At 44.7% G+C, this 288,358-nt stretch overlaps 4 protein-coding genes and 5 long non-coding RNA genes across 19 annotated transcripts; 4 read left to right on the forward strand and 5 right to left on the reverse strand.

Moving 5' to 3' along the window:
* Positions 1–10,840: 10,840 nt before the first annotated feature.
* On the reverse strand, positions 10,841–22,870 carry LOC310767980. 2 transcript variants are annotated; one of them, XR_014551134.1, is made up of 3 exons: positions 22,610–22,870; positions 14,043–14,154; positions 10,841–11,475 (listed from the first exon to the last, which is right to left on the reverse strand). It is a non-coding gene; the product is annotated as an uncharacterized lncRNA (long non-coding RNA). The 2 variants fall into 2 exon arrangements; XR_014551135.1 differs by lacking the exon at positions 22,610–22,870 and having other exon boundaries at positions 14,043–15,305.
* Positions 22,871–22,996: 126 nt separating this feature from the next.
* On the forward strand, positions 22,997–50,514 carry PSMB2 (proteasome 20S subunit beta 2). Its single transcript, XM_083625646.1, has 6 exons — positions 22,997–23,214; positions 27,226–27,348; positions 30,496–30,566; positions 46,113–46,275; positions 49,102–49,151; positions 50,289–50,514. The coding sequence occupies exons 1-6, from the start codon at positions 23,124–23,126 to the stop codon at positions 50,394–50,396; spliced, it is 606 nt and encodes a 201-aa protein (XP_083481772.1). The 5' UTR covers positions 22,997–23,123; the 3' UTR covers positions 50,397–50,514.
* A 10,940-nt stretch (positions 50,515–61,454) lies between these two features.
* TFAP2E (transcription factor AP-2 epsilon) lies at positions 61,455–133,834 on the reverse strand. 5 transcript variants are annotated; one of them, XM_083625553.1, is made up of 8 exons: positions 132,597–133,834; positions 122,530–122,982; positions 119,167–119,218; positions 99,511–99,600; positions 72,628–72,856; positions 71,332–71,450; positions 64,977–65,118; positions 61,455–63,000 (listed from the first exon to the last, which is right to left on the reverse strand). In XM_083625553.1, exons 1-8 carry the CDS (start codon positions 132,642–132,644, stop codon positions 62,712–62,714), a joined length of 1,422 nt encoding a protein of 473 aa, XP_083481679.1. In that variant the 5' UTR covers positions 132,645–133,834; the 3' UTR covers positions 61,455–62,711. The 5 variants fall into 5 exon arrangements, with proteins under 5 accessions (XP_083481679.1, XP_083481680.1, XP_083481681.1 ...); XM_083625554.1 differs by lacking the exon at positions 132,597–133,834 and adding an exon at positions 124,084–124,410; XM_083625555.1 differs by lacking the exon at positions 99,511–99,600 and having other exon boundaries at positions 132,597–133,574.
* Positions 110,900–111,637, forward strand: LOC310767993. The gene is made up of 2 exons (XR_014551151.1): positions 110,900–111,047; positions 111,563–111,637. It is a non-coding gene; the product is annotated as an uncharacterized lncRNA (long non-coding RNA).
* Positions 128,725–141,916, forward strand: LOC310767983. The gene is made up of 2 exons (XR_014551138.1): positions 128,725–129,904; positions 141,722–141,916. It is a non-coding gene; the product is annotated as an uncharacterized lncRNA (long non-coding RNA).
* Positions 141,917–145,306: 3,390 nt separating this feature from the next.
* On the reverse strand, positions 145,307–163,185 carry NCDN (neurochondrin). Of its 4 annotated transcripts, none has more exons than XM_083625528.1 (8): positions 163,044–163,185; positions 155,298–155,389; positions 154,611–154,746; positions 153,234–154,211; positions 152,402–152,643; positions 149,342–149,566; positions 148,720–148,862; positions 145,307–147,007 (listed from the first exon to the last, which is right to left on the reverse strand). In XM_083625528.1, the coding sequence occupies exons 3-8, from the start codon at positions 154,734–154,736 to the stop codon at positions 146,571–146,573; spliced, it is 2,151 nt and encodes a 716-aa protein (XP_083481654.1). In that variant the 5' UTR covers positions 154,737–154,746; positions 155,298–155,389; positions 163,044–163,185; the 3' UTR covers positions 145,307–146,570. The 4 variants fall into 4 exon arrangements, with proteins under 4 accessions (XP_083481654.1, XP_083481653.1, XP_083481651.1 ...); XM_083625527.1 differs by lacking the exon at positions 163,044–163,185 and adding an exon at positions 162,411–162,512; XM_083625525.1 differs by lacking the exon at positions 163,044–163,185 and adding an exon at positions 162,133–162,463.
* On the forward strand, positions 162,548–220,995 carry KIAA0319L (KIAA0319 like). 2 transcript variants are annotated; one of them, XM_083625444.1, is made up of 21 exons: positions 162,548–163,026; positions 168,822–168,990; positions 180,888–181,582; positions 187,415–187,688; positions 190,466–190,567; positions 192,134–192,231; positions 192,759–192,846; positions 195,632–195,724; positions 196,739–196,871; positions 200,172–200,400; positions 202,318–202,441; positions 204,800–204,932; positions 205,901–206,049; positions 207,960–208,111; positions 209,011–209,149; positions 211,328–211,487; positions 213,243–213,388; positions 215,495–215,617; positions 217,272–217,362; positions 217,520–217,611; positions 219,012–220,995. In XM_083625444.1, exons 2-21 carry the CDS (start codon positions 168,849–168,851, stop codon positions 219,197–219,199), a joined length of 3,351 nt encoding a protein of 1,116 aa, XP_083481570.1. In that variant the 5' UTR covers positions 162,548–163,026; positions 168,822–168,848; the 3' UTR covers positions 219,200–220,995. The 2 variants fall into 2 exon arrangements, with proteins under 2 accessions (XP_083481570.1, XP_083481571.1); XM_083625445.1 differs by lacking the exon at positions 162,548–163,026 and adding an exon at positions 163,252–163,394.
* LOC310767979 lies at positions 170,962–236,051 on the reverse strand. Of its 2 annotated transcripts, none has more exons than XR_014551132.1 (4): positions 235,248–236,051; positions 226,042–226,242; positions 175,308–175,386; positions 170,962–171,713 (listed from the first exon to the last, which is right to left on the reverse strand). It is a non-coding gene; the product is annotated as an uncharacterized lncRNA (long non-coding RNA). The 2 variants fall into 2 exon arrangements; XR_014551133.1 differs by having other exon boundaries at positions 226,042–226,228; positions 235,237–236,051.
* A 22,403-nt stretch (positions 236,052–258,454) lies between these two features.
* LOC310767989 lies at positions 258,455–275,953 on the reverse strand. Its single transcript, XR_014551146.1, has 3 exons — positions 275,340–275,953; positions 263,031–264,483; positions 258,455–261,573 (listed from the first exon to the last, which is right to left on the reverse strand). It is a non-coding gene; the product is annotated as an uncharacterized lncRNA (long non-coding RNA).
* Between the last annotated feature and the right edge of the window lie 12,405 nt (positions 275,954–288,358).

Consider the following 288,358-nt stretch of genomic DNA (forward strand, 5'->3'; position numbering starts at 1 on the left):
AAGCAAACCAGTTGTGGGTGAAATTGGAGAAGTGTCAGTTCCACACCAAGGAGGTGGAATTCCTGGGGTACCGCTTATCAGACAAGGGATTAGCCATGGATCCAGGCAAGGTCCAGGCGGTGCTGGAATGGAAGACACCGAAAACGAAAAAAGATGTGCAAAGGTTCTTAGGGTTTGGGAACTTTTACCGTAAATTCATCAAGAACTTTGCCCACTTAACGGCTCCCATCACGGACTGTCTAAGCAGCAAGAAGAAATTCGTTTGGACGGCGGAGGCGGAGCACGCTTTTGAGGAATTGAAAAAGGCATTCGCTTCGGAAGAACAGCTCCTGCATGTAGATTTACAAAAACCCATGAGAGTGGAAACTGATGCCTCAGACCGGGCGGTGGGGGCGGTGCTGCTTCAGCCAGGGAGCAATAAGTCGGAATGGAGACCGTGTGCCTTCTTTTCGCGTAAGCTGAACAAATCCGAGAGGAACTACACGGTATATGACCGAGAACTACTCGCCATTCACGAAGCGTTCCGGAGATGGAGACACTTACTAATTGGCGCACAGCATAAGGTGCAAGTGTGTACGGACCACAAGAATTTGGAGTATTGGAGAACGGCACGAGTGCTCAACCAACGACAAGTGAGATGGGCCCAGGAGTTTTCCAAATTCCATTTTGAAATCTGCTATGTGCCAGGTCCAGAAAACATCAGAGCGGACGCTCTCTCTCGCAAACCTGAATATTTGGAGGGGGAGGGAGCGCCAGAAGAGAGACATATTATCCCAGAGGACCACTGGGTGTGTGGTGCGGCCTGGGTGGGGCAAAGAGAACTGGTAGAGGGAACGGTAAATGATGAGTACGCCCAGGATAAGCTCAGAGGTTTAAGGAGAGAGGGAGAAGACCCCGGAGGTTTTGAAGAAAGAAACGGGGCATTGTATTACAAAGGGGCGCTATATATACCCGAAGGGGAATTGAGGGGGAGAGTACTCAAACAGCTGCACGACAATCCCACAGCGGGGCATTTTGGGCAACACAAGACCATGTGGTTGGTGACCAGGGAGTTTTGGTGGCCCAAGGTGAGGGAGGATGTACGGGAGTATGTGAGAAGGTGTGACCAATGCCAGAGAGCCAAAGGAGAAAGGCGGGCACCAGCGGGGTTATTAGAACCGTTACCCACACCAGAACGACCGTGGGAGGCGGTGTCGATAGATTTTATGACTGATCTGCCCAAATCCCAGGGGAAAACCGCCATACTAGTCGTAGTAGACCTGTTAACTAAGATGGGTCACTTTGTAGCTTGCTCACATGCAGTCACGGCGGAAGAGACAGCGAAATTGTTTGTAGAACATATTTTTAGGCTGCATGGCGCCCCCTTGAGGCTGGTTTCCGACAGAGGGAAACAGTTCACGTCCAGATTCTGGAGGAAGCTTATGAGCTTGTTGCACGTAGAGGTCAACTTTTCGACTGCCAGGCACCCTGAGACCAATGGGCAGGCGGAGAGGGCAAACGGTATCCTTCAACAATACCTGAGGTGTTATGTCAATGACAGAGAAAACGATTGGGTCGAAAAGTTGGCACTAGCGGAATTTGCTTACAATAATGCAGAGAATGTGTCCACCGGGATGAGCCCCTTTTTGGCTAATTATGGGTGCCACCCCAGGGCGTTTCCAGGGGAAGGAGGAGAGAGATGGAGTGTTCCGGCCGCGGAACTTTTTGTAGAAGAAATGGAAGCGATCCATCATCAACTCCAACACAACTTAGAAAGGGCCAAAGAAGAATATAAGAGGCAGGCAGACAAGAGCAGAAGGGAAGGCGAAACAATTAGGGTGGGGAGTCGGGTCTGGCTATCAACCCAAGGATTGCCGTTCAAGGGGGGTTGCAAGAAATTGAGACCCAAAAGATTGGGACCATTTGAGGTCATCCAACAGGTCAACCCAGTGGCTTTCAGACTCCGGTTACCGAACCACATGAAACTGCACCCGGTATTCCACAGGTCATTACTGTCACCATACAGGGGGGAAGGTGAAGGGGTATCCACACGGGGGCCAGCCATAGAAGAAAGGGAAAGCCGCAACTATGTGGCGGAAATCATCGACTCCAGGTGGAAGGGTAATCAGGTGGAGTATTTGGTCGCGTGGGAAGGGGAACCGGAGTCGGAAAACACCTGGGTGAAGGCAGAGGAGGTCCATGACGAGATCTTGATCGAAACGTTCCACCAAAGGTTCCCCAGGAAACCTCAGCCAGTAGCGAGGTTCCGGAGGGAGTACTTTGGCACCACCGACGATGAGGAGGGACTGGAGGGATTCAGGGAATCGGAGTTGGAAGGAGGTACAGACTCCGAGGAGGAGGAGTACTTGGAAACCGGAAACAGCAAAAGGTGGAGGGAAGTGTTCGAAACTTCGGAAGATGAGGGAGGTTCCTTCAGGGGTTTTGCTCCCTCGCCTCCCGCAGAGGAGGGGAGGGAAGGGGGTGAAGGGGGCCCTGGAGGGGAGGTGGATGTCAGGGAACTGTCATCTGAGACGAAGGAGGTGAAAGGGCTCATGGAGGGTGAGAGAGACCACTCAGCGGAGGAGGGGACCAGCAGGGGGAGAAGTGGAGTTCCAAGGGAAAGTGAGTCGGAGGGAGGGCTCAGAGACACTTCAAGCGAGAACAGTGGGGAGGTTTCAGGACCTCCCGTAGGGACACCCACTCCTCGGCGGAAACTGTCACGCCGAGAGTCCAGAAGACGCGTTTCCGTTAAGGAGCTTTTATGCTGGAAGAAGTTCCGTAAACGCCCACTGTCCGATTCTACGAGTGATTGATGGAGCCATGCTTAAGGAGCTCCATCACAGACAGAAGTTTGGGAACTTAGCCAAACTCTGAGGGACCAGGATTTTACGCACAAGCAGCTCACCATCCCATCACACCTGGACACCGTTGTCACTGCAGCTTACCTGGAAGGTGTGAGGTCAGGGATGCTCAAATGCAGCAGTGGGAGTGCCTGGATGCCTCTGCCATCACATCTGTGCAGCCCTGATGTCATCGCTGCTCCTCCTGATCCATCCACATCCAGGTAGGCTACAACAACAGCGGCTTCACTTCTCTTTCCCACCACACTCGCTGCTCCTGGTGAGAGCCAAACTACATGAGCATTAGAATCATGACGCACAAAATCATGTGGGATCCACCTCACACCACAGATTCTTACGATTTTTAGTTTTAGAATGGGACTTGGTGGTCTTCTAATCTGCAGCGTCCCTGACAGGTCTCTGCCTAACCTCTGCTTAAGCACCTGCTGCAGATGTTGCTGTGTTGCCAGTAGGAATGGGAGCAAAATTTGATTCAGTTCACATTTAAAGGGGAATCTAGCAAATTGATATTTTCAACAACAACAACAGCTCAAACTGTATGAGAAACGAAACAGCCATCCTTCAAAATCCACACATATTTACAAATGTTGCGGTGCAGTTCTCCAACTAAATGTTTACAAAAATGTATATATTAAGGGGAAATGTGCATAATAGTGGATATATAAGTGAAAGTACCAAAGAGAAATGCAACAGCAAAAGCGTGGGATATAAATTAGTGCTTATTTGTTTACTTTGGATGCAGCTTAATTCTGGACTTGGGCAGCCTCCTAAGCTGCAGTGCTCTTCTCTAGCTCTCTGTCATTTGCTCACTGGTTCCCTCAGTTCTAAAGTGGTATGCTCCAGGAGGAGCCTAGTCTGTTGACAGAGCTTGACTACTGCAGGTCTTGCTGGACTGTACCACTGTAGACTGCCACTGAGGGACACATGTTCAGTGACTTTTCTCTGTTTTATTGGACTTGCCTTTCTTTACAAAATACTTGAGGTGGCTTGCAGAATTTGACACCAACAACCCAAATACAAAAAGGCTTCTAAAATAGACACATTTTAAAGTGCAAAACTCCCAACAGCAAAATGCCACATGGAAGCGGAGATGTTTGAACTGGGGGCAGGGTTGCAGCTCCAGTTTAGCCACTGTGCTATGACAGCCTACCTTACAGCGCTGTTGTAAAAGAATGACTGAGGTGGGTAATCCCTTTGAGCTTCTAGGAAAACTGTTGCATAGGATTCCTGTTTTCCAAGCTGCTCATGTGAGAGTTGAGATTCTGGATCCCTCTGTGCTAGGCCTATTACAAAGCGAGCAGAAATAAAGGTGTTTTGACTTGAAGGTCATAAGTTACAGAGCCAGACTATGAGATTGAGCGAAAGGCAGAGAGAGAGAAGCAAATTCCAAGGGATCTGTTTATTATTGTATTAATTAAATTGGAGAGGAGCAGTGGGCAAAATGAATGCTGGATCATTTAAGTTACACCTCCTGTCTTCCCCTTCCTCATTCTGTGGTGGCAAACAGCAGGAGGTATTAATGACCCCCCCCCCAAAAAAAAATGCTTCTGAAGAAATAAGCAAATGTGAGCGGAGCGCGAAGTGATTGACAAATAAAGGGTCCTTCGCCTCTCATTTAAATATGTTCCTAGTATGTGTAGCCTATGTTAATTTATACATTGCCTAAACAGCCGGTGGCCATTGTCTGTAAAACCACATCTGATCAGGGCAACAGGGCAGTTAATGTACTGGCTGGTCAGTGAAGCGATCTTTTAGCTTCCTTCCACTGGCTCTGCAGCCTGAAATGGAACAGCTGAACTGGAAAGGAACAGCCGGGGGCGTCAACTGAAGTTCATTCTGTCAGCCTGCAATAGGGCGAGCCTCAGTGCTCCGGAAAGCAGCCCCACATTTATACACCTTTCTGATCCAATGTGAATCTCGTGTTTTGCAGAACTGGGGCAATCCTAGCAAGACCTCAAAGAGGAAGAGAATAGATTTGCTTGGGGTTTTTTTTAGGGGGAGCGAGTGGAATCTTTTTGCATCCTTTGCACCCATCTAACAATGGGGGAACAGGACCACCAATCAGGGGTAGAGTTCATGGCTTGCCTGCAGAAGGTCGCAGGTTCAACCCCAGTAAAAACAATCAGGTAGTGCAGGGGTCGCCAATGTGGTGCCTGTGGGCACCAGTGTGCCTGCCAGTATCTCTTATGGCATCTATGAAAGCTCTTGGGAGCTTTCTTCTAAAAAAAAACCCCACAATGCATCAGAGAGTGTTTGCTGTTCTTGCTCACTTCCTGTTTCCACTGGCTTGGCTTCTCCTATACCAGCAGTGGCCAATGTACATTGGGCAGAGTGGGCAGGAGACCATGTCCACACCATTTAGCAGTACTTTCTCTTTTACAGTTGAGATGTGGCAGCTATTAAACCACACTGTATGGCAGCTGATTTGCTTTATGCTATGCACCTCCTGGCAGCCATTTTGTGACCGGTGCCCCTGGTACTTTCTCAACATTCCAGAAAGGCTGACTGGCCCAAAAGGGTTGGCAGCCCCTGATTGTGGGGACAGCCTCGCTTTGCCTGGGTCCTGGAGAGCAGCTGCCAGTCAGAGCAGACAATACTGGGCCAGATGGACAAATGGGATGCAGCAAAATATGTTCCTATGGAGGTGCATTTGGATAAACCAAACTATGAAGTGCCCTTTTAGGGTGGGAGATGGCCATGGTTTTAAAAAAGATGTATACCTAGTACAGTTCACATGTTTTTGTAACTTGGGTCACTTTTCTTCTACTCGACTCCATCCCCCTCAGCTGGAGATTGCAGATCCCAGCATGCTCATCCCAGCTGCCTTTCCAAGGGACCTGCTGGGGCATCCCATGATTCCATGTTAATGCCCAGGAACTAGGGTAGGGAACTTCAGGCTCAGGGCCAAAATGTGGCCCTCCAGGCTTCTCTTTGTGGCCCTTGGAACTCTCCTCAGGCTCCCCCTGAACGCTTGTTCAGTCTAAACAGATGAGGTAGCCGGTTACTAAAGGAGAAGGACTTTTTCTGGTGACTTGCTATTTTTGGAATGCCTTTTCTAGTCAGGCTTACCTGACACCCATATTAACATCTATTCAGCTGCTAAAGACCTTTTTATTTCCACAAGCCTTTTAGCATCATACTTTAGGCCCAGGTACAAATAATTTTTAGCTGCATTTTACCTGTCGTTTCATAAGGATTTTAAGCTGCTTAACTTTTTAACTTTTTAGACTTGTGCCTGGCATTGCTGGGAAAATCTAAGAAACCACTGTAGTTTTGAAAGGCTCAGTTGGCTGTTTTGATTCAAACTTGTGTCTAGTTATCTCCAATAGAGGTGTCCAAATGCACACCAAACAGCAATAGGTTTGGGTTGGGATTGCTGTTGTTGTTAAAACATGATGTGCTGGCATGCATACCATGGTAAAAATACCAGGGTTCCCAGCACAAAACAGCTGCCATGAGTGGTTTAAAAAAACAAGCAGTGATGGTATTCCATGCTGGTGACTACTGTTACAAAAAGAGCACTGGCAAATGGACACACAAACAACTTATATACAGTAATATATCCAAAATATACAGTGAATTTATGATGAGAAATGCACATTAACATGCTGATGAATTTTTGTGAGGCCTTTAAAAATGGAAAGAAAAAGGGCAGAATGATGCAGAAATTTGGTGAACTTAAGACTGGAAAAATTAGAAACTGAGAGAAACCAGAAGTGATAGGTTTGTCCAGTCGTACTATGCTCTACTACTTTCCCACAAATATATGCCCATCTCGCAGTCCCCTGAATAGACCCATGGGATGAAGATGAAAACAGTGCAATGAACAGGAACGCTCCCCTACCACAGTGACAGAAGCCTAAGACGAATGTTCTGTCTGTCAAACGGACAAGTTGATCTGTCCAGTCTAGGCCTTCTACACACACACACACACACACACACACACACACACACACAAAGTCTTGCTTTCCAGCACATCTGTCTTTTCCTGTTCCCTTTAAGGGGACATGACTTGTTGTGGTGGCAATGAAACTTGTCTTGAAGGCCTTAGGCTGAAAGGCTGTGGGGGCCCTAATGTCACATGTGCTGGCAAGGGGGAGTCCCAAGTTATCCTCAGGAGACACTGAAGTCAAACTTAAAACATCCTTTCCCTTCACAAACCCCTGGAGGTGGATTGGATCCAGCTGCTTGCCGTAGCAAAGCACTTTTTTCTTCATCAGGGTTCATTTGTAGCTGTGACCCGGTCTGGTCACTGAAGCAATGTTTTAATGTAGCGAGGCCTCTAATTAGCAGGATTTTGAAGCTAATTAAGACGATCTTTCCAATCTCATTTAGATCTCTCTGTTAGGGCAACGCACGTCGCTTTTGGTGAGCTACTGGGAAGTAGCTGTTCACCGAAAGAAACACAAGGCGCAAGAGTCTGTAATGACTCAAGAAGGGAGATCAAATCAAGGCACACTTTCATAAGATTGGCAAGACACAGGCTTCTGCTTGCTTACACATCCAATGCCATCTGCACCTTCAGTAGAACTGAAATGAAAATCCACACAAATCTGACATTCCACATAATGTCCAAATCCAAATCGGACTTTTCCAATTTGGAACCCTTTCCAAATGTTCACCTTTTGGAAATGTTTGTCTGTCAATGCTTAGAAGTTGCTGATTAATTTTAATGACACAAAGTGCCTCTTCGACAAATCCAAGATCTAGTAATTGATACAGCTGAACATTTATGTCCCACCTTTCCAGTTATTTACTTTTATTATTTTATGAATGCATTTTGTTTATTGTATTTATTATTTATTTATAGCCTTTTCCACCCTGCTCTGTAGACAAAAAGACTCTCAGAGCAGCTTACAAGAATTGTTTCTAATGTAATACCTGCCCTCAGGCTAAGAACACAAAAGGAAAAGGGAATGCAAAGGGAAGAGGGGGGCAAAGGTTCTTAAAGTTGCGCACTCAGAAGCCTAAATTAGCTAACATCAAAAAATGTAAAACCATCCACTTTAAAGCTAAATGTGGAATAGCAAAAGAAGCAGCAGATAAAACCAGTAACCAATACTGGGAACCATGCGTAAAGCATTCAAACATCAGACAGCTCAAAGGGCTGCTGAGACAAAAAGGCCTTCAGCCAATGTGGAAACACCATGAAGGAGGGAGTCTGAATCATACAGATTTATGGGGCAGGGCTGTAATGTTTGTGACAGATCCATTCCGTAGTCCAGGCCAGCATTTCAGAATGCCCTGGGTTAATCACCAAATAGTTCACCCCAAGACTTGCTGCCAGGGCAAGGCCAGTTGTGGAAGGAAGAATAGCAGTCTGCTTGAGGCTGTATATATATAAGAATTCCTGGATACCAAGTTTGGAGCAAGGACTCTTTGGTGAGAGAACCCCAGCAGAGATTTAAAGTCACAAAAAATGCCAGCAAAGCATGGATATATAGGCTGTAAGGCCTTTAAAATATGTCCTTCCAAGTGAGTTCCAAAATTTTCCTCTTCCCCAAGCATGGGAAAAGACCACATTTGGCAAGTTAAAATTGGTTTATTTACAAACTCATCAAAGGTCAGGTTCATGTGCTTTCTCATACATAAGTCAGAAAAATTGCACAGGCAGTAAAACTTAGTTTAGTTACAAAGTGGTTACAAAGTAGTTACAAAGTTTCTAAATTATTGGTATTGGAACTCAAGAGTGACTAGTGAGAGCCATGTGGCTGAGCTGGTGAAGCCAGTCCAACCTCTTCACCACAGAGCATCTCAGGTGTACTGGGTACAACAATAGGTTTGCTTACCTATTTTCTTCCAAGGTGAGGGGATGTGACATAGCTAAGCATGGCAGGACAGCTCACTTTATGGTATTAACACCTTCCTGTATGAATTAGACTTAAGCAAATTAAGTTATATGAGGCTGGATATCCCAGAGTTTTTTCATCCTGAGGTTTATAAATCATTTATTACATAAACTATGTATTTTTTTTGCTATGCATTGGGACACCTCTTAGGATATGGAAACTACATGTTGCATGATCCTTGATTTCAAAGAGCAGAGTTTTGCCTATGTTTGGATACAATCAAATGCTATCTTGAATCATTTATTGAATTGAATTATATATTGCTTATGGCTTTTGTTACGTTGGTAGTTATGTAAGTCGCCTTGAGCATTGTTTTAACTATGGAAAGGCGGCATACAAATAAAATGATGATGAAGATGATGAAGATGAAGATGAAGATGGCAGGCTCAACCTTTCAAAACTGCACTGGTTTTAACTACCGATTTCCAAACAGCACTTGAGTGTTTGGTGTCTTAAAATTCCAAAGCAATACCAGCTACAAGGCTGCTAAGCTGATCCTTTAAACATCTTGGTCCCAAGGTTTGGGGGGCTTTAAAGGTAAGGAGAATGAGAAACTGCCTTATACTGAGTCAGACTCTTGGTCCATCTAGCCCAGTATTGTCTGCACTGACTGGCAGCAGCTCTCAAGGAGTTCAGATGGGCTTCTCCCCCAGCCCTGCCTGGGGATGCCAGGGATTGAACCTGGAACCTTTTGCATGCAAAGCAGGTGCTCCACCACTGCGCTAGATTCCTTCCACTGTACTTCAAACTGATCTCAGAAGCCAATGATGCTGATGTAAAAGAGGAGTTGTGTGCTCCAGAAACAATGTCCTTTCTGGTTAAAGCACCACATTTTGTACCAGATGAAGTTTTTGGATGCTTTTTGAAGGCAGGCCCATATAATTCAACCTTGCTGTAAAGGTAATCCAGCTATGCCCCACAGTATATTTAGAGGAGAGAGATGAAGGAACACCTACAAACTGGGCACTTGTCAGTCATTCATTTAGCCTGTGTGTCAACATTTGTTGTTGTTGTTGTTTAGTCGTTTAGTTGTGTCTGACTCTTCGTGACCCCATGGACCAGAGCACGCCAGGCACTTCTGTCTTCCACTGCCTCCCGCAGTTTGGTCAAACTCATGTTTGTAGCTTCGAGAACACTGTTCAACCATCTTGTCCTCTGCCGTCCCCTTCTCCTTGTGCCCTCCATCTTTCCCAACATCAGGGTCTTTTCCAGGGAGTCTTCTCTTCTCATCAGGTGGCCAAAGTATTGGAGCCTCAGCTTCAGGGTCTGTCCTTCCAGTGAGCACTCAGGGCTGATTTCCTTAAGAATGGATAGGTTTGATCTTCTTGCAGTCCATGGGACTCTCAAGAGTCTCCTCCAGCACCATAATTCAAAAGCATCAATTCTTCGGCGATCAGCCTTCTTTATGGTCCAGCTTTCGCTTCCATACATCACTACTGGGAAAACCATAGCTTTCACCATCTAGCATTCAAATAACAAGAGTAGAACATTCAGCTGGACACACCCACATGTAGCTTTTTGGATACCAACTGCGGTTCGTGGGCAAATTCTACCCAAGAAAAAGCTTGCTCAGTTGTTGCCAAGTATCAGTATGATAGCAATATGGAGTAACTTTTGCTACAAAAGGCTAGCCTCCCTGGGTCTTCTTAGACATCACTCCAGATTACACCGAGAGTGATATGATCAGTCATAATAATACTGCTGCTTTGTCCCTAATTAGCTCCTCTCTAGTTACGTACCCCGGAGAAATCTTTTAAATAGTGAAGCCTCGTCTGCTATTTAATCTGAGGGATTCATTTGTGCTTCTGAATGTTAGGGACAGAGTTTTTGTTGCCAGATTCTTTCTAGCTCCTTACTTTGGAGAATGAAAAAGAGGGGTGGACTTTTCTCTAAGCCAACACGTCTCTTCCTTTGCAGATAATATAAGGCAGGAAAAACTAGGAAACGTTTCGTCAAGAAGCAAAAATAATGCTTCATTTCTTTTCAGTTCCCAGATACTTAACAATGGTGTATAACATTGCTGTGGTGTTTTTGGTGATGTGGAAAAAAAATAGATATATATCTGTCAAAGATGCTAGAAAGCTTTTGAAAAACAGTTATATGTCATTTCTGTTTTAAAAGCTCATTTTCAAGTCAAAACAACAGAAAAAAGCTATTTAAACGATTTTATTTACTCATTTATTTCAACAGTTTATATACGGCTTAATTACAAAAATCTCTAATAGGTGGAAAAAGACCCTTTTCTTGTAGGCCACAAAAACATACTAACTTGCTTCTTGACACGCTGTTCAAAAGTTATCTGTTTCAATGCCCTTATGAGAAAAGTCAGTGTGGTGCAGTGGTTAGAGTATTGGACTAGGACCTGGGAGGACGAGGTTCAAGTCCCAACTCAGCCATGAAATTCACTGGATGACCTTGGGCCAGTCATTGTGTCTCAGCATAAACCTACCTCACAGGGTTGTTGTGAGGCTAAACTGGGGAGCAGGGGAACAATGGAGCTCCTTGGAGGAAAGGTGGGATGTGAATGTAATAAAATAAATGAATAAATGCCCCTAAGAAACCAGCCCTAAACTGCAAAATTAAACGGTTGCAACCAGATCCAGGAGTTTTAACTTTGCGAAGAATAAGGGAAAAGAGGAGGGGTGCCCGGTTCAAAGTAAACAGGAGCTGCAGAGTTTCCATATCCTCGTAGAGAATAATGTCTCATCTCCAGGTGCTATAAGATCATCTTCCTTCAGGCTAGGATCCCACTGGCTGAAAATGGCCAAACTTGTGAAAATGGTAAGCTTTAAAGAAAGGAGACAGAAAACAGAGGCTTTGTAAGTTTTCTCACAAAACGTTCCGTAAAGTAGCACTTTAAACAAGATTCTCTAGAGGCTGGCTAATTCCCCAGTGAGTTCCCAGAGTTACTTCCTTGTCCGGAAGTCTGTTCCTTACATTCCTTACAATTAGGGATGCAGGAGAAATTCAATTCGGTTTGCATTTAAAAGTGAAGCTACTCAATTCAAACTTTCCCAAACAACAATTGAAACATAGCCCTCCTTCAAAACTCAACACTTCTTTTAATTTTACAATGCAGTTCTCCGGTGTTTACAAAAATGTGTCTGTGTTGTATGCATAACAATGAATATATTGCTGAAAATAATGTACAAAAATGTGTTATAGTAAGGGAAATTGCTTGCAAATTAGGTACATTCATTACAACTACATACAAAAATAATTTTTTTAGGGAAATTCACACTAAGACGCTGATTAATTTTCATGAGTGTTTTTTATAATTGCAAATTGCTGCAGAAATGTGGATAACTGAATTTTAAGGTTGACAAAGAGAGAAACAGAGAGGTCCATCCATCCCTCCCTGCTCACAATTTAGGAATCAGATCTTTAATGTGGATGCATCTTTCTTTCAAGAATGGGCAACTGCAAGGCCGCTTCTGCTCTACCATTTTAGAGACTTGGGCCAGGCAGCCCTTCAAACAGGAGACTCCTGCAGATAGTGAGCCATCCTCTGCCAACCTTCGGCCAACGTGAGTTTTCAATAGGGATGGGTGAATCTGTACCAATTGCAGCTTCTCAGCTTCCCAATCTTAAATTCAGTTCTCTACATTTCCACATCAGTCTGCAAGTTGTCATAATGGAAATCCACCAGCATTTTAGTACAACCTTCTCTTAGTATTATTTTGTTTACGTAGTCCATAAAATTTATACACAGCTTGATTGTAAAATAAAAAACCCCTCAAAGCAACTTACAAAAAACTATGTACATGTTTATATGCAATTTTGCCTAATATGCACATTTTTCCAAACCAATCTCCCCTAATGTTAGAGATATGATGAAAATGACCAAGACTTATATGGCTCTTCTTTGTTGTTTTCACTAATGTTTGTTTTTTTTATGCACAATTTACCATAAAATATACATATTTGTACACAGTTTTTGGTTGGAGAACTGCACCGAAAATTTAAGAGATGTGCAAATTTCACAACATGGCTGTGTCACGGTTCACGTATTGTTTTGGAGAGAGCAAATTATGTAGATCTGTCTTTAAATGAGCAGTGAATTTAATTTCTACCTCATCCCTACAGAGACACACAAGGTAGAAGTAACTCCCATGGCATTAAATGGGGCATATTCACTAGAGTTTAGGATTCCAACCTTAAATATGTTATTAGTGCTGATTGCAAAAATGCTCTGTGCCCCTGCAAAATGGAGTCTACAGGAAACAACATTCACCACCATTCTAATCATTGGATGGTTGTGGTGGAATATATTGATGGAAGAACAGCTATTATTTGACTTCATATTTTGGATACTTTGAAATGAGTCTGGATTTCTACCCACCCTCCCTTGCCCATTAAGCTCACCCATTTTATTTGCTAATACAAAAAAGGAAAACAAAATGGGGAAACCCACAATGAAACTCAATGCATCAAAAGGTTTGGAAATCCAACACAATTTTCCAAAATTGCAGCAAGTTGATTAGCTGAAATAGTTAATGTGAAATTATATCAGCCTCTGCTCCCAGCCCCCTACCCGGACTGCCATCTCAGGGAGGGGTAAAAAAACCCCTAGAATAATAATTAAAAGATGCCTAGAAACGCTCTTCGAAGAGCATAAATTCTGAAGATGAAAGTAAATGATTAAAATAATTAAATACTTCAAGTTGACAAGCAGAAGCAGAATCTTGCCAACGGACATTTGTCGGTAATTAGTTAATTAATCCTAACACAAATTATAAGCCATAACAAACCAGTCAGGCTGAACGCAGCCGGCTGTTCAGAATTAAACTTAGGGGGTGGAGGAGTGGGAGTAAAGGAAGTGTGGAAGAGAGGGAAAAAGAAAGGAGGGGAAAGTTTTCAACTTTCCTCTGAATGGAAATGGAAATTGTAAAAGGAAAGAAAGAAAGAAAGAAAGAAAGAAAGAAAGAAAGGGAAAGTTTAAAGCAGGAGATGGAGAAAAGATCCATGATCAGCTGAAGGATTCCCAGTTAAAACTCCCCTTTGTTTCCAAGGTTACTAGTCCCTAGAGTTTTGTTTCCTTGGGTCTAAACATGTGTGATGGAAGCTCAATGGCCTGTTTAAGTGAGAAGTAACCTGTTTTGCATGGGAGCAATAGCTAAAACTGAGGACATGCATCTCTCCCCACCCCACAGAAAGGACACAGCAGGGAGACACCCCTGTCTGAGACCCGGGAGAGCTGCTGGCAGACAACACTAGGCAACACTGGACTTGAACCTAAGAGGAACCCTACTCAATCAGACCAAGGTTATCTTGTCCAGCATCAATGTCCAGCATCTAGTTCAGCTTCAAAGCATCGTGGCCATGCTTCTGAACGCCAGTTGCTGGGAATCACACCTGACGGGGAGCATTGATACACTCAGCTCCTTCTTGTGGGCTTCTCATGTGGTAGACCACTGCGAAAACATGATGGCCTGATCCAGGAGACTCTTTGAACAAGCAATTTCCTAAAATACATAATATGAGATGCACACATTAAAAAGCTGCTTATTGATTTCAGGAACCACCATGCAAAATTTGGTAAAAATCTGGCAAGCCCTGCCATTCTTTTGAATGCTTCAGATGACTCATAAGCCTTTGCTGAGGCAACATCTACACAAACACATCTAGCAGGGCTCACTGGGAGCTTGCCTTGCCATGAAGTGGAGGAAGTTCTGGTACTCATCACCACTTTGCCGGGGCGGAGGAAGGGGTGGGTGGTGGGTGTGGGCTGCTCCCGGTGTCACCGAGGGGGGTGACAAAATGGTGGGTGGCACTCACTGGGAGAGACGTGGTGGCTTGGGCGCGCACAGGCTTCATGCTGCCCAAATGGTCGGCCTACTGCCTCCCCCCCAGCTGTAGGGCGGCTGAGTGGAAGGAGGCAGGCAGACTCTGAAGGCCTTGTGGTGTGCCACACCACTATGGGCAGCTCGCTGCGCCCCTGGGTGCACTGCCCCAGGCACCCGAGTGGCCTCCTCCACCGCTGCACTTTGCCAGTAGTTCCCAAGCTGAAACAGAAAAGCATGGTGAGGAGGAGGTGTAAGATGCCTTGCTGTGGTGTTATATGAAGGAAAACCACCTGCTACATTGATTGTATTGCATGTGTGTCTGTGAAGGCAGCTCAGATCTCCAGATATGAGTCCTCCTGCCATCTTGCCAGAATACCGCGAGTTCAAAAAGGGACAGTGTAGTTCCTTAGCCCATTGTTGGATGGAGAGTGTGGACTTCTCTTTCCAGTGCTGCAGTAATTTGCCATTTCCCCACCATAGTAAAGCCACAGTTTGTGGCCAGGTGGGCGATTCCAAAATTTTAAATTATATATTTTTAAAGGGGAAAGGGGGAAAGGCCAATGACTCACTATATCAAGGGAGAATGAGGGATATCTGGAAATGGCTTGGGAGACAGCATTCACGAAAAGCACATGACTCTTTTGTCAACATCTTGAGATTGGTTCTCACGTTTTTGCATTGTGCAAAAAATGTATTTACAGTGGTACCTCTGGTTGTGGATGGGATCCGTTTCGGAGCTCCGGTCGGATCCCGAGGTTTCTGCAACCGGAGAGACCGCTTCTGCGCATGCACGCGCAGCAAAAACCCAGAAATATACTTCCGGCTTTGCTGCTTACGTATCCCGAAGTTTACGTAAGTGGAGGCTATGTAAGCGGAGGTACGACTGTATTAGACAAAATTGTATATGAATATGTATATTAGGAGAAAGACACTAAAATGCTGGATTAATTTTCATGAGTATTTTTAAGTGTCCATAAAAATACATATATCTGTGAAAATAACATACAAACGTGCATTATTTTAGAGGGAATCACTTTGCAAAAATATGTATATGAGACAAAACTGCATTCCCACCACAAACAGTATATATTAAAAGGAATTCACACGAAAATGTGGATGAATTTCTGAGAGCACTTAAAAACAAAAACAAATCTGCAAGCTGATATGAAAATGTAGAGAACTGAACTTAAGGTTGGGAAAATCAGAAACTGAAACGGACAGATTTGCCCATCCCGAGTTGGAGGGGAAGGGATTGGATGGATGGATGAGTGGGGGTGAGGTACACGGATGGACAGAGAAGCATCAAGTAAGAAGAAAGGGCATTATATAGTTGGGAAACAGCCCCCCAAAATAAATCAGGGAATTGAATCCTATAGATAGAATGATTTGCTAAATACGAAATAAATCCCTTGCTTCTTAAAAAAATAAATAAATCTAAGGCTGTCTGTAGTGAAGAAGTTTTGGCCCTGCATGTGTAAGTGCATGCATGATTGTGCCTGTGCGTGCGCGTGTGTTTTTAAGTGTTTTGCATGATGTGAGCTCTGACCTTCAGAGAGGAACAGAAGGAATATTTTCTCGCCTGGGGCTAGCGTTGTCAGTGAAATGTCTGTCTTCCTTAATAATTTCAATCTGGGCGACAGGGGACAGGGCATTTTTGCTCTGAACGAACGTACTGTAAAAACTGTCAGATAGGATTTGTTTCAAGACGTGGCGTTTCCATCCACTCGGGGTCATCATTGCAGGCATCCCATGACCTGTGGAGCACAGTGTTTCTTTTTTCCGCATGGACTGACGTCTGCTGCCACCAGTTCTAAAAATATCCCATTAACTCCTTTTCCTCCCCAGTTTATCTCCTTCCCCTGTCTAAGGCAGGGGTGGGGGACCTGATGTTTAACTCCAACTCCCATTAGGTCCAGCCAGCATGGTCAATGGTCAGGGAAGGTGGGAGCTGAGGGCCACAGGTTCCCCATTTCTGGTCTAGGGATAAGACACTGGAAGTTGGGAGCAAAGCCAGACCCCAATGTTTTTTCTTTTCCTGTTAGGGCTGCTTCTACACAGAGCATAGCTGAACTATGGCGCTCACTCCTACAGAAGACAGTGACAGCTGTCAAACTGGATGACTCTTAAGATTCATGGAGAATAAGGCTAGCAGTAGCTACTAGGCATGATGGCTATGCTTGGCCTCCATTATCAAAGGCAGTAATGCTTCTGAATGCCACTTGCTGGAAACCGCAGGAAGGGACAGTGCTCTTCTGTTATTGTCCTGCCTTCAGATTTCCCACTGGTATCTGGTTGGCCACTGTCAGAACAGGATGTTGGACTAGATGGGTCAATGGCCTGATCTGGCAAGCTGTGATATGTTCTTATGCTTCATTCAGTCACTTTCATGGGGCATCTACACACATTCATCTTCACCCAAGTGTTGTCATCCTATGTTTTCTCTGGGGCTCTTCTATCTTTTCTCAGACCACAGAAAATCCACCTCCTTTTCTTTCTTTCTTTTTAAAATAAATATACAGAAGCAGCACAGTCTTTGGAGATGCAGAAAATATTTACACTACTCTTCCACCTTTTCCAAAGGGCCTGAGGCTCATCCAGATGATCTCCTTATTGGGGATTCATCCTGATTTCTGTTCACACAAAAAACGTACGGAGATTTATTGAGCATACATTCTGATTCGTTTGCATTCACCTTTCCAGTGCATTCTTCTGTCACTTTCTTTCCGAAAAAGTTGGGGAGGGCACGCTTATTGCACAAGAGCACCAAAATCCACTTTAACTGCACAACCTAAATTTGCTGGTATATGATTGATTCATTCCTGCAAAGTAGTGGCAGCCTAGAAGCCATCATGGATTTGACATGTACAGTGAAGTCCTGGGCAGAATACTCTGTCTGTCACTCAGCCTACTTTCCCTATTATCATTCTGATCGTGCTACTTTGTTGGTATTTCCTTTTCAGTGTCATGATCTTTTAATTAGGGCAAATACACTTTGGGGGCAGTATTTTTTAAATAAATAGGAAAATGTTCATACAGTAACTGTTCCAGTGAAAAAAGTGTTAGATTGCTAATTTAATAAAGGACTGAAAGCCCCATCCAATTGCACTCTGCCCAGAAGCTATGTTAACAAAATGTTTATCTCCCCACACCCCAGTTTGCTCCAACACTCCTACTGTTTAAAGCAGTTTTTAGTAATAAGGCAATAGAGCCTTGGTGCAAATTAAACCACAGATTATCAACAAGAAAAAAGGCCAAAGAACATGTGGCCATCCAGATATTGCTGGATCACAACCCCTATCATCCCTGACCACTGGGCTACTGTTGATGGGAGCTGGAGTCCCAACAATATCTGGAGAGTCACAGGCTCCCCATCTCTGCAGTAGACACACCTCCCTACCAGTATTATGTAGACTACACCTACTTCCTCCCAAGGTCAGCAAAGGGCTTTTAAACCTTTCTCTCCCAGTTTGAACAGCAGAAGAGGCTTTGCCTGAGCCATTTCTATTATCAGGCACAAAAGCAGGGGCAGAGGAACTTGGCTCATGAGCTAATTTTGGCCTACTAGAAGTAAAATTTGCCCCATTAGGTCATTTCCCCAAAACCACGCTTGCCTGCCTGTCACCTTGCATCACTCTGTGGCTCTAGAGCTACTATCTCCTGAACACAAGCCAAGACTTGGAGGAACTGTAGTGCGCAGCAGACGTATCCTAAGCAGAAGGGAATCTGTGGCTCACCGGATGTTGCTGGGACTTTAACTCCCATCCGGCACAGCCAGAATGGCCACTTGTCAGGGTTGACGGAGATTGTAGTCTAGCACTAGGTTCTTTTGTTGCTGCATGCACCCTGGAACTGCATTGGCCTTTTTAGCTACACTGCTGAACACACATGGCAATCTTACCACCACTAGCATGCTGTTTCGGGACTTCCAACCCCGCTGGGCCAATTTCAGGAGCTGTAGGGGGTGCATCGTGGTAGAAGAGAGAAGAAGCCCTATTGTGCTATGGGTAGCTCTTCCATTGGCTTCTGGTAGTGGGAATCAGCTGAATCCTGCCCATGGTCTAGTAAAGCCTCAATGTTTTTCCACATGTAGATCAGGACTCTGAAAAGTCTTAACTTCATCTATTCAGAGTTATTTCAGAGCTAATTATATATTAGCTTAAGTAATTTCTTTGGTCTCTCTGAACTGAACTTACTGTGCCCAGACTGTCCCGAGCATCTTTGAATTCAGGCAAAGTGCTTGTCTTCTTCCAACATGTCCTTGTCCATATTGACAGCTGACAGGGACTCTCCGCCAAGCAAGGGGGCACCAAGCTGATGTGGTCCTGGCTGACCTTGCAGTGATTCTCACCTGCGCTATCAATCAGCTGGAAATGGACACAAGTGCTAATCACCTCCATTGACACTACTGGACAAGTGGGCTGCAATCCATTTTCACCTGTGCACATCAATCGATTCCCCCATCTCAGGTGGAGAGTAAACACCATTTCTGATGATTGGTGAGAGGCAAAAGGCAACCATTCCCAGGAAAGAAGCTGGCTCCATTAACCCATTGGGTGCCACTGTGGAGGGTGTTACGACGTAAAAGCCATGGATGTGTCTGTCCCCACACTACCTTCCAAAGGAAGGAACTAAAATACCATCTAGTCTAATCCCTGCTTTTCTAGAGGCTCACTGCAACATTGTTGGGTAAATTCTGCCTAACATACACATTTTTGAAAGCATTTTTTTCCTTATCATTATGTGTGTTATTTTCAGTAATATATGTATTTATGCACACTTTACGCTAGAATAGAAATTTTGGTACACATTACTTGGCTGGAGAACAGCATTGCAAAATATGGAGAAGTGTGGCGCTGGGTCTGAGCTTTGCACAAAGCTGACAAAATACAGCTACCCATTTCCATTCCAGGCATTCGTGCATGCCGGTGGAGCACAAAGCCCATTCTGCCCCATTCCATGCTCTTCCAGGTCCAAAACAACCCGTGCGTTGGCGGTTGCACATCAATTGAATGGTCGCAAAGCAGTTGCTGCCTGTAGTTCAAATTACCAGGTGTACTAATATCATATTCTATGGCACCAGGTCAAATTGGTGCCTCAGAATTTTCCAGTCCTGTTTGGTAATACATAATTAGCTTTGGACTGAGCTTATTGACGTACAGGGCTTAGTACGTATAAATCTTTATTTTTCTTCCTTCCTTTTGAAAATTCAGTCTATATGTTTTCCCTACCTTCTTTCCGATTCGCCTCTCTTTTGAAAATTCAATCTGTCAAGACAATTCAATAACAACCTTAGCATTTAATTGTACCCTAGGGCACAATAAAAATCGGCAAGGATGATAGCTGCTGGTTAGTGTGCCCCCCTGGTTTTGGTTAACTTCTTTTGGAAATAAAATAATACAAACCCCTAAGTTAGGCAGCCTGGCTTTGTGTGTAGCGAGCACTATGCTTCACAATCTACAGGGAAAACCTATTTTAAAAATCCAAATTGGATCCACACACTTAAAAAACTGGCATGGGGCTCTGCCATTGTTCAGTAAAGGAAAACATCCTGTTTTGATTTACACATGCGGTGCTCAATTTAACAAGTGTAGCTGTGGGCGATTGGAAAACAGTCAAAATGGTGAATACGCGCCTTACTCTCATTTATACAGTTTCTTAAAGACAATTTGTTGCTGTTGTGGGCCCCCCATCTCCCACCCCCATCACTCATTCTCCTGGCATGTTTTTAAAGCTACAGGCCTGCCTCTTGCCTGGTGTATTTTGCAGGCCTAGACACAACATATGTAATCCAAGTGCAATCCACTAACAGGTAGCACAAGGCAGATAGGTTATATCAGAGGTCACCAGTCTTTTTAGATCTGTGGGCGCATTCAGATTTTTGAATGACTGTTGCGCGTGTGCCATCCCCTCTGGTCACCTCCCTCTCCCGGGTGAGCTACCCTTCTCTGAGACAGGAAGAAAGAGTGTGTGTACCCACTCACATACATTTTACTTTTTCTAAGGGACCTGGGTAAAAGTTGTATCCCATAGAATTAATTCAACTCTTGAGAAGCTCATTAAGCTGAAATAGGAAGTGGGGAAAAGCGCCATTCTTCCAACTTCCTCCTTCAACTCTAAACCAACTTCATGACAGCTGGAGCAGTACACAGCGACTTTGTGGACACCAGGGAAAGACCTCAAGAGGGTCCCCATGGGTGCCATGCTTGTCACCCCTGGATTATTATAATCCTGGAGGGGGGGCGGAAGCAGGTGAGATGAAAACACAATATAAGAGTAGTGGGTGCTAGGGAAGAGATGAAGAGGGAACAAGAAATTAAGGGGGCTATCAGGGTTGGTAAGAGGACAGCATTTTCAGATTCTCTTTATTATATATTTTTATTTATTACATTTATATTCCACTCTTCCTCCAAGAAGCTCAGATCTCCTCCACTACTTTATTATTTATTTATATATTGCCTATACAGTGGTACCTCGGGTTATATACGCTTCAGGTTACAGACTCCACTAACCCAGAAATAGTACCTCAGGTTGAGAACTTTGCTTCAGGATGAGAACAGAAATCGTGCTCCGGCAGCGTGGCAGCAGCGGGAGGCCCCATTAGCTAAAGTGGTGCTTCAGGTTAAGAACAGTTTCAGGTTAAGAATGGACCTCCGGAGCGAATTAAGTACTTAACCCGAGATGCCACTGTATGCCAAAATGGCTTCTAAGTGGTTTGCAACTATAAAATCAATGGTAAAATCCAGATTAAATTAAAATAAACAACACCAATTCCACTAGGGCAATTCAAAGTTGTTAATATGCAATAAAACAAGCCATGACAACTAAACCAAAACAAAAATAAAAAATAATAAAATTACCAGTAGCACCTTATAGACCAACTAAATTTGTTCTGGTATAAGCTTTCGTGTGCATGCACACTTCTTCTTAAGTGTGCATGCACAGGAAAGCTTACACCAGAACAAACTTAGTTGGTCTATAAGGTGCTACTGAACAATTTTATTATTATTTTTATTTTTATTTTGACTGTGTCAGACCAGCACAGCTACCTACCTGAATCTGATAACTAAACCAGTTCAACAACTGCTAAACCATAAGATCAGAAGTTCAGTTCAGCAGAATATCTTATTCTCACAACAGCCCTGTGGGGTAGGTTTGGCTGAGAGATAGTAGCTGGCTTGTCATGCTACCAAAAGGGCAGAATTTCACTCACCATGGTGAGTAGTTAGTGCAATTGCAGACTCCTGCCTACAGATCCGCTTAGGCTACAGGTAGAAACCACTCTCACTTCTGAGAATCCTGAAACTCTCCAGGATAGAGATGGAGAAAGCAGACGACTTAAGTAAACACACAGGGAAGTGGGAGCCACTGGTCCCTCTTCTGATATCCTTGAGTGGGTTTTTGTGTGTGTTTGCCAAAGGTGAGTCAATCACAGTTCATAAGAGAGGTGTCCAAGAGACAGCAGGTAAACCAGGAAGCTTTAAAGGAGGCAGAAGTACTAGAACATAGGTGGGCAAACTAAGGCCCGGGGGCCGGATCCGGCCCAATCACCTTCTAAATCTGGCCCACGGAGGGTCCGGGAATCAGCGTGTTTTTACATGAGTAGAATGTGTCCTTTTATTTAAAATGCATCTCTGGGCTATTTGTGGGGCATAGGAATTTGTTCATTCCCCCCCCCCAAATATAGTCTGGCCCCCCACAAGGTCTGAGGGACAGTGGACCAGCCCCCTGCTGAAAAAGTCTGCTGACCCCTGTACTAGAATATGGAAGTGGAATGCCCAAAATACGTACGGAGACGCTTGAAGATGCAAAAAGGGATCAAAGATGGGCATTGGTCTTTCTTTGCCACCTCTGGAACTAACTAGGTACCTGTTGGAATGGTAGCCAGTTTAAGAACCACAGGAAAGGCTTTGCTAGTGATATTCTATTTACATTATTTATAATCCACACCTTCAGCATACATTTATGTTCCCAGTGTTTCTTTGTAAGAAACAAAAATGAAAAGGTGCAATTTAAGAGTATTAGTAACAAAATAATTGAGTATTTGGACCTAGTAGTCCGTGTTTCCCACAGAGCAAGATACCTCTAGGAAGCCCACAAAGCAGAGAAACGGGGTAACGCCTCTTCACCCACCTACCCGGTTTGTCCTCGGTATACTGTTCCTGCACGTGGAGGCTCTATTCAGCCCTTAAGACTAAAGAGATGCTTATAAGTGATCTCCCTCCCTGGTGGCTTTCTCTGACATCTGCAAAAACCAGCGCGTTTTAATGATCTGGACCGTTTTGAAAGCGCTTTGCAGGACAGGTGCTCGCTGAGCCGCCGCCCCCTAGAACGCGAAAGCGGACAGGCGGAACAAGGGAAAGGCGGGCGGGAAACATCACGTGGGCTCGAAGGGGACTCCGTGGGCGGGGCTCATCTGCGCACGTCAGAGAGCGGGAGAAAGGCTGAGCGAGCAGGGACCATAGAGTCTTGAATGCCTAGAAGCACCCGTTTCTCGCGAGAAGCTCAAAAAGCACCCCGTAGACGTCATTTCCCTGCGCCGCGCCGGCTCTTTCTCCGCCGTCTCGCTGTGTCACTGTTCCGCGCTCTCTCCCTTCGGCCGCCTAAGTTCAGTTGCCCACTCCTGCTTTAGTCGCCGCCGGCCGGGCCCGATGGAGTACCTCATCGGCATTCAAGGGCCCGACTTCGTGCTGGTGGCCGCTGACACCATCGCCGCCTCCAGCGTCGTCCAGATGAAGCGCGGTCAGTCCCTGGGAAGCAGGGGGCGGGCGGTGGGGTGGAGAAAAGTGAGGGCAGGGGCCGTCAGAGCGGGCGGGGGGCCGTCAGCGGGCCGAGCGCTTGCTTCGCACGCGTAGTGTTGGTGAGATCTATCCCTGGCGTCTCCGTTTCTTCGAAAACGAAACTGAATCCAGGCTAAGTTAGTCTCATTCGAATTCCCGTTGGTGGAATCGGTGGGATTTGGCCTAGTAGTAGTTAACTTTCCACGCAGGACCTGCATTCCAACCTGGTAGTTATAGTTCGGTTTCCTTCGCCATAAGGCCCCAAGGTGGGCTTGTTGTTTAGTCGTTTAGTCGTGCTCTTCGTGACCCCATGGACCAGAGCACGCCAGACGCTCCTGTCTTACCAAGGTGGGCTACAGCATTGCAAATAGTTTGAAACAGATGATAGTTGCAGTAATAGGGTGGGCACCCCAAGGTGAAGAGGTGCGGCTTCTCGAAAGCTGTGTAATGAAGATCCCAGGCGCACTTCGGTGCGGAGAGGGTTCCACAACTTAGAGGAAGGAGTGCAGCTCAGTACCAGAACACGTGCTTTCTGTGCAGGGAGCATAGCTGTCAACGTTTCCCTTTTGTAAAGGGAAATTCCCTTATTCCGAATAGGATTCCTTGCAAGAAAAGGGAAAAGTTGACAGCTATGGCAGGGAGTACCAGGTTCGGTTTTTGCAATCTTCACTTTAAGGAGAAGGGTGATGCAAAAACATCTCTGTAGAATATAGATGGGTATGCAGGAGGGGTCTGGGAAATCCCGGAAAGTCACAAGTGGTCATAGTTGTGGTTGTGGGTCTAGGTATAAAGTAGTTTCCTTTCTTCCTGTATTTTTTCATGGGAATGGGCATAGCTCAGTGGAAGAGCACATGCTTTGCATGCAGAAGATCTGAGGTTCAATATTCAGTTAAAAGGTCCATGTAGCGGGTGATGGGAAAGTTCCTTTATCTTGGAGAGCTCCTGTCAGATAGTACTGGGCTAGAAAGGCAACTTGGCTGATCTTGCTTCCTATATTCCTAGCAGTTAGATTGGGATGGACTTCCAGGATCCACTTTTTTATTTACCAGCCATAAGCTCGTGCAAAAGACATGCAAGGGCTTTAACTCAGTGGCAGAGGATGGGCTCTGCATGTAGAAGTTTGCCGGTTCCGTCTCATACCCTAGTGAGCTCCTGGTAGACAGTGCTGGGTCAGATGGCCCAATGCTCCAACTCGGCATAAGGCAGCTTCCTATATTTCCACTCAAAATGAATGGATTTTGAGTTGAAGAATATTTGTTGAGCACCAGAGTTGAGCTGTCTTGCCACAGAAAAATCCACTGACACTTACGCCAAACTTTACAACATGAGATCCATTTCTTATTTAAATGCCCATAGGCTGCCCATGTCCAAAGTGGGGTTAGGTGGGCTCTGTTAACTTGAACTGTTGCATAGAAGTGTTGATGGAACAGTTTGTAATGGTGAGGATGAGCAAACATGCATTTATCAGAATTCCTTCTTCTTCACAACTATTAAAAGACGTAGGAGCCATGACCTCCTTTGCATTTGGTCGTTCTCTTTTATAAACGAGTCCTGAATAAAATAGAAAACAGAAGTGATGAAATTGCTGTATATCATCTTCAATTAAAGCTAGTGATATAGGGTAGAAAAAATTCTAATGCCTTATTTTCCTGTATATTTTATTTAGAAATATAGTTTCATAAAATGAGAGGGCAGTCCAAATGCCTGGCCTGCAGTGGCAGGGCTTGATGGAGTGGGAGGACCACCACTACTATATCCACAGTCCTGGTGTTCATGTTGAAAGGGGAGAGGGTATAAAAAATGCCTCTTCACTGTGCCAGCTCCAGGGCTCGTGCAAGAAAGAAGCTCAGCAGCTCAGGATCCAGCTATTTCTATGCTGTCCCCAAAACACGCCGTTTTGGGGGTGTCCGCTGACAGCTGCTTCACCAGGTGCATTGTGGTGCTTCTTATCAGCAGGGCAGCAGAGTGGAGGCCAGCAAGGCTGGGCAGAGGGACACTGTCTCAGTCAAACCTCCTGCGCATGACAGATCAGGGGTTTAGATTGCTCTGTCCGTCTGCAGTGTAATTAATGTGATGCAAGTTAAATTGAGCAACTGGAATGAATACAATACTTCGTGCAGCAATTCAAGTGTGGTAAAATAGGTATGTTAATAGCTTGTAGGACTTTCATTTCCCTCCCCCCAAAGTTTAAATAATGTAAGGGGAGTGTGTGCTATTGAGTTGCTGTTCCAAGTAAAGTCTTGAATTTGTTTTAATGCACCATTTTAAACTGTACTAAGTGCACTTTATCATTTTTTCCATATTATTTCAGTACTTCCAGCTACATTTAGCTATTGGAAAAACTTTTTTTGAGAGTTATATAGCATATAAAACTAATGTAACATACTACTTACAATCAGAGCACCACACTTTTATGGCAATTGGTGTGTTTTTTTTAATTTATTGATTATTGGAAAACTCATCACTTGTAAGTCTCAACCCAAAAGTTGGATACCAGTGCTCTAGGTCAACTCCCATCAGCCCCAGCCAGCATGACCAATGGTTAGAGATGATAAGTCCAGCAACATCTGGAGTTTTGCAGTTTCCCACTCTTCTATAGATTACGTTTATTGTTGCAGGTGGAACCTGCCACCAAATGTTGCATTTTGTAGTGCTTCTTTTCAAGATTTCAGCTTCCCATATAAAGTACTACAAAACTCTCCCCCTTGTTTTCAATTACTGTATGCCCCCATTCTAAAAAAACCCCAACCCTGTCAGCCAGCATTCAGTGGCCACTGAGCATGCTCAGAAGTCAAGGGTTTTTTCAGGAGGTCCACCCTCCTTGGACTCAGGGAATTTCGAGTGCTGGAGTGATTTGTTTGTACCTCAGTAGCCCGATGGGCAACATTCCTTGTTAGTGCATTATGCAGAGCAGCCTTTGCCAACCTGGCGCTCTTCAGATGTGTTGAACCACAACTCCCATCAGGCCAGCTGTACTGGCTGAGGCTGATGGGGCTTATAGCCCAACACATCTGGAGGGCACCACATTGAGCCTTTGCCACCTTTTGCTTTTGAGAACTGGTGACAAAGACTCTCTTGGCATTTTGTTAGCTTTCCCATTCAGATCCCAGGAAAAATCTCTCTCTCTCTCTCTCTCTCTGTGTGTGTGTGTTTAAATTATTTTAACAGCTGCAAAATACTCTGCTAATCCTGTTAAAGGATGGAACGTATCAGAAACTCTTAAACATGTCCTCCAGGGAAGATTATTCAGCAGTAAACAGCAAATGATGGAGAGGTTCTGATACGGAGATTTAGACTGTTCTGTGGAGGGGATCCTAAATACATAGAATGTTGCTTTTCCCAAAGACACAAGGGGCTTCTGGGAAATGAATTTAATACATTTATCTATCATCTAGTTAATGCAGGCTGAGGATAAGATGAGATTGCAGAACCATTAGTGGCATATAAAAGCATTCTTCCTCTGATTGGTTGTAGTAATAGTAAAGTCTTTTTCTTTAAAAAAAAAACACTTATTTTTCCAAAATTTTATTTCCAGAGGAAAATGCATCTCAATGATTTTCATGACTTTCTACCCCTCTCCCTCCCCATGACTTTCAGCACTTCCTAAACTCTACTAGTGCTTTCAGACTTCTTTTCCTTATCATTTTTTTTACTGCTGCCAACGAATTAATCATCTGTCTGTCACTGATTGATCTAGTAATTGTAAACATTTATATTATGAAAATGTTGGGATGGATGGCTGTTTAAAGATAAAAAAAACTTATTTAAGTTCTTCAGATCTGATTCTGTAATTAATCCTCAAGTGTGCAAGTCTTGTTTATTCAATAAGTTACTAATGTTTTAACGTTGCCCATGCAGGGGAAAATAGCCCTCTGCTCATTTTGCTCTCACTCTGTCTCTCAAAATGAAACACTTCACTGTAGCTTGTCCTTATTTCTGACTGGTGTGTTTTTCCTCCATCCTCTTGATTTAGATCATGACAAGATGTTCAAGATGAGTGAGAAAATCTTGCTTCTATGTGTTGGGGAGGCTGGGGACACTGTCCAGTTTGCAGAGTATATCCAGAAAAATGTCCAGCTCTACAAGATGAGGAATGGTGAGTACTGTGTGGTGCTGTGCCACTGAACGTATAGAGTAGAATAAAGAAGTCTAGGATTCTGCATTGGTAAGCTGTATGCTTTCTAAACACTTAAGACAAAACCACAAGACTTATGATTATGTTAGATCCAGGCTGATAACTCTCTCTCACCCCAGATTTGGCATGCACCTTGATTTGCCTGAGTTGCAGAGAATGGATCTGTGCCCCCTCCCCGCCATGTCTCAAATCTGTCACTCTAGCAGTCTTCTTTCCCCACTTCTCATGAATGACACTGCTGAGAGTCTACGGAGCACTTCTGCCAACTTGGGGGGAAATTTACATGCTTGCAGTTCTTTTCGACTCTTAAGAGTCAGTCTGCACATCCGGAACAATAGCATAACTGGGGTGTTTTACGTCAAGGCCAAGGTTTGGGGTGGGCTCCCATAGTTAATTTCCCCCATCTGTATTCAAAGAGCAAGCAAACTCTCTGTCCTTAGGAGACTAGTACTTCAAGAATAGGAAAGTAGGATAAATACACACATTTTCTAAGGGGAGGGAGTTTTTTTACTTGAGGAGTCATTCAAAATATTGATTTCCTATCCACCCACCCACAGTTTGGGGAGGGAGAGTCCTAAAAGAGTGTTACTAGATAATCATAGAATCATAGAGTTGGAAGAGACCACAAGGGCCATTGAGTCCAACCCCCTGCCAAGCAGGAAACACCATCAGAGCACTCCTGACATATGGTTGTCAAGCCTCTGCTTAAAGACCTCCAAAGAAGGAGACTCCACCACACTCCTTGGCAGCAAATTCCACTGTCGAACAGCTCTTACTGTCAGGAAGTTCTTCCTAATGTTTAGGTGGAATCTTCTTTCTTGTAGTTTGGAACCATTGCTCCGTGTCCGCTTCTCTGGAGCAGTAGAAAACAAACTTTCTCCCTCCTCTATGTGACATCCTTTTATATATTTGAACATGGCTATCATATCACCCCTTAACCTCCTCTTCTCCAGGCTAAACATGCCCAGCTCCCTTAGCCGTTCCTCATAAGGCATCGTTTCCAGGCCTTTGACCATTTTGGTTGCCCTCCTCTGGACACGTTCCAGTCAGTCAGTGTCCTCCTTGAACTGTGGTGCCCAGAACTGGACACAGTACTCCAGGTGGGGTCTGACCAGAGCAGAATACAGTGGCACTATTACTTCCCTTGATCTTAGATGCTATACTCCTATTGATGCAGCCCAGAATTGCATTGGCTTTTTTAGCTGCCACGTCACACTGTTGGCTCATGTCAAGTTTGTGGTCAACCAAGACTCCTAGATCCTTTTCACATGTACTGCTCTCAAGCCAGGTGTCACCCATCTTGTATTTGTGCCTCTCATTTTTTTTGCCCGAGTGCAATACTTTACATTTCTCCCTGTTAAAATTCATCTTGTTTGTTTTGGCCCAGTTCTCTAATCTGTCAAGGTCGTTTTGAAGTGTGATCCTGTCCTCTGGGGTGTTAGCCACCCCTCCCAGTTTGGTGTCATCTGCAAATTTGATCAGGATGCCCTTGAGTCCATCATCCAAGTCGTTGATAAAGATGTTGAATAAGACCGGGCCCAAGACAGAACCCTGTGGCACCCCACTAGTCACTCTTCTCCAGGATGAAGAGGAACCATTGATGAGCACCCTTTGGGTTCAGTCAGTCAGCCAGTTACAAATCCACTGAGTGGTAGCATAGTCAAGACCGCATTTTACCAGCTTCTTTACAAGAATATCATGGGGCACCTTGTCAAATGCCTTGCTGAAATCAAGGTAGGCTACATCCACTGCGTTCCCTTCATCTACCAGGCTTGTAATTCTGTCAAAAAACGAGATCAGGTTAGTCTGACATGACTTATTTTTCAGAAATCCATGCTGACTATTGGTGATCACAGCATTCCTTTCTAGGTGCTCACAGACTGTTTGCTTAATGATCTGCTCCAGAATCTTCCCTGGTATTGATGTCAGACTGACTGGGCGGTAATTATTTGGGTCCTCTCTTTTCCCCTTTTTGAAAATAGGGACAACATTTGCCCTCCTCCAGTCTGCCGGGACTTCGCCTGTTCTCCAGGAATTCTCAAAGATGACTGCCAGTGGTTCTGAGATCACATCTGCCAGTTCTTTCAATACTCTTGGATGCAGTTCATCTGGCCCTGGAGACTTGAATACATCTAAACTAGCCAAGTATTCTTGTACTATCTCCTTAGTTATTCTGGGCTCTGTTTCCTCTGCTGAATCATTTGCTCCAAATTCTTCAGGTCGGGCATTGTTTTCTTTATCGGAGAAGACTGAGGCAAAGAAGGCATTGAGGAGTTCAGCCCTTTCTGTGTCCCCTGTTTGCATTTCACCATCTTCTCCTCTGAGTGACCCCACTGTTTCTTTGTTCTTCCTTTTGCTACGAACATACCCATAATTCTTCATCCTTGGATTAACTCACGTCTTCCAAACACCCTTGGTGCCCATGTTCCCTCACTTCTACCTATGTGATCACAGACCTTCTAATCAACTACAATTGCACAAAAGCAGAATTTGCCATTACATAATTCAATTTCATCAGAAACCAGCAACTGTCTAGAAGTTGCTGCATGCAAGCTGTGATTCCAGCATTGGACTAGATGCCCCTTCTATCTACAATTCTAGCTGTTCTCTCCCTCCATAGACCTGGAAAGGAAGTAACATTAGATGCCCAGGTGATAAGGCTGCTGACATTCTCTGCCCCAACTCATCTGTTGAGGAATGCTTCTGGTCCTGACTGCAAGAGGCTGGAGTATCATTGTCCACTTGTAGTATTTGTTCAATGATTATTTTTTTTAACAAATATTGTTCTTTTCTTTGCAAACCAGCTGAAGATGTTGCTTTACAAATGTTAGGTATCCTCCTAGAATGAATTTCCACTCACCTTCTGTTTGTTAGCAGCCTTGTACCTGGCGCTCAGGAATTCCAAGAAATCAAAATATCAGTGCAGCTTTGAAATCAGCGGTTAAAATCAGTGTGGTTTTGAAAAGTTCAGTTTGCCATCTTGATTCAAAATGTCTTCCACTAGCATCCAAACAACTGAAAGCCTCTGTGATATCTCAAGAGGTGTCCAAATGAACAGCAACAAATTGCCAAAATATATAGTAGATGCTTATTTCCTTTTCTTAACAGGGTATGAATTGTCTCCAACTGCAGCTGCCAATTTCACACGCCGAAATCTGGCTGACTATCTGCGGAGTAGGGTAAGTAAGGCAGCTTTCAGAAGTTGTGCTTTCTCTCTGTTCAGGAGGTTCCCTTGACCTTTCAGTATGCGAAGAGGGGAGAATCGTCCACAACAAGGTTGGTCAGCGCTCCTCTCCACCAGCAACCGCTGCCCCATGTTCAGAGCGGTGAAGGGGAGAGCAGGAGATTGGGGATTTTCCTTCTGCAAACTTAAGCTCTGTTCCACTGATTTTGTTAAATAATGATTTCAAAGTGGCAAGCATAGTTGCCTCAATTCTATTGGTAGTGCCAGATTTTGTTGATCGCTGCTCATGTACAGTATTACTTATAGGGCAGTGGCATGTCAGCTTTCAGGGTGGATAAAAATCAACGGGTTTTTTTTAAAAAATAAGAATCAGATTTCTTTTATTTAAATTGGATTTTTAAAAATTTAAATCTGATTTTTAAAATAAAATGCTTTTGGAGGAAAAATCTTTCTAAAGATAGTTTTCTATTTAAGTTACATTATAGTCCAAAGGCTATTCATCAGGAAATGAGGATTTGTTTTAAGTTTTTCATGTGTGCTAAAATTCAGTCTAAGGTGTGTTTTTTTAACCATTTAACCACATCAGTTAGTGAACACAGATACATATGCTATAATGTTATTGTTTTAGTAGTTAAATAAATTGTTTAAATTGTTATTAAGGAAATGATAATTTTTCTCCTTCCAATAAAGTACAGCAGAAAAGTTGTCCAAGTATAAACAGTTAACTTATTAAACCTCACAATAATTTCATAATTATCTGTCAATGTATTTCTAATAGTATAACCAAATCAGTAATTTTTGATATAACTGTAAAAACTATTCTGAAAATTTAATATTCCAAAAATGAAACCTTCATCTGGTTGTAAATATTAAGATTATACCGCAAGAATGAGTCTTTCTGTAAAAAAATAAAATGATTTAAATCAAGTCTTACTGACTAGTGATTTAAATCAAGTCTTACTGACTCATGATTTAAATCGTGATTTAAATTGATTTGATTTAATTCAAATCCACCCTGTCAGCTATGCAGTGGGACCACGCTTCCATACATACAGGAGCTTGCATGTTGACTTTCCCTTACAGACAATGGCACATAGTACATACAGTTGTTCTGGGAAAAGCAGGTGCAAAGTTGGGAGCCAATCTAATAGCACGGCCCTGAACATGCCACTGCCATACAGGCAATGAACCAGGGAATAAGGCGAATATAATCAGGATATTTGAATGTATTTTTTTTTTAAGAAAACCAACTCACTTCTCCTGATGCTTTTGTAATGACTATTAATAGGAATTCCTAAGAGGAATTTTTGAGTGCTGCGTTTACCTTTAGTGAAGGTGGCGGTTGGGAACGGGTAGCAGGCATTGCTGAGTCTGTGTTGCTTCACAGGGATGGGAAATCATGTGCCATTTCAAATGGTTCTTAAATGGTTACGGTACTGAGTGATATATTTTAATTGAAAATAGCCTTTTTCCTCATTTATGTGCTATGACCCACTTTTTAACCAAATATGCATTTGGGGATCCATATCTTAATCCTTTGCCTTTTATATGCATGGTGGCGGTGGTCCTGTTGTGACCCACCTTGGATCAGACCTCAACCCAACCTGCCAGCTAAAGACCAGTGTGCTACATATTTGCAAACACAAGTGCCAAAATGTTTATTTGGTGTCATATGTGAAAGCTTCCCAAAGGGAGGCTGCTTGGACCCCCATCACTAAACTAAACTAAATTTGAAACCCTATGCCAAGGGTAATAGAGGAAGGGCTGTACCCCAGAGTTTACATTAAACTGCATTATACTTAGTATTTATACAATGCATTTAATTTTCAAAGCTCTTAACACGCAGTGGGCTACATCTAAATGTCTCAACGAGCCATGCTCCAAACAAGGGAAACTTGATTTGTTCCTAACTATGAACAGAAACTTGTACTTCCCTTGTGCTCAGTTTGTTGTGACATCCAAACCCAGCTGCTTGGTATCTATATTACATTTGAATTGATTTTATGTGTGTGCTGCTGTTGTTTTGAACTGTTTTATATATGCAGTGTTTAAAACTGTTTATATATGCAACCTTCTTACGCTGTTGTATTGTAATGGTATAGGACACAATTCATAAATGAAATTAATAATAATAATAATAATCACCTTGTACATTTTCACAACAGCCCTTTAAGGTAGGACAGTAGTATACTCATAATGCAGATGTGATGTTCAGGCAGTGATTATCTTACGCCTGGCTAGTGAGATGATAGCAGAGGTATGATTCAGACCTGCAGATCCTGACTTGTAGCTACTACTCTACACCTGCTGTGAGCCCATGAGCATTAAGGTTACTCAGGTCTCCACAGAAAAGCAAAGAAATCATTCCTGTTTTCCCTTTTTCTTCTGTTGCAGCTCTTTACCATTGCAGTATTTCTTCTCCAGGTCTTTCTGATATGACATTTGTTCTTTGCTTTAAAAAAAGTAAAATTACAGGCATGTGCCTACTCATGACTGAGTGCTGCAGGGCAGAACGCACCACATAAAAATGGAGATTGCATGTGACCAGCCTCTTCTTTAGAAACAGACAGCTGCTTTTTTCACCATGGTTGTTGTTGGGGTAGCAGCAAGCAGTTAATAACTGAGTGTTCTGCAAACTGGCTTTGGTATCTTTTTGCTATGGGGCAAAGGCATTTCACAAAAAGGTGCCTTGCAAGAGCTGAAACCATATTTGTGACTGTAGAAACATGCAGATAACAGAATTACATCTACCACAAACATTATTTATTCAACAAAATTTATATATCACTTGAAAAAAACTTTAAAATATATAAAATAAAATATTAAAACTCTTGATAAAATACAGTTAAAAACAGATATTTTAAAACATCTGAAAGAGTTTTAGAATCAACAGTAGCTAAAAACCCAGTCAACTAGGTGGGGTACAAATAAAATTGTTGTTGTTGTTAAAAAATAAGGTAGGCGTACTACAACTTGTCAGTATAGACTTTCCTAAACAGGTGCCAAAAAGAATACAGTGAAGGCAGAGAGTTCTGAAGTGTAGGTGCTGCCATGATAAAAGATTTATTTCTTATTGCGGTGTGAGCATTTTCTGGAACTGTAACAGCGCCACTTCCACAGATCTAGTGGGCACAAATGGGGTAAGGTAATCTGCAAGTCCAGTGGTACCTCGGATTAAGAACTTAATTCATTCTGGAGGTCCGTTCTTAACCTGAAACTGTTCTTAACCTGAGGTACCACTTTAGTTAATGGGTTCTCCCACTGCTGCTGCCGCTGCACAATTTCTGTTCTCATCCTGAAGCAAAGTTCTTAACCCGGGGTACTATTTCTGGGTTAGCGGAGTCTGTAACCTGAAGTGTCTGTAACCCGAGGTACCACTGTAAACTGGTTCTAAGCTATTAAGGGCTTTATATATTAATTGTAACAGCTTGAACGTCAACTAGTAAGTAGGAACACTGTTGCTGGATCTGACTGTGTTCTGTTTATTCCAGCATTTTGTTCTAACTGCAACCATCCAGATACCACTTGATATCTGGATACTCACAAGTGAGGCAGACACCTTTGCCTGTGCTTATTCCAGATATTGCACCAAATCTGAAAGTACATTTTCACGGAAGTCTGAACTCAGACTTGAGAGAGAGCACCTTTTAGTGACAAAATATATTGGTAGGAAGATTGTTGATACTTCCTGAATTGAATTTTGGGGAAATGTGTGACTTAGTACAGTAGACATCTTCAGAAGTAAAATTGGCTTACTGTACTAGAAGCCATGTAACTTCAGTGGGTTGTGGATTTCCCACTCAGAGTAGACCCATTTCAATTAATAGACCTGAGTTACCCATGTCCATTAATTTCTATGGATCTACTCCAAGTAGGACTAACATTGGCTACATACAGCCCAATGTGCCTGAGATCCCTTGATTTCATTCTGCAGTTAAGAGGCTTTATAGCACCTGGATGCTATTGGTTTAGCTGGGGTGTTCTCAGTGTTAACCATAGAATGGCATGAATGTTCAGAACCTTCCCTTTCAGAACTTGGGACTCAGATGCTGGATCAGACTAAGTATTATACCAGAAGGCTTATAGGCAAACTCCTGGGGGCCGCATACCATTGGGGGGCAGAGCCAGAGGCAAAAGTGGGTGGAGCAATAAATGTTGCTTTTATCTTTGTTCGTTGTTCGATGTTCAGGCATGTCGAAATCAGTTTCTACATGTACAAACACCCCATGCAAGGCTCCACCTTCCATCCTGACAAGCAAGAGCCTTGGCCCAGATTGAGTTGCAGAGATTGACAGACTATAACAAAATACTGGTTAATAGGCCAGGTCTGCACAATTTGTAATTTAGTGAGCCAAATGTAACACACACACATAAATTATGAATTGTCTCCTGCCAAGTGCCTGCCCATCCTCCAATCCTACTTAAGAAGCAAACTCCAGGAGACGTACTGCATTTGGCTTTGAGAACTGCAAGTTGGACAGACTTGTGATAGGCAGTTCTTTGCAACGGTCTTGGTGTTAACTTTTTCAGTTTCCAGAGTGAAGAATTGTTTTTCTCTCAAGCAGCCACAGACAGCAGAAAGGAATTAAGCCCTTTAAAAAAACAACCTACTGATAAGGACTTCACTTCTCATGCAAATGCGCAGATTCTGTTTAAATTGTTTTGAGAGAAAGATTAATGGAGCAAAGCTGTTTGATGTGCTGAGCCAAACAAGTGCTTTTTGTCAAAACTGAACATGAAGCTTTGAGTAAATATCATATGAAGCTGAACTGTGTGCGCACATGTGCGCATTCTCTCTCTCTCTCCCTCTCCCCCTAATTCCATTAGTGAGCTTTTCATGGTCCTTTTGCAAGAAACTGAAGAAGTTCTCCTTCCTCAGCTGTCTTTTCCAGCACAGGAACATGAACGCAGTTCCCTCCTCCTATCGCTTCTGCTTGTTATCTCCTTCATCTGTTTCCTGGCCATCAAATGGCACCAGATGCATCTCTAAGAGAAAAGAAAACCTGTTGCTATCCTAATGCCATTTTACCAATCTATGGTGCAGATGCAGTTGGAATACTGTGTACAATTCTGGTCTGACCTGAGAAAGGATATTGTAGAGTTGGAAAGGGTTCAGTAAAAGGACAACCAGAATGATGATGGGGATGGAGGAAAGGTTGCAGCGTTGGGGGCTTTTTAGTGTAGAGAAAAGGCTACGAAGACATGATGGAAAAGACTATGCATGGTATGGAGAAAGCAGGCAGAGAATTTTTTCATACCACTAGAACTCAAGGACTCCCGATGAAGCTGAACGTTGAAAGGTTCATGAAAGACAGAAGACACGGTTCATATGGAAATCACTCCCACGTGAGGTAATGATGGCCACCAATTTGGATGGCTTTAAAAGAGGACTAGAAAATTCGTGGAGGAGAAGGCTATCAATAGCTACTAGCCCAGACGGCTGTGTTATTCCTCAGTGTACACCTCTAAATACCATTTGCTGGAAACGGCAGGAGGACAGTGTGTTCTTGATTTCAGGTTCTGCTCATGAGAATAGGATGCTGGGCTAGATGGACCACTGAATGATCCAGCAGGCTTTTCGTATGTTCTTAGGGCCCTGGTGGGATACCTTGTCAATTGGTTGTACAGTGGTACCTCGGGTTACAAACGCTTCGGGTTACAAACACTTCTGGTTACAGACTCCGCTAACCCAGAAATAGTACCTTGGGTTAAGAACTTTACTTCAGGATAAGAACAGAAATTGCATGGCAGTGGCGCAGCGGCAGTGGGAGGCCCCATTAGCTAAAGTGGTACCTAAGTTTAAGAACAACTTCAGGTTAAGAACGGACCTCCGGAACAAATTAAGTTCTTAACCAGAGGTACCACTGTATAATATTGTGACTATGGTGAGATATTCTTATGCGGGAGGCAGCCTTTTCTTGTGTCTCTACTCAAAGGAAACAGTGGGGCCTTCTTGCTTCCCAACACTCCAGGCTCCTGGGCACTGCCCTGAACCCTTGCCTGACTCATACCACCTGGGGAAACCATGGTTTGGCTGTCTGCACTGTGTCAGGGTCATGCACTTTCTCGAGTTTAGGCCAACCAGGTTAGAACTCCATCTTGGTTTTGAGATAGCTTGCTCAAACCTGGGGGGGGGGGGAATGGCGTGCATGTGGTGAGAAGGGAGCATGTGAATGCAAAGACCACTTGTGACTGCCATTCCATGGCTTCACTAGTGTGTCAGAACTGGGCCTTGGGATGGCTGCAACTTTCACTGCTGTCTCCCTTCAATTAGATGTGTTGTTTTGGGGGTTCTCAATAAAAGCCCCCAAAGCCACTCTGTCTCTTGAATATTGTTGAGGTGTGTTTAAATGTACATAGCATTGCTGGATGTATATGATGGTTTATAATAGTGTTTTACTTCATTGTTTCATCACTATTTTTGTCCATTGTATAAATCTTCCAGTGTTGTACTTCTATGTAGATCTTTCTGTCTGTGTTATAGTTTTACAAGGTTAATACTTGAATTAATGCATGACCTTTATTTTGACAGTATTTGGCTGGTCAACTGACTAGTCTTTCTCCCATCCTTCCCCACCATCCTGGGCAATCTCCTGGCTCTTGAATGAGCAGCTAACCCTGGTTGACATGGTGCGATATTGTCTGTACCAGTATGTAGAAAACCAGGTTGCAAAATAATAGCATATTTGGATATTGAGTATAGCAGGTTAAAATAGGGAATGCTTTTGGGGCCAGTTCCCTTTTGTGTGTGTGTGTGTGTGTGTACATGTACGTATACACACACACACACACACACATATACATACATGCATACATACATACATACATATACAGTGGTACCTCAGATTACAAATACTTCGGGTTACAAACTCCACTACCCCGGAAGTAGTACCTCGGGTTGAGAACTTTGCCCCAGTATGAGAACGGAAATCATGTGGCGGTGGGAGGCCCCATTAGCGAAAGCGTGCTTCATGTTAACAATTGGTTCAGGTTAAGAATGGACCTCCGGAACGAATTAAGTTTATAACCAAGGTACCACTGTATATGGATTTCTAGTTTTCCGTTACCAGCCTGTAGGGGACTCCTTGAGAGAGAGAAAGAAACATACACCGCAATTACTGGGTTTCCCAAACTGTCCTGGTTACTGAGTGTTCCCTTCTTGCATTGCTCTGCAAGGTCATGTGACCTTTGGAACAGATGGCCCAGGTGACACTGGCTTGGAGCATCCTCACTAACGAGGGCAATTTAACATGCCACTTGGCGAAGAGGGGGTAGCAGGATGCGACAGGGCGGGACTCTGCCTCCTTCCTCTGCGTGCCAGGTCCCTTGAGGCCTGATCCTGCCTGTTCCTCTCCCTCTGTGCCCACGCTTGCCTCCCAGCTTACCTGCTCCAGATGGGCCACACAGCAGGGAGGACACTGGCAGAAGCAGATGTGTTTATTTACCGGAGATGAAATGTTGCGCTCTTGCAGATGGCAGTGCCTTCCAGCAAACAGTGCACTTTGACACCGCGGTTGTGCCACTTCGGGCAGGGGGGTAATGGGGGTGGGGTGACTCCTTGCCTTCTGAATTATTTCCCTACCCTTCTTTTGCATGAAAGGCAAACAGTCTTACAATGGGACTCTGCAGCTCTTGGCATCAGAGCGAGCATCTCCTGGTCACTTTGAGGAACATGCTTTCATTTCTGGGCTGCTTTTCTTATTCTCTTCTTTCAGTATGGGGTGGCAAACAGTTTTTTGTAGCCATTTCCTCTTGTAGTTTAGGAAGTGCTTGCTTGCTTGCTTGCTTCCATCTTATCACCTCTACACGCAGAGGGCCTTCTCGGTAGCAGCGCCTGCCCAGTGGAATGCCCTCCCATCAGATGTCAAGGAAATAAACAACTCTCTGACTTTTAGAAGACATCTGAAGGCAACCCTGTTTAGGGAAGTTTTTAATGTTTGGTGGTTTATTGTGCTTTTAATTCTGTTGGGAGCTGCCCAGAGTGGCTGGGGAAACCCAGCCAGGTGGGCGAGGTAATAATAATAATAATAATAATAATAATAATAATAATAATAATACAGCAGTTGCAAATGGATAAAACACAGTTTTAATCAAACAAATATGGCCCTCCTAAGCAGAAAATTGCTGCAAGAAAGATTATTCCGACTAAATATTCCGAAAGTAAGAGCTGTTCAACGATGAAACAAACTCCCACAAGAGGTGGTGGACTCTCCTTCCTTAGAGGTTTTAAGCGGAGGTTGGATGGCTACCTGTCATGTATGATCTAGTTGTGATTCCTGCATTACAGGGGATTGGACTAGATGACCCTTGGGGTCCCTTCCATCTCTACAGTTCTTGAGCCATGTAATCATATAGTGACGGTGTGTGCCAAAAAGCTCTCTGAAACAACAGTGGGAAAGATTTGTATGAATGTTGTTATAGTGTGCACACACACGCAGAGTATGCACACACCTGACTCTCTAGGATGAAAGAGCAGTGGCTAGTGTTCTGGGTGGGCAGGCCTATTCCATCCAGTGGCGTAGCTGCCATGGATCAATGACACCCTGTTCTCCCCTTCCCCCCCTTTTTCCTGCTGCTGACCAGACCCCTCTCTAATCGTGTGATTCTAATCAGAAGACATTTTAAAATGGGCTCACAAACGTTTGCCCTCAGGGCTCAGCAGTCAGAAGGGCAATGTCCTATTTTCTCCCTTTGTGCACAAGTCGAAAGAGATGGGCCCCACAAGATATGGGGTCTCTGATGACGTGGGGCTGTATAAACCCTAGCAGTGTTTGCCTCTTGGGGAGGGGGAGGCACATGTTACGCTTCCAATTCCTGCAGGCATAAAATCACCAAATTTGGGGGCTGGGTTAGAATTTGTCTCCTAGGTTGGGCTCAGTTGATCGCTCCTTTAAAAAACATGCACTAATATTTAAAAATATGAACACAGCTGCTTTTGTTCTGTGAAACCTGGAGCCATTTTGGCCCTGCAGGGTTGAGTTTGCCAAGAAGCAATGCTGCACGCAGAGTTTGGGAAATGGGGAGGGGCCGCAGCTCAGTGGTAAAACGGCTGCTTTGCCGGCAGGCGTCCCAGAATCAGGTACGACTGGGAAGACTCCTGTCTGAAACCCTGAAGAACTGCTGTCTTTCAGTGCAGATGCAGAAGGGTGGGGAAACGTGGAGGCCTCCAGATGTTGGATTTCAATGCCTGTCAGCCCGAGAGCATGATGGGAGTTGTAGTCCAGCAACGTCTGGAGGACCACAGATTCCCCACCCTTGATTGTAGACCAGTGGTTCTCAAACCTTTTTTCTCTGGGCCACACTTTCAGAATAAAAATTTGCTTGTGCCACACCAATTCTTTTAATTGGTAAGAAATACATTGGAAAACAAATAAACAACAACTAGCAGTGCTTGATTTATAACATAGAACACAACTACTTTGAGGAGGTTTGTCTGGTAGCTTCATTATAAATCTTTGGGTGCCAGGCGAAAACATTCCTCTTCAACCAGATCTTTGGCTGATTAACATTCTATAGCTTTTTAAATGTGTTTGTGAGGGGGGTTATTATGTAGACAATACTGAGCTAGGATTAATGATATGACTCTGTATGTGGCAGCTTCTCATGTTCCTGCTGCTGAATAATACGAAGCTGTTGACTAGAACATTAAGCTTTGGGAGTAGGAGCCTATTTAAAAAAACCACCACCACCTGGCCAAGGCTGCACTGCGATGAGCCTGCCATTATAACACAACCCACGGTGCTGCTGGGTGCTGTGGTTGCGTTACTGCACTGTGAACATGACATTGGCTGCCCATGGTTTGGATGGGGCAAACAGGTGTATGGGATAACCCATTTGGGAAAAGTTTGAGGTACCCTTAAACCTGGACTTAATGGTCTTATGGGGGCCCCCCTCTTTAGATCGTAATGTGTATTACTTCAAAATATGGTCAGCCAGCCCTGCTGCATTTGGGGAACCCTCCTGCTGAGTGGGGGGCCCCTGGACATCTGCCCCAAAGTCCTGCGCTGACGGCACCACTGCGTGCCCCCTTGCAGCACCTTGATTATAAGGTAGTGGCAATGTTTTAGATTAGCAAGTGAAATTGGCTGGGAAAATGAATACTGTGTTAACTATCTGGTATAATAAGGCATCTGTGTCATGTTGCTGCTTAAGTCATTAAATTTGGAAGTGGTTTTAATTACAGCGGGCAACTGCTGCTCTAATGAGAAGAACAGAGAGCAATCTGGAGCTGATGCCAGGGAGTGGGAACGTTCGGCAGATTGGAGCGCATTCCCAGCGAGGAAAATCCAAAGTGTTTGTGGCTTTGCTTTTTTTTTTTTAGTTTGAAAGAAAAAAATGAGAGAAATGATTAAAAGGAAGGGCATGAGAGAGGCTTACCAGGCAATGTGTACTATGGACAGAAAATGGTTTTACCCTCTCTCATTCAACAATCCGGTGAAATTGGTCAGATGCAGCAAGGGAATGGGACTTCCGGCCTCGGGCCAAATGCAGCCCTCCAGGCCTCTTTGTCTGCTGCCTGCAACTGTCCCAGGCTGCACTTTTCCCTGGCCCTGCATTGTACCGTGTCTTTCTTCTTGCCTAGCTGGAATGTGTCCTTGAACCCTGATAACACCTGTTGCTTCTCTAAATGGAGGATAGAGAGGGGTGTGTTGGCTACTACACAAAGATAGCGTTTGCACTTGTTACTCTGCTGACTTTTGCCTCTGGTCCCACCCACCACTGGGTGGCCCTCATAAGGTTGCTCAGGAGGAAATGTGGCCCTCAGGCTGTGAAAGGTTCCCCACCCTGGGCTTAAAGGTTCTGGCATGGCAAAAGGAGGTAGTTTTCCACAGCTCTTCCTTATAGTCGAGAATTCACTGCCACAGGATGTGGTTGCACATTTAAAAGGGGGTTAAACAAATTTGTGGAGGGTAGGTCTGTCAATGATGAGATACAAAGAGATCTAAATCTTCTTTGATTTGAAAGAGAGGTAGAGCTGGGTATCATTCGCATATTGATGAACACCCAACCCAAACTCCCTGATGATCTCTCTCAGCGGCTGCATGTAGATGTTGAAAAGCATGGGGGCGGGGACAGAACCCTGAGGCACCCCACAAGTGAGAGCCCAGGGGTCTGAACACTCATCCCCCACCACCACTTTCTGAACATGGCCCAGGAGGAAGGAGCGGAACCGCTGTATAATGCCCCCAGCTCCCAGCCCCTCTAGATGGTCCAGAAAGATGTTATGGTTGATGGTATCAAAAGCCACAGAGATCCAGCAGAACTGAGAGAAACAGCTCTTCCCTTTGTCCCTAGCCCACCGGAGATCATCAACCAGCGCGACCAAGGCAGTTTAAGTCCCATGATGAGGCCCGAATCCCAATTGGAAGGGATCCAAATGTAGCTCTCTTTTATAAGTGAAGAAAAATGTGACATTCAAATTAAAGGACTGACACTTCATATTTTCTGTTGAGCTATCCACCATGACCTCCAAATCAGTTTTCAGATTAGTTGCTACTTTAAACCCTGTCAATGTTTATATATGTGAAATTGGGAATTTTTGCTGCAGTGCGCATCATGTTACACTTCATTACCCTAGCATGGCCCAACTAGCATCTCATGACTAACCATGATCAGTAAGCCAAGAATAAGCCTTGGCTACAAATCAGTTTGTTGGGAGTGAAACAAACCACAATTGTTTCTTCCCACTACAAGCTCAGAGGAGTGAAGTGTGCTCACTATGCTTTGGGCATAGTAAGCGATGGTTTATGGCAGGGGTAAGGAACCGTTTTCAGCCAGCTGTTTACCTTGCCATTGGCAAGGGGGGCCAGAGGCAAAAGTGAGTGAAGCAACAAACATAAATTTTATGCAGTAGGCTAGTTTCTATACAAGCTCACACTGTCCTCCCTGGAGTCCATCCAGGCAAGCAAGAGGCATCAAAATTTCAAGGACCCATTTCCAGTCAAGCTAATGGAGACTAATGGAGGTTGCAAAGCAGAATGGTTGAGGGGTGTGAACCTGAGAGGGTCTCAAGAACCAAGCAGAGAAACTAAACTCAACTGGATTTGATCAGTCTTCCGCAGCAGAGGAGACCCATTGGCATTAACAGACCTAACTTAGTAATGTCACTTAGCTTCAGCAGGTCTACTCTGAGTAAAGCTAGCATAAGATACAACTCCATGAATCCTGAGGGATGCATTTCACCCTGTGCTTGTCCCATGACAGCTTATCTGCACCTCCAGATTGGAGGCTGTGTAGCTCCGAATGCCAGTTGGCTGGAGGGCAAGTTGAAGGGAAAGGCTCTTGCCTCTGGAGGCTCCCAGAACATGGAGGTGCCTGGCTGGCCGCTGTTGGTCACAGGACACTGTTGCCTTCTTCAGCGTGTGCAGTCACTTGATGCCTTTGCATGTACCAGTGGGCCACCACAAAGCGAACACTTCATCTCACCTCACCTCAAAATGCAGGGTTCTTCAACTGAGTCCAGTTCCTGCTTTGAGCATAGGGAAACAAAATCCACAGCTTTCTGCACCAGGCTGCTGTGGGGCTCCTGGCCTCAAACCAGAAGGGTGCTTCCAAGGGCCAAAGGAGCTCTAGGACATAATGCTGCAATTTTACATGATATAGAACAAGGTTTCTTGATCCTCTTGTTGCCGCCCCCCTCCCCTTCACCTTCTGGGAATGCAAAGACTGCTGTGTTTGTGCACAGAATGAAAGCTTCTCTCCCTCCACCCGCAGGCAGGCATTTATACACTTCCCCGTTAAAGTGCTGCTCCGTACGATGATACATTTAATTATAGGTGGCACTGCCTGGCCTGGGTCCAAAGAGAGGCTGTCAGTTCCTCTCTCGTTGTCCACGCTTAGTAGGATGCCTTCCTCGCGCCCACTGCGTCCCCCTCCCCTCCATGGCGACTTTGGCTTCCGCCAGATGTCACACCGCCACTCCCGCCCCAACCTCTCATTGCTGATTTTGTGTTGTGTGTGCGCGCGCGTTTTGGTGTGGTTGTCACCACTCTTCCCTTCAGCTGTAAATTCTGAAGGATTTCACGCTCTTCCTAATCACTGCAGTTATTTTAAACCCAGCAGTAGAGAGGCAAGAATCCCACTCCTCCAAGTTGGCATTATTGTTGCTTTTTATGCACTCTTGTTTGACTCTTCTTAACCAGCCTTCCCTTAAGCTGAACTTTCTGAAGTGTGCTTTTAGAAAATAAGCAAAAAAGGCAGTGTTTTATTGGGGGGTGGGTCTGCAACGGGGGTAGCTGATGTGGTGATGGGAGTTGTCATCCACAACAGGTTGCCTACCTTGAGTCTAAAATCCATGTGAGCCTTGGAATGTTTTGTGCAAGATGCCCATAGATAGGTGATGACTGTATTTAATGTATGTTTAAATTCATGCTCCGTCACAACACTTGCTGGAACAGCTGTGGTCTTGGCTGGGCCCATCTCACAGGGTCACTGTGTGTACCAAATGAGTCAAAGATCATGCCGCAGTTCCTCCTCCACACCCAGGAAAGGGAGGCCTGGCTGTGGTGTCAAATCATACAGAGATGTCGCCGGTTGCCCTGTCTCAATGTCTCAGTACTTTGTGCTTGTTGGATCCTTGATGAAACTGCTTCTATTTATCTGCACTTCGTTTCTGGGTAAATGCAGTGGTGTGTTTCCTTCCCATTTTATAAAGACAGCATGCTGATTTTGCTTTTTAAAAGACTTTGGGCACCATTGGCGCAGAAGAGAGCTTTATGTGCGACCTGAACAGAACCTTTGAGGAGAAAGGTTGGAACTACAATCAAGTATATGACATATTATGACCTGGAGATGCCCCCCACCCTCCTGTTCTTGGATGGTTTTAAAATAGGACGAGGCAAATTCATGGAAGATATCAGCGTCTACCAGCCATAATTGCTGTGTATTGCACTCCATCTACTTACTGAGGCAGTCTCCCTCTGAACACCAGTTGCTGGGGGACAATGTTGTGCTCAGGTAATGCTTGCAGGCTTCCCACAGGCATCCAGTTAACCCCCATGAGAACAGGATGCTGGACTAGATGGGCCATGTGCCTCATCAATCAGTTCTCTTCTTGTGTCCGTAGCAACTAACTTTACCTAGCAGCAAGTTACGTTTTCTTGAAGGTGTTGTTTGTGTGCCCCAGCACATCATTCAGGAGTGACTGACACATTTGTGCCTTAACAGTGGGTGCGTGGAAAGGCAGACAGCCTAATAGCAGGACCTTGGGTAAATTGAGCTTGTATTTGGAGGGTGATGCCACTACATTCAGTGACTGAACTCTCTCTTGCGGTGTGTGGTTCCCCTGCATACACTCACAGCTCCCCCCCCCCAAAAAAAAGTAAGGGAAGAAGGAATATGACTTTTTAAGGCAAGGGACTTGAAATGTCTTCTGCAGTTGCCTGTGTCAAAAAAGCATTCCCAAGAAAAGTGCTGCACAGCTGTCCGGGTCTAATTAGTTTGCACATCATTTATGTATGTATGCTTTGACATCTGACACAGACTCGGGTAGAAGTCGGTGTTTAAAAGCCACGTTTGTGGCCCGGAACCCGACTCTCCAATTACGAGGTAGCTTTGATTTGCCAGCTTCTGCATGTGCAACATGCTTAGGCGTAAATAAGGAGTGTTAACATGGGCTAATTAAATCAATGTTGCTGGAGCTGGGGAGCAACTTGCAATCTCGGAAACCCTTCTGACATTCTTCCGTGTTCTTCTTTTAAAAAATTCCTTTGCTTGTATGGAGGTTTCCTTCTTGATACTTTTATAAGCATCCATCTGGTAGTGTGCAGAGTGGGAACCGGAACTAGAACAGAACAATCAAAATCTGTGATTTGATATATTGGAAGTGAATTCCAGTCATTCTTTCCCTCTATTTATTTATTTGAATATTTATAAACCATGCTTTCATATATATCGCAAGGTGGAACCCAGAATAAAAACACAGTTTGAATAGGGAAAGCCTGAATCATTATTACTTGCCTGCTCTGTTCCTGAATTCTAAAGCTATTAAATTGATCCCTTTTATTTTATATATCTCTGTCTACTGCTCCAATTTTGTCTTAAGACGGTACTTAAGAACTGACTTGGACAATTTGTGGTGGGTGGGGCCCACAAACTTTCTCTGTGACAGCTCAACAGCAGTTTGTGGTTGTCGGCGGAGGTCTTGTCCTTGATTTTATTTGATTTAATAGTTTTGTATTACTTAATGCCTTAGTTTCTAAATCACGTACAACAGAAAATATTATGGTTGCATTCTGTGAAGACGACGCAGTGGTGTTTGCAGCTCTTTTGCCTGTGATGTTACTCTTGACAGCGTACTTAGCTGATGTATTCATCCTTATACATTGTTGTTGTTTTAAAAAAACTAAAAACAATGACTACTGCACATTCATAAATGTTTGGTCTGATGACTGCAGAGAGTTGAATAACATCATAAACACAGTTTGGTCCCAATATAGTTAGCGACACTCTCTTTCGTGCTTTGAAAAAATGCAGAATATTGAGAAGTCATTCTATGATATCCAGATCTGTGTTCTAACAGCTTCTTTTGCTTCTTTTCCAGACTCCTTATCATGTCAACCTCCTGCTGGCAGGCTTTGATGAGCAAGATGGGCCTGCCCTTTACTACATGGATTACCTGGCCTCTTTGGCTAAAGCTCCCTTTGCAGCCCACGGTTATGGGGCCTTCCTGACGCTCAGCATCCTTGATCGCTACTATAGACCAGGTAAGCACATCAAAATCGTAAATTATTGGGGTTGGTAGTATACCCACCCATGGTTGTATTTCTAGGCTGCCTGTTAGGGCGTAGCTTTCACAAGACTGTGTACCCAATATAAGATGCAGCAAGTTACGTACCATATAATCAAACACGGTTTGGTCATATCATGAAATACCATTGGAGACAACAGCTTTATAATCAATACAGTCAATATGAAAAATTAGTTATGACAAACCGAAGTCCCTCCAGATATCAGTGGGAGTAAGGAACAACTAAGTTAGTCTGGATTTAACCCATGCCCCCACACTATAATAGGAACCTCATCACTCGCAGTATGGCCATCCTTGGTGGTACAGGCAAATGAGGCAGCCTGCCTTAGCTAGGGTAGCACCCTAGGAAAGAGAGATTTGTTTGCTTTTTCAGCTCATAGCTCAAATGCAGATTGTAACCTGAGTTCAGATTTCTGGTGTCCAAGAATCTGGGGGATGATGTATTGTTGTTTTTGAAATATTACTCTTCATATGGGTGTCACAGAGCAGTTTACAGTATTTAAAAAAATAAATCGGGCCACAATATGATAGGAGCAGCTGGTGCAGTAGAGTGGTAGTGCAGTGTTGTCCTCCTAGCACTGGCATTGCTCCCACTAACGGTGAAGATGCAGGGCAGTAGCAAGGTCAGCCCAGTGCTGGAGCTTTGGAGGAGCCAATCTAGTGCTCCTGCCAGTGTGCCTACACAGTCCTGACCTTGCCACCACCCCAGTGCCATCCCAGTAAGTTGTGGCAGCACTGGTGTTGCAAGGGCACTTTTGCAGCATCACCCCAGCAACAACATATGATAGTTAAGTTACAGAAATTTTACAAATCTTCTGTTGACTCTTGATTATCAGGCATGCAATGAGACTTGTTTGGGTAGGGAGTAGCAAAATTTGAATTTGCCTGGAACACCAAAAATCTCTGGATCAGTCTTGATAAGGAGGCAGGAAGAGATGCAATGGTCGGATCTTCCTAACAGCCAAAACCCTTTCCTAGCCCCCTCCCTGGCTTTTCAGTCTTCTACGGATGCTACCAGTATTCATTTCCAAACTGCATGATGGCTAGGAGCTAAGATTTTCTAATATCCAGATATCAGGTACTTCTGTGATGAGTGTGCAGACGCACAAACACATACAATCTTTTGATGAGGGTTTCAGTATCTCCTCCTTGGCAGTTAATAGAATTTGAGTGGTTCTGATACTAATTTGCTCCCCCAGCTTAACACCACTTTACTACGACTTTTGATGTTGAATATTTTCTTATTTCCACTAGATATCTTAAGACATTTGATTTTAGTATTTGATAGTGTTTGATTGTTGACATGCAGTGGTATTTAGTATCTGACTTTATTCATTTATTTCATTTAAAGCATTTATACCCTTGAGCTTTTCCTCAAGCTGGAGGAAACAAAATCAAGCTCTCATTTAAAACAAACAAAAAAACCCAATTGCACAGTGCTGAAGACCAACAAATTGCCCTGGAGATCATTGTCATTGATCTTTGCAACATCTGAAGTGGTAAAGAGAATGGCCTTTTAGCTAGTGGTTAACCTGCAGTAGCGCAGAATGTGTGTGAGAGTGGACAGTTGTTACATAGCCGATGCCTGTAAAGGCAGCAAGTTTAATGCACTCTAATTCCAAAACTTTGAGTTAGAATTTTGCATTCATGCTGTAGTTCTGAATCTGAAGATAAGAAGAGCCCTGCGGGATCAAGCCCAAAGGCCTCTCTGCTCCAGCATCCGGTCCTCACAACGGCCCGCCAGATACCTTTATGGGAAGCCTGCAAGCGGGACATGATTGCAAATGCAACTCTCCCCTCTGCAGTTCCTAGCAACTGACAATTACTTACTTCCTCTAACAGCAGAGCCAGCTTTGTATTCAAACTTTAGAGGGCAAAATGGAAATTCTGACAAACTTTGAAAATATTTGCTAATATTTTTATGTTTTTAGATGCACTACATGTTTTAGATTTTTAAAATATGTTTTTATTTTATTTTAAATTGCCTTGTCTTAATATGTTGATGTTTGCCACCTTGGGCTCCTTTGGGAAGAAGGGTGGGATACAAATTTAATAAATAATATTTGTGACCAGCTGTTGGTTGGAGACCAGCCTTGAAGAAGCAGGTAGTGTTCAAATTCTGCCTTTTGATTCTCTGCTTCCTTAAAATTTCATTTTAAACGGGTCTCCTTCCACTAACCCCCCATGACTGGTGGCAGCATAATTATGTCCCCCCAGCCTAACATGTTGACAGTTTGCTGTCTCTTTCCCTCCTACCCCACCCAAAAGCATGGGCAAACCATTTCTTCTAATGTGTGAGAAGAGCTGAGGCACTTCTCACACGTGCCATTTCCATTGTTAAAAATCAGTACCCAACAGGGAACGTAGCACTTAAAGCCCAGCCCTCCTGACCCCCCCTCTACACATGCACACACACTCCTTTGAGTGATTTGCAACTGGCTGTGGACAGATGGAGCTGATTTAATGTGGTAATAAGCTCAAGAAGGCTGAGGTGGCCCAGCTCTTCCAGCGCCTGAGCCCCTGGCCGTGGGAGGCAGGATTCTGCCCGGCTTCCCGTTAGGGTGGAACAAATCGATTTTTGACGGCTCGTTGGGCAAGGGAGCTGGGCCACAGGTGATCCTTCATACATGTGGAACGAGTTTTCTCAGAGCTGGGAAAGAGCCTTTCGTTCCTTTGTGCACAACTGAAAAGCTGTTCGGACTTCATCAGAGAGATTTTTAGGAGGCCAGGAGACTTGGCGGCTAATTAAAGCTGTCTGTGGTGCTCTCTTTTCCTCCTGCAGGTATCACCCGTGAAGAAGCATTGGAGGTTCTCAAGAAATGTCTGGAGGAGGTGAGTGACCTGCCTTGCCCAGGAGACTAATGCTTGGTTGCCTTTGTTTGGCCAGTGATTTAACTCTCCCCCTTCCTTCTCCTGCTACATCTCCCCCGCTAAAAAAATTATTCTTGCCACAAGGGGAAATAAATACAGAGCAGCCAGATGTGAAATTGGTTAGTGGAGAATAAGCATTCCTTGCTCTCCCCACCCCAACCATCTTAGTTTACTTCATGGTTAGGTATTAAAGTTTAGAATTGTTGACATTTTAAATTTCTGGTTCTTCCACCATTGATATTGATAACCCATCCTTCTGCCCCTTTTGGGGGAGGTTTAGCTCTTTGTCCAATTCATACATTTAATGGTATCATCATTACTTTAAATTAGAGGAAGAAAACTTTTATCAGCCTGAGGGCCACATTTCCTTCTGAACAACCTTCCAGGGGCGACAGATCTGTGTTAGAGTTACTATATAGATCATTGGTTCTAACGTGCAGCTCTTGACGTAAGAGATGCACAAAGGCAGGCAACTAGTACCCATATTTTACAGGTGAGGAGCACTGAAGCTAAGTGATTAGTGTAAGGTGAGCAATGGCATGGATCCCAACCCCCCCCCCAGCAAAAAAAAATCCGTTCGGGTGACCTTCATGTAAGGGTTGATAATGGACAATTTTGAGACCTGTTGTTTGCCTGAGTGGCTGAGGGAAAGGAGAGAAGATGGGGACAGGAGCCATTATTCTGAAGTCTGTTGTTTGCCCCTTCTCTTTGAGAGTGAGGGCGTTCCGTGTGATATTGCCCTCCTTCTGGGTTAATGGCCCTAAATACAAATTTATGGTAATAAAATGTCTATTTATTTACTTGTTAATGCTTTAATTATTGGAAGTCAAAAACCCTTGCAATCTATTGCAAATCACATGGTGATCTCTGCCTGCCTTCTGCCTCTCCCCGCAATAGATGATAGCTCCCTAAGAATAGGAGTAAACTTTCACAGGGAACATTTTGCTCAAACTTTTTGGATTTCTTAGTTGGGTGCTTGTTATTGCCAGCTGCTCACGCAGAGGAAATGAGATGGTGCTGGGCTGCTGAGAGTTCTTGCAAACATTTAGGTGACTTTCTAAAAACATTTAACGTAAACACAACTCTTGTTTCCCACAGCTTCAGAAACGCTTCATCCTGAACTTGCCTTCATTCAATGCTCGATTCATCGATAAAGATGGCATCCACGATGTGACTAATATACCACTCTTGACAGCAGAGGCCTGAATGCCCAAACTTTCCTCTTCCTGCCTCCATTTGGCTTTTGTTTGTTTTTTTACTTGTTTGAAATCCGGAGTTCATTTACTGCACTTTTGCAAATACAAATAAAGATCTTCTGTTATAATTCTCTCTTCATTCTCTCCGAAACCAACAAATTGAGGGGCAAGATACCTCTTCAGTGAATACTACCTTTTTATCTCCTCCTCCCATCACCAGTCTTGGCTGTGCTATCTGCCCACGGCTTGAGTCGCAGGTTGGGGATTTTACCTGGCAGCAGATGAGTTTCATTGAGACATGCCATTCAAATGGCTCTTTTGCAAGGTTCCATGGTAGTTTCCCTTCTCCACCCACTATAGAAGGTTGTATTGGCTCACTGGGGTGTGTGTGTGAGAGGGGGGGGGGGGTTACTTCACAGGCTTGGCTTGCTTACTTGCTTTTTGAAAAACTTTTTTTCCAAAACTTTATTTTATCCAGTGCAAACCGAAGTGTTGATGGTGCTCCATGTTACACAAAAGGCAGATACAAATTCATACACACAAAATTGGCAGCATCAAAATACAAAAGCGGGGGGGGGGGGACCAATCTCAAGGTGCCAAAGAAAGGAATATTGGGACTTTTTATTAATGCTCAACTAGTTTTGGCCAAAACAGGCATTCCTTTTAGGTTTCCTAAAACATCATTTTTGAAAACACTGTAGGCAAAAATGCTCCTCAGTTGCTTCCTTACAGCAGCCTTTCCCAACCTAGTGCCCTCCATAGGTTTTTGACTACAACTCCCACCAGCCGCAGTCAGCATGCTGAGGTCCCAAACCTCTGGAGGATGCCCAGGTTGGGGAAGGCTGGCTTGCAGTGTTTTCAAAATGGATCTTATTGAGAGCTTGGTTCTCCCTTTTTTATCTTCTTTTCCTGTCTTCTAGATGCATATTCAGAGAACAGGAAGAAGAAGAATCTGCCTTGCGCCACATCAGACCATTGATCCATCTAAGTCAGTATTGGACTCAAGTGGTCATGAACTGGCAGGACAATGGGGAGGGGGAAGAGGATCATGGTAGCCAGCACTTGGACACATGGGGGCTAGCTGGGGATGGGGAAGGAGAGGTTGGTGTAGGAAGTTCTCACAGGGTGGGGTGGGGTGGGGTGGAGAATGAAGAGAAGATGGTCAGTGCACAGGACCCAGAGCCAGAGAGGCCCCTGTCTCCATGAACATGGTGGGCTTTGAGGTATAGAAAGCAGTTCTCCAGGAGGCTGAGGCAGGCAAGGGCCCACAGCCCAACTCCCTAGCTGGCCAGGTGGGGCTCGCTAGCTCTGGGAGAAGGGCTGTGATTTCTCATCTGGAGTAGGAACAAGTGAGGATCAGCTGCCTCATCAAGCCCAGATGCTACAATCAGCAGGCAAAGTACAAAAGGGAAGCAGAGCTGAGGTGCTGTTTCTGCTCAACTGCCCATGTTGATGGATCTTGATTTGGGTGTTCCTGGACCTCTGTGGGACAGTGCTTCAGGTTTGACTCTGGACTGCATCCTGACTGCAGGACTTTGGCCTACTTGGATTGACCCTAAACCTCGTTTCCAGACCTTTGGGCTTGGTGTACTGACTTGCTGCCAGGTAGGCCAGGGGTTCAGGAAACAAACTCCCCTTATCCCGGATGAACTGGCCTGGCTGGGGCTGATTGGAGTTGCAGTCTAGAAGTACCTGGAGGGCCACAAGTTTCCCACCCCTCCTATATATAGTATGTACCAGCAGCTTCGGGGAAAAGGCTTTGTTCTAGATTTTCTGCATGCGGGGATGACTTCATTAGTTTTCTAAGAGGGAGCATTCAAACATACAGCTCCCCAACCTGAGGTAGTGCTCCTGGAAGACTTTATCACAATGAAGTGTAAAATCTAGGAAGGGGGACGGCAATGGTGTTGTTTAACCCTTAACATGCTGGATAACGGCCTGAAAATAATAGAAGCTGCTACACTGGGCTGATGGTGTGTTGTAAGATTTCAGCAGTTACTGGTTTGTTTTGTAGATCCACCCCAGTGCTGGTTCAAATTAATGTTGGAAAACTAGGGAAATGTGAAATCTTGAGGTAGGGCGGGGTAAGAGCTACATCCAGTCGTTGGAAGCAATACTGGAGTATGTGGGCTGAGTTGTCTTAACTCACTAAAAGGCAGCTTCCTAAGATCCTGCTTGGGCTCAAGTTGTTTTACAAAACTTTTCTTCCCATTTTTAAAAATTATTTTATTGCAGTTTTTATTGCAGTTCGTTGGGTTTTTTATTTGTTTGCTTAAATCAGTATAACAAATACAACCTTAGCAATACATAAAACCAGGATGGAGAGGGAAAGGAGAGTGGATTGGGTTAGTTGGGTGTCTTTGCAATTTTATGGAGTGCTGCCCCCTGGAGGCTGGCCAAAGCATGGTATCAGATCAGCTGCCGGGAGTATTCTAAGTGTTTATTGGGGCAAACAGGAAGGTAGAAAATACATCGGTCTGAAAGTGTGGGAAGAGGCCTAGTTCCTTATGAATCTGGGGCATATGTTCAATTAGTATCTTAGGACTAGCTGCAATGGGTTTTTATGTGGTGCTTGGGTTGCATTGAGTGCAGCCAAAGTCATCCCACCTCTTGATTGAGATATGTACCAGTGGCTTCAGCGTTGAGGAGAACACTCTGCCCATACAGCAGAGGACCAGCATGGCTGATAGAAAGTGACAGGAGCCTTATTAGACACTTGGTCAAAGACAGGGTGGAGGCAACCTGAGAGCTAAGAGCCACATGGGAATTTGAGATGTGTAAACAGAACCCATTTGTTGGAGAAGGGCAAGGAGAAAGTCACAGGCATCTCCAGGTAAGAACTAGTGATGCCTGATATCCTGGTGAGCTGCTGTCAGTCACTACTGACAATCATGGGCTAGATGGATCAATGATCTGGCTTGGTATAAGGCTTGATGTGCTTATGAGTAGACAGCAGGCTGCCTGTCTGATCAGAACTGCCTTTCCTTTGTGAAATCCCCTGTAGGATATCTATAGATGGAGACCCTGGATTGTGAAGACGTTGGCTGACGTTGGAACCCTAAGGTATCCTTAACTTCCCTGGGCCACCTACTCACCTGTACATCTCCATGTCAGGTACCAAGTGAGGGAGATTCAAAATGCATATGCATTTTGTATTTTTAGTGTCTTGCATAAGAAGGAGCAAACCTGAACAAACCAAAGTCCAACCTGGTCCAGTTTCTCAGAAACTTGAGAGTATCTCTCCATGAATTTGTCTAGTTATTTTTTTAAAGACATCTGAGCTAGTGGTAGCCATCTCTACATCCGCAGGTTAGCTATGAACTGTGCGAAGAGAGATGTCTTTCGTCTGTCTTGAATTTACTGCCTGTCTATCATTGTAAAGTGATGTGTCCTGCCTGAAGGCTGCATCAGGCAAGGAAACAGGCAGTCCAAACAGGACAGGGCAGAAAGTGGACACTGGTGGTCCATAACACATGGGACAGGCCTGGCCCTGATCTGCCAACTGCCCATCTCTGCCCTAAAGCACAACACGCACGGTAAAGTCTTAGCTGGTTTCTGGTCAGGACTCGATTCCCATAGGAGCCCATGTGCTCAAATGGAGCCCTCGTCTTAGGGGAGGACCCAAAGTGTGCTAAAGGTCCCTGGCTCTGTTCCTGCCACCTGCAGCTTGGGGGAGCTGGGCCTTGACCCCACATTTGATTCCATTTGCATTTAGAAGTGAACCTCCCTAATTCGCACTTTCTGAGACAACACGTGCATCAAAGCACAGCCATCCTTTGAAATTCATACTTCTCTGAATGTTGTGGTGCAGTTCTCTAGCCTAGAAATGTGAACAAAATTGTATATAACAGGGTTAAGTGTGCCTAAAAATGCATGTTCTGTGAAAACAGAATTCAAAAATGTATTATGTAAGGGGAAATTGCATTGCAAAAATGTGCATAGGCAAAATTACATACTAAGAAATCTGAACTAAAATGCTGCTTGATTATTACGAGGACACGCTTTTTTAAACTTGCAAATGTGGAGAACTTAGGAGTTGAAAAAGGAGAAACTGAAATTGACAGATCCAGTCATCCCTACCACATACATATAAATGAAAACCCTAGGGTGGTTTTTACACTGCAAACTATCACCAGCAGAATGGATGTGCGTGGAATACATATATATGTTTTTTTATGCTTAGCCCTCCTCCACAGGCAGGTGATAGTTGTATGTTTATTAATGATTCCGCCCCCAAACAGACTGGTTGGAGTTGGGTTAGAAGGGAGCATATGTTCTGCCTCGGGGCACAGGAACAAGCACTGAATCCCCCACTGACAGGGGAGATAGGAGAGGCTGTGTTGGAAGAGGGCACAGTGGCAGCCTCTGGAATAAAATGAAAAGGGGTCCCACTTTAAGCCACAGAACAAAAGAGTTTGCAGAGGGGGTGGGGTTTTCAAAACAGAGTCATCAGTGGGACACTTTTTCTAGGAGCTTCATCATTTGTTATTTTATATTTATATTTTTAGGAAGAATTCAAATGAAGTACCTGGGTTTTCTCACACACACCCCGACTGATTAGCTTTCAGTGGTGGTGGTGTTTTTATAAACAATAAGTTTATAAACGTAAGGGGGAAGAAAATGAAAAATAAAAAGACCATACATGGGTTGATTTTAATGATAAAATAAATGACATGTAAAACAGTCCTGAGGAACCTGCACTCTCCCCCCCCCCTCCAATATTGTTGGACTCCCATCAGCTCCAGCCAGCAGGGCCTTGAGGCCTTTTCTAGTGGCCCTCGGCACCATTTTACATCCCTCCCAGCCCTTATCAAAGCCTGGGGTAAATGAGGTGCTGGGCTTTGGGAAGGAGGCATGAGGGCTCTGACAAGGTCCCAGAGGCTTCCCACCTGCTTCTCAAAGCTTAGTTAGCACTTTCCCCGCTTTGGGAAGGAGGTGGAAGGGCTCTAGGACCCTGCCAGAGCCTCCTTCCCATAGCCTGATGGGCCCGTCAGCTGGATTTGGGAAGGCAGCATGAGGGCTGGGAGGGGCATCAGACTTTGGCCTCAAACTTTGGCCTTGCTTCCCTACTTGACAAGGCAGTGTGCGGCCTGCAGGTTCCATGTCCAAGTACTCTAGCAACCCACTTTGGATGAAAAATTGGGCTACTCTGATCTAGAGGACCACAGCTTCCCCACTCCTGGTGTATAATTTCAATATGTAGCTTGGCAGCAGTGGAGTCCTGGGACTGAGGGGTGGGTGCAGCCCTATAAGCCCCTAAACTATAGCTCAACTCCCTCCTGTCCCCCATGCCCAGATCCTTCCACTTGTTGAGAAGCCTGAGCATGAGATTTAGTGTTGGGTGCAGCATTCAGCATCTGAAAATCAGAAGTGTGCATGCACACGAAAGCTCATACCAAGAACTAACTTAGTTGGTCTTTAAGGTGCTACTGGAAAGAAAAAAATTTTTTTGTTTTGAAAATCAGCTGTTTTTGTTTTCTAAAAATAGTTTCTAGTCCTTATGCCCATAGGCATGCGTTTGAAAGTGTGTGATGAAAGCTCAGAAGTCAGAGGGGCTGTATATCCCCTCCACTGGCAAGGGGGCTGGGCTTTGTGCCCCAAACATAATTCAAACAACCACAATATATGGGGCTAGATGACGGGGGCTGCATACCTTAGTGCAAATGGTGGCTCCGTTTGTCTTCAGCTGTGCTGGCTGAAGCTTATGGGAGTTGTAGTTCAAACCATCTGGAGGTCACTGGACCAGTGGAGGCTGGAGTAGAACATTTGCATGCTTTCCCTTAAGTTTCCACAAGTAAAAGTCTTAGAAGGATCTTCATTAATGAAACCAGATCTTTCCAGGAGGGGGTCTGATTTCCCCTTGGGGCTTCAAGCCCCCATTAGCCCCCTGTGGCTGCAGCCTTCCTGCCTGGATTTGCATGGGTCAAAAAGGTTTTTGATTTGCATCAAGAACAACGGCCCTGTCTTGTCCAGAGCTCTGTTAAGAAAAGCAGTTTCTTGGGAAGTAGCAAATAACCGCAATTTCAGTATAGGTTTCTGCTTTGTTTTTGTGTTGTTTTTACTTTTTAAAATGAGCAAGGAAAAAATAAATAAATAAAGCTAGCGCATTCGAGAGTTTCCTCTGCTCCACAGACAGCTGGCTCGAGTTAAGCGACATGAATGCACTTATTGGATAACTACCTAATGGCACATTAGCACCGAACCAAATGCCTTAAAATGTCAGTTCCCATTTTGGAAGACGGCTACATTTGTTTTAATGGTTAACAGTGGTCCAATTGTGTGGGCAGCACTCAGAACCAGGAGCTGGTTCTCAATAAATTAAAATAATGGACTGTTCCACTTCATGTTTCAAGCAGAGCATGGGGATGTGAATGAAGCTTGTGTCTTTCAAAGTTGCTTACGAAATACCACATCATTTGCTATTTCGTGCCCTCGTTGAGGTGGGTGCACTTGGATTGAGATTCCATGAGTGGTCCCAGGATTATGGTGCTCTGGGCCCAGTGGCGGAGCTTCATGCTCCGGCACCGGGGAGGGGGTGGAGAGCAGCCGGGGGCAGGACTGGCATGCGTTCTGGGGGTAGGGTGCGCCACCTGCGGGAGTGTGGCGCCCAGCGCGGGCGGGGGGGGGCAGCCGTGATGGAACCCCACCAGGATTGCGCTGCTGGGGGCAGTGCGTTCCCCCCGCACTCCTCTTCCTCCACCAGTGTCTGGGCTGTGTTAATTGTGAAATAATAATTTTGGGGGGAAATAGTAATAAATCCTATGTTAGCTTCGGTTATGCAAGTAATCTGCTTTACACATACACAAATATTTTTGCAGTAAAATTCTATAAACCAAAATGCGTTATCACTTACATGGCCGGAACTCGTGTTGCAAATTTTGGCATTGCACGGTGTGCTGCCAAATTTTAGACCCTAAAGTCTGCCACTGAGGAGGCTTAGGCTCCAGGTCCAATCCTGGGCTTCTCCAGGCAGAGCTGGGCGATTCATCCTGCCTGAAATCCTGGAGAGCCACTTCTGGTCAGTCCAGACAATACTGAGCTAGATGGACCAAAGTTATGACTCCGTATACTTGCAGCTTCTGGTGTCTCTGTGTCCTGCCCATTGATTTCAGTAGGTATACTCTTAGTAAGTTGCAAGAGTCTTGGATGGATGCACCCATCCTTCCCAGAGATACTGAAATGGAACCAGGATTAATTTGCTCTCGTTATTCAGAGGGTGCAGCAAGGATCTCTCTTGTAATAATCTGATAAACCAGATTCTTGTGGCAGCGGTGAAAGACCTAGGCAGATACACTATCTGCAAATGGAATGATATGGTGTGGTACTTGGCTTTGACTAACAAGACTTACAAAAAAGTATACTTTCAGCACTGATTCGTTTGTATTTATTTCCTTTATTAACACTTGCTTGAAGAAACTTGGACCTCCTCTAACTCAGACATATTTTTGGCTTGGTTATTTAATTTAAGATGCTGTTGTGGAGAGGGGGAGTTGCTGGGCGGGGGGAGAGTTTTGAGGGCCAGATACTGAGGACTTGGGAGCTGCTATCTTTTATTCTGCGGAGGAGGGAATCTCAGCCCTGTGACATCTCCCATTGCGGCTGGGAAAACAAACCCCTCGTCTGCATCAGTCATAAAAACTTTGTAGCAGGGGTGAGAAGTTGGGGCCTGGCCCAGTCTACACAACTGAGGCTGCCTGGATTCCTCTCCCTCCTGTTGTGTAAAAGATCCCTTAATAAGGCTCAGTCTATTTTCCAGACAGGTGCCTCGTACCAGGGGAGAAGCAGGTAAATAAGCCAAGCTAATTGCTAAATAGCTACTTGCCGGCTCTGACAGGAGAGCAACAGCAGGAACAGCTGAGGTTAAGAACTTACAGGAAGGGGAGGGAAGCCCTCCGATTCTGGCAAACTTAACATAGGCAGACATCTGTGGGTCTTCCCTCCCCATCCATTTACTCGTACACATTTAAATCGTCTCTTCTCCCACACTGGTGCAACGCTCAGCGTGCCCAATTGTGAACGTAAACACACAAAAGCAAACACGATGGTGCTGAACACTTAACTCCCAACAACACAAGACTGCTGCTTTTAGGCCCCATCTGCTCTACAATTTAAAGCAGTATCACACTACTTTAAACAGTCATGGTTTCTCCCAAAGAATCCTGGAACTGCAGATTGACAGAATCCAACAACATCTGCAGGACCACAGGCCAGTCACCACGGCTTTAAAGGGTATAACCTGCATTGTGAAGCAATGGTAGACAAAGCAAATTGGTAGTCGACGCAAATGTTTCAAAGCAGGTGCTGGATGGGAAAATCCACTTGAGCTGCTGAGATAATGTCTAGCTCAGCCCTTAATCATTCTTTATATGCCTCTGAAATAATCCCCTCCCCAAAAAGTATGACATTTCTGTTTTGACTAAAATATCTATACCCTTTTCTTACATGATTTTAGACACACTTTTGCCACCACCACTATTTGAGAGGAGGTGGTACAACTGTCTGAAAGGAAAATGGGCAAACCAATTTAGGTTTGGGGTAGCTATTACCAAGTTAAGGAGGGGGAAATACATGGTGGAAACAAAAATATTCCTAGTTTATATAGCCATGAATTTGAATTTTTTTGTGGTTACAAATGCCACAAATTTCTAACAAGGTGTTTAATGTTGCTTTCCAGTTAATGAGAGGATTCAGGGGTATTATTGGGGGGGGCAGGATTCTGCTCCCTTAAAGGCCAATTACACCTGTTTTCTTTATAAAGTACAAAACCTGTTTTTACAGGTGAAAGAAAAATGTATGCCCCCACCTACCCCACCTTAGATTTTTTTGTATTTGAGTATATCTGATATTCCTGCATTTGAGCATTCATATTTACCTCAGTGTTTCCTTTCCAAGCTTTGAGGGAACAGCAGGCAAATTGGCCATGAAAATGTGACTAGGATGAATCACTGAATGGATAAATCCCCCAAATATTTGCTTCAGCTGGCTAAAGATTTGAGGTTAACCACTGCCAATGGTTTTAGTAAGGCAGTTGCCTCCCTAGTCCCCTTCCATATCTCATTTGCTTCCAAAAAATATTAAGGCAATTAAACCAAGAGGTCTTTTGTGTATGGCTTTTTAATAACAAAAGAAAACAAAAGGCTGCCAAATTTATGCTCATGGTGACCTGGGAAGACAATGATAAGTTATTTCAAATGTGTTCAACTGATGTCTTAAAGTTCAATCTTGTGGACACCATAATGAATGAGTCTTGCAAGGCGTAATTACCTAAACACAAGAACTGTGGTGGTTGTACACATAGATGTCATGCATGAGAAGATAGCACTCAATGACAGCTTCTGATACAGTTCCCCTTCCCTTAAGTGGTTCACTCCAGACATATCTGAACTATGGTGAGATCACTTGAGAGCCCACAATAATGGCAGACAAAGGCCCCTCTGGGTGAGAGCCTGCTGTACCCCTGGTGGAGTTTTTGGATGTTAACAATTGAGTCTTGGAAGCAAACCACTGGTTCGCCTTTTGGAGCAGGGTGATGTTCTGTACTTGATTATTCCATTTTTGAAGTCTCAGTTACCTAATTATGTTGGCTTATTTGTATTGCTTTATACATTGTTTAGTTTGAGCTGTTAAATTAGGTTAGCTTATTTCTATTGGGAGGGATTCCACACTGCTTTCTTCCAATTGTTTCATCAGTGCAAGCATTTCCGTTTGCCTGGTGGAACAATTTCCTCTCTTCCCCACCCTGCATGCTCTGTTGTGGGGGATTATCCAACCCTCACAAGGAACTGGGGGACAGGGGGCACAGGGAAAAGAGAAGGGAGAAAGTCCCATTGCACTAGCAGGACTGGTTGCACTGGTTCCTGCTGGTATGGCAACTTCGTTGAATCTGGCCCATAGTTTTCAACAATGTTGTGTGGATTGATTTTTTTTTTAAAGGACTGATATTAGAAACAGTTATAAATAATCATAATACGTTTTGAATTGTTACGCTTACTGTTCATTTCATATGCTGTGAGCCACTTTGGGCATAATTTTCTGGGGGAATGACATACTATCTTCATCATCTATCTAATTGTATCTGTGAAAATGGAAAGGAATAGATTATTTCACAATAAAGGGCTGAAGTTGTTAACATACCCTTCCACGTTGCTTCTCTATGGTTTTGTAACCATAGCAGTATTTATGCCCATGTCGGTCTATTGGGTGTATTGCTAGTGGGAGATCAACTAAATGGTAGAAATTTTGAATTCAGAAGCAAGATATAGCTCAGAGTTTAAACCATACAAACCAGGCAAGGAAAGAGTGATAGGATTCCTGATGTCAATTGTGGCTTGTCTGTATCCTATTATTCTAGTCTTAGTCACTTCTTCACATTTCCACAGCAATTTGTAAATATATATATATATATCCTCATGAAAATTTACCAGCATTTTAGTGCAAATTTCTCCTAATAAAAACATTTGTTTATTATTCACACAATTCCCCCTAAAATAATGCATTTTTATGTTTTGCCCAAAATTTTATCACAATTTCCCTATTTTTGTACATGCAAGTTGATTAGACAACTGCATTACAAAATTTGGAGAAATATGAATTTTGAAGGATAGCTATGTTTTTTGTTTGTGAAGTGTGAATGAGGTAGTTTCTCATTCAATTGCAGACAAAATCACATTACTTCTCCATCGCTGCTGATGTGACAACAGCCCCTTAACAGTGCATTGAGAAAGCCTTTTCTTTACTGCTGTTTGTAACAGGATTGGGCTATCTTTTTTCCTCCCATTTTTTCCTCCCATTTTTTCCTCCCTCTTTTCCTCCCATTCCTGTGGGCTCCGATAGAACTGTTCAGCAGAAGTATGAGGTGGATGGATAACTCAGGTATTGCCATAGAGATCTGGGCCCAGAGAATACAGATATCACCTTTTTCAATAATGATGAAATCAATGCAGTAAACATTTTTCCCAAATATGTCAACTCATCCCAGAGTGCTTGCTTTGGGCTTTTCATTTTTGTTCTCATAGATCCAACTCTGACTATTCCATCGTCAACATTACAAACACAGGGATGGAGGGGCTTGTTTCCAAATAAAAAGAGGTTTTATTAAGATAATGACTGACATTTTTTTGTTTGTTGTGGTGGTGGCATTGTACATCTATTGCAGCTTTTTAAGAGAGACAACAGCAAGTACAAAAGAAAAAGAAAAAACCAAACCGGGCTAAATGTCTCTAATCATTAGCGTCACAGGCTATTGTCCATGCTACCAGGTTCTGTATCCAAAACTTCATTCCAGAAAATTCCAAAGACTGACTTCGTTTTCAAAAAGTTTTTTTTTTTAAAGAAGTCCCAACTTAATTGGATATAAATAACGCGCACTGGACATTTTAAAACTTTGATTTAATTACACATAAATAAATATATACAGATTTCAAAACAGTTCGGTTTGGCCTCCTTCAAGTTCTTTCTTGTGCTTTAATTGTTTATTAATTTATTATTATAAGTATAATCATTTATTCATTATTTAATATTACTAAAAAATTTGAAAACTCAAGGAGTGGAGGCTGGTGGTGTAATCTCACTCATCCTGGGTCCAGGTCAGCTGAATGACAACTTGACAGAACAGAGCGTTTGCAGGGAACTCTGTTCCTTTTAGGGGGGAAACTGCTGAAACGTGTGTATTGGTGCGTCTGGTCTAAATCAGACAAAACCCACTGTGATTTCCAATTGGTCAAAATGTGCAAACGAAGTCGCAGAGCTGCTCAGTGGCAGTGGGACAGGTGAGGTTCCTTCTTCCTTGACCCATAAGTCTGCAATGGAGGTGGACATCAGCAGACACCTTGCTTGCTCTTTCGGCCTCATCTTTCTGAGCCTGTCCCATGAGGCAAATTAAAAACATCCCCCTGCCCTTCTTGATCCCACTAAGACCTCTTCATTTTACATTGCTCACTTCTCTCTTGGAACAGCTCAACATTGCATGATTATGGGCTTTTCAAAGAAAATGTATTTTTTTTAAAGAAAAAGTAATTGCACATGTAACCTGGTTTTTGGTATCCACTACTGAATACCCAAAGTGTCAACAGCAACCACCAACTGCTCTTGATTTTACTTCCATCTCTGTGAGGCCCATGTGGATGTTCCTCTTCCTCCAGTCACATTTTGTTGAGTTGGTTTCAGAGATGCATCTGTCACAGTTCAGAAAACATGGCAAGAGAAAGGGGGGGTCTTCGCTGTTGCTGCTTTTCTTTTCCCAACGTTGATAAGACCCAAGCCTCCTATCTCATGAACTGGGAAAGGGGAAAAACCCTCTGACTGGGCAGGCTGGGGAACTGTGGCGTCATTTCCGATGCTTCACTTCCTTTTCCGATGTTTTGGAGTCGCCGACCGGGTGGCCGTTGCCTGTGCTGTTCATGAACATTTTATCGAGCCCTTTGAGCGACTCCACCAAGTAGTTTTGGAACGCTGTAAGTGCCGCGCAGATTGCCGGCCCCCCAAAACCATGAGTTATTAAGCTGAAGTGGGTCAAGCAACTCTGAACTCCGGGTTCCAGAATGAGGGAAGGGCGGCTGTTTCCAAGTGGAGAGCGATCTTGGGCCATCAAATCGGCAAACTCTTTGCAGATTTGCCTAGAATGAGAGAGGGGGAGACATAACCTTAAACAGAAGAAGACAAAAATTGACACAAACAGGCGTAGCTTGGCAGCTCCACTGCCACGGGCCGGGGATTGCTTCCCCTCTGGCAGGAGCAGGAGGAGCCGCCATGTCCCAGGCTCACACGGCAGCAGCACATCTGGCATCACATCTACACATAGCAACATGTTTACATTTTAGCTAAATTGTGCCTTAGAACAGAGGTGAGTAGATGGCTCTAGAGACAGAAACTGCAGGAGCAGAGATTGCTCCTGTGCTCTGGTCCTGCTTACTGGTTTCCCACAGGTATCTGGTCAGCCACTGTGAAAACAGGAAACTGGACCAGATGGGCCATTGGCCTGACCCAGCAAGACTCCTCCTATGTTCTTAGGGATTGCAGTAAATTAACAAGTGTTTCTGATTCCCAGTGGTTCATTGATAGCAAATCCAAAAAGCCCCACTGAAATGAGACTGCTGAAATCAAGAAACCTTAGGGCAGGGGTAGGGTACCAAAGGCCAAATGTGGCCCTCCAAACCTCTCTGTTTGGCCCCTCAAAAGTCTCTCCTGGCCTGGCTTCACAGTCAATAACTTTTGCCTAGCTGGAATTTGTCCAGCTCTGATAACTCCTTTGCCTTCAGTTGGTGGATATTGGGGTACCAGTGAAAAACAAATTGGATCCCACAAGGTGAAAGTCTGCTCTCTCCAGCCTTTGAGAACTAACAGCTTGGACTCTTCACAGAGTATTTTTTTTGTGTGTACTTGTAGCCAGTATAATTCATAGCTGGTGAATCTGACTTCTCCAATAGGAGAGTCTGCAAATTTATAATTTGCAGCCTACAATTCATTTGGTGATTTTATGAAACAACAATTTTCTGATTGCTTTTGAGAGTTTGGTGGGCAGAGAAATTGCCTGGAAACTGTCTTGTGATGGGATCTGTCTTACAGAATTTGGAACACCAATCAAAACATTGAAATACAGGCCTGCCCAGAAAATTGTTCAGCACATTTGGGGATCTTTCCATCTGGGAATCTGTATACAATGAAGGCAGATAAAGAGGTATTTTTGGTATGTCTGTGTGAGAACTACAAAGCTTCTTCCTCAGGAGACGCCACCAGATTCTGTCTCAAATTCTTTTTAAGCATTGTAAAATTTTCTTTGGACCAGGCTTGAGCAGTGATCCAACATTTTATTTTATACTTTTACTGGATGTTGGCTTTAGCAGATTGTTAACTTGGAACATCAGGATAATACAAATTACATCAACAAGTGGCGGGCTGGGGAATCTTTGGAGCTGTAGGACTCCAGTCCCAACAACCCCAACCAGCGTAAGCAATGGTGAGGGAAGATGGGAGAGTTGCAGATGAGCAACATCTGGAGAGTCAAAGGTTCCCCAGCCTTCAACTACTAACTAGTTAACAGCACAATCCTATATATAAATGTCTACTCAGAAGTATGTCCCACTAAGTTCAATAGGGCCTACTCTCAGATAACCGTTTGTAGCTTTGCAGCCTAAATAGTTCACAACCATCATAACAGAACTGCAAACAAAAATAGAAACCAGGGAATTGTAAATAATTTTTAAATAAGTAAACATAAGAGCTGCAAAAGATTCCAGGGAGAATTTGGAAGCTGTTTCAAGTATAAAAGTATTAAATGTTCAAAGCTGATGTTTAAAATTATTACCTTAAAATCTCTCTGCATGGGTTAAGATTAACATTATTCTTCACAGAGTTGAATTCCACATTTAAAAATTCTATTGCCAAAAGAAAGTCACGTCTGAATTCTGACATTATACCAGGGAAATATTCGTTTAAGCCAGACTTCACCAACCTTCCAGGTGTCCTAAACTAGAGTTCCCAACAGCCAAAATTAATTCAAAATTAATTTTCACAACTGTGGCTCTCCCTTTTTTGGAGACTCTCCCTTTTAAGGCAAAAGGGGGAAGGGTAATTGTATGGACTCTATACTCACTTGGTTGCTAATAGCATGTTCTTCCGAGCATGAAGCTCACCAGGGTCGGAGTGCTGGCGGCAGAGGTACTCCGCTGCAGCCTTAGCCGGAAACTCTGTTTCGCACACATAACCGAAATCTCGGGCGAGATGAACAGCCTCACCTGCAAAAGAAATATATTCATGAGCATGTATGGTCTTGTCTGCTACTGATACTCAGCATAATCAACTCTGCATGGGGTGGAGCTCATAGGGATGTCAATTTCAGTTTCTCTCAGTTTCTGATTTTTCTAAGCCAAACTCCCAACTTATCACTATCTCATGGTGAGAAAGTCAAAGTTGCTTGGCAATATCTATCTTTGTGCATTTTGCTTGTGATCAGGAGAGTATATAAAGCAGAGTAGCCTTTGGAGAGGCAGACTCTTAAAAGCATGGGTGAAATACCGTATTTTTTGCTCTATAAGACTCACTTTTTCCCTCCTAAAAAGTAAGGGGAAATGTGTGTGCATCTTATGGAGCGAATGCAGGCTGCACAGCTATCCCAGAAGCCAGAACAGCAAGAGGGATTGCTGCTTTCACTGCACAGCGATCCCTCTTGCTGTTCTGGCTTCTGAGATTCAGAATATTTTTTTCCTTGTTTTTCTCCTCCAAAAACTAGGTGCGTCTTGTGGTCTGGTGAGTCTTATAGAGTGAAAAATACGGTATGTAAATTTCAGTTTCTCAGTTTCTTGTTTTTCCACTCTGAAGCTCAGTCCTCCAAATTTTCACATCACTTGGTTATTGTTTTAAAGAAAGTCCTCATGAAAACACATCAGCAGTTTAGTGCATTTTTATCCTAATATACACATCTGGATACAATTTTGCCCATTGTACACATTTTTCGCAAAGCAATTCTTCCCTACATAAATTCATTTTTTACGTTATGTTCACTAAAACATGCGTTTTTATGCACACTTAACAAGAGGATGCATTTTTGCACATATTACTTGGATGGAGAACTGCATTGCAAAATCTGGAGAAGCATGAATTTCGAAGGATGGCTGTGTTTTAGTTCACATCTTGTTTTGGAAAGTGCAAATTGGGTAAATTTGCCTTAAAATGTGAACTGAATTTAATTTCTGCCCATCCCTATGTGTGGGTCTCTACACTTTTCAACAGCATGAATAAGCAGGGCTAAGTATAAATCTCCTGCCCTTTGATTGATCTGACTGAGCAAAGCAATTGATGTATTACGAAAGCCTCAACATAGGTGCCAAAATTTAGTAAATAAGATCACAATTTAGAAAGCAAAAGCTGCTGCTTATGGTTAGAAGAAAAGTTATTTGTAATGTTTTAAAAGCAGATATACTAATAGTATATATATTGCTGGTTCTTATGTACTCCAAACAGCAGTATACTGTATACACACAAACACACACGCAAAGTATAGGTCAAAGTGCTGGTTTTGACCTATAAAGCCTTAAACGGCTCAGGACTGCCAGATCCTGTGCTCATCATCTGAGGCCCTTTGTGTGCCACATCCATGAAAAGTCTGGAAGGTGGCAACACAAGAATGGTCCTTTTCTGCAGTGGCTCCCTGCTTTGGGAATGCTCTCCTCAGGGAGGCCTGCCTGGTGACTTCATCACGTATCTTTAAGTGTCAGGCAAAAACATTTCTCTTTAACCAGATCTTTGGCTGATTAACATTCCATGTTCTTTTAAATGTGTTTGTGGGAAGGGGGTTATTGGTTTGTTTTTTTGTTCTTGTTCATGTTATGTATTTTGTGTTTCTCATTTTGTATTTTTATGTTGTGAACCGCCCTGTGAACTTCAGATGAAGGGCAGTATACAAATTTATTATATACAAATTAATAATAATAATAATAATAATAATAATAATAATAATGGCGCGCACACATGGGAAGCATCAGCACAGGGGGGAAATCGTAGAATTGGAAGGGACTCCGAGGGTCATCTAGTCCAACCCATAGCTGTCAACCTTGCCTTTTTTTGCAGGAAATTCCCTTATTCCAGCACCGTTTCCCGCTGCTTCCCGCTGCTATCCCAGATTGTTAGATATCCCGTACAATGTCCCCAGGACAGGTGAGGCTGCTGATCCCTTATTTTCAAATCTGAAAGTTGACAGCTATGGTCCAACCCCCTACAATGCAGGAATGTCAACTAGATCAGTGTTCCACAACCTTGGGCCTCCAGCTGTTTTTGGACTACAATTCCCATCATCCTTGACCACTGGTCTTGCTAGCGAGGGATGATGGGAGTTGTAGTCCAAAAACAGCTGGAGGCCCAAGGTTGGGGAACACTGAACTAGATCATATGTGATGGCCAACCTCTTAACAACCTCTGAGGAAGGAGAATCCACCACCTCTTGTGGGAGCACAGGGGAATTGTTTTGCTTCTTATTATATTATGTATTTTGTGGTTTTATGCTGTAGAAACACCCTGTGATTTTTTTTAAAATTAATAATAATAATAATAATACTGGAACTCCAAGGTTTGCAGAAGTACAGAAAATCTACAGGGGCATGACTGTAAGAAGGCCCAGTGACAACTGAGTATGCTCAGCAGGCATAGGGGAAACCAGGAGGTGTAGAATCGAAAGGAGTGGCTGTAAGCCTGAATACAGCCCCAGGCCCACTGCCCCACTGCAGAGAAGGAGCACGTAGGCCCCAGAACTGATACAGATGTTTCCCTATTGTGTTGCTTGGACATGTCTCCCTATCCCAAATACAGTGGAGTACATTTTATTTTTTTGAGCATTTATAACCCACTTCTAATCCATTAGAATATCAGAGCAGGGTACAACACATAAAATAACTTTAGGAATTTTGAATCGTTTCATCATTCAGTTAAGTATAGGACAGAACTGCCAAGCGTCCTCTTTTGGTTCAAATGTGCACACAGCCATGAGAACTAGAAACTTGAGAAAGTTTTTAAGCAACTTAAAAAAGCTGGTTCTGCTTGGGTATCCAAGAGCAGATTCTGCTTAGAGCAGCTAAAGAGCAGCCTGGCTTCCCAGCACAAGCAGGGTGGAAGCAATGCTCTGGCAACTAGGTTAATGCACTTGGGATGGATGGCATAATCCAGCAATCAGCAGGGGAGCAGAGATGAATTAACTCTGTCTGTCTAACCAGGGTTTCAGAAGCTGAGCATGATCAATTGCCATCAGCTCTGATTACTTCCGCAGGGATGCCTGAAGATGGATCAATTTCACCGATGAGAGGGCATTTCCATGGAATGATGGAATACCCCAGCCTGAGCGCCATGCCCTAAGGAAGCTTCAGTGCTCATCGCAGACAATGCAGACAGGGACATCTCTTTCTCTTACTCCTCTTGCCTTCCATGTGAAAAGCCATCAGATGTGTACCCTCCTACCCAACCCCAGCAAAAAGAAAAATGCACTACACTGGGGTTGCTACACAGCTGGAAAAGGGGGTGGAGTAGAACTTTACATGCCACCCAAACAGAGAGAGGATTTGAGGAACCTTGGCATATTATTATTATTTATTGAATTTGTTAGTTGCTTTATCGTGCCCAGGGCAACCCAAAGCAACTTATGACCAACCAACCAACCAAACAAACAAATAGACAGACAAAATCTCCACATAGATACATTAAAACCAAGAGAAAAAGGAAATGGATTACAAACATACATGCAGGGCTTTTTCGAAGCCAGAACTCAGTTCCAGCACCTCTCAGGTGGGCACCATTGTCATAAAGGAACAAGGGAGGTGTTCACAGTGAGTTCCGGCACCTCTTTTTCTAGAAAAATAGCACTGCATATATATGCACATGCTAATTTGCATGTATAGCTGCAATAATGTATAGCTGCAATAATTTGCATGTATAGCTGAGAAATAATGACTATAATTTAAACAGAGGTTTATCTGTTCCCCAACCCTGTCCTGCAGGCTCACATGTCAGGATGTTTTGTAGGGGGTTTACAAATTTATTTATCATTTAATATAGAAATTCCTAAATTCTGCCTAGGGATCCCCCCCTTTAATATGTAGAAAGCTCTTTGTTATTGTTGAGCAGTCCAGCTTGGCTCCCATACAGCTTTGCTATTACAGTGGTACCTCGGGTTACAGATGCTTCAGGTTACAGATGTTTCAGGTTACAGACTCCGCTAACCCAGAAATAGTACCTCGGGTTAAGAACGTTGCTTCAGGATGAGAACAGAAATTGTGCTCTTGCGGCGCGGTGGCAGCAGGAAGCCCCATTAGCTAAAGTGGTACCTCAGCTTAAGAACAGTTTCAGGTTAAGAATGGACCTCCGGAACGAATTAAGTTCTTAACCTGAGGTACCACTGTATCTATAATAATGGTTGGCGAACAACCCTCTCCCTCTTTGGCCTTATCCTCCCCGGTCGCAAGTAAGCTTAAAGAAAGGACCCATTTGTGTGAAGGTGGCCTTTTCAGAATGTCAAATTGCCACACAGGGACTGCAATGGAGGGGACGGCAGCATGTGAGCGGTTTGTGCCTTCCTTCCCCAGCTACCCCCTTTGAAAATCTATCCGCTCTACATGTCAGACAGGTCTAGGAGAAATGTCTTATATGCATGAATGGGACCTTTTCCTGCTAAGCATGAATGTTGGGTGGGATAGGGGGCATGGAGGAGAGACCATGGACCAGACCAAAGGCTCTGTAGGATGCAACTCGCCTGTGAGTCCCACAGCCACCCATACATTGATACATATTCCTGTTTTAAATAATACTAATCTATCAAAGGAGAAAGTGAGATATAGTTTGATTTTTTTAATTTTTATTCTGCTTGTTTTCTGTCATTTAAAGCTGGGGGGTATCCTTGGCTTTCACAGCCAAAACAGGATTTATTTTTAGAGTGTGCCATAGTAAGAATGATGCACTCTTAGTGGAGCCCACTTCAACTGGAAGGAGAGGAGCCAAAATCAGAAATTCATGCAAAAAAATCAAAGGACAGAGTCTGCACTTTGTAAGTCACTTTGGGTAAGTTTTCGTGGGGAGGAAAGTGAGTAACAAATGTGAAGAAGAAGTACAGCCAGGACCCTGGGGCTGTCAGGGCTTGGTTAAAAGGTAAGGCTAGCCCTTTCGATATGTAGGGCTAGCCTTGTTCCTTGGTCAAACATGCCATCATCTGTAATTTACTCCGACCCCCTGAATAGCAGCCAGTGACAGCTCCCAGCTGTCTGGGCTGAGTCAAAAATGTGTCTTTCCCTGTCCTCCTTTTCTTCTGATGGTAATCAACCATTCAAAGGAGCCAGGCCCAACTGCCTGGGGAACAACCGCTGCCTCACAGACCTGTTCGTTTCATTTGCTGCCAACAAAAGAGATGGGCTATTCCTCCTTGGCAGCTGCCTTTTGGGCCACAATAGATTTCAGAGCAAAGCAAATGCACAGTCCAAAAACTCCTGTCACCGTGTGGGGTGTGTGTGTGTGCACGCGCACACACGTACGTGCGTGCATACACACACACACACACACACACACACACTTCTCAAGTCGAGGTTGTCGGGATGACAACCTCTCTTGTTTACCATGAAGGCCAGAGAATAACCCCATCCTGCCTCCTCCGTCCCCTTCAGGTGCCTGATAGTTAATCTTTTGCCCATATTAATCACAGATAGGCTTAGCCTCAGGGCCCATTTCTGTGCAGGGTGATGATGTCAAAGGCTTCTCCCCACGCCACCTCTACTTATACAGTGGTACCTCGGGTTACAGATGCTTCAGGTTATGGACTCCGCTAACCCAGAAATAGTTCCTCGGGTTAAGAACTTTGCTTCAGGATGAGAACAGACATTGTGTGTTAAATTTTTATTTTGCCAGGTCTTTGACCTTAACTGAGTTTCTCTCCTGCTGTTTGAAGCTTTATCCTCGGTATTTGTTACTTTTGTGGTTTCATTTTTAGAGTTGTCTCCAATGCTATTCTTACTCAGGACAGACCCATTGACCAGCATAGGTCCATTCATTTCAGTGATTCCACTCTGAGTAGAACTTAGGGAAGCTTTTAATGTTTAAAAGACTATTGTATTTTAATATTCTGTTGGAAGCTGCCCAGAGTGGCTGGGGAAACCCAGCCAGATTGGGGGTGTGTGTATAAATAATAAATTATTATTATTATTATTATTATTAGGTAGCTACAGCCAATAATATTTACTGCTGGTTTTATATTAGATTTTAAATCTTGTTATAAGCCACCTTGGGGGAGTTTTAATGGCTAAGGCACAACATGTGTTTTAAAGAAGCATATAAATGCAGCACCCGCAAATCCCACAGACAGGGTATTGAAGACAAATAATATGAAGCCCTCTCATGTCTAACAGGAGAGGATATTTTGAGCGCTAAACACCCCGTGCATCCTCCAAGAAATCCACTGAGCTCCCGAACTGAAGGAGCCTTACCTTCCACCAGTGACGTTAGCAAGGTGACATTAGCTGCTTTACGCCTCCCAGCAGGTAGATTTAATCCTATCTTCTCCAACCTTTCCCTTAAACACCTTCCACCATTTTTAGATTTTGCCCTAGAAGAGGAAAGCAGAGAGATAAGACAACTTAAGCGGATGGGAAAGAAAAATAGTGGTGTGGGCATTTGGGGAGAAAACACATATTATTATTATTATTCATTGTTCTTCTACAACCACAGGGCAATTCAGAAGTCTATTTTGAGATGCAAAGACACTAAAAGGCTACACCATACATTTAAAGCACATGGCCTCTCCCAAAGAATTCTGGGAACTGGTGCTGGGAACTGTAGCTCTGTGAGAAATAAATGACAGCTCCCATGATTCTTTCGGGGAAGTCATGGCTTTAAACACGCCTTAAATGTACAGTGTGGACGCAAGCTCTGCAGCTGTTCTCACATGCCAAAACCACCACTCACCCTATCCCTACCTTCCCCGGCTTGGTGCCCTCCAGATGTTTTGGGTTGCAACTCTTGCTTTGAGAGGGAAGGCGAGAATAAACAATTCCTTGAATTGCCACCATCCACCTCCCACAGTGGTCCTTCCCTCCTCCAACTGCCACCACAGGGGAGCCTGAAGACCCTCTTGCCCTGAGGGGAGTGAGAAGAAGCAAGCAGTAATAGCCTTTTAAAGCCAACATTTCCATTGTAACTTTAAAAAAGAAATAAAATTGATGCTGATCCTTGTAATAATATTATATAAACCGCTGTTATAAGCCTTGTGGAGATGCTGTGGATAGGATGTTCAGATCCTGAGGACTGAGAAGAGATCAGGCCGTTGGAGCTTAGATGACTCCTAGCAGAATTGGAGCCCCAATAAATGTCTGAGCCAGAGGGGGGGACCATGATCAAGGGAGTCAGGAGCTGGATCCTGTGGAGAGTCCAAGCCCCACTTGGGACTGACAGTGATATGGGTTGTTGTTTTCCTTCTTATTTCGTTAAAATATTTCTCCCCAGACTTTCCTCACATAGTTCAAGGGGCAGAGACTTAAAAAAAGTATTCAAATGCCATCCAAAAGCTGGTTTTCCCACTAAAGGCATTGGGAAGCTTATGGGATATAGATCTTTCTTAAACTGCCCATAAGAATCCATGCCAGTAGGTCGGGAAACATTGATGTTACATTGATGGGTTGGGTCTGCTATGGGAATCAACAATAAACAAAATGAATGGAGTTACAGAAATGAGTGAACTTTTTCCAGATCTGTCATGAACTGGATCAGTTTTCTTGGTTTCTCACCTCCGGAGGACTCCGCCAAGAAGAGAAGCGTTCAGACATTCAGGGGGCGAGAGCCGCCTCTGGACCTCACCAACGGTCACTTTGTACTTTGAGGTGGAGCTGAGGAGAGACAGGCGGCCAGGCACAGAGCAGAAGACTTCATTGGGGTTTGTCACCCCTCCAATCAGGGTGTCTTTGTTCATAGAAAGGGCGGAGATGGTGGTGCCGTTGGCTTTTGATGGGATGGGCACTAGAAGGAAGGAAGAAAAGCACACTCATGAGAGTGTGAAGAGGCGCAGAGCCACAAAACAAGAATTGTATCTCAAGAGTAGGGGTGAAAGTATCTGTGTATTTCTGTTTTCTCCAGTTTCCCATTTTCCCAATCTTCAAATTGTTTCTCCAAATTTATGAAGCATTTTTATTTAAAAAAAATAAGAAAAATCCTTTTTGATTAATGTATACATTTTTGAAAGCAGCTTCCCCAAATAATGCATTTTATATGTTATTTTCACAAAGAAATAATAATAATAATAAATTATTTATACCCCGCCCACTCTGGGTGGCTTCCAACAAAATATTAAAAATACAATAAAACATCAGACATTAAAAACTTCCCTAAACAGGGCTGCCTTCAGATGTCTTCTAAAAGTCAGATCATTGTTTATTTCCTTGACATCTGATGGGAGAAGGCCCTCCCTCTGCCTGGTATTCATTTTATGCATTTTATTCACTTTGTGCCTAACACACACACACACACACACACACACACACACACACTATAATGTTTGGTTCAAGAACTGCATCACAAAATTTGGATAAGTGCAAACTTCAAAGAACAGCTGTGTTTTGGATCTCATATCGTTTTGGAAAGTATGACTCTGATAGATTCACCTTTCAATGCTGACTGAGTCAAATTTCTTCTGCATCCCTACTCAAGAATGTCTATTATAAGCTGTGACCAGCTCCAGAACAGCAGCCATTGGGACCAGTATTAACACCCAGCATCAAGCCTTCCATTTTAATTATCCACAATGCACTGGAGCCACACTAAGCTGAGGGCATTGTGGGAAGGGAAAATGGTGGGTAACTCACAGCTGCTCACCACATATCACAATGCTGTTGTTTGCTGCTGCTAGCAGCAGTTAAGCCCACCCGGGGGAATTGTGGGAAGGACATTTTGCCAGGGTGGGAGGGATGCTAAAACCCAGAGTCAACCCTGGTAGCTATATGAGTGTGTTGCAGCAAAAGCAAGAAGTCTCAAAGACTAACAAATTTATTGTGAAGGAAACTTTTGTGGGCTAGAGTCTACTTGGTCAGATGCATCATGAAGCCTTGTTTTTGGTTAGCAGATGGGCATAAAGAATTCTAAACCATGGGACCAAAACACCATGAAATGCAAAGGTTTATCTGCCAACTGAGAATGAGACTTCATGCATCTGACACAGTGGGCTCTACTCCAAAGAAAAGGTTCTGCCAGAAAAAATGGTTAGTCTTTAAGATGCCACAAGAAATCTGGTTCTTACAGATGTGGTGACGCTGAAAAATAATCAGGGAGTGTTGGGGAAAGGTGTTTACGATTATCAAAACAAGACATAACGTTGACTGAACTTCTAATTAAGCCCACTGAAAGAGAGGTGATGGTGGGGGAAGGGGGACTCAAGAGAGGTTTTATAGAGAAAAGTGAGAAACTGTTGGTGGATAAATAGCTTCTAGCATAGCATCATTTCTAATAGCGAACTCAGGTGGTGCATTCCAGCCAATGGGACTGGAGACAACACTTGGCTAGTCACAAACATGAGGGAGGTATATCAGCATGCTTGAGGGAAACTCCAAAAGTTTACTGAAGTACCCATTTATTAATTTTAAAAACAACAACAACCCAAACGCAGACACACAAACAGCCTGATGATGACAGAGCATAATGCTGCACATCCATTAGAAACGGAAAACGGGTGGAATGACGTGCTTGCACTGAATGGCTGAACGCAGTAGAGGTTTATCCATTAGGATGAATAGGGCAGTTCCCCACCAACCTCAGTCTGTCCTTAGCCAACCCCATATGCCTATCTTCTTTCTTATGACCCCTTAGCAGGTGGACCTGCCTGTTTTTGGCTTCGCCTCCTCTCCTGTTGTCTTCTTTCCTCCCAGTTCCCCTGGGCACCAGTCACCACTGTCTGGATGTGACAAGGGACTGCAACAATTTATTGTGGCATGGCACGCTAATATGCAAAATCACCATGCCTAAGCAATGGCGGACGGGCAGAATCAGAATTGCTACTATACAATTCAAAACACAGCAACCATGTCTGTATCACAATCAAACAGGCACTGACAGTCATGACTTTTCGTCATCGGTTAAAGACTTTGAGATTTTTCTGCAGGCTTTCGCGGAGAGAGAAGTCTATTCACTAACAGTATTTGTTGATACTGTTTAATGAGAACCGTATTTTGTGCATTTTGTTGTATTTTCTTTCAATTTTGTACCTGGCTATGGCATTGTTTCCTGCCAACCTAGCAGTTTGAAAGCACGTCAAAGTGCAAGTAGATAAATAGGTACCGCTCCGGCGGGAAGGTAAACAGCGTTTCCGTGTGCTACTCTGGTTCGCCAGAAGCAGCTTGGTCATGCTGGCCACATGACCCGGAAGCTGTCTGCGGACAAACGCCGGCTCCCTCGGCCTATAGAGCGAGATGAGCGCGCAACCCCAGAGTTGGTCACGACTGGACCTAATGGTCAGGGTTCCCTTTACCTTTACCTATGGCATTGTTAAATGCTCAGCAGTCAATAAACGTAAATTAATACTAGAATAGAATGAAGTTGAATTAAATGATACAAACAAAAGTATTCTCAAGTATTCTAACAACAGCAGGAGCAGGTGGGTTTCATCGCTTTCCTATGCAGTCAAAGAGCAGGTGAAGGGGCTTACTATGATGCTTTGGTCATTATGTGGAGGGGTTCAACATGCTTATATCAGTACTCGTCTTTTTATCTTATTATTACACTTACATTCCCTCTTCCCTCCAAGACACTTGATTTTTAGCACTAACAACAATTACACAGCTCTTTTCATTTTAGCTTTATCATCTTATCTCACATGCATCCTAACAAGAACCTTATAAGGTAGGTTGGTTTAATTCCCAATTTACAAATGGGGAAGGGGAGAATGAAATGAAAATCCAGCCCTCCCAGGTGGGCCAAACAGGGTCACGCTGGATCGCTTTTCTTCAACCGCCATTTTAACTTTCTCACACTTCTGTCTTTGACCCTTGTGGTTTTCACTTTTGAGAAACTCCTAAAATCACAAGACTTGCAATTAAATCGAAAGATTTGGCAGCTGAATGTTGCATGTGTGATGACACCAGCTCATTTCTTTCTCCCCTTTTGCATTTTGTTTTTTTAAGCCTTTTCAGGCACTACCAAGAAATGTTAAAGCCAGAATGGAAGATTGATGCCAAGATCTGTTTGGAAATCAGGCCTAATTTCAGTGCAGGTTTTCAAAAGCATCCTTGCTGGCTGCAAACATAGCTGCCAGCAGCACACCAGCCGGGTCAGGCCTGACCTGGCAGCGGAGCTTCTGCAGCCGGGCACACTTCGCCACGGTCGAGAACGGCTGCTCTCTGCCGCCAGTTCAGATGTGCAAAGCTGCACCAGGGACAAGCACTGGCAGTCAAAGCGCAGCTCCTTCTGGTGCAGAGCCAGGCTCCAATGAAGGAGCCTGCTGTGGGGTGTGGGGTGCCTCTTTGCACCGCCTCTGAAAGTTGTGCCCACGGCCACAGCCCTCACGGCACCCCAAACGCTATGCCTCGGGTAGCTGCTCCTGGTTATCGAAGCCTTGGCATTCATTCCACTTTGCTACGTAGCAACTGCTCCAGAACATTGCCAAGCTTAATGGGCAGATCAACCACAATCACCACATTTAATAAGGGAAATGCAAATGCTCAAATTGGAAAGAGTAGCCTCAAAACTCAACTGGAAAAGGCAAAGCAGCGGGAACCCATTAAGGGGGCCATGACAATCGGTACATTGTGAACCAGCAGCTCCCCAACTTGTTAGCAGAACTATAAAAAGCCAGCACATGTTACATAAAAACAGGCAAATGCTTTCGGGGCTAAGAGATGAATGCAAGTCAGCTGAGGGGCAGGGAGCAGTGATGTAACTGGTGATGTCGTCCCACTTGGTTCATTTTTTGTGCATTGTTGAGCCAACCCCATTTTGCAGCTTGTTCTCTCTTGGCATTTTGATGCTGTTTCTTAAGATTTCGTGATTGTTTTCAAAAACTTTGCTGTGTGTTTGCAGCATGGATTCCAGCCACATAACCAAGAACAGGTTTTGGTTCGTGTAATTTTTCCACAGACCTGCAATAGATGTGTACGTGAAAGGAGATGACTTGTGTAAAGTGAAGCTAATGTTAGCAGGGTTTGTTATTATGAAAAAAGTTCATCTATATATATATAAATACAGTCCAGGGCATTGCAATCCCACAAACTGTCACAGAATTGTGCTCAACATCCACGCACTTCGATGAGGGCACAACATGGCCAATTATGTGTCATTTCGTACTAAATTTTTTAAAATGCTAACTTTGTTCAGATCCCTAAGTACGGAGTTCTTACTCAGCTTAAGATCTCACCGAAGAGTAGAGCTGGCAGAGTCGTTCAAAAGCAGCTGGTGACCACAGGTCTCGCTTCCAGATTCAAGGACTATGAGGCATACATTTCTACTGCATCTGGCCAATGGGTGCAGAAGAGGGGGAGGGGCCCATAGCTCTGCCCAAAGAATTGGTGCAGTGTAGCGGGCATTAAACTTGGAAAATGCAATATGCCCAAGGGTTATGAACATCTAGAAGCCCATGGGGAAATTACATTTCCCAGGTCTACTTTCTAAAGGGGAGAGCAAATGAAGTCCCCTTCCTTCTTTCCTCTCTCAGTTACTTTCTATGGAGCAGCAGAAGGTAACTGGGTGGGAAGGGAGGGAGGTTTTGGGGGGCTGGCCGCTTGCTGGCTGGAAAGGCTGTATGAATCACACCAGATTGCATGGATCAGAGGAGCAATGGGGTTTGAATTGATTCAGATCAGCTCTGGTTAAGCACCCAAACTGTTTTCTGATGTTAATGATAACTTGAATTAATCCAAGATAATCTGATTCGAGCCACCAAATTGTTATAACAGGTATGTGAGCCAATCCAGAAATCACATCCACAGATAGTTGACCCGGAAAGGTCAGGCATTGCCATAAAGAAGAGTCCAGAGTTGCTGTTATGACTCATTCACTACTACTAATGTAATCAATCTTAATAGAAAAGAAATGGAAAATGGCATTGTGCGGGCGGGGTCCTCCCTGAATTCTTAATTCATAAATCACTATTCATTAGGTGCTCATGAATTCACAATTGACTACTTTGGTAGCTGCAAATGAGCAATTCCGGTTAGTCAAAAACTCATCAGTTGCTAGTTGCTGTCTATGAACCCCTGAGTTATGTAAGTTGTTTTTGTAATGGGTGATTGGATGCCTGGGCATCACGTGTTGCCAGAGAGCATTGGGAACTACTTTTGTTCCTGCCTTAAGTTGTCTAAACAAATTAAACAAAGTCCAGGGTCAGGAATCACCCTCCTTTTCTATATCAAAAGAAAGAAGATGCTAAGTTGGATACGCCCTCTTTCATAATGGCATAGAAGTGAGATGCAAAAAAATGAATGGGCATATGGGGTCTCAAACCACTGAAATGGAAAATATTCTTAATGCAAAGAAGCAAGCTGGTGCAAAAGATTGGGTGAAAGATTCCTGCATTGCACTTGGACTTGATGAGCCTTGTGGGTGCCTTCCAATTCCATTCATGGGACTGAACCTGAGACCATCTGCATGCAAATCAGTGGTACACTACCACTGAGCTATCGTCCCTCCCTGTACTTTTTATTGGAAAAGGGAAGAGACTAAAATCTTACTAATGTTCAGTAGATGAGGGCTGCCATTCTAAGGTTGGACTGAACTGAAACAGCTTTTTAAATGGTTGCATATGCCTCTGGGACAGCAATTGTTAGCAATGCATAAACCTGAATGTTCACAATTAATTAATATCCCACCCTTCGTTAAAAATCACAGAACACAAAACATACAACAACATTAACAACATGCAATATACTGAAATACATTTATAACATAAAACAAAAGAGACCATAATAGCACAACTATTGTGAGATAACGTCTTTATATTGAACTATTAAAACTTCAAGGGAAACATGACTGTCTCTTTCATTAAGTAACAGCAGAAGTAAGTTTTAGACTCCGCTTAGTCAGAGAGCATTTGGGAACAATAGCTGTTAATCAATCATCCCGGTGTCCTGTTTGGCTCTGCAGTGCTGTTTATTCCTGTACAGTGACGATTTTGTCTTGTCATGATTTTAATTATATCATTTTGTGCTACTGTTAAGCCACTTTGTACATGATAACAAATGGAATGGAAGAGTATGTATGTATGTATAAATATTTATTATAATATACTATTATTATCATATAAATAGATAATGGAGGGGCTGCTGAATAGAGGAGTAACTTGCCTAAGGCCACCTAGTAAACTCATGACAGACGTAAGATTTCCCTATTTGTAACTCATTCTCTTAGCCCTTAGGTAAGCCCAAAGATGGCTGTTACCAAAGGAACTTGGGATAGCCATCTTTTTCTGCTTGCAGTCCCCCCAAAAGGCACAGCACATTAAGATGTCCAGTCACTTCCTGGAATCAGTTTTGAAAGGGTAGCATTTGGGGAAGCATCACAGAACAATAAAGCTGAATGATGCATGGATGGTCCACTTTAAATTCACCACAAATGGCACTTGTATCGCATCAACGACATGTTGCAGAACACACCCACAAAAAAACACCAGTTTGGAGGACCCCAAGGTTCCAGGCAGTTGGGGTGGGAGTCAAAAGGAGTTGCTGTTTTTTACTGACTATTTTAGATGCAGGAAAGAGAGGCTCGAGAAAGGCAGTCTAGAGTGTTCTGAGGTTGTGGAACTTCAAAATCTGCACTGATTCAGTCCTGACACTAGGAAGCACTGCCTGCATTGGCTTGCATTTTCCTATACTTAGTGTTATTAAAAATGAACTTTACTAATCTAATCAGCATGTGTGAACACGTTTCATGCCCTTACCCAGCTTACTTAACATGCATATGATACAGGTCATGCCTGTGTCTTAGCCATTTCCTGCATGATCTAAAGCAGTCCAGAGCATCAAACACATTTCATGCAGTGGATTTCTGAAGCTGTTTATTCCTGAGTCAGACCACTGGTCCATCTAACCAAGGTATAGTCCCAAGGTCTGAAGGAGGGGTCTTTTGCAGTACAGCTAGCTGCAAAGGTGGGGAATTAACATGGAGCCTCTGACATGCAAAGCTATGCTTACTTCTCTATCACTGGGGCCCCAGGCTGCAATGGTCACAGTGGTGGCTTCATTTGAAGGATGCAATAGGGGGCTCACCTGCCTCTCTGGTTTTACCATTGTCAGCTTTAAACTCTACCACATCGGTTCTTTATATAACAATGATAGGGAAACTTTGGCTTTCTAGATCCTTGACCCTAACCATTGGTGATGCTGCCTAAACTTGATGGGAGTCTGAAAACATCTGGAGGGGCACAGTCTTCCCACCACTGTTATTTATTTTATTTATTACCAGCAGCCTCATACTTGGCATTGCTTGAGAAGAACAAGGAACCCCCAAATCACTGCAGTTTCAAAACTGATGATTTCAAAAGGTGGTTTCAGTCCACCAGCCTGATTCAAAATTCCAGTTGTATACAGACAGAGACAAAAAACCTGCTCCTTGATGTCATGAACCAACATGCTGTAGTTGCTTATGCTATCTTAAGACAGCTTTCTGAAACATAGAGTAGATTTAACTTGATCCAATTGTACCCTAATCCTGTATTTATGGAATGGGCTTTTACGTCACGTGAAAGCTCAAATACAATGCAGAAATTAACAGTTAGGCAAATGTCACGGAAACAGAATAAACTGCTGTGTGAATGCAGTCTTGGTCTGTCTTCCTCTTTCCCAGTCTTTCTCCAACTTAATTTTGAAGATCAGTTGAAAATAATGATTAATAATGGTGGTGAGTGGGATTGCTAATGGTGCAATTCTTCTGATGTCAGGACCTACCCTATCTGTGGGCCTTGACTCTCCAATGGAAGACCAACAGGGCTGTTCCATCCAGCCATAGGAGAGTGAATAAGATGGGACTGCAGGGTCTTTCCATCAGCTCTGCTAAAAGACCAGCAGTTTTTTGGCTCCATCTCCCCTTGACATATTTCCATTCCTGCTGATCATGACAAGAAAATGCATAACTAAGAAATAGTGTCTGCGGTTTTCTTTTTTCCTCCTCCCTCCCAGTTACTTTTCCTTTTGTATTGTGACTTTTAGATTGTCAGCCTGAGGGCAGGGACTGTCTTCCCATTGCCATTTGCAAACTGCTCAGGGGGGGGTGTACAAATTTGTTTATTTATTTAGCTAATTTTTTAAGCTACTTGATTGTAAAAAAACAAAACAAAACAAAACACCTCTAAGCAGATTACAAGAAATATTAACATTAACAATAAACAACAACAACTGTTTAGCTCAACAGTTTTCTGTATTAAAAATCCCATCAGTTAACCCCAATTCTCTGCAAAATTACTGGTTTTGAATTGAATTTTCTTTCAAAAAACAAACAAACACCTAACCAACCAACCAACCAACCAACCAAACAAACATACAAGAGCCTTACACTCTTCAATTTCAGTCGTAGAAAACTTCAGTTTCTTGGAATGTCAGTGCAATCCGTAGAAACCCCTTTTTAAAAGTAAATATATATTATTTCTCTTCTGTCTGCCTTCCTTAAGGTAAAGGTAAAGGGACCCCTGACCATTCGGTCCAATCGTGGACGACTCTGGGGTTGCGGTGCTCATCTTGCTTTACTGGCCAAAGAAGCTGGCGTTTGTCCGCAGACAGCTTCTGGGTCATGTGGCCAGCATGACTAAGCCACTTCTGGTGAACCAGAGCAGCGCACGGAAACGCCGTTTACCTTCCCGCCGAAGCTGTACCTATTAATCTACTTGCACTTTGACGTGCTTTCGAACTGCTAGGTTGGCAGGAGCAGGGACTGAGCAACGGGAGCTCACCCCGTCGCGGAGATTCGAACCACCAACCTTCTGATCGGCAAGCCCTAGGCTCTGTGATTTAGACCACAGCGCCACCTGTGTCCCTGCCTTCCTTACCAGTACATAACTGACAGAATTTTGCCACTATGACATCATTCCTTCACTTGCACAACTGTTCTTGGTGCTAGACATCTTTGTTCACATCCAATTTGCAAATAAGCCCTTGTTTCTTTTAACAAAGACATCCTAAGGGAACTAGTGACATGTCACATGCCAAAATGTCAGAGAGCCTCAGTGCCATTTTACAAAATGAGAAAGTGCTTTGGGAGAGGAGAATCTGAAACACAGAGATTCTGCATGGATGGCAGTAATTCACCTTTCCTCTGCCCACACCACTTCTCCACTCCAAATCTCCCTCTGAAGTGGCTGTGGCTGTAGCTCAGTGGGAGAGCATCTGCTTTATCACCCAGAAGGTCCCAGGTTCAATCCCTGACATCTCCTGGAGGGACCCCTGCCTGAAACCCAGAGAGCCACAGCCAGTAATTGTAGACAATACTGAACTAGGTGAACCAATAGCCTGACTCAATCCAAGGCACATTCCTATGTTCCTGTATAATAATAGTCCCTTGGTGGGCAACGTGGAGTAGGCCAGGGGGTGAGTGTCTCTTTCACTAAGTCGGGGTGGCTGGAGCTTGGAACTGGGATAAGAACTGCTAGCTCAGCTGGTCAGACTGGGTACTAACATAGGCTCTGGAGGGTCTAATCCTGCCTGGCTGTCAGCCATACATTCTCCCCTCCTTCCCATCTAGCATCATGTGTCACCAGCCAGATACTTTTACCAGCTATGGCTGGTATGCCGATTACATTCTTGGACAGCGACAGTCTGGCCGCAATGATTCATGCATCGGTAACCTCAAGGCTCCATAGTTGCAACGTTCTCTCTGTGGGGCTAGCTCTGGACCTGGTCCGAAGGCTCCAGCTGGTCCCACTCCTCTGAGGGAGAGCTCAGTTTTAAGGTCCAGGCAGGGCCAGCACCAGCATACAGTGGTGGTTCCAAGTTTGAGGTGGTCCTTGGCAAAAAGGGAGACCCCCTCCTCCCTTGGGTGAGTCCTGCTGTGTTTATCTGATGGTAGCAAAAAACCACAATGCTCCAGGCAATGTCAGGCAGCTGGGCCTAACTGTGGTTTTTAATTTCCCACAATGCTTCAGGTGGGCATTGTGTAGGGGCCTTGTGGGAAATAAAAAATGCTGTTAGATTCAGCTGCTTGGTGCTACTCAGAGCTCTATGTTGGAACAAAATATGTAAAAAGTGGCCCTGCCAGGAAGTTAGCACTCTGGCAGCTGCCCCAAGCTGCCAGGTGCTGATTCAGGCCACGAGTGACAGGAAAGTTTTAAGTATTACCTCTCACACACAGAGCCTGGTGCTGCTTCTCAGCTCAAAATTTCCTTCTCCCGAAAGAGTTTCTCATTTAAAACAAAAATCCACAGAGTGACTTTCTTTTATGCCATATGTATGTACAGTGGTACCTCAGGTTACATACGATTCAGGTTACATATGCTTCAGGTTACAGACTTCGCTAACCCAGAAATAGTCCTTCAGGTTAAGAGCTTTGCTTCAGGATGAGAACAGAAATCGTGCTCCAGCGGCGCAGCGGCAGCAGGAGGCCCCATTAGCTAAAGTGGTGCTTCAGGTTAAGAACAGTTTCAGGTTAAGTACGGACCTTCGGAACGAATTAAGTACTTAACCTGAGGTACCACTGTATAGTTAGCCTCTCAGTCACTAATATTCTGTTCCTGAAAGAAAACGGGCGGGTTGGGAGATTAGCCAGGACCATTACAGAAGTGTTGTAGGAAGGTGCCACGGGTTCCCCACGGGGCATATACTCCTCTCAGTAACTTCAGTAGCTTCTTTTTTCAATCCAAAGGTGCTTCAGAGTTCAAATTGTGATCCATGATAGAAGGTATTTATGGCAGCACCCGCAGAGGAGGTCAGAGCCCTCAGCTATATTTCAAAGGTGTCCTCTGTCATTAGCTTTGTTCCCCGAGGGGATTTCTCAGGTATTCTGTCTTATCTTGAATGCGCAACCTGAGCAAGGCCTTTGTGTCAAAGAGATCTCTCAGGTACCACAAGCCTTTGAAATGGAAGGGGCTGCTTAGATTCTTCCAGAATCTTTAAAATCACCCCACATTCTGCTCTGTCATTCAGGTGTACGGAGGAGGGAAAACAAAATATAAATGTCACCAGGTGAAGGAGGAAGTGTGTGACGCAGCTTGCTTCATGACACGTTACAAAATTCCTCCATAACAATTGCTCCTGAGTAACGAATTAAGTTGTAGCACGCATGCAGGTAATGAAAAGCGGTGACTCCACAGGTGTGCAAACTGTGAGTGTACAAAATGCAGAGAAACTGCAGTTGGTACCCCCTGGACTGTTTTCAAAATTCTGTTCCTAAATATCGTGGCTGGCCCAAGGCATTTTGCTGCCTGAGAAGGGCAGGATGAGACACCCCCATTCCCTGCCTTCAGATTCCATGTATAGAGGCTGACTGGACCAGCCATTGAATCTTATTTCAATATGGGTGACTAGAGATTTGCAAATCTGTCATTTTTGGTTCCTCTAAGTACAGTCCTCCACATTAACTTTCAGATTTATTCATTTTACTTCATGAAAATTCATCAACATTTTAGTGGGATTTTTGCCTAGTATGTTATTTTCACTAATACATGCATATGCACCATACCCTTGTACAGTATGTCCATTTTTGTATGCCTTGCCTGGCTGAAGAACTGTACTGCAAAATTTGAATGTGAATTTCAAAGGATGGCTGCATTTCACTTCACATAATATTTCGGAAAGTGCAAATCACAGAGGTTCCATCCATGTTGGTGAAAGCCACCAAACTTGGTATTGTTTTATGTAAAACCACTTTGTTGATTCAGTGGTATATAAATATTGACAAATAAAAATAAAATAAATTTTAAAAATCCTGCTAGCTTGGGCAGTTCAGGAGAGGCCATGTGACGGACACAAAGCTCCGTCCGACATTTCACTGCTGCTTCCTGCCCCACAGCATCTGCCACCTGAGGCGGCTGCCTCATTCTGCCTATTAGCAGGACCAGCCCAGGAAATACTGTATCTATTATAGGCAGATAGATTTAACACCCTTACCAGTACAAACATCCTCAGAGCAGCTCCCAAATCAACAACAAGAGAGTTAAAACAAATAATAAATTAGGATTGCAATCCTATACACATTTGCCTGGTAGTCCCACTGAAATCAGGGGGACTTAGTTTTGAGTAGGCAGGTATAGGAGTTTGGGTCTTTTCTTTGACACCAGGAATAATCACAACTGGTCTGGACACAAGGTTATCAGATGAAGAAGACTTGGGTAAAAGATCAGGGGGAATTTTCCCTTGCAGAGGGGAGAACCTAGTCAAACAAGTTTTGCTACAATGTTTAGGGCTAACTGATCACTCTGTTTGGGGTCAAGCTGGAATTTTCCCTGAGGTCAAGCTGGCCTTTTATTTACTGAACTATGTTTCCATTCTTGTCTTTCTCCAATGACCTGAGCTCAAGATGGCTAGCAGTGTGCTATGAAGCTGTTTTTTCCTGCACATTTGCTCTGCTGGAGTGTTTAATCTATCTGCTTTTTACTATATAAAAATCCAGGTAAATACTATATATAAAAACCATTTCCTGCTGGATTCTCATGAAAGGGTGACCCTTTTAGCTGTTGCAGGATTTGCCTTTGCAGCAATTTAAAATTTGGCCCAATTTACTACCTTCTCAGTCATATGATAAATAAAGTTAGACTATATTGCTATTGTGAATATTTCCTTTTGTTGCAATTATTACTACTTTTGTTCTGTGGCTGAAACAAAAATGCTAAATTGACTGACTGACAATTTGGTTGTAATGTTTTTGTAACTCTTCGTTGACTGGGGCTGACAGGAGTTGTCATCCAAACTATCTGGAGGGCACCAGGTTGGGGAAGGTTGACATAGACCTTAGCTGCTGAAGTGATGCACTGGGATCTTTTGAAGGGCCCAGCTGCCACAAAAGACTCCTCCTCCCTTGTGCCAAATGGAATGCAGGGAAAAATACAGCTTTTTCTTCCATTTCCCCCTAATATTACACAGTGGTACCATGGTTTACGAACTAAATCTGTTCTGGAAGCCCGTTCTTAAACCAAGCATTCTTAAACTAAGGCGTGCTTTCCCATAGCAGCGGGGGACTCAATTTACAAATGGAACACACTCAACAGGAAGCGGAACATGTTCTTATTCCAAGGCAAAGTTCACAAACCAAAACACCTACTTGCAGGTTTGCAGCATTTGTTCCTAAACTAAGCTGTTCTTAAACCAAGGCACCACTGTACATTGATTTTTTTCTAAAAGTTACATTTATAAACAGAACCAAATGAAAACAAACCCAAATATATACCCAGAAGATGACATAAACTACCTAGACCATAACACTGTATGCATAAAGGAAACTTCAACCCCTCTCTCACAACTGCTACCCCCCACTAATCCCATTTCCCAAATGTTATAAGAGTTATAAGAGCTACTTTACAATTTTTTTCCACATTATTCACCTCCCCTGCCTCTCTTTGTCCTTCCGTTTTGTGAGTATGTGTAGAAAGCATGCCTATAGACACTTTTCTTAATTAAGTAGTTATTTAAGCAAAATGTTTTTGCCACTGCTTATTCGTTTATTTAATTATTAATCATTTAAACATTTATTTACTGTCTTACTTAATTATTCCCTTTACAAACTTATATATCTTTTTGTTTCATTTTTAGATTAGGGCTAAATGTGTGTTTTCATTTTGTATAACAATTTTTGTTATAAAAACCTACAACCGCAAAGAAAAGGAATATCTATTTCCCATGATCCCCCTTCGCTATACGCTCCTGAGGTGACAGGAAAGTGCTACGCAGCCTCGAGGGGGGCTGCCCCATAGCTGTTTTGGAGCCAGTCAGGGCACTTCCAGCCAACCTGTGAACTGAGCGTTCACCCCAACTATGGGGAGATGATATAACTGCGTCAAAGCAAGGCTGTGCGCGCACACACCATACATTTAAAGCACATTTACAGCATGTGGCTTCCTCCAAACAATCATGGAAACTGTAGTTGACTCCTCACAAGGTTACAGTTACCAGCCATCATTACAAATGGTACTTCACAAGATTCCTGTTACTTCCCTTCTTGCTAAAGGTCTGATCTTGAGGGAAAGTGGGTTTGCTACACAAGACCTCCCAATCAACTATAACAGCAGCATCCGAATTTGCCAGTATGTGGTAGAATGAATCCTACCCGAAAACAGACTGGAAGCCCCCTCAGCCACTCAAACTTCCTTGTCTCAACCCCGAGTCACCCAACATAGAATAAAATATACAACTCTCAAGCAAAGCCTGTTTCAATTGTGGTTCTTTGCTTTCAAAACAAAGACCTAGCGCTATTCATCGAAAGGCAGCCTAGTGGCACAAGTAATCGATAAAGCCTACAGATCATCAATTTCAGAGTAGCCCTGTGTCCTACTTTAGACTGGGCAGGACTATAATGATTCAGGTGGTCCTTGAGGTATCCTGCACCCAAATTGTTAAGTGCCTTGCAAATTAATGCAAGTACCTTGAACCTGGCCCCGTAGGCTATGGGAGGGCTGTGCAAGCTTTCAAGCGCCAGGGCTATATGCTAGCAACCTCATCAATGGTTTAGCTGCAGCATTTTGTACCAGCTAGAGGCCCAATGGTAGCCCCACACAGAGCATTAAACCTGGCTATAATTTTTTACCCTAGTATCAGAGGCAGTATAGCCCTGAATGCTAATTGCTGGGGAATGGGAGCAGGGACTGCTTGTGGTTTTTACAAAGGCACCCATGTTTGGCCACTGGGGGAACAAGATGCAGGACTAGATGGGCTTCTGGTCTGATCCAGCAGCCAAGCTCTTCCTACATTTCTCTCTGAGAGCTTCCAGTTTGCCTAGCTGAGTCATTCAGTCTTGCAAAAGCGCCAGGTGCCTCTTGGCAAGGTATATAGGAGGACTCTTTATGTGGCTGTTCAACAGTATAATCCATTTTACAAATCGTGTGCTCGAGACATTCTGTTTTCTTTGCAGAAAGGCCTAGATTTGTTCGGCTTTGGGTGTACATGAACCTCGACAGCAGGGAACAAAGTCCCGTTGTTCTTTGGGGGAGGCTCTGTATTCTGCGCAAGCCATGGTAGTGTCACTCTCCATTTGTTCAAACATATTTTGATTTCTCGGGGCCAAGAGGCCCTACAGCAGAGATTATGCTTGGCAAATAATAACGGCAGCAACCATAACAATACTTTTCTGCGGGCAGAATGCAAAATGCGAATTTCCACCTGCCATTTTGGAAATTCTTGGCTGAAATTAACTCCAGGCAAAAGACCTTGGGTAGAAGTTGCAAAACCATCTGAACTGCAATCCATAACTTTCTTTTTGCAGGACTGCACCCTAGTTATCCTAATGCCTTCAGTGCGATTATTCTGGAGGAAGCAGTTTGGGAGGAGTGTAATCCAGAGCCTTGTTTACATCAAAGTTTGTTTTCAAACCATGGATCAGTTCTGATTCGTAGATCATATGCTGGAGTAAATGTAAATTGAGGCTGCATTTTAAATTGCATTTTAACCTGTATTTTAAATTGGTTCCCCCCCCCCCATTAAGCCAGGAAAGTTTCAGAAAAGGGCAACCAAAACAATCGTGGAGCTGGAACAACTCCTGTATGAAAAGCATGAACAAACATGCACAAAGCTAGGAAATGCCAGAAATTGCTTTAACAGCAATTTTTCAGAGTCCTGATATTTAAGCCAAAGCACCAGCAAAATTTGCTAACTCTGATAAATAACAACAAGCAAGAAATACTACAAATAGGTGCGGTTTCACAACTCTCAGCCTAGCCTACCTCAAAGGGTTGTTGTGAAGATAAAGTGGGGGGAGGGAAAGGCAATGTACACAGCCTTGGAAGGAAAAGCAAGATACAAATGTACAACAAGAAATATGTACAATAAATGTACTACCACAAAATGTAATGATGGTCATCAGCCTGGATGCTTCTCAAAGAGGATTAGACAAATTCACAGAGGATAGCACCATCAATGAACGCTAAGTATGGTGGCTGTTACTATATCTCCAGTGTCAGTATGTTTCTAAATACAAGTTGCTGGGGAACCTGAGAGGGGAGAATTTCCTTTGCATTCAGGTCCTGTTTGCAGGCTTCACAGAGTCATTTGGTTGGCCACTCTGAGAACAGGATGCTGGACTAGATGGGCCCCTTTTGGCCTGATCCTGCCCTCCTATAGATGCACGAAGAGCACTCAGCTTTGCTACTAGGTAGGACTCACAGTCTGGCCCTAGACAAGAGTCTTGCAGCTTCAGCTCTGTGCCTGTGGAATGGGAGCCACCGAGGTGAGGCAGATGCACGGAGACTTGCAAACGCTTGGCAAATTAAAAATGGTAAGCAGCGCTATAAACAGTGGCAAGGGAGGACTAATTCAGACAGTCTGACACCAAAGGCAAACAGGTATGTCAAAGGGTATGCAAGGTGGCTTCCAGTAGCTGAAGGGAGTTTCCTGGGATGAAGTGTCTTCCTGGACGAACCTCATTCCTCAGAGCAACGCCAGAGGCTGGGAGCCAGCCATGCCTCCTGCGGCTACGATGAGGGTGCAGATACTTTGTGGGATAGCTGAATTCAATAGGGGATTCGCCCAGTCTGTGAAAAGATGGGTCTGTTACATGGCTAGTAGGCATGATAGATAAATGGAGCCTCCATTTTCAGAAGCCAAATGCCAGATGCGGGGCAGCAACAGTGGGAGAAGGCTTTTGCCATTATACCTTTTGCCTTTTCTTGGTGGAAACAAGATGCAGAGACAGATGGGACTTATATCCTTATGGCTGGCGTTCCTTGGCCCTAAGGTTGCCATGATGACAACAACAACAAAAACAGGGAAGTTTGAGAGTTCTGCTGTTCAAAAGAAGTTGGTGTGCTGTTCTCAATGTCGGAAGATAATGGTTCGACAATTTTTGCATTCAGATTTTCACTTTTCGAAATATGGCAACCCTAGGTGAATTATTAACATTTGTTTAATATCAATTAATTGAATTCCTACTCCTCCCTTCCTTCCAAAGGAGCCCAGGGTGATAAACACATCCAAAAAAAATTAAAATTTCTTTTAAAAAACCAATCATAGCTAATAATGCTGGGTATGTGCAAAGAAACCTACCCATGCAGAGTGCTGCATTTTCAGTGTCCTGTCTAAACTAGGTTTCTGGCTGCTGCCTGAGCAGGCTTAGCATGCCACAGGTTTGTGTTGTGAGCAGATATAAGTGATGAGGTGAAAATTCAATTCAGTTCACATTTAAAGGCAAACCTACCTAATTTGCAGTTTCCAAAACACACAGCCATCTTTTGAAATTCACACTCCTCCAAATTTTGCAATCTGTTCTCCACCCAAGTAACGTGTAAAAGATGCACATTATTAAGACAGTGCGCATAAAAAGATACACATTACTAGGATAATGTGCATAAAAATGGGTTATATTAGGTGAAATTGCTTTGCAAAAATGTGTATATTAGATGGAATTGTATATAGAGGTGTAAAAGAAATTTGCACTGAAATGCCAGTGAATTTACATGAAGACTTAAAAATATAAATCACAAAGTGACGTGGAAATGTGGAGAACTAAGGTTAAGATTGGAAGAATGAGAAACTGAAACCGAGAGATTTGCCCATCCCTAGGCAGGTGTTCTACTAGTGTGCCAACTTTGTACACGATTGCAGCAGCCAGCAACTTGGTTTAGATGTGATGCCAGGCACATGTTGCTCTGCACGGATACCTTTTTTTACTCATGCCGCAGGGTCACATTTAAATCAGGGCTCGCATTTAAACCAAGTCCTCAGGCTGTTCTTATCTGCAAAATGGCAACAACAGTCACCTAAATCGTAGGGTTGTTTGGAGGGCAAACGCAATAAAGATTATAACACAGTTTGCAAAAGAAAAGCATTGCATTAATGGCAAATGAATACAGTAGAATCAGAAGTGAAACCAGAGGGGGATCTGGATTAGGCCCCTAATAATCCTAAACTGCTATTTTTCTAGAAAAATGGGTGCCAGGGGTGGGGGAGCAGATGAGCAGGATTGGAACAGCACTAACAGGGGGAAGTTAACTCATACTTTCTGCCACAATTCTGGCAAAATTATCTGCTCCCCAGCATTGCTGTTAGTCATTAGAACAGCTAAAGGCCCATCTAGTCCAATATTCTATTTTCACAGTGTCCAACCAGATTCCCAATGAGAAGCCCACAAGCAAGATGTGGCTGCAACACCACAACTCCCATAACAGCTGCAATTCCCACCATCCAAGAAGAACAACTTCCAAAGGCTTGACCCTAACTTTTGAGATCCAAGTAAAATCATGTAGGTTAGAAATTCCTATAAGTCTGACTTTCAAGTAGGGATGGAGGAGAAATTCTCTTCACATCCGAAGCCAAATCCATCAAATTTGCACTTTCCCAAACAGTATGCATAACGCAGATGTTTTTCGAAATATGCGTTTATCCGCATTCTGCAATGCAGTTCTCCAACCAACGCTTACAAAAATGCACACAGTAGAAGAACGTGTGCATAAAAATGAAGGTATTAGTGAAAGCTAACACTCAGAAAATGCATTATGTTATGGGGAATTGGTTATAAAAATGTGTTTATTAAGAGAAATTCTCACTAAAATGCTGGCGGATTTTCATGGGGATGTAAAACACTTCCCCCCCCCAAATTGCTGCAGAATGTGGAGAACTGTATTTAAGATTGCAAAAACGAGAAACAGAACCAAAACATATCCTTCCATTAGGGTACAATGCACACACACACTTGGAGGAGTGTGGGGGTGTTGCAGCATGCTTTGCCCCCAACCTTTGCACTGGACAATTTTTAGGGAGCTCGTTTTGTGACGGCTTAATGGCTTCCCCACAACCATTAACACTCACAGTAATGAACCTGAGAAGGGATTCTGACACTGTAATGAATTTGGCCCAAAGTTGTCATGCAAACACACAAGTTCACTGGAGAAATGAAGACGCACGCAAGAGGCGAGAACCGAACTGTCGGGATTTTTGCCCCTCACAAAGAAAACATGTTCCGCTCCCCCTGAAGCACCGCAACGCCAGAGACCCCATTTTGCCAAACAGATGAGAATCGCCTGCGTTGCACAAAGGAAAGCAAATGAGAGTCTGCGCCCCAACAGCAAAACTGTTTTAAAAAATCTGCTGTACCTGCAGCAAAAAAAAACCCCAGCCACCCAGATTCATTGACACACACACACACACCTCTAATTAGGCAAGTCATAACAAAGTATGTGGAACTTTGCGATAACTGGTGCCTTGCAGGCGTGGCGAGGGCAGAGGAAAAGCTCACAGCCTTCCACATGGCCCAGAGTGCTTTATCTCACACACACACACACACACACACACACACCTTGATTCTACACTCTCCTTAATTAAGCATTATAAATATCATTTTAAAGAAAGGGACTGCTGTTGGGGCTTAGCCCTGGGGCAGTAAACTCTCTTTTAAGTTTTTCCTTTGTTTTGCTGATTAGGTAATTTTATACAGAGTTACTGCAGCAAAATATGCATGAGAGGGAGATGAAGAGAGTTGCATTACATATGGAACAGTGCTCAGTTTTGAATGGAAACAGGACAACTCACAATTAAGCCCTTTAAGACCCCTCACCCACATCCCTTCAAGTTGTAGGTGGCTAAATCTTGAGACAGAGGCCCCATCTGCACCATGCATTTAAAGCAGTATCATACCACTTTAAAGAGCCATGGCTTCTTCATGAGGACTGTGTTTGTTAAGGGCACAGAGTAGGTAGGAGGCCCTGTTCCTCTCACAGAGCTACAATTCTCAGAGTGGTGTAACAATCTTCCCAGGGAACTCTGAGAATTGTAGCTCTGTGGAGGATGAATAATTTGGTGGCAAGTTTGTGTGGTGGTGTGGTGTGGTACAGTGGTTTGCACATGGTTTGGGTGAGAAAACATAGCTTCAGTTTTCGATTTGCTGCCTTGATCATTGTTCTTACATTTCAATCTCCTTAACTGTAAAATGAGGAAAGAATTGTAACAAATTCATTTGTTGTTTTGAATAAGTAGGGTCGCCATATATATCAGAAAATTCAGGTAATGTCGGGGGGGAAGGCTAAATTGGTGTCCGGTGGGAATTTTCAATTTAATAGAAACTGTCCAGGATTTCGTCTGTTCCCCGGCCGAAGTGGAAGCGCTGTACAGTGGTTGCTTCCTTGTTGCATCCGTAAAGTGCAATATGCAAATGTGACACTAGATGACGATGGTGAGCTATGGCAAATTCAATCTATTTTTCAAAACTTTTTTCAAAAAGCATTTTCACAGTGTGTTTTTTTATACATGTGTAGATTCCACCTTGGTGTCAGATCCTGCAAAAGACTATAGCTCAAGTACAATAGTTTATTATATTATAACTACAAACATTTTGGATCTCTAAGAAGCCACATTTTCTCATGTTTCAGCAGTAAATAACAACCACTATATTTTGTGGTGCGGGGAATTTTAAAGGAACCCAGTTTAAGGCACAAGATGGTTGTAATCTCCATTCTGTCTTGGGAAACTCTCAGAGAATTGAACAACCCAAGAGTGCAACGTACCCTCCAATACCAAATTTAAAGAAATGGCATTTTCTTTTAGACAAAGGCTGAATTTTAAGCACAGAGAGCAAAGGGTTTCCCATTCTATAGCTTACTTCCTGACAGTCTGATGCTCAAATTCCTTAACTCTGAACCAAGGATGGGTGGATCTGATGATTTTGTTTCTCATTTTTCAGTCTTAAATTCAAGGGAAAATACAGATGGCAAGAAGGAAGTTGTGGGGTGTGATAGTTCCAGCCTTGCAATGAGACCCCCACCTTCCCTCCACTACCAAGAAGTCCTTGCTTTACCCACAACTATGCCTTATCTTGTTTGAGCCTGCATGGAATAAATAACTCCCAAGGGGGTAGCAAGCAAGCTGCACATAGGAACCAGCCTTATAGAGAGTCAGAGCATTGATCCATCTACCTTGGTGCTGCTGACTGGCAGCAGCTGTCCAGGGCTTCAGGCCAGGTTCCCTCCCAACCCTAACTGGAGATGCAGGGATAGAACCTGGGATGTTCTGCATGTTAAGCAGATGCTTTGCCACTGAGCTACGCCTCTTCCGCTCTATTGCTTCACCAAACTCCTGCCAAGGGCGTCTTGTTACAAAGCACAAAACCCATGAAAGAAACCTTCAAAAGGCACCCTTTCCTTACCTCCCATAAAACTCAGGCTTTTTGGTAGCCAAGATCTGTGAAATTTTTTCAAAAGGTGAGGAGTTTTGTCATGGCCACGGGCTAAACGATAAAAGCTAACTGAACAAAAACATGGAAGATTATGAAATCCCATGTCTGAGGAGGGGGGGGGGCGGGTTACAAAATTACAGATTGCTATGAAAGTACATTTCAGTTTGGAAAATCTAGCAGGGTCCAAGTAGGTATTGCTGTCGATTAGAAGATGCTCCAGTACAGTGGTACCTCAGGTTAAGTACTTAATTCGTTCCAGAGGTCCATACTTAACCTGAAACTGTTCTTAACCTGAAGCACCACTTTAGCTAATGGCTAAAGCTGCCGCCATGCTGCCAGAGCACGATTTCCGTTCTTAACCTGCAGCAAAGTTCTTAACCTGAAACACTATTTCTGGGTTAGCGGAGTGTGTAACCTGAAGCGTATTTAACCTGAAGCGTATGTAACCCGAGGTACCACTGTATTAGGCACAAGGTCAAGAATGCTCAGGCCAGCAGCCTGTATGAAGAGCTGAGAGAACAGGCACCATAACTAGGAACTGGGGGAAGTTGTGACAGTGATCTGCAATAGACTCTGCCGGGCTCACTGCAAGGCCGGGAACTGACTTTTCTGTTACAAGGCCTTTAAGCAAGTCGCTGGCAGCTCCACCTCTCCAGCCTTCCACGGCTGCCTCGCAGTTCAATTACTCCATTGCTAAACAGATTGTGTTAAATACTCACTGACTCAGTGTAAGTATCAATTTGTGCAATGGGAATATGGATCCGCTCCAACCAGATCTATAATTACAGCGCTGTACTAAAGAGATGGGGAATAATATACCCCGGGGACTCGCAGCCAGGCAGGTCTTCTTGTTTACAAGCTTGCTCAGAGGTCAGTAATGGAGAGTTCCCATTCTTCCTAGCTTTGGTCTGCTGTTGCTGCAATAAATGCCTCTCTGGCTTGAAAGGCAGCCATCTTTCAGGCACCTTAGTTACTAGGGAGGCGACAGTCGTAACCTTTTCTTTAAAAAAAAAAAAAAAGCCTCTGGAGTCCAGAGTCAGCAATTCCAATTTGCAAGGCTGGCTTTTCAAAAGAGTGCAAGATTGTGACTAAACCGATACAGACCCCCTTCTCCCTTGGTTCCTCTCTTATTTTGGAGACCTGCTGGGAGTGCAGTGCTCTCATGACATTGCCTGCCGCCTCCTGCTTATGCAGAAACAGAATTAATTAATTATACATCATTCATCCCTGGCAGATATTTATCCACCCTTTAAAATAAAAGTCCTCGGCTAGGCTTGCTTGACAAAGGGAGGAACAGGGATGGGCAGGAAGGGAGATTTCAACCATCAGCAATCAGCAACAGAGAAGATGGAGCTGTAGTGAGGGAGGAAAGACGAACACTTTTCAAAAGTGAATCCAACTCGCTTTGTACATTCTCCACATCTGTACTCGGAATGCCGGGGCTATAAATTGGCTGGGACAGCAAGTTTCAAGCCTCTCTCCTTGCGCACGCACACACTGCAACATCTTCTGCAGTCATTTATGTATTTATTTTATTGAATTTGTATAGTGTTCTTTGTCAAAAGACCACAGGGTATAGAACTTAAATGCCAATACATAACATAATATCTATACAACATAAAAAAAGTTATAAAAATGCAGTTGTAATAATTCACCTGCTGAAATGCTCCTGTGTGGGGACTGCAGAACCCTTCTACTTTGCAAACCCTCCAACATTTTATAAAACTAGGAAGAAGATTGCACCATGTCTCAATTCCCATCATTGTCAAGGATCAGCTGCCTGCCCTGATGTGGCTGTTAAAATTGGAGAAGACTAAGGATGAGCAAGGTGGAGAACCTCCAGGTGTCGATGAACTCCCAATGGTCAAGGAGTACATTTGCAAACTCTTCAGTTTTGCTATCTGGCTTCGAATGTGAGCCAGTCAAGCACAAAAGTCAGTCCACCATCAAGCTTGTCCTCACCTGCGGACACAATCAGCTGCTCGACCCACCAGCACAAAGTGACTGGTTCACTGGAGTCCGACAGGCTGTAGTCAGCCTCAGTTAATTTCCCATGTGCCTGCTTCTGACCCTGTTCCCACCCCCAAATCCCTTCAAGAACTGGCTTCCATCTCCTTAGGGAAAGTGTAGCAGCAGCTCTTTTGGACAATGCTTCTAACGTGTAGGTGGAGATGAGCAAGGAAGGGAAGAATGATGCAATCCTACACCAAAATAAACGTGACTGCGAGGGAATTAATTCTGCACACTGCCAATTAAGGCTCCATCTCTCTGTTCACATTTTCTGGGAGCCTTGGCTGGAAGTACAGCATAAATAGGAATCTCAGCCCTTTTACAGCAGCCTAGGCAAAAGGCATCCCAGATTTGGTCAGAAGTGAGAGCCGTGTTTTCTCTTGATATAAATGCTGTCTAACTCGATTGGGACAAATCTCTTTCTACTGCCATGGAATGTGGGGAGGGGGGGAAAGAGACTTGGCAAAAACATAGGAGGATTCCACCGTTTCCATCCACCAAAGTCTCATAGAGGGGTCATGGGAGTGTAATTATATAATACATTTGTTAATCAATACAATATATAAAGCAGTATGTATTATATCAGTAAAAATTTAATATCCTCTTTGCAGGTTTTCTTTTTACAACTAAGCAGCATATAAATTCTCTGAAATAAATAAAAGATTTATAAACTGCATGACCAAACTGCTCTCTAAACAGCATACAACAGAAAGTGTAGAAAAAACGCAGCTAAAACCTTGTTGGGGAAAATTGTACATAAAACTGTTCATGAAAAGAATATATAAAATACATTATATTCATAAAAATTACTTGCAGCACTGTGCACTAAAATTAGGACACATTTCATGAGAATTAAAAGAATAATAATCCCAAAACTGGTGCTGAAAGTTGAAGAACTGAACTTAAGGCTGGAAAAATGAGAAACAAAGAGAAAAAAGAAATTGACAGAATCCCTCCGGTTGAGAACTTACTTAGTCTAAAAATAGCGAATGTTTAAAAACACACAGAAATGGCAGAGAAGCCAAACAGGCACTTATCCCTGTGCTCGCTAAACATACAGTTCTTTAAACAAAGACTGTGCCAAAAAATAAATAAATCCTCGAGACATGTGATAATGGATCATAGCCTCATCTGATGGAATAATGGGCGGGTTGATTTTCTACAAAATTGCAAATTTTGACAAGGATTTGAACCAAAAGACAAACCCCAACATTGTGATTACAGCCAAATTTTCCAGCCTTGTAATAAAAAATAAATATATTGCTGGAGCACATTTTCTACATATTATCTCTCTGCTCTCTTGGCACACATGCAGAAACAAGCAAACAGTGGCATGTAATGAATGCACAAAACCCACATTGTGTACCCGGCTGGTAAAGCATTTCTTATTCAGCGGTATTTAATAAAAAGCCTGTTATGTTCTAATTAAAGCAAAAATCATTACGGTTGTTAGCACTCAGCTTGCTTTTTCCCCCTTTCTGGTCTTTTTTTTTAATGTAACATAATGATTTTTTTTTTTAATCTGCAAGAAAAACACTTTCCCTGTGTAACCAGAAAAGGCTGAGCAAAATGACAATAGCAATTTTATCTTATTTCTCTGTGCCTCCAACATCCACCGTGCCGTCATATTTCTACTTTGTTTTTTAAGTGTATAGGGATGGTGTTTTCCCTTCCTAGTGTGAAAATGTCTAAGGTTGGGGGGTGAAGGTACTGGCTTAAGCAGAGTAGAGATCACAGCATCATAGCCTTATCCTCCATGAATTTGTCTGACACTCTTCTGAAGCCATCCAGGTTGTTGACTACCACTTCATAGAGAGAAGCAGTGTACTGGGGACAAACAAGGAGGACATCATCTTCATGTCTTACTAGTGAGCCTCTGGAAAGTGTTTTCTGGACTAAATGGATTTCAGCCTGATCTTTCACAGCAGTTCTCTGGAGTTATGGAAGGCTTGTCTCACGCTAGTTCCTTATGGAGAAGCAGGGAATACCCACTTTTCCTGCAAACATCTGAAACAGTACAGGGGCAGATCAAGATCAACTGGGTGATCTGCAGCAGAACAGCAGAAGTTTCTGACACACACGCAAATACACAGCAGCTAAGACTGCTGAAATGAAGGGTGCTTCCAGATGAGCATTCATCCTGATGTGTTTGCACAAAAATTGCACTGAGGTTATTACACATTGCTGTTTCTTGAGCATCCATTCTGATTTGTTCATAAGAAGGACATATGATGTTGTCATTATCCCACACTTTCCAGGACATTTTCCCATCAATTTTCTTACCACAAAAATGTTGTTTGTTTGTTTGTTTTGGAAGTGGGCTTGTTGTATCAGAACACTAAAATCAACATTAAATTTACTGGCATATGAATTTATCATGCTGTCATACTTGACTGTTGTCAAGTAGTGCCAGTCTTGAAGTGGCGAAATAAAGATGGTCAGATCAGCTCTGGGACTAGGAATGGGCAGAGATCAATTTCGATTTTCATTTTTCCAGTCTTATTTTCTCTTCCACATTTCCACATCAGTTTGCAAATTTCTTCTAATATTTTTGCAAAGCAATTTCCATCTCATATGTTATTTTCACCAATACTCAGAGATACCCTATCTCTTAATTCTGAGTTTTCATCAGTTGCCTTTCACTCAAGTCCCTGTCCTTGTTTTCAGATGGGATTTAATCACATATCAGGCCAATTCAGGTTGCACAAATAAAATGGGGATTTGGCAGTCTTACAGAATAATCCCACTTCTCTTTCAAAAACTGAAATTTTTGCAATAAGGAAAATGATAGGAAAATGCAGTGGCAAGGTAACACTAGATTGATGCAATGTCATATAACCTCCCTGCAAATAATAAATAGCAGACATCATCTAACTTCTCCAAAAACTTTTTGTGCAAACAAATCAGAATGATAATGCACAATAAACAGGTCACAGCAACCTCAGTCTTTGGGCAGCTCTACTGGCTAGCTTTAGAGTGTCTCATTTGAATCCCTGACCTCTAGGAACTCACACATAGATGTATGGTATATATGCTGGTCACCCCAAGTGCACATCACTCATGCAGTGCAGAATTCAACTGGCTCTTTCCCATGGAGTCACCATTTTTTGTCTGCCTCCAGTCAGTGGGTTCTAATAAATACAACAGTGGTGAATTAGAACCTGCTAGCTTGAAGCCAGCCAGGTCCTCATCTAAATATCTGAAGGGTTGTTACACAAAAACGATGGAGCAGAGCAGATTTCTTTTCTGTTGCTCCAGAGGGCAGGAGGACCAGGAAGCAATGGGTTCCTATTACAAGAAAGGGGATTTTGACTAAATGTTAGGAGGAAGAATTTTCTGGTGGCATGACCTGTTTGAGAGTGGAGCAGGCAGCCAGGGAAGGTGGCGGGCTCTCCTACCTTCCTTGGAGGTATTTAAGCAGAGGCTGGAAGGCCACCTAGCAGGGATGCAACAGCAGCAAGTTTCCTGCATCATCAGCGGGTGTTGGTCTGGAATGATGTTGACACATGAAAAACGATTATAGCATTAAAGAAACAGAGTGAGAGTATGAATTGGCAAGTCTGTGGGGTTTTTTTCTTTAATAAGGCCAAAGGGAAAGAGGTTAAGAGTCGCTGCGCTGCCAGTGAAGAAACCAATGACATCAGCTAGAATGCAAGGATAATGGACACCGCAGACAAACGGTCCATAGGAGCCAGTGGTGACCACAGGGAAACAACTATGTGTTAAGGTGCAGCCATCAGTGTGATAAACCAGCTAGAGAGGGGTTTACTAACTCAGTGGATGGGAAGATATTTCCTAACCCAGAAACCTGACCCACAGAAAATCCCAGAATAAAGATTGCTAAGAACTTTGGGTCTAGAGAACAACATGACCCATTTGAGGCTATGAAGAATATCAAAAGATTTCCACTCATCCCAACCAAAGACTAAGAAGCTACACTTGGGGCTGCTCCCCAACCCCCAAAGAAGCGTGCTTGTGTAAGTATGAATGCACTACAATTAGAAATATGAACAAAATTAGCCCTGTAAATTTGCCATCCTGTTCTCAATAAACTTGGGACTTTCTGGAACACTCCCTTTACTGCAAGGTTCCTCCTCTCAGGTCAATGGATTGATCAGCATTGCTAACAAAGTTTGAGGTGAAATCCCCAGGTGAGACAGCCTTGCTTCACATAACCCCTAGAGGGCTCATGAATTTACTCCAGGTGATGAACAAGTCTGCACATTGTAGTGCAAACTAGGAAAAAGAGGTTGGCATGAAGCAGGAAAGGCGCCTTCTTGGGCCACAAAACCCAGACATCAAACCCCTGCACTAAAGTCATGTGGATTCTGCATCAGGAAAGGCTGGTGTCTGCATCCTGCCTAAATTATGCAAATTAATCTTATTTGAATGTTGTTATACTCCCTTCCTGAATCAACCAGAACACTGTGATTTTCAAGCTGTGCTCCATGGAATATGCAGCTCTTTGGAAACTTATATGGGGGTTCCTCAGGGAGGGACATCAGTTATGGTAAGCCAGCCTACCCGCTATCAGACCAATACTACTTTTTCTTCTCATTCTGAACACTTTTATTTCTAGATACAACATGCAAAACTCTACTAGTCACATCAGATTTACAGTAGATTCTAATCCATGTTCAGTCCAGTACTTTGATTACTGTCTTGTATCCAGAGAGACTTACTGCCTCCAACAACGAGGTGCAACATGGCCATCCAAGCTAGTAGCCATGGATAGCGTTTACCTCCACGAAATCCAGTGCATTGCTTGATGCTGCACAGACAGGAGGAGCTGTCGACACCCTGCTCCCAAGGGCCTTGTTCTAGCATCCCCCACCACGTTGTTTTGAGGTCGGCCAGAGGGCAACTCCAGGCACCGGTGGGACTGAAAAGGGGTGAGGAGAAGCCCCTCCTCTCCAAGTACCCCTCCCCCCCGGCATACAGAGTGCTGCGCTGCTGCCAATCTCTCCTCAGGTTCCTGAAGAAACCCTCCCAAGTTGTCACTCTTGCACGTGCACTTGTGACGTATGGCCCGCTCCAGTTCTGTTGCCTGGAGGAACATCCAAAGTATTAAACTCATCTTTCTCTCCCTCCGCAAGGATCACAGAACCTGAGCAGCCTCCGCAATGACTCCCCGTCATTCACCACTCTTAGCTTGAGGTCCTTCTGCTATAAAATTATCCAACCTTCTCTAGGGCGCCTTCCCCACCCCACCTGCCCTGTGGAGAAGGCTGAAGGCCTGGGACTCTGGAATCTGAATCAGGATGCAGAATATGCTTGGGATATGCAACTGGTATTCCGAAGCATACATACTGCCTCCAACAGCAGAGGTACAACATAGCCACCATGCTTAGTAGACATTGATAGCCTCCATGATTTTGTCTAATCTCCTTATAAAGACATCTATGGTTGAAAGGGCAATACTTCTGCTGATTAGCATGAACTTAATCATCATAACCAACCATTGGGCATTTCCATTGTGAGTTGGCAACGAGAGTAACAAAAACAGAAATTCTTCCTAGAACTATTTCAGACCCTAATGTGTTAATAATGGAATTGAAAGGGAAAGAAGAGACTATATTTAGGTGGGGGATGAATGATGGATTACTGGACAATCAACTAATACTGAAAAAGGCACAAAAGACATTGAAGGACTATTTTGAGCTTAATTTGAATAATGAAATGCTTTGTAATGAGAAAATATGGAACCGATTTACATATAAGGAGGTGGTTTTAAAATAAGAAGAAGATGATATAAGGTAAAAAAAGTATCTATAGAAATACGAAGAATTTGTTAAAAGATGTTGGGAAGTCAGAAAGAGGGAGGGAGGAAGTCGATGCTCTTGTTGGAGCAATGCTTTATGATATAGATCTGTGTAATGAAATGTAATTAAATATGGAAAACTCAATAAAATTTGTTATTGAAGGGGGGGGAACCACCTGTTTGATCAGCCTTCCCCTGACCATTAGCGCTAACACAATTGCCCTGTATAGGGCTCCTTTAAGAAGAAGAGTACAGTACAGTATAAGTTTAATAAATGCAATAATATGAGGGTTTTCCCCCCTTTCCCCCTATGAATCAGTTTTGCCATTTTTAATCTTGTAAACCTCTATGAGATGATTCACTAATGCTAAGCAGTATATGAATATTATTACATGAAAATTTTAAAATAAAGCCAACCTCTGGCTATGATAAACAGCCATTTCACTCAGCTTCGGCAAGACTCCCTGTGAGAGATCTTGTGTGTCCACTTTGAGATTGCTAAGTCTTAAGACAAATTGGAAAACGCTCAAAGGAGGATGATTAAAAGGGCTGGAAGATATTGTCCTACGAGGAAATGTGGAAGAAATCAGTCTGTTCAGCCTGGGGAGAGGGTGGAATTTGGGAAGGGGGCATGTTGATAGCTATGAAATATTTAAAAGAATGTCAGAAAGAAGGAGGAGGGCTATCTTTTACGGTATCCCCTGGGGATCGCAGGACACAGAGCCCGGGGTTTAAATGACAAGATGATGTGTTGGGGAGGTTAAGTGTTGGGGAGGTGAAAGATTCCAAGATGCAGAGCAGTTCAAGAATGGAGCTGGTTGTTGTGATAAGTCACAGAATTGCTTCTATCATAGACAGGGCCTCGTAGAAGGCCTGTCACTACCTTGCAGGAGGAGGGCGGGAAAAGATGCCCAGGTTTCACCCTTCTGAGAACCTCAGCAATTTTCTTTCTTTCAGAAAACACAAGTTTCTAGGGTTTAGGGCTGCCAAGGTATGCCTGAAACCTCCAAGGTCAAAGGGGGCATCTGACCATGATATCCAGCAGTCTAAAGAGTGGCCTGCGTAGCTCCTTGCTCACCTGCTCCCACCCTACTAGCCAAACTGAAATAAATTGTTCAAAATATGATAAACTATGCAAATAAAATCAATTTTCAAAATCTGTGCAACTGATGGGATTCAGGATTTCTTGGCATGGCATTGTAATTACAGGGGCGGGGGATTTATGGAGTAGGCAGCACCCTGATAGCAGACATTTACCCAACAAAGCAGACAATCTACAATTTAGGGGGCAAATATTTTTGCTGCATATGCACCAGTGTTTCAACACAATAAACAGCAGGGGGGAAAGATGCATATCTGTAACAATACCATGCCAGGCAGCCGTAACTAAGGGCGGCTCCCCTGAGCACACTCTGTACCTGTTCTCTTGAGTTACCACTGCACACACTTCTTCCCTTCACACATTATGGCTTTCACTAGGAGACATGTCACTTACATGCAACAGACACATCTAATGTACAAAGTGTGAACTGGTTAGCCTGTGGGGGCACAAAGTGATCTGCAGGACATTGTTCCCACTTCTGTGATTTATGCCAGCCTGTGGCTACATATATACATTACCCACATGTATTTATTACAGTGACTAACATAAGAGAGATATAGCAAGTAAAGACATAGAGCAAAACATTTTGTTTTGCTTTAAGACTTTAATATTTCTGTTATGTTAGTCATCGGCATAAATATATGGTTATTATGGTGATTAATGGCATCCTTCTGGGATCTAGCACAAACTTGTCTGAAGTGTTGTTTGAAGCTTTAAGAGTCTCGTGTGTGGGTGTGTATCTCACATTTATATCCCATCTTTCCCTCGATGAACTCACAAGTGGCAGACATGGTTCTCCCTCTCTCCATTTCGTCCTCACAGGAACCCTACAAGATTGGGCTAGAAACAGTGACTGGCCCAAGGTCACCCAGGGGGCTTCGTGGTTGAGGGCGGATTTGAACCCTGGTCTCCCAGGCTGTAGCCCAGCCCTCTAACCACTACACCACACTGGCTCCCTGCACATTTTTGTGAATTTGCCATCTTCAAAACCACTGATGGGAAACCCAAGGCAGGGCTCGAATATTTCATGCCTGCTATTCTCCTTGTGCAGCAGCATAAACCAATCCTCCACCTTAACTCCCTCCCCAGTGATGGTTCAATAAAAGTATTTTTTAAGAAATAGGGTAAATATTTTACAGAGAGGTGAGCCACTCCAATGAGGGGGCTTGGCACCGCTTTAAGCAGATTGCTGCAAAACAAGCAGCCGCAGAGAGCAGAGGGTAAATATGAGCATGCAGCCATGCCCAGATGTTCATCCTGCTTGCTCTGCCTATATAACCTGTCATCCCTCAGATTTCTTGCACAGCAGCAAATATTTATAACCTGCCCTTAACTGGAAAACGGAGATCGCTGTCAGTTTTCCTAAGCTTCTCAGAAAGCAAAATGAGAGAAGCAATGCATGCTGGGTGTACTTGAGATTGTACAGCTACATGTTCATCATTCTCAGTTTTCATTTTTGGGAGATGAAACTAGCAGTTCTTGTGGACAGAGTATTTTCTGAGATGGTGTGAAATACCCAACTTTTCTCCCACTCCACTTTGGTCCTGGGCTGCTGTTGTGGTGCCGGTGTCATTTAATCCCAGGTGCTGCTCGTTTTCGTCACATCCTGGCTGATGCCACCCCAACAGGGACCATGTAGTGAACAGGATGACACCACAGTGCTAAGTAGCCAATCTGAATGAGGATATCATTGAGGGCAAGTGAGGGTGATGTGAATGAATAAGAGAACAGAGGAACATAGAAACTTGCCTCATACCGAGTCAAAGCATCTTGTTCACCTAGGGAGGGACCCATGAAGGAACTCTCCCCACAGATTTCAGTACTCTGAGAGCTCCTCTCCCTACAACATCCAAACCTTTGGATGGCGGGAAAGTGTTTCTGCCATCTGTGTTGGCAGTGAGAGGCATGGCTGTGGCGCCCATCCATGGTGGGGTGTGTGCTTAGCCCATGTGCCTTCCCACCCCCTTCACCTGGTCTTTGCATATCGGGGGACATATCAAGTGTAACTCCTTAAAGGCACTACTGGTGCTCCCCAAATATTTGGGGTTACAGTTCCTGTTGGGCCCTGGCAGCCTGGCCAATGTCTGGAGGCTGATAAGTGTTGCAGCACAAAATCTCTGGAGGGCACCAGGTTGGGGAAGGTTGTACCAGAAAAGCAAGGTAAGACATGGGAAAATACAAGAGACAGGTTCCAAAATCCATAAAATCATAGCTAAAGTTATGCAACTAAAGTGACACCACTAACAGGGGGCAGCTCCCTTGGTCTTCCCCAGCCCTCCTTGGAGATGCTGGCAGGGACCGTCTGCATGTGGAGTAGGTGAGATATACACCTGACCTTTCAAAAAAAAAAACCAAAACCCCTTTTCTCAAGCGAAGGACGAATAAGCTGGATGCCCCCCCCCCCAAGTGATCAGGCTCTGTGCTTTCATCTCCTTGCTCTGTTTCAATTAGTGGGCTTTATTTTTGTGGACTTTATTGATGCCTATTTTTTGTCTGTTGCATTTCTTGTGCTTTCATTGCAATGTGCTGGGCTGCATCTAAATAACAAAACACACTATCTTTCCATTTCATTTAAGTGAACATTAAGCAGCACTTTTTACACTCTTAGATACACTCTATTTTAATGTTGCTTGGTCCGCGTACACACCATACATTTAAAGCACCCACCCACCCAAAATCCTGGTTTACCCCTCATAGAGCTTTAATTCCCAGCACCCTTAACTAACTACAATTTCCACAATTTGGCAGAGGGGTGGTTTGTGTTTTAAAATGTCTGGTGTGCATGCAGCCTTGGAAATCCACCTCAGTTAGATGCTCAAGCATGACTTCTTTCTCCCCCCACCCCCAGTTTCCTAAATGCTGGTCCAAATGGCCAGAAATACAGTGGGCAGAATCCAACCATGCATGAGCAGAACTTCCAGTCGTGCAACTCAACTGTAGCTTCCTCTCCTCTTGGCGCAGTTTGCGTGCACCCCCAAAATATGCTCTGGAGGGTTCCCCAGCCTCCTAGAGCAGAGTTTGAGGGTGTGCAGGTGACTGGAGGGGGCAAGAAAGGAAGGCGAATTCTCATTGCATGAGTGGAAATCTCTTCTGCTCATCCCAAGAGACACCATGGGATGCATGCAACCCTGTATATGTGATGGATTATGTGCCTGTGCGTTCTGTCTTCTGATACACACATTTGATGTGCACACCTGAATGAGAGGGATGCTTTATTCTTATGGTCCTCCCACACTTTTGGTGGGCGGGGGGAGGGAGCTGGGATGACTGTGGGAATCTGGCATGCACAGGTACGGATATTGCACATACACCCAACATGCCAGTTTCATTGTTCTATACAATGGGAGATGTTTCACTAGCAGCCTTTGTACATCTTCCAATTGTGTGATGTGAAACAGCTGTTGTTTAATCTGCCTGAAGTAACAGTAGTAAAAAGGATTGTGCAAGCGATTGCAGCCAGGGAGGAGGTGGCCCTGCATAATCAAATGCTATCAACTGCAAATGCGCCTGGATTCTCTAGTCTGGAGCACTGGCTACCCTGACTGATTACCTTAACTGGGAGAGAAGAGGAGTGCTACCCAACTGCCGTATTTTTTGCTCTATAAGACTCACTTTTTCCCTCCTAAAAAGTAAGGGGAAATGTGTGTGCGCCTTATGGAGCGAATGCAGGCTGCGCAGCTATCCCAGAAGCCAGAACAGTAAGAGGGATTGCTGCTTTCACTGCGCAGCGATCCCTCTTGCTGTTCTGGCTTCTGAGATTCAGAATATTTTTTTTCTCGTTTTCCTCCTCCAAAAACTAGGTGCGTCTTGTGATCTGGTGCGTCTTATAGAGCAAAAAATACGGTAATTCTGCTCAACTTCTCAGTAGTGCTCAGTGCTGCCGCCACTGCCCCAGCGTCACTCTCTGTGGGTTTGAAGGTGCAAGCACTGTGCCCTTTGCATTTGGAGCATGGAGTCTTCAATTTATGCAGGTGGCTCCCACCTCACTTGCTCTCCACTCCACCTGAATCAGGAGAGGATATGTGTATGTGGACCAGTGCCTAGAAGCAGGAATTGTCCAGATGAGAACCCACATACTGATAACATGAAGGTGCTGTCTAGAGGCAGTTCCCAGGTCTGGGATTTGGGAAGACAAGATAAAGGCTTACAAGTTCAAAGGTGCAGTTGAGATAGTGAAGTCACACATTGCCTCTTTTTAATGTGCAGCTGAAATGGACAGGTAGCAGGTTTAACTTCAATACAGACAGAAGGCATAGATTAACGAGCTGTGCAATTAAGTCTCTGGAACTTCCTGCCACAAGGCATTGGGATGGCTGCTAGGATAAAGTGCTCTTTTGAAAGGATTGGGGGACTAATAGAGTAGACTGGCATTTTGTTCACAGTTTACCATCTACGTCCCCACACATAAATGTTTCCATATAAAGAATACTGATGTTTTACCTGTCAATAACTCTGTTTTAAAGGCCCAGTTAATGCTGAGTTTTGCTTGTGATGTTTGTGCTTCTGTAGTTAAATCCACTAATATTATGTCCTTATTAGTTCTCCACCTATTTCAATATTCTGTGTTTGAGCACCTCCACCCACCCAATATTAATAATTCTGAACATTTGTGCTCTTTCAAGTGTTCAAAGCATGACACATTTTGTCCTGTTTCTCCTGTCATCTTTTAAGACAAGGAACGTTTAAAGACTTTCTTCATCATGAAGATTATTTCATGCACACAGACACTGCAACACCTATTTTCATTGACCTATTCTGCCCCTTTTCTTTTGCTACAATTTCTAGTTTCATTTATCCAGTGGCTAAGATCTGGTGCCCTATTACGTGCACAAGTGCTGTATAGCATGCCTAGGGCTGGATGCCTGACCTGTACACACTTACCTGAGAGTAAGTCTTGTTGAAATCAGGCTATTTACCTCTGGGTAGACATGTATTGCCCAGGGTTCTGGGGCTACATATACACAATACATTTAAAGCACCTGGCTTCCCCCAAAAGAATCCTGGAAACTGTAGTTTAGCCCTCACTGATCTAAATTCCCAGCACCCTAAGCAAATTGCAGCTCCCAGGATTCTGTGTGAGAAGACATGCAAAGCCTAAATCTGCTAAGTTATGCCCCTTAGGCGGGCCTCACCCAGACTAGATTTTTGAAAGGGATATCTGCTAATGAACTGCCGGTGAATGGGGGTATATAAATACTTCTAATGAATAAAAAAACAGACATTTTCACGTGTCCCACTTGTGCATATTAATGTGGTTAAGGTGGGATTGAAAGTTCATGTTTTTACAGAAATTACTACGCAATGATTCTTGACAACCCAAATTGCAATTCACTTTGCAAACAGCAGAAAACCAAATTCTTCCTGTGTTGCAGGACATAGGACCCAAACCAATGGATTCAAATTACAAGAAAGGAGATTATTCCCACTAAACACAGGGGAGAACTGTCAGATGGTAAGAGCTGTTCAACATGGAACAGACGTGGTGGACACTCCTTCACTGGAGGGTTTTAAACAAAGGTTGGGTGGTCATCTGTCAGGGATTTGTTAGCTGTGATTCCTGGTTTGAAAGGGGTTGGGCTAGTTGACCCTTGGGAAGCCTTCCCATTCTACAATTCTGATTCTACGTAGTGCCCCCAGTATACAAGGCGCTTTGCAGAATCTCATGAGCAAGAAGAGGGAGCAGCCCAGGCTCTGATGTGCAACAGATGAAATAGCATGAACTTTCTCTCTCTCCCCTCCCCCTGCTTTTTGCAAGTTTTATAATCTGGCCATCCTACAGCATGACTAATTTTTACTGCCCACGTGCAAGTTATTTTTAAAACATAGCACAAATAGACAAATATTGCTTGTGTCCACTTTTAAAAAAAAATAAAATAGTACCACTTAGGCCTGTCGTATGGTAAATGTAGGCACCCTCCGCCTTGGAGATACACACCCCTGAGTTGCTTCATTCCAAGAGCCAAGCAACCAGCTGCTTGGAAAAAGCTATTAAACATGAACCTCTTGTGGTTAACCACTGGAGGGTTGCATCCCTTTTAGTCGTCCAGGCCATTTTCAATTAATATTTCCCCAAGATGGGTTTCTTGGTTATATTGATGCAGGAAGACAGCATCAAACAAGTTAAGATGACAAACTTTCTCTCTCTCTTTCTCACACACACCTAAATATATATATTTTTAAAATATATTTATGTTACATCGCTCAGCCAAAATTTTGGAGGCGAACTTACACGACATAAATTCAAAACAATATTAACAATCGTAAACTTTTCTGGAAGCTTTTCATCTTCCCACGCATTCCATCCCATCTCACCCAGTTTATTCACTACCATTTACGGGCGGGTGGGGGGAGAGACAGAGATTTTATGCCGCACCCAGTCTGGGTAGGGCTGTTTTAGGGTGTTTGGTATCTTTTTCCTCTCTTTTTTTGAAAAAGCAAGGATATCAATCCGTATATGATTTGAGACTACTTTCAAACACCCTGTAGATGAGAGGCCAGGTTAAGAAATGATGAAAGGAAGATTGCAACACAGTTGTCTCTCAATACATCCAGGGATTACATCTGCAAAATAATGCTTATTCAAGAAGGGAGGTGGGGCTTGGCTTTGACTGGAGGGTTAGGAAACTAAAGCACAGCTCTCAATCCACGAACAGTTACCTGAGCTATATTCAAAGCATGTTTACTCACAAGCAAGCCTCATTTTCTTCAGTTGAGTTTACCCCCAAACTAATGCAAACTAAGTACTGGAGTCTGAGCTTAACCACATTTACAGTAAAATCCTATCCACAGATGAGGGCTAGTTGAAGACTCAGATATATGTGTGTATAGAACTGTAAACTTGCTTGGTTTCACTGGGACTTAAATTCCAAGTTAATGTGTCTAGACTTGTAGGCTGTGCAATCATAAAATGGGAATGATCCCTCACTTAAGTCAATGGGACAACTTGCTTTAGAGTAGAGCTGCAGAGAATCAGGATCCATATCAATGGGATTGGTTCCAAGGAGAGTTAATCCTGAGTTTTCCCCCCACCCTAAATCGGGTATGCAGATTGGAAAAGTGAGAGACCTTGAAAGTATTTGATGCAAAGAAAGAAATACTTCTAAGGCTGGGGTTCTGTATCCAATGAAAAACTTAATGAGGCTTACTCCTGAGTACACATGTATAGGGGTTACACACTGTACGGGTTGCAGCCAATGCAAGACCTACTCAGAGTAGATCCATTGCAATTAACAGACACGTTTGACTTTGTTCCATTAATTTCGGTGGGCTTACTCTGAGTAAAACTTAGATACAACCCATTGAAATGAATGGGCCTAAGATATCCATTTATTTCAGTGGGGCTACTCCGAGTATGACAGTGCTGGAAACAACCCCTCGAGGCACGCTTAGAGCCCAATCCTCCTAGTCACGGCTATGAAAAAGCCCCACTGCATTCCATGGGGCTTAATCCCAGATAAACGGGGCTAAAATCGCAAACTTCCTTGGGAGTAAACTATGTGGAACTTCGCTCTGGCTGAGTAAAAGTGGCTGTTGAGGTGGGGAAATGGCCCTGATCCGACAGAGGAACGGTCTCCCTCGAAAGGTCGGGGACTCTCCTTCCTTGGAGGTTTTTAAAAAGAAGTTGGATGGCCATCTGCCAGGGATTCTTCGGCTGTGATACCTGCATTGTAAGGGGTTGCAATAGATGACCTTTGGAGGTACCGTCATGGGCGTAGCTAGGCTTTAGTACAGCGGGGCAGGCTTTATGTTTGGGGGGAGACAGAACCGAGTTATCTGTGATGCGGTTGGTCAGCTAGTTAAGTATTTGCATTTATTTACTTGATTTAGGGGGGCAGTTGCTGCCACCGCACCCCGCTGGCTACGCACATGAATCCCTTCCAGCTCTACAGTTCTGCGATTCTATTATATCTCCGATCGGGCTTCTCCTGGCAGAGAAGAGGCGGAAAAGAGACTCAGCAGCAGCCGCCGCCGCGCGCTCAAAGACGCAGAGCAGCTTCGCTCCGGATGCAAGGAGAAGAAACCCGAGGTCGCCCGCTCTGCGCCTCTCGCTGCTACGATTATGAACACTGCTGGTAAATTTCACCCTGTGTTTAAATCCGTTCCACTTCTACCATTTTCTCTGGTTTGTTTGATTCACTTCTAACAGATCCAACAACCCACAGCAGAGAGAGACAGGGAGATTCAGAGGCTGCCTGGCACCCCCTCGACATTCCCCATGGCGAATTCTCCACTGAAATCACTTGTAAGTCGCTGGGCAAGTTGCCCTAGGCGAGATAAAGCGGCTGACAAATTTAATAAAGAAACCAAACCTTCAAGACCAAATGGGCGCAGCATCGGGCTGTCAGTCTAGGGGGAAACCGAAAGGCTCAGTTTCTCTATGGAAATATATATGTGCGTTTTCTCCTTTTTCTTTCGAGATAATTTAATAGTTACCTCGGAACTTTTTTATGAATTTTCTATTTTGGTGATCGCATTTCTCAATTTCTGCCTTTCCTTCCTTGTCTTAAGGGTGTCAGCCACCATTAAAGCCCTACTCTGAGTAGACTCGTTGAGATGAGTAAACTAAAAGACACTCATTTGATTGCAGGGCGTCTCCCACTAACCGGTGACTCTTCACTAAGTTTTCTACCGGGGATTCCGAATACTTCTCTAAAGATGTAAATGCTCTATGACACTTTTAACTGTCATCTTTCAACCATCCTGTGTAAAAAGAAAAGAAGAGAAAACACCCGCTTCAACTATTTCCCTCAGCATAAAAAGAAAGAAAGAAAGAAAGAAAGAAAGAAAGAAAGAAAGAAAGAAAGAAAGAACAACACAACCCCAAACGCGGTGCGAGTTTTCAGCTTAATTCCGTAACATTTTCGAAAGTCGAATCGTTTCGGACTTCCTGAAAATGCAAGCAAACCGATACAATATAGTATCGAGCTTTTCACTTCGGACTCTGGCGACTCACACGTGTCAAATTCAATAGAATCTCAGCCTCACCGCGCAATTCCTACGCATATCTGAGTCCTGACAAGTGCAACAGGTCTTACTCTCAGGTAAGCGTGCCCACGGTTGAAACCTTAAAACTCTCATCCATTAAAATATTTTAATACAAACATTTTTAAAAAACAAAAACAAAACCTCACCCATTCAAAACGAATGGCTACGATCCTGGGCACATTTACTCGTGAGTAGGCTTGGGCAGAAGGGGAGGAAAAGAGATCGTTTTGGAGTGTACCCTAACTTTTATTTATAGAAGCGAGGGGATCTCCCCCCGCCTTTCCCGGCGCGGTGAAGACGTTTAAAAGGCATTGCCTGTCATCTTTGATTATTATTTTTGAAACCCATCTCCCCTTCGGCTATAAATGCTTGGCGAACACCTGGACGTGCCAAGGAAATTGCTCCACAGATTTTGGGGAGGGGGGAGATGCATTTTTTTCTGGGGCATTTTAGGACTTTGAAAAGCGTGGGGGAGGAGAGCCATAGCAAAAATCTGGGCGGGGGGGCGGGGGAGGGAGTCCCACGAGTCGATCCCAACCAAGGAGGCCCTCGCCTGCGATCGAGCAGTTTGCCTGCCTGCCTGCCTGCCTAGCACAACGAAATGTGAAAAGATGTCCTAGGAGGACAAAGTCTCCTCGTTCCTCTTCTCCCTCGCTGACTGTTGCACAAGATGCAGCGCGATCCAGCCAAACGGAGGCAGCAGCATTTGAACCCCACGCTCTGTTTTAGCCTGTCAAATCTTTGGGAATAGGGACCTGAGGCAGGCTTGTGCTAGAAAGCGCGGCGCTGTAAGGCACCGTGTTCCAGAGATGGTAATCAATATAATCTCAGCTTGAACAGTTCCATCACTCATCGTACCCATTTTACAGAAAGGAAGCTGAACCAAGGCCTACCAGGGAAAGCCAGGGCAGAGCAAGAAACCTGAAGGCAGATGTCCCAACTCCAAGCTGGGTTTCCTGCTGGAGCCAAGTCACTTCAGGAACCTTTCAGTATGAGGATTCTGCCTGAAGTAATGTCATGATGAGAAGGTGCTTAGCATGTCCCAACTAAATATTCAGCTGTGCTGGCTGGGACTGATGGGAGTTGTAGTGGAAGCCATCTCAAGGGCGCCAGGTTGGAGGAGGCTGGCACAGGCAAAGAGCGCATTTGTCTCTCACCAGCACAACCAATTGGCAGAAAGCAACGGAGGGGAAGAGCTTCTAGCTCCACCTCAGAGACACGGTTTCGAATCCCCACTCAGAGATGGAAGTCACTGGGCGGCCTGGGTCTCAGCCTAACCAGGGTCACTGTGAGGAGGGGGAGGGAGAGAGCCATGTATGCCACCTTGAAATCATGAAAGAAAGGTGGGTTATGAATGTGATGGATAAATACTACAGGATTTGGGTGAGCTGCGCCACTCGGTGCACCCAGGTTGTATTTGAATTAAGTGGCAAAAACACAGTTTAGGCCAAGGTTTTTTTTATCAGTGACAAATTTCTTTGCCTTGGCTCGCTCCAGATCCTCTCCCTCAAGAACCTGCCTGGCTTATGATGGCCCATAGACCCAGATGAGAAAATTTGTTTCATCCCAAGGGCCACACTCCTTTCTGGACAACCTTTTGAGGGCCATGTGTCGGTGATGGGAGGGGCCAGAGGCAGGAGCGGACAGAGCAGGGAATGCCCATTTTAACCTTTCTACAAGAGGCTAGTAGTATCTACACACACACACACACACAGGCCTCACCTACCCATGCTTCAACCAGGCAAGCAAGCAGCATGATTGGAGCACAAGGACACCTTCCACTAGATCAAAACACCCCAGGGGGTTGCAAAGCAGGGCTGATCAGGGGTGTGGCTCATCTGTGTAGTGTCCTGAGGGCCAGAGAAGTCTGCATTTGGCCCCCAAACCTGAGATTCCCCCTTCTCTGCCACAGGTTCTCCTTATTCAGGCCTGAAAGATATTTTCTCTCCAAAGGGGCGGGGAAACAGTTTCTCCCATGGTTGGAAAAAGGGCGTTGGTTTAGAGCCTGCCTGCCAAAAGCCAAGCTAACTGGAGTTTTCCCAAAGAACCGTTTTAAAGCCAAAATCATTCCATTTCTTGGACTTCAGATCTCTGGTGGGCAATATTCTTCTCAGAACACTTCGTCTGCCTCCCCCTCCCCAAAATATAATTTGCTTCTTGACAACGGATTGCATTTCTCCTTCATTCGGACTGGACTGCGTGTCACTCTTTTGGGAGATGCCTGGCCTCTACTCTTGAATAGCAGAATCGGATTGGGCAGGAAATGGGTTTAATTAGGGCTGCAGCATTGAATCAATTAGATGAACCGATGCAGGGGAAACACTTTCAACCCACTAAAAAAGTAGCCTGGTTAATTGAGCTGCAGTTTAATTGTTATTTTAAAATACAACTGCTTCTAAAAGCTGTACATGGCCATCGCAGCCTTCACCTTCCCTCGAGAGGAAATACCTTGTGCATTATCCAAAACAGAAGTAGTATGATTTTATTCTCCAGTCTTATTGTATTGACTAGTGTGCAACTTTAGCAAATTGATTAATCAATCAGCAAATATTGGCTTATTTGGGAAACAGACCTAGTTCCAGTTCCCTGCTGTTTAATTGGGGGTAGCAGGGTGAATGTCTGTGTTTTGCCATCATTCTGGCTTAGGCTGAAAGTTCAGTTTAGGAGTTTAGAAACTAGGTACATTTGGGAGAAAGACATTGGACTGAAGCACTTGTACATTCTCATGTATAGGACTAATTTTCTGCATGGCTTGTATACATTTCTCTCATATCTCAAGATCTGTTAGATCAGCCCAGGGCCTTTTGGGGGGCAGTGGGGAACATTTCACCCCTTACAACATTTTTAGTTGCTTGGTCATCTACCTTTAAACCCATTGATTGAATGTAAACGAATTTCCCTATCACTAAATACTAAATGTGTGAGAAAGTTAACAAAAACCGCTAGACATTGTTGGACAGAAAGTCCATTTCTTTTCTTCCCCTCGCCCCCATTTCCTTGTACTATGCTACAGTAACGCAAAAAGAAATATCTTCAAAGGATGCCTCTCTTATTCAAATAGGTTCTGACCAATCAATCAACTAACTTTACCAGTTGATTAAAGCCCTGACTTAAATTGTTAAATCTTGCACCATTACTAAAAGTCATGGGTTGCTGCAGTTCACATGAAATCGCAACGATAGCTGGACTGGGGAATTCAGCTTTTAAAATGTCTCCCTTCTGCTATCTACACATGTACACACAAGAGACTTGTGCTATTTTGTACTTGAACACAGATAATAATACATCTATGTAGCATAAACCACATTATGAAGGCCGTACCTTTCCGCTTTGAAATACACAGACCTGATTCACAGAGAAAGCTGTTAAACTATGGTTTACATTATGTACGAACCCAGCACCCTTCCTTAACCATGGTTTGCCTGACCACTCCACCTGACATACTCGCAATACCACAAAGGCACAAAGCTAGAGGAACTGGAAAATGAACAGTCCATGCTTTCTTTAATTGTCTGTGGGACAACTCGTGGTTTGTTCAACAAACCATGGTTTAGCCTTAAACAAACCACTGTTTAGTGTTACGTGTGAACCAAACCCTATACAGAATAGGAAATGTATAAGTCCACTTCTTCCATGTATTTTAAAAGGGAAAGCCGGTCTGGAAACACCTCTGCCCTTCATAATTTATGTCAAATGCAGGAATTTTATACTAGGGTCTTCCTATCAAAATGTGATAATAATTTTAAATAATTATAGAGTGTTCTCTCCCCCCCCCCAATCTCCATGTACATTGAACAAACTGTCTCATCTTTTCCCTGTCCTTCTGCCAATGTATTCAGTGCATCATATGTTGACTTATCCTCATGTTGTCCTCACAACAACCCTATGAGGTAGGTTAGTATGGACGAATGCATATGCTGAGAATTTCACAGGTGAGTGGGGATTTGTATCCAAATGCAGTCCTCTGTACACACCACACCACACTGGTGTCTGGTATTATTATTCCAATATTACCAAAGGACAGTTGCCTGTGATTTGTGGCAGACATACAGTATGAACAAGGGATTTCCAGTTAGCTCTCTTAGCCATGGTACTGCACCATCAACTGTGCCATCATTTAGATTCTAGAACATTTTCCCCAACCTGGTATTTCCAAATGTTTTCGACTACAGCTCCCAGCTGCCCAGTGGCGTAGCGTGGGGGGTGCAGGGGGGGCCGGCCGCACCGGCCGCAACATCTGGGGTTAGGGCAAATCCATGGGTTAGGGGGCGCAAATCCATGGGTTAGGGGGCGCAAATCCACGGGTTAGGGGGCGCAAATTACTTGCCTTGCCCCGGGTGCTGACAACCCACGCTACGCCACTGCAGCTGCCTGGGGCTGATGAGAGTTACAGTCCAACACATCTGGAAAGCACCAACCTAGCAAACCCTGACCTAAGAAGTTTAGAGTGACACCTGCCAAAAGCAAGACTTTTTTGGGGGGTTGACTTCTTGACTGTTTGGATCCTTTCAGAGCGTTCAGAAGATGGCAATGACTTTCTCCCTTTGGCTGTAAAGTCAGCTTTAACACCATGTCTCCTTTTGTGATTTGCAACACTACTGTAGTCTGCCGGTTTAATCTTATGCTATTTGTTTTACTGCAAAGCTGTGCATTGCTGGCCTTCTTAGCAGCTTGAATTCATAGGATCATAGAGTTGTGGGGTCAAATGATAAATAAAAAAGCAAGCCAAGGATCAGTGTGATTAAAAGAAGTAATACACAAAAACACACACACTGTTCGGGAGAAGTTTGCAAAATAACATTACAACTGTTCACTAATAAAGAGAAATAGCTGGGTGAGTATGGACCCAGATTCTATCTCCTGAAGGCTCTATTCTGATCTTACAGGTGTTCTTTCTCACACCCACTCACTTTTACTTGGGCAGAGTTTTTATCGATTCTAGGTCTGCTTTGATGAGATTTCAATTGGAGAATTAACTGATCACTCTACTGTTGCTCCCACCACCCCACTCAAACCACCCCATTCCAGGAGGTTGAGCACCTTAAGAAACAGCATAGATCACTATGCTTACTAATCATGCTTTCCTAGAACATAAAACGTTCCAGCCTATATAACACACAATGCCATGTTCTGCCCCTGCCATGTGCTAGGAGTTTATAGGTAGGGAACAGCAGATCCTTATCTCAGGCCTTCAGAGAAGCACCAGAGGACATTAAACAATGGCTTGATTTAATAATGAGCTTTCTAGTCAAGAGAAGGAAGCATTCAAATTCCCCTCACCACCCCAGGGAAAAAACAAACAAACAACATTCAAATTTACTGATGAAAACGTTGAGCCTATCACTCTCTTTCCTCTTTCGTTTTGTTGTTTGTGCAGCCTGAATTCAGGCGTGTTTACTCAAAAGGTCCCACTATTGTCCAGTGGGCTTCATCCCAAGGCCGGTGTCACCATGACTGAAATAAATACAAAAGGTTCCATCCTGGGCTCTGTGCACACCATAAATTTAAAACACAGCCCACACTCCTGGAAACTGTAGTTTGTTAAGGGTAGACTATAATTCCCAGAATTCTGGAGGTAGATGTATGCTTTTAATGTGCTTTAAACACATGGTGTGGACTTAGCCCTGTCTCATCAAGTCACCAAATTTTATCCTCTTAATATTTGGTTTTCACTAGTGCATTACTGAATCTAAGGTGGGTTGCGACAGCAGCATTAACACCATACAAATGTGTGGTCGGATAAATAAAAAGAAAGAATAAAAAGAAATAAATTTAGGAAGTGGGTCTCCAAACGCATGTTTGGGCTAATGGGGGTCCCACGGTCTGAAAAACATTGAAGACTATTGCATGAGATATTAAGTGGCATCTGTTCCGATGATCATTTTGACAGTGTACAGGGCGTGCTGTACAAAATGCACTACTTTACTTACTTACTTATACACACACACACACACACACACACACACACACACACAACTTCCCACTGGCCTTACAAGTCCTTTCCTCACTTCTCCAAAACCATTTCAGGTCTACAGCTTTTTCTACAATTTGGAGATGAGCAAGCCTTTGCATAAACAAACAAAATCAACAATTTGCTCAGGGAATAATATATTTAATATATCTGAGAGGAGCATTCAGGAAGAGCCAAGGAAACAATCACAGACTAGACTGGAAAGCTCTGCCTCCTCGCTTGCTTTCTACTTCAAAATCCAAATGTCTTTGCCTCAGTAACTGTGGTGCATTTAGCTCTGGTGGTGGTGGTGGGTACACTCAGACAGAGGCCAGCCAAAAATGCCTTGAGGGGGGTAAAGAAACAGAGAGACCCAAGCCTTAAAAGCCACCACCATCACCACAAAGCCCTTATCTCCCACACAGCAGCAGAGATAAGGGTAAATCAATAGCTCTCAGGGTCTGTTCTCTTCTGGAGTGCCCCCAAATCTGAAAACTGGCATTCCCATTAGGAGTGCCTAAACTGGCATTGATATGGCACAGTTGGAAACCTGGGCAGCGGGAAGAGAAAGGGGGGAGATTTTATGCACTCTCTCTCACACCCCTATTCTCTCCCCCACTACAAGTCCACACGTTAGTGTTATTTTATATACATCTAGCAGCATTAGAGAATGTATTGGGCCACAGGTCAAGGCTCCCTGAACTAAGTACTTATGTTCAGGGGTGGGGAAGTTGGGGTCCCCCAGGGCCAGGCTGCCCATGAGGCAAGGTGAGGCAACTGCCTCAGGTGACAGGGTCCACCAGGGCAGCAGATCCCAATGCCAATCTTTCTTTCTCCCCCACCCACAACCTTTGCTCCTGATGTCGATCTTCCTCGACCCTTTTCTTCCTTGGGCACCATTGTGAAGTTTGCCTCAGGTGCCAAAAAGTATTGAGCTGTCCTAGGTTCCCCCTGTATCCCTCAACAAAAGCAGAACTTCAGTCAAAGCCCAGATCTGAAAAACAGCGGTAAGCCGATGGGCTTACGTCTAAGAGCAAAGATGGGGAATGTGAAGAGAAGCCAAAGTCTTAGGGATGGTCTCAGTAGCCTGGATTCTACTACATCCAAACACAAACAAACACAAATTGGCTATGCCAAAGCACCCCGTCCTGTTCTGAATGTCGATTCCCATTTTCAAGCTTTCCATGCCCACCCCCTTCAAAAATTAAAAACAACAAAACCATGAAACCATCCCTGAATGAGACAAGTTTCCTTACCTTTCTTGATCACAGACTGGTCCAAGAGATTCATGCCAGTTTCATCCACAGCCTGAAAGAAGAACGGGCAAAGATTATTTACGTGGCCTTAGCATGCAGAGTTATTGTGCAAGGATTACTGCAAGTATCCACATGAAGCGTTTTTAACATTTGAGACACTAGATGGGAATATAAAGTTTAAGCTGTGTGGGGCTTGGTGGGTGGGATAGGGGGAGATTAAGAAGCCAACCCACATCTCCATCAAATATAGGGGTTTCCTAGAGAAATTAAATGTGGGTTTTTTTATTAAAAAAAATCTGTAAGAGGAAACGAAACTATCTCCTTACAACATCTCTCTCAAACAGGAGTTTTAAAGGGCATTGGAATTGTTAAAGAACTTTTTCATATTTTGAGAAACTTTATTCCATAATTCAGAGTGAGAGAGAAGGAAAGAAAAAAACCCCTGGCAGGTCCTTCCCCTTTTATTACTCAAAAGCAAGCAAAACAAACAAACACACACCAAGAAGGCCATGTTTCTAGAGGGAAATAAACCTCAAGAGAATCCAGGACTGCTCTTTCAAGATACATGGCATAATTCAGCTAAAGGCAAACACTTCTAAACCCCATTGAGCCCCCATTAAGCCCCTATTGGGAGAGATTTGTGCAACTGTTTAGCTCCCGTGGAAACATCTGGGACCCAAGCCTGCGATTCAAGCTTTGGAGCAAGCCCTTATTTGAATAAACTTAAATTCGGGAGTGACTATGAGCATTTGAATTGTATTTGCTTATTTATTTTTTTGCTGGAACCAGGAGCCAAATTATTGCTGTGTTCAGGAGGAAAACAAAAACCCAAGTAGGAGCTCCCTCCCCGCATCTTACTTCTAGTTAACTATTACTGGGAGTTCCCTTCCCTGCACTTTCTGAGTACCGGTATGTTTCAAAACTCAGAAAGTGATTGCTTCGAGACATCAGTACGGCAATTATGGCTTTTGTTTGTTTGGTTTTTAAACCTAAAAGGTTTTTTGTTTGGGTTTACTAAGAAGCCACCCCACAGTGTCATTTTCCTATTTTTGGTTCTGGACAAGTTGTTCAAACTGGTTCCTAGCAGAGAAAGTCCTCGACTAAGCCAGCAACTCCACCCCCGCCTGTAGATATGTACCCAAAATGGCCCGGGTCCTTGACTGTCATCTCTCCTTGCAAATAGTTTTGAGAGACTCAGTCGGTAGCCAACAAAAAGATGGCAAAATGCCCCGGGGAGGAAAGATTGTTGAAAATAAGAATGACAAAAACGACCAAATGATTGGGGAAAGTCCATCATTATTTTTAAGCGTTTCACTTATTTTAAAAAAATATAAATAAATCAGGGAGCTACGGGCTGTGTACCGCTTTAGAGCCATTGAAATGAATGGGCATGACTAACTTTGCTCCATTGATTTAAATGCGTCTACTCTAGGTATAAGTTAGTCGGAGACAACCAAATTTACCGGCAGCAGCAGCAAAAGACTTCAGGTCCACACACACGAATACGCAGGAATAGCGCGATCCTGCACAGGATTACTCAGAAGTAGGTGCCACCGAGTTCAATGAGATTCCTTCCTTAGTAACTTCTCAGCCTTAAACGCATTTTAAAAATGCAGGGGGCAGATTCTTATTGTTGGGGGTGAGCCATTCGGAGTTTTAAAATCCAGTTGAATTCAACGGGAGAGAGTGAAAAACAAAAGCCAGTTTTTACTGAAACCTCCTCTGGAAATGCACGGGATGCAAAACAACTCCGGCTAGAGATCGAGCCCTTTGTTAGGTCTGAAAGAGCAGCAATGCAAAGTAAGGAAAAACCCTGAGCCTGCAATCCTAACTCCACTTAACTACGAGTAAACCCCACTGAATTTAGCATGAATTACTTCTGAGTAGACATGGTTAGGATCGCAGCCAAGGTCCCTTACTTGGGAGCAAACATGGCCAGGTTGCTTGGGGGTGGGCAAATATGGGTGGAAAGGATTAAAATAATTCAAGGCACTTCTTGAAGCAGGGATCGTGCGTGATCCAAAACGGGATTCCCTTTTCTACGCTTCCCTCAGTCTAATGTGTCCCGTCCAGCCAAACCCGAAACGGTATTTTTTGTTTTGTGTTGTGTTGTTTTGCAGCGGTCTGTTCTGCTTGAAACCGGATCAAGACCTTTTGTTTGTTAGCCGTTTCCACGATTCTTGGCTGTTTTAGATCCGAGGGTGGGACGGGCGGAAAGAAAGAAAGAAAATCAGATCAGGCGAGCGAAGGATTCGCGATGGCCAACAAGAGACTTCTGGGTTTGACTCTAGAAGAGCGAAACCATTTTTCCCAGGGAAGAAGAAGGGTCGAATATTCTGAAAAACTGCCCAGTCGCGCAAAGCTAACAAATCCTGACCATTATCTCATTGGAAGTAAGTCCCACCGATTTCAGTAGAACTTACTCCCCGGTAGGATTTCAGCACTGGGAAGGCATTTTTTCCCCTCTGTGTCCCCCCGCCCCCGTGTTTAGTTTTCACCTTCGCCAACTACAGTTACTAGCGCCGTTTTCTTACTGGAAAGTGTTGGAAATATACGTCCCATCACTTCATTTTAAAATAAATAAAACGCACCTGATCAGGTTTTGGGTAAAGACAGGAGCGAAGCTTGCATCTTTAGAAAACAATAACGATTTGGGGTATTTAGTAAAATGGCTTTCAAAGAAAGGAACTGTGAAAGACGCGCAGCCTCTCTTGAAGCAGGCAGTGATTTGGGGAGGAAGAAATGGGCAATGTATTACGATTCTTATTATTTTTAGAGGGGGTGGAGAGAAGAGGGGGATCACCTAGGAGGCATTTAAAGTTTAAAGCTGACATCAAACCCTCGTTTGATATGTTCGCCACCGTTTTACAATTCCCGGCGGTTGGAGAGAGTCGTCTCGGGAAAGTCTCAGCAGAGGAGAGGCGTTTCTTTTCCACTCGAAATAGGTTTCATCGAAATTCGACGTCCATAGGCGCGGGGACGGGACGGCAGGCCTGAACTGTGGGACGAGGAGTGGGAGGCTCCGCTGCTTGTACCCCATCCCTTTCTCCTGTCTTTCTTTCTCCCAGGGGGCTTCCCAAGTCAGCGACAAGCTAACCACCGACGTTAGCAGACACACACGCTAGATTCCAATGGGGCGGATGGAGGGCATTGAACTCGGTGGGACTTCTTTCTGCGTCAAGCGACAGGCTCCGAGCAGCCCGCAATATTTGCTGGAGAAGGGGCTTGAAAGCCGCCCCCCCCCCCGGGTGGTTGCCACTGTCCCTTTTACTGCGCGCCCCTCGACGAAAGCGCCCGCCACCAGGACCCGAATTTTCCTTCCCTTCCCGGATATTCCCCCCTTTGAGCCAACCGCGTGCCTACCTGGATGTCCTCGATGCTGTGGTGGCCCAGGGCGTGCAATCCCAGCGGCCCGTCGCTCAGGGCGTGCGCCCCGTCGGCCAGGCCGTGGAGCAAGCGCGGCACGCCGGGGTAGTCCCTGCGCGGGTCGAGGCCGAGCGCGCGGTGCGTCTGCGAGAGGAGGCCGGCGGCCGCTTCCTCTTGGCGCGCCCGCTGGGAGTGCCAGCTGCTCTGCTGGTGCTGGTGGATGGGGTTGATGGCGGTGTAGGGGTCGCCCAGGTGCGGGTAGCCGGTCTCCTGGCTCTGTGAGTAGGGCAGCGGCGGCTGCGGGTAAGGCGGCGGGAAGTAAGGCGGCTGGAAGTCCGAGGCCGGCGTGTGGCACAGAGGGGGAGCCGACGAGTACGCCGCCTGGTTGAGCGACGACAGCTGGGAGAGGCGGCCTCCGGTGGAGCTCCCGTTCAGCCCATCGGAGCGGTCCTAGACACGCGAGCAGAGGAAGGAAGAAGGGAAGAAAGAAAAAATGGTCACTGGAGAGAGCCACGCTGCCGGGGACTCTGTTCCTCCTGCCCTCCCTCTTTGCCGGGAGCGCACGGCTCCTCCGGGGACGCAGCGTCGCCAGGGAAGGACGCGTTACCGGGCCTAAGATCGCAGTTCCCCCAGGGGCCCCTGCCTCAGAAACACCTGAGCCGCAGGCAAGGCGCATCTCCGGCCAGCCGAGCCCTCCTCCTCGCCTTCTCCCCCCACCCCAGGGCAAGTCGAGCAGCCTCTGCGCCAAAACGCAGCTCCTGCCTTCGACAAAAAGCGCACCGCTTTGGGCATTCGACGGCGAGGGGGGGAAAACCACCATCTAACAATCTCCTCTTTGCAGCTGGTCTGACTTTTCCGCTTAGAAACAAACTTAACTTTTTAAACTGTGAGGGGGAAAGCACCCAAGACACAACGAAAGCACGAGAGTTTGTTGAGGGTGCCCGGCAAAGGCACCCCCGGCCCTTTTCGCTCCCGATTGGGGAGATCGTCCTTGCTTTGTTTACTGTAATCTCCCCCCCCCCCGCCAAATAGCAACTGAACCCCTTCCCTCCCGCATCTCGTTTTGCTTTCAGCAAGGAGAAAAATAGTGAAATCCGAACGGGGAGGGGGAAGAGAACCAACAATGCGCAGCCGTTGCATAAACAATACTAATTTTTAAAAAGCTATAAGCGGGTCTTTTATTTGCTAGTTGCAAACTAGCAGAAGCAGCACGTCGGAAAGGTCTCCTTGGCTTCTCCTCCTCTCTCCCCCTGCTTTTGTAATCGACTCCGCCGCCTCGGCGTGTCCCCCCCCTCCCAATCCTCCAAAGGAAAGAATTAAACCATCAACTGGGGACGCTGCGGAGCCCTGACATCTGGCCAACATTAAAGGGTGAAATCTCTCTTAATTTGGAGGTATAGGGTTCCTTCAATTAACTTTCTCTTCGAATGAGCTTGATAGAGAAAGCGGAAAGCGTATTTTCTTCTCTTTTTCCTCCTTCCCACCGTCCCCCGTCCGGCTCCCCCCCCCCCCCCACCGCAAATGCGCGCACACACACAAAGTCCAACTCACCATGGCGGAATATGTGTGAACCAACATCTGGACAGCAGCCAAAAAAGCAACAACGAAAATCTTCTGGGAAAATGCCCCCAAACGGGGGGGGGGTGTTTGTTGTTGGAGGTGGATGAGAATAACAACGACGAAAGCAGCCCCCAACCCTGGCGAAAGAATCCGTCAAAATCTGGTGGTGATCTGCGCTGCCATGGATGGCCTTCCCCGCCGGTAGCCCAGCGAGCGGCGCGGTGGGATGGTGGCTGCTTCTTTCCCCGCGAGCCTTTCCCTTTAACAGCCTATGCTCCCGAGTTCTTGCTCCCTCTGAGCCCAATGCAACTCCATGGACTCCAGTTATAGAGGCGGGAGCGCGCCCAGAGCGCCGGGAGCGCGCGTTAAAGAGACAGAGCACACGGCCGTCGCCTTGGGTGTTTCGAGGATAGATTCGGCTTCCGCAGCAACTTCAAAACGGCGTCTGAACGCGCGGGGTCGGGGAGGAAGAGAGACCCAGCGCATGGCAGCCCAAATGTGGTGACTAGGAAATAAGTAGCAGGGAGCTTGCGGAGGAATAAGCCAAGCTGAACCGAGTGTAGATTTATCTCAGAGGAATCATTTCAGGATCGGGCTGCGATCCTACCCGCACATAGATCCATACTGAATATAGTGGGATTTAATTCAGAGTGTAACAGACATAGGATCGAGGGGCAGGGCTGTATTCCTAGGCATAATTACTTAAAAGTAAATCTCACTAAACAGACTTTGATTCGGGAAGCATCTTCCGAGTAGCTTTAGGGTTGCAGCGTATCCCTTAGCAGTAAAGCTAAGTTAATTATCACTTAAGGCTGCAATCCTATGCACGATCTTCCTTGAGAGCATGTCCCATGGAGCTCAGTGGGGCTTGCTTCCGAGTAGACTTACATAGGCTTGCCCTGCTAGTAGATCTGCCTATCTCTGTGGCACAACTGTTTGCCAGAAATTCAAACTCTGCTTTATTGTCGTTCTTAGCTTTTATTCCCACCTCCATGGGGGGAAAAGATTTATATTTAATAAAAGGTGAAACTTCAATACCGGTCTGTTCTCGCTACACATCCCTTTCAATCCCACTTCATGCAACCTAAAACATATGGATGTGTAAAAGTCCCGCTTTTACAAATGCCAATGTTTCATCCTCGAGGAGAAGGGGCATTTTATATTATTATTGTCTTTTTTATGACAACACTGCGGGTTGTATCCTACCCAGAGTGATCCCATTGAAATCAATGAGCATCACTAAGTTAGGTCCATTAATTTCGGTGGCTGTCCTCTGAGTATATTTGGTTGGCTACAACTTCAAATCCTCTTCTGCGTTTGTAAGGGGGGGTAGATTTGGTTTTGGCGCATTCTCCTTAAACTTCAAAAGAACGACTTAAATTTGTGAAAGAGCGGGGTTGATGGGAGAGAAGGACCCGAGCCCCACTAGTGCCTGCTGTGAGCCGCAGGGAACGCGCAGGACAGAAGAGCGACGTCCCCAAGACTCTCTTTCCTGGCTGTTGGTGGACGGGTGGGGAGAGCGGCGGCTTTCTCCGTGCCGCTCTTAGCTTTAATTTTATTAGGCCCAACAAGGTGATAATTCTGCCCCCACCTCCCCGCTCCCTTCCTGCTGCTTCTTCCGTATCAAAGACAGCAAGGAAAGCGAAGGCCCCGCAGCGATGGAAAAACATCGATCCGCCCAGCTAGCTCGCAGAAACTCTCAAGCGAAGCGCGACTTCCGCGGCTGCTGAAATGGACAAGGGCTTTGCTGCGCTTGAAAAAGCGCTACAGTTTAGGACGCGTAGTAGGAGACGGGGGGGGGGCGGGTTGAAGCTTTTTTTTATTTGTTTAAGGAAGGTTGGCTCCCTCTTCAAAATCGAAGGGCGATGGATAAACTGCCTCCCGAGGAGAGAGAATGGAGCTAGCCTCCACCTTTGATTCATCCTGAAGTTGCTGCTGTTGGGTGGGTGGGTGTGTTTTAATCAGGCCATATTCCCTTTCACAGTCGTCCCCCCCGCAGTCAAAAGTTTGAAAAATTAACTCTCGTCGCCGTTTTAATCGCATTGCACGTGGGAGCCAAGGCCCCTGTTTTTCACGTGGCGCGTTTTCAGTCACGCAGACTCAAGCGCGCTATCCGCTGAATTCAGTGTGAATATTAAGCAAAGGCTGGAGCTGCTGGGGGTATTTAGCATCGGAGCCTTGCAGCAAGTTTACTAGGAAGTAAATCCCACGGGGTCAGCCCCCGGGGAAACGACCCATACACACGCAACTCAAGGCCCCAATTTGGATATTGAGACGCGCCTGCTATAGGATTGTGATGGGTTTAATCCTAGCGGCGCGCCTCGTCCCCCCGGTCCTCTCACTTTCGGAAATGAATTTTGACATCGTTTTTTATTCAGGTGGGTGCGAAGTAAAGGGGTGAGGGGGAGGATTGGGGTGGGTGGTGGTGGTGGTGGTGGTGGTGGTGGTGGTGGTGGTTGGGCAATTCACCCAAAGGCAGACCAGTTATCTAGGTCCTAGCAAGGGCTGAGTTAAGGGAACGTCTTAGGGCTCAGGTCAAATGTGTGCAGGCCTTGTAGTCTCATCGACTTCCAGGGGGCAGTTAAGGGGGGGGTGAGGGACTGGAGTCTTTGCACATTAATGCAAAAAGCGACTGTGACACTTTAAGCGCTGTAGGGTTTGCCTCTGGAATCTGTGCCCGCAGGATGGCACCCTTACAGTGCAACGTCTTCACGCAGAAGGAAGTCTCATTGAATTCAGTGGCACTTGCTCCCCGGTGAGTGTGCTCTGGACTGCAGCCTTAAGAATTCTCTTCATTGAGTCCGGATCTTGTCCCTGTGTTTGCCATATATACAAAGGCAGGTTGTTTTGAAAAGCTGCGCATCCAGAGAGTTAGGAAACGGTGCTTACATTTCTGACCGCAAGAACAAAATCGATGCTAGAATAACATTGGAAGCCCAGTTCCCTGGACGACCTTCGCCAGCCGGGCGCCCTCCAGATGTTGGCTGGGGCTGGTGGGCATGGGCGTAGCCAAGGGGGGAAAGAGGGGCAGCTACCCCCTCCCCAAATCAAGTAAATCAATAAAAAATACTTAACTAACTGAGGTTCTGCTCCCCTTAATATGAAGCCTGCCCTACCACACATAAACCCTGGCTACGCCCCTGCTGGTGTGAATCGTAGTCCAAAATACCTGGAGGCCGCCACGCTGGCGAAGGTCGTCCTTAGTTCCCGAGGCCAAATCTGGGGGAAGGCCCACGATTATTATTTCTTAAGGACCAAAAGAAAACAGGAGGGAGTCCCAGTAGATCCCCGCCTTCTGTTGCAGGTGGCATGATTGGCCAGCTCATTTTTCAATCTTACAAATACCTGGGAAAGCCCAACTAGCAAACAGAGCATTTCCCCGCGCGCTGGTTAAGAGTGTCTGCCTGAAATATCACTAGTACCAAAGACGTATCGCAGCATGCAGAAATTATCTCCGCACAGAGCAGCTGGGGCTCGAATCCCAGAACCCTTGGAGACATCCCACCCGCTGTAGAATCTATGACGCTTCAGCTAGATACAAACGTGTTTTTGCACACACACACCCGCACGAGGGACGCTCACGATTAACGTTTTAGGACTGCGCAATCTGCGTACCTGTGCGTTCAAGAAGTGTCATGAACAGTCTGTGTGCCTAATAGCTAAGTGTGCAAATGCACAATTTCACACAAGCGCCTGCACACGAGTAGCGACAGCTTGTACCTGTGTTCGGTGTAACGTGCGAACACGCTGCGTATGGAACTGAACGCAGGCGTAACTCGCTGGTTAACAGCCGGTCTAATACAGCGTACCCGAGAGGCGAGTGGCTCAGCTCACACTCGCTCCTGAGTGAAACACCACCGAAGATAGAGGAGCTTACCATTTAGTAAACGTGAATGGGATCCCTCTTCACATGTACTTCAAAGAGACACAAATGTGTCTCCTCTGTCCAGAAAAACTATGTATGTCTATGTAGTAATGAGAGTGTTAACCAGGCATTCTAGAGGTGCGCGAGGGGGAGAGAGCCAACATTAAGCTAACTGAAATATACGAGCAAATACCCAACCCGGCGACCTGGCCCTTCAAAGGTCCCCCTCGCTACGATCTGTCTCCTTTTCCGTGCAACAAGATCCCGTTCTGATGTGCGCACAATTTGTTTACCTAGCCATCTATAAGCTGAGTGATGTGTCATTTCACTGGAGAACTGCCGAGCGCTTTCTTCAAGCCCATCCACCTCTCTCTCCGTTTAGTCTCCCCATCAACACACGCCCTGCTGCCTATCCGCCCAGGCACCCATAGGTGCCTCCAGGAGGCGCAGAAAGTTAGTCTCCTTCAGTACCAAGTCTTTACATACCTCAACACACGCATTGAAAAGTACCAGCACCCGTGAAAGGCGAACGAGCCTCTCTCCACAAGAGCCACCTTCGCAGGATGAGACCAAAGACCCATTGAGTGGAAAAGCAAGGACGTTACAAGAGCGGCCCGTTCCTGGCACACGCGCACCATACATGTGAAGCACCTCCCTGTCCCCTCACAAAGAATCATGGGAATTATAGTTTCTTCCCCACAGAGCACCCTTAAACTACATTTCCCAGGATAATTTTGAGATGTATGCTTTTAGTGTGCGATATGGTGAGTGCACAAAGGAGGTGATGGGAAGTCGTGGCCTTCTTTGTCGTTTTGCCCCAGCAGCCCCCGACATTCAGAGGTATACTGGTACTGTACATGCAGGTTCCATTGAGCTATCATAGCTGAACAGTCCTTGGAAGACTTCTGTATAAGTCAGGGCTTCTCAGGTTAAGTATCTGCAGACTACCCTGGGACTAAGCCTCGTTGAACATAGCAGGACTTGCTTCTTGCTAAGCACGCTGAAAAGTTGCCGCTGTTGACTCACCCGTTTCTTTCCACTAAACGAAGAAGCTGCAAACGTGACGATCTGAAACGCAAGTCTTTCCTCGGTGTTCCAGCCCTTTGGACTTTTCTTCCCCACCCCTTTTCTGAACTTTCCCCCAAGATCTACAATATCCTCTCTGTCTCTCTCTCTCTCTTTTTTTTTGCTTTCTTTCAAAAACGAAGTGAAGAGGACCCGGGATTTGTGGACAGTTGGAAGCAATCCGAAAAGACCTGGAGTCGACTCCACCCGCCTCCCTTTCAGCTGGAACAGAGAAAGAAGAACCGGGGCGTCTAGGAATGGATTTGCCAAAAACTCTAAAAAGTCATAATGGACACAATACCTGAAGGCAAGGACTGCCACCGTTTATTTGAAATTTCAAAGAGGAGAGCATAAGCAGGCCGTGTGTCGCCCGTTTGGAGTAGGAAGACTGGACAGATATTCGCTTTTTACTCAGGTCTGCGAAGACAAGCTGGGTTGGAAGGATCAGCTTATATTTGCGGATTTGTTTTCCGCCACCAGCGTGGACAGAGCAATGACTGGCTCGTCCTAAAGCCGGACAGGGAAAAGCAACTTTTCAAAAGGGAAAAAGGAAGTGGGGCGCGCAGTTCTCTTCATGTCCCTGCGAAGACTCGCTCGCTCCAAAACTTCTCTGGACAAGATTCATCCCAAGGAGACCGCTTTGAAATCTCAACCATTTCATGGTGGGAGAAGCGGTGGCTGGCGATACAGGTTTCCTTGGGAGTAAGCCTCCGGTTGAACCCATGCGAAGATTTGCTTCTGACTACGGAGGGAGAGCCCTGGCTCTGCTCAGGACAGCGCGATGAAGATTCTGCTGTCTAGGCGAGCGAGTTTTTGCACGTCGAAGGAACTGCAGCGGAGCGAAAGGGGGTCGCCTTGCAGCGCCTGCGCGCTTTCTTGGAAGTAAGTCCTGTGCAAAGGGAAGGAAACTTCCTCCTTGGTTGCTGTTATTTATTCATTTGCAAAGGTGCTTAATATATTTATTTGATAAGATTTATATACCGCTTATGGGGGGGGCAAGCGGTTTGCAAAAAAGCATCTGTGTGTGAGAGAGAGAGAGTGGGGGGGGGGAGGGAGAGGGAGAATGAATGAATATCCCTGTGGCCGCAGGCGCATAATCTAATATCGACTTCCTGGCAATCATGTACAGGATCGGGCTGAACCCGTGCTTCACTATGGATTGAATTGCGCTCACGCATACTCAGTGGAAATACCTATTTGTTTCTTTAAAAGGGGGGAGGCGGGAAAAAGAAACAGAAAAACACAGCAAGCGGCTCCCGCAGCAGGAACACAACACACACCCTCCCCGCTTCTTCCTCTGCCAGTGCCACTCCCGCCACTTAAAGTGGGCTTCATTCATTTGATGTGGCTTCTGAATCTCTTAGAGACCGTTTCAATAAATCACTGCGAAGCCTTAGGACATGGTCGCGTGGCATTTCTTACAGCTGGTTCCTTTTATTTGGGCGAGGGGGGGTGGGGGAGAGAAAGGGGCAGGTGCAGGGGAAGGGAGGGGGAGACAGGGGGAGAGCCTTCAAGGGGGGAGGGGAGAAGAAATAACAACCACCACCACCACAACAGGCTCCAGACAAATTTAGAAACACTCCTAGCTAAGGTGCAATGTTCAGCAAACTTGCTTAGAAAACGTGGAAGCCCCCAGGGATTTTCGCTGTCGTGCACGAGGCTAGGTTCAGGCACCAGGTCCCATGAATTTCGCCCGGAGAATTTTAAGCACGTGCCTGCAAACCAACGGGGTTCAAAGGCTGCAATTTTAGGCATACTTACCTGGGACTAGGACGCACTCAGCACAGGAGGGAATTGTTTCCAAGTAAGCAAAGATAGGCTCAGGATGGGGGAAAGGAAGCCGGACTTTGGCTGGATCGTGGCCAATAATGATAAGAAACGGCAATAAACAAACAAAACCATATTTGTTCCAGGAGCCGGTGCTGCCTTCGGAGCCTTAAGGAAGCTAAATGGAGAGGTACAACTTTAAATAAACACTAAACTAAAAATAATAAATAAAAATACAATGCATTCTTTCAGCATTTCGATCAGGGTTTTTCAGTATGGGGAATATTTTTCGATTTTTTATTTATTTTATGTGCCGTTTGGCTATTGCATTAAAGGTGATGACTGCCACGACAGAGAATCTATAGTCTTTTTATTATTATTAATGGTTCGCTCTGCGGGCAAATCAGGCCACTAATATCGACAAGAACAACGACACCCCTCAACCAGCGGGGGGAACGTTTTTTGCCTAGGAACTCATAATTCGGATTACCAGGGCGTGGGGTGGGCGCGTGGGAAACCGATCCGGAAGGTTGCTGACCGTCAGGAGGAAACGGATCCTGCCCTGATTGAAGTCGGTTGCTTTTAGGTGAAATATCGAAAAGGAAGAGGCTTAAGAGGTCTTAAAAGGACCGCCAGAGGCAAAGTAAAGTTCAGGGGTCCTCCTCCGGTTCGCTTTCAGCATCCCTGAGCTTGCTCCTAGTTGACGTGCAAGGGATTCCTCTAGAGTAAAAGGCACGATCCAGACAAGGCACTGGACTTCTGAGGGAGCTCCACTGATCTCACTGGGAGACGTGGGCTCTTCCCTAGATGCCTTCCATTGAGTTCCCTCCGTGGAGCTGGTGCCTAACTTGTGCTGGATCGAGGCCTTTAAAGGGACGCCGTTTTGCGTGCCATATAGCTGCAGCATTTCCATAGTTCAGCTCCAGCGTCCCACATACTTCCCGCGCACCATCTCACGATCTTAGCCCTGCAAATATTATGATGTCCATGTTACAGATGCGGGGCTGAAGCGGAGAGAGTTTGGCCCGGCACTCCTGGGCAACTTACAGCGCCACGCACACCAGCTGTCTTATTAGTTGAATGGAAATACTTTAATTAGGCAAATAAAAACAAAACACTGTTTTAGCAACTTACATTAATTGCGAATAAATACAATAAAATACAATTTTTTTTGGTAGCTCTATTCAATACCTCCCTCGATGCTTTGGGCTCACTTAAATTTAAGCGCCAGTGACTCTCGAGTAAATCCATGGCAGGTTGCCGGGCCTCCATCCTTCATCTTATGCCCACTTGCTTGTGAGAAAGTCCCCTTGAGCTCAGTGGACTTACTTCCGAGGAATCGTGTACAGGATCTGGAGCAGCAACCCGAGCCTGCGCATGTTTCCTCGGAAGTAAGTCCGTCTGACCTCAAGGGAATTTACTCCCGAGGGATCGTGCCTACGCGCTGGCACCCTTACGTGGAAATAACCCCCGCGAACACACGTGGAGCTGACTCCCAAGCAAAAACCCAGGGAGGACAACGAGCGTTAAATGAGAGTTCCGCTGCAAATAGAACGAAAACCGCCAGCCTTAACAGCCCAGATCGTCTGCTGCAGGTTTGCACGGATACAAAGCCGACTTGCGTGCAGCGGCGCTTTACTTCCGAGGAAGCACGCGCACCGGAGGCTTTGCGCCCCTTATTTTCCAGGAAGCCGCTCACCTCTCGCACCGGCCGCAGGCGAGCTTGCCTGGCGCGTCCAGCCAGCGTGGCTGCTGAGCTAGGCAAGGGGGGCTTTGCACCCAGCCAGGCTGCGTCCTGCTTGCTTACCTGCAGGTAGTAGCGCTCCTCTTTGATGTTGCCCGACTTCCAATGCATCCCTGCGGTGCAAAGGTGCGAAGCGCAAAGCGGTGGAGACGGGACACCCCCAAGCCCAGCTCTCCTCTGCCTCCTTCCTTCCGTCTTGCCACTCCTGTGAGATTCGGGCGAGCAGCCTCTCTCTCTCTCTCTCTCTCTCTCTCTCTCTCTCTCTCTCTCTCTCTCTCTCTCTCTCTCTCCGTGTGTGTCTGAGTGGCCAGGAAAGTTGCAGCTTGGAGGCGATTCGGAGCAGCCCCCCACGAAAGACGCTCAGAGTCCAAGAGGCTGCGCGGAACCCCGAGGGGGCGGCAGCTGCTCTGGCACCTCGGAGGCCTCTTCTTCTTAAGCCCTTCTTCCTGGGTGCTGCGGGGGGATATTGGCTCTTCCAGCCCAGCCAGCCGCCCCCCTCCCCAAATTCGGAGCAACACTTGCGAGAGAGATTTCTGGCTGCAAGGAGCAGAGAGACGGGTCCGCCTTCGTGGCGATCGTGCAATCCAGACTTCTCGATCTCCTTACACCACCCTTTCTCTTGGGCTGCTGCTGCTGCTGTGGAAGTTGAAAACAAACCCTAACAAAGCCAAGAGGAAGCCAAGAGGCCAGGAGTAGATGTCTGGGGGGGGGGGGCTTGGGGGGTTAGGTGCCTTCCAGGGGCCTTGTGCAAAAACGAGCAGAGCAATACATGCGAGTTCCCTAAGAGCATAAGAAGAGCTGCTGGATCAAGCCAATGGCCCGTCCAATCCAGCGTCCTGTTCTCACAGTGGCCTGTGGGAAACACGCAAGCAGGATTCGAACACAAGAGCCTCTCTCCCCTTCTGTGGTTTCCAGCAACTGGTATTCAGAACCATTGCTGTGGAGGTAGAGCAGAGTCACTATGCGTGGCTGGTAGCCATTGAAAGCCCCATGGGCGTAGCCAAGGGGGGCAGCTGTCCTTCCTAAATCAAGTAAATAAATAAAAATAACTAACTGAGGTTTTGTTCCTCCCCACCCACCGAACGTAAAGCCTCCTCCTCTCCTCCTTTCATGTTTGTATAGTAGGCTGGTTATGATCACACTCCAGGGGTAATTGCGCAAGAAGTATCACAGGCTCCAAGGACACATTGCAGCAAGGCACAACGCACAAGGAGGGTGCAAGGCAGGACTGGGGAGGGATGTAGTTCTGTAGCTGGAGTGGCCTCGGCAGAGTCCTGAGGGCTAGATGGAGAGGCTTGGCTCTCCGCTCCCTGCCTGTGGCTTCCCCATCTCTGCTATAGTGGTGGCTTAGAGAACAGCCCTCACTAGGGAAGCAGAGTTGACTCAGAATGGTCCAGAAGACACACCCACTAACTTCTTAGCCCTGCCTACACATTCCAGACATAGACTCATAAATGGTAGAGTTGGAAGGGACCACGCGAGGATCATCTAGTCCAACCCCCTGCAATGCAGGAATATTTTGCCCAGTGTTCCATCCTGAAAATGTAGGACTCAAACCCACGACCCTGTGATTAAGAGTCCCACGTTCTCAGGCTATGTGCACACCAGCACCAGTTCAACTTGCATTTTCAATTGACTGTAAACACCAGAGAGGGAGCAGAGACTGTCTTCATCTGATGCGCGCCACCAGGGCTGGCCCCCTCAAGTATTTTAGGGGGGGCTGAAGTGACCTCAGATCCTAGGAGTTGGCTCCTATACACACTACAGTTGTACCTCGGGTTACAGATGCTTCAGGTTACAGACTCTGCTAAGCCAGAAATAGTACCACAGGTTAAGAACTTTGCTTCAGGATGAGAACAGAAATTGCGCGCCGGCAGCGGGAGGCCCCATTAGCTAAAGTAAAGAACAGTTTCAGGTTAAGAATGGACCTCCAGAACGAATTAAGTTCTTAACCAGGGGTACCACTGTACTGTACTTGCTTTGTTTGCCTGCACCAAACTTCTGTTAAGTGAAGCTGTTATCTGCGCATGTGCAACAGCTGCCACAAATGTACACACCTCATCTTAACCGTGACAGAAGCTGGTCTGAGGGGCGGTATATGATCCATCAGTAGCAATCATCAAGAAAGTGCAGGAATAATTAGGGATGGTAACTAGCAATCAATCAAACAGAGCACTGGCAGTGGAATAAATGGTAAATGTGTGCAAAGTCTCAGCGGCAGGTACTTTGAGTATGCTCAGAAGCACTCTTGTCTCTTCCAGAGATGTAGGCAATGCTAGTCTGTTGCAGCACTGTTCTGACACTCTAATAACTGCGCCACACCGTTTTTCTCTCTCTCTATGACCTAAATTAGATAAGGTGGGTTGCTAAACTTCAATATCATTGATTGGAAGAAGCTCGGAGTGGGGCTAGATCAAGCATTTGCTCCCCCTTATGACCAGCTAAATGCTGGCTGTTACAGTGCCCAGGCAGCTCAATGGACCAGACTAGGAATAGCAATTAAAATTAATGAAATTAAAAGACGCCTGCTCCTTGGGAGAAAGGCGATTGCAAACTTAGACAGTATGTTAAAAAGCAGAGACATTACCTTGCCAACAAAGGTCCATATAGTGATCGACGAAGAATTGATGCTTTTGAATTATGGTGCTGGAGGAGACTCTTGAGAGTCCCATGGACAGCAAAAAGATCAAACGTATCCATTCTTCAGGAAATCAGCCCTGAGTGCTCACTGGAAGGACAGATCGTGAAGCTGAGGCTCCAATACTTTGGCCACCTCATGAGAAGAGAAGACTCCCTGGAAAAGACCCTGATGTTGAGAAAGATTGAGGGCACAAGGAGAAGGGGACGACAGAGGACAAGATGGTTGGGCAGTGTTCTTGAAGCTACAAACATGAGTCTGACCAAACTGCGGGAGGCAGTGGAAGACAGGAGTGCCTGGCGTGCTCTGGTCCATGGGGTCACGAAGAGTCGGACACAACTAAACGACTAAACAACAACAAGGAATAGCAAATGCAGGCAGCTACTAGGATTGTAGCGTCTTCACCCCGATCGTTCTGCCCAGACACTGAGGTCCAGCGCCGAGGGCCTTCTGGCGGTTCCCTCACTGTGAGAAACAAAGCTACAGGGAACCAGGCAGAGGGACTTCTCGGTAGTGGCACCTGCCCTGTGGAAAGCCCTCCCATCATATGTCAAAGAGATAAACAACTACCTGACATTTAGAAGACATCTGAAGGCAGCTCTGTTTAGGGAAGCTTTTAATGTGTGACATTTTAATGTATTTTTAATCTTTGTTGGAAGCCGCCCAGAGTGGCTGGGGAAACTCAGCCAGATGAGCGGGGTACAAATAAATTATTATTATTATTATTATTATTATTATTATTATTATTATTATTATTATTATATGCTGCCCACCCCCAAGTTATATTGGCACAATAATATAAATATAATACTAGTAATAATAAGTATTTGTTAGATTCCCAGCTCCATCACAATGTTTGCATGCCATCTTTACCAGGTGTTTCCCATTGGTCATCATTATCACCACTTCCCTTTCCTCCCACCTTTTCATCTTGCTTTTGTGTTTCGGTGGTAGTGGTACAATGTTTGGTGGTACAGTAAGGCCTCTGTGGGATACAGACTCCAATGGAAGTGGAAAAATTCCCTGCACTTGTGGATGAAAACTGTGTTATTGGAGGAGATTAAGCAAACAGCAAACCATTCTCCATCCTAATTTTCAGACCAAAAAGCTCTGGCGTGCTAAAGTGTTTGGGGAGCAACGGGAAGATGATGGAAGCCTATTAAGAAAAGTACCACCAAGAGGATTTTCTAAGGATTTTCAAGAGGAGTCCACTTTAGGATTTGCATGGCTCTTATAAGATTACTGCTACAAGTCTACATGTACTCTGATTGGGATTTAAAAAATAATAATCTGCAACAAGAAAAACTGAATTCTGCAACCTTATGCAAATTAGATAAATCTGTATAATCACAGTTCACATTATTTATTCTGTTTCTGCTCATTACAGGAAGGGAGAAGGAACTACGGAGGCCACTTGTTGACCACCGGAAAATTAATCAACTCTGTGGTTTTTGAGATTTAGCCAAGCATTGTCCATATACTCTCAAGCATATTATTGCAACCATGAGAGCTAGATGGTTTTAAAAAGAAAAGAGCAAAAGCAGAGATTCTCAGGAATTTCATACTGAATATGGAACCTGGTTGTTTCTGTGCTTGTGTGGAATGGGAACATACACACAGCCTAGCCAAAAGCATCCTTCCACTGAAATTCTGCTAAGTGCAGCTTTCAATAGATGGCTATGTTTTGTTTTTCGTATTGTTTTGGAAAGTGCAGATTTGATACATTCCACTTAAAATGTGAATATAATTTTTCCCTAATGGTGGGAGTTGGAGTCGTGCAGCACCAGAACCCACCAAGTTTTGTGGACTTCTCTTTACACTACAGCAGATGTGGGGAGAATCTTTGGCCCTCCAGTTGTTGCTGGACTCCAACTCCCATCAGCCAGCGCAGCCGGTGGCCAAGGATGATGGGAGTTGTAGTCTAAGTCTAATAGCATCTGGAGGACCAAAGGTTCTCCAGCTCTGGTTTGTAGCAACAGTATGTCAAACTAGAGAGCTGATCAGAAATACTGATGCTTCTGAGGAATAATTGCAAATGGTCTGAAACACCAGGAGTCGGGAGCCTTCCTAAAACAGTGCCTCTTGCTACACAACCAAGGTCCATTAATAATTACTCAGGTGTGGTCAAGAGATCAGCCCTCTCTTTCTGGGCCTCTCTGGCTTCTGTTTTTGGGCAGGAGCTGCTGTTATACTAGCCTGTCCACTTCATTCCAGAAATCTGCCTGCTTGAAAAATGGGAGGGGGGGGTCATTTGTGTGTGAAGAGGGTTGGGAGCGGGGAAACACTTTAGCTTAAACTGTAATACACTATGATGTGTGATAGACATTAACAAACAGAATCCCACATTAAATTTAATTTCATTCCACTCTTCCTGCCCGGAGCGATTGTTCCCTTCATTTTCATTTTTCCTCTGAATTCCCACAACTCAGGCCTCTTTGAATTCCAGGTTTAATTAACAATGCTCATTAAATGAATTTTTATTCCTTTCTTTTAATATTACTCTGCCACCTGTCTTTAGACATTGAGGGCTGACTGTTTATTCTAATTTATTTCTATTAAATATGGCATTAAAAGGAGCAATGAAAGCAGGGCGGGGGAGAGGCAGGGAACGGGGGGGGGGGGGGGGAGGTAGAAGTGAAACCAGAGGAGCTATTCCTCCCTCCCTCCCCGGTTCCTGCTCTGTCTCTAACAAAGACAACCCAAAATGAATTTCAAGGACACAGTGCCTGAAAGTTCTGTGGGATTGCATTTGTTTTCCACCAGATCTCTTTCATTTGCTAAAATTGGATCAGACATGCTATATTTTGTAGGGATTTTCCACCTAATTCTTAAAGCCCATTGCTCATCTAGTAGTCTGTGTATGATTCCAATTCTCTTTTTACAGGGAAAGAGTCAGAACAATGCAGGGGGGGCAACTCCAGTGGCGTAGCGTGGGGGGTGCAGGGGGGGCCGGCCGCACCGGGCGCAACATCTGGGGTTAGGGCAAATCCACGGGTTAGGGGGCGCAAATCCACAGGTTAGGGGGCGCAAATTACTTGCCTTGCCCCGGGTGCTGACAACCCACGCTACGCCACTGGGCAACTCTGTGGGGAAAGAAAGGCTGTGGAGATGTAGCGATGTGGTTTGTTTTGTTTCCAAAGGCAGAGGTGGACCATGAGAAGGAACAAAAGCTAATACTATTCTCTGCTCATCCTGATTTGTCACAACTGCCCCCACTTGCAATGGATCTTCCATATACAGGGGGAGGATATTGCTGAACTGGGATGAACAACAGGAGGAAGTCGTCGTCATCATCATCATCATCATCATCATCATTTATTATTTATACCCCACCCATCTGGCTGGGTTTCCTCAGCCACTCTGGGCGGCTTCCAATAAAATATAAAAAATACCAAAAAAAATCAAACATAAAAAACTTCCCTAAACAGGGCTGCCTTCGGATGTCTTCTAAAAGTCAGATAGTTGTTTATTTCCTTGACATCTGGTGGGAGGGCGTTCCACAGGGTGGGTGCCACTACCGAGGAGGCCCTCTGCCTGGTTCCCTGTAACTTTGCTTCTCGCAGTGAGGGAACTGCCAGAAGGCCCTCGGTGCTGGACTTCAGTGTCTGGACTGAACGATGGGGGTGGAGATGTTCAACTTCATGTCCTACTTGTAAGTTGACAGAGACTGCTTGCTGACAGAAACTCAGTATTGGACTAGAAGGATCTTTGGTCTGCACCACTAAAACAATTGTTGTGTTTCATCTGAATGCAGTATTACAAAACATACTAGGAGGTTAGCAAGTTGCAGCAGTGGAAAAGATGAGAAGCAGGATGATTCCATTAGTTCAACTAGTAGACTAGCTCCTCCTCTCCCAAACCCATTTCTATTTCAGTCGTTCATTCATACATAGAGTAACTCTCATGTAATTTAAAGGATTGGTGCCTGAGTTTGCCTCCCCCCCCTCCACCTCCTTTCCTTTTGTGTCATTTCCTTCAGGCTGTAAGCCTGCCGACAGGAAACTGTCTTGTTTGAATTACAGTGGTACCTCGGGTTAAGTACTTAATTCGTTCCAGAGGTCTGTTCTTAACCTGAAACTGTTCTTAACCTGAAGCACCACTTTAGCGCTTCCAGAGCACGATTTCTGTTCTCATCCTGAAGCAAAGTTCTTAACCTGAGGTACTATTTCTGGGTTAGCGGAGTCTGTAACCTGAAGTGTCTGTAACCTAAAGCGTATGTAACCCGAGGTACCACTGTAATTGCATGAAAGCCATGCTTGGAGCCTTTTGCCCTAAGGCGTAAGAGTAAATACAGTGGTACCTCGGGTTAAGTACTTAATTCGTTCCGGAGGTCTGTTCTTAACCTGAAACTGTTCTTAACCTGAAGCACCACTTTAGCTAATGGGGCCTCCTGCTGCTGCCGCACCGCCGGAGCATGATTTCTGTTCTCATCCTGAAGCAAAGTTCTTAACCTGAGGTAATATTTCTGGGTTAGCGGAGTCTGTAACCTGAAGCGTATGTAACCTGAAGCGTATGTAACCTGAGGTACCACTGTATGCTCTTAACAAACATTATTGGGGATGGCCCAGTCACCTATTTCTAATAGGAGACAGGATTGGGTATTTGTTGTGTATGCAAATATAGCACATCTTCCAAATGCCCAACACTGAGCAAATCCTTCCCATGTAGTCTGTGCAGAGGTGGAGCTAGCTGCTGCGGCACCTGGAGCAGCACACATGCTGCGCACCCGGGGGCGGGGCTAGCCGCTTGTGGGGGCGGGGCTAGCATCCCAGGGGGGCAGATCTCAACCCCCTCGATGACACCAGGGGCAGACCGCACCCACTGCACCCCCTTCCTCCGCCAGTGAGTCTGTGACAACCCCCAGTGCACCTGCCATAGCAAGTGTGTCCATGGCAGTCTTGTGTTAACAGGGGTTAATGCTTTGCCACCTCAGCCATGATGTCCCCCCCACACCTTCCTGGCTGTGTTCATAAATGTAGCTGGGTGGCTGGGAAGGCTTGTGCAGTTTCCCATGTGAAAACCAGTTTTTGTGATGGCATGTGTCCATGTAAACATATAAGCTGCTTTACAGAGAATCAGACAACTGCCTCAGGTGGACCATTGCTTTGAATCATAGAGTTGGAAAGGAGGAGCCCAAGTCCAACTGCCTGCAATGCAGGAATCTTTCACCCAGCGTGGGGCTCAAACCAACAACCTTGAGATTAAGAGCATCAGGCTCCACCAACTGAGCTATAAGAAGCTTCAGGCAGAAGTTCTCCACAGCCTGTCCGGAATGGAATTGGAGGTACTGATTCTGGTGAAACGTGTGAGCTTTCTATAACATTATTATTATTATTATTATTATTATTATTATTATTATTATTATTATTATTATTAATTGCCAGCAGTGCCCTTCAGCTCTCTATATTGGACAAACAGGCCAAATCCCATGCCGAAGGATAAATGGACATAAATCTGACATCAGGAATCACAAGACAGAGAAGCCAGCAGGAGAACACTTCAATCTCCCAGGACATTCAATACAGGATCTCAAAGCGGCTGTCTTATTACAAAAGAATTTCAGAAATAGACTTGAAAGAGAAGTTGATGAATTACAACTTATTACTAAACTGAAAACTATGGAGAGGCTTGGTCTGAATAGAGATATTGGATTCTTGTCTCATTACACATGCTAAAGCTATTTTTGGTCATCTGCATACTATCCCTTGCTTTTTCCTGTAGGACTAATTGCAGTCGTTAACAGTCGTCTGCAGGTTTACCATACCCATTGAGTCAATCACCCATCTCCTACTACCCTTCTGGGAGGAAAACCCACCCCACCCTCCGATATATAAGGGTCTAGTGACTTCTGTTTCGGTGTATCTGAAGAAGCTAAGGTGCTACTGGACAATTTTTTTATGTAATTCAATTTATTATTAGTAGTTGTATCTACTTTATCCATAGATCCTGGCGTGAATATATGAGCAGTCAGGTTGCCCATCTACATCATGTACAGCTGGGTAAGAAAAATCTCAGGAGTGACTCTAGGGACTCAAGCAGAACTTGAGAGGAAAAATTCCTGTTTCCTCAGGGAGGGCAAGCCCTTTTTTAACATAAGAGTGACCCCTAGTGGCTTACCCTAAGAAGTATTCTGTGTTTTCTTTCTCTATTTACTGCCCATCAGCACAATGCATCAACTATTCAGACTAAAGCTTTCCCCCCTCTCTCCCCCCACCCCTTACCTGGGACTAAGCACCACAGAATTCAACAAGACTTACTTCCAAGTAGGGGATATGGGGGAAATTCAATTCAGTTCACAGTTAAAGGCAAACGTATCAAATTTGCACTTTCCAAAATTTCCTTCGAAACTGGCACTTTGCTTGAGTGGAGAGCTGTGTTTCCAAATTTTGCAATGTGTGCAAAAATGCATACATTGGGGTAATAAATTATAATAAGTTATATTAGCAGGCATGGCTTGCAAAAATGTGTGCATTTGTCAAAATACAAAAATGTGCTTATTAGGAGAAATGCACACAAATTGTAAAAAATGTTTTTTTCCTTCTTAATGCAGATTGCTGCAGAAATGTGGAAAAATGAATTTAAGACTGGAGAAATGAGAGAACCACAGACTGACAGATTCATCTATCCCTGCTTCTGAGCAGACCTGGTTCGGATCTCACTGTTAAGTTTCCTTAACCTACTTGCTCTCACTCTGCTCTTCCCATTCCTCCTCATTATTGAAGTACTGTCTTACTCATGTGAAAATTGTTGTTGTTGTTTAGTCGTGTCCGACTCTTCGTGACCCCATGGACCAGAGCACACCAGGCACTCCTGTCTTCCACTGCCTCCCGCAGCTTGGTCAAACTCATGTTCATAGCTTCAAGAACACTGTCCAACCATCTCGTCCTCTGTCGTCCCCTTCTCCTTGTGCCCTCAGTCTTTCCCAACATCAGGGTCTTTTCCAGGGAGTCTTCTCTTCTCATGAGGTGGCCAAAGTATTGGAGCCTCAGCTTCACGATCTGTCCTTCCAGTGAGCACTCAAGGCTGATACTTCATGTGAAATACTCATCTCTGATAACAGCACTAGGGTGACTTGCCCAAGAGAACAAGAAAATAAGATGCGGAGGAATTATACTGTCAATGAGAAATGCCTTTAGTCCCAGAAATGTCTATAGCCACAAAGTTGACTGACATTGTGGCGGTGAGATGTCCTATGGACACATAAAGATAAAGGGACCCCTGACCATTTGGTCCATTCATGACCAACTCTGGGGTTGCGGCGCTCATCTCGCTTTATTGGCCAAGGGAGCTGGCGTACAGCTTTCGGGTCATGTGGCCAGCATGACTAAGCCGCTTCTGGCGAACCAGAGCAGCGCACAGAAATGCCGTTTACCTTCCTCTATGGACACATAGTGGGGGGCAACAGAAGACAGTCTGAGACAGCAAAAATGTAAAGCAGGGATGGGGAACTTGTGCGCCCATTGGACTTCCCCAGGCTTCCCACCCCTGTTCTGGACGGTAAAGGGTTACCAAGTAGTGGAATGACTCCATCACCCGAGCTTGCCATAGTTGTCCTTTAAAGGATGGCCAAGGCTTCCTGTAGGGCTGGGAATTTGCCTGGGCAATAGCAGCCTTTGTCGCTTCTTGAATGGTTTTCCAGTTCTGCCCCCAGGGCGATACACCGCCTTACACATTACACTGATTCAGAGGTTGTTCCTTCCCATAAATGAAATTACACTGCACACCTAGAAAAGGCAGCCTAAAAAGGTTATTATAGGCATGACTGTGTGCAGCACTGTTCTCATGAGCAGGAAGTGATATGAGAACAGGTATGTAGTAAAGATACACTTTGAGCTGGTTATTCATGTAGAATCTTCATTACGAACAAAATAAAAGCTACTTTATAAAGCCATTCCGCTGATCCGCCCAGCTTCATCGTCTATTCTGAGAGGCAGAAGCTCTCCTAGATCTCAGGCGAAGGTGATCCCATCCTTTAAAGCCAGATCTCAAACCTGGGATTCTCCGAATTCAAAGCAGGTGCTTAATCCCTGAGCTATGGCCCTTCTCCAGGCAAAGATCATGGAACAAGGATGCTCTTTGCCAGGTTGTACCAGTGCAGCACCTGGCACTGTGATGCTGCATCCACCAGCTTGAGGAAGAGCTTAAAGGCAGAGAAGTCAACTGAACCATTTGTTGGAATCCATCTGTCTCAAGAGACAACAGAGTGCGCCTCCAGGGGTAGTCAAACCGCTGTCCTAGCAGCACTGAAGTGACCAAGCCTCGGAAGTGTGTATGGAGGTCCTGGGCTGCCCAGATAACAAGACCACCACCCCTCAGCCTCACTGATGTGGTCTAAAGCAGCCTTTCTCAACCTGTGGGTCCCCAGATGTTGTTAGACTACAACTCCCATCACCCCTAAAAAAAACAGAGCTCAGGGATGATGGGAGTTGTAGTCCAACAACATCTGGGGACCCACAAGTTGAGAACCACAGGAAGGAAAGCAGAGCAATACACTTGGCACCAGCTTGGCTGAAGCAACTGCTGGGAGGTGGCGAACAAGGTGCCACCCAACCATCTTAGGGAACCGACTCTGGATTTGTGTAGGGTTTACTCCTTAGCCTTTTCTTCTCCTGGAGATCTCCCACAAGGCAGCAGAGGTTTAGGAACTATCTTCCCAGGCTGAGTCTAATCTGCCCCTTAGTTCCCTCTACAGCACATGAAGAAACCGCCTGCTTGACCGTTGACTCACTTGACTCACTATTGGTCTTGTCCACTCTATCTGCTGGTGTCTGTCTTTGTTTGCAGGGGAAGTCCCTAACTCACTATGGGTTTGAGACCCATTGGCTACCCTTACCTGCTTTAGCCGACCAGTCAAATCCGTTCCCAGGCTGTGGATGCTGTCACATTTGACACCTGTTAGGAGCCACAGGTGAGAGCCGAGAGCACGGTGAGGACCAAAGGTGGCCAAACTACCCCTGGAGCATGACGTGTCCCCCACCAGAGGTACTACCCCTCCCCTAACATCCCATGAACCCGTCAGCTGAACCACAACTCCAACATCACAATGCCTACCCAGGGCTCTGAACACACTGCATCCCCATAGGTGCTTCCTGGTACTGAGGCGGAATATTTTAACTGAGAAATAAAGGACCTTGCTTGAACTTCCCTCAATTGGGGGGGGGGGCAGAAAAGAGGCAGCACGGTGCTTCCTGCACTCACAAGTACACACAGGTCTGTGATTAGGAGCAAGAGCAGTGCTATTTAAAAGGTTTTATAGGCTTGGATGGGAAATGGCTGCCTTCATCTGCCGCTGAGAACCTGCACGTCATCTCGGTGAGCCCAAGAGTGTCAATGGCCCTTTTGTCCCACTTCATACCACCAGAGCATAAACGAGAAAGAAATAGTCTGTGACCAGAACACTGAGAAGACTGTACCTGCTTTTTAAAAGGACTTTTCTTCCCATAAAGTTGAATTTTGCTTGAAGAACCAACCGGCACCGGCCTCATAAAGCTGCCCAACTGGCATGAAGACAACGGCCAGATAGGCATACTTTACTCCATCAAGTGCTGAGTGAGTTCCAACCACTCTGCCCTCACTTTGTAGGTTCGCAGTAGGGAGCTGCTACTCGACAGATCAGATGGATCTGGATCAGGGCTTGTGGCCATCCATGGACTGGCTGGACTCTAACTCCCATCAAGCATGGCCAAGGGGTTAGGGATGATGGGAGTTGTAGTCCAAGCCCACCCTGGAGGCACTCCAGCCACCCGACCCAGAGACACACCACAGAAAATTCCTTATCAAAGCAAATTTCAAGGCGGACTAAAGATCAGTAACTAATACGTATTGCTTTGGGAGAGGCCCATCAACGGCTACTAGCCATGTCCAGAATCACTGGGACTTGGAATATTTGCTGCTATGGATGAACTGCAAAGGGTTGAGACCTCCATGCCCTGCTTGTGAACTCTTCATAGGACATCTGGTTGGCCACTGCTGGAGACTGAACTAGAGGAACCTTTGATTTGACACAGTAGGGCTCTCCCTCCCTCTCCCTTCTGCTTCACAGGGATTACAGGAGGGAATGAGAGGAAAGGCGATGCTTGCTTCCAACAGACATCCATTTGGTGAACAAGACCCACACGTCCGTAAGAACCAGGCATTTATTACAAGACAAAGCACTTTTATTTACTGAACTGTAAACACCAAGATATTAAGCCAAGGCCACAGCTTCAGGGGCTAATCCAGCCTCCAACTCATGAACATAATATTTACTGGCTGCATGCAAGAGCCTACATGCGGAGTAATACAGAGAAGCGAAAAACAAGCAAACATTTAACACTCCGGAGAGTACAGATCCCAATACTATATATTTGGCCCCGGAAATCCCTCTTCCTTGAAATGCAGTTGATTCAAAAGGGAGTCAATTCTTTTTAACAGCAAAATAGCTTGCACCCTCCCCCTCATTGCCTGCCCCATCTCCCCCCACAGGGCCATCTAATGCCAGCAGCCATGTGGGAGCAGGCAGGCAAGCAAAGGAGACCTTGGTCCTGCTCCAACTGGGGGTGTCATCACTCCAGTCCACAGAGTGAACTTCCTCCCTCCCCAATTGTTTTAATCACATTTAAACTGTCCCTGCTTTTTTAAAAAAATTGTAAGCCACCTTGGTGTTTTGTTTTGTTTTGTCCAGAAAGGCAGGTACAAATTTATTAAATAAAGACATCAGCTACCATGTGGGAAGGATCCCAAAGGCTTGTATGTTATTCAATACTGTTTCACTGTGATTTTATCAATATACTTCAATGTTACGTGTAAGCTGCCTAGGAAGAATTTGTATCCTTAAAAATTGAATATTCAAATAAATAAATAAATAGGTAAATAAATAGTATCCTCAAGAAAAGAGCTCCAACAATGGCACAGTCCTGAGGTAATCAATAATTAGATGGCCAGAAGTCTATCCAGTATGCCCTTCATAAGTGCATTACTTAAGTCTACCCTGAAGCCTGATTAAGGTAGCAAAAGGACACCTTGGAAACAATCATTATACATAGTTAAAAACATTCCTTCCCTTCCACGCTAGAATGCCACCAAAGTTCCTTTAGCATTTGTTTACTCTCCCCTCTAGAGGAAAACTAGCTTTTTCCACAGTGCATTAGAGTCAACTGAACAGCACTAACGTGCACTGGCATACATTTGTGCAATTGTTTCATGTTACTCTACGATATCACAGAGAGCTAGGACACATGCTTTATGAGACATCATATTTTGTTTTAAAACTTTGTGCAGCCATCTGGGAAGAGGTGCCCGACACATCCCATGCCCTACTGATTAAGAAGATCATCCATCTGCATGAAACAGGATGATAAAAAACTGCTTCAGGGAAAACAGTTCCCCCCCACCCGACCACAACGTGTTCTGAGCACTGCTCACTGCTCAGAGAGACATTGTTCCAAGGCAGCCATGCCATACAGGCTGGCCATTTCCAAACCCCGGTGCTGTTGGATCATCTCCAAACACGGCTGGCTAGCTCGGGCCAGCTCCACCAGGATGCCTTGGAAAGCACGGACAACTTCCAAGTCTACGGATGATGGCGCCACGCGGCCCAGCAAGGCCAGCAGCTCCTGAAGCCAGCCGGAGCGCAGGACATCCTGCGGCAGCCACAGGAAGAGGGGCACGCAGCTAGCGAAAGCCTGCATGCCCAGAAACCACAACTCACGGATGGCTGGCCAGGCCGCCTTATAGGTTGGAGAGACGCTCATGGTCACCTTCTCCCCATCGAGATCAGTCTGGGCCACGTGGGCTTCTGCCAGGAAGCGGATGGCAGCATCAAAGAAGCCCTCAGATTCTGGAGTCCCCTGCAGACCTGAGTGAAAAAGAGAGGAAGAGAAAGGGAGAAAAAAGAGAGAGAGAGAGGTAATGTAGGCATTCACCAACAACATGTGCTTCCTTCCAAGGTCTGGGAAGGTACAGGAAGCAGTGATGGTCATAGACTTGCATGGCTTCAAAAGAGGATTAGGCAAATTCATGGAGGAGAGTGCTATCAATGGATATCAGCCAGGATGGCTATACTCTGCCTCCACAGCTGGAGGCAGAAATGCTTCTGAATACCAGCTGATGGAAGCCGCAGGAAGGGAGAGGGATCTTGTGCTCAAATTCTGCTTGCTGGTTTCCCACAGGTGCCTGATCGGCCTATGTGTGGCTTGGATGCTGGACTTCTGGCCTGATCCATCAGTCTCTTCTTCGGTTCTTATGACATTGCCTTCCTATTACTTCCTCAGGCTGAAACCCCTCTAGGAATATTTTAACTTGAGCCAAGCCAGTACAAAGAAGAGACCTGAGTCCCCCCCCCCCATGACCCCTTCCTTGGTCAGTTTTCAAAACTGTTTCCAGAACAGGCCAAGAAGTGGTATGCCACCCCCTCCCTTTTCAGGTGACACTAATCAGAACTGATCGCAGGAGTACATTCAGGGTCACAACAGGGTTCACCATTGTAAGATGCAGTCCCAGCCTTTTGCCTGGGAGGCCTGGGGCCAGACTCAGCCATGACTCTCACTGGCTGACCTCAGGACTAGCCAGTGGCGCCGGGTATAGGAGGAGGGGGCTTCAGCTCCAATATTGAGGGGGCCATCACCCCCTGAGACTGCTGTGCACTCTCTGCACACCTCAGCCTCTGCCCAGCAGCCAGGTGGGATGAGCAAGCACAGAGATAGCCCTCCGCACGTCCCGCCCCCACCCAGTACCCGCCGGGCGGCATCACCCCTGGGACAAGCTGCTCTTTCCCAGCTTAATTTACCTCACAGTGCTGCTGCAAGGACAGAATGGGCTAGCACCTCCATGTGCATTATGCCTTGTTTTTCGGAGGAGGGAAAGACACAAGCTTAATACTTAAAATAAGTACATTTTAATTAGCCCAACTGGGACGGCTGTGTGGGCTTTGGGCCACTAGCTGTGCTGAGTGATCAGCAGCTTATTCTGAGAGAACTGCCTCTGTGAGGCTTCTCTTGCTTGCACCCTCTCATCCCAGCTCTTTTCCTTCTCATTTGACTCCCCATATAATTAGAGCGCACTGTTTGTCAATTCCCAACTCGGGAGGGTAGTGGAGGAGGAAGGAGAGAGTCTCATGTTGGGCAACTCAAGAAAGAAAACGATACTATACGGAGTTGCCATGGAGATGGATGGTAATGAACCACTTGTCTGCCCACACAGGCCTAGCTTTCACTGAGCTAATAAACCTGTGCCTGGGCTGTACCACTTCAGGCTACTGCGGGGGTGCTCGCATGCTGTTCTATGCAAAAACAAAAAACCCAAAATAATCCCCACACAGTGAAAAACTAGTGCATCAGGGAGGAGGTTTGGCTAGAACCCTTCTCTTATGATGTGCTGGTTTTCTACATGAAAGGGTTTTGGCCTTTTGTTTTGTAAGGACAGCATTCAGGTCATGTGGGCACACACCTGCACTCTGAAGAGGTACAGCCTAGCAACAGATTTGCTGCTGAAGAAAAACTAGGGCATGGTTACATTTTGTTGACTTCCTACTCAGTTTTGGCAGTGGAAGGTGACAGCGCTATTTCTTGCCTGGGTAAGCAAACAGCCTCTTGGACATCATGAGTCCCAGTGTTGCCACATTGGCTGTCAGGCCGAGATGTTCTCTCTGTGGCAGCAGAGAAGGAAGGGACTTCAGCAATGTGTCCATCAAGGTCGCAAAGCAATCTTCTCGGCTGCAGGTGAGAGAGAGAGAAAGCAAAACACAAGATGCTTTCTGAGTTAATCATATCTGCAGTCCACCCTTCACCCATAGTACTCAAGGTTATGTGCATAAACTTCTCTATTTTTGTTCCCACACCAGCTTGAGGGATTGGCTAGGACCCTTTGAGCTTCATAACGAGTGGGGATTTAAACCCTGGGCGAAGAATTAAACCATGATTTCCTCAGTCACGTGTGAATTCATTTGTTACATTTTTAGGTGTACATCTCTTACTAAAGAAATTCATTGAGCAAGAACTTGATGAATATTTAAAGTATTATATTTCATGCTCTTCATTTTGTATTGTATTACAAACATTATTTACACATATCAAAATAATAACATATTTTTTAAAAATATGTGAATAAGGAGTCTGCATTTGGAAACAGAGGTTTGCCTCTGTAACATGTTAAGGTGTTGCTAACTCACTTGCATTCCTCCTCTACCCATTACCTGATTAAATCTGGAGCAGTCACAACCAAATTAAGGAAAATTTCACAACACGTCTGAAGGCTGGTTTCCACAGTAGTTGATGTAGTCAGGGTATCTGTATTTGAAACAAATATCTCCCACCGGTACAAGAAATATTGGCACAGGAGTACTGGCGCCCCCTCTGAAATGAGGATTCCACGGGGTCGATCCTCTGCAGTCAAGTGGCTTAAGCCAGGTAAGAGGAATCTGAAAGGGGACATGGAAGTGTTGGAACTAAGTTAAAGGCAGAGGGTTTTTTCCCATTTATTTAAAGCATTTATATACCCAAGCTCTTAAGACAAAAAAGTCCCTCGAGCAGCTTACAAAAACCACTAATTAGATAGTCCATGGCCTCAAGCTTCTTACAACAAAGTTTAACAAGGACGTTGTTACGATCATGGTGAAATTAAAATGCATTTCAACCTGGAATATGGATTTTCTATAGTAAAAAACCCAAGCCAGTTACAAAAGATTTGCTACTGAAGAGCTGCCACCCTAGGTCAGCTCAACAGCCAGCCCAACGCCATACCCTAGCACTGGCTACTGCTGAATATATTCAAAAAAAGGCCCAACAATTTTTGCACAAAGTAATGAAACCCTGCTGTACCTTCTGCCAATCTGACCAATAATGGGGCCTCTCCCATTATATTTGCAAAACATGACTGGGGGTGGGAAATTAAATATCAAAGTAAGATCTGAAATGTTCAGACTGCTTATTATAATGGGGTCTGGGCATTTTGTCTTGTTTATCCCATACAGTTTATTTCTTGAAAGCATTTGTACCCAATTTTCCCTAAGTCTTTCTTTTCTTTTCCAGGCAGCCCACAATGATTAACACATAATAACAGACCACAGGAGGACAGGTTTATAAAGTTAGCCTTAGATACCCCTGGCTCCTTTCTTACACTAGTCAAAGTCCTGAATTTATTTATTTTTAAAGGAGGAAATTATGTAAGTCCTAACAGAATGAAGGGAGAGGTAGTTGCATAGAACTGGGACAACTACCAGAGGCACCGCTCCATACCCCTGCCTCGCCACCTAAGCAGATGGCAGGTAGGTGTACTGTAGCTCGTGACACTGCAGCAGCTAGGCAGTATTACACTACACATTATAGCCTTATTGTAAAATGCAGGAGAGCGGACCAGCTCCAAACAATTCAAACATTCTTAGAAGAGTACAGCCATACAAGGGAGCTCAGGAACCTGGTTAAAGGTTGTAGGTCACCCAGGATGGAGGCCAATTTTGGAGGAGGGGACTAGGTATGCAGTGACTGCTGGGAATCACATACACTCCAGCAAGACCTGTTTTAAGAGTCGGGGAACATGACAAGGCTGCACATGGTTGGATCTTCTCTCCCCTCCGTTGATGCTAATTGGTAGGGACTCCGTGCCCAATCCTTAACAGAGCCAGGACAACATCCTACCTTTGGTTCTCAAGTGACACAGCTGACCACAGCTGAAGGGCTGGTTTCAACTCAAGAAGCTTATTGGTGGTCTGGCCTTCCCACAGCTTTTATTACTGGTCCCACTAGAGTGAAGTTGGTGATCATTGGGACTGATAGGATAGAAGGGAGGATAATCAACAGCAGGCGAGGCCAGAGCCAACTAATTCCAGGTTTGCCCCCAGCTGAAGTATATATGGTGTGACAGCACTGAGGCTAAGAAGGAGGAAGCCAACAACCAGTGCTGTTAATTAAGAAGGCAGGCAGGCAGGGCTGGCTATGGGGCAGGCTGAAGTTGGTGGGGCAGTGCCCCATTTGCCCTAATGAACCAGCCTTTGTTGCTTAAAAGATGGGAGCAAAGGAACTTGATGGAACTTTGCATATTTAAAATCAAGGTGGATTTGCATCCTGGAAGCTGTTCCTACATGGCTCCTGATCCTACATATCCAACAAAACCAACCTCAGAGCTGAGAGACTGGTGAAAACAGGAAGAAAAAAAAGAAAAGCAAGCAAGCAAGCAAGCAGAGAGAGTGAACTCAAAGGAAACTGAATCACAGGAGTCAATATTGATGGGTTGATTTTTCCAGACCCAAGCTTGTAATGCCATTCCACATCAGGAAGGTTGCAAAGAGTTCTCCAGGGAACACAGATGACTCACTTGGGAACCTTTGTGCTATAGTCAGGCGCCCACGAACAAATGCTGCTCCCACATGGTCTCGGGATTAGAAACCATCAGTAAGAGCTGTTGCATAAGCCTTTCTAGTGTTCATCATGCCATTGCTGATGGGTGGCCAGAAGCTGCCTTAGATAGTCAAGAAGGCTTGGCAAGTAAGCAGCTTACCCTCAACAGCATCCTGGTCCAGGGTAGAGAGGAAGGGGCAGCACTACTGAAGGAATCCTGTTAACTGCTAGGTTTTATACACGCTAACTACAACAACAATAAATCTACTGCTATCAAATACTTGGGCTTCTAATCAGCATAACTTCTGTCTTGCCTGGAATTCAGCCTCAGTTTGCCCGTCTGTATCCAACTGATCACAGCCACTGCTGTTGCTCTTGGTTGCCTAGCTAAAATAGGCGGCACTGGGAGTCATCAGCACTCTCCCCAGAGTTTCATGTAAAAAAGAGCCCTGGTGGCAATATAAGACCCCTGTAAAAACTCTACACTTCTTATCTCCGGAGGAGAGTAAGCTGCCACCCCAAGATGGAATCTAGTCCAAGTCATTTCCACACTGATAACTAAGATGACAAAAGAAAAGCTTCATATTATGCTTTAGTTGAGATTCTTGCATTGCAGGCGGTTGGACCAGATGACTCTTAGTGTCCCTTCCAAGTCTACAATTCTATTCTGTGAAGAACGTTTCCAAAAATGTAGCAGCGCAGAATTTTATCAGTGTATCAGCGAGGCAGAGGTTTGCCTAACGCCCCTCAAGGACTTTAATGTCCAAGCTGAAACTCCAGCCAGAATGTTCCTGATCCTCAGCTCATCATTAGAAGTGTTTAAGCAGAATAAACCTAAAGTGGTTCTGATTCCCAAACTGGAATCTAGAAGGCATAAAGCAGCAAAACAACATATTTCAACACCCAGCGCTGTAATTTACCTTATAGCATCTCCTTGCCAAACAGGAGGCTGGATGCTGCTTTGCCCAGCCTGCTCTGCCTCCTGCTGCAAACTACTTCTGACTCTCTTCTCCTCCTCAAACCGCATCTTGGCATAGTAGATGAGGAAAGGCAGAAGGTCACAGATCTCTTGCTTGAGGGAAGATGTCTCTTCAGCCAGCCAGGCCCCAAGGATTCGAACAGAGGCAAAGATGAAAGGGTCGTCCAGCTTCTTTCGCCCTACCTGTGGGACAGAGAAAGCAGTCACAAACATGTTGTAAATCAGTGAGGCTGGGATGAGTGACATTGTGAGCCAGACAAAGGAAAGTGAGCATGTACCATCTGTTAAATCCAAGCTGATAAGCCGCAGAGCCTGCAGGACCACAAGCACTTCAGCTACTTGGCAAAAACAGCAATCTGGGGAAGCAGTAGATTCTTTCCGCCTTTTCCACCATCCTTGATGGATTTCAAAGGCCTTGATTGGTTCCCAGTTCAGCCTTCCCCACATAAACAAAAGTTTAGGCAGCCCTTGTTTCAGAGCTCTTTGCCCTGTTGTGTTATTCAGAACTTCCACATTTTCATTTAGTCCAGGGACGCCATTTCTATCTCCCCCTTTCCTCCTCTGCTCCTTGTCCTGTACTATGGTTCATTTCCCTCAATACTAGTTTGGGCTTTCTACCCACAAGAATTGCCTCACTTGGACACCAGATGACTCCTACCAACCTGGCACAGTTGACAGCCTCGGACCCTCATAAAGGTAAGACTATTAACTGCTTCCTGAACTTGAGGGAGGCAGCCTTATAAGATTGGAAGATTTTGGGAGTCTTACTATACCTGTCTCAAGTAGTGTATGACAGCCCCGAAGGCTTCCTCCAGGATCCCCACCAGCTGCACTTTCTGCGTCTCCAGCAGCAAAGAACCTTTCTCTTTTGTGCACTCCACAATTGCCGTCTCCATCAGAACGTAGCAAGCAGCCATCAGCTCCTGCTTCTTGTCAACCTCTGCCAGATCCAGCTCCTCCAGAGTCAGGCGGACTTCAACACACGCCAGGTTGGACAGCAGGGCAAAGAACTTGCTGCCAGCACCCCCTCCTTGGATCCACTCTGAGCCACAGGCTTGTGACAGGCAGGCTGCCAGCTTCAAGGCAGGGTCCCGCTGGGAAGTGCTCAGCTTGCTGGTCAGGATGCTAGCCAGGCCTCGGTAGAGGGGCAGGAGGCATTCGGCGTTGGGCGAGAGAAGGGGAGGGATGAAGCGGGGCAGCACTTCACACAGCTGGAATTTGGTCATGTCTTCAGCTTTCTGGAATTCTAGACTAAGCACGTTCAGCACCCCCATGAGGTCAACAGTGGCTCTCTGCCAGCACTTTGATTCGGCTGCGATCAGAAGCCCCACAAGCAGCTTAAAGGCCTGATCAAAGCCATAGCCATGCTTCACATAAGCCCTGCACAGTGCTGGGACAGTGCCCCTGTTCACCAACTCTCTGGGACCCTTTGGAGTGGCCATGATAGCCCTGAGGCACTGATAAGCATCATCAATCATGGCATTACAGGAAGCATCTCCTGGCTTGCAAGTTGAAATCACATCATTGAAAACCGGGATTTTGTTAAGGACTTGGGGATGCCGAGCTAAATCTGGATCGGTGCAGAAGCAGGCCAACAGGGTGAGGCCCAGGGCTTGGAATGTGTGCTGTGTACAGCCCTCAGGGGCATCCTTAGACGTCAGAAGCCTGTTTGGGAATGTAAAACCAACCGCGTCAAAGATCCTCCGGCGGGTTTTGGAATTGATTTCTCCAGCTTTTGCTGCTTTGGTCACCTGAAGGATAAAATCAGGAGGCATCAGAAGCGTGCAGTTTTGTGACATGGCTTGACTAAGCTAGCCATTTCCCTTCCTCAGCTATAATTGCTTACTAGGCCTCTCCCTCCCTAAGTTCCTCTTGCGTGCCACAGACATGGAAGGCTTTGCTCTTTCCTTGTTACAAGGATCTGTTTCCATCTTTAGTCTACAGGACAAGAGTGGATGCTATTATCTAACCCAAGTCCTTATCTTAAGCAATTATTAGTAATTATGACTCCCATTTTACAGGTAGAAAACTACTGATCACCCACCCAGTCAGCCAGCTACCATGAATAGCTGGATTCAAAAAGCTTATCTTCATTCCCAAATTTGCTTCCAAAGCAGTCTATTCCTGCCAGTGCAAGGCCAGATTCTTACCAGAAGCAGAGCAGCAAACTGTTCGCTATCATTGCTTGCATCTCTAAGCACATTGAGGCATCTCTCCAGTGTAGGATTCTTGCTGCTCTCACCATCATCAGGGACAATTCCCGAATTTGAAGCCATGATGTCAGCTCTGTACGTAAAGACCACCATTGTTTTCATACAACAGGATAGACAAAAGATCACCTATCACAGTGACACTGGATAGACCAAGTTCCCCTACAGCAGTGGCTGCTGGCAAAGACACATTGCTCATGCCTAGAACTAATTGGCTAACAACAGGGAAGAACCCAAAACTTACTGAGCTTTCAGGATTCCCAAGTTTTAAGGCAGCTAATGGTAGCACAGTGTAGTAGTTAAGAAAGACTGAGCTATGAAGCTTGATGCTTACTGGGATACTGCAGTAAGATCAGTAAAAGTGATGGGCAAGCTTCCTGAAAAAGCATCTTGCCTTGATGCTTTTGCAGCAATAGGCAGCTGTGGTGACGTGCACATTCTTAGCAGGCAATGATATCTAATAGGCCTAACTAGCACTCCAAATGAAGTCACTTTAGATCTGGGGTTGCCAGCATGCATGCAATGGAACCCTTGAGGCCATCGCTTTCACATCGCATTCACAAAAAATCCAAGACCCCACCCTCTCGCACTGCAACCTTTGTCCCAAGAGAGAGTATGGGCAATTACCTTTTCCTCTTAGAAAGGTAGAGTTGAATGAAGAATCGAGACAAAGTGATGCTCTTTCACCTCTATATGATTCTTAAGGTTCAGAACAGCACCTGGCCAGGTCAACAGAAAGCAGAGTGATGAAAATGGGGGGGGCAGAGTCAAGGGAAGAAGGGGGAGTGCTGCAGGAGTCAGGTAGGGTGGGGATATAGAGCAGGCACCTGTTTCTGTGGTGCTTGCAAGCACCAGATCTGTGGTTTCTACTGTGCCAATGCAAACTTTAACTTGATGGTGGTTGGGGGGACTCTGAGCAAAGCAATGCAAATTCAAGATACGTTGCAGTTTTGCTTGATTTGACTTTACCCACACCCTATGTGAAAACAAATAACCTGTGTGCACACTTGCTCTCTTTTATGTAGGGACCTCCAGGGGAGGGGAGAAAGAATGCAACTAGAAGAGGTGGTATCCATTCAAAATTGCAAACGTGTCGGTGGGCTCAAAAAGGTAGGCAATGTCAGCTTTAGACCATGCCCAAAATAGCGATGAGGAACCTATGGTCTGCCACATGTTGCTGGGACTCCAACGCTCACCATCTTCAAGTGCCAGTAAAGGCAAACAGGGAGGACATCCATCTTTGGGTTTGGACAGTCAGCTTTCCATAGTTATCTACTCTTGCCAAGTGCCAGGGTAGATTCTCTCAGAGATTTTTTTAAATGGCAATTGCTCTGAAATATTCATCTTCTCTCTCATGCGCGTGTAGGTTTAAGAAGGCAGTTTAAAAACCCTAAAGTACTCAAAAAGCAAGGCTGTGGTATTTGGAAAGAGACACCAGAAACTCTAACTGTAAACAGATGAGTAACTGATTGACCTAAGAGGTGAATTTAAATGCCTAGAAATTCAGAATTCAGTTTAATGATACATTTTCTTGGGAAATTTGTAGAGAGATGCTTCAGCTTCTACAACTTTGGACACCATATTAAACTGTTGTTGTATAGAAAGGGGTGTTCTAATAGACCCTGCTTTAAAGTGGTTTCAAAACAAGGTAATGACTCAGATTTCTTTATAGGGCTGATTTTGTATAGGGCTGAAGTATCTATTGTCGACTGAAGAGTGGCTCCCTGCAAGGATTAATGAGAGGCAATTTCTGTGTTGCTAGGAAATGTGTGCACTTTAATTTTTAACCTCTATAAAAAAATGTTATGCTCTTTATTTGTTAGTACTGCCATGGAAGGGGTGCTGGTTGTATCATTGCTAATAATTGATTGCATTGGAAATGTTTATCCAAGCTGATTCTGGTTGATATAATTCAGCTCACTGATGTTAACTGATACATGTGTTTGATCATTTATTTTATAATTAGTTTAGAATGTTATAATATCCATATCATCAAAAGTGATCTATTTATTCGGATTGGCATATTCTGTTTTGAAATGAGTTAGCATTTAGACTGTTATAGTAATGATGCATTGTTCTGTGTTTTTTGCTGCCACATTGGGAGCTGCTTTGGGCAAATGTGTGCAGCATACACAATGTGTGCAGCATACACAATGGCATAATAAATAAAGTACGGGGCTGGGATGTTTCCCAAATGTTGAAGCTGGAATCTTTACAGAACAGTTTCTTGAAGAAATTGTTGGCTCTGCCCTACTACTCCTAATTCATTCAGAAATACAACTTTCTTCAATCTCATCCAGTAACCATAATGCTATAATTTATTGTTCTAATTATAGACAATTCTTCAGATAGATTTAACAGGCTTTTAGTGTCGGCAGCTTCAGCTCTCTGGAACCGATGACCAGCTGAAATCACACAGATGAAGTCATACAGATGCCTAGCATGGGGCTGTGTAGGTGCCTTCTGAAGACATTTTTGTTTAGGAAGGCTTTCTCCAAGGTGGAACCCAGTCATTTATGAAAGATAAATTTTATACCTGGTAAAAGGTTTCTGTTGTTTTTAAGTTTATGCTTCTGTGCTTCGTTCTGTTTTTACGCTTTATGTCACGACACAGTCTATAAATTTACTAAAAATAAAATCTGTCTAAATTGAAACTGAATTGCAAGGACTGGGTTTCCAGATATCAGAAGATACTCAGATCTTAATATGTTTCTACATACACTTTGGTCACCTCAACAGAGATGTCAATATCATGTGATAAAATTAATGCTCTAAGGTAAAGAATGGCCATGGTAGAGTAAAAAAATGACCATGGTAGAGTTGCCAGTTTAGTTAAGTCTTACGTCTGCTAAACTCAGGCAAAGCTTTTCTGGCTCCGTGTAGATACTTTCATGCAATCACTACTTTTAATTCTGTTCTTTATGCCTGGAATCCTGTTTTAAGGATTCTAGATAGTATTTTATTGGGATTACACATAAACAAAACTATCCTAGAAAATATGCATTGTCTATTGCCAGATATCATCATCATTAATTACTTGCTTTTCACTAGAAAGTCCAAGGGAGGGTTCCACTAATGTAAAGTGCAACATTAAAAGAGTTTATAACAATTTATTATCATAACTAGAGGAGGCCCTAGAAATATAGGGATGTGGTCTACTAAGTCCTGCTCAAAGTAGATCCAGTGAAATTAATAAACTTAAATTAGCCATTTATATTAACTTCAATAGGTCTGTTCTGAGTAGTAAAAGACTGAATATGACACATTTTGTTATTGTAGTTTTTGGACAACAACAACAACAACAATTATTTATTCTAGAGAATAATATTTTGGAGAATATTCTCAATTAATGAGGTGTGCACATTTAAAGCAGCTGTGTAGACGACACAGAATTTACAGTTTTTGGAGAATATTCTCGAGAATATTCTCCAGAGAATATTCTCATCTCACATCACTATGGACAAGGATAACTTAGATTTGTTAATTTCAATGGGTCTACTCTGAGTAGGACTCTGCCAACTGGAATGTCAAAGGCCAGGGTAAAGAGCTATATCATCAGCATTCAAAGAATTATATTGTGTATTTTTTATGTTTGGATCTTTGCAGCAGTGAGTGCAAATTTTGCTTTCAGAGATAGCTATAAATTGTGGTGGTAATGCCATGATTTGATGATAGTTTTATTATTTTACTGCATTTTCATCCCTTGTTTTTACTGTTTGTTTTTCTTGCTTTTTAAATAATTGATTCTGGCTCTCATTGAATATTTTTAGTACCTGCATTGGCAAACATGATTTACTGTACACTCTTCAGCCTGTCTGAATTTCTGCAAAGGCCTTTGGTGATAAGCAATAAAAGTTTAATTTGGCCGACTCTCATCAGCCCTGGTCAGTCATAAAGAATGATGGAAATTTTACTCCAGCAACATCTGCAGGGCCAAAGGCACAACATCTCTACCCTGACACACACACACACACACACACACACACAGATTCTGCAGTAGATTATATGGCAAACAAGTCAATTTTTGTAAACTCCTTTGAGTTTATTTGGTTGGTCCCCCCCATCAAGTGGTTTATTTATTTTTGTTTAATAAAATTCATATATGTGGCAATAAGGCACTATATAAACCACAAAGTTACATAAAATAGACAAAGATTAGGTACCGTATTTTTCGCTCGATAACACGCACCTGACCATAACACGCACATAGTTTTTAGAGGAGGAAAACAAGAAAAAAAAAATCTGAATGAAACAGTGGATGTATCATTTTTGTGCTTCATGCTGCAGCCACAGACATGTGATTTGACGGTGAGTTTGGGGTAGCCCAATGCAAAGATCCTGAGGATCCATGTGGATCCATGCTTTGTAACCACGTTTTTGCACCATTGCAGCCCCAGGCAACAGTGGGTGCGTGATTTTTTTGGTGCAGGCTGTAGCCATGGACATGCTATGTGATCTGATGGTGAATTTGGGGTGACCCAATGCAAAGATCCTGAGGATCCATGTGGATCCATGCTTTGTAACCACGTTTTTGCACCATTGCAGCCCCAGGAAACAGTGGGTGCATGATTTTTTTGGTGCAGGCTGTAGCCATGGACATGCTATGTGATCTGATGGTGAATTTGGGGTGACCCAATGCAAAGATCCTGAGGATCCATGTGGATCCGTGCTTTGTAACCATGTTTTTGCAGCATTGCAGCCCTGTTTTTGCATCAGATCATTGCTATGTGATCTGATGGTGAATTTGGGGTGACTCAATGCAAAGATCCTGAGGATCCATGTGGATCCGTGATTGGAACCACGTTTTAAGTAGGGAGGGAAGGAAAAACATAGAAGCGACAAGGAGAGGGGTGTGCAGAGAAGCAGCTGGCTAAGAATGCAGGAGAGGGGTTTTACCGGAGGGAGGAAAGGAAGGCAAAAGTCCCCCCCCCACAAGCCAACCAGCTCTCTCTCTCCCCCCCCCCCAACCTGCATGTTGCCTTCGAGTCCCAGACGCACGGAGAGGAATCTGTTTTCCACTCTGCTTGCCTGGAGGGGAGGGGTTTTCTCTGCTCTTTGTTCCGTCTGAGCAAACACAGTAAGGAAACAGAAGCGGGTGGGCAGTAAGACCCTGAGGCAGAATGCAGGAAAGCAGCAGCTTCCTCTTTCCTCCCTTCTCCGGACGTTTTGATATTTGCCTGATTTTTGCCTTCACTCGCGCTTGTCAGCTCCAGGGACCACACATTCGCTCTATAACACGCACAGACATTTCCCCTTACTTTTTAGGAGAAAAAATCTGCGTGTAATAGAGGGAAAAATACGGTATTTAGACCATGAATGTTTCAAAACTACACACAACCAAAACCCCACCCAAATTTAAAACAAATTTCATGTGGGGGCAGTTTTTTGCTTGCAATCCAGATTCCCTGGTTATTTTTGAAGACTTGGCTGTACCTCAGTGAAGAAAAGAGAACAAAAAGTCTTGTGACACTTTAACAAACCAACAGATTGTTTAAGTGGTAATAGTGACATCTGCTCATCAGTAACAATGTAGCACAAGACTTGGCGGTCACATTATGTCTGCCCCCAGTCCTGCTCCCCAAAAGACAGAAATGCATGCATGCGTCTTCTTGTGCGAAAAATAAATGAATTTTTCATTAGCTGCCCTGCAGACATTAACTGCAGTGGGCTAGGAATGATAAAATTTCCAATATTATTTTTCCCATCCCACAGATGGGGTGTGTATACATATCCTGTAAGCCAAAATACTCATTCAGGGCTGGAAGTGGGGGGTGAAAGAAGGAAAACCAATGACAAATCTGTAACATTGTCCACTGTTAGCATACCCAAATTGCAGATTGGGATGGGTGAGGAGGCAGGAAAATGGCTTACAAAGATCCATTACTGTGATCTATGATTAGAACAATATAGCAAGGATTCTGAGGCAGGGACCCCTGTCCTAATAACACTGCACTCCTACTATTCTAACATCTGTGGAGATTCATTACATTTATATCCCTTCTTTTCTCCAGGGTGACATGGTTTTTCCCACCTTCCCATTTCATCCTCACAACAATCTCAATTAACATATTTCTATTCGCTCTTGCAGAACAAGCCCTCAGAAAGCCTAAAAATAAAAAATGTTAAACAAAAACAACTTGTCAAACACAGGCAGCAATAAGATCTATAAAAACCTTGGAAAAATAAGGGGACTACTTAAAAGCCACAATAGATGGGGGGGGGGGAGAGGCAATTTCACAGATATGGTGCCACCACTGAAAAGGCATTATCCCTGATACAGACATCAGGCTACTGGCCTGTTTGACCATAGTGATGGACCAGAATGCAGGACTGCTCTTAGCACCTGAGCAGGTTCATATAGGAGTATGTGGTCTGTCAAATGCAATCCTTATCTGGATTTATGCCCCGGAGAAATCAACAGGGCATACTTCTAGGAAGGTGTACATACATACAACTATCTGCAAGTTGAACCTTGAACCGTATAAGTAACCATCTGTCTGCATTATCTGCAACTGTTTTGTGAATTACCATTGCCAATTATGTAATTATCAGCATATCTGTACTTTCTGCATTTCATTTCTCTCTGATCACACTGTGCACAATTCCTTCCTTAAACCATGTGGATATATACCTGAATTTCAGATATGCATCTAATAAAGTAGTCTTGCATTTAATAAAGTAGACTGCAGTCCACAAACACTTACGCCATAAGTGTTAGTCTTTGCCACAAGGTGTCACAAGACTCTGCTATTTTTACTGCAACAGACTAACATGGCTAACCGTCTGGAAACGGGTAACCAACGCAACCGGTGAAAAATCGGCGAGATAAGATAGCCCCTACAAGCATTCCGCTTCAGCTGAACTTTCTGGACAAAAAGCCCTCAGGAATTAACATGAAATAGCCTAGTCACAGAGGAGCTAGCTAAAAAGCTTTCACTAGGCCAGTCGCCGAGTGGGGATTTTGCACCTGGGTCTACCCAGTGCAGGTCCAAAAATATTTCACCGCTTACCCTTCCAAGGTTGCTCACAACATATTAAAGCAATAAAATGTTTGCAAGCATAAAACATTTTCTGCAAACGCATCTAAAAAAATACTAAGAGCAGCCGCTGCAGAAACAGCACCACCAGAATAAAACAGATGGATGCTGCATTCCTTACCGCCAGGCAAATCCTGCTTAGGATCGCAGCTCTAGGCTCGTGCAAAAGCTGACCGGAAGTCTTCCCCAGGACACCAAACGGGAGATGCGAAATGCCACTAAACTAGGAAGACCCTGCGCGCGTGGCGCATGCTAGAACGCGCAGGCTCTGCCAGAGGTGCATTTGCTCCCTCCTTAATAGAGCACCCACAGACACCCACCCAAACCCTCAGCCCCCGCATACGTGACGCACTTCGATTTTGCTCTCGTTAAAGACCACCCCCCTCATCTCCACTCCCCTCATCTCCACAAACACCGACACTCACCCTTTTCCTCCAAGCGGGATCCGTCAGTGGCGCAAGAAAAACACTATATTACATCCCCTTCCCTTCTTACCTCTGTCTCACCTCCTCTCAGCCCCCGCACTTACTAGCCTCACCAGCCCACGCACGCGCTCCTTAACCAATCAACCTCCCCCTTACTACCCCTTTCGCCAATAGCGCTTCGAGTTCATAAGACGTGCCCTAAGAAGCCACCGCCTCCATGTCAGATATGGGCATTTTCCACCTCCTCCACAAACCCCCTCTCTTTAAAAAAAACAAACCGCGGTGGTTGGGGGGGGCGAAACACATTGTCCCTCGCGAAAACCTCGCAATCGTAGCAACGGCGCGCGGTCTTTTCCGTTTCCGGCCAACCGAGCCCTGATTGGCTGGCCGGCCTGGCCTGCAAGGCGTACCTTTTTGTATTTCCGGATGAGAGAGAGAGAGAGAGAGAGAGAGAGAGAGAGAGAGAGAGAGAGAGAGAGAGAGAGATGGGGGCGGGGCTAGGCAGAGTCGAGTGAGGTGCTGCTGCTGCTCTAGGAATGTCGCGCTGACGTGTAAGCGTCTGTAGGCGCGTGCTGAATAGCCTCCGACACTGAGGTGTGTTGTGGTGTGTTTTTTTTGACGGGGGGGGGCTGCTGTTGAGGGAGCCTGAGGCCTACGTGGTTACCATGGTGAACGCGAGGCCTGCCGCCCAGACCTCCACCCTGAGGGGGGATGCTGACAGGGTGACGCCCCCTCCCCTTACCTGAGCCTGTCAAGCCTACGACGACCTCCTCCGCTGCCCCCCTCAACCCCACAGCCTCCCCTCCATTCCCAGTCGCGGGGCCTGCGGACCCTTCGCCACCCTCAGCGGGCAACTGAAGAGGACTCTCTCTCCGCGTCCGCCATGCACCTCTGGTAAGTGCCGCTCTTACTGCGTTTCCTGAAAGTAGGGCGCGGGTGGAGAACGGCGGAGACCGAGGTGGGGCCTCCCGCCTTGTCCGTCCTTTCCTGTGACAGGCATGGTCAGGGCGGAGGGAAAGGGGTCTTGCCTGCCTGGACGGCGCCGAGTGCGCTGCAGTGGGGGGTGGAAGCGACGCGAGGGAGATCCTGTAACTAGATGACGCTGGAGGCTTTTGGAGCAGCTGGGCTCCACTCAAGAGTGGCGGTTTCCGTCCTGAACAGCGAAATCAAACTTTTGTTGGGGCTGTAGGAAGTGCAGCTTCGGTTTAAATCCTTTAAGCAGAGAGAGAGAGAGGACCTGCAACCTTACCAATGCAAAGCAGGTACTCTTGAATTAAAGCCTCTTCCTGCAAATAGAAATAAAAGTGGCACGGGGAGGGATTTGTGGCCTGAAGCTGGACAAAAGAGTGCCAATAAGTGGACGAAACAATGCTCAGACGTTGGGAAACCGTAGCTTATTTTTGTAGCAAGCCTTTGTAGGTGTGCCAGTGAGTGTGGCAATCTAGTTTTAAGGACCCTCTCCTAGCCCATACCCTCAGTTAACCCCAAGATGAGCAGCTTAAAGCGAAAAGGACTTGATTCTAGGCTTGGGCAGAGATTTGGTTTGTTGGTCCTCTCCGTACAAAAGTATCAAATTGTCTTCCTGCAAGTTGTTTGCATTAGGTATTATCTTCCTGCTGAGTTCTCTGGCAGGGTGTGTGTTTTAAATAAATTCTGTAATCTTTTGTTCTTGTATTTTAAAAACTTCCATGTTCTCCAGAGGAGGAGGAAATCAACCTGATTTATTTTTATTTGTGAGCCTGCTCATGCCCCATAAAATTTTTTGGGGGTAGAGATTAGTAACCCTATGGGTATCAGTGGGATGCATTTTATTGATGTATGTCTTGAGGATGCACGCTCTTCATGCTAGTTTGGAAGGTTTAGTGTATATAAATGCTAAGGAATCTTTCAGTACTAATTTTGTACCAGTTAATTCTACTTTGAATCTCTTTTTTCTTAGCCCAGTAGTTCCTATACTGTTTACTGGGATTGGTGTGAACCTAAAGTAGCCACCCAGAAAGCCATTATATCTCTGCATTTTACTGGTGCTTTGATTTTGCCTCCTTCCAATCAGCTTCAGTTGGAGACAGGTATTTCTTCATGTTGAGAAAGGATGGGATCATTTCTCATGTAAACACATATCAAAATTACCCACCAAAGCTGTCTGTTGTGTGACTGTATGGGTTATTACTCTGGTCTTGCCATTTTCCCATCTGGAGGCTCATGCAGAACTGTGACTTGCACAGACACACAGGAGATGGACATCTAAAGGATGGTAATTTTCATTCTAACTGTGAAAGTAGAAATTTTGAGATAAAAATGTGGCTCCAGTTTTAATTCTGAGAAAAAGTCAACCTCAGGTAGCAAAAATTTGGAAAATACTGTCTTAGCCTTTAAATAAATAAATAAATAAATAAATAAATAAATAAAGGAAGAATTGAGGAACTTAGTTGGCTGCAGAAATCTTGTTTTGGTTTTGAAAACACCTCGTGAATTCAAATGTTTCTTCTAATGCTGTTAAGTACTGTATCTTATCTTTTGCAGCTCCAGTTAATCTGCTTGATCAAGAGCATTGTTGCAAAATAGAATATTTAACTATAAAAAGTAGCAAATATATCCAGATTGAGTCAAGTGATCTACAGTGTGTCTAGTAGACTTTTAGACATTGAGTGAAAGTTTTTAAAGCATGCATATAGTGGGAAGAACAGCTTTTAATACATGCACTTAAGTTGAATGGTTGGAATCTTATTTGTGTTGGAGAATGGAGAATGAAAGTACCTTAAAAAGTATAACTAATTATATTCTACTGAATATGAGTAAGTTGTAAATTCTGTGGAATGCATTAGATTTTGAAAGCTCACTGAGAAGAAATACCTTGTTAATAAGCTGTTTGAAATGCCATTCAGTAAGTGCATTTAATAGCCTCTTTGATTTAGCACTGAGTACAGTGGTTTGTGTCAAGGAACCCCTGGGGAGCACATAGTGATATAGAAGGCTGTGCTTAATTTGCACTTTTTAGGGGCAGCTAATTAATGTGTGTGTCATTTGTAAATCAGATGGAGGCAAAGCTGTAGCTACTAGGATCCTCGTGTAATCTTGGAGCCAAACTATACAATGTGTTAAATGTGTGAAAGCATTTAATGTACTTGTTTCTTTCCCCCTTTTTTATGCATCGCTGTTAGGGCTTACATGACAAGCTACAACTGTCAAAATTCTCTCTTCTACACAACTATTAAAGTTGGAGGAACCATGTCCACTTTTTTCATCTTGCCACTCCAGTCATGGTCCCAATGAACTTAAGCTGCTATTTGCTCCAGAAGTGAAGCTGCTTTGGTGTCAATGTCAGCTTTTCTTTGGGGGCAACTTTAATTGAGAAAACAGTGCAGAGTGAAAGGGCTAAATTCATGAAGGCGTTTAACATACAGTATTGTCTAGTTTAGGGACGCGGGTGGTGCTGTGGGTAAAACCTCAGTGCCTAGGACTTGCTGATCACAAGGTCGGCGGTTCGAATCCCCGCGGCGGGGTGAGCTCCCGTCGTTCGGTCCCAGCTCCTGCCCACCTAGCAGTTCGAAAGCACCCCTAAGTGCAAGTAGATAAATAGGTACCGCTTTATAGCGGGAAGGTAAACGGCGTTTCCCTGTGTGGCGCTGGTGCTGGCTCGACAGCTGCAGCTTCGTCACGCTGGCCACGTGACCCAGAAGTGTCTTCGGACGGCGCCGGCTCCCAGCCTCTTGAGCGAGATGAGCGCGCAACCCTAGAGTCGGTCACGACTGGCCCGTACGGGCAGGGGTACCTTTACCTTTACCTTATTGTCTAGTTTGGCACTTTGAAGTGCCAACAGGAAAATGTTTCTTTGGGTTCTTTTTGCAGTTTTATTCCTCTTTGGCACATTTCTTTACCATCACATTATACCCTTTTCTCCATTGTATTGAGAACCAGACACTGAAATAAAATAAACCTAGCTGGATGACTTAGTTATAGCACAAGCTGGTGTTTAAACTTTCATCCAATGCTCAAAGTTCCCTGGACATTTGTTCACAGTTCATAATTGCTATTGCCTACTTCATCCATTTTTTTTTTTTTGTAATAACTCCTTATTATAGCAGTTGAATAACCTGCTTCACAGCTTCTTGATCAGAAAGCTAGTCATTGTTCTGTGGAAACGGACTTTCAGGCCTGTAGCTGACAGAATTGAACTTTGAGCTGTTCCTGACTCCTCAAAGGGTGTTGTTAAAGACTTGCACAACAGCAAGAATTTAATTTAATTTGTCATCCTGCATAGGTGTTCAGAGCAAAAGATGAGATTAGATGCTACTCATAGGCTGATCTCAGCATCAGCCCAGTGGTACAGAGTGACTGAGCAGGTGGCTGACACAATTTATTTGGTGCTAGCCATGCTGGTCCTGCCCACCTAACAGTTCGAAAGCACGCAGTGCAAGTAGATAAATAGGTACCGCTCCGGCGGGAAGGTAAACGGCATTTCCGTGTGCTGCTCTGGTTCGCCAGAAGCAGCTTAGTCATGTTGGCCACATGACCCGGAAAGCTGTCTGCGGACAAACGCCGGCTCCCTTGGCCTATGGAGCAAGATGAGTGCACAACCCCAGAGCCATCCGCGACTGGACCTAACGGTCAGGGGTACCTTTACCTTTACCTTAGCCATGCTGGAAGTAGTGTAAGTCAGGCTGTCATGATTCTTCCAGAGTTGCTGGCTCCCAATATAACCTGGAAATATGCTCTTAGAATCGTCTGCAACATTGTGAAGGGGTTTTTAGGTATATCTTCTGTTTTTATACAGCATTGCAGAAGGTTGGGCTTTTGCATTGCTTCCTCCATGGCCAATTCCTTCCTTGTGCAATCTGAGGATATCCCTAAGATCCTCTTTGAAGGAGTTATGTACCGGTAACATCTTCCTAGGTCATATGGGAACACCTTTATCTCTCCCTTCCTAGGATGATGCATGGCACTGAGGGAGTCCTGACCCCAGCAGTCACTTGAATCTGTTGCTCTGTAGAGTCTTCAGGGCCCGCTAGGAGCACAGGAAATGTATAGCTTGATATCTGCTGGGCTATTAGTATTGGTACTGGTGGCATGGTCCAAATGATGAAGTGTCTTGGGATTGTAATTGCTCCTCCAGGTAATTTGCACAGCTTTTGTTCACATACTGGCTCCCTTGCTTCCCTTTTAGTTCCAGTTCTTGGATGCATTCTGGAGTGGTCTGTGCTAATTAGATTATAGATAAGTAGACGTTGCTATGAGGAATGGACATTGCTTTGGGGAATGGATAGATTCAGGTTATATGCAGAGGTTCTAGTTCCACTGCAGTTCAATTGACAATTGAACAGTTATCAAATTGAATGCTCCTGTCTGCGTGGTGACAATTGCCAGGCAAATAGGCTTGCACCATAGAGGAGAGTATGTGCATGTCTGGGGGGTAGAACAACTCTCACCCTTTGTCATGGTCTGTCTACTTTCAATTTGTTACCTGAAATTCAGAGCTCTGGCCTTTTCTTCACTAGGGGTTATGCAAACTCTCTAGAGGCATGAAAAACATAGCCACTTGAGATTTTTATGGGCTTTGTTCTGTTCATGTGTCTCATAACCCTTGAGAAGACACAATAAGGAAGGCAAAAAAACCTAACGTATTTGTTGGAGATGATTTTTACACTGCACAGAGAATCAGTTCTATTCAAATTAAGTAAACCAGTCTAAAGTCACTGGGACTTAAAAGGCTGTGATCCTGTCCTCACTTATTTGGAAATAAATCCTGTTGAATTTTTGAGTAAAGAAGTATAGACCTATGCTGTTAGTTACCTGGTCCTGTACACATTTACTTGGAATTAAATGTCAGTGTGCTCAGTTGGACTTACTCCAAGATAAGTCCCCATAGGATTGCAGCTTTAAATTTATTCTCTATCTGAACATTTGTTTTCTTTCTCTTGGCAGAGCAAAACAGCTCAACAGCTTGTTACACCAATAACACTGGGCTATGTGTCTATCAGAGCAAAGCATGAGAAGCTTCTCATTGGCTGTTTGTGTGGGCTGTGCAGCTCCTGTTCCCCTTTTGTTTTCTTACTGGTGCCAGGCAGTGCAAATAAGCAATTGCTGATATTAGGTCCACCTGCTCAGCAGCTGGGCTGTATTTATTGGTATTTAACACACCCTAGGTAGAAGTGACTGCCACCTCTGCACTGGAGACTTTCAAACAGAGTGTCCAAAAGATCCACCTGTTTAAAATTCATCAGCTCAGCACTGTTTGCTTGGAGTTTGGTTCATTTTGAATTGAATCCTGGAAGCTGCTACAAATGTGAGCTTGCTTCTGAGCTGTCTGTTCTAATGTGTGAAAGCAGCTGGCCAACAGTAGACAAGTGCCAAGAAGGCAGCTTTTTAGGTTTGTGTGGGCAACTGCTGTGGATAAATGAGGTTTGCTCTCATCTCATTGTGTTCAAAGGCTAACTGACTTTATAACTCACAAAATTTCTCCAGAAAATGGGCATATACTAAAAGTTGTGTCCTAAAGTACAGTTGGGAGAATTTTGTGATAATTCAGTAACAAACTTTGAGGCTTAATGGTAAACTGTGGCAACTATTTGCTTCTGCTCTGTGTGCTTTATTTTACATACCCGCATGAGAGATGTAATTGCTTTGCATAAAGTGGTCTCAATTCATCTTTCCTGAAGGTGAACTGTGTCTCTTGTGTATTTTATATTTAGAGAGTTCTGGGTCTTCCCACAAAGGCCATGGAGAAAAGGTTGGAAGACAATTTCAGCACCAGCTCTCTGAACATATTGGGATACTTATTTAGAAAAGCTGCCAAGTGCCTGGGCCATCTCCATCTTCTCTACATGTGTGCCTGCCTCAATGCCGCCTGTTCATATGCAGGTAATAGTTCACAATTCTCTTTCTGATATTTTTTTTTAAGATTGTGATGGTTGGGGTTACCATCAGAGAAGCTGTAGCAGCAAGATTCCTGCACTGAGCAGGAACTAGACTAGAACATGGTGCTTGCGGGGTGTTGCTCAGTCCTATGGAGTCTCTAATGTGGGGTTCGTGGGTTCAGTATTATCCCACATGCTTTTAAACATCAGCATTATTATTTCTTTTATGAATTGCTTCCTACGAAGCATCTCAAGGCAATTTCACAATAAAATAAAGATATGTAAAACAATTTTACATATAAAATACTTATAAGAATTATATATAAAAAAACCAGTTTCTGATACAGCCTGGCATACACCAACCAGTGACTGGCGCCATCCAGAGTTTTGATGTGTGTTGTCATCAGTATGCTGATATCACACAACGTTTATATCTCAAGTGGGTGTGGTGGTGCATATGCTGGATCAGTGCCTATCCTTTGTAATGGACTGGATGAGAACCAACAAACTGAAGCTTAATCCAGATAAAACACAGGCACTATTGGTACTATTATTTGGACAGATGGAATGCATCCTGTTCTAGATGGAGTCACACTTCCCTTGAGGAGCTGGTTCACAGTCTGAGGTACTCTTGGATCCAACATAGTTACTGTTGTCACAACTAGTAACAGTGACAAGTGCTGATTTTGATCTTGCACTGCTCGAGACCTCTATACTTAAAGGACCATCTCTCCCAATATGAACCCTGAGATGAAGCCCTTCTTTCCTCCAAGGGAGGTCCAGAGAGTGGTGATGAGAGAATGGGCCTGTTCTGTAATAGCTTCCCACTTATGGAATTCTCCTACCAGGGAGGCAACCTGGTACCAAATTTGTCTAATTTCAGTGGCAATCAAATCTATTTTCATTTTCCTGTGCATTTGGACAGCAGCAACATTTGGATGTGTTGTTGTTTTTTACTCTGGCTACACTTTTAATTATGTTTATTACTACATTTTGCATTTTGCTCTAAATTACGTTGGGACTTTTATTTGTGAGAAGCAATTCATAGATGTAATAAACTAAACTAAAATGACTAAGAACATTTGAAACAGATGAAAGCAGGAAAGTGTAGTGGGGTGGTTTGTTAAGGCCTCTCAAAGAGTAACTTATTTCACAGATTTCTTCTATCTTAATTCCCCCCTGCCCCCTGCCACTTGAAAAGTTCTTAAAAATAAGCCTTCCAGCTGGCAAACTTGTAACATTTACTCTTTTTTCAGAGAATAGAGGGATCACTTATACTGACTCAGTTGCATTTGATCTCAGTGGGTTAGTACTATAGTTAGCAAAATCTCTGCCTTCTGGACAGGGCTGCTGCTGTAATCTCCATAATTATCCTATGCTGTCTCTGACGTTCGGCAATTGGGAAATTTGATTAAGCTGATGTGCAGTAAGTGAACCATTAATCTCCAGCTTGTCACACAAAGTTGATTTAAAATTCATGGTTTATTATCTTTTTAGTTGTAGAGAGTAAGTAGTAATCATTACATGTTTTAAGTTAGAATGGATCTGCTTCTTTTTTCTTTTTTCTTCTTTTGAGATTAGTTTCCTGTTTCCTGAGCCTACTGGAGTCGTGTTTCAAAAACCACTGGCTTTTTTGTCTTTTTAACCATAGCTATGATAATTTGTGTGGGTGGGTGGGGGCACTTTGAGGCTTCTATGGTGGAAGGTATTGTGGCCTTGTTTGAATGTAATTCTTTACAAACCTACATTTTGCCATTGAAATGCCTACTTCAGTGCATTCTGTTCCCACTTTTATACACACAACAAAATGAGTCCCAAAGGTTTAGTAGTAGGATGATTTTGGACATTTTTAAAATAACTTACGGGATTGCTTTATTGGAATTTAGAATTATTGTTCCAGCGTACTAAACTGTCACAGTCTGTCTCTTCTTAACTCCCACCTTCATAATGAATATTCACATACTGAAGAATGAAATTCTTCTTTGTTCCATACAGCTTTCTATTCAGTAGAAAGTGGATATTGTCTAGCAGTTACAATGCTATTTTTTAAAAGCCACCATTGTTTTCAAACAACAATGTAATTGCAAATTGTTGCAGTGAAATTTTCTTTCTTTCTTTCTTTCTTTCTTTCTTTCTTTCTTTCTTTCTTTCTGTTACCCTGTCAGAGTTAGTTACAATCTCTTGAAAGAGAAAGATTCATGAATGTGGCAAAACTGCATTTTCTTAATTGATTGATTTTATTCTAAACTGGAAGCAACATAAGGCTAATATAACGTGCTGTGGTAAATCTGAAGTCAGCAACTGGTTCACTTCAGAGAGCTACATTTGAACATCAAAGATCTGTAACTGACTTCATTATTTTAAGCCTGTAATAAACATAAGGTCAATAGTGTAGGCTACAATCTGTGTTGTTGTTGTTTAGTCGTTTAGTCATGTCCGACTCTTCGTGATCCCATGGACCAGAGCACACCAAGCACTCCTGTCTTCCACTGCCTCCCACAGTTTGCTCAGACTCATGTTGGTAGCTTCGAGAACACTGTCCAACCATCTCATCCTCTGTCGTCCCCTTCTCCTTGTGCCCTCCATCTTTCCCAACATCAGGGTCTTTTCCAGGGAGTCTTCTCATGAGGTGGCCAAAGTATTGGAGCCTCAGATTCAGGATCTGTCCTTCCAGTGAGCACTCAGGGCTAATTTCCTTAAGAAGGATAGGTTTGATCTTCTTGCAGTCTGTGTTATTACATGTAATAAAAATAATGCTTAAACAGCATTTTTATGTGCTCAAAGTACTGCTTATGGTCATATTTACAACAACCTGATAAGGTTAGCCTAGTATTGTATTTCTCTAATACAATAGGTTTCCTCAACTCGGCCCTCCAAATGTTTTTGGCCTACAACTCCCATGATCCCTAGCTAGCAGGACCAGTGGTCAGGGATGATGGGGATTGTAGTCTCAAAACATCTGGAGGGCCAAGTTTGAGGAAGCCTGCTCTAATCTTACTAATGAGAGGACAACCAGAGAGTTTAAAATGAAGACACCTCAGCCCATGTTCTTAGCTATTATGCTGATAACAACCTATGGTCAATTCACAATATCTTGGAATTGCTTTCATTGTATGCTGACATTATTTTAGAAATTTCTGAAACGACCTGGGGCATTTTTTGGCTGGGAGAAGCTCCCATTATCCTCAGTGGTATGTTGTCTTCCTGTTCTGAATTGGGATAGCAGTAGGGGGCAAAGAGTTAAAGCCTTACACCAGAGCCTCAATCTGGATCTCCACTCCACAACTGCTGTTTGTGAAAGTAAAAATCTTGCATTAGTCCTGCTCCATCATAAGCATCCAAGCAACTTTGACTTTTCTTTGTGTAGAGAAGGCCTGTTTGATGACACTGATATGGGTCCTTAGCAGAGCACGCTTTCCCCCTACGCAGTTGCTGTTTAAGCAGTTCACCTAGCTGTCATGCGGTCACAGTGCTTGTGCAAGAAACCTGCCTCAGCCACTTGTAAGGGTTACGAAACCTTTAATGAGTGTGTGTATTTGGATAAGAAAATAAATACTTTGCAGTTCTTGAGCTGGTGAATTGTTTGCTCTGCCGTTTTAATAACAGTCATTAGGTTTCTCTGGAAGGACCCACCCTGCAAACTTTTGAGGAAGTAACTGAGGCACAACTGGGGCATGTCATGTAACTGGTTGATTCTACAGTATTTGTGTTCTACCTTTTTCAAAGCAGTGGTTGTTTCTCTCAGAGTCTAGCAGACCCTCTCCATGTTAAAGAAAATTCTTCCTGTTGACTCAACAGTGTTGAGAATTCTCAAGGCTTTCCACAAAAAGGCAGGAAAAGTTAGATAGAAAATTCCCACTACCCCTCCCCTGAGAAATACAAAAACCCCTTCCTCTTGTGGTGTAGCGACTCCTGGCTGCCTTTCCCCATCTTTTGTTTATCTCCCTTACTCCCTTTGTGCTTATTTTCCTTGGGGATTGAGAGAGGAAGAAGCTGGGTAAATTAGCTATTAAGACAAGTGTCCACATATTAAGCATTCCCGGTTCAAGCTCCAGAGTTCCTTACACTTTGGATGCTATCTTTGTTTTAAAAATTTAAATGGCAACCTCAAGGGGTAGAAAGGGAACCAGATTAGGATCAGAAGCATGATATGTGGTGAGAGCAGCTAATCCTTCATTCCTCCTTCACTACAGTAGCAGTGACATCTCCCTCAAACCTTCAGTTCATGTCAGGAGGGATACTTCTGTTAGCCCCAATGGAGACCTCTTCCAGGGACGTTAGCAGCTTCAGGGAAGCAATTTTCATTAGGGACCATGGTATAGGACAGAAGGTTTCACAACCCACCCACCTCTTGGTAGCATGGGTATGGATATTGGAAAATTGCAGTGGAAGTGGAAGTGAAAATAACGAATGTTTATTAATTTGTCTCATGTTCAGAATAGAAATGAGTTTGGCAAATATTATCAGTATTCACTGTTGTTTCCAGTCCGCAAACAATACATGATTGGTGACATTTTGCCCCCTCTCATTTGCATTGTGTTTCCTTTGCACTGAACTGATTGGCCTTTGCATTGAATTGAATTGTGTGGAAAAGCATAATAACGTAATTTCGTAAAATTCAGTCACATCAGTCAGCGAGACGAATAATGTTTTTTTCGGAAGCTGAACTGCAGCAGAACAGAAATAGTGCAGCATGCAGAAAACATAGGTTAGAATAGAAATCAGTGCCTCACCCCTAGGCATGGCCTCAATCTCTCACCCCCAACATGGTTTCTATTTGATATGTAAATACCAGATACATGAAAGGCATTACATATCTTGTGTATGACCTAACTTGGCCCCTTGTTCTCTCTGAGACGGCTTCTTCCCCAGTGTCCCTTAAATCCTTCAACTCTATAAAAAGCTTAATGATGCTACCCTTGCTGCAAGCATGCACAAGACAATTTCTGCTCCTTAATTATGTGGTTTCTTTCCCTTATATGTTTGCCAATGCTTGGGCATTCTTAAGAAGCACAATGAGATGTCTGCTTTGGCTGACATTTGGTGACTAGGCAAAGCATTTAGAGGATTTATTTAATATATATGATAAGGAGGGAGACAAATGCAAATAAACAAAATGTAAGTACAGCTTGAATGTTTAATGGAAGGCAGCTGGCAAGAAAACATAATTATGAATATTCAGCTTTGCCCATCTGTTTTCAGGATTCAAAGACTCTTCCCACCATTTCCTCCCTCCCATTCCATCTCAAAGCTGGCAGGAATACTGTGTCACCTATTTTAAATATGCTGCAGTGAATTTTTGTGGTGCTTGACAGATTAATCAGCACACCAGACCAATACCAAACTCAGTAAGAATCTAAACTGTGCTTTGCTTCAAATTAAATTTTAAAAATGCCTGAGAACCTGTCTAAGAGATCTCCAGGGATCTGTTGAAATAAACCCAATAAAGTTGGCCGCCAGCCCCCTTGATCCTGTTTATTTTTTTTGTCTTTTAGGTGAACTTTGAGGAAAGCCTCAGTTGTTAAATCCACATTTTGTAAGACCAATCCAAACATAATTTTAATTTTTCTTTAAGGCTGCCAGTACTTCCAATTTGCTATGGAAAATGTATCACAGAAACATTTGCTTTATGGACCTCATGCCCTTGTTATTATGACACCTGTCCTTTCTCAGCCAGTGGTATTGGGTGCTCAGCCCCTTTGTTCCAAAATGAGGTCCAGCTGTGTGCTAAACACAGAATGAATTTTGGAACACAAGACTTTGCAATGCAGGATGTAATGAGGAACAAAATATTTAAAACACCCATGCTTTTCACCCCAAATCTCATACTATTCTCAGGATTCATTCATGCCAATATACACAAAGATGCCAGACTGTTCAGTGACCAGTTGTGGTGTTAGTAGCAAGCATCTTAATTGCTGAGAACTCTTCTGATGGCAGATTTTCTTCTAGGTCCAGTAATAATAATGTGTAATATTTTTGGAGCATATTAGTATATTCAGAATGCTTTACATGCAGTGGCCCATTTCACATGTAATGATAAGCCATGTTTTAGTGCTACATGGGTGACCATTAGAACAACAACTGAAAAAAGGCAGAACATGCAGAAAACGCTTGAATCACCATCTGATTTTCCTGATGTGAGCAAAGAAAGGATAGCAATTTTTAGTTTGGAAGCATTTGATATTTTAAATAGGATGAAAGGCTGACCATTGAGACCATTACTGGGCAAGAAACCAGGTAGGAGATTGGAATGTCAGATAAAGGCTGCACAGTATTTGTAACTAACTTGAACAGACGTGAAATTTACAAAGTACCCACTGAAGAACCACAAACGTGACATCCAACTGGCTAGTAGATTTTTCCTGTTTTGCATCTGAGTACAGACACTGTGGCTGTGCTATAGAAAGAAGAAATGAAATCCAGAGTTGATATACAGATATTGTAAATCTGCCATACAGATTGATGAAGAATATTAGGGTAGGAAAGAGCTACATCAGGAACATGCAAGGAAAAAAGAAAGAGGTAAAATGAGGGTCAAAACATTTTAAAATAAGAGGAAGTGTATATGAAAGCCTAACCCAATTCTGTGGCCATTGAACTCCTAGGGAAATATAAAACCATTAGGCTTTCAAACAAAAGCACAATAAGCACATCTCAGATTTAGAGGGAATTATCAGTGTTTATTTAGAAAGAAAAAAAAATAACATGAAAAGATCATGGGAGAAAAATAGTCGTCTTTGATGTGCAGTAATTAATTCCTTAACTGATGTGATAGCTTTATTGTGTTCTTTACCTTCTCCCTATTGTTGAGTTTAAACTTAATTCACTTAAGTGAATTGGTAACCTTTCGTTTAATGGCACAGTAGCAGCTAAGAACATAGCATGTGAATCAAGGAGTTGCTTTAAGGGTCAGGGCAATATGACCTGGTTATAAATTAATCTTGCAGAGGCCTATTTTCCCAGTCTAGTCATCTCACAGAGGCTAGCTGTCTATTTTAAAGTGTCCTTAATCCCTGGAACTTTATATATGAGGCTCTGATCAATGGAGTGAAAACAGGTGACAATTGTATTAAAATGAAATCCATTAGCATAGTACAGTGGTACCTCTGGTTACGTACTTAATTTGTTCCGGAGGTCCATACTTAACCTGAAACTGTTCTTTTTTTTTTTTTAAATAATTTTTATTAACTGGCCAATCACATCAAATTAAATCACATCACATAAATTCCAAATTACAAAGCCAAATTTTTAAATTTTGTTGGGGGAACCCATACTTCAAGATCCAAAGGGGGATTCAAATCATCTTCTTATTACTGCGTTAGTGTCCAAATCAGTCCCAATCAGTCCAGACAAAGTTCATAATTCTATCCAGTCTTATCTTGGTGTTTCCACATCATATCTTGTTCATAAAATTTCTCTTTTTCTTTTACGATCTCTTCTGTTAGTCTCCTTAAGCCGATAAGCAAATATAATAATCCTGTGTGAATTTCCCGTTCTTCCAATCTAAGTCCAGATGGTTTCCATATATCTCCTTCGTAGATAACATCACTCTTTCCATCATAAATCAGGCATTTTTTTTCGCTCTTAAATCCCACAGAGGAGTTTATCCACGATATGTAAACAGCACTATTTCTCTCTTTCTCCTCCCAGACCCAAGAGCTCCAACAATGCCTCCCAAGATGGCGACGGCATTTTTAACTGCGTCATTCCAAAACTCTTAACTTTCCAGCTTCGTCTTGAAACATTGCTTTGGTTCGAAAGTTTATCTCCACACAGCCTTAAATCACAGCTTAAGTCCTTAAAGTTCTGACTTATTAGGGGAGGGGATTCTTGTTAAGTCACGTAAAAAGGAATGGAAGGTTTTTCCCCCCTCCCCCCTCAGTCATTTGCAATACCGTATCTTGTCGTATCTTCTCATATTTTATTCTTGCCTTGTTATCAGAGATCTCTTCTGTCAGCAGTCTTTACTCCCCCTTTTTCCTTGAAGTATGTGCAATTTATCTCGTCCAAATTGTTTCTTTTGAAGATTCTTGCAAACTAGAGGCGCGGATCAGAGACGGCGTCAAAGGAGTGCCGGAATCCCACAGGAGGGCTTTGTGCCTAGTGCCCCCACCCCCACAAATTCGGGGGTGGTATAGGGCACAGCAGGCAAGGGCCGTCCCCCCCATAATCCTGGGGGGGTTAAGGAGGCTAATTACCCCCATCATAGCCTCCAAATTACCTCGTGTGGGTCGGAGAGATGTTATTGTCAGCCATCTTCCGATGCGCCACCTAGTGGCCCCCCAACCTGAAACTGTTCTTAACCTGAAGCATCACTTTAGCTAATGGGGCCTCCCGCTGCTGCCGCGCCGCTGTCGCACGATTTCTGTTCTCATCCTGAAGCAAAGTTCTTAACCCGAGGTACTATTTCTGGGTTAGTGGAGTCTGTAACCTGAAGTGTATGTAACCCAAGGTACCACTGTAATAATAAGAAGCATTTCCAGACTACTTTTTTTTATGAGATTGCACTAAACACAAGAAATGTTTGGTACACCAGTTACAGAATTAATAAGATCAATCAACTTCAGGGCTGGGATACCATCCACAGTTTTATCCTATTGTAATGTAAATTATCCCTTTTCCTTCTCCACCTAAATTTATGTCTGCCTTAAACATTGTGACAAGAGCTGCCCAAAGTGGTTACAAAAAATCCTCAGCAGTTAGAAAATATTGAAATCAGATTTTCAATTGCCTGGTATCCAAAAAACTCACCTCTCGAACGGTGTCAGGTAGGAGCAGCCAGGCTGGTTCATTTTGCAGAAGAGTACCTGCACATTTTGCTTCATAACTTCCTTTCTAGGAGGGCTAGACAGTTGAGTTTTTTTAAAAAAGTCAGTCTGGGGCTCTTGCCCAGGCCTTGGAGGTTGCCTCGGTATGTGTATCCACTTAAAAGTACCTGTAAAACGCTTATATGTAGAAGCTTTACATTTTCCATTTTTCAGCAGTATCCTGCCCCATTCTCCCTCTGAAAACTGCCTTCAAAGGTCGAGCTACAAAGTGATACTTCATGAGACATTCACAGTTGCCACTGCAAAAGGAAACTGCAGACATACTCTTGTAGAAATATTTTTTTCCACACACACATGCATGTACAGTGGTACCTTGGGTTACAGACACTTCAGGTTACAGATGCTTCAGGTTACAGACTCCGCTAACCCAGAAATAGTACCTCGGGTTAAGCACTTTGCTTCAGGATGAGAACAGAAATTGTGCTGTGGCAGCGGGAGGCCCCATTAGCTAAAGTGGTGCCTCAGATTAAGAACAGTTTCAGGTTAAGAACGGACCTCCAGAAGGAATTAAGTTCTTAACCCAAGGTACCACTGTACTGGCCTCCAGATATTATGCTTTGAGTTAGGATAGCTCATATCTTCAAGAATACTTTGAAAAGGGCTTTGGCACTTTAAAAATTATTATACCCCCCCAAAAAAACCCTATTGCAACATCTTGAAAATGAGAGTGGGTGTGGGTATGGCTATTTAAAAGTTAGGATAGAATCTCAACCAAGAATCTACTCCAGTGCCATGGGAGTAAAGCACACCTTATGTAGTTTCATAACTGCCCTTGGGTGGTGCTGTGCAGTTTTGGGCTCTTCAGGCCTGAACAGATGGTAGTGTTATGAGCACATCATTACCAGTGGTGTTAGATGTTTGCTCTGTTGTGTTTCCATTCAAAAACACCTCTGTAAAAGTCATTAAAAAGCACTTTAGGCTAAAATTTGATAGGCAGGCACCTTGTGGTATTAGCCATTTTTTCCACCCATTGGCGAAATATTGTAATCGTTTGAGCAGACTTTACTGTGGATGGTATTTGTATTGGAAATAGTCCTTTTCTGCTATATGTTCCTGCAGGAGATCTTTGACCTTGGAGCTGTTAATACACAGGCACAAACTACAGGCCCCCAGCCATAGTCATTTGGTTTTCAAGGTAGCTGTGTTTCTTTGCCAGACTCTGCACCTACCAAGGGAAGGGGGTAAGGTCCTGGAATCCAGGCAAGGCTGGGTGCAGTGAGGCAGAGGCAAAGAAGAAGCAAGACAGATCTGTGGCAAGGAGCAGCAGAAGAGTTCTTTCATTGTCTGGAGCACAGGTGGGAACCTTACTCAGCCCAAGGACTTCATTCCCTCATGGGCAACCTTCCAAAGGAGGCCACATGCCTGTACTGGCCGGGGCAAAAGTGGGCAGAGCAATGGATGTGACTCTTTCCTTTGTACAGGAGGCTACATTCTAGCCATGGAGAAGCCAGGGGTTTATATGCATGCACATAAACACTTCTCCATTAAGGCAGGCAAGAGATAATAATAATAATAATAATAATTTATTATTTGTACCCCGCCCATCTGGCTGGGTTTCCCCAGCCACTCTGGGCGGCTTCCATAGAAAACCAAAAATACACTAAAATATCACAGATTAAAAACTTCCCTGAACAGGGCTGCCTTAAGATGTCTTCTGAATGTCAGGTAGTTATTTATCGCTTTGACATCCGATGGGAGGGCGTTCCACAGGGCAGGCGCCACTACCGAGAAGGCCCTCTGCCTGGTTCCCTGTAGTTTTGCTTCTCGCAATGAGGGAACCGCCAGAAGGCCCTCGGCGCTGGACCTCAGGCAAAAGCCTGTTTCATTCAGGCAAAAGCACTCAAGGAGGGCATGGAGCAGGACCGGTAAAGCGTGGGACATAGCCAGGGGAGAGTCACAAGGGCCACATTGACCCCTGGGCCCAACCTTCCTCATCCCTGGTCTGACCTGGACGAGGTAGGCATAGCAGATCTGTTCTCCTGATAACAGATTTCTTTGAGTGAAATTATTACTTTAACCAACATCCATTAGGGAAGTTGCAACAAACAACTTGTTTCCTAAGTTTCTTGTAACTTCTCATTGTTCTGCACTTCATAGTTATACAGTACAAGGCAACTCTGGTTCAGAACTGTGTGCACTGATGACTGCATGCTGCTGTTTTATAGGGCAAGGGAGCCTTGTCAGATTATAACAATGTAGAAAGAGAGAATCTTACAAACAATTGTGTGTGAATGAGTTTGCCAGTACTCCTTTGTTTGTACTTCTGACCTAGCCAAGATGATCTTCTAGTATTTGGCAACAAATGGTAATCGTTTGAAGATAAGACACTTCTCATTAAACAGATTAGTATTTAAGGCAGCTATTTAAAGCAGCCATTAGTATTTAAAGCAGTATTTAAAGTAGTTCCCATGATTCCTGTTTGTAGGGTGTTTAGTCTTCTATTCTTAGATCATAATCATCTAACAATTTAATTTTGGGTGGGTGGGCGAGCAACTTCATGGTTGAAGGAAACAGATTTCTGTACCCATTTCATTCCAGCTTCAGGCCTGGATATTGGGATGGAAACTGCATTGATCACCCTGAGCAGTGACCTGTTTGGGGAGAAGGACAGGAGGAGTGTGACTTCGTTAATTCTCCTTGACTGCATCACAGCTTTTGATACCATTGACCATGGTATCCTTGTGGACTATCACATGATTTTGGGAGTTAGAGATAGCACATTGCTATGGTTCTTCTTTATTGAGGTCTGGCTCCAGAGACTATAATTGGGTTGCTACTGCTTAGCCCCATAGGAATTATTTTGTGGTATTCTGCAGGCTCCAGTCTTGTAACCCATTTTGTTTAATACCTTTTGAAGTTATTGTGAACTGTCATTGGGGGATTTGGAGTGAAGCGCCATCAATATGCTGATGACACCCACCCCTGATAAGTTATGTTTATTACTAGAGAGTAGAAATGAAGTAGGGTTTTTTAAAAAAATCAACAACAACCCAGATATAATTATTTCCTGGATTACATCTATGCTGTTGGATTCTTATTTAAAATTATCATTTTATTTCTCTTTGCTCAGATGCAAGCTGGACTAGAGGCATTTGCCAGCCAGGGAAGGCTCTCCAGGGAGGCCATTTGAGGTCACTGGATGGTGTTCACTTCCAGCTGCTGGAAGGATTTCATTCTGTCCAATCTTGTCAAGCTACTTGCTGTCAGAGCCCTACCTGTGATGCCTTTTGGCTCAAGGGAAAGATGTGCATCCAGGTGAACTGTATCAAGCCTCATTGGTGTCAGGCAATCTGGACCAACACCACTGACTCGATCTTGGTGTTTGTAAAGAGATCTGAGCATACGATAAATGCCCAACCTGCAGCAGAGAGGAGAGGTTATCTTCCTAAGTGGCTGGACTGGAGGGAAGGACATCAAAGTAAAACAAGGATGAGAAGGTCCTTCAAAGAGTTGCTGGCTTACAAAGCACACTTGGCAGACATCAGGGGAAGCTCTCTTAAGAGGGACACAGGCTCCAACAGCGGAGGTCCTGTAGCCCATCCTGCTCCATCTCAGCCCTTGGATAATAAATCCACCCATAATGATCTGACGGAAGCTCCTTCTTCACATCAAGAAACAAACCTTCCCAGAAACCACATTGATCCAGAAAAAAACCTGCTGCCAAACAGTGAAGACTTGAGAACAACCAAATTCAAAAGCTCATCTCCCCCCAGCAGCAATAATGTGAACGGACCAAGTGACCTTGCTGGGAGTGACCTCATGAGGGTAAGTGCAATATAATATTGTTAATGTCAACACTAATCCAAATTCTGTTGTATAAATGCTTTATAATTATTTTTTATTGCACAATAGCAGCAACATACTTGACATTGCTTGGAAATTCTAAGAAATAAAAAAAAATCAAAACAGTTTTGAAAACGGTGGTTAGAATCAGTGCAGTTTTAAAATGTTCAGTCCACTGCCTTGATGAGAAATGGTACCCAAAGGTTCACTCTTGCATTTGTGGATTAATGAACTGATAGGTCTGACTTGCTTGAAAGCCCACTACTGATGAGGAACCTCAAGCCCAGAGACTGAATGCAGCCTTCCAGGCCTCTCTATACAGCCCTTGGGACTCTCCTCAAGTCACGCTCCTCACTGGCTTTGCTCCATGCTCTTCTCAGACAATTTTGTCTGGCTGAAATATGTCCATGAATTGTGATGATGGAGAGATATGTCTGTCAAGTAAAAAAATGAAGTTGGAAGACGCCCCCCCCAGCTTTTTCCTTAAGAAAGGATGGAAGGGAAGAGAACTTGTCAGCTGGGATGCCTCTGCTTGAAGGTACCTCAGACAGAGGGAAAGTCTGGCAGAGAAGGGCATACACTGCCTTGGACACTCCTGATTGAAGGTAACTCACGTGCCTTTTCTAAGAGGAGTGCTTGGGGGAGGGGAGGACCATTACAGTTTAGACACAACTGCTGGAAGTCTAACCTCCCACACACTGGATTTTCTGGTGGAGAGCATTCCAGCTTGGGCACCATTAGCTAAAGCTGCTTGGATCACTTTTTCCTAGAGATCACCCCTCTGCTTGCACTGACCTTTCCTGTTCTGGAGCACAAAAGGCTACAAGTGCTGATTTAGCCTTGCATAGCCCAGGCTTTCCAGGCACCTTGGCCACAGAGCTGCCAAACATCTCCCAGTCTTCCCCCTTCATAATTAGAAATAAAACTGGTTGCTTATAACTTCATGGCAAGTGCAACAAACAGAATGGTTGAACTCAGCATATGTGTGGGGTGTGTACCAAGTGTACTTTTTTACTCGCATCCAGGTAAGGGTGCAACAGAGAGTCTACCACAGCAGACAACTCAGTGACATAACTCTTATCAGTGGGGTCTATCTCATTTTTAGAAATCCCTTGCTCAACTTAGTATGTTTTCAGTAGATTGTGGTTCTTAAAAGCTGTTATTCTCATGTACCTGGTTGCAGATTTTGCAGTCCCAGGTTACATTGCAGCTGTGATATGAGAACTGCCAACCTGGTGGAACAGGATGTGGCTCAGAGCCAAAGGACACGACTAGGAAACCTGGAGCTATCCTAGTTAGCATGCAAAACAACCGCATGGTTTAACTTTGCCTTGCTGACTCAGCTGTCCCTCAGCCCTTGACTTCTTAACAGTCACTTAGGAACTGCTGTTTGGCTCCTCTGTCTCAGCAATACATCAATAATGATGCTTCCCTAAAACCGTAACCATCTGGCCTCTCACAAGAGACTGTCACTCTGGAAGTGATCCAGTGTGGTAGAGACTGCACTGCAATCCCTCTGCTAAGATTGATTCTTGCTTGCCCTAAGTGATAAATAGTAATGTGTCCCTAATTTCCCTGCTGATTTCAACAACAGGGTGTTGAGCTCTGAGCTATCAGATTCTCTTCTAATGCTCCAGCTGAGCAGAGAATGTAAAATTAAGGCTGTAAAAATAAATTCTCTGAAATCTGATGTTTTGCTGCAATTCCAGGCCACTTCCCTAGGGTTACCACTAAAGACCCATTTGTGATTTCTCTCATGGAGAACTTACATTTTTTGATTTCCAAGTTATGGAAAGCAGGTTTTGCAATAACTGAAGGTCCCCACAGGACAAAAATCTTCATAAGAAAAAGAGAATATAATTTGCACAACAGCCATCTTAAAATCACAGCCACGAGTAGTCCTATAACCCACGTCCTCCTACAAGATCTAAGTGTAGTTATGTACATTTAAAGATTGGTGCACACTGTCTGTTTTGCTTCTTATAGTAATTTAAAAGGGGGACTTGCCAGGCAGTGTTGCTGTGTATCTCCACCCTCTCAGGCATACTCCTGTTCAGGGCTCCAGTCAACCAGAAGCAGGAGCCTTGCAGTGCTTTTCAGGGTTGCAGGGAGATATTCAGGAGTGGGAAAGGTATAGGATACACACACTGCTGCCCAGCAACCTCCTGCATTGATATAGAGCTCCCAGTCCCAACCTGGCATTCTCCCTTGGAAGTGGCATTTTTAAAGAATATTTTGCTTCTTATAGCAGTATTGTAGCTTGATTGATAAATAGTGGATTTAAGACATATTCTCATAGGATCAAATAATGTTCTGAGGGAAATGAAGTGAGAAAATGTTAACTAGAATTTGGCGTATCCCGGCTGTTGTCTAAGGCAAGCAATGGGAAAATACCACATCTTATTCTTAGTACTACATTGCATTAAACATAAACTGTATCAGTGTACCTCCACATAATGAGACTGGGGCTGTGGAAGAAAGGGAAGTCATGCTGTGTGTGAGATGCAATAATGATAGGGCAGGAATTATTAATTACTGGGGATGTCTAACGATGTCAGAGAATTCCAAAGAAAGCAGAAAAAGGAGCAGGAATTATCAGCATTCACTTTTTTGCCCCGTGTCTGGAACAGAAATCAATTCAGTGAATATAATTGGTATTCACTGTTGTTTTCAGTCGGCAACGGATACATAACTGATTATGCTTCTGCCACCCAGTTTGCATTGTGTTCCCTTTGCATTTAAATGAATGGGACGGAATGGAATAATATAATGGCAACCTAAATTATGTAATTATTTAAATACTTTACATAAGTTATGTCATTTCACCTCAGTGAAAGACAAATAATGAAATTTTTGGCGGAAGACAAACTGCAGCAGAATAAAAACAGTACTGTATGCAACAAATACAGGGCAGAACAGAAACTCATAATGATGTTGCACGCACTTGTCTGTGGACCTGTCTGTGACATACATGTATCTATTATCCAAACTATTGTAACAAACACACTTGGTGAGGGAGAAGGAATTTCATTTTGCCAATACCAACACACTGCATTTTCCCTACAACAGAAGCACTATGTTGGGGGAAGATAGTCTCACATTTACTGCTCATATTAAAAATGTTTGAAAGCCCCTCAGGAAGACAAATTGGCATATGCTCATGAGAGTGAGTGAGAGTCTGTCACATGCCAAGTTGCAGTCTGGCTCCATTGCCAGATTAGTGCCTTTGTCTTCAAGCGCAATGCTGTGCATTTGAGTCAGACAACAGTGATTGACTAGTCAAGAGAAGTATTCAAGTACAGCACTGTTGATTAAGGGTCTGCTGCTGCATCACTGTGGTATGCTTGCAGAAGCAACCCCTATAAATAATGCACTTTTTTCAAATGAAACTCTTACAAGGTTAGTGTTTCTTGACTTCCACTTCGACTGTGGTGTAGCTGAAGTGTCTTTATCCTTGGCCAGTGTTTGCTTGCCTTGGTTACCGATCATATTTGCTGCATTTGCAAATTTAGGTCCTGTGACTTCTGCAGAGTGATCAGAGTTCAATATTGTATTAGAACGTGACCCCCTGCCCCTGAAAACATAGGGATTGACACAGAAGGCTGTTCATCAGCAGAATATGTGGAGGAACCAAGAGGGAAGAAACCAGAATTTGCCAGTAACAAACCTTTGGATTTTGAGAACTGTTTCATAACGGTTACTTATGAAAAGGTTGCACATATTAAAAATGTATGTGCCTGTGTCTATTTCTAGACTATTGATGGGCAAACTGCGCTCCCTGTCTTGAATTGGCTCAGTGCAAGCTTTCTTGGTGATTGTCCTGAAACAGATGTCTGTTTTAAGAGAGTTCCAGATAGTTAGCACATGTGCAGTGATGGTGCTGTGCAGTGTGCACACAGTTGTATATGACATCCTGAGAAATGTAGTTTGATCTCTCTTGCTGTGCCCATTGAACATCAGCTATTGTGGAAAGGCCTCTCAATCTCCCACTAAAAAAAACCAACACCATGCAGGAGAAGAGAGGGATTGGGGTCTGGATGGGGAGGCAACCACCACATAAAATCTTTGAAAGAAATAATTGAGATAATTGATTTACACAATTAGAGAAGTTGCTTGCCAACATGAGCCTGCTTGTTGATTTGATGATTTGATCACATAGTTCACAACAGTAAATGAGAGTTCATTGCATATGAGGCTGCAGTGTTGAAAGAACTTATTTTCATATGCCTTCAAAGCAACTGGCTTTGTAGTTTTGCAACAATCAACAAGAGTTTCATTGAGAGTCATGAGTTAACATTGAATAAAGTTAGTGTACATTGTGGTTTGGGGCACTTGGTCTCCGGGATGTACACCTTCAGAATCTCGTTTAACATTCCATTCCAGAGAATAACTTCTTGAGGAAACAAGGCTTGATCCAAAATGATATGAACATTACCAGCCTATCAAATTCATATACTAAACCAGATAACTAGTGCTGTCACCAACATTTCATAATCCAGATTGACTCAGTCCAATAGTCTCCAGTGGTCTCTCTCTCCATCTATGAATTGAATGTGCGTTTTGATCATCCCTTTAAATTCAGCTGGTACCACATCTTGAACAGAACAGCACTGCAACCCAAAATTATTTCATAACTGGGGCCCTGAGCCCAGAGTTCAAATCCAGAGCTTTATGTGCTGGTACTCACATTCCCAAATTACATAACATACATGATAACAGAAGTCATGAATTTCTCGCCCTTAGCTTGACCTTTTAAGTATTCCCATTTGACTGTGCCACAAGAAAGAGTGCTGTTATATTTTTGTTTGTTATGAAAATCAAGTCCAGGTTGTTGATATTTCTGTGTGCTGTGATTTAAATGTTCATCTTATGCTATACAAAGATCAACTGAGGAAAATATGTAGCATATACAGATAAGCCCAGTTAAAGCTGAAATGTCTGGTTCTGGCTGCCTCAGGCTACCCACCGGAATGAGGAGGGCCTGGGGAAGGAATTTTCTTATGAAAGAAAGGAAATTGTTTTCGTCTGTCCCCTTGTCTTGTTTACACTGGTCTGATTAGTCTTTCACGGCACTCAAAAGTGGGAGAATTTTATAAGTGAGCAAAATGGGCTTGTCACCCAAGTTCTTGACCATAAAGCCAGAAATTCTGTTTGCACAATGTGCTCCTTTTGAACAGCATCTGAAATCCAGTTCTCTCATGTTGCAGAGGCTGTTACATCTGCATAATCCTATCGGGTTTTTTTGCCATTCATGCCTATTATTATTATTATTTGCACCCTTCACCAGCAAGTCCCAAGGCAGGTTACAACAATTTAAAACACACCTCTCAGGCACACAAAGGCCAGGATAAAGCGTTAGCTGAAAACTGTATAGTGAAGGTGTGACATGCACCTCTGTAGGGAAGGAATTTTACAATTTAGAGCAGGGGTCAGCAACCTTTTTCAGCCGTGCGCTGGTCCACCGTCCCTCAGACCATGTGGTGGGCTGGACTATATTTTTTGGGGGGGAAATGAAACATGCAATTTGTGCATGTATGTGCACCCCCAGCTGTTTCTAGCCAAACATGTTTTTCTCACGTGATATGACACATACATTAATAATGAATATTACTACTACTACTACTACTACTACTACTACTACTACTACATCATTTTCCCTACTCTTCCTCTGAATGGGGCCTTGAATGGGGTGAAATTTCTGACAGAGTTGGGGAAATTTTCATGACTGGTGATGATAAGAGTTAGGTTATAAATGCCATTTTGGATGTTGTGGTCAGTAAATGCTTTCTCACGTTCCTTTCTTGCTTTCACTAGGCCCCTGCTGGAGCCTCCACTTCAGAACCCTCTCTGGCAGCTACATTCCCCAGTCCTGTTGCAAACGCTGAGAAAGTCGAGCCATCCAACAACACTTCTACCCAGCCTTTCTCGTTGGAGGATGCTGTTCCAACTTCTAGCAGTCTTCATGGGAAGGGTATGGGGGAAACGCAGCTGGTTACTTCTGTTCCAACTGGCGCCCCCACCAATGATAGTAATCCTGTAGTCCCAACAAACCCTGCTGTGCAACCCAGCACTGCTGCCCCAACGCCAGGTAAGAGCAACTGTCAGCTGAGGAGATGTTGTAAGCCTGCCTTTAAATGCTACTGGCATAGTTCCACAATCTCAGCTCTTGATCTGACTGTTCATTTGCCAAATGTTTTGACAGAAGTTTTCTTCTAGTGCTTGTTTAAAACATCACATCTTGCTATCTTAGTTCGGAAGAGGAAAAAAAACCTTTTGGTGATATTGTACAAAATCTAGGAACGTATCATTCTGGTTTTGCACTTTTCCACAGCTACTCTTTTGTGTTGTGCATTGCTTGATTAAGTGAAATAAACCTTTTACAGTGCTTGGCCTCAGATGAGAAATAATTACAAAAAACTATATACAGCTGCCTTTTCTGGGACCCACCTCTAACTTCAACCTTCAGTTTGAGATCTGCTTTTAATTTTTACATTTTACATCTCTGTTTTCTACATTCCCATTCCAACTTTGTCATTCTCCTTGTCTGGCAGCCTGGCTGGGACTTTCATACCAACAGCTGATGGCTAAGCCCCCAGAAGCATCAATTTCAGATTTCTCCCTTCCGCACACCTGTGCTGTGCCTGGTTCTCTTTTGCACCCAGTTTCTGTCAATCAGCAGCAAACAAAACAAAGCTCTTTTAAAAAAGAAAGAAAAGAAAAGAAAATGGTGGCTGCTGGTACCACTCAACTGTGCTCATCATTATAATAATTAGCGTTTATATAACACATTTCAAGTATTCAAAGAACTTCACACTCATTTATCTCATGAACCTTTGTAACAGTCCTGTAAAGGAGGCCAGTCCTCTTCTCCTCAGGTGGAGTGTGTGTGACTGTGTGGCTTGCTTAAAGTCACCTAGTGGGTTTGTGGTTGAGGTGAGGTTATTTTGCAACTCTCAGTCTTGGCCTCTTCTCCAAATGTATTTCGCGGGAAGGGCTCATGCTTTGTATACAGAAGGCTCCAGGTTCCACCCCTTGTATCTCCAGGTAGGACTGGGGAAAAAGCTTTTGTCTGAACGCTAGAGAGTCACTGTCATGCAGTGTAGACCAGTGGTGGGGAACTGGTGGCCCTCCAGATGTTGTTGCACACCTGTTATTGGTCATGCTGGCAGGACTGATGGGAGCTGCAGTCCAACGTCTGAAGGGCCACAGAATCCCTAGCACTAGTTTGGGCAATACTGAGTTTGCAGGACTAGTGTTCTAACTCTATATATGGTCTATGGTCATATATGTTCTTCTCCCCTCTCTGTTTTTTAAATAGATACTTCTGAAGGTGTTCTACTGTTCCATATCCCCCTCCCTTATTCTGAAGCTGAAGTGCCATTTCATTTTTGTTGTATGTTTGTTGCAAGGGGGCAATGAAGGGCTGGTCTGTTTGAGAAGAACTGGAGTGCTTTTAAAATTGAAACAAAGCATAAAGATCAGTTTCAGTGATACCACCCCATATGCAAAGGTACAACAAGTACCAGAGAGTTAAATTTTATGGGATCTGCATACTTACTTGGACCTTAAAATGCTTCTCTGTTTCCAGCTCAGAATAGTGCAAATTCTTGCTATGTTTGCAAAAGGCTAAGCTTACAGTTGAATAAATAGAGGCTCTTGTCCCTCTCAGTTTGAGAAAGAGCAGCTAAATTGTCTCCTGAAACATATCTGATTCAGCTCTTCTCATCTCTACTGCACCTGGCTGACATCTCCCTTCAGTACAGAGCACAAAGTGCATGTTGAATTTTCCAGAAAGATAGCAAAGAGTTTAATTTCTGTATGATTCTGTTGGTTTGTATTCACTTTCAGTTTAAAATCTCAAATGGCATCTAAGTTTAAAGGATGGGATGTTATAGTTCAATAATTTGTAGCTTGTTATTTCTAAAGCTTTGCAACTAAGGGCTTGTGGTGCACTTTGATTGTGAGACGTGGGATGATTTCTGCAAGCAATTTCTGTGCCCGGGGTTATTACGCACAGCTTGCTTCTCATCAAAAACATGCATTTCCGTATTCCAGGCTCCAGAATATTGAAAACTGCTGTAGTTAATTGAGTAGCATATGACTCATTCACACAATGGCCCCTTTTGGATGTAACAGGTTTAAAACTATTGGTTAGCATGGCATGCACAACAAGCAGCAGCAGCAGCAACCCTTAAACTTAGTGTGGGTGAGGGAAGATTGGAAGCTTTCACTTCTGGTTTAAAACAAACCAGAGTTTCTCATTGTATCCAAATGGGTTGGGGTGGAGGACTCTAGTTTGTTCAAACATATCAGGATCAAGCCATACTTTAAACAAACCGGTTTAGACATAATCAGTGCTTTTTTTCTGGGGGGAAGCGGGGGATACATGCCCCTAAACATTTTGTGAATCTAAGTTTGGCTTCATTGAGGGGCAGTATTTCAATATGAGTAGGAAAATGAGAGTACCCCTAACCTTTTTTTTTTTTTTTAAGAAAAAAGCACTGGGCATAATGAGACGCTCTGGTTAGTTCAGAATGGAAAGTGGATGCTTTTGATCTCCTCCTTACAGTCATGCCTTGCTGCATCTCTGTGCTTTTTAAAATGAATACATACTTCTCAACGTGTTCTACTCTCTCATGCTTTCCCCTTCTTTTTGAAGTGACAATGTCATATCCTTTTTGTACAACAAAATGGCTGTTGCAAGGAGGAAATGAAGGGCTGGCCTGCATGCAAAGTTCAACCATGAGTTACCATCACATCCAAACAGAGCCAATACTTCTTCCACAAGCATCTGGGTATATGAATGGAAAATGTAACATGTGAAATGGCCTTGTCTTTTAATTTTTAATTCTCTCTCTCTTACAGTTATTAAGAAACTGGCAGTTTCTGCTGGAGACAGTGTTGAAGTGACACTGCCAAAGAATGAAGTGGAGCTGAATGCATACGTCTTGCCTCCACCACCTAAAGGTAGAACCCAGGGGGCTATGGCACATAGTATGTGGTAGCAAACCTGAGTTTGCCACCTTGTTAGTTTTGCTGGAAGAGATGTATGCTCTTTTAATGACAGCTCAAGATAGGTGATGAAGCTGGAAACGCTCAGTTAATCAACAGGTAAAGCCTGGTAATCAATAGGTAAAGCCTGCATGGCAGGAAGAAGTTCATCTGGGCTAACTCCAAGATACACTGGCCAGTTCTGAGCCAGTTGTGTGTACACAGCCTCCACACACTGAATTCCGCTTTGAACAGCTTTTGATATACCCTGAGAGTGCAAATATTTACAAGAGTCCAGGGGAGGCTCTTTCCTGAGCAGAGATGGTTGCTTAGATGGGCATAGAAATGACTCAGCTGTATATATTTTGGGTGCCAACTGTTACCATTTTGTGAGAGGGATTAAAGCACATGCCAAATTAAGTTTTCACAATTAAGGTGGAATAAGTGCTCTGTTGCCCTGGCATAACAAATCCACTTTTAAAAATAGTTTTGCAGTTAAGTAAGTGCAAAATACACTGAAAAATGTGGGATGAATGAATTATTAATGGGAAGATGTGTAAACTCCCCAAAAGCAAATCAGAATGAATACAGGATGAATGGTCATTTTCATATAACTATCCTGTAAACAAATCAGAGTACATGCTCAACAGACACAGTCTAACTACCATGTTATCTTTGTAGAAGTAAATCAGGAGTAAAGCTACATAAACAGGTCATCTGGAAGAGCTCTGTAAATACTGTTATATATATTTGGTGTTAATTTCATTTTATTTATAAATAAATTTCCTTGCAAATAGAAATATAGATGGTCAGTTGGAATAAGCAAAAATTTCCAGCCCGCTAAATAAGCATGTTATGTTGGTGGAAGTGTGCAGTGGTGAAGCTGCATGCTCTGCTACCGGGGGTGGAGAGCAGTCGGGGGCATGGTGCGCATCCTGGGGGCATGGCACACATTCTGGGGGCATGGCACTCGACACGCTCGGGGGGGTGCAGCGCGTGTCCGGGCGGGGCGCCACAATGGCACCCTACCAGAATAGTGGTGCCGGGGGTGGTCCGCACCCCTGTTCCTCTGCCAGTGGAAGTGTGCGTTTTATTTTGCAGTATTTGATACATGGCTTACACTTCAAGGGTTTTTTGGATGGGATGTTTTAAGTGTATAGTCTCCCTTCTTTAATTCTCATGCAGTTAATTAGATTTCATATAGCAGGATATTCTTATATTTTACTTTCCCACTCTGCAGTGATGGTATGGACATTCTTTCCCAAGATTTAGTATGACATATTCTGGCCATAATCAGTATGAAAAGATTTCATTTTTTGTTTTTCAAATCTCAGCTTATATGAGTATTCCTTTCTATTGCATCAGTTTCACTCCCAATATGTGCTGGACCACCACATGTGGATATAACACAATTTAGTATTTTGAAGTGACATTAGTTTTAATCTTCAATATATGGCTTAAGCTTCTGAGCTGCTTTGATCTTCTCATTCAGTTTCTTTTGATAGTGGGCTCTTCTAACCTCTGGTTTGTTTGTTTGTTTAGGGACTAGCTACTCCTATGACTGGAGGCTGATCACACACCCCACTGACTATAGTGGAGAGATGGAAGGACAGCACTCACAGATTCTCAAGTTATCCAAGGTGAATCTCTTGCTTTTTGGCAACTCTTAAATCTAAAATTTCAGTTGCAGGCTTTTGCACTGTCGTGCTGCAAGGTTAGGGGAAGCAAATGTTACAGTGTGTAACATATATATGTACTGAAGCTGCTTTATGCTGTCAGACCATTGGCCCATCTAACTACATATTGTCTGACTCTGAGTGGTTCTCTGGGGTGTCAGGTACAATGAAACTGTTAGAGGCTTTGAGTTCACATCCTCTCCTTGCTTTTGTTGCGTTGCTGAGTCCACAGTAGACAAAAAAAAATAAAATATCCCCACTTCCACCTGAGCACAAGGCCCAGGTAATGCAGGATGTTAGGGTCCAAATAGAGAAGGGATTTATTCTCTTCTGAGCAGATGGCATCAATGGCTCATGTCTCTCATAATTCAGTATATGTCAGTTGCTTGCTGTGAGGTACTAACATCATTGTGGTGGTCTAATTTAGGGGTGGGAACAGGTAGACACAGCCTTGCCCATGTCTAATATGCCCTGTTCATTTTCTTTGCTAGCTTACAGTTGGCCTGTACGAATTCAATGTGATAGTAGATGGTGATAATGCTCATGGAGAAGGAATGGTGAATGTGACAGTTAAACCAGGTATGCTTAGCAGATACATTTACAGCTTGTAGGTTATATGTTTCCTGTTTTAAAAAGCAATTTCCACAAAAGCTTGAGATGGTAGACAGCTGGGGGGGGTGTTAATGAAAATAACTGCAAGTTCTCCAGGGAGAAATTTTGGCTAAATTTGCAGTGGGAGGGAGGTGTTGGGTGAAACAGAATGTGAAAAACCATTCACTAACTTTTGCCTTGTTTTATGGTGGGTGGCAGCATCAGGAGTGCTCTTCTTAGTGGCTGTCATTTTCTTTCCTGCTTGGCATAGCTTTGTGATTAGGCACACCTAACTAATTCACACTTCCCAAAACAAATTGTGATCCAAAATGGGGCCAAATTGTGAGCCAGAATTTGCTCCAAATTTGGTTGCTACTACCAAGGCTGGTCATAGCTAATATTTTTTGGAAGGTCATAGGATAGAAGCATTGTTCATTTGCCCTTATGTACCCATTTGGTCCTGTCCCCTCCACCCACAGTACTGTTATCTCTGGCTATACAAGTTTTTCTTCTATTTCAGTGCACTTAAGACTGCAAAACCAGGGAACTGAGAAAGCAGGATATTTGTGCACAGGAGTCCACAAATGTTTGACTCAGTGGAGGCTAGTCCATTAGGGCAAGTGTGGCACTGTCCCACCAACCTCTGCCTGGTTCAGTCCGGGGCCACCATGTCTGCTTCTTATTTACAACCAGTCCTAGTGGCAGCAGTGGCAGTCAGCTTCCTTCTCCTTAGTCTCAATGTTTATTTTCATTTTATTTACTTATTGTGTTTATTTGTTTCTTTTTCAAAAAATGAAACAAAGCACTCAGAGCGATGCAAAAGGGTAAAACAGCCTAAAATACACAAGTATCTCTCTCTTTTTCTCTCTCTCTCTCACACACACAAATCCAACTTCACCCCACTGAGATATAAGCAGAAAGTTAATATCTAAGGGCCAGGGTGAATAAAAATGCTTTCGCCTGGTGCCTAAAATAGCTAGAGGTGGTGCCAGGAGTGGGTGGTTGTTCCTACCCGTTAAAGGATGTTGAATGGCTTATAGTCCAAATTCACATCTTCCTATCCTTCACCTAGGAAACGTTGGGTACAACAGGTGTGTGGGTGTGTATTGTCAGCAAATCTAGAAACTTGGTGTTTGTCACTTGGCCATTTCCCCATTAATGCCAGGGTTGCCTCTCTGCCTGCCAGTTTGCAATTTCCACCAGACAATGAAGTCGTTGCTCACCAGTGCCTCTGCTATCAGTGCTTACCTGATATGACCAAATTCAGTCTGGGTGCTTTCCCCTCCCAACAGATGAACAGTGCCATGATAGCATAGCCCAAGCCAGATGCTGCAAACATAGCAGGAGGCCTTGATCGTTAAGAACCATTGATCTAGCACACTAGTCTTCAATTGGCAGGTCGGGACCCATTAGTGGGTTGTGGCCTGATCCAAGGTGGGTCACAACAGGAGCACTACCACCATGCAAATGAAAGATTAAAAAATGGGTCTCCCAATGCATGTTTGAGTTAAAAGCAGGTCCTGTGTCTGAAATGGTTTGAGATATTTGATCTAGTAGAATAGTAGATGATCCTTGGAAGGATTAGCAGCCAGGTGCTGCTGCTCCCCTCCCCTCCCAGGGAGTGGTAGGAATACCTTTACCAACACTGTTTCCTTCAGAATGTCACAATGGCATATAAACAAAGATGAGAATGGCCATCCAAGTAAAAGAGCCTGTATTTCACCAGCCATAGATCTCCTCTTGGATCCTCTTTGTCCATGAAAAGGGAGGAAGTAGGCCTAATGGCTTCTAATAGCCAGTGATTGACTTCTAGAATGGAAAGTACCAAGATTCAGGTCTCTGCTGACTAAGATACCCCTTTTCTCCCTCATTCCTGTTGTGTGAGAGCTGGTTTTGATTCCTCAGTGGCAAGAAAGGCAAACTATGTACAGTGGTACCTCTGGATGCGAACGGGATCCGTTCCAGAGCCCTGTTCGCATCCTAAAGCGAACGCAACCCGCATTTGCGGGTCGCGATTTGCTGCTTCTGCGCATGCGCGTGACGTCATTTTGAGCGGCGAAACCTGGAAGTAACACGTTTTGTTGCTTCTGGGTTGCTGCGGAGCGCAACCTGAAAACGCTTAACCTGAAGCAACTTTAACCTGAGGTATGACTGTATTACTATTCTTGGCATAGTTATTCCTCCAAATACCACTAGGTGCTGCTAGCAGGGCTTAATATGTTCCAAGGTTCCTCAGAGCTCTGTACTGTAGCAATAGAAGGAAGGTAGTGACTTCTATTGATCGTGTGGAAAGTGCCACTTCCTGTAAGCACTCAAAGCGCTTCACCGGCTATATATCTGTGATCCTTACAATAATCCTGTAAAATAAGTTAGTGGTATTATTTCCATATTGGAAACAGGAAAGTTGAGGCTCAGTGAGCTCGCTTGCCTAAAGTCACCTTTAGTCTTAACCGTTTTAACCACAAGTTCAATAATATATTAATATGTACAATTTAATATGTACAATTTATGTAGTTGTTTGCGAGTGTTCAAAGTGCTTCTTGTTTATTGTTTTATAATCCTTATCCCATGTTGCAAATTGAAAAGATGTGGAGTAGTTGCTGAGGTTGGGAGAGACCATCTTTCCTTAAGGCCATTTAGTGAGTTCATGGCAGAGGTGAGGTTTGAGCCCTGGACTTCCTGATTCACAGCTCCATCTCTTAGCTACAATGCTGCAGTTGACTAGGATGGGAACTTTCTATGGTGGCTGTAATAGTTCTGTTTTTCATCGCAGAGCCTCGAGTGAATCAGCCCCCTGTGGCCATTGTGTTACCCCAGTTCCTGGAGATCTCACTACCAACTACCTCAACAGTCATTGATGGCAGCCGTAAGTACCTACTAAAACTAGTGCAATCTATTCCTGCAGGCCTCAGATAAAAGTCATGGAGGAGACCGAGTGAGACTGTCTATTAAGGAACGGGATTCTAGCGGAATGTGGCTGATGTATCATTAGGATCAGTTCAAATCATGCACTGACTGTTGATCAATTTGTGGGCACATGTAGATTTGTAGCTACTGGTCTTCACTGCCAAATGCATTAGTTAAACTAGGGCAGCCCCAACTCAGTACAAGGAAAACATCTGCTCACTGGACTTGTTTAAACATATAAAGCTGCTCCACACAGAATCAGCCTTCTGGTCCCTTTAGCTCAGGGCTGGGGTATGTTTTTCAGCTCAAGATCTGCATTCCCTTCTGATAACCTTCTGGGGGGCCACATGCCAGGGTGGGCAGAGCTAGAGGCAAAAATAAGCAGAGCAATAGATGTGTGTTTTTCCTTTGTACAGTTGGCTAGCCCGCCCGCCCCCAGACCAGCAAGAAGCAGTTTTAGAATTCAGTGACACATTCTAGCAGAGCAAACTCAAGGAGAGTGCAAAGCCGCTCTAGTGAGGGGGTGGCAGAGGAGGGGGCCAGATAGAGAGGCTTGGAAGGCCACGTTTGGCCCCCCCAGCGTGAGGTTTCCCACCCCTACTTTGGCTTATTATTGTATTACTGATAGTGGCTCCCCAGAATCTCAGCCCTTCTACCTGAGATGTTTTTTGTTGAAGTGATGTGGGATAGACTCTGGGACCTTTACATTAATGGTGCATGGATTCTACCAGTGTGTTCATTCCTAGTTTCATTCAGCAATCCCATTTCTGGGGACTATCATTCATATTTTAAATACTCTTTCTTTTATCACATGGCACATTAAGCATAGCTTGACAGTTTAAAAATAAAATTAACTCTTGTCCCTTGTGAAAGTTGCTATACTGGTAGTATGGCCTTAAGCTACTTTGTAAATAGATTTTAATTCCTCCTGAACTTACTGGGAATGTGGCTTTATCTGTCTTCATTGAATCAGACAGTACTGATGATGACAAAATAGTCAGTTACCACTGGGAAGAACTGAAGGGGCCTCTACGGGAGGAGAAGGTATCGGCAGACACTGCGATTCTGAAACTGACCAATCTGGTGCCAGGAAATTACACGTTCAGGTAAGACAAAGAACTTGGGGTCATACCTTTGGTTTGGATTTTCTAGTTCTAAAGCATAAGATAGATGACACAAACCAATTAATGAAATCATCCCTTGGTATGTTAAACAGCTAGATAATCCTTTGTTCACGCGAGCCAAGGAAAACAGTGTATCAGCTAACAATTTACAAAACAAACCAGCAACAACTTTTTGCTACCTAGTCACATTTTATAGTTTCCCTGACCGTGGAGGTTGAGGTTATTGCTATATTCATAAAATTGTAATCTCCCAATTTAAACTGTTATGTGTGACTAGATAGCTAATGTGAAGGGTGGGGGGGGGAGAATAGTGGAAGGAATGCATGTGTCATAGAGCAGAGCTTATTTTGCCCCCAGCTCTAAACCATTTTTTTCACCCTCATTATAAAAATAGGATTTGGCATATAACTATTGAATATGTCACTGTGATTTTTAGTCGGGGATAAAAGGTTCAGGAATAAATTGATTATTCTAAGGCCCATCTGAAAATGAATATATTGGGTAAGGATATCTTTAGATGAGTTTCCTTTATAAAAGGTTCAAGGTAGCTCAAGAAGAGTTCTCCTGTAATAATTCAATTTTCTTTTGGTTTAGTGTAGCCGACCTCAGCTTTATAGTTATGGAATGAGGGTGATTCTGTGTGTGTCTGCCATTTGCTTCATAGTTGAAATATTCAGTAGGTTTAAAAATGAAATTGTATTTGCTAAGCCTAGCAAAAAAATCTTTTTTAGTATCCTCCATGGTTAAACTGTGTCTCTCAGCTTTGTGTTCTCTCCCTGGGAATTGGGGATCCAGTAAAGTGCTTCATCCTCATTCACACAAGTTTTTTGGGTACCCAGAGAGTAAATTGTGGTTGAGTTGGTCCTCCCCAATCCCCCTGCTGCCACACTAGCCAGAACTAAGCTGTGGTTTGGCTTAGTGTTATGTGTGAATCTGAGCTTGCGTTTTGCCTTCTCTAAACAAATCACAAGTGCTCAGCCTTGGTTACTGCTTGTGTTTTGGTTGGGAGCAAGACAAAGCAAGAGCTAAGGTGTGCATGTAATGCTCATCCAAACCATGGCTTAGCCCTGGGTTGTGCAGCAGCAGGAAGACCTGGAGAAGGGAAAAGCAGCTGCGAGTTTCCTTCTGGGTATCCACACACCTGCTTGTCCTTGCTAAGCCAGTGTGGCTTAGCATTATGTGTGAACTGGGTTCTTTCTGCCTCTAAAGGTCTGTTTCCTCGGTTGCTTTACCAATGACTTTAAATAATTAATGACTTGCACAGCCCCTATTACAAGCCTGTTTTTAGAAGGGGAAGAAGTTGGGAGTGTGCTGTGCAGCAAATGATCCAAATTCTGGTTGTAAAGATTTTTGTGCTTTTACTTGCAAAGTCTGCACGTGCATTTGATTATCTCAGTTGCTAAGCGCTCTCTCTCTCTCTCTCTCTCTCTCTCTCTCTCTCTCTCTCTCTCTCTCTCTCCTGAGGAAAAGAGTTTTGTTAATGCATTTAGAGAGTCTTTTAAACAGATATTTTGGCTTCAACAGTGAATACCAGCTTTTAAATTGTTTTAATTGCAAGCAGGACTGTGGGTAGCCTCATTCTATTATTTTTTTATGTTTTTCCAGCTTGCAGATCTTGTATGGGTGACATTTGATGAGAGCAATTACAGAACCCACTAGCATATAATATGAAATTGTCTGAACTGTAAATTATGTGTTTCCCTCCTGTCCACACACCCCCAGCATATTATGACAGGCTATTCATGCATATTGACCTTATCAGCAGTAATGAGGCCAGGAGAGATACACATATGAAGTTGTCAGACTGTTGGTCCATCTAGCGCTGCACTGCATACTTTGACCTGAGATCCTTTTAACTGCAGAGCTCGATGCTCATCCTGATTGGGACCCACTAGACACAAAGCATGGGCTCTACTACTAACCTATGGCCCTTATAAAGAGAGCTTCTGGATGTGGGTCTTTAGTGTTACCATTGCTGCTTCAGTTCCAAGCCTTTTCCTTGCCATGTGGCTCCAACCTCCCTTTTCCCCCATCTGTAAATGGAAATAAATGACAGAGGGACTCTGGAAATGTTCGTCACACAGTTGGCTAATTAACAGTGCTTTCCCAAGGAGCACTTAATACTTTACTGTAAGGCCACTTCTGATACAGTATGTTAGAGGTAAACAAAAGGAAGTACAGAGAAAACAACTTGGCCTGTGTAACTCATTGCCACAAGATGTTGTGATGATATCCATTAGCATACATGGTTTTTTAAAAAAGGGTTCAGTTGATTCATTAAATAGGAGCTACTAAATGTGAATGGCAGAAGACTTTTCAGAGGCAGAATACTTCCCACAGTCAGACTTCAGCAATAATGGGATAGATACAGCCATTCTTTGTTTTTGTGAACTTGCCTAAAGCACACTAGGCAGACAAAATGCAGTTTATTGATCTTAGCCATTGCCTAAGAGAGAGCTGGTTACACTCATCACTTGATCCCTGGCACATGTGAATGGGTTGCCTCAGATATAAACCACACATATAACTTTCAGTTCACCGGCTTTTTTCAATGTAATGAATTCATAATTTCAGCCACTAGTTATCCTGTGTAGAGAAATTTTATTATGTCATGTGTGTTTTTGCCTGAATAATTTCTCCACGTGAAAACAGGCTCTTCAGAAAAGCAAAAAAATGATATGTCTAATCATTTTTTAAAAAATACAGTATTTGAAAAAAAGTACATTATTCTTACATGTGTAGAACCAGTGCTCTGTCAAAAATAGGTTACTATTGGTGAATTAATTCTCAACTCAGCAAGAGTGAAAGAACAAGATTTTTAAAAATAGACTTTTTGGGTCTGTTTGACACAGCTTTGAGTTTATTTATTAAAGGTGATTTCTATACCACTTTATAAAATAATATTTTAAGGTATATGGCAAAATAAAATACACAAACATTACAAAAATCTACAATAAAACCATTATTATTTGTGAATAGACTTTGAGTCTGTAAATGTGTATCTGGCATTTTGATTTCTTTATTTTCTTGTTATAAATACAGATGTGTTTGAATATAGCTTTAGTTGCATGTTGTACATTTGTTTAAAATAGCATCACATTTTCATATTTGCATGTTTCCCTCCTAGTTGTTCCAGGCATCCGTCTCCCCCCCCCCCCAACTTTATACATATTCAGCTTAAACCATTACTTTTCCTTCCCTTTCATTTCGGGCCATTGGCTCCCTTTGAGTTTTTCCCTTTCTGTCCTGATCTTTGAATTCTCTTCCTACCTTCCTCTTCAGCCTCACTGTGGTGGACTCGGATGGTGCCAGCAACTCCACCACTGCCAGCCTGACTGTGAACAAAGCAGTGGATTACCCACCCGTAGCGAATGCAGGCCCTAACCAAGTTATCACTCTGCCGCAAAACTCCATCACCCTCTATGGGAACCAGAGCACAGATGACCACGGCATTGTCAGCTATGAATGGTCCCTCAGCCCCAGCAGCAAAGGGAAAGTGGTAGAGATGCAGGTAAGATCTCGGGGCTCTGTCTTAAGTTCATGTAAATCAATTTGTTCATTCACTGTAAACACCTCTGACCCAACAATTACTTATCTAATCAGCATTTAAAAAATACAGCGTGTGTGTTCAAATATTGCACACCTAGTAATTTTGTGAGGGCATGTCCCTTCTGTCATGTCTGGCAGCTAATTTTGTTGCTGAGCTTAATTTACTGTATGCGCTTTGGGTACATGCTCTTTCTATGTGTCATTTATTAAGTTCTGTTGGATTTCTAGTATTATCCTTCTAGCCCACAGCAGTCATCAAAAAGCCCACACACAGGACATGAGGGCAGTAGCACTCTCCCACCTGTGTCCCCCAGTATCTGAGATTCAGGAGCATGCTGCCTTTGATCCTGGAGGTGTTATGTAGACATTATGACTAGTAGTTCTTAGCATTCTTCTCGGTCAGTTTGTCTAATCTCCCTTTTCCAACCAGGCAGCCACAACTTGTGGCAGCGATTTCCCTATCTGCTGTGTAAAAATAAATAAATGCATTTGTATAATTTGCTTATATCACACTCTTCAAAGTCGCTTACAGTAAAACAATATTCCTGATTCCTGCATTGCAGGGGGTTTGACTAGTTGTCCCTCGGGGTCCCTTCCAACTCTACAATTCTATGAAGAGTCAGTTTGGTGTAGTGGTTTGCATGTTGGACTAAGACCTGGGAGACTAGGGTTCAAATCCCCATTTGTCCAGCATCATGCCGGGCCCCTTCACTGCCTCTCAGCCTAACCTACCTCACAGGGTTGTTGTGGGGATTAAACGGGGGGGGGGGGGGGAGGAACCACATACACCACCTGCAGCTCCCTGGAGAAGAAGGTAGAGGAGAATTGCAATCAATAAATAAACAAAGTGGGCACAAAAGTGTGATTAAAAGTTGTAACTGCTTTTCTAAACCCAAGCAGTGAAGAAGCAATGCCAGTGTCCTGGCCTGGAGTTCCAGAGGCAAGAGGCTGCCACAGAAAACGCTGTTTTGCATATTGGCACCTTAATAGCTGAGGGGGCAGTGAAGAGCTCAATTCTTAGACAGGATTGTATGGTGGATTGTAGTCCTTCATTAGATGATCCAGGGCTCCAGTATTACAAAAAAGGGAGGGCAAACTCCCTTAGCCAGCATGGTGCCTTCCAGATGTTGGTGGGCTACAACTCTCACTGGCCATGCTGACTAGGACTCATGGGAGTTGTAGTTCAGCATCATCGGGGGGGGGGAGCCATGTTGGCTATCTGTGCCCCATACAGTCATACCTCGGGTTAAAGTTGCTTCAGGTTGAGAGTTTTTGGGTTGCACTCCGCTGTGACCTGGAAGTAACGTAACGTAGCACGTTACTTCCGGGTTTCGCCGCTCGCGCATGCACAGACACTCAAAATGACGTTGCGTGCATGTGCAGAAGCGGCAAATCGCGGCATGCGCAGATGCGGGTTTCGTTCGCTTCAGGATGCGAACGGGGCTCTGGAAAAGATCCCGTTTGCATCCAGAGGTACCACTGTATTGACTTTCCCCTGGTTCTGCATGACCTACACATCTCTCTCTTGTCCCATCTTTTGTTTTTTCAAAACCAAAAAAACCCCAAGCATCTCAAGGTGGATAAATTACTGGATGGTTCCGAGGCATGATTGGAGGGCACATAATACAGCAACCTTGTGGAAATCAACCACATCTGGGGCTGGTCAGTAGCTAGATAGGAGACCACAAGCACATGCCTCATGTATCCTCTTAGTAATTTTATTTATTTCACAAAATGTATAAACCACTTGAATGTTTAAAAAACTCCACCTGAAACTGGTTTATATAACTTTGCAATGAGTGGTGCATTTCTTAAGCCTCCTTTTATTTTCTTTCTTTGTGAATGGGGACTTAAATTCTTGGTATTTGTTGTTTCCAAGGGAGTGAGGACTTCAACTCTGCAGCTCTCTGCAATGCGTGAAGGTGACTACACCTACCTGCTGACGGTGACGGATTCTGCAGGCCACCAGTCCACTGCTGAGGTCACAGTGATTGTGCAACCCGGTACGCTTAATAAGGGTTTTTGTGTGTACAACTCCCCCCATTAAATATGAGAAGCCCATATTTGGCATTAATATATATGGGACCAGGGTTAGGGGGGGTGAAGAGATAGTAGCTGCATACACAAACATTTAAAGCACATGACTCCCCCCAAAAATAATAATCCTGAGAACTGTAGTTTACCCATCAAAGAGATATAGTTTCCAGACCCCTTAACAAACCCTTAACAAAGTTCCCAGGATTATTTGGGAGAAGTCATGTGTTTTAAATATATGGTTTATGTGCAGCCAGTGTGTGGGGCTGGTGGAGAGCAGCTGGTTTTCTCTTGAACCTAGATAAATGTCTGGTAGCTAATCATGTCCAACACTGGGACAATCTGAAAATAAGCCAGCTGCTCTTCTAGACAAGCCATGTTCCAGACAAAGGAACATATTTATAGGTACCATTGATTTCAACCATTGAGACCAATGGGTACTCCAAAGCATGTAACTTTGGATCATTCCCTTTTCTTTTTTTTGGTAAAGCCTATTTTCCCCAAATAGCAGTGCCACCCACTCCCTTCAATTTCAAACACAGCTTGCTGTACAGCACAGATAATTGCTATTCAGGAAAAAGCAAAAAGTCAAAGGCTCTGCTGGACCAAGCAGAAAGCTAGTCTTGCAGTTTTCTGGATTGTATGCCCTTTGATTTGTGTGGTGCTATGAAAATGTCAGCCTGATTTCTGAGTCCTGTGAGCTCACATTTTGTGAAGAGACACAAACCTATTGTCAAACTAATCCAGAATGGAAGACACTGCAATTTTTAAGCTGGGGGGAATCTCTTGTGGTTAAGATCTCCACCGCCCCATGTTTTAACTACATTTCCTGCTTAATCTGATTCCTTAAACACTGTTTGAATCTGGCAGACAGCATATAATTCTGTGGCCCACTCACATTCTTTTAATCATTGACAATGCTGTTGCATATGCATTGGCCCTTAGTGTGTGAAGAGTGTTAGGATGCTTCCAAGCAAGTGGTTGCTAGTACTACCTAATCCAGGTATGGGGAACCCCTGACCTTCCAGCTGCTCCTCAGCTGCAACTCCCATCAGCCCCAGCAAGCATGCCCAGTGGCTAGGGTTGACAGGAGTTGTAATTCAGTAACACCTGGAGATTCCCCATGCCTGGCCTAATAATTGCTCTTCTGTTGTAAGCTTTCTGTTTGACTTCCCTTAGTAATGTTTTATTTTCAAATCTTTAAGATAATGTTTTATCTTAAACCGCTTTGATATTTTTTTTCTTAAAAATATAAAGCGGTCTAGAAAGCAAATGAGGAAATAAATAAATAAGCTACAAACACAATTGTAATTGGATTCCTATAGTTTGTGAGCTGTGCATCTCCCTATGTTCCATCCACACTACTTGGTGTGATGAAGCCATGTAGATGGACAAAGGACTGTTTAGTTGAGTATGCAGGGTTGTTATGTTGTGTGGTTGGTTTGGTTTTTTTCTTTTCATTTTTCTGCTAAGCCTTTCTTATTTAGGCTCTACTGTGTCAGTACTTTAATGTGTCAGTACTTTTAAGGCTAAAAATTATCTTAATGCTAATTAAATGTGTTGGAGCAGGGACACTGCTAAAACAATGTTGATCACAATATTTTGAAGTTAATCTTGTACCAAAATTCTTTTTCATTAATGTGGATGGATAGATTGTTTTAGTGCAGCTTAAAAAATAAACATGCTGCTAAAATGACACTGACTGAAAAGCTAATAGTGAAGATTTAACAAAGTATGAACGCATGGCAGTAGGTTTTCCAGCCTGATATGTTATTGCCAAAGTCAAAACTACACCCATTAAAAAAAACAACCCTGAAGGATTTCACTGAGGCAGTCTATGCCTGTAGAGATTTTGGTGCTCTTGTAATCTTGGTACACACACTGATTAGATTTCCTGAAGTCTGAAAAAAAGATAGTAAAAGTACGGGAGAAACACAGGACAATAACAATATCTCATATATGCCTCATAGAAAATGAGTGAACAAAGCATGGCATTTCCAGGGTACCCTTCTAGTGTGGGAACGTCCTTGGTTTTGTTTTACTGAGGGTTTATGAAGGGTTTGTAGCTCAGAGGTTAACACAGGTCCCAGGTTTAGTTCCCAATCTCTGTGATTAAAGGCTCTCAGGTAGAAGCTGGAGAATGCCCCTGCCTGACATCCTGCAGAGCTGTTTCCAATCAGCGGAGGTAACACTGGGCTAGATGGACTTGCTTCAAGGCTGCTTTGTATATTCATGTGAACTATGCTTGTCTGTCACCTTCCACATAAGCATCCAGTTCATTTCAAGAGTGCCTTCATATCTCTCTCATTTTGTGATCTTTTGCTCAGAAAACAATAAGCCTCCCAAGGCAGATGCTGGTCCAGACAAAGAACTAACTCTTCCTGTGGACAGCACCACTCTGGATGGCAGCAAGAGCTCAGATGATCAGAAGATTGCATCCTTCCTTTGGGAAAAAACACGGTACATTTCTCTGTCTCCCTCTTGCATACACATGACCTTGCACATGATAATGCAGAACTATGCTGTATCATACCCTAACATGCATAGTGCATGTAGAATCTTAAAAAACAAAACAAAACCACTATTATCCAGGCCAGCCTAACCCAGCCGGCAGTAGCTGTGCCTCCTTAGGATGGGAGAATTCAAGGGCTCCCAACTAATCAAATTGGGGCGGGGGGGGGGAGGAATTGTGCCCCCGCCTAGTTTTCCTATTTACACCTCATTTCCCCTGTATTCCATACAAGTGAATAGGGGGAAAGCTTTTTCATTCCATTCACTTGTATGGAATAGAGAAGAGGGGCTGTAATCAGGAACAGGAATGGAATAATCTCTCAATTTCAGTTTGCTCGTTTTCCCACGTTTCTTCAGCAAGTTGTGAAATTTCGTTTTTTAAAAAAATCCTCATGAAACTAAAGCTAAATCCTCAGTATTTTAGCATGAATTTCCCCCTTAAAAACCACATTTTTGCATACAGTTTTGCATTTTTGTATGTTACTTTCACTAGTATATTGATTTTTATGCATACTGTCCTCTAATATTTGCATTTTTGTGAACATTCTTTGGTTTGAGAACTAGGTTGCAAAATTTGAATGTCTGCGGATTTTGATGGATGTCTGTGTTTCAGTTCTCATATTGTTTTGGAAAGTGTGAATTGGACAGATTTGGCATTACATGAGAACTGAATCAAATTTCTCCTCCAAACCTAGTCAGGAAAACCCCTGAAGAGAAAGCAGTACCCTATCCCTGTAATATACAACAAGATACAGGAAAGAATAAAAAAATGCTTTGCCTACAGCACAAATTATCTTGGCCTAGCCCAGTGCACCTGGGAGCCTAGCATCTTGGCAGAGTGTTCAAAGAATATTCCTCTTCTTTTCTGTGCAAAAGTTTGACATCTGCATGCTGATTCTTTTGGGGCTTTTTGCCAGGGGCCCAGATGGTGTGAAACTGGAAAATGCCAACAGCAGCATCGCCACAGTCACTGGGCTTGAGGTCGGGACGTACGAATTCACGCTGACTGTCAAAGATGAGCGGAACTTGCAGAGCCAGAGCTCCGTTAACGTCATTGTCAAGGAAGGTGGGTAGCTGGAGGGCCTTTGGCTAAGAAGGCTCCATGTAAGGAAGCTCTTCTATTCATTGCAATCCCTTGGTGATGAAACAGAAGGTAATATGGTCTGGGGTGATAAGCAGTGGTGGAGTAGGACGAGGGAGACATGGGCTGAAATTCCTTCTTGCGCCAGAAAGCTTACAGGGTGGTGATGGGTCAGTAACCATATCTCAGCCTTCCCCAACCTGTTACAACTCCCATCAGCCCCAAACAGCATGGCTCTGCTGGCTGGAGTGATGGGTTGCAGTCCAAAACATCTTGAGAGCAACATGTTGGCCAAGGCAGGGCTAGCTCAACCTCACTGGATTGTTGTGAGGTTGTTGTGTAATAGCCCTTGTTTAGCCCCCTGAGCAACTTGACAAACATGCAGGAGAACATTATTCTTGTTCTCCCTCTTCAGTCAGTCTTGGATTCCATCACTGCCCAAACCATGTGTCTCTGTCTCTCCAAACGGCCAGATGATCCCATTTTTTTCCTGGGGCTTTCTGTGAGAGAATGAAATCCAAGCACTAATGCCTGTTAAAATGCTTCTACTGTTCACTTGCAAAATCAAGCTTTTGAAAAGAGGCTCTACAGAAATAAAAGAGCTCTACCTGAAGGCTTCAGGAAGTTGATCATAATTGCCCGTCATTATTACTCATTGCTCCTTCACTACATTTCAGTGTATTAAAATCTGGTTTTTATCTTGGTTATTCCCATGACAACCCTGTGAGGTATGGTACAAATCTCCAGCCTGAAGCACACTTGGTTCTGTCATGCCTACATCCACTTCTCCCAGCACTTAAGCGGCAGGAAGCCTGAATCATTGAGCCATGTGATGCATTTGAACTTCCCTGCTATGCAGGTGAAGGTGGGCAGTCAGATGAATGTAAGAAGAATCCTGCTGGATCAGACGGAAGGCCCACCTAGTCCTGCTCTCTTGTCACACAGTGGCCGGCTTGATGCCTGTGGGAAGCCCACAAGCAGTACATGAGCATCATAGCACTTTCCCATTCATGTTCACCAGCAAATGGTATCCAGAGGCATGCTGCCTCTAATCCTGCAGGTACCATATAGTAATAATGACTGGTAGCCATTGATTATCCTCCAGGAATTTGTCTGATCCCCTTTTGAAGTCACCCAAGCTAGTAGCTGTCGCTCAGTCTTGTAGCAAGTTCTGTCTTTTAACCATACATTGTGCAAAGTTCTTCCTTTTGTCTGTCCTGATCTTGCAGCTTCCTTGGATGTGTGTGGGGTGATATAAGTATCTTCATTTCAAGGTTCAGGGTATCCTGAGGAAGGCCTCAGATGTGGGACAGGGGCCTGTAGTGTGAGTGGAGCTCTGGAGAAAATAGACAGAGGTGGCTTGCATAAGCAGAACTCAACTCATATGCAAGCTGTTGTTGTTTAGTCGTTTAGTCGTGTCCGACTCTTCGTGACCCAATGGACCAGAGCACGCCAGGCACTCCTGTCTTCCACTGCCTCCCGCAGTTTGGCCAAACTCATGCGCATATGCAAGCTACCTCCACCTAATTTCAGCCAATTTACCACTCTCAGCATAGATCCCTGCCTTGCATGCTGAGCCTTTCAGAGGGCACTGCCATCCCTCAGCAGAGGGCAGGAAAGGGAGGAGAGCTGGAGGAGATGGAGAATTGCCCCTATGCAATAAACACATACAGTCCATTGCACTTTGCTAAAGACAACCCAGTGGGCTACACAGCAGGACTTCTGACCTGGATTTCCCAACCAGGTCACCTGGTATTATTATATTCTTCATCAAACATAACTAAGTGATTAGAATTGCTAAAGAAGAATTAGTCAACTTTTCCTAAGTTATGGATAGGTTACAGTTTGCTGAAGCTCCTTTGTATTCTGATCCTTTGTCCTCATTTCATACTCAGAGATCAATAAGCCACCCACAGCAAAGATAGCTGGGAACGTTGTCATCACCCTTCCTACCAACACAGCAGAGCTTGATGGCTCCAGATCCACAGATGACAAAGGAATTGTCGCCTTCCTTTGGACTCGGGATGACGTCAGCCCTGCGGCTGGGGTGAGTAATGCTGCTATCTATTCTGCAGTGTTTACTTGTGTGCAAGTGACTCATCGAATTTTAGTGAAGCTTGGAAAGTGCTACATGAGTTACTGCACTCAGCCAAGAAGAGGGAGACCGTCCAATGTACTGAATTTTCTTTTTCTTCAGGGCCTTCTTAAATCTTTCTAAGACCAGTTACACAGAGGTGCTTTTTGGAGCAAAATGCCACAGGGGAAAGCATGTTAGTTTATTATAGCAAATGCAAAGAAAGGGTTGGTATAATGGGAGCTATGCCTCTGAAGTGCACTCAGTTTTGACTTAATTTTAAACCTCTTCTTCTGACTCATGAACCTTTGAAATGTCCCTGATTTTTTCACTATACCAACAAGTGTGTCTTGTGACTAGGACTGCATGGTCTTCAAAATTCTGAATTTTGCTGCATGTTCTTAGAGTTCAGATGTTGAAAGTCAAGATAGTCTCAGTGCTCCAAACGCTAGTGATTCCTTCAAAGTCCTGGTTACAAAAGGGTATCTAGAAGAAGATGGCTTTTCTCTTAAGCTGTTGGCTAAAAAATCAGCCTAGCTTGCTTCTAACTTTCCTCTGCCTACAGGAATCTGGGACTGTTACAGTGAGGGAGGGTGTGAAATGTTTCAGGAAAATGCAGCTCTAAAAGAGGTCACCCTAGACCAGATGTGGGAACCTGTGGCCCTCCAGATGTTGGTAGACACCAACTCACATCAGCCCCAGCCAGCATGGTTAAGGAAGATGGGAGTTGGAGTCCAGTAACATATAGGAGGCTATAGGTTTCATACTCCTCCCCTAGGTCTCCCTGGGACCCTGCACTTCTGATATATTCCCTTGTATTTCACAGGATTGCAAGGTGCATCATCACCCTTGTATGTTTTTGTTAAATGCAGGAGGTGTTAAATAACTCAGACCACCATGCGGTGCTGTTCCTCTCCAACCTGGTGGAGGGGACATATTCATTCCATCTCAAAGTGACTGACGCCAAAGGGGAGAGTGATATGGACAGAGCCACAGTGGAAGTAAAACCTGGTGAGCTACAAATACACAGGCACACACACTCACATGTACTTGATCTTCTGGAAGAGAAACTATTGCTAATTAATCATAATATTTAGCATTTATATGCACACTTTTAAAAATTTTCATTTATTGGTTTTCAATAATATATGCACATTCCCTTCGTGTTCAGAGCACTTCACAAACAGTACCGTAGTAATAATGGCCTACATATTGTAAAGATTATAACTCCCTATTGTAAATGTGGAGATGGAGATGGAGAAGGGGGGCATACATAAGCCCTCCTTAATGGATGAAGTGAGATTTGGACTGAGGACTTCCTAGTAGGGATGCGGGCGTTGGTTTGGATGTGAAACTACCTTACTCTCACTCTCACTTCTTGAAACAGTATGTGATTGTGAACCAAAATGCAACTATTCTTCAAAATTCACACTTCTCCGTATTTTGTGAATTTTGTACAAAAAAACCCACATGATTGGGAATATTGCTTGCAAAAATGTGTGTATTCAGAGAAATGCACACTAAAATGCTGACACATATTTGGGATGACTTTTTAAGAAAGCAAACTGAGGGTAAATTGACTGGTCCTCCCATCCCTACTTCCCAGCTCACCCTCTTAGACCTTACTTTACACCAGCTTTCTGGACTAAGGCCCTGTATCAGTCTGATTACATGAGAAGTATGATTGATCTTGTACAAGTTTACTCAGAAGTAAATTCTGTTGTTAGACATGCAGTATACAGTGGTGCCCCGCAAGACGAACGCCTCGCAAGACGAAAAACCCGCTAGACGAAAGGGTTTTCCATTTTGGAGGCGCTTCGCAAAACGAATTTCCCTATGGGCTTCCTTCGCAAGACGAAAGCCCATAGGGAAATCTCCAGGACAGCGGGGAAGCGCAGCGCGTCTTCCCCACTGTCCTCGGACCTCCTCCGAAGGCTGGCGGTGGGGCGGAGAGACCTCCTCCCGCCGCCAGCCTTCGGAAGGCTCCTCCGAAGGCTGGCGGTGGGGCGGAGAGACCTCCCCGTGCCAGCCTTCGGATGGGTGTCCTGAAGACTTGCGGTGGGAGGAGGGTTTTCCTTCCCACCGCCAACATTCAGAATGCTGTTCTGAATGTTGGCGGTGGGGAGGAAAAACCCTCCTCCCACCGCAAGCCCCGGGAACAGAGGAGAAGCGCTGCGCGCCTTCCCCTCTGTTCCCGTACCTGTCCTGAAGGCTTGCGGTGGGGAGAAAAGCCCTTCTCCGCACCGCCAGCCTGGCAAGCGGTCTCCATAGGAACGCATTAATTGATTTTCAATGCATTCCTATGGGAAACCGTGCTTCGCAAGACGAAAAACTCGCAAGAAGAAAAAACTTGTGGAACGAATTAATTTCGTCTTGCGAGGCACCACTGTACTGGTTAAACAATACCAGATCCCTCTATAGCTTCATATATGGCTCTCTTTATTTACATCTGTTGATATCTTTTTTATAATCTTTTTTATTGATTTTTGAAAATATAAACATACAGCATAAAACAATACAAAATCCAAATATCAATATTACTCTGAATCTCCTGACTTTCCCCTATCCCTTCCATGGGTCCTTTTAATTATATTTTCAACTGCATATCAGTACTTCTCCAATTTTCCATCTTCCTAAGCTTACATCTGATGATATCTTTACACAGTTGTAAGAACTGGAATCCCGTTTGTAATTGGATGCAGTAATAATTGTTGCAATACATGCATGGGAAAAGTTTTGTGACTGCCTAACACTGAGAAAATGGGTGTAGTATCTGTGATACACTTTTTTCAATAGCCAGAGGGTGGTATTAACAAAGACCTTTTTTGAGATAAGATTTGGAGGGCAGGTGTTAAGCAGAATCTGATGGGGAGCATCAGGAAATGGAAGAATTTGGGGGGGAGGGGCAAGAGGTCAGGAGCTGGTTCAGCATGTGATTATAAAACAGTCTAGTTGCTAGAAGCTGTGCTCTTCTCTTGGAGTTTTTCCAAAGGCTGAATCTCTTGGATGCTCTGCACAACCTGTCTATTTGGGTTGGCTTCTGTGCCAAGCTGGGGATGCAAGGATTCACACAGCATGTACATTTGCTCATATTTCTATTTGAATAAATGTAGTTGGGAATGGGGCAAGCCAAAATTTTCAAATCAGCTGGAATTCATCAGTGAGATGGTACTTATGCATTCTTTTCAGATCCAAGGAAGAACAACCTTGTGGAGATGATACTAGATGTGAATGTCAGCCAGCTGACAGAACGGCAGAAGGGCATGTTTATCCGTCAGATAGCGGTTTTGCTGGGAGTCCTGGATTCAGACATCATCGTACAAAAGATTCAGCCTTACACAGAGGAGAGGTAGGAGACCATGGAGAGGATCTTAACCGAGACAACCTAGTTGTACCCTAGAAGGCACCACTTGCAATTTGCTCATTTAAAAACAGACATAGGAAAGTGATAAAACACAGCACTCCCTTTCTGAGCTGGGTGCTGGCGGTTGATTTTCAAGATTGAAATATTTTGTGGATAAGTTTGTGTGCACTTGTATTCATATGGTTCCTTGAAAAATATTCATTCATAATGAGAATTTCATGGTGTGTACAGACATAGATAGAATGCACTCACTGTATGTCTCATGTTAACTTCTCCACATTATCAAGCTCAGAGGAAACCTGCTTTTCCCCAGGTTTGCAGCAGAAGCTGGGTTTGAACAGTGCTGGTTCTCTGGCCTTTGTATCTGCCATGAAGCCACCACTCCTCTCTCCCCATCCTCCCCCACTTTCTTAGAACAGTAAAACAGTAAAAACCTGAAGAGAAAGTGCCAGGCATTTGAGCCACTGACCATGCAGTTGTTTGGAAACCAAAGCTAAGGGAGATAGCCCACATGGAGAAGGAGGAGGAGGAGCACCCTACATTCATTTCAGAGCTAGATGCATGTGTCCATTGAAGACAAAAGGTGGGGGAAGGGGCGCTTAGCTATAGCCACACACAAAAAAAGGCTGCACATAAAACTGTTTTCAGCCTTAAAGTGCAAGTTCAAGCACCCTGTGTGTGGATATATTTTCATAGGTTTATGTTGTCAGCCTTGCTTCACTGCAAGCCAAACCTCTTCAGAGAATAAGGACTTAGGTTTTGGGGCAGGAGGACAAACCCAGGCTTGGAGCCCTGGATTGCATTGTGGATCCTCATGCCCTAGGTTCTCATGCGTCAGGAATCGCAACAGCACAGAGCTCTTGCCTAAGCTAGTGCTTGATTAACCCTGGTGCATTATCCAGTCCTTTCAGAAATCTGGGCATCTGAACTTCCTGCCAAGTTTATCCAGACTGAATCTTCTGGTACATAAGTGAAGTGTTCACTTTTCGTTAACCTTGAAAAAATTCTTTTGCTTAATGACATGAGCCAAGAAACAGAGGTGCTCTGGGCTTTCAGTTCTAACCCCCCCCCGCCCCCCCGCCACCTCACATCATCCCAGTCGCAGACCAGTCATTTACCGTTCTTCCTCCTAGCAGAAGAGGAAGAGGTTTGCATCTGATCAATATATATTTGGCTGCAGTTAAGAAAGCATTAAGTAAATGGAATATGGATGCATTTTCTTTTTTGCGCTCCTCTCTCTCTCTCTCTGTCTGTCTGTCTCTTTTTAAGGAGCACTTTTATCTGTGCCAGGTGGACAGGATGGGGTTTTGCATGGCTCGATTCTGGTGCTGCTGCTTTGATTTGCTGTTAAGAGAGGGTTCCAGGGGGGCTGTTTCACATTTTGTCCTTTTTGAGCAGAGCTATGCATATTTTGCTCTGGGGAAAAAAATCTGAAGTCTGCAATGGCAATAAATCATGCAAACAAAGCAGATATATGTGTGTCTGGTTCCTTGGTTTTGCATAATTATTTTGCTTCCAAGAACTGACTTCTCAAAGAACATAGATTCACTTCCAAAGAAACTTGAGGAATTAATGGAAAAGGCGGCTTGTAGGGGCGAGACCTGCTAAAGATTTTGTATTATGGAAATCTTTCTTTGTGTTCTTCCCATTCACCCATCCCAACCCCCAGTAGTTGCGGTTTTCTGGAGAGAAACCTTCTATTTATGCTTCTTGTATCCCCAATTTTCTTTTTAATTGCAGCACAAAGATGGTGTTCTACGTGTGGAATCAGCCTCCTCATCAGATCTTCAAAGGGCATGACATTGCTTGGTCACTCAAGAACGAGCTGCGGAAGCAGCAGCAGTCAGGTTTCCTCATCTTCCGAGTGCTGGAGATCAATACAGTCAGTAAGTCAGAGGAACAGCTGATGTGGCTGCTGACCATTTCTTGTCACCTTGCACCACCTTCTTCCAGTGAGAAGTTTCACTTTCCCTGTGTCCAACTTCCCCTAAGGCCATTGCATCTGTAAGTGCACCATATCTGGGGTGGGGTTGAGGATCACAGTAAAAAATAACTTGCTTCGGACAATGGCGCCTTATATGGAGCCTGTCTCAATCAGATTTGTCAACACTGAATGACAGTGGCTCTCCAGGGTTTCAGACTGGGAACGTTCCCAGTTCTACCTGGAGATGCCAGGGATTGAATCTAGGGCATTCTGCCTGCAAGACAGATGCTCTGCTACTGAACTATGACCAATGTAGTGGACCCCAATTTCTCCACCTAGATAAATTCCAGAGAGACTGAATGATATGTTCCATCAACAAGCATCCTAGCAATAAGGTTTCAGCTAGAAACCGACAGTGATGGTTCTTTTCCTACCAAGCTGAAGAATGGGAGAAGATATGGTTGCTTATAGCAGCCTTCACTAACCTGGTGCCCTTCAAATGTTTTGGACTACCACTCCCTCAACCTCAGCCACCATGCCTGTTGTTCTGATCACTTCATGTATGTTATCTCAGGAATCACTGTAAACAGGAGCTCAGTAAATTAAACGAGAGTTATTCTTGTTTATTGCAGGTTGCAGGGTGGGGGTGGGATTACAAATCTGCCTAAAGCCACATAATTTGAATCTGTCCCTGGGCATTACCTCATTAGGATGTTGTTGTTGTTTTTAACTGATACGATTGCTTCTTACCTCCTTGAAATGTATATGATGCCTGCCCCCAGTTGTATTGATACCCTATTGCTGATCCTTTCTTCTGGGAGTTCTTAGACTAGTTTTATGCCAAGTTTTCTGAGCTATTGCATTTTACTACCATGGTTCATGCCATATGAACCAGCAGCACAGTGCTATTACTGTTTTGATAGGAGGGGCTTCAGTCCTGCATATCCACTTTAGCACCCTTTTCCTCACCTTCCTTCTCCACCATATCTTTGACCTTGCAGTTGATCTATGGGAAGAAAAAAGGTTTTATCCTCCATTCTATTCCCATTGTCAGTCTTTTTTTTCTTTTTCTTTTTTGAAAGCTACTTCCCATTGTGCACTTCTAAATCTTCACGGTTCCAAGTATAAGTTTTCAATTAATAATGCTGCTATCTGTACTGCTTTCTTGAACTGATGCAGGGTGCATGCTGAACTGCTCCCACTTCTGGGGATGGCACAAGAAAGAGGGAATTAGGCATAAATGTGAGAAGCAAAGCGGCAAGAGCAGACAACTGGCAGTGTAACACACAGTGGGAAGTGGAGGAAGAGCTATAGCAGGGGATATGCGGAGCTCTGTTTTTGTGAAGGAGAAGCCAAAAGCCTCTTGACAGCTGGCCGCCTCTGCCTTTGCATTGTGACACAGACACCCACACACCATCCTGCTAACTCTCAGTTGCATTATGGGATTTATGTTCTGCAGGAAGTTCACATTATGCACATTGGCTGGGGTTTGGCATCTCCCTCAGGGGCCATTGAGGCTGAAACCTGAAGTTGACTGGGTGCTACTCATGGACCAAGAACAAACAGTGATGTTGTATTAGGAAAAGGCAGCCCTACTGACCATTATTATAGAGCTGGCACTCAAGCTTGGATTCAGCAAAAGAGACCACAAATATATTTTTGAAACTTGGAAAGTGAGAGAAAATGGCATTGGGGGCAGGGGAAGCCCCCAGTGTTTGCACATAACTTTCTGCACCAGTGTGTATATGTGCATGCATGGATCTAGGGTTTTTTGGGGGGGCATTCAAACATCACTAGATGTTTTTATTGCACTTCTCAATGGCATGTAGCACAGACTTGTCTTATGAACAAGGGCCTGCTTGCATGATATTGATCAGTGTCCCCCACAAGCACATCCAGTATATCCAAGTGGGATGTGTGCATACTACAGTGAGCCCAAGATAAGGAACAGAATGGAGCTCTGAACCTGGATGACTTGAGAATCTAAAGTCAGTGGGGAAATGTTTGAATCCTCATCCCTGACTGTGAAACTGAATTGTGGTGTCTGACTGGGCTCTCCCTCCTCTAGCCTGCCAGTTGAACTGTTCAGAGCATGGGCACTGCAACTCCTTCACCAAGCGCTGTGTTTGTGACCCTTTCTGGATGGAGAACTTCATCAAAGTGCAACTAGGTGATGGCGAGAGCAACTGTGGTAGGTACCACTGTCTCTTTCCTTTCATGGTTAATAAGGCAACAGCCTCTGCAAGAGGCTCAGTGCCTAAATGCAGAAAGTTTCTGTTTGTTTCTGTGTCATGCCCCACTGTGGAGAAGGAGCCCTCAAAGGGAAAGAAGAACAGGCAAAAAGGGTATTGGGTGTTGGTTTGGTATAGCCAGAGAACCGTATATGTTTGAGGGAGGGGATTAATGGCCTGATCACCCGGAATCTCTGCAGAAATCAGTAGCTGTACTATATCTAGTGTCTTAAATATTGAGCAGCTTCTGGCCTCATCTTAGGTGATTGGTAGGACAGGGCTTAGTGAGGGGATGTCACCACCCACATTAGCGGTCAGTTGAGACATCAAAGTTGTATCTCATCCAACTCTCCCACTTTACTTATAGTCCCAGCAGAGGTACCTGAGCCAGCCTGGTGCAACATGCAAATGTAGAACTGTAAAGCCACTTCTTGAGGGATTCCTTAGCATAGGCGCCAACTATAGGGGCCCTGGGGGCCCGGGCACCCACAGTACAGGCACCAATGTGACTTCCGGTTTCTACCAAAAGTTGTGTCGCAGGCCCATTGCAACCCCCAAGGCGATGTTGGAGACCCTGCCAGGTCTCTGACGCGACTTCTGGTACAAACCGGAAGTCACGTCAGATGTCTCACAAGGCCTCATATGCAATCTCCAAGGCCACATAAGGTCTTGAAGATCTCCTCTGAGGTCTTGCCAGGCCTCAGAAGTGCCACTGCAGCGCATTGATGTAATGTGACATCACAACGTCACATTTTGTCACAGAAGCCATTGGGCACCCATAACCTGGAGCCCAAGTTGGCACCCCTGCTCCGTAGCAAGTCCCTCGGGGGTCAGTGCCTGCCCTGCCCTGTCCTCAGTTCAGCCAGTTAATTGATCTGTTATTTGCACCCTACTCTTCTACACATATGCACTCAGAGAAGCTGCCCCTATTTGGATTCCACCTCTGTCTCCCATGGCATCGGGAGCATAATTCAGCCTGCTGTTATTCTAAATGTCCCAATTCAGGCAATCATCATGGTCAAATTGACCCAGGTTTGTTTTAACTAATTAGAATAAACCACAGTTCCCTCAATTGATTCAGAATAAGAAACTGTGGTTTGTTCTAAAATGAAAGAGAAACTTTAATTTTCAAGTGTGTGCGTCAAAGGCCGGATGTGAATCATTAATAGTAATCTAAACTTTGGCTTCAATGATTGTCTAAGCTGGGTCAGTGTCAGCCAAGCCAGGGCAGCATGCAGTTATACCCCTAGGCAGACCTGAACTGTAAGGTCTACAACCCATAGTCCCTGAGATCAAGTTCTGAGAGCTGGAGACAGATCCAGGGCCTGTATTTCAGCTAGAACCTGAAGTGTAGCAGGTGGAATGTGCTGATCTATTCTTGGCCAGGCAAGGAAGGCAGAAGACCAGGTTTCAAGGCTTGGCCAATCCAGGCACTTTATATTTCCTGCCACTTGCAGGGACCAATGCCACATATATCTGTTCCTCTTTCTGTGACTGATGAAGGCACTGGCCCCAGCTCCCAGAAGCTGGATCCAAGCCCCAGCCCCAACTATGAGGCTCCTAGTTCAAGCTCCAGAGTCTGATGCTGAGATTCTATCTCTGTCCTCCTTACAGAATGGAGTGTGCTCTACGTTGTCATTGCATCGTTTGTTATCGTGGTCTCCTTGGGGATCTTTTCTTGGGTGGTGGTCTGCTGCTGCAAAAAGTGAGTAAGGCCCTGAGGCCTTTCCAGACCCCTCTTCCCTTAACAGTTAAGTTCACTGCTCTTACTTTTGGGTTAGGTGCTCGTTCTCTGTGAGGGCCTCCCACTCCATCTAAGCTTCATTCTGTTTCTTTCTCCCCCACCCCCACTTTTTCTTAAGACGTAAGGGAAAACCCAAAAGGAAGAGCAAATACAAGATCTTGGATGCCACAGATCAAGAGAGCCTGGAATTAAAACCAAATCCCAAAGCAGGTAAGACATCAGAAAAGAGGTTAGCACTCACAGAATGCTGACACAGGCTGGTTTCTATTCTCAAGGGTTTTGAAATCACTGCATGACATAGGGGAAGATTGTAGCTCTGTGGGTGTTTGCTTGAAAGCTGAGTTTTCGGTGATTCAGTTGTGTCTGTTCCCCTCAGAGTTCTGTCCAACAGGGCATGTCAAGATGCTTGCCACAAAGGCAGCAAAACGGGGGTCACCTTTTCCCCATGTGCTAGGAGCACTTTCGGCAGTAGAGGGTTTCTGAGAGGAATTCAGAATAACTTCTACATTATATCTGTCATTCAGTTTTGCTTTTTAAAGTGCTCATTAGTTTTGTGTGATCTTCACAATAGGGCTGTAACTATTGTCTTATGGTAAGCGTAAGTTTGTCAAGGCTGGTTGTCTCCATAATTCTGTCTTATGTCATGCTGTCCATGCAAGCCATTTAGGGTTAAGTCACAACCCCAGCACTTCCCCAGAATTCAAAATTTGCCCACTGGTCTAAAAAGGTCGACAACCCCTGATCCATTCTTTCCCATTTACCTCGATGGAGGTGGGACTAAGTCTCATTTTCCAGGTGGATTTTAACTGACAATCTTTAAAGATATTTCTGGAAACACACATTGAAAAAACACAGTTTAAAAAAGTACTAACAAGGCCATCAGAGGGTTGCATGCTGCCTTTGTTTCTGCCCCCCTTTTAATAGCTTGTTCCCCTCCAACACAATTCTGCCAATGGAGTGATTGCTCCCAAGGTGGAGCTTGCTCTTATGTTCATTCAAGGCACATCATGGCAGATAGCTTTGCTCAGGCTGTAGGCAGCTAGGAAAGATATTTAAAGGGTTTTAAAGGGGGTTTTTTAGAGCAGGACAGAGCAAAACCCACCCACTGACTATATGTGTTATGAAAGCGGCAGGAAACACACCTATTGCAAACAAAGCAGTATGACCACCCCAAAGCTTTTGCAGGCACAAATGGTATTGGAAGCAAGATTGTGTATAACCATCCAGACGCTCTCAAGTGTGGCTGATAAGCAGGCTTAAAGTTGCTGCCTTTCAGCCTTTGGATTTGGCTGTGCAGTCAAGTCCCCCATGGGGAACCCAGATGCACAGTCAATCCAGCTGCATCTCTACCTGCCCCACACTTGACATCATTTGCAAAGTCAGGTGTGGGGCAGATGGTGTGGTTTGGGGAAAATGACCTTGCAGGCCAAAGTGGGACCAGAATGGGATTGCCTGTGGACTGGAGGCGCTCCACCCCTGATTCTGAGCTAGGTGGACCAGCTTCTTATGCTGATATAAAATATGCAGCAAGAGTCTCTCTCACACACACTCAGAGAGAGAGATTCTTACTGAATAGGTTATCTTACTTTTTTATGTGTTTATATTTGAAGGCAGTAAACAGAAAGCCCAGGCCCAGAACACTAGCCTGATGCATTCAGAATCTGAGCTAGACAGTGACGAAGCCATCTTTACATGGCCAGATCGGGAGAAGGGAAAGCTGCTGCACAACCAGAATGGTTTCCTGCGCAACGGGCAGGTGACGCCGAAGCCGAAGAACCAGAGGGAGGAAATCCTATAGCCATGGACTGGCACTCGCAAAGGGACAGCAAATGACTCAGAAGCCTGTTCTGCTCCTCAGTTGCACAAGGAGCCTCCAGAAACCTGCTGTGTTGTGGATAGCACTGCTAATATATTACATGGACACTTTTGTTTACTGCAGATCTTTCTTTTCTTAAAAAAAAATTGAACTGCCTGTACTTGAATCTGGACTTCAAGGGAAATTTGGCAAAAGAAGCTGTGAAACAAAAGACTGTGAAGGGTAGGTGCTGGTTCCGAAATGCTGCAGGATTTAAAACCACTCCTGTGAAACTGTGAAAAGCGCCATCTTGCCCAGGACTGCAATACACACCCTGTGCTACCCGCCCCAAAATATGCTTGCCTCGGGGGATGGCCATCTTCTTCACACGCTCCCTCTTGTGGAGGGAGACAGTTCTGACTGCAAAAACCACAGCTTTGCTCTAGCCAGGATGCCTTGGACTGTGTTCTTTTCTAAAGCACTTCAGCTGCAGAAAAGGACTGTTGGGTCCCTCTCCCCATCTCTCACGGACTGTACTTTCTTTCCAAAAAGGAATAGGAGGCCGAGCTTGCAGAATGTGAAGCAGTGCTGTCTCCAGGGCATGGGAAGAATTTACCCCATGGGTCACATTTACAATTGTAAAGTGCCCCCCTCCCCGTTTTGTGTGTGTGTTTAAATTATTGTTAGTCTTGCCACTGGTGGGAACAGAAGTGATACCTCCATGTCTATGACTCCCCTTATCCCCCTGCATAGTTCAAGAGCACTCTACACATATACTGGAAGCCTTCCCTTTGTGTAGTCAGGAACACTGTAAGTTTCTCTTCCACTTGAAAAAAAAATACCTTTGATATGCTGTCTATCTTACAAAGAATATTTGCACAGTTTGAAAGCGGGGTATCAGAGACAAAGGCGGGGGTATCAAATTGATTATTCCCTCTGATCCCCAATTGATGAATGCCTCTTCTCACTCCCAATTCCCTTTCCCTTTATTTGTCGTTTGTTACATGTTCATTGTGTGTTTCTCACAAGAAACACCAATTGTCCAGTCACCAAGGAGGTTCAAAAACTTCGTGTTTATTGAAAGCAACTGCAGGAGTCTCCCTTGAGCACCTCGTTTGATACAGAGATTGAGAGTTTCCACACTGTACAATCCAGCTCCCCACTCCCCTTTTTTAAAGTCAATGGAAGATGCATACTAGTATGATGGTGATGTTTGTGGTTTACTTTCATTTGTCACCTGCATTCTCTTCACCAACACTGCTAACCAGCTTCATACTTGGCAAACCTTGTCTCTCCCCAAAGGTGAATACACCTTTGACAGACACTCCACCCCCCACCTCCCTTGCTACCATTATCTAATACTGAAGGGCAACTCTTCAAGACTCTTGAGCTTTGATGATGAGGGTTTTGTTTTAATTTCCAAACTGGAATTCCAGGCTGTCTCTCTAAGTCAGGAGTGGCCAGCTGGCAACCCAGAGACCAGATCCAGCCCCTGGTTGGCAAACCAAAGTCAAATAGCTTGCAATACTAATTGTGGTCCTTTATTATTGTAATTGGAGTGAGGGTAGCCAGATGAGAATGCTACACACTTAAGAGGCCACAAGCCACTCTTTAAGGTGGGTTGGTGGTGGCTACAATGGCCTCAGAGAATGTAGAAATTGGCCATCCTTGATTCAAGTGCGTAACAAGTTTTCAAGTTCTCCTGGATTCTGTTTACATTGCTGCACTACTGATTTGTTGAAGGTGATGATTAAATATGCTGCTCAGCTTGTGGGGGCATCTCTCCCCCTTGAATTGTTGTTGATGGTACTGTTGTCGTCTTTTTTCACCCCTTCCCCTTCTGTCCAGCTGAATGACAGAAGTTGGGTGCTGGCTGCTTATTGCTTAAATTGCAACCAGGGACTGAGTTGTCCCCCATCCCTTAGTGAAGCAACATGCCTAAATGAGCCCCTTGGAAGCAGGCTCAGAGAAGTAGGCTTGGGTCCTCAAGCCTTCCCAGCACTGTCATTGCAATGCTGTCATGTGACAACAACATGGCAACAACAGCACTGGTGGAAGTAGGGCTTTTCAGTTCCCCAGGTGTGGGGAACCTTTGGCCCTCCAGATGTTGCTGAACTCCAATTCCCAACATCCCTGGTTGGTGGCCATGCTTTTGGGGGCTGATGGAGGGCCAAAGGTTCCAAATCTGTGCTACTGAATCAGAGCCCATGCTCTTCATAATCCCAGTGGACACGAGAAGCCACACACTCTGGTCACATCCACACCATACATTTAAAACACATTTATATCACTTTGAACTTTCCCCAAAGAATCCTGGGAATAGTAGTGCCCCCCCCCCACAGAGCTACAATTCCCAGCACCCTTTACACACTACAGTTCCCAGAAATCTATAGCACGTTGCTGGGGGGATGGGGAGTTTGTGTTCCTCAGAGGGAGAGAGCAGGCCTGTCACCAGCATGCCGCAACACACGGGGTCACTTTGCCATAGAACTTGCCCCAATCAGAAACCTATTGTGTCCACTGCTTCTGTGACTACCCTGACACACTTGCTTGCCCATGACAGCAGGTGGTGGGGACTGGGGTAGGGGCATTGATTGGAGCTTGAGGCTGCACAGCCAGTCTTGCCAATCCCACATCAGTCTGTGTATGTTCAGATCAGGCCAGCAGAATTAAAATGGGCTCACCGAGTTTGTGTGTGTGTGGCCCAGAGCTCAGATTGGTGTCACTGCCAAACCGCAACTAGACAGAAAGATGGACTGTCTCCTTCCAGGCAGTTGGGACAGAGTGGGTAGCCTGATTGTGGCACTGATTGTTAGAGCTCTAGGTCACACACCTAAACTCCCTGGGGCCACCAACTTATTTATGCTGTGCTCTCTAACATACATGCCTTGGGGGGTGCAGCCTGCGTAATTCAGAAAGCAAGGCTGGCAAGTTGTGGGAGCAGCTTAGAGCTGCCACCATTACAGGAGGATCCCATCCACAAGATAGCTGGGGGGCGGGCACTAAGGGAGCCTCTATTACCTGGAGCCAGGCCTGTGCAGCTAGTTAGCTTAAGCAAGTCTTAAGCAGGACTTGGAGAGGAAGGCTGTCAATGGCTAATCTAGGGATGAGGGAGAAATTCAGTTTTGTTTGCATTTAAATGTGAACCTGCCTAACCCACCCTTCCCAATGTAATGCACAACGTGAGACACGCACACCCTTCAAAATCCACCCTTCAGATTTTTGCAATGCAGTTTTCCAGCCAAGTAATGGGTACAAAATTCATATTCTAGGATAACATGTGCAAATATTAATGAAAGCAACATACAAAATGCATTCTGTTAAGGGTAACTGCATGCAAAAATGTGTAGATTAGGACAAACGCATACTAAAATGCTGATGAATTTTCAAGTGGAGTATTTAATTTTTAAAAATGCATACACGTGAAAATATGGAGAACTGAGCTGACTGGAAAAATGAGAAACTGAAACTGACAAATGCATCCATCTGTAGTGGCTACTAGTCATGATACCTGTGTACTACTGCCAGTGTCAGAGATGGTATTCCTCTGAGTACCAGATGCTGGAAACTGCAGGAGGAGAGAGTGCTGTTGTGCTTAGGTCCTGCTTGCAGGCTTTCTATAGGCACCTGGTTTTCAACTCTTGAGAACAATAAGCTGAACTAGATGGGCCTTTGGTCTGATGCATCGGGGCTCCTCTTGTGTTCCTTTCACAATAGATTTCTTTTTTCTTGCTAGGATGTGCTGTGCTGTAACAAGGACTTTCCAGTTCTTAATGCAACAGTTTAAAAAACAAGAATTGTAATCCCCCAAATGTTCCACTAGGGTCCGAACTAGTAGTTCAGCAGCTACAGTACCTGATCCTGAGCCTAATTCAGAATATATAGCAGCCTTGCAAATAAGCCTCCAGAGGTTACTGGCCTGGGAACAGGTTAGTAGTAGCCTCGTTTTCATACACTATACAAAGAAACAAAAAGAGCCACTTGCTCATCTAGTCTAGCATCCTGTCCTCACAGTGGCCACATGGATGCCCCATGGGAAGCCCACAAGCAGGACATCATGAGCACAACAGCAAGAGGCGAGAGGAAAACCCTTCACTGCAACAAGCATGGAAACTGCATAGTAGTTTTTTAAATAAGTAAAAGCTCCATCCTTTTGTGATGGAGGAGAAATCCGGCTACAAGGTAGGTTAAATAAAAGGCTGGTATATAGAGCCTTTTACAACTTCAAAGAGGGATATTTCTTATACTGCAAGAAAGAGGACTGATACCTGACCATTCTTGCACACTTCCACTACAAACATTTTTCAGGAGGTCCATGAACACAAAAAATATGTTCACTTTTAAGATGCTATTAAACTCCCCCCACCAAAAGCAATGTAATTATTATTATTATTATTATTATTATTATTATTATTATTATTTATTTGTACCCCGCCCATCTGGCTGGGTTTCCCCAGCCACTCTGGGCGGCTTCCATAGAAACCAAAAATACACTAAAATATCACACATTAAAAACTTCCCTGAACAGGGCCTTAAGATGTCTTCTGAATGTCAGGTAGTTGTTTATCACTTTGACATCTGATGGGAGGGCGTTCCACAGGGCGGGAAAGTAAACACCTTATGGTTGCCAAAAGCAATAGTACAGGGGTGGAGACCTGTGGCCTCCCAGATTTTGCTGGACTACAACTCCCCTCACCACTGGCCAGGCTGGCTGGGGATGCTTGGAGTTGGGTGTCCAACATCTGGAAGGCTGCAGGTTCCTCTTCCCTGCATTAGTGTTAGGTCTGCCAGTCCCCTCCTCCTCCCTCATAGACTTTTGTATCCTTATTCCTTTGCTATGCAAGCACCTTGAGCCTCTCTTGACCTTGAGTCCTGTTCTGCATGGCTATGCATTGTGATTTCCCAATTAGAGACTCTGTGGTTGCAATTTCCCCATGTGTGGAAACTAAAACGTAAGAGACAACTGCTTCAGTAAGCTGTGCCATCCTTGGTCAGAAATCATGTTCTCTTTTGCTTCGCAACAGTTCCCAGAGTTCGCTTGTTCTTAAGCCACTCGGAGAATTGTAGCTCAGGGGGGTGGAGGAATAGGGGTCTCCTAACAATTCTCGGTACCCTTAATAGGCAACATTTCCTGCGATTCACTGAGGGAAGCCATGACAGTCTGAAGTGATATGATACTGCTTCAAATGCCTAATGCAGATGGGGCCTGAGACAAATGGGCATGCAAGCATTGGCAAAGGGCTTTGTGTGAGGCATGGACAGGAGTGGAGCAAGGTGAGTGCGGTGAGTGCAGTCTGCCCTGGGTGTCACCTCTGATGGGGGTGACTAAAGGCTGTGCGGCACTAAACATCTGAGAGATGCTGTGGCTCTGGTGCGCGCAGGTTTCCCACTGCCAAAATGGTCCTCCTCAGCGGCAGGCAGACTCCCCATTGCAAGGCATGTGGTCTTGTGGTCTCTGCCAAAAAAAGCAGCTCAACAACTTTGGCTTCCCCTAAAAAGCTCAACAACTCTGGCTCCCCCTAAAAATTTGAAACCATTTATGCAGGCAAGAAAATAAATAAATTTCAATGGGGGGTGTGACAATAAATTTTCCACACCGGGTACCACTTAACCTTGCTATGCCACTGGGTGTGGAGTGCTGAATTGTCCACATGCTGCTACACACACACACACACACACACACACACACACACACACACACTATTCTGAATGATCTTTTCATCAGTTAGGCTCTAGTAGCTAACATGAGCATGGCTGAAAGAAAGGGAGAGCACTAGATTGAAAGATCGGGGAGTTCAAAACCATGTCCCTCTTGGGTGTGTGTTAAAGCACCCACTGATAGGGATGGGGGAGGCATTCAGTTCAGTTGGCAGTGTGGTGTAATGGTTAGGTTGTTGGATTGGAGCTGGGAGACCAGGGTTCAAATCCCCATTCAGTCACCGGAAGCTGCCTGGTGACCTTGGGCCAGTCATCATCTCTTAAGTGAACCTACCTCACACTGTTGTGAGGATAATATGGAGGAGGAGAGCCATGTCTGCCACCTGAAGTTCCGTGGAGGAAAGGTGGGATATGAAAAGCAAAGCCGAATAAATAAATTGAATGCAAACCCGTTGAATTCATACTTCCTGAAAATGCAGTTATCCTTTGCAAAATTTGGAGAGATACGAATTTCGGTGCAGTTCTCCAACCCAACCACACTTACGAAGAGTGAATATGAGGGTGAATTGTGCATACAAATACACAGGGTAGTGAAAATAACATAAAGAATGCATTGTATTAGGGGAAATTGTTTGCAAAAATGTGTACATTAGTCAATGCTGAATACAAAAATGGCCCTCACACATTAGCCCCAATGATGAAAGTAGGTGTGTGTGTGTGTGTGTGTGTGTGTGTGTGTGTGTGTGTGTGTGTTTTCCTCCACCTGCCAGAACTATCACATCTGCAGACAGAGTATTTGGCCAGAGTTCCTTAAGAATTAATATGGGAACTCTTCCCTTTCTCCATTCATATATGCTAACATCACACCTTAACATGCAAATAGCACCAAAGGAAGGGAAGCGATGTACCATGTTCATTGGGGGCTCAGCACATCTTTTTGACTGACCAACTGTTTTAAATTATATCTAAATAACTACAGTGCTTTTTTCTGGGGGGACGCAGGGGTACGCATACCCCTAAACATTTTGTGAATCTAAGCTTGGCCTCATTGAGTGGCAGTATTTCAATATGAGTAGTAAAATGAGAGGACCCCTAAACATTTTTTGGGGGAGCACTGGAGAACTACAACTCCCTGAACACCTGGAGGGCATCAGGTTGGGGCAAAGAAAGATATAGATATGTCCTACCTTATCCCCATAGCCTTGGGCTAGGCAGTTAAACCTTTCCAGCAGAATGGAACAAAATGTAATCAAGCTCATTGTCTGGTTTCTAACTTGAGTCATCAACCCCAGTGTTCAGGTGGGACTCACAGCAGTTGTGAAAGAGTCTTCAGACTGGACTTTGGTGTCTTCAGGAGAGGCTTCTCTGCCTGCTCTTGTCCAAGCCAGCTCAGAGACAGTCTCATTAAGAGTGTAGCCCTGGTGGACCTTTAAGACTCCAAAGTGGGTCGAAGCAAAAGAGGCATTCTCTGCAGTATGTTCAGCCTAACCAGCTTAGAAATGCAGATGCACCTGGGCCATCGTGCGGAATAGATCAGAGAGACAAGCAGTGCAGACGCTGTGTAGGTTGCAGAGTTAAAGGTATGCTGCATACCCAGGGGGCATGCCCAGATTCTGCGATCGTCATCTGAGGCCTTCCTCATGTGCCCCTTCCATGGGAGGTCCAGAGGGTGGCAATGTAAGAACGAACCTTTTCAGTGGTGACTTGCAGCTTGCAAAATGCTTTCCCTAGGGAGGCTTGCCTGACGCCACCATTACAAATCTTTAGGTGCCAGGCAAAAACATTCCTTTTTAACCACACCTTTGGCTTTTAACTATGTGTGGTCTTTTCATGTGGGTGGGATGCTTTAATGTAGAGGTTTTTATTATTATTATTTAATGCTGGCTTTCATGTGTGCATGTGTTTTCTTTTTGCTTAAAATATTGCAAGTCGCTTTGAGTTGATGTGGCAAAAAAATGAATTAATACATTTAACTAATAATAACAGTCATACCTCGGGTTGCAAATGCTGCGGGTTGCGCGTTTTCGGGTTGCGGACCGCGCCAAACCCCGAAGTACCGGAACAGGTTACTTCCGGGTTTTGGTGCTCACACATGCGCAGAAGCACAAAATGACGTCACGTGCATGCGCAGAAGTGCCAAATCGCGTCATGCACATGCACAGACGCGGTGCTGTGGGTTGCAAACGCTGCAGGTTGCAAATGTGCCTCCTGCACAGATCACATTTGCAACCCGAGGTATGACTAACTGTAATTAATAATACGAGCCCTGCAGCAGGGGTGGGGAGCCTATGGCCTTCCAGGTAGCTCTTGAACTCCCAACTCCTGTCATGCCTCTTAGTTTTTGCCCCCTTACAATCTCAAAGATTGATCCAGCTGCACTCCTAACCATACCATCTGCCCCTGCCCTATGGGGTAGCCCTGCACTCTATTTACGTGGGGCTACCCTTGAGCTTGGCTCAGAAACTGCAGCTAGTACAGAATGCCGCAGTCCGGCTTTGGGCCAGAACAGTTCCACACCAGCATATTACACCAGTGCTGAAAGTTCTGCATTGGCTGCCAGGACATTACCAAGCTAACATCAAGGTATTACTGTGGGTGGGTGAAGCCCTGCATGGCCTAGGACCAGGTTACCCTTATACATCGGCCAGATCATCTGCAGAGGTCCTGCTGACTTTCCCAGTTATCTTATAGTAATTTGGTTTCTACACAAACAAAAAAATTTTTAGTGTAGGAATCACTAAGGAACACTGATCCTGTGGAAATCAGGCAGGCACCTAAAACACTGATATTTTTTTCGCCTGCTGAAAAGGTTTTAGGATGCATACATACTGTACCTTTAGAGAACATTCTTTCCTTCAAAGAATTTTGGGCACTTTAGTTTAATCCTCACAGAGTTACAATTCCCAGCAGCCCTTAGCAAACTACAGTGCCCAGAATTCTTTGAGAGGGAAATGTGCTTTGAATGTGCTTTAAAGAGATAGTGTCTGTACAGTGTTTGCTCTGCCAAGCATTTTCAGTTAACTAATGGTAGTTCAGTGTTGGTCATTTGTTCTGTGTGTTTATGGGTTTTCTAATCATTTTATTATAAAGTCATACCTTGGTTCGCGAACGCCTTGCGACTCGAACGTTTTGGCTCCCGATCGCCACAAACCCGGGAGTGAGTGTTTTGGTTTGCAAACATTCTTTGGAACCTGAACGTCCAAAGCAGCTTCCAATTGAGTGCAGGAAGCTCCTGCAGCCAATTGGAAGCCGTGCCTTGGTTTTTGAACATTTTCAGAAGTCGAACGGACTTCTGGAACGGATTCTGTTTGAGAACCAAGGTACAACTGTACACCGTTGTGACTTACTTATTTTGTAATGAGTTGGTGGTTTATAAATAAAATGTTAGTCTGTGACTGATGAGAGCTCTAAGCCTGATGAGGAATGGTTAAGGGAGTTTATAGATTCATAGAACAGTTCACAGATTCATAGACTCATAGAGTTGGAAGGGACCTGAGGATTATCTAGTCCAAACCAAATATGCAGCTGTCTCTTAGTGGGTTTGAACTTGCAACCTTGACGGTATAAGCACCACACTCTAAGCAGCTGAGCTATCCAGGCTGAGGTGTGTTTAGCCTGAAGAAGAGAAGACTGAGAGGTGCTATGATAGCCATCTTCAAATATCTGAGGGGCTGTCGCATGGAAGATGGAGCAAGCTTGTTTTCTGCTGCTCCAGAGGGTGGGACGTGGACCAATGAATTCAAACGTCAAGAAAGGAGATTTTTAGTTACAATTAGGGGGAACTTTCTGACCGTAAGAGCTATTTGACAGCAAAATGGACTCCCTCAGGACTCTCCTTCGCTGGATGTTTTTAAACAGAGGTTGGATGGCCATCTGTTAGGGATGCTGTAGGTGCGATTTCTGCATTGCAGATGGTTGGACTAGATGACCCTTGGAGTCCTTTCCACAGTCCTATGATTCTATGGAAACATCTATAAGGCCACAGGCTTCCTGCTTCTGCCCTATGTCCAGAGCTGCAGCCTGTGGCATCCTGGGCCATGGGCAGAAGGGGCTGCCACTCATCTCTTTTGCCAAAACCTCTCTTCTAAGCAATTAAGATCTCTGGGCAGAAATAGGGGTGGGGGGGAAACAGCAGCAGCCATAGATTCTGCTTCGGTCTGTTTGTAAAGAAGGCAGCTGAGATGCAGATGAAAGCTATTGATTTCACCAGGAGGAAGCAAAAAATGCTGAAGCTTCAGGGATCAACCTTCAGCAAACTGCATAAGCGCGCAGGATGTCACCGCCTCTAAATGAAGCTGAAAAACCTTGATTAATTAGTGGAGTCCTTGAAGAAAATTAACGAAGGCTGCCCAGTCTGCCGGTTAAGCAAAGGCATTTTTCAGCACTGCAGTACCCAAGGAAAGGGGCAAAAAATCAGACGAAGGGTTGAGTTGTGGTTGGGAGAGGTATATAATTCAGCGTTTTATGTAGGAACCCTTTTTGCTTCACATCTCAATAAACTTTGCACAAGCCCAGGATGGCAGGCTCATATCCTTACTACCGATAAAATGCCCATTGTTAATGGGCGGAACTCATGTGAGGAAAGGCCTGTCTTGTTACAAGGATCCAGGAGGTGCCATGAATCTCCCTGTAGAGACCTACTACACCCTTGCAAGGAAGCATTCCTACTGTTCATGTGTGCATTCCATTTTCACCATGGCCTTCAACAGGCAAAAAGGTGGGTTTTTTTGTGATCTAACTTATACTTCAGGGGTGGGGGATGTTTCTGGCCCCTGCAGGCCAACTTTGACAGGTGGGCGGGACAACCCACCTGCCAAACACCCAGCATCATTATAACATCAGATGACTGACAATTGGTCAACCTATCAAAGTCCCTTGTGCAACAGTTCTCAAGTGAGAGCCAGTGTGGTGTAGTGGTTAAGAGCGGTAGTCTCATAATCTGGGGAACCAGGTTCGTGTCTCCGCTCCTCCACATGCAGCTGGGCCTAATGTGGTTTTCCACACTTGTTATACTTCTGAATTAATACAATTTTTCAATGGTGTGTGTGTGCTGTTTTTATTTAGTTTTAAATTGCATTAAATGTATTCTTTGTTTATGATGACAAAAAGTTATGGCGTATCAATAATTAATATAATATAATATTACTTATCTTGTTTTAACCCACCCTGAGACCTTGTGATAAAGGTTGAGTAATAAATCTAATAAATAACGATATCTGGAGGTTCCCCATCTGTGGTTGGAATGCTTGCCTTAAAATACAAAACAAACGGGTCTCCCACTCCGAATCACAGCATCATATTTTCTCCCTTACGCCTTCCAGTTTCCAAGATAGAGCGGCAAAACTACATTTGACGCTGCTGCCAATTAGCAAAGGCAATAATGGTCACAATTTGTCGTTAATAATTTTCAACAAAATGCATTTGTTGTCCTCATTGCCACCATCGTAAAAAACTGTTGGTGCTCTGGAAACACCACGACCCTTCTTTATTACACAAACATTATTGTGACCAAATGTAAATAAATCAAAGGGTTTCAAGGTTGCAAAGCTTGCTTTTGCTCTTGTCTGTGTCTTTCTTTATCCTTGGGCCCTAATGAGACTGTTTTTGCTAACGAGTTTGCACCAGTCCTGTTGATGTTAATGGCCTGCTCATTAGCAAGTGGAGATGCCTTTGAAAGGAAATGTGTAATATGCTTCAGGAGCTGCAGTGTCTGAAGTGCAGGAGGTCACCGCGAGAGCCCCCACTGTCACACCCACAAGGAGACCCCCAAAATGCAGAAAACTGTGTCAATCCATTCCTTATTACGGCGGATATATCAAAGAGTCATAGTACAATGCACAGGTTTTTTTAGGATCATCTGACAGTCATAGAATAAGAAGGTAGCAAAAGGTGTGGTGCAACAGCAAAGATCATTCAGTGTGGGACTTAAGGGTTAATTCTGTGGTTTATAAGGCAACTAACCAAGGGGCTGTGACAGTGGAGGTGTTGTTTGGCAAGCAGAATGGAATGATTCTCACTGAGGTAACACACACTCTGATTAGCTGAGTAGTTCTGAGGGAGTTTGCCTCTGTTTGTACAGTTGAACATCTCCCTGCTACGCACAAGGCCTGGAGTAAGAAAGTCAAAACCCCTTTGTTCTTTTCTCCTCAAATTATACATTTGTTTTTATTCAGATTCCTCAGTAAAGTGTTAGCAGGGTTTTTATTCTCTCTGAACTCTGCATTATTTAAGTGACTTTGCTAACAGTACAGTAACTTGGCTCCCTTCGTCCCTGAACATTGCCCGTGCTGGCAGGGATTGTTGGGAGTTGTAGTCTGAGACCACAGATTTCTCCTCCCTGCTCTAACTACTACATCAAATTGGCGCTTGTAGCAAGAGAACTCACAAGCTAGTGGTGTTTAAACACCACCATTATTATTATTATAAAATTAATCAAAGAAGAAGAAGAAGAAGAAGAAGTTATTTTTTAAAAATAATAATATGTATATATGCATCAAATAAATATAAATGATAATAATGGGTGGAATCCAATGTAATACTAAGTGAAAATTCTGTTTGTGAAAGGATTTATGCTTACCCAAAACGGGAGAAGAATTGATGCTTTTGAATTATGGCGCTGCAGGAGACTCTTGAGAGTCCCATGGACTGCAAGAAGAACAAACCTATCCATTCTGAAGGAAATCAGCCCTGAGTGCTCACTGGAAGGACAGACCCTGAAGCTGAGGCTCCAATACTTTGGCCACCTCATGAGAAGAGAAGACTCCCTGGAAAAGACCCTGATGTTGGGAAAGATTGAGGGCACAAGAAGAAGGGGACGACAGAGGATGAGATGGTTAGACAGTGTTCTTGAAGCTACAAACATGAGTCTGACCAAACTGCGGGAGGCAGTGGAAGACAGGAGTGCCTGGCGTGCTCTGGTCCATGGGGTCACGAAGAGTCGGACATGACTAAACGACTAAACAACAACAACAAAACAGGGGGGGGGGTAAAAAGGCCACAATCTGCTCCACGTACATCAGCAGAGGGCAGGCTATTACAAAAAGAGGGATGCCACTGGATGCAGCAGAACTTTCAGCAATGGGGTAGGGTTACCAGGTCAGGAGCATCCAAGGCTGAGATTTCAGGACCCAATTGTGAAACCTAGCGGTGGCCTCTGGTGATGATAATGAAGGGCAACTCTTGGTGAAGTTACGGGGGGGGGGGGCAGACCCTGGTGATGCCATTTAGCATGGCACAGGAAGCATGGACCACAAAGCATGCCCTTCAATTTTTTTAAAAAAGCCAAAGTTCAACAAATGAGCAGATAGGTCATTGTTGGAAATTAAGATAGAAACCTTAGCTAAAGTGGGTGCTCTCACCTTTCAGTTGAAGTAAGGAGACCTGTTCCTTCTCACCTGCTTGGGGTGCCTAGGTAGTCAGTTTTTAATCTAGCCTACTTGCTTTCGGCCAGAAGGGTTTAAATGCTCTTGCCAGGTTGAAGGTTACAAGCTGCATGCCTAATAAAGAATATTTTTTTAAGGCACTTTCAGCCACTTGGGAGATTCAAGCCGTTCACCTGCCACCTAGAGGAGGTCAGACAAACCTGGAGATTCCAGGTCACCTCTGGAGGTCTGGCAAACCTGCTGTTCCAGCATCCCGTTCCCAGAGGGGCCAACTGGATGCCTGTGGGGAAACGCACAAGCAGGATTTGAGCACAAGAGCACAAGAGCCCTCTATCCTCCTGTGGTTTCCAGCAACTGGCATTCAGAAGCACTGCTGCCTCCAACTGTGGAGGACAGAGTATAGCCATTGTGGCTAGTAGCCATTGATATCCTCCTTGAAATTGTCCAGTTCTCTTATAAAGCCATTCAAGTTGGTGGTTCTCACTGCCTCATGTGGAAGTGAGTTCCATAGTTTAACAATCCACTACAATACTTTTAAAAATCTGTCCGGAGGGGTGGACCACACATTTAGGCTGCAATCCTTAGCGTGTGGTAAAGAAGGATGTCACAGGCATGCAGGACAGCAGTCTCCCTCTTTGCAGCTGTGAGATGTTGGGGCCGTCCCTTTTCCATCTGCACAGCGAGTGCCAGGAGTGGCAGAAGGCTGAAGGCCCTTGGATGACACAGAGCTGGCTGCATGTTGAGAATTGTCTCTCTCTTACACACACTGTACGTGCGCAAAGGGGCCTATCTCTGAATTGTCCTGACACAATCTCTTTTCCACATGCTGTGCCAAAAGCGTGGCTCCCCCCCTTCTCCCCCCACCCCTTGCAAGCTTCCAGTATATTTAGCTGTGGTGGAACCTTCTACCTTTCCTTATATAGCAGAGGCCAAAAGGATTTCTCACTCTCCTTATTAATAGGCGGAGCAGAGTTTTGAGGAACCTGCCAAAAATAGCAAGCAAACATTGTATGGTGTGGGGAGTGAGGGGAGGGGGGTGGGGTTGGGGAGAGCAAAGAGACAGAGAAAGGTATGTCCCAGTCTTGCTCTGCTTAAGCGAAGTGTTTTATCCATCCCAGAACACAGCCTTGAAAGGGCCTTCAGATTTGAGTTGTGTGTTTAATATTTTGGACTCTGTGGAAGAAGAACAGCCAGCTTCAGCTCCCACATCGTGCTGTCTGTGGGGGGGCCGTGTAGCAAGGATAACAAACTCGAAGGTAGGAATCGGGATTTTGTAACTTCGGAAGCTATCTCCTTTCCAAAGGTAGTTCTTTCCAGCCTTTCCCTGCAGTGATCCTGTCAGGTTAGGACATTTTCAAACTGCTGCTCTCTTTGGGGTGGGATTCAATCACATACCAGCAAATTCAGGTTGCACAACCAAAGTTGTTTGGGAGGTCCTATGCAATTAACCCACTTCCTCAAAAGATCACACTTTTTGCGATAAGCAAAGTGAGCAGGAAACGCACAGGAAAGTGTATGTGAGGGTAATGCTTGCTTTGACACGTCATATAAATTCCACACAAATGCTTCAGGATGAATGCTCAATAAATAGGCCATCCAGCATCACACTTAGTTACTACTAATTTTGCTGAAAAAGGACAGCTAGAGAGTAGAAAGTAGAAAGACATAGTAAAATACTTCCATCGATCAACATTTCAGTATTGCTCCTTCATTTCTTTTGATACTTATAGCCTGCCTTTCTACATCTGCATCCATAGACCAATTTACAAATTGGGCAATAGAGGCTATACCTACATAAAATATATTTAAAACACACACACACACACACACACACACACAGAGAGAGAGAGAGAGAGAGAGAGAGAGAGAGAGAGAGATCAAGAATCCTGGGAAATGTGGTTTGTTAAGGGTTCTGGGAATTGCTGCTCAGTGAGGGATAAACTACAGGAGTCTTGGGGAGGGGCATGTGCTTTAAAGGTGCTTTAAATGTATGGTGTGTTCACAGCCTGAGGCTGAGAGATAAACAACTTGACTGAGGCCACCCAGGGAGGCCATTGGTCACTAGCAGAGATTTGAAACCCACCTTACTTTCCCGAGGTGAAGGACAAGACCTCCCCCACATTCACACAGCCCATGTGTACTTCCAGCTGAATCTTATTTTGGCATTTGCAGCAGGGCAGCTTTCTGTACCACACCCAAAGGGCAACAGGATGTGGGGGGTGTGGCATGGCACAAATCTCTAGTGTCTCTCTGCTGCCTGAGGCGGTTGCTTCTCTCCCCCTAATGGTAGAACCGGGACTGGCTGCAGCCAAGCTGGATAGTTACATGGGGTAAAAAGGTGATGGGGGGGGGGAAGGAATGGGAAGCAGATGGTGGAGGGGGAGAAGGGGTGCTTCTTCTCAACTTGATTGTGGTCCTTTTCTCTCACTGGCTTCCGTGATGTGGGCAGTTCAATAGTAATTTTAATAGGAAATAAATCCCAGGTCTAGCTTATACTTTGGGGAGTGAGGAGACCACGAACAAGGACACCCAAACCCTCTAACTATGTTGGTTTGTTTACAACCGAAGAGTGCACCTTCAGGGGTGAAGTCTAACAGCTGGAGAGTTACAGCGCCTGCTGTGGGATGGAGGGATGGTGAAAGTGTGGTGCAAAGAGTGCAGATACACACCGGGGCTGCAATGTTCTCAAGTGCATTTTCCTGGGTGCAAGACATGCATGTGAGAAGGTCAGTGTGGTATAGTGGTTAGAGTATCAGATTAGGACAAGGGGAAACTAGCTTCAAATCCCTGCTCAGCTATGAAGCTCAGTGTTGAAGTAAGATTCAACTGGGGAAGGGCCACGTAGCCTAGTGGTAGGCCAACTTTGTACGCAGAAGGTGCCAGGTTCAGTTCCTGGCATCTGCTGGTAGGGCTGGGGGAGACCCCTGTCTGAAATCCTGGTGAGTATAGGAGATACTGAGCTAAGCAGGCGAATGGTCTGCCTCGGTGACTGCCCTGAACCCCTGGCCTACCTGGCAGCAAGTCAGTATGCCAAGTCCAAACTTCGAAGTCCGAGGGTTGATCCACACAAGCGAAATCCAAAGCTCAGGAAACAAGGTTCAGCGGTGATCCAAGTAGCCAAGTCCAAAGTCCTGCAGTCAGGATACAGTCCTGAGTCAAACACAAAACATAGTCCCACAGAGGTCCAGGAGCACCTAAGTCCAGGTCCATCAACATGGGCGGTTAAGCAGACCCAGCACCTCAGCTCTGCTGCCCTTGTATACTTTGCCTGCTGACTGCAGCACCTGACCTTGATGAGGCATGTAAGCCTCACCTGTTCCTAGCCTACTCCAGCTGAGGAATCACACCCCTTCTGTCAGAGCTAGTTTGCTGGGCTGTGGGCTCTTGCCTGCCTTAGCCTCCTGGAGTTCCCCTCCTGCTGTTCCCTATGCCTCAGAGCCCGCTGTGTTCATGGGGACAGGGGCCCCTCTGGATCCGGTGATGGGTCCTGCTGCTCTGGTTCCTGTGCATTGACCCCCATTCTCTCGTCATCCTCTATCACCCCTTGATTACTTCCTACAACAGCTTCTCCTTCCCCATCCCCTGCTTGCCTCGGCGTGTCCCAGTCCCGGCTACACCCCTTGCTGGCGTCCTCTTCCTCCTCCCCATTGCCCTGCCAGTTCACGACAGTAGTGGCAGATTGTTTCTGGAAGGGACGTAGCTCAGTGGCAGAGCATCTGCTTTCGATGCAGAAAGTCCCAGGTTCAGTCTTCATCATTTCTGGGTAGGGCTGGGAGAGGAGCTCTCTGCTTGAAGTCCTGGACAGCCACTGCCAGTTAGCATAGACAATACTGAGCTAGGTGGGTCAATGGCCTGACTCTATATGGCAGTTTCCTATGTTCCTGTCAGTCTGGACAGCTTTTGTACATGGAGTGAGAGAGGCACCATCTTGTCCTTTGCCTCAGGCAGCAAAATGTCTTTGGCTGACAAAAACTACCTGCTGTCTATATTGAGGGGGGGGGGGGTAAGCAACTTTTCCTGATTTGGGGAATTCTCCTTCTGAATAAGTTTGTTCCCGGACAGACTGGTACTCTTTTATCCTCCAGCAGACCAGTGAACCTTTTCTTTGTTGTTTCAGGAAGGTTTATGTTCTAATGCCAATTTAGCTGCAGAATCTTGAAATCTGATTTTATGTTTACTTACTTAGCTCATTTGTTAGACTATGTTCGTGTTAACAGTGTCAGTGTTGCTAAACATCAGATATTTTACTTGCCCATTCAGTTTTGCAGCCTCAAATTCAGTTTTGGGGATTTCGCTGAATGAAAAGCCAAGACAAGTGTTAATTTTCCACTCCTTTTCATCCCCTGTCTGATTTTGCAACTCTTGCTGCATCAAAAGCCATCAAGCCCCTCTCACGTTCTCAACCCCCCCTCAGCCCCCCAGGCAAACAAAAAGCCCAGGCTCCACCTCCAGAGGTGACCAAATGATCCAGGCCCCTCTCCCTCACCCGCCAAATCCCCACTAGGTTTCACCCCTGACCACTCGAAACCCACTGATAACGTTGTTATTGTTGTTTTAAATTTGTTAGTCATTTTATCTTGCCCAAGGCAACCCAAAGCATCTTACAAAAACAAAACAAAACAAAACAAAACTTCTCCACAGATACAGTAAAACCAAGGAGAGAGCATTAAAAACATCCCATCCACTGGTTATAAAGTTTGTACCTGGCCCCTTATCCTCCAACTGAAGCACTATGGTTAGATTCTTACAACGTTTTGTGGACTCTGTGGGTAATTCAACTTATTGCTGTTATATTTTTACTCTCAGGGGGCTGTGTTTGTGGCCTTTTCTGTCTCAGACGCCAAAACAACTCGACCAAACTTGGATACAAACTCTTTATTTATTTATGGTATTTACATACTGCTTAGTCATTAGCATTTATAAGTGACGTGAATAAAAATGAACCACATAAGAGAATAAAACAGTAAAAAGGCATCATAAAACCAAATACTGCCTTCAAATGCCGGCTGGAACAAGAAAGTCTTTATCATGTGACTGAGATTAGACCGGCACCCTCCACAAGACCTCAGTGATCAGGCAGGGGATATAAGGGATCAAGTGGTCCTTCATATATCCTGAGCCCCAGTTGTTGAGGGCCTTGTAAATTAATGCACCTTGACTTGGTGAGGGGAGTGCCATTTGCTGTTTGCCTGGGGCAACAAAACATCTTGGGGCAGCCTTGATGGCTTTTTATTGTTTGAGCGGGAAGGCAGAGGTGCAGTGCCTCATTCAGAGCTTCTCTGACTATGTAAACAAAATGGCTGCCGTCCTCATCACAACATCTCTGTATTCTTCTTAACAAAGTAGTATAGCAGCTACCTCATGGGAAGAAACTTGGCTTTCACACATAACAGGGCAGCATGTTTTAGGGGTGGAAGGGGTGCCGTTAGGTTTTCTTAAAAGACGCATCATTGCTATTTTCAAATATTAAAAATTTGGGACATTTCCCTTTGCTTGATGTTATGCAGGCCACAATAGCTATTTTTCTGGATTATCTTGACACAACCAGGACAGCTGGCAATTTTCTTTGAAAGGGCTGGGCACATGTTTGGGTCACTGCAGGGTTCAAAGAAATAATAATAATTCTGGCAGCAGAATGATGACAAGCTGGAATTCAGTAAGTGAAGTTTTCCCTGTCACTGCACCTCCCTGCCAGGAACGGCTGCACCGGATGCATTTCTGTTTGTGGTGCAGCTGTTAAAGACACAGTTAGTCTGCCAGAAAATGAGACAATTTGTTGGAGATCTGGCTCATCCCCTCTTGCCCGGTAACCACTGCCTGCTGGCTCCACCACTATGACATTCCTTTCCCCTCCACCCGTTCACTGCCTTTTAAAATATTGTATACATCAAAAGCATCAATGTAAATAAACAAAGAAGACGGTATTTTCCATTTGTTTACAGTTAGACTCATCAGCCATACTCACCCACCTGTGTATTTAATAATATTAAATAATATGTTTTTGAGGGGGATTATTGGTTTGTTTATTTTCTGTTTTAGTTATGTATTTTGAGTTCTCATTTTGTATTTTCCTGTTATGGATCATTGGATGGGGGTGGTATTCAAATTTAATATATTATTATTATTATTATTATTATTATTATTATTATTCCAACAGTTACTGCTTAATGACATAGTTTCTAAGCAGTGTACAATAAGGCTACAAAAAAGCTACAGCAGTGATAGGATCTGTTAAGATTAACCATAAAATTAAATTAAAATGCCTGCTGAAATAAGGTCTTCACCAAATACGAGAAATTCAACAAGGGGCTGAGTTCCACAGAAGACTTAATGCATGTCTGCAGCTGAGTGTTTGGGCCATGGGCTCTGTAATGGGAAAAGCAGCCCTAGGCCAAATTCTCCCTTCTATGTAACTTTGAAAGTCGTAGGGCTCCTCTCAGGGTTCAGACCTGGCACCTGACCCACACAAGTGCTTTGTACTTATCTTTGGCACCCAAGCAGCCTGGGGAGAGCAGCAGAGGCATGCCGAGATCTGAGCATGTAGTGGTCATTATGGGGTGGAACAGAGCTGTGTAATGGGTAAGATCAGTTTAGCTCTGAGCTAGGCCAAATCAAGCCTCTGATCAAAACCGCCTCCCAAAGATTTGTTATATTGGTGCCACATGCTTCCGCAGGGCAGTTCCATATAGTGGATGAGGCCCATTTGATCTTCAGGGACACCAATTTGCATTAAAAAAAAATGTCCACATGCTAATTCATATGCATAGATGCAAATTTAGAGAGTAATATAAACAGAAATGCAATATGACTCACTAGAGTGGGAAAACTGTTATCAGGTGACCTGTTGGCCTACCCAGGCAGTGGTCCAGGTGCTGCTCACTGGTGATGGGCAACTTCAAAGGCCCCTCCTGCTCTTCCTTCCAGTGGTTCTTTTTTACTTTAAACTGAATATGGGCCAGACACAGCTTTTCAAATAGACGACTGCCCTCTATAAAACAAGGACTACGATTACCCTCACCATAATCTTGAGAGGAAGGGTAAATCGAGAGATAGTGAGTGGGTCCACTAAGCCCCTGCATGGCCTCCATGGCTGAACTAAAATTTGAACCCAGGATGCTGGGCTACGTGGACCGCTGACTTGATTCAGCGATAAGGCTCTTATGTTCCTCCTGAACTACAGACCTTCCCCAAGGAAAAGAATGAGGTTGCTACAATCAGCAGCTGAGCCTCTTAGCAAGGTTTGGGCCCTGGCAGTTGCCCTGTTTGTTGGCCTCTGTGGCACTGGCCATGCCCAAAGCCTTGCTATCTGCTGAATGTGTGCGTGTTAATAAAAGCTGCTTTTAACATTTCACTTAATGAGGCAAAATCCTTCTTACCTGCCTTGGGGGCCAAAAAGGCAAGCAAGCTCTGGAGAGCTATTCACATATTTGCATGTGCTGGTGAAATCTGGAAAGCAGAGAGCCCCTCTCCGCAGTTTGCCCGTGACAATATTTGCTGGTTAATAAAGACACCAAGGATTTCATTAGCATAAGTCTGCTCAAAGTTCCATTGGTTGACAGCTGGAAAGTGTGTGTGTGTGTGTGTGTGTGCACTTGCACAAGCATGCGGGAAAGAGGAGGTTGGTGGCACTAATTATTATTTTGGTTTTGCTCTTTAAGTTGTGGGGCAGAAACTGAAGAGGGGACACCCAGCCCCCTGCCAAGTGTGCAGAAAGAAGCTTTTTATGGATGAGGAGCGAGGCAGAGTAGGGGAGAGCCACCTCACCTCCTTTGCACCTGGAAACCCCTGCAAAGCTCAGCTTGCCTTCTGTGCCGTTTTTTAAATCCCTCCCCTTCTTTGCAAGGAAGGAACTTCTCAAGCTGAACTGTGAGAGGGTTTGCTGCTGCTGCTGCCGCTGCTGCCGCTGCTGCCGCTACCGGCTTCCAGGGAACAGAATGCAGAAGGCGAGAGAGAGATGTGCAGGGAGTTTTTTTTTCCTGTGGCAAAGTCAAGAGGAGCATCAGAGCACCGGTGAAAGGGGGGAAGAAGAGAGAGAGAAAGAGATCTTGGCAGGCTGCGGGGCACCATCCCAAAGGCCCATGATGACCCCCCCACCGGAAAGGATGGGAAATCACCTCCAGGACTGTAAGTGATGCTGAAGCGGGAGAGGAGCAGAGGGAAAGAGATGGGGGGAAATTGCTGGGCACTGCAGAAGAGTTGGGCGTGTTTAACCTTCACCAGTACAGAGCTGGTGTTGCAAAGCTTGGGCACCCAGAGGGAGGCACCTTTTGGGGGTTCTTCCAAATGGAGGATGGGATGGGATGAGCTGGGACACCCCCCCTTTGACATTTTGGAAGCAGCACCATTTGCCAGTTTTGCAAGGGTGTGTGTGTGTATGTGTGTTTTGGGCAGGGGGGAGTTCCTTTGGGGAGGCTGGGGAAATCTCTCAAAAGCCCTAGGTGGAAAAGAAGCGGCTTCTGCTGAGAGCTGCAATTTTCTCCGTTCCTGGGTGGTCCAGAGAACAGAGATCCTCTCTAGGGGATTTGGGAAGAATTAGGGTCAGCAGAGAGAGTTTGTCAGAATGCTGAGGAAAAGGGAGAGGGTGGTAAAAATAAATAAATCATCCTAGCAGGGTTGCCCCTTCTCCCCCCCCCCTCTGCAATGGGGTGCATGATCAAGTTTTGCAGAGGAGAAGTGTCACCAAGTAAAGCACACAGATCAGGTGTCCAGTCACATTCAGGTCTGTAACTTTTGGGGACTTATTGTGTCAAATTCAATTTGGAAAGCAGAATTCATAAGACGTCTTAGTAGCTTTGAGGGTAGCGCCATTCTCTCTTCCCCCTTGCAGATGGGCTAGAAGAATGAACGAGACCCTCGTTAAGCAGACTAATACAATCCTGACCCCCATCAATGCTGCCCAGAAGTGCAGAATCTCCCAATCTTGGTCAAGCGTGTATATTAAGTTACTTCTGGAGCCCCAGGCCTAAAACCCTGGACATTTGGTAGAGGCTAGTCTTGTATACGTGTCCAGTGACAAAAACTTGTAAAATGAGTAAGACAGACAGATAGATAGATCTCAAGAGTGCACTTAATGTGCTGCTGTGTTGTTTTAATTAGGGTGTACAAAAAGATGTAGATAAAGCCTAATATTTACTGTCGGATTCTCTCTCTCTCTCTTAATCCAAAAATGCAAATGGAATACTAGGCCTTGTAGTAGGGTGGCATTGTGTTGAACTGGGCTCCTGAACACTTCATGCTGGTTGCTAGACTTTAAATACATATATGTTTTTTTCTAGTCTGGTTTGACACTCATGGGCAAAATGTAGATTCTCTGAAGCTGGAAGGGAAATGACAGAGGTCTGTTGAGTGGTTGAATGTTGGTGTCGCATTTTTGCATTTTTGCTACTTTGACTCCAGTTGGAAAGATTATCTCTTTTGCTGGACCAGCTGTAATTGATCCAAGTGAAATTAATTTTGGTGGGTTTAAGCGGACAGACAGGTTAGGGTTTTTTCACTTCCTAACTGGCGGAGCTTGTTGATTTAGAGTAGGGTGTGGATTTGAAGAAGTTCCAGACTTATTTTCTTGAAACCTCTCTGCTCCTTTTTTTTTTTTAATGTGTTCATCTGATAAAGTGGCTAATGCAGTCACTTTATAATGGGATCGATGGAGCTGGCAGAGGAGCAGGGCTGGCGGGTGGGTGGGGGGACGAGTAGAAACAGGAACTGGGCCAAGCAATGGCAATGAGTAGTGAAACTTGGAACATCTCTGTTAAGTGAGTGGCTGCAGAAACCCAGGGTTGGAGCTGGAAGAAGATGGGATTAAAAAGCGAGAGACTTCCTTTTATAGCAAATGCTGGGCAGCAAAAGGAGTGTGTGTGTGTGTGTTTCTCTTCATCCAATCTGCCTTTGGCAGGTTCCCCAAGAAACTTCATCAGTGCCTTGGCTTGGCTGGAATCCCTATTGCTTCACACGCGACTGAACCCCAGTCCCAACATTCTTCCGCCGATTCCTGAGCCCGGCAGAATCAACAAAATGTCCCTTCTCACAACCATCCCAAACTGGTTCTAGGCTGTCTGGATGACCCTCACCCCCCCCCCCCCCACTCCACCTCCTCATTCTGCTCAAAAGTATGAACTGCAGTGTCAATGTTGGGCAACAGGCAGTTTTGAAAGGGCAGACCTTGAAATGTGGCTGCATGGGGCCTTTTCCTACGTGCATCTTTCGTACATCTGTGTCACTCAATTTCCCTGCAGTTTATTAGTGTATCCTTGATGACTGGCAGCTGAATGCATTGTTAAGAGCTCTCTTGTTCAATGATTAAGAGCTCAGGGCTAATATCTATATCTATCTATCTATCTATCATCTATCTATCTATCATCTATTATCAATCTATGCTTTCGTACGCCATTTATTGTGCACCGAGTGTTGCTCATCCCTGCAAATTTGTCGCAGCGTCCACTTGGCATCGCTCTTGTCAAAATCCCATCCCACCCACTCTGAGTTTAACCCAGATTTACCATGATATTTTTTTTACTTAATCAGATTTTCTGAAGAAATGGTGAATCCAGTGTAAATGGGAAAATATTACAGGGCAACATTTTGATGAGGATGGTGTTGGTGTGGATGATGGTGCAGGACTTGCAGGTACGGGGAGCAATGAATCCACCATAGATCGTGGTGTGGAAGTGCCAACCTAGTGCACCATGGATGTGCCTGGTACTTTACCAGGCACATAACAGCTCCCTGCCCATAAAATCAATTCTGGGGAGGCGCGGAGGAGGAAGAGGGAACAGAGGCAGGGGTAAATGCAAACTGCTCTGTTTCAGATGAACTTATTTAGGCTTGCTTACAGGAGTGCAGGGGGCATTAGACTTCTGGGAGCCTGTGAGCACATTTGCACGGTGGAGAAACTGTCAGGGTAAAACACCCACACCCACACCCACCCACCTACACACACACACCCCACAACCTATTCTATTGCCTACAACAGACAGCTGCTTTCAAGGCTAATTTCAGCAAGGAGGGGGGGATCCTGCAAGCGCCAGGGAAGATTTCGGCAGGTGCATGGATGTCCGTGGGCACCAAGCTGGAAACTGTCATCGTCTACGGGCGATCGAAGTTCCAGCTGAGGACGTCGGGACCAGGGGCAAGATGGGGTGGGAGCAGGAACAAGAGTCCAGAAGCCAGGGGTCCAAGGGTCAGGAAGCAGGGAGTCACGAAGCCGAGGTCCGAGGATCAGGAAGCAAGAAGCCAAACGCAGCAAGGCAGGAAATGTGTTGCTGTGGCAAAGAGCCGAAGGGAAATGCTGACCTTATATCCCCTCCGGCTCTAGCCACCAGGTGCAGTGAGTTACCAAGCGGCCTCACCTGTGCGGCCGCACCTTGCCTCTCCAGAACAAACTTAGGAAGGCCCCAGTCCTGCGAAGCCCTACTGGTCACAGGGCCCGGCTCCTGCACACACTCCTGACAGCAACCTCTGCAGTAGTATATGGGAAACTAGAGGGTTGTGCCACAGAATTCATGGAATAGGTGGCCTCTGAAGAGGGATTGTAAGTAAGTAAGTGGTAACCTCATGCAGTGTTCTGCACAGCGGTTCCACACATCTGGGCACCAAGGAAGGATGATGTCTTTTGAAAGAGCAGGAGAGTTTTGGATGGCTGGGGTGGTGGAGCTGGAGACGTGAAAGTCATGAGCCGGGGTTTATTGCAGGGGTGGGGAACCTGTGACCCTCCAGATGCCGTTAAACTCACAAGTCCCATCAGCCTCAGCCAGCATGGCCTATCAGGGATGATGGGAGTTGTGGTCCAGCAACAGCAGGAGGGCACTAGGTTCCTCATCCTAGAGCAGAGAGATAAGGAGAAGGCATGGCCAAGGCAGCTGGGCTGGATCCACCAAGAACAGATAGGAAGGCAGTGGGGGGAATTTTTGAAGGCACTGCACATTGTCAATGCAGAAAGGTAAACGGTTTGGGCAGCCGAGAGCTGGCTATAGGCTAGGGAACAAGGGACACTTCCAGGTCTTCATCCTGATTTGTTTGCAGAGAGAATAGATGGTGCTGCATCAAAGCTAGTGTTATTCCCAAACTTTCCAGTTATTCCCATCACTTTCCTTATTGCAAAAAGTCTGATCTTTTGGGGAAGCAGGATTGTTGCACAAGCCCTCCAAAGCAACTATAATTGTGCAACCTGAATTTCTCATTATGTGATTCCACCCAAATATAGTGACCCTCTGGATGAGCCCAAGGTGAGACAAGAGAAAAGCAGAAAGGATATGATTGCAGTAGTCTAGCTAAGACATGATTGGGGGGGGGGTTACATGTCTTCTATTTCCCTTGAAAAAAAGGACACTGGAGGCTTCGAATGTCTTTGTCATCTCTGTTTTATTTACAAACATGCAAGCAAGTGAAAGCAAAGAGACTCCTGCAGCAGGCAGGAAAACTCCTGATCCTGCATCAGATTCCCAAAGAGAGCAGCTGCTCCCTCCCTACCAGCTACTTCCAACTAAGCTTGAGCACAAAATCTCCCAGCATTCTGCCTGGTTCCATTTACCTCCCAGCCCCAACTGAAAAATCTCAAGAACAGCCCCTGAGCCTGAGTTCTTACTGGCTGAAGGGTTTCACCTTCCAAAGGCAGGGAGAAAGATTCACTCCAGAAAGAAAGCCACTCCAGGCTTGGAAACAGATTACCTGAGAGAGAGCCTTCTCAAATATCAAGCTACCCAAACCTTAAATTCATAGGATTGTAGAATTGTTGGAAGCACAAGGGTCATATAGCCTAACCCCCTGCAATGCAGGAATCTTTTGCCCACCATGGGGCGAGCACTGTTTGGTGTTGCATTCACTGAACGTACATGTGTGAAGCAAGTTTTTATGATTGTCAGCTGTGCATGTGTAAACTGATTCCACTGAAGAGCCTTTGTGGCTAAGGTGTCATGGAAGTTCTGTCTGTGGGAATTGCAGCGGCCTGGTCACTCATGCAATCCATCATGTCAGGTTGCAACAAACCAATTAGGAACACGGGAAGCTGCCTTATACTGAGTCAGACCATTGGTCCACCTTGCTTAGAATTGTCTACACTGACTGGTAGCAGCTCTCCAGGGTTTCAGGAAGGAGTCTCCCCCAGGCCTACCAGGAGATGCTGAGGATTAAACCCAGGACCTTCAGATGCTCGACCAGCGAGCCACGGCTCCTCCCCATGCACATGTGAACCAGTCTGGTGGCAAATGAGCAAGCTGAATATACTGCCCTGGTAATGTACAAAGTGCTTTGAAGATGCTTCTGAGAGGACCTTTGTCCTATACCTGAACGGTCCCAAGCCATTCTTGGTCATGCAAGCACTTGCAATCATCCACAAAAGTCAGTGAAATGCAGCCAGAAGCACATTTTGTGATTTGAGACAGCATTGCAGTTATTATGGGAACCGATACTGGCTGTATCTGTGCTTCCCTGGTTATAGTCATCACCACCACTTGTAGCATCTACATTTTTCTAAGCTTGGTACGAAGCCAAGGAAACTGGGGTTGTCCAAGTAGCCACCCAAAGTGAGCCTAAAATGGAAGAGTGGGTTGAAGCGGGAATCACAAGGCCTCAAGTTCCCTGAGATTTCTGAGAAGACCTAAAGAAAATAACAAACACAGAGAGGAGGCAGTAGGACAGGAGAGAGGAGATAGGAAGGGTAAACTAGCTGAGCAATCTGTCTAGGAGTATCGCTTTGAAAGGGCACCCTAGTTGTGCAGCACTAAAACTGCTAGCACATTTGCAAAACTAAACAGGGTCCAATATGGTTTCAAATTAGATGGGGAAACACATGTTGAGATTCCTGCATTGCAGGGGATTGGACTTGATGGCTCTCAAGGTTCCTTCCAAGTGTACAATTCTATGAATGAGATGGTGCATTGGGGGCAAGGACATGAAGTTCCCAGTGGTGGTTGATGAGTATTAGAGCTGGTAGGTTGCAAAGCAGGGAGGCCAATAGTAGGTGGAGCCAGAGCAAATGGTAGGCAGAGACAGGCAAAGCCAGAGCCAATGACAGGCAGGGCCAACTCATTCTAGTGTTGTCCCCATCTTCCTCCCTGTTGAATTCTACAGGTACTGAGGAGGAGGAAGCGGATAATCAGTGCCACCCCCTGGGCCAGATATAACCAGGCAGGTGGGGGCTGGTTGAAGGCAGACTGTGGTTGGTGGGCTCAAATAGGCCTTCCTCCAGTTTCCATCTAGAATAAAGGGGAGCAAGGTCAGTAATCTGGATGGAGAGGGGCTGGTGGTATTCCAAAAGATAGGCTGAGCACCACAAGCAATTGCAGATAAGAGTACTTTTAAAGTTTCCCACCACAGTGCATGTGGGGGAATATTTGCAGGAGGAAGGCGAGCTCCGTGTGCAAAATTGAATAGGGAGCCCATATCAAGACTGTACTTGACCGTGTGCAAAAAGGGTTCGACATGCAAAAGCGAAGCAGTGGATCCTAACCTCCTCAAGAACTGCAAATGACTGTTGATTAGTTTACTGGAGGGGCAGTGGGCACTTGCAGACTGTCAGAGCTGTTCGACAGTGGAATTTGCTGCCAAGGAGTGTGGTGGAGCCTCCTTCTTTGGAGGTCTTTAAGCAGAGGCTTGACAACCATATGTCAGGAGTGCTCTGATGGTGTTTCCTGCTTGGCAGGGGGTTGGACTCGATGGCCCTTGTGGTCTCTTCCAACTCTATGATTCTATGATTCTAGGTTTTCAAGTGATTCAATCACATACTGACAGATTCACATCACACAATTAGAGTTGACTGGGAGGTATTGCTGGACAAACCCACTTCCCACTTTTTGCAGAAAGGAAATGCACTAGAAAGTGTGGAATAATGCTTGTTTCCATATGACCTCTCTGCAAACATCATCAGGGTGAATGGCCAATGAACTGGTCATCTAGACGTTTCCAGTGCTTATTTGTTCTTACCAGAAGCTACTGAATGACAGAGGCAGCGCATGCCTGTGTTGGCTGTGTGCAGTTGAATCAGGTGCTGCATCAGGTACTTGCATCCCTCTGGGATCCTTGCTCCTCACAGGCAATGAGGACAAGTTTAACCCCTGCTAGAGAGGGTAGCTAGTACACACCAAGGTTAGCTTTCCTCTGCTGTGCTTTGCACAGTCACTGGTAGAGCGAAGCTGAATGAGCCAGGGAGTTAAGGGTCTGCCCTGAAGGACAGTGACAAGAAGCATCGCTGCAACAAGACCCACACCTTTGAGCAAAGGTTGCCAGGTGGGTGGGATGATTTCAGGGAGGAGGGGGGAAGGATAGCGGTGGAAGGACATGAGTGCTGCATCCTTCTCTTAACAAATGTATAGAACAGAGCAACCAAAATGGCCAAGGGGCTGGAGCATTTCTGTTATGGAGAAAGGTCGCAGTGTTAGGGACTGTTTAGTTGAGAGGGGAAAGGCAAATAATGGGGAGCATGGTTAGGGATGGGGAGAAATCAATTCAGTTCACATATTTACCTAATTTGCACTTTCTGAAACAACATGCGAACCGAGACAGCTATTCTTTGAAATTTGCACTTTTGCCAGTGTTGCAATGCAGTTCCCCAGCCGAGTGCGGTGCATAAAAATGCACACGCCAGAGTAAAGTGTACATAAAAATGTGCATGTTAGTGCAAATAGCATACACAAATGCATTGTAGTAGGGAGCACTGCTTTGCAAAAATATGTATAATAGGAAAGATTGTGTGCAAACATGTGTATCAATGGGAAAGTAACGCCTAAATACTGGGGAAATTTCTTGAGGATAAAAAAAAAAAATCAGCAATGGATGTGAAAATGATGACAACTGAATTCAGGACCAGAAAAGCGAGAGTCTGATAAAAACCAAAATGGACTGATTTCCCAGTCCCAAGACATGACTGAGTTTTATAACATTATGCATGGTATGGTGTAAAGAGAAGTTTTTATCCCCCTCTCATAATACTGGAACCTGAGGTTATCCAATGATGCTTTAAAAGGGGATTAGACAAAGACAAATTCACGACAGGTCAGGCTGTGAATGGCTACTTGTCACAGTACCCGTTGCTGGGGAGCATGAATGAGGGCCTGCTCTTGGGCTCATGTCCTACTTATGGGCTTCCCAGAGGCATCTGGTTGGCCACTGACAAAAGTGGATGCTGAACTAGAAGGGCCTCTGGCCTGATCCTGCAGGGATCTTCTTATGCTCTTTGCAGCCTTTGCCCATAAGCCAGGGACGAGGAACCTCAGGATCAGGGGCCAAATGTGGCCCTCCAAACCTCTTTGCCTGGCCCTCAGAACTCTCCCCAGGTCACTGTCTTGCTTGGAACCCCCCCTTGAGTGTTTTTGCCTGGTCAGAAAGGATGCTTGCTTGGGTGGAGGAGAGCGAAGGGTGTGTGGATGTTGTGTTGAAACTGTACAAAGATAACATTCACATTTGTTACTCTATGCACTGCTGGCATTTGGCCTTCAGAAGGTTGCCCAGAAGGGAATGTGTCCCTCAAAATGGGTCTCTTCCCCCCTGCTCTAAGTCTGAACCATTTCCTTCTCACCATTTCCTCTCCCCAAGCCAAGCTTATTTCTGGTCTTCAGTGGCCAGTTGGTGGGAATGTGGCCAGGGAGGGGGATGAAACAGATGGGGGCAAGAGTTCAGCATTGTCTCCCATCTGACACTGCCCACCCCAATCTACCATTGTACTGTTATGCAGCAGCAACCCCTTGTTTTAATGCAGGCGTCTGTTCCAGCCTAGGGATGCGGGTGGCGCTGTGGGTTAAACCACAGAGCCTAGGGCTTGCCGATCAGAAGGTTGGAGGTTCGAATCCCCACGATGGGGGTGAGCTCCTGTTGCTCGGTCCCTTCTTCTGCCAACCTAGCAGTTCAAAAGCACATCAAAGCACAAGTAGATAAATAGGTACTGCTCCGGCGGGAAGGTAAACAGCGTTTCCGTGCACTGCTCTGGTTCACCAGAAGCGGCTTAGTCATGCTGGCCACATGACCCGGAAGCTGTACGCCGGCTCCCTCGGCCAATAAGGCGAGATGAGCGCCACAACCCCAGAGTCAGCTTACTGTTACTGTTCCAGCCTAATTCCTCAAGGGGAAAACTAGTCAGTGGAAGAAGTTCTTCCCCGGCCCTGCTTAAAAGGATGGCTGGCGGGGCCTTTACTACCATTGGGCAAAGTGAGGCGGCTGCCTCAGGTGAGCGTGGCAGGGCATGTTGGCAAGGTGTTGGGGGGGACACAGGGACACAGGGCTGTGTGTGCCACATGGCTGGCCCTGCCCTTCCTAAGCTGGCCTGCTTCCCCCAGATGCAGTGGAAGACGTCGAAGGATGCCAGCATTGAAGTGCAGCTCAGCTGCCACCTCCTCACAGAGGAGCCAAGAATTGCCTGCCTCTGCAAGGTCATGGGGCAAACTGGTTTTCCAATCGAAGCTGGCAAGGGTTCAGCAGATTTGTCAGCCTTCAGAGCAGAGCTGGGAATGGAAATGCACAGAGTCATTCATATATGTGTATATGTATATGTATATGTATATGTATATGTATATGTATATGTATATGTATATGTATATGTGTGTGTGTGTGTGTGTGTATTGCTTTCCCCCCACAAGTACATTGTGCTCCAGTTGGTTCACCAAAAATAGACAGCAGCAGGGATAGCAAAATGGAATCATAGAATTGTAGGGTTGGAAGGGATCTCAAGAGTCATCTAGTCCAACCCCTTGCAGTGCAGGAATCACTAAAGAATGCAGCTAAAGAATCCCTGACAGATGGCCGTCCAACCTCTGTTTAAAACCCTCCCAAGAAAGAGAGTCCAGCACTTTCTGAGGTAGCCAGTTCCACTGTCAAGCAGCTCTTACTGTCAGAAAGTTCTTCCTGATGTTTGGTTGCAGTCTCCTTTCATTTTAATTTGAATCCATTGGTTTGAGTCCTGCCCTCTGGAGCAGCCGCTTGCTCCATCTTCCAAGTGAGAGCCCTTGAGACTGCATGACTCTTTGCATCACCGTGCGCCTCAGAAGAGGGTTGCAGGGGAGGGGCAGGTCTGCGGCCTGGGCAGACTTTTTAAACATTACCACTAAAGCTTTCTTCTTTGTCGTCTTCTTCAAGCAAAGAATCTGTGACCAGTTTGGGGCATGCACTCAAATTATGTATCATGCGTATGAAATTCAAGGCATTTTGAGCAACAACCCCCTCACCACCAGTTATTTAAAACCATAAAGCTTCCCTTTCTTAACAATGGGTGCTTCCAGACAGTTGCTATTTTGCAGGTGGCCACTCTGGGCAGCTTATAGCACATATTAAAAATTGTAAAACATCAGACATGAAAAGTTTTCTGATACAGGACTGCCTTCAGATGTTTTCTAAAAGTCAGATAGTTGTTTATTTCCTTGACATCTGGTGGGAAGGCGTTCCACAGGGTGGGCGCCACTACCGAGAAGGCCCTTTGCCTGGTTCCGGAGAAGGCCCTCGGAGCTGGACCTCAATGTCCTGGCTGAACGATGGGGGTGGAGATGCTCCTTCAGATATACTGGGCCGAGGCTATTTAGGGCTTTAAAGGTCAGCACCAACACTTTGAATTATACTTGGAAACCTACTGGGAGCCAATGTAGGCTTTCAGGACCAGTGTTATATGGTCTCAGCAGCCACTCCCAGACACCAGTCTAACTGCTGCATTCTGGATTAGTTAATTAACATTTATTAGTCCTCACCAGGCCCCAATGGTGGAGGTGCCTCCGTTAGATTGCGAACCACCTGAAAGAGTCTCCTGCTCTTTGGAAACCATTTGGATCCATTAAGTGGTGGGCGTGGACCATGTTAAAGGTGCAAGAGCCCTGTCCTCTTTTCTGTCTCACCATCCTACTTCAAAAACGAGGTCTGCAGCTGCATGGGGAGTTTAGGGAAAGTGCATCTCCCAGGCCACTGCTCCTGAAAGTATCAGGTGGGCACACCTGAAACACAACAGTGCCTGTCTCCTGTCCTTAGGTGCTTCCCAGTGCATCCCCACTACTTCCTCCTTTCTGCAGCCCAGTGAGTATAAGGAAAGTCCTGCCTGGATCAGCCCAAAGACTCTTAGTTGAGAAGAAAGGTGCCTAGGGAAATATGGCACTTGTAGGGCCACCACCCTAGATGGACAAGCCAGTTCCACAATTCCTTGTCTCTACAGGTGAGGCCGCCTTGCCCATCACAAAAGAGAGGCATTCTACAGGTGCACACTTACTTCCCCTTTGGAAAAGGCAAGAAGGGTAGCAGTGGCAAGTCTTCTTCCCTATTATGCTCAAACCCAGTCCCTATTACATTTGCTCCTCTATCTTCCCCCAGCCTAAGTCCTTCTCACAATGCTGCAACACCCTCCCCTTCTAGGTGGACCTAATGTATTCTGGAAGCAGAAGAGCATTTCACAACAGTGGCAGCAGGAAATGGGGATACAGGAAGCTACCTTAGACCAACAGACCATCTAGCTCAGTATCGGCGACTTTCCCAGTCCTGCCTGCAAATTAGGAGGGGCAAGATGGAAGAAGAGGACAGGGCTCCTGCACCTTTAATAGTTATGAAGAAGGAATTTCAGCCAGTGTAGCCAGTTTTCACATAAGGCACACCTGCTGAGATTCCTCTTCTACAATTAAAGGTACATGAACACCAGCCTCTTCATCCATCCGACTACCCTACTGAAGGTGCCCGGGATTGAACCAGGGACCTTCTGCAGGCAAAGCAGGCACTCTGCCACTGAGCTTCAGCTCTCACTTCTACTCTTCCTTCTTATGTGTGTTCTAGCAACCTCATATCAGGAATTCTAAGAAAGGTCAGGAATTCTAAGAACCCAAAAAGCCTCATATAACCAGCATGCTCAAGTCTAATTAATGCATGAAGGGGTTAATGTCATAGAGCAATCTTAGCTCACCTTGGGAGGGACTAGATAATCAAGGCTTGTTCCCCTCCAGTTGGCCTAAGAAGCTCAGCAATGTGAGGAGGTCTGAGCTGGTTGCTGCTGCTATACCAACAATTTAATAATTTAATCACTGCAACTAAGTCAAGTTTTACTGCCTGTGCAACTTTTTCTGAATGCTGTATGGAAAAGCACATGAATCCGACCTTTGGAGAGTTTGAAAGTAAGCTACGGTATTTTTTAACTTACCAGACATGTAGCATTTTCTATGCTGGGGAAGAGGGAAACTGTGGAAGGAACTTGGAAGGGCATTTTTCAAGGTCTGTATTCCCATGCTTTACTTTGCTGTATATTTTGTGATTTAAAATCTCTGCTGGGGTTCTCTCACCAAAGAGTACTTGCCCCAAACCTGGATATTTGCATCCGCAAATTCTTCTTTTAGACCTATTTTATTTTTCCTTGCCACCAACCAAAACCAGTGGTTAAAACCAATGCAAGGGTTCAGTCCACCATATTGATTCAAAATGGCATCTAGTTGTATCCAAACATGCAAAAACCTGTTCCTTCATCTCAGGAGCTAGAATGCAAAATTTGGCTACAATATCTTAAAGAGGGGTCCAAATGCACAGTGAACAGGTTTCCAAAATACGTAGAATCAAGAACCAGTTGTCAGTATGAAGGATGGGGCTCATCCCAGTTTGTGTGTCCAGATTGCAAATGGAACTGGGGATGCTTGCTAGAGCTGATTTCTCTCTTGCCTGGGGCAGCTTATTTGATAGTCCTGTAAACCTGCTGTGGTTCAGGAGAAGCCTTCAGCACCAGCCTTGAACCACAGAGACCTGGCTATGATTGCTTTCTGGATTTGTTTTGCCATTACTGACCTGATGTCAGTGGTGTCCCCCACCCCACCTCCCAAGACCCTCAGCAATTAACATTCTCAGAGGCAGCACCCCAAACATGCCTCCAAGACGTATCTAGGACAGGGCTGACCTGGTGCAGCTGCCATGGGTCTTTGGTGGGTGTCCAGAAGTAGGCAAGGAAGGAAATCTGGTGCTTTTGACAATCTCTGAAGGGACCTGGCCAAACCCCATTAAATGCTGTGCAGGGAACAGAAACTTCCAGCCTTTCCTCTATCTAGTTCTTTGTGGTGATGGCATTACTATATCAGCCTCAGGATAACAACCTGAAGGCCTTCTTAGTTTAGGAAGAAAGATAACTTTGAATGCGTACATAATATACATTTAAAGCACATTCAAAACACATTTTTCTCCCCTCCAAAATCTTGGGAAACATAGTCTACTAAAGGTGCTGGGAATTGTAGCTCCCTGAGGGGGAAACTACCTTTCCTAGGATTCTGGGTTTGGGTGTATGTGCTTTAAATGTCTGGTGTGTAAGCAGTCTACAAAGAGGGAGGGCAAGATAGAGGTTTATTAAACTGTCCTTGGTGTGGAGAAAATGCACAAAAATAGGTTCTTCCTCACTGGGACAATTCAATGAAACCAGATAAGAGGAGACTCAGAGAAAGAGGAGGCCTTCTTTACACAATACACAGTTGGCTTGCAGAAATTACTGACACACGAGCCAGTGGTGGCCACCCAATTAGGTTACTTTAAAGGGGGATTAGATGAGAAGTCTATCAATGCCTACTGGTCATGATGGCTATATGTTGAGATGATTAAGAATTTCATTTCCATACTTTTAAGAAAACGAGGACGATTTGCAGTTCCTGGATCAGAATAGTTATGCTTCACAGAATGATTCAGATATGGGTCATGAGAGACTTATGAATGAAAGTGTGTGAAACTGATGTGCGTCAGAAACAGGTTGATCTGTCCATCCCTAGTTATTGAGAACCTCCATGATCAGAGGTCATATGCTATTGAAAGCTGGTAGAGAGTAATTGCTGGGGAGGACAATTGCCTTCATGTCCTCCTCCTGAGCTTTCCAGAGGCAACTGGTTTGCCGCTGTAAGGATCAGGGTGTTAATACAGTGGTACCTTGGGTTAAGTACTTAATTCGTTCCGGAGGTCCGTTCTTAACCTGCAACTGTTCTTAACCTGAAGCACCACTTTAGCTAATAGGGCCTCCTGCTGCTGTTGCGCTGCTGGAGCCCGATTTCTGTTCTCATCCTGAAGCAAAGTTCTTAACCTGAAGCACTATTTCTAGGTTAGCGGAGTCTGTAAACTGAAGCGCATGTAACCTGAAGCGTATGTAACCCGAGGTACCACTGGACATAGTCCTCAGTGTTTCCACACCCAGGACTCATATTGAGCCAAGCTTGTATTTGGGGGACCCACTTCATAATATACACTCTCCCTCTCTCTCTCTTTCTGTGTGTGTGTGAAGATTATATATTGCTTAATCAAAATAACCTCTCTTAAGTAGTTTGCGTAAAAAGTTTTAAAATATTCATTAAAATAGCAGTAAAAACAGGTTTGATAGATGTAATAAAATTGTCAAAATAATGAAAAATCAACAGATTTTAAATGCAAATATACACAATAGTGTTACATGTCCAAGTAGGCTTGCCTAAACACAAAAGGGTTTCAGCAGGCACCAAAAGCGAAGAGATCTGTCTAATTTCAATAGGCAGCGAGTTCCAGAGTATTGGTTTGATTAAATGTGCTGAACAAGCATTATGTGGCACTTGTAGAAGTGCCAGTTCCTGAAACCGCAGCAGTTCAAGTGAGTAGATATGGGGTGAAGTGATTGTTCCCGAGCTATTAAGGGCTTTATATATTGATAGGAACCCATTCAATCTAGCCTGGTAACAAATCAACAGCCAGTGCTGATCTCCAAGCAGGGGTGCAATATGCTGAAAGGATCTTACTCCTGTCGGCGGTCATGTTGCAGCATTGTGCACTAACTGCAATTTCTGGACTAAGAGCAAAGGAGGCCCCACATAGAGTGCAATGCAGTTATGCTGCTGCTGCCGCCGCCCACCTCAGGTCAGGCTGCAACCCTGTACATAGTGGCTCTTGACCTGCCATGGGTCTAATCCAGCATGGGTGAGAGGTGCTGTGGCTGAGGAGGGGGTGTTGTTTGGAAAGCATCCCAAGGGCCAGATAGACAGGAGTGGAGGGCCGTATTTGGCCCCTATGTCTGAGATTCCACACCCTGTTTTCCCTGTTTTCTGGTTTGGATTCAAGAGCTAGAGGGGACTCATTTGAGCTGTTGTAGGGCTTATGCATACTTGTCTTAATCATTTCCAATCATTTCCGATCATTTCCAATCAGCCTTAATAATTTCCAAGTCAATACACAAAGTGAAAAGCAGCTATCCTTTGAAACTCACGCAGCTACAAATTCTGCAATGCAGTTCTCCAATCCCCCCAAAAAAGTATAGCAAAATGCATGTAAGTTAGTGAAAACAATGTGCAGGAATGCATTCTATCAGGGGAAATTGATTGCAGAAATGTGTGCAAAGTTGCGTAGAATAATTCATATATTGGGAGAAATGAACAGGAAAGTGCTGAGGAATTTTTGTGTGATTAAAAAAAAAAGCAAACTGATGTGGAAATGGTGTGAACTGGACTTGAAATGGGAAAAATGAGGAACTGAAAAGAACCAAAACTGACAGATTGGTCTGCCCCTAGGTTCTGCACCCAAGGAACAAATCACAGTGCAGGGAGGGGATTTTGACCCAGTTCCTGCTATGTTTGTGGGAGGGTTCATATGATCCCAGAGGCAGAGGCAGTAGAGTGGGCCAGCATCTCAGGAATGCAGCCAATAACATCTCATAAAAATAATCTCGCTGGGAAAAACCCACAGCCCTCTTATCTGACAACAAAGAGCAGACACCTTTGGAAAGCGCCAAAGCAGGGTACAGAAGGTTGTCCCCAGCACCTGATACTCAGGAATAGACCCCTTTTGTCCATGAAGGTTCTGCTTAGCTGCCACGATGAAAAGCCTCAGAGATCTGCCTTCTGCAGATTTGTCTAAACCCAATCCAGCTTCCATTCTGGATTCTCGGGGACTTCTGAGTAATAAGTTTATTTCTACCTAGCAGTGCTGCGTGCGCCAGAAGCAGTTTAGTCATGCTGGCCACATAACCCAGAAAGCTGTCTGCAGACAAATGCCGGATCCTTCGGCCTGAAGGTAGATGCGAGCGCTGCACCCCATAGTCGAATTCGACTGGACTTAACCATCCAGGGGTCCTTTACCTTAAATAGGCAGTCTGGATGCCAACCCTCCAAAATCACAACGTGAAAAGTGACAAACTCTCAGCTCACCCCCCTTGAGAGTGTGAAGCTGGCAAGAGCACCTTCTCTGCAGGCAAGTGGGAAGATGAGGGCAGCTTTTTGGAGCTGCTGCAAAGCTAGACTCCAGAGCTCCTTTGTGTTTGCTAGGTTTGGACAAACCTAACTGGCACTTTCCGAAACAATATGCAAACCAAAACACATCCACCCTTTGAAATTAACACTTCCTTGAGTTTTCCAGTGCAGTTCTCCAGCGAAGTAACTTGTCTAAAATGCATATACTAGAGGGAAGTGTGTATTAAAATGCATACGAAAGTGCAAATAGCATACATATGGGGGAATTGTTTTGCAAAACTGTGTATAAAAGGCAAAACTGCAAATAAAAATGTGTATTTTAAAGAGAAAATTGCACTCATCCACATGCTTGAGATCAGCCCTGATGTGCTAGCTTTTTTCTGGTACATGGGACAGCAATACAAGCATCCCTCTCCAGCACTTCTGCATCCTACCACTTTATGTGGCTGTGTGTAGATCAGGCCTGTCTCTCAGCCTCATCTACCTCACAGGGCTGTTGTGATGATAAAAATTGGATGCCCCAAGAAGCTCATGAGGGGGGCACAAATGTGAAGACCATCTCCTTCCATGCAGCATTTGGCAAACAGAGAGGCATACTGCCTTTGACCAGGAGGTTTTTTAAAGCCAACTTTGCCAGTGGATGTTGGTAGAACACCCCACGGAGGCTGGTCCCTTTGGGTGGATGGGGCACTGTGTCACCACCCTAGTCCACCCTAAGCCAGCCTCCACTTGCCCGCCTTCTTACTTATAAGCAGTCCAGAGGGTGGCCTTGGCTGCCAGCTTCTTCCTCCTCCTTAATCTCAGTGTTGCCCTTGTAGAACTCAGCTCTGCCTGTCACTGGCTCTGGCTCCCCCTGCTGCTGGTCTCCCCACCTTACGCCCTACCAGTCCCAACACAAACCAGCCACCACTCCATGTGCTGGGCTGGCGTAAGACATTTTGCTGCCTGAAGTTGCATCCAGACTGTGCCAGTACTTTGCAGGAGGGATTCAATTCTGATTCCTGGAGATGTAGCTTCATGCAATTAAAAGTGGATTAAAGCACTCTGGTGCAACAAATCCACTTAAAAATAAACAGCAGGCCTTTTGTGGTTAGGAAAGTCACAGGGAAGTGCCTTTTTAAAAGTGTGGGATAGATGATTGATTAACAGGAAGATGTATAAATGGCGCAGAAGCAAATCAGGATGAAATCAGGATAAATGCTTGTGGTTGTACAACTCCACAAGCAAATAAGAATGAATGGGTTCCTTTAGTAGGTGGGATGTGTTAGGCCACCTTTTAGGTAGGTGTGTGTGTGCATGTGGGTGTGTGTACATTTAATTTTGTATTGGTTTTATTTTTTTTGTATTGTATTGTGAGTCACTCTGAGCTTACATTTTGTTTTTTAAAAAAATAATGATAAAGACAGACACCGTGAAGTCTCTACATAACCTTTGTGTGAGCAAATCAGGATGAATGCTCAACAAACAGGTTATCTGGAGGCATAATACAAGATGGGGCCCCTACATTCCACACACAGAAACCAACCAGATTGGCCCTCCAGCACTGGCAACAGCACAGCATCTTCCACAGCACCTGAGAGCCATAGGCTAGCTTAGGGGGCCAGGCTTGCATTGTCCTCCCACAGCTTGCCACAACTTTCTACCTCCATAGCAGTGGCTGCTTAAGGCAGCTGCCTCACTCTGCCCAATGAAAGGGCTGGCCACGCCCATGAGTTTCTCTGACCTCCACTAACAGGTTTTTCTTATTTTTCAGGGATCTTGCTGGGTTCTTCTGCGAGGCACAAGACAGGAGATGAAGCTGCCCGCTCCCTCTTTCACTCCCTCCTGAGCCTACATACTTCTTCATATGCCCATATGGAGTCGGCTGGCATTATGGAATGTTAAGAAGTATGTATCATTGGGATGGGATCCCTGCCTGGAATGACCTCTCCTCATCGGCTCTCAGCCTGCAATTTCCCAGAAGCAGCAAACAACTCTGAATATGCCACACAGAGCAGCTGCTAGAGAAGGGAAAGGAGTGAGTGCTTGCCTGTATGCTTTTGTGCCCCTGGCGCTGGTAAAAAGGAACCAGATCGACTGGCAAATGGATTTGGTCCCCTTCAACCAGCTGTAGTGGTGCATGCAACCTCTGGAACGCCTGTCTGGTTTAACTGTGACCCTAAGAACATACCTTTGTATGCCACCATCCCATGAAGGGCAGAAAAATGGCAGAGTTTAGGCTGCAGAATCAAAGTTTCCATTATATTCTCATTCTCTCTCTCTCTCTCTCTCTCTCTCTCTCTCTCTCTCTCCCGCTTCCTCACTCCTTTCATTTCCAGCAACATGTTGTAAACATAGCTTGGAAATAGTTTGGCAACATTTGCTGAAATCTCAAAAGCCAGGAAACAGTTGTGAAAGGTGTTCAGATATTTATGTGTATTTAAAGAATTTTTATCTGCAAAATGAGCCAAGTAAATTAATCAGTCCCAAGTATCAATACAAACAAGACGGTTCTTTCCCATAAACTGAAGGGCTGTCCACACTTCTGCTTGCCCTGTGCCAAGAAAGCCACAGGTCTGAGCAGTTTTGCTTTTGTCCTCCTCCTTTCCCTTGGAAAACCTGTTCTTTAGTGCTAAATTGAAGCAAACGTCAATCTGGAGAAAACCCAACGGATGTTTGCACCAACACAGCGGGTTATGCCGGGAGAAAGTGATGGGGTAAGTGGAAGTGTGGGTGAGCCCTGACAGTCTAAAAGATATGGCACAAAAGGAAAAGAAATGGGGAGGGAGGAAATCTAGTCAAGAGGCAGAGGTTTCAGTAACCTGTAGAACTCTTTGCCCCTCCTGGGATTGGCAGAAGCAGAACGAATTGTGCAAAACAGTAAAAATTCTAAACAAATGGTTCAACACAAGTCCTGCTGGACAAGGCCAAAGGTCCATCTAGTTCAGCGTTTTCAGGGGTGGCCAATAGAGCACAGAAACAGCAAAAAAAAACACCCATCCCTGGCCACGATTTCCATTTCAATAGCATAATTAACTTGTGGAACTTACTAACACATGATATGAAGTGTCCAGTGGCAATAGGGAATGGGGATTCCTGTACTATTCACATTTGTACTGTACAGAAGAGGGAATGTTGAAGGGGTATCTTTTCTCACCCTGCAGGTCTCTGGAATGACAAATAGCACTTGCCAAAATCTTTTTTATACAAAACCATCACTGTATAGCTCTACCCTACATGGTTGATCTCTAGAAGGCCCCACGTCAGTCCCCAGATATAATGGGATGTTGGGCACCAGAGCTTGGAAAGGCCTGCCTTGTGGGCCTTGGGGAGCTATCGCTCATCATAAGTAGATAGTGCTGCCCTGAATGAGCCAGCAGCGTGACTCAGAATAAGGCACACAGATGTTCGCAGGTGTCTTCTGCTTCTGGCAACCTGGGGGAATCAAGGTTTTAATTGCCCCTGAGCCTGGATACCTCAGGCTCCCCACTGTTGCATTCTGCATTTAGGGAGATAACACTGAATTCAACTAGGGCTTGCTGGTCACATGCTGACTTTAGCATTATGGTCTGAGGAGCTGCAGGGTTCACATTGTGGACTCAGGTGCCAAAGGATCAAGCGGACTGTCTACCAAACGCAGGCTAGGGGACACCCCCCCACACATCCATACTTAATTGTGAACCACAGATCACTCAGTATATATGTGGTTCCCCATCTCTGCTCCTTCACACCCGTTTCTGTGAGTTGATGGCAGTTGGATTTTTAATTTGTTTTTTAATTAATAGATCCTAGTTAACCTGAGCTGGCCATTTCAGTCCTTCAGAAATTTAATCATCAAAGATGGGATGGGCTTATTAGTGGACATTAAATCATATCTTCTGGCTATGCAAAGCATCTCTTGTGTGAACATTAAATAACGTGACGGATTTTGGCCCGCGCCCACCAGCCCATTGCTTTTGCTAACCATGCAGGAGGAGTGCTGCAGGAGGACACAGAAGCCCTGAATGCTAGATCAGGAGGCAAGTGAAACAACATCCATGAAAATCCTTAGAAACACATGGGGTGGCGCGGTTCACTAAGAGAAGTTTAGTTTTTAAAAGCTTTATTGCTTAAAGGGTTAGCATGGGTGCCATAGAGCAATCCATTGCTGTAGGGAAGGCAAACAATCCACATTGCTTAAGCCAAGTGCGAACATGGTAAGATTCCTTTCCAGCCCCACCAACCAGAAATATCAACCTATACAGTGGCGCCATGTTTGGGGGGGGCCCAGGCACTCACAAAATTTTTGGTTGTGGGTGCCCAGCCCCCACATCCCACCCACACTGTGTGCCACTGCCACACCCCTACCACATGCCACGCACCCCCACTTGTGCATCCCCGGGGGTTGGGCTTCCACCGTGGGGCCTCTGAGGCCCCTTGGCAGATGCAGTTTCATGGTAAGGCAGTGGGGGCCCCAGGGAAAATGTGCCATGAAAGAAACTGGGCCTGTGCAGGCCCAATTTCTTTTATGGCACACACGCGCCACAACAAAATGGCGTCTCAGCATGATGTTGCGACAAGTGTGCTGGGCACCACAGTTGGGGAGCCAAGTTGGCACCCCTGCATCTGTATAGTCCTTGGGCCAGACCAGAAATCCGTATCGTGTAAGGTGACAAAACTTCATTGTTTTCTAAAGGTGTTTCTGGATTGCATTCTCAGATGACAACCCATTCTGACTGTTTTTTTAAAGCTTTTTATGTCGCCAAGGCTGCTAAAGCTTTTTTTTTTTTAACCTAAATTAAGCTACAATGTGTGAACAAATTGTCCAATTTTAAATTTTAAAACTGTGTTGGAAAGCTGATGGATTTCTTAGAAATAACTACAGTGGTACCTTGGGTTACATATGCTTCAGGTTACATACGCTTCAGGTTACAGACTCCGCTAACCCAGAAATAGTACCTCGGCTTAAGAACTTTGCTTCAGGATGAGAACAGAAATCGTACTCCGGCGGCGCAGTGACAGCGGGAGGCCCCATTAGCTAAAGTGGTGCTTCAGGTTAAGAACAGTTTCAGGTTAAGAACAGACCTCCGGAACGAATTAAGTGCTTAACCCAATGTACCACTGTAATTGTAATAATGTCATTTTGTGGTACAAGGCATATATCAAGAAAAGGGGACATGGATGTGATTCTCATGACAAGCTGTTCTTCCTCTTCTTTTTCTTTAAATATTCTGTCTCCATTATTCCAATGTCAGCTAGGATCCCAGTGCACCTGAATGAATCAGTGAACAGTGTCAGCATAGTTGCTGTTGCTCCCACTTTCCACCGCAGTTCCAAACTTCACTCCCAGCTGAGTTCACTGCAGGGTCCAGATCACTGAGATACCTGCCAGATTTCAAAAGCCACCTGCAAGTGGTCTGTCTGGTCTAACGGCAAGACTGATATTTCCCTCCCCTTTATGGGATCCCTAAGGAATTTTACTTTAGCCCTCTCCAGGCGAAACCATTTCCCTATCTCCCCATCCCTTGCGCCCTTGCCAAAGAGATGTCCTGGTGCCTCCACCCCAATCTCCAGGAAAAAACACCATGATGTAATTCAGCAATTACAAATGACACTTAAACTGAGTGTTTAACAGCACAATCTTATGTCTACTGAAAAGTAAATCCCACTGAGTTCAATGGAGCTTGCTCCCAGGAAAGTGGGTACACAGGACTGCAGCCTAAATCTGCCATGCCAGAGGCAGGAACCTCTGACAATACCTCATTTGCCTTTTCATTACTTCCAACAAGGTGCTGGCAGAAAAGTTGTGCTTTACTTGGAAAAGTAAGCCTTGCTTAAGTCCTTAAGGCCCTTGCTCTCTGGGGTAAATATGGAGTAAACCTCTGGGGTAAATATGCAGCAGTGTGTGCTGGAAATTGGTCAAGACGGGAAAGAAACCAAGGAAAAGTGACTCGGCTGTGGTTAATTAAGAGCGTTGCCTGCAGGAGGGCAAGGAGAAGTGGCCATGCTAGGAGGACACAGGGCCAAGCAGCAGTGTCCTCACGGGGAGCACTGCTGCTGGCAGACTGGGAAGGGGGCTCTGCAGGGCTGCTGTGATGGCCAGCACCGGCGCCTGGATTCCTCTGAGAGGTGCGATTCCCCCCCCCCCCGCCTGCACCCTTGGCAGGGGCCAACCTGGTCAACCCATAGGTACGCCTCTGCCTGCAATTACAGTGGTACCTCGGGTTAAGAACTTAATTCATTCTGGAGGTCCGTTCTTAACCTGAGGTACCACTTTAGCTAATGGGGCCTCCCGCTGCTGCCGCGCAATTTCTGTTCTCATCCTAAAGCAAACCCAAGGTACTATTTCTGCGTTAGCGGAGTCTGTAACCTGAAGTTTCTGTAACCTGAAGCATCTGTACCACTGTATACATCTTCAGGACAAACCATGAAACTACGAAGGGAGATCTTGCCTGTTGGCTATCCACTGAGGGGAACCCAAAAGTTCTGTTTCAGTTAGCGACGAGCATGGCAGTAGCGCTCCTCACTGAAGCCTGCCTGCTGTGGAAGTGGGAAAGGACCTCATAAGCAAAGGCGTCCAACCCCCTCACTGAGCTCTAGTGCCTAATCAAAGATAACAGACAAAGTCAAATGCCGTGTACAGGTAGTCTGCTCACAGTGTGCCAACTGTGCTCCACCTTCTTGCCTCTCTGCTGGAGAAGGAATGCCCAGAGGAGAAAGGGTTCTTACCAGGCGCTTGGTGAACTTGTGGCACAGCTCCTGCAGGTTGCAAGGGTCCCCCAACAGGAGAGTGCCTCCAGGATGCCATTAGAGGGCCTCTGTGAGATGCTGCAAGCTGTTCTTGGCTGCCTTCAAAAGCGGAGGGCAAAATACATTGAATGCCCTTGGCAGAAAAAGGACTTCCCAGCAGGACCCTGCAGAATGAGGGCCACTTGTGCCACTCACTCTAGCAGCATCTGGATGATTGCAGCTGTTTCCCTGCAGAAGAGTCAAGGCCAGTATCTTCCAGACCAGAGAGTCTCACATAAGTGTCCCATGAGCTCATGACCTTTCCCTCCTACACCATCAGTTGTTGATGCTGCCATCGGTCCAACCAAAAGGCTACAGCATGGCCAGAGGTTGCGGCAGGCAATGAGGAGGCTTTGGCACTAAAGGGCACCCGAAAGTGTTCTAAGACACAGGTTGTTATTTTTTTTACTAATGCTACTCTAGTTTTTCACTCTTGTACTCTTCCATTCAATCCTGTTAAATATTTATATCAAAGTTCTCACCCTTTGAAACAAATAATGGAAGTGTTTGTTTGGTGTAGCCTCCTTCTCACCCCCACCCTTCAGCCACCACTATCCTGCACTCTTCAAGGTCACATTTTAGTCCTGTTTCAAAGCAAAATAAAAAAGGCATCAAAATCAAACACTGCCTCTCTACCAAGGGACAATGCCATGCCCAAAATGCATCACAGGGGGTTGGACTAGATGACCCTCGGAGTCCCTTCCAAATCTACAATTCTGTAAGGCTCATGGGTAGCCAGCAAAGCATTTAGGCATGCCTAATCTTCCTGTCACACGTGGAGCCTGAGCATATCTGTGAAGCTCAGGAGCTCCCACATGATATTCCAAAGTTGAGCTGAACGATGCAATAGATTAAATCCTGGCCCTCATCATCCTTTTGTTTGCTCTTGAAATTATTACAACTTTTTCTACATCACGTCCCTTGTTACCCTTCCTGGGTCCTGTGCTGCTCTATTAACGTCTTCCTGTGGCTCCAGGGCAATGAGATGAAAATTAATGCATGCAACTGATTGCTACACAGTATGGGATGACCAGCAGCAACAGAGGAAGCTAGACTCAAACAGTAGCATTCTCTAAACTGCCAGAAAATTGAGCACAGTGGTCTACCCCAGTGGCAGCTGGTGCCCAGTAGATCTAGTGTGGCTGCCAGGAAGTCTTGGTGGGGTGGTGGTCATGTTGTTCTAGTTTTCTCCCCATCCTCCTCCCTACAGTGGACACCGGAGCATCACAGTTTTACTTAAGTAAACTGAAAAGCATCTTACTTTGATTCAGAAAGGACGCCTGTTGTTGCAGTTGCTTCTCTGCTGGGAGAAAATTTGTGTAGATCCCACCAGTTCTGGTTTTCTTCCTGTCCTCTTCCTTGGGGGGGGGGGGAGGGAGTTGGGCCTTAAACACTGAAGTTTTATTAAAAATTTAGCACTTAAATATCTTCTTACCATGTTTCAGAAGGGGGCCCTACTGTCACAATTTCTAGTGTGAGTTCATGCCAAATAAACTGTAAGTAATCTCTACTGAATCCCACGGGGATTGCTCCCTGATAAGTATATGTACAGGATTGAATGGATAAGTCTTAAAGGTGCTACACAGGACTGTTAACATAGGACAACAGAAGTTACCAGACCTGTAGGAGAAGATGGTTCTCCTCTCTCAGCTTATTCACTTCTACATCTTTTTTTTCAGATTGTGGAATAAGGTACAGTGGTACCTCAGGTTACATACGCTTCAGGTTACAGACTCCGCTAACCCAGAAATAGTACCTCGGGTTAAGAACTTTGCTTCAGGATGAGAACAGAAATCGTGTGGCAACGGGAGGCCCCATTAGCTAAAGTGGTGCTTCAGGTTAAGAACAGTTTCAGGTTAAGAACAGACCTTCAGAACGAATTAAGTATTTAACCCAAGGTACCACTGTAAAGGTAAAGGGACCCCTGACCATTAGGTCCAGTCGTGACCTACTCTGGGGTTGCGGCGCTCATCTCGCTTTATTGGCCAAGGGAGCCGACGTACAACTTCCGGGTCATGTGGCCAGCATGACTAAGCCGCTTCTGGCGAACCAGAGCAGCGCACAGAAACACCGTTTACCTTCCCGCCAGAGCAGTACCTATTTATCTACTTGTACTTTGACGTGCGTTCAAACTGCTAGGTTGGCAGGAGCAGGGACCGAGCAACGGGAGCTCACCCCGTCACGGGGATTCGAACCGCCCACTTCTGATCAGCAAGTCCTAGGTTCTGTGGTTTAACCCACAGCGCCACCCGCGTCCCATGGAATAAGGTAGAGGAATATTAAACAGACTAGGACCTGGGAGACCTTGGTTAAAATCAGCCAGGAAGCTCACTGTGTGACCTTGGGCCACTCACTCAGCCTAACCTACCTCAAAGGTGAGGATAGCATGGGAAAAAGGAGACCAATGAGTGCCACCTTCAGAGCCTTGAAGGTTGGATATAAACTTAATACTGATAAATAAGGAATAAGCAAAATAAACATCTCTCTCTAGCCTGCTTGCTCCCAGTTTTGAATCGGGGGGAGGGGAGACAAGTTTGGAATCATGAACAAAGGCTTACCTTAAAAAAGGGAGGAGAATAAGAATCTCCATCCCAATTTCCCTCATACCAGGGATTCAGGTAGACAGTCCAGGTGACTTACACAGGACACTGCAGAGACAGCTTGCAGAGGGAGTCACCAGCCTGGCATTCCTTGTGTCACAGCACCACCCTTATAACGGCCAGGGAATGTACTGCAGTTTATAAAGATAGTTGGGCCAGATTTGAGAGACTGATGGGAATTGGTTGACTCTGTTTTAACTATTGCTTCAGGCTTAGCTGCCGAAGGCCCAATTACACACAATGCATATTTACCGGGTGCCAAAGAGGTCAAAGGAAGCAGGAGTGACTAGGCAAGGACTCTAGGAAACACAGAGGTTCCCCACCTGTGTTTTAGAGGCCCAGGGGCAAATTTATACAGGGTAAGGAAGGGGATGGGCTGAGCAACAGCAAGTAGGGTTGCTATCCTATTTCTAGCCCTGCCCCTATGCCTTTAATGCCAGCACTTTAATGCATTAAGAGAGCCATGGAGAATATGCAAGATGCAGTATTTCTCATAATACTGCTGAATAACCCTAGTCAGCCCTTGCATAATTATTTTTAAGAATTATATTTATATTCTTCCAGGAAGAGGCGGACAAGGAGGAAAGCAAGGGAGGAGAGGAAGGGATGAAATAATTTTAGTCTAAAACATGGGTTCCCACTATTTAAAATCCAGTCCCGATTCCCACCCAGCAGCTATTCATCATTAAGCCTGCAATCCTAGCCTCGCTTACCTGGGACTGAGTAAGCCCCACTGAACTCAATAGGACTTACTTCTGAATGGACATTGGTTAGACTTTCCACTGTAAAGCACCGTCACCCTTTGTTTACCACAACTAGGATTGGCACCCTTATCTCCCCACCCTAGTTTCTTTCTCCCTTTCAGAAACAGCAGGCCATGAAGAAGAGGCCAGGGGCACGTGCCATCCGTCTCCCCATTCCCATGACCTAAAAATGGGAGCGGGGATTTAACACTAAAAAAAAAATTCAGGGCCCCAACCAGGGCAGGAGCAGCTGAATGAAGAAGAGAAAGCCAGGCATGTGTGCCCCCCCCATTTCCCCACCTCCCTCTTCTCCAAAGGGGGGCAAATTATGCTTAAAATCCAAGGGATTGCTTTAAAGTCACCCTGTCAACTGGGGTTCACCCACAGTCCACACATTCCCTATGATGATGGGCAACTGTTTTCAGAAACAAGCCAGGGTGATGCTACTTGCAGCCCTGCAGGCTCCTCTGAGGGCAGCAAGAAGGCTGCCTGCCTCCTCCTGAGAACTTGCTGCTCAGGTAAGAAGCGGCACTGCACGTGCTCACAGCCTGTGTTGTGATTGGCTATGGGCGACCATAGCCCCAGCCCCACATGCTTTTTTCCTCTCTCATGCTAGGTAAATTCTCCTGCCTTGACTGACAGGAATGGAGGCGGAGGCGGTGGGAGGGGGGCAGGGAAGGCAAAAGGGGCACCTCAGAGGGACGAGCTGCCCCAGCCAAAGGCTCAATGGCCACCTGTCTGTGCTCCTGCCTGCCTGTGTTTCGTTTCTGCCCTGGAGACTCTTGGCTGGGAGTTCAAAAGGGCAGATTGGCTGGTTTCAGATGGTGAAGAGAAGCAAGTCTGGGCAGAGTGCAATTTCCAGCCCCTGGAAATGGAAATGGGAAGGCGGAACGAAGTTAAGGCCCAGCAGGAGAGCGGACACAGAAAATCTTCCACGGCAGGGTCCTGGGCACCCCTGATGGACCAGCCTCCTCTGGAAGATAACGCCAATAAAAGTGTTACATTTGAGGAGATTGTTTTGCAGAAATGTGTACATCAGGCAAAATTGCAAACAAAAACATGCTATTAAAACAACTTTGCACTCGAGTGCTGGTGAATTTTCATCAGGACTTTTATGATTGCACAATGGTGCTGACATGTGAAGAACTGAATTTAAGGCTGGAAAAAATGAGAAACTGAAGTTGACATACTTGCTCATCTCTAGGTGGAGCCAGAGCCAAAGGCAGGCAGAGTAGGCTGAGTCTCTTTTTTTGTCCCTATCCTCCTCGCTGCTGAGTTTTACAAAGGGGGCACTGAGGCTGAGGCGGAGCAGGAAGCTGACAGACAGGGCCACCCCCTGGATAGGATGGAAGTCGGAAGGCAGATAGGTTGCGGTTGGCTGGCTGAGGGCAGACTGAGCTTGATGGGGCAGATTTGCCTGTGGTGGTGAACTCCCCATGTCACTGCTGTTGCTGCTCCCCTTGCCAACCTTACAAAGTACTGCACAGCCTTCCACTCCTCCCTTAAAAATTTGCTGGTCAGCTGAGGCTGAACAGGCCTTTTCAAGCATTAAAAGGCTGCTTATGTCAAGTGACTGTGGTTCAGGCTGAGGGCTTTGCTTGTTTGTTCTTCATACAACCTGAGCAAGAGGAAGGCTTTGCTTTCAGCCATTAAATGGGCCATCCTTTCTTTTAAAAAGGCTGTTCCGAGTTTACTCAAGGGATCACATTACTCCGTTATGTGCCAATTCAATCACTTCAATCTGTGGAGTTTGAACTTTGACAAGTGCCACGCCATGTCTATTCCACATCTGTAATTAATCATTTCTTTATATAAATATAAATAAATTTTTATTTATACCTCGCCCTTCCCGGTTCAGAAAACCGGGCTCAGGGTGGCTAACAACAAATTTAAAACACTTAATTGATGCAACAAAAAACAGCAGTGTGGCAGCACCTGTGCTTAGGAACTCCTATTGCCTATTGTCATTAGCCAGGTACCATCACTGTATTCTTTTAGACACCAGCTGTAAACCTTTCTGTTTCAGTTGGCCTATCCAGACACATGTGATGGTTACATCTGTTCTTAAACTTATTTTAGATGTTTTGCTGTGTTTTATTGTTTTTAAATAAAGTTAAATGTTTAAACTTTATCTTAAACTGTATTTTTAAATAAATAAATAACGTGTTTTCTGCTTTGGGATCCCCTTGGAGAAAAAAGGGGAGGATATAAATTTAATAAATAAATTAATAAGTAAATAATAAGGCAAAGATGGGAAACCTGTGTCCCTTGAGACATTGCTAGCCAGCATGGCCAAAGGTCATTTAGAACCCAAAGGGCGCTTTGCATGTGCTCAAAAGTGGAATGGCATAAACAAAAGTATATTTTTCCTTATTACACATTCCAGGGCTGAGCCTTGACAAGGAAAAGATGTTTCACATTCAAACTTAGCCTCACATCTTGGCCTTAAAGAGCTGATGTTCACCCAAGCAATGCAGCTGCCGCAACCTCAAACAGACATGTCCAAATATAGAAGAGCTGCGGCTTCTAGCTTCCTTCCTCAGCGCTATTGAACTGGCATTGTTGTGACATCTTTTTCTTTTCTTTTTTGGGGGGAGGGATGACTCCAAAAGTAGAGTCTCATCTGACACCCAAGAAATGGGAATACTGAAGCAGAGGAAGTCACCACATTTTAAAGAATACTGTTATGGGTTTGCAGGGGGCAGAGATCACCTAAAAATCCTGGATCCCAGATTCCCACCCACCCAATAATTTCTAAAGTTAGTAAATGTAGGAGATCACTGAATGCTTGAAGTCTTCACCCAGTTGCAAGACAGTTTAGCAGAGTGTAAATGCAGGCTGAATCTGTTTCCGTTTCTTGGTCATAGCCACATTATATTTATATATGGCTTTCCCTACAAACACATTGTGTGCAAAGTGGCTCGCCAAAAATTGACAACGACAGATAGCAAATCATATAATTGTAGAGTTGGAATGCACCCCAGGGATCATCTAGTCCAACCCCCTGCAATGCAGGAATCACAGACAAATATTCCTTGACATATGGCTATCCAACCTCTTTTTAGAAACCTCCAGTGAAGGAATTCCTGACCAGGAACCACCTGGGGAGAAGAACCATCATGCAGTAAGAGAGAAATCAACAGGCCACCGACCTTGTGCCAGCAGAGAAGTGTGAGCCCCTCCCATGCGGGGATGGTAAGCAGAGACAAAGGCCAGGTTTAGGATTTCAGTGCTGGATTATGTAAAATGGGAGTGGGAATGTTGCCAGGACAACAGGGAGCATGATGTCACCACAGGAAGAGTGCCCTTTTAGACTGAGGATATTTTTCCCCTACCAGTGCTGCTGGGAAGAAGGAGGAGGAAATGAGCAGAACTCCATGTGGGGGACTGAAGGGTAGCAGCCCAGCTGGCTGATTTGGATGACATGCTAAGCTAGTTCATGCCCTAGCGTGAATGTGTGGCTGAATGTGCAGCCACTACGTTTCTGTTGCGCAGCACTGATCTTAATCTACGGGGTGTGGTTTAGCTCTCTCAGATAAACCATGAGCTATAAAAAGAGATGAGGATTTAAATTCAGTTCCTGTTTATTAAATTTGCACTTTTTGAAACAATACAAGCACCAAAACACAGCCATCTTGCAAAATTTGCACTTATCCAAATTTTGCAAGGGAATTCTCCAAGCAAGCTATATTTACAAGAATGCATATTATCATCATTCTTATTCATACACCACTTTTAAATATACAGTTCCTTTCAAGCAAACAAATGAGTGAAATCAATATGATTAAATGCAATACCTCTTGATACCTGTTTGTTCAATCAGATTTCCACCCCGCTTTCCTCACCAGGACATCTCAATACAATAGAAGACAACTGTCAGAAGCCAGTGAAAGCACAATTCAAACATCAACTCAAATATTAAATATAGCAGTAAATAAAAAGGTAAAGGGACCCCTGACCATTAGGTCCAGTCGTGACCAACTCCGGGGTTGCGGCGCTCATCTTGCTTTATTGGCCGAGGGAGCCGGCGTACAGCTTCCGGGTCATGTGGCCAGCATGACTAAGCCGCTTCTGGTGAACTAGAGCAGCTCACGGAAACGCCGTTTACCTTCCCACCGGAGTGGTACCTATTTATCTACTTGCACTGGCATGCTTTTGAACTGCTAGGTTGGCAGGAGCAAGAACCAAGCAATGGGAGCTCACCCCGTCGTGGGGATTCGAACTGCCAACCTTCCGATCGGCAAGTCCTAGGCTCTGTGGTTTAACCCACAGCGCCACCCGCGTCCCTTTAGAGCAGTAAATACACCCCCGTAAAAAGACAACAGCGGTCAACCTAGCAGGTAGGCCTGTTTAAACAAAGTCTTCACTTCCCAGGATGTGCCTCTGCAGGGAGGGAGTAAAAAACTTGGGCACAGTCATGGAAAAAGCCCACTGGCCCATTGCTGCCAAGTGCAGGACGCAGACAATCATGGATTTTTGGCTTTTAGAGCAGTCAGGGTTAGGGTCAGGACTACTTTAAGTAATGGACCAGGTGTGCTATGTGAGAATTCTTGCTGGACTCCAACGCCCACCATCCCTGACCTCTGGCCCTGCAGGCAGAGGTTGATGGGAGTTGGAGTCCAATGCCATCTGAGTGGCCAAAGGTTCCCCATCCCTGTGTGAAAGGGACAACAAGCCCTATCTGTCTTTGCATCTGATCACCTGCTCAGTTGCAACCTATTTATTGAACGCTCATCCTGATATGTTGGCACAGAGTTTGTAGAGAGGTTAGGCGGTGTCTGCTGCTTATTCAGCATTCATTCTGATTCACCTGCAGGGAAACGTCTTGCCAAGTAATTGTCACCCCACACTTTCCAGTGCATTTCTTAGTCACTTTCCTTATCACATCTGGAAGCACTCATAGGATGGGGTTCAGGATGCAGAGCTTCATTATGGCCAGCAGAGGGCACATCAGACTATGTGTTGCTTAACAAGGACCTTTTCAACAGAGAGAGAGAGAGAGAGAGAGAGAGAGAGAGAGAGAGAGAGAGAGATGAACAGGCTGGGTGAAGACTTTGGAGAAAGAAGCAGATTCTTTAACAGGCAGGGGCAGAGGAAGGCGTCATGACACCCGGGGTGGGTGTCACGACATAGGGTACATGTGCGGCGTCGCTATGTACAACACATGCGCCATACGAAGTGACGCCACACATGTGCTGCATAGTGGTTTGCCACCAGCGCCACTCCAGCGCTGTATGGACGGTGTTGGGATCCCTCTGTCACCGCTGCAGCCATGAGCACAGCTGTAGCAGCGACGGAGGGATCCCGGTACTGTCCATATGACGCTGGAGCAGCACCGGCGGCAAATTGCTATACAGTGCATGTGTGGCATCTCTACGTATAGCGCATGCATGCGACACCGCACATGCGCTGTACTTAGCGAACGGAGGATCCTTCAAAGGCGGCTGCTTGCACCGCCGCAAGCCCCTGCGGGGTGACTTCTTGTCTCCCCCGCAGGCATGGAACCCGGGGCGTACCGCCCCCCCCACCCATTGCGACGCCACTGTTAACAGGGAGTATTAGATAGGGGTGGGGGAGAAATTCAGTTAAGTTTGCATTTTAAGCCAAATTCATCAAATTCACACTTTCTGAAACACTAGTGTTTATAATCGTAAATGCATATAGTAGGGGGAAATGTGCCTTAAAATAATTGCCACACACAGGAAGAACAAGGATATAGTTTGAGTTCCTCACCTGTAATTTTATAAAACATTTCATGTGTCAACACGAGTAGAAGTTATTAATATTGCAGTTGTTGTAGAAGGGATTATTATGATGATCGGAATGTAATCGAAATCAATAAGTTTTGGAACGCAGAAATAAAGAAAATAATCAAATCATCAGATCTAGCACATGGGGGAGACTTTATCTAAATTATATAACTTGGTATTTGGACAATTGGTATTAATATTTGTATTATAAATTGATGTTGTTATAATGAGGCTGTTACTGGACTGCAATTGAAAACTAATAAAATTATTTATATATATAAAAAAGATGATCAGGATGAATGATCAACAAACTTGTTTTCTGGAAGTGCCCCAAATACCTGCTTGCTTACTTCCTTATGATTCTGCCCCAAGAGTTGGTTGTTACAGTGTGCATTGAAATATATGGGCACTAGCCCAGAGCTTTGTTCAGGCTTTGCCTCTAGACTGTTAAGACAAGAATTGCTTACAGAGAATGTATTTGTTGAGCATTCACGGGAACAATGGAAGCTGCCTTAGACCTGCATATCTATCTCTGTATTATCTACACCAGAGGCAGTGAATCTTGGGTCCGGAGGTCAAACTTGCCTCTTTCAGGCATCCCTTTTTGGCTCTCAGGACTCTTTGCCAGCCTAGTGCACTCCTGATGTTGTGGACTACATTTCCCATCAGTCCCAGCCAGCAAAAAGTAAGTGGGGAGAGTGGACCTGTGGAGCATGCCTCAAACAGCAGCTCCCTTTCAAAATTCCCCATGGTCCAACCAGTTGGTTGCGAAGGAGGACTGAGGTGTGCGCATGTGAGAGAAAGAGAAGGAGGTTTAACCTGCTTGCTTGTTCTCTCTAACCATATGTGCCTGCAGAGCCACAGATGTGGTATGGGAAAAGCATGCATGCAGTGCCCTATCTTGCGCAGGTGTGGGAAAATCTGCTTCCATGTTCATCGCACACGTGGCTGGATTAAGGCAAGAGTCTACTAAGCTGTCCTTTTAGGCTGCCTTGTGGTGATACCTATAATTATGATCTTTGTGAAGCTACTTAGTGGAAAGTGATCCAACACGGGTAATCTGTTTTCATTCTGGCAGTGCACTCTGTCCTGGGCAGCCTTATTGCCTGATGGGTAAAGGCGGCCCTTTAGAATCCTCTTATGCCTGAGAGTCATCGTAGCAGCTGGGAAAGGGCCCTTGAGAAGCCATTCCTGGCAAAGGACCTCCTAAGCGCCACCAGTTGCCCAAGTGTCCTCAGCAAGTGAGTGTTCCCAAACAATCTTGATGAAAGGGCCGTAGCTTTGCATGCAGGAGGTCCCAGAATCGACCCCTGGTGTATCCAGGTATGGCTGAGAAAAGACTCTTGCCTGAAACCCTGGCGAGCTGCTGCCAGCCAGTGTAGACAATATTCAGTATAAGGCACCTTGCCAAAAATGTATTAAGAGATTGTAGAATTGTAGACTTGGAAGGGACCACAAGCATCATCTAGTCAAAATCCTTGCAATGCATGAATCTCAACACGTGGTCCCCCATCCAGTTTGAAACTTCCTGTTCTCCTCTTGATAAGAGACACTGTGTTTTGTGGTCACCCCAATTTTGCCGCTGACCCTTCCACATGGCATTTGGGAATGGGGTAGGAGCGGTGCCACCTGGGCAGGGCTTTGGGGCAAACGTCCAAGACCTCTCTGAGCAGAATGAGCAAGAATCCCACCCACCCACCAAACCAAGGCAGCAGGCCTGGCTTGCTCCATGGTGAAGTAAAGCACATGACAACTGGATGCGGTGGCAGAAAAAGAGGGGTGGATAGGATACGGGGTCCATAACATTTGAATATGTTATAGATATGGATGCAAGGCTGGAAAACATCAACGTTGTTTAAATCAAAATGCAGCACATCACACCATAGTGGGGAAGACTGTGGCCTACAGGTGAACTGTGTGTGCATCTTCTCCTTCTGCTGCCCAGGTGCCAGCAAGTTATGGATGTCATCTTCAAGGGCCCTCCTGCTCTCCCTTCTTAGACTCTTTGTCTTTGAACCAAACTTGGACCAGGAAGGCTTTCAAGTAGTGTACTCCTTCAAATTGAGGGCTGTCCTCTGTAATGCAGAACACAGGGTCACCCTGTACTGCTATCTAAACAGCAATCACTCCCAAACACCACTGCAGGGGGTGTGCATGTGTAAAATTGCCACCCCACAATCCCAGAAGCTGTATTTTTTGGGTCAGGCTGTATGCCATGTGCTTCTCTCCCTCTGGCTCTGAGCAGGGTTCAGAAAGCAAACAAATGTTCACAGGTTGTCCAAGGAGCCCCGTTCCCTTGGCTGACGGGAAGCAGGGTTAAGCACTGACGGGAGCAACTGAACAAGCCAGAGCATAACCTTTGGAATGCCAGGTTGTGACGCGTCTCAGAGATAAGGGATGGCAACACAACAAAAGATCATGTGACTGGAGAGAGAGAAAGAGGGGTTGTGTCACATCTGTGCCATGCATTTAAAGGGAATTTAAAGCACATACCTTCCCCCAAAGAATCCTGGGAACTGTAGTTCCCCCTACCAAGCTACAATTCCCAGAATCCTTAACAAATTAGTTTCCTGGATTCTTTGGTCATGTGCTTTAATGTACACTGATTGTGCTTTAAATGCATGGTGTGGCAAAGGGAACAAGAGGGAAAAGCAGAGGGAGAATGAGCAAATGAGAGAGAGAAAATGAGAAGGGGAAGACAAGAGGGGGAACAAGAGAGTGATTGAGAGACAGAACAAGGAGAATGAGAGAAAGGGAGAGAGAAGATTGTACCCAGGTTCAAGTATATTCTATTTTGAGGCTCTGCCCATAAAGTATCTTAGACCTGCACAGTTCCAGCTAAGTTGGATATGACTATGGTATTCTTGTTCCCTTTATTTCTGGATACATAGAGTTCTGAAACCTTCCACAGCACATTCTGCTGAGTGACACCACTAGGAGCCAAAATGACAGCGCAGATGGTGAAATCAGATGGTGTGATATAACCCTTGCTTCTGAACACAGAGCTCAGTTTGAATACCCCAAGTAAAAAACACAAAAAAACCTCACTGCAGGTAGAAAACTAGCACAAGAGGAAGAGGGCTGGGCTAGAAGATTGTCTTCCTTGATGTTCTAGCTTTCTACTTGCCTTGTTGTTTTAATGTGGGGGAATAATACCTTTGTTCCATGCTCCCCTGTCTTCAGTCATGTGGAAGCTGAGCTGTTTGGACGCTGTGCTGCATTATGCAATCATTCAGGTGAGGAGGTTCTATGCTTCAACGTTTGAAAGGACTCTGATGAGGATGCAAAGCCTGATCTATATGTGCCACTTTCTCAATATCACAACAAAGTGTTGGCAAGAGAATAATTCAGGCCTCCTCCTAGCAGATAAGCCGATACTGTATGTCATCCCATTCTTCCCCAGCCATTACAGTGGGCGCTCGGGTTGCGAACGTGATCTGTGCGTGATGCACGTTTGCAACCCGCAGCATTCACAACCCGCGTCTGCACATCTGTGCACACACGGGTTGTGATTCGACACTTCTATGCATGCACAAAGTGTGATTTAGCGCTTCTGCGCATGCGCGACTGCCAAAACCTGAAAGTAACCTGTTCCGGTACTTACGGGTTTCGACGGTCCGCAACCCGAAAAAACGCAACCTGAAGCGGCTGTAATCCGAGGTATGACTGTACTGGGAAGGCTTTGGTTCAGCGACTTATCTCCATCTTTCCTGCTTTAAGATCAAAGACAGCGCTGCAGGGAATATCTTGGTACTAACTGGAATTACCAAACATGCTAGTAATAAGAATAATTTCATTATTTATACCCCATCCATCTGGCTGGGTTTCCCCAGCCACTTTGGGCAGCTTACAGCACATAAAAGGGGTAAAACATTAGACATTAAAGATTTCCCAATACAGGGTTGCCAACAGATGTCTTCTAAAAGCCAGGTAGTTTTTTATTACCCTGACATCTGACGGGAGGGTGTTTCACAGGGAGGGCGCCATTACCGAGAAGGCCCTCTGCCTGGTTCCCTGTAACCTCACTTCTCGTAGTGAGGGAACTGCCAGAAGGCCCTCGGAGCTGGACCTCAGTGTCTGGGCAGAACGATGGGGGTGGAGACGCTGGGCAAAGGCTCTTTAGGGCTTTAAAGGTCAGCACCAACACTTTGAATTGTGCTCGGAAACATACTGGGAGCCAATGTAGGTCTTTCAGGACCAATGCTATGTGGTCTCGGCGGCCACTCCCATTCACCAGTCTACCTGCCGCATTCTGGATTAGTTAATTAACATTTATTTCCTCACTGTGCTTTCCCAAGCAAGATTATCTCTAAGGGAAAACTTAAAATTGCTGAAGGAGCTAGATCAAAGGAAAGGACATTCACAAGAACGGCTTTATTAGGCTGGGTCAACTTGTGCACAGAATGTGGTGGGAGAGTGGAATGTGCCACTTCAAACTACCAGCGGGGGATGCGCATTACCAGTCTTTTCCCCTCCCATGCACTAATTACTTTATTATGCATAATCACATCAATACATCAAAGACATATCATCCTTTGTTGTTGTTTAGTTGTTTAGTCATTTAGTCGTGTCCAACTCTTTGGTGTGTTTTTTTAATATAATTTTTATTAACAGGCCAATCAAATCACATCAATTCCACATCACATTAATTCCAAATTATACAGCCAGATTTTTAAATTTTTGTTGGGGGGTACCCATACATCAAGCTCCAAAAGAGGACCAAACACCACTCATGTTACTGCTTTAATTAATCAGTTCTATCCAGTTCTGTCCAGATAGTCTCTTTGTTACTTTCCTCATCTTCTTGTTGTTTTCATGTATTCCTTTCTTTGCGATCTCTGATAATCTTCACAAGTGGGTTGAAAACAAACATCCTCTGTGTGGGTTTTACACTCTCCAAAAATCGTATCACATAAAGAACAGACGCCATTTCCGCACCTCCATGAAGAACATTCTCTCCGTCTGTCCAGATTTCCCCAGGCTTACCAAACATATATCAGGGGGCCCTGCCAGGTCAAGATCACATTCCAATAACCATACATTCACATTCCAATGATCCTGGTCCTCCTCCCCCTCGTCCTTCTATAGGCAAGCCTGTCTTAGCGAAACGCCATTTGTAACTGCATCATAAAACTTTCCATTCCCCGATGTTTCTACCAATCCTCTCTTTGATCATTTCCACACAGTTATTGATCTCCTGCTTGTGATTAATTATTTGCAACGATTCTTCTTTCTGGAGGGGAGTGTTATTGGTACTCACATAAGATGAAAAAAGAAAAGTTTCCCCCCCCTTTCCATTTCACTCCAACGTACCAGTAGAAGAAGAGAAGAAGAAGAGTTTGGATTTGATATCCCGCCTTTCACTCCCTTTAAGGAGTCTCAAAGCGGCTAACATTCTCCTTTCCCTTCCTCCCCCACAACAAACACTCTGTGAGGTGAGTGGGGCTGAAAGACTTCAAAGAAGTGTGATTGGCCCAAGGTCACCCAGCAGCTGCATGTGGAGGAGCGGGGACGCGAACCCGGTTCCCCAGATTACGAGACTACCGCTCTTAACCACTACACCACACTGGCTCTCAATCTTTTAATGATGATTCTTCACTTGATTTATTGTTCAGCCCATCGCTCCGCTCCCAGAGATCCATTAATCAGCAGACTTTACTCCCGATCTTCGCTTGATGTATGTGCATTAGCTTCTTTCCAATTATATATTTCCAATTATATATTCCAAGCTAATGCGAACCAGTGCGCAAATTAGAGACGGCGTCCGGGAGAGCCGGCCTCACTCGAGGGCTTCGTGCCAAATGCCCGCACCCCCCCCCGTATCCGGGGGTGAGTTATGGGCACCGCTGGCAAGGCAGCCCCCCATCTCCTTGGGGGGGGGGGTGGGAGGCTGCATACTCCCATATCAGCCTCTTAATTACCTCGTGTGGGTTGGAGAGATGTTATTGTCGGCCATCTTCCAATGCGCCCCCTGGTGGCCCCCCTCGTGTCCGACTCTTTGTGACCCCATGGACCAGAGCACACCAGGCACTCCTGTCTTCCACTGCCTCCCGCAGTTGGGTCAAACTCATGCTGGTAGCTTCAAGAACACTGTCCAACCATCTCATCCTTTGTTGTCCCCTTCTCCTTGCGCCCTCAATCTTTCTCAACATCAGGGTCTCTTCCAGGAAGTCTTCTCTTCTCATGAGGGGGCCAAAGTATTGGAGCCTCAGCTTCATGATCTGTCTTTCCAGTGAGCACTCAGGGCTGATTTCCTTCAGAATGGATAGGTTTGATCTTCTTGCAGTCCATGGGACTCTCAAGAGTCTTCTCCAGCACCATAATTCAAAAGCATCAATTCTTCGGCGATCAGCCTTCTTTATGGTCCAGCTCTCACTTCCATACATCACTACTGGGAAAACCATAGCTTTACCTATACGGACCTTTGTTGGCAAGGTGATGTCTCTGCTTTTTAAGATGCTGTCTAGGTTGGTCATTGCTTTTCTCCCAAGACGCAGGCGTCTTTTAATTTCTTGACTGCTATCACCATCTGCAGTGATCATGGAGCCCAAGAAAGTAAAATCTCTCACTGCCTCCATCTCTTCCCCTTCTATTTGCCAGGAGGTGATGGGCCCAGTGGCCATGATGTTCGTTTTTTTGATGTTGAGCTTCAGACCATATTTTGCACTCTCCTCTTTCACCCTCATTAAAAGGTTCTTTAATTCCTCCTCACTTTCTGCCATCAAGGTTGTGTCATCTGCATATCTGAGGTAGTTGATATTTCTTTCGGCAATCTTAATTCCGGCTTGGGATTCATCCAGCCCAGCCTTTCGCATTATGAATTCTGCATATGAGTTAATTAAGCAGGGAGACAATATACAGCCTTGTCGTACTCCTTTCCCAAGTTTGAACCAATCAGTTGTTCCATATCCAGTTCTAACTGTAGCTTCTTGTCCCACATAGAGATTTCTCAGGAGACAGATGAGGTGATCAGGCACTCCCATTTCTTTAAGAACTTGCCATAGTTTGCTGTGGTTGATACAGTCAAAGGCTTTTGCATAGTCAATGAAGCAGAAGTAGACATCTTTCTGGAACTCTCTAGCTTTCTCCATAATCCAGCGCATGTTTGCAATTTGGTCTCTGGTTCCTCTGCCTCTTCGAAATCCAGCTTGCACTTCTGGGAGTTCTTGGTCCACATACTGCTTAAGCCTACCTTGTAGAATTTTAAGCATAACCTTGCTAGCGTGTGAAACGAGTGCAATTGTGCGGTAGTTGGAGCATTCTTTGGCACTGCCCTTCTTTGGGATTGGGATGTAGACTGATCTTCTCCAGTCCTCTGGCCACTGCTGAGTTTTCCAAACTTGCTGGCATATTGAGTGTAGCACCTTAACAGCATCATCTTTTAAAATTTTAAATAGTTCAGCTGGAATATTATCACTTCCACTGGCCTTGTTATTAGTAGTGCTTTCTAAGGCCCATTTGACTTCACTCTCCAGGATGTCTGGCTCAAGGTCAGCAACCACACTACCTGGGGTGTGCGAGACATCCATATATTTCTGGTATAATTCCTCTGTGTATTCTTGCCAAAAGATGTCTTCTGCTTCTGTTAGGTCCTTACCACTTTTGTCCTTTATTATGGTAATCTTTGTACGAAATGTTCCTTTCATATCTCCAATTTTCTTGAACAGATCTCTGGTTTTTCCCTTTCTATTGTTTTCCTCTGTTTCTTTGCATTGCTCGTTCAAGAAGGCCTTTTTGTCTCTCCTTGCTATTTTTTGGAAATCTGCATTCAGTTTCCTGTATCTTTCACTATCTCCCTTCTCTCCCCCGCTATTTGTAAGGCCTCGTGGACAGCCACTTTGCTTTCTTGCATTTCCTTTTCATTGGGATGGTTTTCATTGCTGCCTCCTGTATAATGTTACGAGCCTCCATCCATAGTTCTTCAGGCACTCTGTCCACCAAATCTAACTCCTTAAACCTGTTCCTCACTTCCACTGTGTATTCATAAGGGATTTGATTTAGATTGTATCTTACCAGCCCAGTGGTTTTTCCTACTTTCTTCAGTTTAAGCTGGAATTTTGCTATAAGAAGCTGATGATCTGAGCCACAGTCAGCTCCAGGTCTTGTTTTTGCTGACTGTATAGAGCTTCTCCATCTTTGGCTGCAGAAAATATAATCAATCTGATTTCGATGCTGCCCATCTGGTGATGTCCATGTGTAGAGTCGTCTCTTGTGTTGTTGGAAAAGAGTGTTTGTGATGACCAGCTTGTTCTCTTGGCAGAACTCTATTAGCCTTTGCCCTGCTTCATTTTGAACTCCAAGGCCAAACTTGCCAGTTGTTCCTTTAATCTCTTGATTCCCTACTTTAGCATTCCAATCCCCTATAATGAGAAGAACATCCTTCTTTGGTGTCATTTCTATAAGGTGTTGTAAGTCTTCATAGAACTGGTCAATTTCAGTTTCTTCAGCACCAGTAGTTGGTGCATAAACTTGGATTACTGTGATGTTAAAAGGTTTTCCTTGGATTCGTATTGAAATCATTCTATCATTTTTGAGACTGCATCCCAGTACAGCTCTCGCCACTCTTTTGTTGACTATGAGGGGCACTCCATTTCTTTTAAGGGATTCTTGCCCACAGTAGTAGATATGACGGTCATCCGAACTGAATTTGCCCATTTCCATCCATTTTAGTTCACTGATGCCCAGGATGTCAATATTTATTCTTGCCATCTCATTTTTGACCACATCCAACTTACCCAGGTTCATGGTTCTTACATTCCAGGTTCCTATGCCATATTTTTCTTTACAGCATTGGACTTTCCTTTCGCTTCCAGGCATATCCGCAACTGAGCGACCTTTCGGCTTTGGCCCAGCTGCTTCATCAGCTCTGAATCTACTTGTACTTGTCCTCTACTCTTCCTCAGTAGCATGTTGGACGCCTTCCAACCTAAGGGACACATCTTCCAGCATCATAACTTTTATATGCCTGTTGTCTTTGTCCATGGAGTTTTCTTGGCAAGGATACTGGAGTGGCTTGCCGGTTCCTGCTCCAGGTGGATCACATTTGGTCAAAACTCTCCACTATGACCTGTACATCTTGGGTGGCCCTGCTCATAGCTTCTCCAAGTTATTCAAGCCCCTTCACCACAGCAAGGCAGTGATCCATGAAGGGGGGTGCCCATATATTTTGCTTTATTGCAGATTTTCAACCCAAATGTTTCCTCTAAATCTTCCCTTTCTTGGATTGGCACATTTTTGGTCAATAATTTCGTCTCTGACGTGTTCAATTTAAAACCTGCCACCTTGCTGAAGTTTTCTATTATCCTAATAATGCTTCAGGGGCACAACAAAGTCCTCTTGTTGCCTCCTGCGCAACACATGCAAGGGGGCTAGGGAGTGAAACCTTGCCCGGAGCACTGGCAACACACGCTATGCTACTGTGTTGGTCTACATGTCAGTCTCACCAGGGAGAGGGCTACATTAAATATTTCTTTCTGTTGAACTAGCCTTTTTCAAGCTGATAATTTTTCTACTTGAGGAAATTACAAACTGATTGTTGCCTGCAGTCTAAAGCATCACAGTTCTGATGTTTACCAGCTCTTTCTGTGCAACATGTAGGCATATAATTTTATTAATTATACAAAATTCTCTCCCTCCCTTAGGGCCTTGCAAAACCTCAGCTTTTACAATTCTTTGTAAAATTGCCAGCTTCTTTGCAATAAACCGTGGCAAAACCTGAGCTGCCTGAAACGTACCGTTACATGCCACCTCCAATTTTACCATCATTGAGAGATTCCAGGGGTTTCAGGTGTGCTTAGCCAGGGACCATTTTTCCTTTTGGAAATGAGGCACAGCAGAGACTGTGGTGTCTCTATGATACAGTGGTACCTTGGGTTACAGACGCTTCAGGTTACAGACTCCGCTAATCCAGAAATAGTACTTCGGGTTAAGAACTTTACTTCAGGATGAGAACAGAAATTGTGCGGCGGCAGCGCAGCAGCAGCAGGAGGCTCCATTAGCTAAAGTGGTACCTCAGGTTAAGAACTGTTTCAGGTTAAGAACGGACCTCCAGAACGAATTAAGTTCTTAACCCGAGGTACCACTGTATATGCTTTATTTACACATATATACAACCTGAACCTACAATGGAGGGATTCACAGCGTTAACACCCCAAGAGGTTCTGGGCTTCTCAAGTCCAAGACAGCCTTGGACTTAAGCCGACCCCAAACTAATTCTCAGTTAAGTGAGGGAGCCCACTCATTTCCAGATGAGGTCTGCCCTTGATACTTTGTGTTGCTTTATTGGCTCATCCCCAGGCTATCACATGAAAGGAATTTAGCCTGACTTAATTACCGTAGTTTTTTTAAAAAATTCTTGTTGATTTCCTAGGATTAAAGAGGCACTGGACATACAGCTTAATACACACGGGTCTTGATTAGATTCTAACACGTGAGAGTCTGACACACAGTTTTAACACATAAGCCTTAATTACATTCTAACACTAGACTGATCTGGAATTCAGGGTGCCTTGTACCCACCAACTGATATCAGTACTTTATACCTATTACAGATTTAGCATGAATGTTCCATTACCTTGCATTTGAGCCCACCACCACCTTTTATTAAGCCCCATCTGCATGACACGTTTAAAGCTGTTTCATCACACTTTAAACCGTCGTGGCTTCTTCCAACGAATCCTGGAAACTACAGTTTTTTAAGAGTGAGCTGTGGTTCCAAGAGTTCCCTGGGAAGAGGGAACAACTACTCTGTACTATACTATAGCTCTGTGAGTGAAACAGTGGTCTCCTAATAACTCTCAGCACCCTTAACAAACTACAATTCCCAGGATTCTTTGGAGAAAGCTATGACTGTGTAAAGTGGTTTTATACTACTTTACATTCAGTGCAGATGGGGGCCTTAGTCTTTCGAAAGCTATCTCCTATGCAAGCAGGGGACTAGTTTGGCCCTTGAGTGGTGTGTGTGTGTGTGTGTGTGTGAGAGAGAGAGAGAGAGAGAGAGAGAGAGAGAGAGAGAGAGAGAGACCATCTCTCTTGGCTGGGAACTTAACTATACAACATGACTATCCAAGGTCTGGTTTTTGAAGGGTTTTCAATCAAGGCTCTCAGGAACACCTTGCAAACATTTCCCATGGGAGCACCCAGAGTTATAATGACCACAAGTCCTTTGAACATAGTGCTTGGCAGGTTTAAAAGGTTGAGTAAACATTCATTCCCTCTGGCTCTCTCAATAGGATGGAAGCCAGCTGTGCCCTAGAAGAGAGGCCAGGTGTTCCAGCACGCCCTGGTCCTCTTCACCACCCTCTCCTGCCTTTTGAGAGCACCTGTCTTTCATTGGCTCCTAGGAAGTCAGAACACAATCCTGAGAGATGATTGGCTGGCTCAAGCGTGCAGACGCTCTCGGCCACCCACGGCCTGTGTTGGCAGCAACAAAGGAAGAACAACGTGGTTCCTTTCAACTAGCCTCTGCTATGATGCTCAGTGGCAAGACAGCCAGGACAGGCAAATCCTGGACAAGGTGGTAGAGAGTCGGGGGAACTGATTGCGGTCACCCCATGCCATACATTTAAAGCACTCTTGTACAACTTCAAGCATTTGTTAAGGGTGCTGAGAATTGCTGGGAGACCCGTGCAAAGAGCTACAATTCCTAGCACCCTTAACAAACAGCAGGAATGCCAGGAATCTTTGCGGGGAGCTATGGCTGTTAAAGTGATACAAGAGTACTTGAAATAGTGCAGCTGTAACCTTAGCAAGCCAACAGTGGTTAAAGTGTTGGACAAAGAAGACCTGGGAGACCAGGGTTCAGCGCCAGATTAAGACCTTTAGAGGCCCTGAGCACTAAAAAGATTATGGTGCCCCTCATGTGTAATTCAAACAAACAAACCAGACCCTCCAAGTGTCCCTATTTTCCAGGGATGTCCCTGATTTAGAGAAGCCGTCCCAGTTTCTGATTTAATCCCAGAATGTCCCGCTTTTCCTTAGGACGTCTCTATTTTCAACGGAGAAATGTTGGAGGGTATGAAATACTAAAATGCAAAATAACATGCTGTTTTACAAAATGGCACAAAACTTAGAGCAGGGCCAGTGAAGGGTCTGGAGTGAGTCACAAGCACCAGAGAGTGGCACCTGCCAGAAAGGGGTCACATTTAGCTTCTGGACTTGAGGTTCTCTGCCCCCACAATAAGCTTATTATTGCATGAGAAGAAGGTCAGTGACTGGCCTCAGATCACTCAAAGAGCCTCCTGGTTGAGTGGGAATTAAAGCAGGGGTATCACCAGTCCTAGTCTGACCTACTCTAACCACTAAACATACTTAGGTGGGTATATACTATACCTTTAAACCAGGGGTCAGCAAACTTACCGCGCCTAGGGCCGATGTCTCCAGAGCCAATCATGCGGCGGGGCGGAGGGCGGGGGAGCGCATGCCCATACGCTTGCACACACGCTATTTCCGGCATACTTCCGGGTCGGAGGAGCACCGGAAATAGCTTGTGCATGGGCCTCCTACGACCCGGATGTGCACCGGAAATAACGCTTGTGCATGTGGAAATAACGCTTGCGCATGCGGAAATAACGCTTGCCCATGCGCAAATAACACTTGCGCATGCACACAAGCTATTTCCAGTGCTCCTCCAACCCAGAAGTGGGCAGTCGCACAGCGCAGTGCCGGTAAGAGCGGGCAGCGGGCGCCACTGCGGGCCGGATAAACGAGTCCCTCGGACCGTATCCGGCCCGCGGACCTTAGGTTGGGGACCCCTGCTTTAAACAGTGGTGTAGTTGTGGGGAGGCCACAGGGGCAGTTGCCCCAGGTGCAAAAATTCTTAGGGGTGCAACCCATAGTATACCACTGGACCACAGCAATCCCGAAGGTGCTGCAAGACTGGTGCCGCAAGACTTTTCAAGGCCCAGCAATGTGAGGAGCTCTTGTTCCGATTCAGCAGTAAACAGCAGGCTTTCCCTGGGAAAATGGCAGGACAAAAAAAAAAAAAAAATCACCACCAAACCTCTTGGACCTGTAACTTGAAATGATGGGACAAACCTAAGTGTGGATGGGCCCTAAGACTCATTTTCTGAGCTCTTTTCTGACGACATCCTTCATCAGAAGTGAGGAACCAGAAAGGGCTTCACCAGAATATTTTGCAGACGGAGGAGGAGTTGATGCAACATGTCGTTGAATGCAATAATGAGTGGTGGATTTATACTGGAGCAAGGGACCATCCTCACATCTGTTCTGCAATACTTCCCAATATTGTCTCATTAAGCAATTTTTTAAAAAAACAACAACACAAAAACAACCAGAACATTTGTAATATAAAAAGTTACAGGGTTTCAGCAGAAAACAATGGGACATGTGCTGGTTGGAAACAAAGCTGAATGTCCAACCTGAAACATTTGCCTGCAGAAACAGTATAGAAAGCAGGATCACATTTATCTGCCTCAATACTATCATGAGCACAAATCATTATGAAGGCACGATAAGACGGGCTCCTGGAGGGCTATTCTCTTGCCACCTCATCTGTAGTGAATTAGAATTGGCTTCAAAGGATTCTTCCCCAGGCCAGGAAACCTCTGTGAACTGCTTGACCACCAGGCCATTCCTCAGGCTTAACATTGTCATTTGTAGATAAGTAATGTTTGTGGACTTATTTGCAAGGTTTTGCTGCATTTTCCCCTGCTGTGATATTTCTCTGCAATTGCTGGACAGCCAGGTAGGAAAATACAGCAGGACCCAGGCACCTTTAATTGTTGTGTAGAAGAGGGGATTTCAGTAAGTGTGGCTTGCGTGACAAGCTTCATTAAGGGTGCAGGGGTCCTGTTCCCTTTTGTCACCCTCTTCTGTTGCGGGGCAGCAGATTGCTTTTCCTTTGCCCCCAAGGCTTCAGGTCAACATTTGCATGAGGTTTCTAGGCAGAGGCACACATGTCAGCCGTTCTCTTGTTACACATTTAGGCCAAGGTTTGAAGTAGCATTGAGGAGCCTGCCTATTCCGAGTCATAGCACTATGGTCTAGTTACGACCCAACCGTGCCGATCTGTTGGACGCAAATTGCAGAAAGACGTGGATGCTATATCTGCAGAGCCATAACTCACTTTTCACAGAGGTTGCCAAAAGTTCCCTGTGGCCTTTGGAATGCAGTTTGACAACATGGATGGACTTTGAAGTCCTGGTTCGATACAGCTCTCTCACACAGCAGCCCCTGTGCATTCATCTATCATCCTGACCACACTTTGTTCTGCCACCACCATTCTTTACTCTCTCCTGCATAACTGAGGAATCTGGTTTTATTTGTGAGACATCCTGGCTCCCCATCGGAGACCCCAAGGGAACCTGCATATCAGATGTCTCACAAATGAAAACAGATTCTTCTGCCTTCTTGTAGCACACCTAGGCTCACACAAAGGGCTGTTGCCCTCCCACTATTAAACTTTCTGTGAGATAGGTTAATTAAGAAAAAGTGACTGTCTTTCAGCAGGGGTGAGGAACCTTTTTCAACCCAATGGCCATATTGCCGTCAATGCAACCTTCGGAGGGCCGCATTGCAGTGGGGGGAGGAGCCAGAGGCAAACCTGGGCAAAGCAATGAAAGTAAATTTTATCTTTCTACAATAGGACAGTTTCTGTACACACTCACACACCCCTCTATCCTCCATCCAGGCAGGCAAGTGGCATTGTCAGAGTTCAAGAACTCATTCCAACCAGGCAAAAACACTCAAGGAAGGTGAAGAGCAGTGCCAGTGAGGTGTGTGGCCTCAAGAGAGTTCCAAGGGCCAGATAAGAAGGCCTAAGCTCCTGGGCCTAAGGTTCCCCACACCTTCCTTTCAGGCTAACCTACTTTGAACACTAACCAGCAAGGTCAACTCCAGGTTTGAGGGAGACTTTGTCAAATTGCTCCCTGATGGCCCGCATCCTCAGTCGGTGGGCTCTGAGCGGACATACCTGGCTGTGGTGGAAGTGCTCCAATCAGCCTTGGGAGGCCAGGTCTTAGCACCCTTTTCATTTCCTGCATTAGGAAACCTTGGTAGATGTTTTCTTCCCCCCCCCCCCCCCTTTTAAACTAACATTTCATGAAACCAGCGCTCATGATTTCAGAGAAAGCTCTGAAAAAAAGTTGGCCATTCTTCTGCTAAAGGTTTAGGAAGGCAGAGAAGATCTTTGAACTTTTTTTTTTAACATATGTCTTCTCATAGCCATGATCCCACCCCTTGGTTTTGCACTCCTGTTCTTTGCATCCTATCCCAGTCAAATAGAGCACAATGTTAAATTCCACCCACCAACCCACACAAAGGAAGGGGGAAATTTGCAATCTGAAATGCAATTAGGGTTGGGGAAAGCATTTATTTGCTTAATTCACACTTCCTGAAACAATATGAGAACTGACATGTAACCATCCTTCAAAATCTGCACCTTCTCCAAATTTTGCCATGCAGTTCTCCAGCCTGAATATGCACACAAAAATGGATATACAGTAGTGGGTGAAATGGGGGGGGGGACACATATATTTATGACAACAATGTACAACAATCCATTCTATTTGCTGCAATTGCTTGCAGAAAATGTGTGTACAACATTTGGCAAAACTGAACAAGAAAATGCACATTATAATTACAGACCTTTTTAAATAAAAAAAACCACAAACTGATGCAATGGTGTGTGTTTAAAGCACCAGCAATGGTGTGTGTTTAAAGCTTGGGGGGGAAGAAACAGAGAAACTAAAGTGGGAGATTCGTCCACCCCTAATACACTTTCAGAAAATGTAAGGATTCCACAATGAAACTGTCAAAAAGTCCTGTGGCATCTTAAAGACTAACAATTATATTGTGAAATAAACTCTTGTCCATGTATACATTTATTGCCACTGCAGGATGCATTCTTCTTGTGGCATCAGCCATCCTATGCACAATATTTGGATGTCTGCAATATCACTACCAGTTATATTTACATCCTGGATCACGGAATACTTCTATTTGCAGCTCCCCACGCTAAAACCTGAAGCCCGACTGGGAAGAAAGCTGGGATAGAAATATATCAAATAAACAAATAAGCTTGCTGAGAGGAAATTGTGATGGCGGAGGAAGGGAGGGAGGGATGTCTCTCAGATAACACACCATAACCCCACCCCACACCACACCCTCACATCCCATCAGCCAAAATCCACAACCTGGTGTGTGATTATTTAATC

This window comes from Podarcis filfolensis (genome assembly GCF_964270895.1).
Source record: "Podarcis filfolensis genome assembly, chromosome: 8".
NCBI lineage: Eukaryota > Metazoa > Chordata > Lepidosauria > Squamata > Lacertidae > Podarcis > Podarcis filfolensis.

Bases quoted from the DNA above. Each gene is read 5' to 3' on its own strand.
- PSMB2 (XM_083625646.1), top strand. From the start codon at position 23,124: ATGGAGTACCTCATCGGCATTCAAGGGCCCGACTTCGTGCTGGTGGCC. The intron at 27,349-30,495 runs GTGAGTACTGTG...TTTTCTTAACAG, and splicing joins GCTCTACAAGATGAGGAATG to GGTATGAATTGTCTCCAACT. The intron at 49,152-50,288 runs GTGAGTGACCTG...TGTTTCCCACAG, and splicing joins TCAAGAAATGTCTGGAGGAG to CTTCAGAAACGCTTCATCCT.
- TFAP2E (XM_083625552.1), bottom strand. From the start codon at position 128,599: ATGTATGGTGCGCGTGTGCCAGGAACGGGCCGCTCTTGTAACGTCCTT. The intron at 119,219-122,529 runs GTAGGCACGCGG...TTCTTCTTTCAG, and splicing joins ACAGCATCGAGGACATCCAG to GCTGTGGATGAAACTGGCAT. The intron at 63,001-64,976 runs GTGAGTATAGAG...CTCTCATTCTAG, and splicing joins AACATGCTATTAGCAACCAA to GCAAATCTGCAAAGAGTTTG.
- NCDN (XM_083625528.1), bottom strand. From the start codon at position 154,736: ATGGCTTCAAATTCGGGAATTGTCCCTGATGATGGTGAGAGCAGCAAG. The intron at 148,863-149,341 runs GTAATGGGTAGA...TCTCACCTGCAG, and splicing joins ACTGCTCCAGATTTAATCAG to CCGAGAAGATTGCTTTGCGA. The intron at 147,008-148,719 runs GCAAGAAATAGC...TTTTTCACTCAG, and splicing joins GAGGCTGTTTGCTTACCCAG to GTCTGCAGGGGACTCCAGAA.
- KIAA0319L (XM_083625444.1), top strand. From the start codon at position 168,849: ATGGAGAAAAGGTTGGAAGACAATTTCAGCACCAGCTCTCTGAACATA. The intron at 181,583-187,414 runs GTAAGTGCAATA...TGCTTTCACTAG, and splicing joins CTGGGAGTGACCTCATGAGG to GCCCCTGCTGGAGCCTCCAC. The intron at 190,568-192,133 runs GTAGAACCCAGG...TTGTTTGTTTAG, and splicing joins CTTGCCTCCACCACCTAAAG to GGACTAGCTACTCCTATGAC.